Genomic DNA, 247,122 nt, shown 5'->3' with positions numbered 1-247,122 from the left:
GAATGAATGTGAATTCTATTCTCACAACAGCGATGCGAGACAGAAGTTCAAATAGGACACAGTTGACTACATTAGCTCTAAGAAACGCACACACAAAACACTGTTTTGGAGTTTAGATTAGGAAACCATGAAAGCAATCATTTCCAAATTCTTCAGGGCAAAGATCAACATTAATTAATGCACTTCTAAAAAAGAAAGAAAAAAGAATGTCAATCATAACTCATTCACTGAGCAATTACTCCCAACTTCTAGAGGACCTGGCAAGAAATGCTGCTGGCACATGTCATATGAGGTGATGTGAAACTGTTATTTACAGTATGATAAACACTGCCAAATGTGCGTAATAGTAGTGATGGAATTTGGTAAGTTTTTCCACAAAAGAAACAGATTTAAGATGCACAGTGCCATGTCTCAAGTTCTCCAGAGTATTTAAGCAAGCACAGAGATAAAATGCAAATAGGATTGCCAACTGCTCAGCTCACTGCAGCTGTCTTTTAACAGCAGCTTGATGTGTAGACATTAGCAGGTGGTGATGTTTATCTCCATGCTATGGAAAGCCTTTGCCAGATGATCTCTGCACATTAAAAATAAGCACAAGAGCAGGCCAGACACTTTCTCTGGCCACTTGGCAATCTAATTTTCCCTATCTGCCCGGGACAACCCTGATTCTCTGGTGCTTGTTCCGAATAAAACATTGTCCCTATTATGCTTCTGTTTCAGCATTTTGCAGAGATTTGGGGGTGCTTAAAAGAAAGTTCTTTTTAAAATATATATATACAAATGTACAACCGCTACATCCATTAGCTAAAAGAATCCTGGGAACTACAGTTTAGAGATGCAGGTTAATTTTGTGTCCAGGGCAGCTGTCTACTAGCTCCATCTGGTATGCAGGCTGAGACCCTACCTGCCCGCAGATTGTCTCGCCAGAGTGGTGCATACTCCAGTTATCTTCCGCTTAGATTACTGCAATGCGCTTTACGTGGGGCTACCTTTGAGGGTGACCCGGAAACTGCAACTAATCCAGAATGCGGCAGCTAGACTGGTGACTGGGAGTGGCTGCCGAGACCATATAACACCGGTCCTGAAAGACCTGCATTGGCTCCCAGTACGTTTCCGAGCACAATTCAAAGTGTTGGTGCTGACCTTGAAAGCCCTAAACAGCCTCGGCCCAGTATACCTGAAAGAGCGTCTCCACCCCCATTGCTCAGCCCGGACACTGAGATCCAGCTCTGAGGGTCTTCTGGCAGTTCCCTCACTGTGAGAAGTGAAGCTACAGGGAATCAGGCAAAGGGCCTTCTCGGTAGTGGCACCCACCCTGTGGAATGCCTTCCCATCAGATGTCAAGGAAATAAACAACTTTCTGACTTTTAGAAGACATATCAAAGCAGCCCTGTTCAGGGAAGTTTTTAATGTTTGATCTTTTATCATGTTTTCCGTATTCTGTTGGGTGCCGCCCAGAGTGGCTGGGGTATAAATAAATTGTTGTTGTTGTTGTTGTTGTTGTTGTTAAGAGTGCTAAGAATGGTTAGAAGACCCCTATCTCCCTTGCAGAGCTACAATTCTCAGACGAATTCATTGTTAAAACTCTCTGAGAATTGTAGCTTTGTGAGGGGAATAGGGGGTCTTTCATCCTAACAACTCTCAGCACCCTTATCCATGTACCCTTCCCATAATTCTTTAAGGTAATGTAACCTGTGTGTTGTGACCTGGGACCCAGGAAGTATGTCAGAACCCACAGAACAGACCCCTCTGCTTTCACCCTCTGTCACAGAGCATGGTTCTGATACACAACTGACCTCAGCCTGCTAAGTGCCAAGTCTACAGAAACACGGTCTCACAATCACAATTGTCCAATATAGAAGCAGGTACCTAGCAAAACCGGGGGACGCGGGTGGCGCTGTGGGTAAAACCTCAGCGCCTAGGACTTGCCGATCGTCAGGTCGGCGGTTCGAATCCCCGCGGCAGGGTGCGCGCCCGTTGCTCGGTCCCAGCGCCTGCCAACCTAGCAGTTCGAAAGCACCCCCGGATGCAAGTAGATAAATAGGGACCGCTCCAGCGGGAAGGTAAACGGTGTTTCCGTGCGCTGTGCTGGTGCTGGCTCGCCAGATGCAGCTTGTCACGCTGGCCACGTGACCCGGAAGTGTCTTCGGACAGCGCTGGCCCCCGGCCTCTTAAGCGAGATGGGCGCGCAACCCTAGAATCGGACACGACTGGCCCGTACGGGCAGGGGTACCTTTACCTTTACCTAGCAAAACAGAGATGTTTTTAATGCAGTTGTTTTACACATATAATGTAATGTTCAATTAAACCCCAAAGCCAGAGCCAGAAATGTCAAGAATCAATCAGATCACCTCTGAATTGAGTACACAAAGGATTGAGACCCCTTTGTGTGTTCTTACAGTGTAGAGTTAGAATCATAGATCTGGAAGTTTAAACTTTTTTTCTCTTCTCCATGCACCCCCGCACACCTGTCAATAGAAGATGCATTTTTGTCTTTTTTTGCTAACAAGCAGGGCCTCTCTTATCAGCTTCACGTAGCAGAAAGGCGAGGCGGCCTTGAAGAGACTAGGAGCTCTAAAGAGCAATAATTCAGACATAAAAGATTGCCCAAAATGCAACATTTTGCAGGAGACCCATCTGGGGTGGCTTATAGCCTATTAAAATTACAAATTCCTTAAAATAGTATAAGACAATTACAAATGTGACCAGCTCAGCAGTTTAAAAATAATAAAGGCATGGCCTAGGACATAAAGGTCTGCCCAAAATAAAAGGTGTTAATAAACTGGCAAAAAACAGTGAATGAGGGGACAAACCGCACATCATAAGGCAAAGGATTTCAAAACATGGGTGCCACCACTGAGAAGGCCCTCTCTCTTGTCATACTCAGCTAATCATAGACACCCCCCGATGTTTGGAAACAGGCAAGTTCCTAAGGTATTCTGGACCTAAGCAATCTAGGGTTTTAAAGCTAATAATCACCAACACTAAACTAAGTGCCTCCACCCCCATTGTTCAGGGCCTTCTCGGTAGTGGCACCCAGCCTGTGGAACGCCCTCCCATCAGAAATAAACAACTATCTGACTTTTAGAAGACATCTGAAGGCAGCCCCGTTTAAGGAAGTTTTTAATGTTTGATGTTTTATCGTGTTTTTAATATTCGCTTGGGAGCCGCCCAAAGTGGCTAGGCCACGGGTGGGCAAACTAAGGCCCAGGGGCCGAATCTGGCCCAATCGCCTTCTAAATCCGGCCTGCGGCGGTCCAGGAATCAGCGTGTTTTTACATGAGTAAAATGTATGTTTTTATTTAAAATGCATCTCTGGGTTATTTGTGGGGCATAGAAATTCGTTCATTCCCCCCCCCCCCCCAAATATAGTCTGGCCCCCCACAAGGTCTGAGGGACAGTGGACCGGCCCCCTGCTGAAAAATGTTTGCTGGACCCTGGGCTAGGAAAACCCAGGCAGATGGGCGGGGTATAAATAATAAATTAATAACAAAAATAATAATATTGGTTGTGAGCATGCACATACATGCACTACCTTTCTTAAAATTGCTTTGCTCAATTCTTCTGGAGCCACCTCACACACTAAAATTGTAGATGTACTTGAGATCATTTAAGAGTACAGTAGTAGGATTGGTTGCAGCTGCTAGTTGGACGTCATGAATCTGGGCTTCATTCCACCTAGTGTATTATATTATTTTTTCCTTTGTGTTACATTATCTTTTTTTTTAATTATTACTTTAATTCCTCCCCCACATCTTATCTGTTGAATGGATCTCTGGGTTTCTTTATGCTGAGAACCATTTCTGCATCCCCCCCAGTCATTCTCTCATACTGTATAAGTATTTTATTAATCCCCTCCTCAGCCTGTTTTCTATGCATTTTAAAGCTTTAAAAGCCCCATATAAGGGCAGACTTTAAAGAAACTTATGTTTATTGGCCAAATGTACATTACTTTGCAATTACTAACTTTGATTTAATCACCAATTTTCTTGCTCAACTACTATAACAGGAGAAAGATTCTCTCTCCTTGCTTTTCATAATCTGGTTTGGATTATACTATTCTGAATTAAGGATGCCAAGTAACCTGAAAAAATGATTTGGCTTACTCATGTGCTTCCTAACCTCCAGGTTCAGCTTTTTCACAGCTTGAAGATATTAAACTATCTGCTAATGCGAGCAGATCAGGCTACTGTTAAAGACACAGGAGCTGGGACTGGTAAGAAAAACATTAACAATGCTAACCTGAATATTTATATAATTGTACATATTTTGCCACTTCTATTGTGAATCCTAAAATCCAGGTCCTTTGTAAATAGACTGTTAGACAGACACTAGGTGTCCCCCCCTTTTTTAAAAAAAGCTCAGAATCGGCCTTTATTCTGTATGATGACAGTATTTGATGGTGGAAATATACTACTTTTTAAGAGAGTGGTATCCATCCCTTTTTTTATCACAGGTGGAAAAATAATTTGGGAATGGCAGTTTTTTTTGGTTTTAGTGGCCTCTGGGGAAATAGTTAAACACCCTTTTCTACCCACTGCCCCTTCTCTGATCAATTTCACAGCCTCCTGCAGCTGCTTTTCATTAAGAGAAAGGGAGGAAAGCTTGAAAAGTGTTATATGAAGCTGCAGTGTAATCTAGTTTGGCCTAGAGAGTGTAAACAATATCTGAGTTTAGGGGCCTTGGTCAAAACAGTTCAAGATCTAGCTGTAGTAAAGGGTGCCCCCCCCCCCAGCAGACCCTCCAGGTGTCCCTATTTTCCAGGGACAGTCCTGGATTTACAAAAGCCATCCTGGTTTCTGATTTGATCCTGGAATGTCTAGCTTTTCTTTAAGACGTCTATATTTTCATCGGAGAAATGTTGGAGGGTATGGAGAGTTATGTGACCCCCACTCCCCCCCCCCCAGCCTAGGAGGTAAGTAACCAGGGCCAGATTTAGCTTTGATGAGGCCCTAAGCTACTGAAAGTAATGGAGCCCTTTATATGTCCAGCTGTCCTTTGTCAACAACAAATTGCCGCTGCTTTTTTGTGTTGAATATATGCTATACGGTCATTTATGGACCTCATAGGTATCTAAAGCCATTTGCACATAACAAAATATGTATTTTGTCAAAGTAATTTTTGAACTGAAATACAAAGAAGTATATTAACAGTGAAATACAATTATGAAGAAGTACATTAATAGTGAAATAATTATTAAGCTCTGACTTAAAATGATTTTTTTATTCATAACAAACTTAATAAAGCAAACATGTTGGCCTTTGGCAATAACGAAAGTTCCTTTACAAACTCAATTTACAAAGACTCATAATCTAGTCTGTAGAAACTTGCTATAACATGAAATAATAATTGCAGGTTTTAGTTTATTTGTTTTTTATCTTATATTTTGGAAATGTTCATCCAGTTTTTCCCCTTTAATTTTTGGGGGGCCTCCAAGAGAGTGGAGCTCTGAGCTGTAGCTTGTTTAGCTTATATGTAAATACGGCACTAAGTAACTATGCAACCTTTAGAGACATCTGAAGGCAGCCCTGTATAGGGAAGGGTTTTTTTAATGTTTCACGTTTCATTATGTTTTTATATATGATGGAAGCCATCCAGAGTGCCAACCCAGTCAAATTGAGGGGTATAAATAATACAATATTATTATAATTTATTGAATAGGGCATCCCTGTTTTCATCGGATAAATCCTGGAGGATATGCTCTGGCTAGGCACCTGTGTCTTTAAAAGCAGCCAGTTACTGGGAAATTTCACAAATTAAGTTTTTTCACCACTTGGCCTGTAAATGGAATTAAAGAGAATTGGCTGTCCTGCTATGGTTTGCCAAACACCAGTTTTATGGGGACGGGTTTTTAAACTTGGGTGGGTGGGTGTTTTGTTTGGGAGGTGGGAGTGCTTTAAATTGTTTTTAAATGCTGTATGTTACATTGTATTTTGTATTTGCACTTATATTTGTTGGCCGGCATATTGTTTAGGGACTGTTTTAATTGTTTTTAATACGTCTGTTGTGCTTTTTATGTTGTAACTTTGTTGTGAACTGCCCCGAGGCCTACGAATATAGGGTGGTATACAGATTTAATGTAAAAAAAGAAGAAGTTTGTCGAAGGAAAGCAGGAAAAACAAAAGTTGCCCGTTTTGCACGTGTCTTTTTAGCAGAGGTCTGAGGTACAGAAAACAGGAGATGGAGTTATTTGTGTCTTTTTAGCAGAGGTCTGAGGTACAGAAAACAGGAGATGGAGTTATTTGTGGCAGGGAGCTCAACTTTATCACCTGCTAGGCCCGCCTTTCAGATTTTGGCAGGCTTAGCTGTTTCACTCTTTATCTCTGGTCAAGCAGGTTTTGAAACAACTTAGAGGAGGGGAAAAAAAATCTGCCAGCGATCAAAAGGGGATGATCAAATTGTAGAGTTTGCAAAAGGTGTTGATAACTGTTAAGAGACCTCTCTTCCCCTCACAGAGCTACAATTGTCAGAGTTCCCTGGGAAGAAGGGTTGGTTGTTTAAATCCCTTTTAGAAACTGTAGCTCTGTGAGGGGAATCGGGGGTCTCCTAACAATTTTCATTACCTTGGACAAACTGCAGTTTCCCAAGATTATTTGAGGGAAGCCATGGCTGGCCTGATGGAATGATGGTGCTTTAAGATAATAGAATAATTATTATTATTTTTAGATTTGCTTCCATCCTTATATTCCCCTGCTTTTTGTGGGGGTGAATGCTAACTGATATAAGGCCCACCTTTGTGTTTGGTGTTCCTAAGCTTTAACTAATGAATTTCTGTCAAGTTTTCTGCTAAAAGCTGAAGGAGCTATGAAAAGACATGGTTAGGGAGGGAAAGTGAGAAATCTGTGCGAATAAGAAACTATATCGGAGGAAGTTTATTTGTAAGCTGCATTCAGCCCTGCCAGGGGAAAAAGGCAGTGTTTAAATGAATAATAGGAATAAGTTGGAATGATTTTCTGAATGGAAAACTAGAAGCAAAAACTCCACAAGTAGTTGTATGTAGCAATCCTAGGAAGCAACTTTGAGAAGACCAAAGAGGGAATTAAAATATAGAACTAGAACCATTTTTGCTGCCATTGTAGGACTTTTGTATAAGTAAGTTCTCTGTCTTCTGTTTGCATAATATTTGTAAGTTTTACAGTGGCAAATATTTCAAGGTGGAAATAGGATTGCCTCAACCACACACATAATTGCATCTTTGCTGGGAACAATAAATTTAGCAGGTGAAATTTCCATATGAGGGAACATTTTATTTGCTGTATTTCTGTGTGTCAGGCTGCAGTTAAACGTGCCCAAACACAACCAGAGAAAAGCGAGGCAAGAGGTGGGGATCTGAATAAAAAGTAGTAAAATTCTTTAATATGCTTTAATATGCATATTTAATATGCTGGTATAAATGCATCTGGTTTGCAATACTGAGAACTAAGCCAACATGTGGGAGCAGGGGGCGGAGAGTCATTCTTGAAAAGTAAATTTCAAGACAATACAACTTTGTACATTTTTTTCCCCTTCGGTGAACAAACTATAATTGTATATTACATTGCTTTCTTCTTTCTTATATAGTAAAAGAAGAAGAAACAGGACGTGAGAAGTGAGTGAGAAGTTGGTGACTTCTGCATTGACAGGTGGGAAAATAGTAGTGAATTGTGATGAGTGTTCAAGAAGTGGAAGGCATTCTAAAAGTAGCAGAGCCAGACACAATAAAGAAACATTCATGGGGAGAAAGAGGGGTGGGGACTTAGAGGAGGAGGTTTTTTCCATGTTATGGGCCCAAATTAGGGATGGATAAATCTGCCAATTTTGTTTTTTCTCCATTTCTCTTCTGATCATAAATCCAGCAATTTCACCAGATTTCTGCATCAGTTTGCCAATAATTTGTATTTTAACATCCTCACAAAAACCCGCCAGTACTTTAGTGTGCATCTCCCCTAATATACATATTTTTGCCAGTAGTTTCCCCTGATATAATGCCTTTTGATGTTATTTTCACTATTATCTGCATTTTTATGCAAGTTTCCCCATATATTCTCATTTTGGAGGGGCCGGGGGAGGTTGGATGGACAGCTCCGTAACAAAAATCAGAAATGGGCAAGTTTCACATAGCCGCATTAGCAAATTAGGTAGATTTGAATGAAAATGCAAAGCAGACTAAATTCCTACCCGTAAGCAACAAGGAATAGGAAGATGGATTAGCTAAGGAGTGAAAGTAATGAAATGGGAGATTAGGGCACCTGTCTGTAAACGTTTGCTTTTCTAAGGGTTTCGTAAATCTCAGACATGTCCGTGCCACCCTCTCTCCCTATCTGAACTGCAGGTTCCTTTTCCTGAGCCAGGACTGCGAGGTTTAAAAGGCTTCCCCCCCCCCACTCGTCTGCAGCTGCAGCAACCCTGCCGCGTCTTCTGGCTCCGAGAGCTTTGAATTAATCTGCCAGGACTGGGCAATCAGGTATGTACAGAGCCAGCCGCTGTTAATGAACACACCCAGCTGGCCTGCAGATCTTTGCACAGAACGGAGTGAATACTTTTAGTCTTTCCCACTGATCCAACAAGCATTCAGGCCTGGGATAAAAGCTGGCATAGATTCCATAGGCAGCAATGTCTCTTCAGTCTGCCCTGCTGCCCCCAACTAATGTTTGGAGCGTTAGTTAAGTAATCTTGTTTTCTTTCCGGTAGAGTATATATGATAAGATGTAAACATGCAGAAAGGGAGACTGGGCTGGAAAATAAATATTCTCCGCGCACAAATAACTGAACAATAAAATGGTGTGTTCTGTCTGCAGAGTTGTAGCGTGTGTCTTAATTGGGGAGTTTTTTTTCCAGAATAACTGTCAGCCAGAAAAGCATCCCAAATCCTCTGGTGTTAGAGTCCTGGGAAACTTCAATTCAAATAGTTTGGACTGATGAGCCTCACACACAACAGTGATTCACAAACAAAACAAAGACACTGCTGAGTATTTATATTACCCCTGTTCTTAAGGGAAGACTTGTTGTCCGCACCCCCACTCCTCTTCCAACTGTTGTAAAGTTGTCGTTTTTAAAATGGCATTTATTTCCCAGCCTTCCCCAGCAGGTCCCAGGGTGTGTTACAACCCTTTAACATTCACAACTAAAAACAATTAAAATGAATTACAGTCGCAGGAATAGGATGGGTCCTGAGATGCACATAAGTCCGGTGTAAAGAGTAAATTGTAAATTTGCCAAAGCTGTGTAGTGAAGAAGGCTGACCTACATCAGTGGGGAGCAGCGTTTGAAATTCACCAAGCGCCCCACACATTTTGCACCTGGCTTTTGGCCACTGGCGACCAAGTGAAGATTCCTGTGTGCCAAGATGGCGCCTGACGTCTCTACCATCTGGAAGTGCATGCCTGGGGATCCTCGGATCTTGCCCGTTTTCACACGCTAGCAACACATCCTGTAGAATTCTATCCATGGTATTTTATCTGCACCATCGGAACGAAATTCAGGAACCAAAAAGTCATATGAAAAATAGGACTTTTGAGCTGTCTGGCCCCCAAATGGCAACTAGGCATTCTGTTTTGGCGACTGTAACCCTGGCTTAAGGAGAGAACTATGGGACACCTCTATTGCCCAGGACCCCCTTAGTTTGGCTAAGGTTCTGCCCCTCATTTCCCCATCCTGGTCTCCCTCCTGTCTCACTTCTCTGCTTGTTTTCGCAGTTGCAAATCCCATATTGCTTGCAGAGTGCTGTTTTTATCTCATTGCTGACTCCCTTGACCAGGGCCTTCCCCCTCCCTTGCAGCTTCCTTAAAAAAGGAAATAATGGGTGATCCCAACCCTCAGCAAAACAAAAAGCAAAGAACAACAAACCCTTACCTTTGAGAAGGGCTTTTTTTTCCAGCCAGAGCTCACAGGAACACAGTTCCGGCACCTCTCAGGTGGGCACCATTGCCATTATAAGAGAACAAAGCAGGTGTTCATAGTGAGTTCTGGCACCTCTTTTTCTAGAAAAAAATAGCACAGCTTCAGAGGGTGAAGCTGTTTTCCTGGAATGGGGATAAGTGGTGAGGAGGTAGACTTCATTTGAGCACGTAGTCCTGGGGGAGGAAAGTATGCCTTTGTCTAAAACAGATCAAAGGTAGGGGGAAAGTTTTATCTGTTTAATTTCTGTGTTCCAGGATGCCATTAGAGTCACAGAAGCAGAGCTAGTAAAATATATATATTTATATTGGGTGTTCTGGCCTTGTTCTTTCTCTTAATAAAAAAAAGATTATCTTAGGCTTGGCAAGTCTCTGCCAAAGGCACTAACTTCCATAGATCTCTAGATACAGTTATTAGTGCAAGGGCCAAATTGCACATGACGTGCTTAACCTGGCTGCTTTTATTTTTACTGAAAACAGCACCGCGGAGGGCAAACAGCTTCTAGGCAGAGGGTGATTTCCAGCAGAAAACTGGCACGGTGCCTAGGATGGCCAGATGGAAGGAGAACAGATAGAGTTCCTGCATTTTGAATAGTTGTGTAGAAGAAGGAACTCCACCATGCAATGAAAGCTACATCTGGGGAGATTCCCTTTTCAATCGGTAGCACATGACACTCTTAATCTCAGGGTTGTGGGTTCGAGCTCCACATTGGGCAAAAGATTCCTGCATTTCAGGGGGTTGGACGAGATGACCCTCAAGGTCCCTTCCAGCTGTGCAATTATATGATTCTACACAACTATTTAGTGATGTATGGAAGTGAGAGCTGGACCATAAAGAAGGCTGATCGCCGAAGAATTGATGCTTTTGAATTCTGGTGCTGGAGGAGACTCTTGAGAGTCCCATGGACTGCAAGAAGATCAAACCTCTCCATTCTGAAGGAAATCAGCCCTGAGTGCTCACTGGAAGGACAGATCCTGAAGTTGAGGCTCCAATACTTTGGCCACCTCATGAGAAGAGAAGACTCCCTGGAAAAGACCCTGATGTTGGGAAAGATGGAGGGCACAAGGAGAAGGGGAGACAGAGGACAAGATGGTTGGATAGTGTTCTCGAAGCTACCAGCATGAGTTTGACCAAACTGCGAGAGGCAGTGGAAGACAGGAGTGCCTGGCGTGCTCTGGTCCATGGGGTCACGAAGAGTCGGACACGACTAAACAACAACAACAACAACACACAACTATTAAGATGCAGGCGCCCTCTCTTCTTTTATACCTGGCCAACCTAGCAGCCCCTTATCCGGATCGGGGTGCAACCGCTGCTCTTCCTTCGAAAGAGTGGCTGGAGAAACCCAGCCAGATGGGTGGGATATAAATAATAAATTATTATTATATTATTATAATAATGAAAGCAGCCAAGCCAAGCACACATCTTGAAACTTGTGACTAATATCATGTGTGGTTTGGCCCGAGGTCTATTCCATGATACTATAGCATATTTAGCAGGTTTAATTATTTATCCAGCCTTGATGATGGGCTCTGTGGAACACCTGCTGCCCTATTAGGGAACCAGCCAGAATGCACTTGGCTGGTATCCTGAAGCAACAGGGACCTTGATATCTCTGGGAGAACTGTGCTGTGCTCATCAGCACGATTTGTAACACAATAGGTGGGCTTCAGGGTAGCGTTGCCAACTGATCAGAAAAATAATAACCTAACCTGCTCTTCTGCCCTAAGCAGATTTGTTGGCATCTGTCTGTCTTGAGAGTCAATGGAAGAGTGTGCCTTAGGGGATGAGAGATATACTACTCTCCTGCAGATATTTACACATCAAGTTCCTGTCAAAGGCAAAGGCTACAAGAGACAGTTTAGAAGTTTGCAGTCCCTGCTTACAGGAAGATTGGGACAACTCTAGGTTTTTGTTGGGTGACTGCCAGATTTGTGAGCCCAGGAGCAGATTGCTCTACAGGGATTACACCATTGGACGCTGCTTTCAGGGTTGTCCCATCCCTCCCCTACGCACCACCTCTGCTCTTCATACCATTCCATTTCATTTCACTTTTAATTTGCATACCGCCTTCCTATATTATCGTGCCCAAGGCAGTTTACAAGCTGAAGAAACAACTAAGATCGCACACCTTATAAAAATAGGATCCAAGACAAGGATTTCATAATAAAAGCCTAACTTTAAAATAAATAGCTTATATCCAATACAATAATATTCAATAATCTATTAGAATACAATAGTACACAATAAATATCAGCAAATAATCATTAAACAGAAATTCACCCTTAACAATTACAATACTTACAATAAATAATTACAATAAATAATGTATTTATTACAATAACAATTACAATAAATAAATAATTTCTAAACTATAATCGATAAAAATAACTCACTGTGCATAAAATAACACTGCAAACTGAGAAGCAAAGACACACGTGTGTGTGTGTGTGTGTGTGTGTGTATGTATGTATGTATTTAATGTCTCTGAGTTCCTCTTCTCCCTTCCCAGCTGCTTTTGTTGTTCCTAAAGTCATGGTCTGGGAAAGGCTCGTACGGCTGGGGGGTTAAGCAAGACAGGTGCGGTGGGAGGGAAAGCCATTGCCTGGTGGCCAGCACAAAGTCTCTCTCCTGTCTTCTGCCTCTCGGTGGCCCTAACTTACATAAATCGAGCAGGCGATGAAGAAGAAGAGAAGAAGAGTTTGGATTTGATAAGGAGTCTCAAAGTGGCTAACATTCTCCTTTCCCTTCCTCCCCCACAACAAACACTCTGTGAGGTGAGTGAGGCTGAGAGACTTCAAAGAAGTATGACTAGCCCAAGGTCACCCAGCAGCTGCGTGTGGAGGAGCAGAGACGCGAACCCAGTTCACCAGATTACAAGTCTACCACTCTTAACCACTACACCACACTGGCTTTTCCCATCTCACTAACTCCATGTCATACAAAGCTTCCCCTGCTAAGTCTATGTATTGGGTTTGGGGGTTGCTGTTCTGTGTTACGTTGGGTTGCTTGCTGAAATGTTCTAATCTAGATACCTACTTGCACTGGTGTGCTTTTGAACTGCTAGGTTGGCAGGAGCTGGGACAGAGCAACAGGAGCATGCTCCGTCGCGGGTATTCAAACCGCCAACCTTCCGATCGGCAAGCCCAAGAGGTTCAGTGATTTAGACCACCGTGTCACCCGCGTTTTTTAAATCTAGCTACAGAGCAGGTGACTTCAGTAGCAGTGATGGGGAATGTGGGAATAAACTAAGGCAGTATGCGATGTTGCTGCTGCGATGGTGTGTGCCGTAAGAGGTGATTCTCGGGTACATAGGACAATGCTTGCAGGATTCTATACCAATAAACAGCTTTGAGTGATTATGCTTGAGATAATGTAGACGGCATGTATGCATTCAACCCTTGGGAACTGCAGCTTCGCTCCAGAAATGCAGGTGTGTACATGTCAAAGCTCCTTTGTCTGGAGGCCAAACATACCTGGCATCAGGCATGTGAAAAGTTCACGGCGGTTGCGAAATAGGAGGGGCCAGCATTGAAGTACAGCATTGAGACTGAAACATTCTCCCTCAAGGAAGACACGTCTTCAGAAGCAGGGTGCCAGTAGCAAAACTTACAATTTGTGATTATAATTTTAAAAGGTAAACAAGACATAGCAATAATGCAAAACCAGAGATGAACTGAAATGGCAGTTGCTTTAATATTTGTTCTGGTTGTTGTTGTTTTTTGAAAAGTGTGTTCTCGAAATCTCCTCTGTTTGTTTTTTTAATAAAAAAATTTGGCTATAACCCAACAGAGGGGGCGGGGATTGAAAGGCATCTACTCTCTTGCCAATCAGATGATAGGTGAATTAGGATATATGTACGTAGGTACACCTCCATTCATTAAAACTTTTCATAAGCTCCCAGTGTCAGAAAACTGGCAAGTTGCTTTCTTCTTAAAATGACAAGGTGAGCAGGCTTTACTGTTGCCCGCCACTGCCAGCCAAATGACAGGACCCGTGTGTTTTAATTTAAACTTTGTGACTTTATATTGTTGTTGTTAGCTGCCCTGAGGACATTGCTTAGGACAAAAGGCGGGTTAGAGATAAAACAAAACACACACACACTTGGGTGTTTTTTTTAATCCTCACTTGTTAAACCAGCTCTTTCTGTGCATATATGTGTGGAAAGCTTTAAAGGGATTGGAAGATAGGCTTTTAAAAGCCCATGTCAGGACACTGTTCAAATTCCAGGAAGTGTCAGAAGGATTTGGCAAGTGGTTCTGTTTCTTCCAAAAACCCTGAAGTTCAAACTGAAATCTGGCCAAGATCTGAATGTTCAGATTAGCCTTATTAAAGGCTTTCTACAAAAGGTAACTTTGACAACTTGTCTGAGTTTAATGTTAAGTCAAATTAGTACGGTTTGAGGAACTGACATTCCTTAAACAGACATATACAGCAACTTATATCTGGCAGCTGCGGTAGGTCTCAAACTTTCTGGGAGCTGAACTCGATCCCTTTTCCTGAGCCAACACTGCTTCTTAAAGACTAGAGGTCTCTAGGACCCTATGCCCTGGCCCTTGAAAGATGCATGCATTGCAGGGAATTGGACTGGATGACCCACAGGGAACACTTCCAACTCTACAATTCTATGATTATGTGATTCTATACTACTGAGTGGCCTTATGTCTTACTTTACAGACCTCTAATCCGAAGGACTGTCAGAAAGAAGGGTCCTCTATGTGAAGACAACACTCTATCCGAGGGCTGTTCAGTCCAAGTTTGGTTAAAACAACAAAGAACCATAAAAACAGAGAGCAAGAGATTTGAAGTTGACCCTCAGCAGTAAGGTCACCATTGTGAGGTACGTTTTATTTCCAGTTAGATTGCATGTAATTATTTCTAAGTTTGCACCTCTACGTATGAAAAGTCACAAGCAAATTTTATTCAAATTGGTGTCGTCTTTCTGTCCTTGTTTTTGGGCAATGCATAACTGGCTGCTCTCCTTTCCTGGGGAAGGGGTGGTCCACTATTGTGCTACTGCTGGTCCAAAACATTTTGCTGACTGAAGCAAAACCCACCAATGATGTCCCACCCCTAACCCTATGCTAAGATTAACACTTTGGAAAATCTCACCCTACTATTCAGACGTCAATTCCTGCCTTTGTCTATTGTCTAAATCAGTGTTTCCCAAACTTGGGTCTCCAGCCATTTTTTGGACTACAACTCCCATCATCCCTAGTGGCCAGGGATGATGGGAACTGCAGTTCAAAAAGAGCTGGAGGCCCAAGTCTGGGAAACACTGATCTAAATCAAGGATAGGGAATGTTTGACTTTCCATGGGTTACTGGACTACAGCACCCATAATCCATGACCATTGGTCATGCTGGCTGGGGCTGATGGGAGTTGAAATCCAACATCATCTGGAGGCTACAGGTCCTGTGCCTCTGCCCTAAATTCTACTACTTAATCAGCTATCTTCGCCTTGCCACATGGTACTGCTGATCCTATTTTGCGCTCACAAAAACCATTGGAAGTGGAGTTGTTAACCGTGAAGGTTCTAGGTGTGAATTTCCTCCTGTGTTTGAGGGGCAGCTTTCTTCTAAGGATTTCAAAGCCTCTAAACTCGCCAGTTTGTACACAGCACAAAGATGCTCATTGCTTTCTTTATGAAATTGATCCTAAATTAGTGCAAAGCGAGGAATGTTCTGCTGAATTATTTTTCTTATTTAAGTACATTGTTTTTGAACCAGTTTTTACAACTCTCTTGTCGGTGAGTTCATACATAAAACTTAAGTTAGCCAGAGAGTCTGTGCAAATAGAAACTATTTCTCAACACTTTTTGTCCCATTTTAACACAGTTCACAAGAGGCTAGAGTTACGAAACAAACCAGAAAAAAGCACAGCTTCTTCTGGCCTTAACTCTTTTAGCATCTGATGTATAAAATTCAGCAGGTGAACCTTTTCACTGCAAGGTGATAAACACATTATCTAGCAAATGTCTGTATGCCAAGCTACTGTTAAATGCTCAGTTGCAGAGCTTCATTGCTGGCAACTCCACATGGCACGTTCCTCTATAAAAAGTGTTCAGTGTTACTTGTGAATATGCCCTAAAATAATGTAATCAATTGTGCATTTTCAAGAGCATTAATGAACACTCTTCTCCTGCTGCAGTTTATATACATTGCCACAATGCACGTTATACGAGTGCCATGTTCCTGTACATGAATGCACACCCATGCCTGCAACCTCCAGTTTGGGAAGCTGTCATTGCACGTGTGCAACAGCTGTCTCAAAGGGACACACCTCAGCTTAACCACAAAGTGAATGTGGCTTACGCTTTCAAATCGGGTGGAACCTGGTTTGAAGAGAAACACATCAAAGAGCTGTATTTTAAAAGAAACTACAGGATAGAGATTGATTGTGGCTAACTTCATGTATACACTGCTTCAAACATCAGGGATGGGAGTGTGTTGGGATCTGAGTAAATGGTAATGTATATGCAGCCTCTGTGTGAAGTCTCCTTCCCAATACCTAGAATGTTGCCATTACAGTGTTCTCGTACTGAAGATGCTGGGAAACATAGTTCTACAGGATGCCTAAGTCCATACCACAGGTGGCGTGGAAACTACTTTTCCCAGAGGTCCTTGTGTCTGAGATCAGCGGCGACCTTTGGGCTTTAAAATTTCAGTGGTGCCCTCTGCGACGCCAAAATTTGGTGCCCCCCCACCTCTTGCCTTCCCTTTGATGTCATGGTTGCAGCACCCCCTGTGGCGCCATCTTGGCTCAGCCCCCACTGTGGGAGAACTGGTCGTGCCCCCTAAAATCCACCTCTGCTGGGATGCCACTGCCACTATCACCAGGCAAGTCTGGAAGAAGGGAAAGGCCGGCGTCTGGATCCTGTAACAATCCCAGTTTAATTAATATGCAGGTTATATATTCAGACTTGAGGGGGAAGTTCGCTATTTTCCCATGGGAAATAGCTTTGTAAAGCGTGCTACTGAATCACCAAAAGAGTTTTCCCATCACATCTTTCAGGTCAGCATTTGCTATAAGAGCTAGACCCCCATGCCTACCTTAAAAAAAAAAAAGTGGTTTTGGGTTTTTTCACTACCAGATTATGTGACAATTACCAAACACCTCACTTTTTTATTATTATACATTTTTCATATTTTGAATATACATCATACATTTTCTGCAATAAATCACTTCCCTCAGAATTTCCCATTCCATGGCAACCTTATTTTGCTGTATATCCTTTTCTTCCATCCTATTTCATCCTACATATAGATCCCTTATTGTTAGTAACTGCTGCTCACACTGTTGTTCCTACTTGTAAGTTAATTTAAATATTATATCACGAAGAGTTGGAAACGACTAAACAACAACAACAACAAATCTCCTTAAATACTCTCCCAAGTATTTCCACTCATCTTGAGTCTCGTCTTGGTTTCTCCCCCCCCCCCCCCCGCTGTCATATATGCTAGCTCTGTGTATCCTATCAAATTATCTTGCCAAAAAATGGCAAAAACCAATCACATTTTCTGCCCTGTCATGGAATTGTGGGATAGAGGCAGGCAGCTCTGAATAGCAAAGTGAGGCAGCACAACGAGTACATTCAAACTTTGCGAGCCACAGACATTTGGTAGAATTTGTGCCTAGTGCTGTAGAACTCCCAGTGTTAAGTCAGTCTTGCTGGAAAGGCTTGGCTGTTATGTTTTGGGGACTGTCTGGAGCATGTTATGTTTGGTTCCCATTCTTCTCCTTATCCCCTGCCAGTGTTCGCCGCTTTGCTACCTGTTTCCATTCCCACCTCTTCTGCAGAGCCACCCATCTCCTCCCAGCCTTGTCCCTCTCTGCATGCTGCTCTTGTTCCCTCTCCCTGCACCTTTGTGCCATTCAGCCTCTTTTGTGCCTATCTTGTTCATTCTTTCCCTTTCAGCGCCATTCCTCTTGTCTGGCTCGCCCCTCCTTCCCTTCGCCCTCATGGGTGGTTTTGTCTCCTTGGTTTGTGTGGTCTGCCCTGCACATTCCAGGCCTTTCTCTCCTCAGGACCTGACATGTTCCCCACAGAAAAGGGGATTTATCACATGGATTATGCTTTTCATTCTGCCTTTTGTTTTCAAAAAAATTCACCCTTCTCTCTCCCCCCCCCCCCGTACTTTGTATACACAGACTTGACAATGCACATATCTGAGGGCTTTTCTGGAGTGCCTGATGCATATGATTCTTTGTGCGTTTTAGTTTGAATTCTCCATCTTTCGTTTCTTTATGTATCTCAACACCACAGGCCTGACTTTGCCAGCTCAGAGGTTCATTCCCTGCTCCACCTCCCCCCATTGCTCTGCTCCGAAGCAAAAATAGGCCTGTGCAGGCTCACACCGTCCACCATTTCTCAGACGACAAAGAGAGAGAGAGAGAGACGCGCTTGTGTACTTTCTCAAACCATCACGGGCACATGTTGTTGAACGCTCTCCTGCATCAGCTATAGGTTGCGTTGTGTTGCTCCACAAAAGTCTGTCTGTTGCTGGCTTCTGAAGCAGGGTGTGTAGACCACAAGTCACACCTAGTTTTTGGAGGTGGAAAACAAGAAAAAAAATATTCTGAATCTCAGAATCCAGAACAGCAAGAGGGATCACTGTGCAGTGAAAGCAGCAATCCCTCTTGCTGTTCTGGCTTCTGGGATAGCTGCGCAGCCTGCATTCGCTCCATAAGACGCACACAAATTTCCCCTTACTTTTTAGGAGGGAAAAAGTGAGTCTTATGGAGCAAAAAATACGGTATTTTTCTATCCCACCCCTCCAGGCCACAACACACAAACATGTTGCATTTAATAGAGTCTTAAATCCTTCAGTGAATCTGGCATATTAAAGAAAAGCCTCCTGTAACTTTGAACACCTTCAGCCACAGCTACCACCTGAAGGGACGAGCTGCAAGGGGAACAGTGTGTTTTGTGCCCCTGTGCATGCATTTACATACATTCGCAGGAACCCCACCCTGACCCAACTAAATTATAGAAATGGAAGGGGAAAATGCTGAAACCTGGGCGGGGGGAAGATTTTAGAGCTCACAAAAAGAAGAAATTTCAAAGCAGGCCCATGCTTCATCCAAATGGCAAAACAGGAATGGGGATTTCGTGAGGGGCAGGAACCTGAAAAGCAGGACTTTCTCTGTCTGAAGGGGGGGGGGACTGGAAAATTGCGATTATATGAGCCTATTGTGCATGTGGTGGTGCTGGCAGTGTTTTGGGAGCTGCCGCTTTGTATTCCCATCTGAACTTTTGTTTTCAGTAGGATGCTCTTGCAAGTTTGCAGCGGCGGCAGCAAAAGCCCTCATTAAAAATGCGTGCGCAGCAAAATCCTGTGGCAGAATAAATGGAGACATTCAGCAGAGCCTTGAAACAAAATCCATATGAGGGAGCCCCCCCTCCCCCTCCCCTTCCCCGCATCTCCTGCCCTGATAGCACAGGGATTTGAGGCAGCGGGTCTGGCTCTTGCTCGCTGCTGCGTATGTGTACATCTGTGGCTACAGGAACTTTGCCCAAACTTCATTCAAAGCAGTGGGTCTTTCAGCCTTTGCTTTCATTCTGAGCAGAGGGAGGGCAGAGGGGGGACCACGGGCCGCTCCATTTCCACAGAAAGGGGGGGGGGAACGTTGCTCTAGCCATTCTGAGCGAAGCATCCACATCCCATTTCCCTACCCCTGGTGCAGAGTGGTGAAGCCCCACGGCTGCTCCTCTGTATGGGTCAGCTGCTCCTCTTTGTAGCAAAAAAGATGGAGCAGAAAAGGGGGAATGAGACGTGAAGAAATTTACTACACATATTGAATCGAAGCACTGATCCTGAGAAGGCCTGAATGCCTACAGCTCTTATTTTTTTTAATTACAAAGAACTCGCCCGGTTCCTTTTGTGTGAAGCAGCTGTCAGAATCAGACCCTGTTTAATATGTGCCAGGCTATCCAGCCGCGAGGGCAGTGTGCAGGGAGTTTATAGTATAAATGGCTGTGGCTGAAAACCCCACCGAGGGGGGATTAAGTGTCTGGGGCTGCTGCGGAAGCCTTTGGAATCTGCAGTGCTTACGTTAGGGTTGCCAACCTGGGGTTTAGCAAAAATGCCAGAGGGGTGTGTGCCAGAACTGGGCAGAGCCAGGTTGATTGGCTAGCACATGGAACGTGGCCATTTGGAGGGCAGGTCAAGAGGGCACAGCCTGGTGCCCAGCTTCAAAGTATCTGCTATAGTCATAGAATCATAGAGTTGGAAGGGACCCAAGGGTCATCTAGTCCAACCCCCTGCAATGCGGGAATCTCAACTAAAGCATCCATGACAGATGGCCTTCCAACCTTTGCTTAAAAGGAAGGAGAGTCCACCACCTCCCGAGAGAGTCTGTTCCACCGCCAAACAAAAAGTTCTTCCTGGTGTTTAGTCTGAATCTCCTTTCTTGTAGCTTGAAGCCGTCGGTTTGAGGCCTACTCTCCAGAGTAGGAGAAAACGAGCTTGTTCCCTCTTCCATGTGGCAGCCCTTGAGATATAGTCACACCTCATGTTACATCCGCTTCATGTTACGTTCTTTCAGGTTACGTCCTGCGGCGACCCAGAAGTACTGGAAAGGGTTACTTCCGGGTTTCGCCGCTCGCGCATGCGCAGAATGACGTCACACGCATGCGCAGAAGCGGCGAATAGCAACCCGCGTATGCGCAGATGTGCCGCTGCTGGTTGCGTTCTTTTCATGTTGCGAACGGGCCTCCGGAACGGATCCCATTCGCAACCAGAGGTACCACTGTATTTGAATATGGATATCCTATCTTATTGTAGTCAAACTGATCTTGAACCTTAGGTGGTTGTTTAAATTAAAATTGGTAATAGTAAAAGAGTTGGCAGATTCCCCCCCCCCCCATTTACATTCAGTTCTGTGGAAACTTACAGACCCCACCACATAGAAAAAATTATTATTGCGATTATATAGCATCTTCTTTTGTATGCATAACTTGAAATGCCCTGCAAAAGTCTCATGGGGAGTAGGGAATGTGAAATGCAGGATAGTGAGAGGGGAATACGAGCAGGTGTGCAGTTGTACTTTCTTCCTATCAGGGAAGAAGAGGCAGATTTGTACTTGTGTGTTTGTGTATGAGAAAGACAGAGACAATGACAGAGAGATGGAGATATTAAGGGCTTTGTTAGGATTTTTACAAACTGGGCTACCTGCAGCTAGTGTTAAGACCTAGATTGGGTTGTGGAGGCAGCTGTTAAACCGTCAACATTTTATTTTATTTATTCAAACACATTTCTAAATTCAGGGCTTTTTTCTTTTTCTTCAGCCAGAACTCGCCGGAACTCAGGTGGACGCCATTGCCATGATAAAAGAACGAGGGAGGTGTTCACAGTGAGTTTCAGCACTTCTTTTTAGCTAGAAAAATAGCGCTGTCTAAACTTAATATTTAAAAATCTCTAAGTGGCATATGTGCGTGTCTGTTGCAGAGCTGGCATTAATATCAAGTGACATGAAGCAGTTGCTTCAAACTGTTGCTTCCGGCCTCCATTTTATTACATTTGCTGTGTTTAAAATGTGTTGGGACTGATGTCACTCTGCCTTCTTGCGTTGGGTGTGAAAATGCTTGACAAATGCTTTACATGTTACAGAAAAGACAGATCCCTGCCTCTGCACTGTGGGTCAATCATACTATTTGCACTCAATAAAAACAATGCCCAGAAGCTTCAGCTGGTCACAGATCCCAAATAAATATTTAGAGTGTTAAGAGTCATGTTTAACCCATTGCAGAAATGCATGTTTCTTCCTCCTCTGTAATATATGAAGTGCTACAGAGACCTACACCAGACTTGTCCACCCATTTAAATACAAAAACAAAACACTCTCACATATATCAGCATCTTGGTCCTGTGCTAGAGGGCAACCCTCTGTAGTGAAGTTCTCCAGCTAGCGCATCTGGTCCTCACTATCTCTGGTAATGGAGCTAGACTTTCAGATAGAAAAAGTGATACAGTTCACCTGGGATTGTTCAGCTTCACACGGTCCCAATGCTTGCCCATGTTTGGAAGAAAACTTCCCCACGTGTTGAAAACTAGCACAACTGAGAGGCAGCTGGCCAGAAGCCTTTCCCCAGATATGTTAGCTTTTTTGTTAGGCAAAAGAGCTTGATGTGTGTGGATTGTTCAAATATAATTCACTATTATACACGGCACAGTCCAAGAACGGTAGCAGCATTTTGATGTTTCTGTACAGCTTGGTTCTGCTTCTCAGGGTGGGTCCATCCGTGTATAGAGATGCAGACCTAGGACTCAGCTATATAGCTGCAAATATAACATTTTAAGTGTGTTTTAATTGCATTGTACAAATGAGACACTAGGTGGTGCTGATGAGCTAATGGGAAATTCCATATATATTTTAAAACTTTTTTTAAAAAGCATTTTCACAGTGTTTTCTTTTTTTTATATCTGTGTAGATTCAGCCTTGTATTGTAGTAGCAGAACTATTTTGCAAGTCGTATCTTAACTCTGAAATATACCTAAAGCACTAGATGAATTGGACCCTTATTTGGAAAACCTTGTATGGGACACCCATCAGCTAGCGGCCAAGTTCACCCCAAATGTTCCTTCTGCTTGTTGATACCACCACAAACTATTGGGCAGCTCCTTTTGATGGCACAGCAGCTCGTGCAAAAGAAAGTCCTGGTGCATTGTATCTCATGTATATAATCGTGTGAAGTTGCTATTTGTATCTTCCACTGGTCCTTTTGAAACAGAGTCTTGTAAAGCAAAATTCTCACAGTCTAATTCCAAATGTTGATTACTCGGGGGGAGTTCCATGCACCAGGATCGAAAAGGGACTCTCAACATATTTCTCTTAGACAATCAATGTCAAATTTTCTCTGCCACCCTCCCTTATTTAAGTAGTTATACCTTCTGCCATGCTGTGCTACTTTGGCCTCTGTTCTGCGAATGTCAAAACAACCAATTGCAAAACACACAAATTAATCTGAGTCGGTGCTTGATGTGGTTCTCCCAGAAGCGCAGGAGCTCGCAAGCTTCAGTCTGGGGGCTTTTCAAAGAAATACAGTACTGGGATTTGACAACTCTTAATTTCAATGAACTTCCACCAGATCCGGAAAACAAGTGCTCTTTGTATACAGTACTTAGATTTTAAATCAGCTTTGTCCCATTGGAGCTGGTGGGAACAAAATTAGCTGAACTGACTTGAAGATTCACCTGTATTCTTTTAAAATATCATCTTCGTGGCCTATGTAGACTTTGTTTCTTAAATTCTGCTTGTGGCACTGGGATCTGGATATGTCTACAATACTGCACATCACACTTTTTTGGGTGCCGGGTTAAGACACTTATATTTGCACTGGCATTGTTTATTTCTCATTATATTTATATCCCACCTTTCCTTGAAGGATTGAAAGAATGGTTATCCGCCTCCCCATTTTATTCTCCTAACAACCAGGACTTTATTTCAGCTGGAACTCGCTGGCACTCAGTTCCAGCACCTCTCAGGTGGGTGCCATTACCATTATATGAGAACAAGGGAGACGTTCATGGTGACTTCTGGCACCTCTTTTCCTAGAAGATCGCACTGCTTACAACCCTGCAAGGTAGTCTAGGCTGAGAGATAATGGCTGGTTCAAGTTCACCCAATGAACTTCGTGCTGCGTAGGAATTTGTACTAGTCTTAACATTCTAAAAAGCAGAGACATCACCTTAACATTAAAACATCACCTTAACATTAAAAAGCAGAGACATCACCTTGCCAACAAAGGTACGTATAGTTAAAGCCATGGTTTTCCCAGTAGTGATGTATGGAAGTGAGAGCTGGACCATAAAGAAGGCTGATGACTGAAGAATTGATGCTTTTGAATTCTGGTGCTGGAGGAGACTCTTGAGAGTCCCACGGACTGCAAGAAGATCCAATCTATCCATTCTTAAGGAAATCAGCCCTGAGTGCTCACTGGAAGGACAGATCGTGAAGCTGAGGCTCCAAGACTTTGGCCACCTCATGAGAAGAGAAGACTCCCTGGAAAAGACCCTGATGTTGGGAAAGATGGAGGGCACAAGGAGAAGGGGACGACAGAGGACGAGATGGTTGGATAGTGTTCTCGAAGCTACCAGCATGAATTTGACCAAACTGCGGAAGGCAGTGGAAGACAGGAGTGCCTGGTGTGCTCTGGTCCATGGGGTCACGAAGAGTCGGACACGACTAAACAACAACATAACATTCTAACCACATACTACCTAGCCAGAGCTCTTTTTAATCCTTTAGTTTTAGCCTGCTCTATATTTTGTTGTTTGTTTAAATATATTTTAAGTTAATGCTATCGGAATTGCTTTTATACTTTTGTACGGTGCACTGGAATCTTGAAGGTACCCTGGACTAGACTAGACTAAAATACCCTCTATTGCAGGGGTCTGCAACCTTTAAGACAAAAAGAGCCACTTGGACCCGTTTCCGAAGGGGAAAAAAACTGGGAGCCGCAAAACCACTGCGACATTTAAAACAAATATATCTCCGGAGCCACGATCTGACAGCGGGCGGGAAGGTGACGTTGGGACGGTGCGTGACTAACGCACGCACCGCCCCCATGTGACGTCACAGCCAGTACAGCGCCCTCCACAGTGGGGAGTGTCGGGGCGCACAATGCGCCTCCTCCCCTCGCTAGTATCCGCCCCGGAGCCGCGGCAAAGGTGTAAAAGAGCCACATGCGGCTCCGGAGCCGCGGGTTGCAGACCCCTGCTCTATTGCCTTGAGAACAAGGAGTTGCCTTGGGATGGCTTTACTGAGTTGCAGTGCAGAGGCAGGGAGCACTATGTTTCTGACTCAATGCCATGGTCAGGTTTGTGGGTTTTCTTGCAGAACAAGGGAATGGTCTTTCTCCCCCCCCCCCCCCGTATTCCCTCAAGGCTAATCTGTCAGAGGCCGCATGCCATTGATGGGTGGAGGTGGGTGAGACCAGAGCCAAAGGGTGCACCCCCTCTCCCCCTTTCTGCCACCCTTTCCTTTTCAGTCCCCGCCCCCCATTGCCACCTGTGTGACTATACTTCTAAAGCACATTTGTCACGGAGTTTGCTCCCTCAAAGAATTCTGGGCACTGTAGTTCGTTAGCAGTTTCTGGGAATTGTCTCTATGTGAGGGGTTACAGTGTCCAGAATTATCAGAGGTAGCAAAATCCGTGACAAATGTGCTTTAAAGTTGTGCGCAGCGTTGAGGGCTGAAGATTGCCTAACCCCCTCTAGCTGCAACCACTTGTGAGCTCACAGGGTGGCCTTGGCCTAATCACTCTCTCTCCTTCGTTGTGAGGAATAAATGGGGGAAGACGCTTTGAGGAAAGCTGGAATGTATAAAAGTAAAATTGCTGGCTGTAGCTGCTGTGCGACACCCATTGGTCATTACTGCCTCTCTAGCTTCCTCGTTCCATTGTTGGGCACCCCTTAAATAACAACAACAACAACAACAACAACAACAACAACAACAACAACAACAACAACAACAATTTATTATTTATACCCCGCCCATCTGGCTGGGTCCCCCCAGCCACTCTGGACAGCTTCCAACAAAACACTAAAATACAATAACCTATTAAACATTAAAAGCTTCCCTAAACAGGGCTGCCTTTAGATGTCTTCTAAAAGTTTGGTAGTTATTTTTCTCTTTGACATCTGGTGGGAGGGCGTTCCACAGGGCGGGCGCCACCACCGAGAAGGCCCTCTGCCTGGTTCCCTGTAACTTGGCTTCTCGCAGTGAGGGAACTGCCAGAAGGCCCTCGGTGCTGGACCTCAGTGTCCGGGCTGAACGATGGGGGTGGAGACGCTCCTTCAGGTATACTGGACCGTTTAGGGCTAAAAGGTCAGCACCAACACTTTGAATTGTGCTTGGAAACGTACTGGGAAACGTACTTATGCAATCCCTTATGCAACATCCTCCTTGCAGTCCCTATTTAATAAGTTGTTGGCCCATCTCGAGAGGCAATGGAGTGTGACTCTGAGGGCGAACTCAAACCACTGAGCAGCACTGAAGTGACCTCCAACAGGGTACAAGCCTTGGCAGTGTGTATGGAGGTCCTGGGCTGCCCAGACGACAAGACCTCCCTCTTGGCCTTGCTGACATGGTTCAAAGGAAAGCAGCAAAACAGATTTGGCAGCAGCTGGGCTGCAGGAGTGCCGGAAGGAGGCGTACAAAGCACCATCCAACCATCTTAGGTCCAATCTGGATTTGTATAGGATTTACTCCTTGGCCGTTCCTTCTCCCGAAGAAATCCCACAAGGCAGCAGCAGAAGTTTAGGACCAGAGTTTTCCTTCTCCTAGATGGGCTGCCTTCCCAGGTTGTCAAGCCCCTCCATCTTCCTGTTTTCTCACTACGTGTACACCTTGCTGCAGTAGAACCAATTGGTAGCTAATCCTGGAGCATATGCTCTGCATGGACTTAAAACGCATATAACAAAACCCATATGGCTGCTTTTGTTAGACTTGAGGACAAACCTCTTGGCTGGTAGGGATGGTGGTAATTTGGAGCAGAGCTGCCCTAGGGTGAATGTGTGTATTTAAATCTTTCTCCATGTTTCTTCCTCTGCAACTCTTCTGCCAGCTGTTTTCTTCCTTTGCACATTTCCTTATGCATGTTTGTCTTTTGTGCACTGGCAAGCAGAATGTCATTTCTCCCTTCCCATTTTTGGTTTTTCCAAACAGGATCTGGCAATTATAGCACATGAGACTCTTCAGTTGACATATTCTGAGAAAAGTTTAACGATCTGTGTTTGATACACTGGGCAACGTGCTGATTTGTGGATTGAAAATGAAAAAAAGCATCTGGTTTCTAAGTTGCATGGAAAAGTACCTTTTTAAAGAAGTTGCAGTTTTGATTTTTTTGTGTGAGGAATATCAGTAGGGTTGCCAGGTGCAAAAGAGGACAAGGCTCCTTCACCGCTGTTAGCAGTGTAGAAGATATAATTTCAGCAAGTACACCTTGTCATCATGCAAATGCTGGAATTGCCACTTCTACCCAGATATTTAATGGTTCAGGAGCCTGCTCTGTTTTTACTTGCCTTTTAGGCAACACTTCTGCAGTGGTGCATAAAGGTATGCTCGAGGTATCTGATCATGGCTCAGAAAAAACACACACAATCCCTTCTCCCTAACACAAGGTTTAATCCATAGATCAACCCACTGACGCTTTAGCTGTACAAATTGAATTAGTTGCAAATTCATATTTTCAGGCGATTTTGCTTCTGGTGTGTTTCAGAATTATGGAATAAACGGCAAAATATTAATGGCTGCTTTTCCTCCAGAAAGAAATGGCAGCTTCATGGGCGTAGCCAGGATTTATGTTGTTGTGGGGGGGGGGGGAGGCAGGTAGCCAGGATTTATGGGGGGGGGGTCATCATCCTCTGTCTGGCTCAGTCTAGCAGATTCCGAACGAAATGTCTCAGCAACAGTTGTATTACTTTCTTTTGATCCCAAGTGCTCAGAAAATCTGTCAAAATCTTTTCACAATTTCTACTTTTAGTTAAGTATTTTTATTGATTGATTTGGGGAGGGGAAATTGCCCCTCCCCCACCACTATGCCCCATGGCAGCTTTTAAATTAAATTGCAAGGCTATCTTCCTCTAGTATTTCAAATCTGGAAACTTTACTGAGGTTGTGGCAATATGTCAACATTCAATATACGACACAGCTAACTTGGGTTAAAGGCACGTGAGGAATCCCCTAACAGTTTTTTACAAAATGTCTGAAAGCTGAAACTAAAGAGATTGTCTCTGGGCATGGGCAGAAGGTGTTTTGCTTCCCCACCGAACTATTAATAATAACCAGTGTACAGATGTTCAAAGCTTTTTCTATCTGCAGAGCCTCTGTAAGGCAGACCATGACTACACTGCAAGACTAGGAATGTATTGTGGCTGAGAGAGAAAAAACGTTTCGATGCCGGGCTAAAGTGCAGCATGTTCTGATGGGTGGCGTGTCCTTTTCTCCCAGGCAGGTTTAAGCCCCAGCTCCTCTCTCTTTCGCACTGGAGAGCTTCGACGCAAGGAGCGTTTTTCTCCAGCGGGAGGGGTGGGCTGGATGATCTCTGGAGTCCCCCTAAGCCCACTGCTGGCGGGGAGCGGGGGAAGGCAGGGCCTCGGCGTGCAGCTCCGCCTCCCGTACGCGCGGCTGCTCTGCTTGGGGCCGCCGGAGCCGGTGCAAAGCGAGGGGGAAATACAGCAGCTGCCCTCGCCGGTGTCTGCTTGGAGTGGGGCGCTGGGGAGGTGGGGGAGGAGGAGGCGATCAAGCACGGAGCCTGCAGCTCCCCCCACAAGACAGGCTGCGGAGGAGAAGCGAGCCCCCCCCCTTTTCCCTTGCCTACCCGCCCCCCAACCCAGCTCCGATCTGCTACGCGAGGGCCCCCTTTTTTTTTGCAAGGGGAGCGCGCGCGCGAGAAGTCCCAAGAAGAAGCGCGCAAGAGACCTGCTTTTGCAAAGAGGAGATCTCTTAGTTAAAAAAAAAAAAAGGCACGGCGCTTTTTTGAAAGAAAAAGGATCGTAGCTGCAAGATCCCAGGCGAAAGATCCCGAGAAGGAGGCGGAAGGAGAAGAGAAGACCTTCCCGGGAAGAGAGGAAGGGGAGCTATGCAAACTCTCCCCGAGGTCTGCCTGCTTCTGGAGCGCAGACAACAGGCTGCCCGGGCTGGTATGCTTGCTGCTCGAGGAGCGTCCGTGCAAAGGCTGCGCTGAATGGACATGGAGCCCTTCCCGGGGATCCCGCGGGAAATAAACAAATAACTACATCGGTCTTGGAACTGCAAAAAGAAAGAAAGAAGAGGAAAGCAACCGAAGGAGAGCCTTTCCCGGATCTTATCAGCATCACAACTCAATGCATCCTCGTTCTGAGAGCGCCAGCCAGGTTGGTCCTTTTTTCTTCTTCCTGGGCAGAGGTGCATGGCAAACTGCTGGGTTTCCCTGTCTTAGAGAAACTGGAAGTGTGTCACTAGGGCTTGGGCCCACCGCTGGTGTCCTGTCCCCCTTCCCTTCCCTTCCTGCAGATCTCCCCCCTTTCTTGTGTCAGATGGATAAAGGAGGAGTGGAGGCATAATTGAAAAATCAGGTCATGATTTCAAACCGCCGCACAGCTGGCTAGTGGCTGCTTCACACACACAAAACACACAGGCAGCAACCCCTTTTTCTGCTGGGTTTGCTTATTGTTGCCGGGTGCATTTCTGTAGCTAGAAAGCTTTATGAAGAGCATCTGTTGAGCCTTCCCTCCCCCAGCCCCCCCAAACAGTAAATCTGTAAGTGGAGTGGAAATTGCACCCTCTTGGATAAATATTGAATAGTTTAAACATGCGTATTCCTTTGTGTGCAAGGCAGAAGATTTAGTTTCCCTTACAGAAGGGCCTTGGGAAGGAACTGGGAAAGCAGTGGAGGCTTAGAGGTACCGGTAAGGAAGGCTCTTTGCAGACTGCCCTTTGTACATATAGGCTGCAGGAGAATGGGAGGGTTTGCGACAAGTCTGCCACCTCGCCTTGGCTCTTCGTAGGAAGAGTAAGGCTGCACACTTTAAAAAGAATTAATAAATTAAGATGCAATTGCCCTTAAACTCTTGGAGAGGAAGGACATTCACACATGCACTGGGTTTTTGCTAGCTTGCATACAGGCGACCCACAAGTGCACCTGTATTGAGAAGAAGAGACTATTCTCTCTCCAGCCCCCCCACGCCCCCCCATCATTACTGCTTTTCCTTGCAATTCCTCTTCTGCTGACACACACACAGAGAAAGCAAATGGATATAGGAAACTGGGTTACTTGCAACTGCAGCTTGCTGGAATTCCCCCTTCCCTCTTTGCCTTGGCGGTTCTGCCCAGCCTGACAGAAGGAACAACCCCTCTAGAAACACGAGTCAAAACATGAAACTTGTCAAAAGCTCTCTTCAGATTCAGCTAATCTGCTCCCCTTGGCTGGGCTGGTCCAGGACGTTTCTCTTAAGTATGTGGGGCTCTGGGCAAGGAATGGTTTAATTTTCCTTTCGCTACGGTTTTTCCAATTCAGTGGAATCTGCACAGATGTGGATTTGTTAGTCCAAGGTAAAGTTGGATTTCCTACTATGCTTTTTTGGGTCAGGACTTTGGGGGCTGTTGGAGTCCTTCTCTCACCACTCAGCTGGGAATTGGAAGAAATAAAGCCTTTGTCTGGTCTCGGCATGCAGTTCTCAGTGTTGGGATTGCAGATTGCAAAATACAGTACTTATTCCAGAGCATTGTTGTTCTTCGTCGTGAGAGATTTGCTGTGCTTCAGCTTTGAACAGTTTTCCTTGTCTACTGCTGAAGCTTAGAGGGTCTGGACCTGTCAGTGGAAGACTCTCGGAACCATATGTCAGCTGCTTTGAGCTTTTTGCAGGAAGTGTCGGGTATAACACCAGGTAGACAAGATGTAATATTAATCTGGAGAGTAGAAGGTGGTTTGAAGAGAGATGATGGCTTGTGTTGCATACAGGCATATCCCACTTTCAGCAGCAGGAAACGGGTTTTAGTATTGTTTCAGAACCCTGCAAAGTCTGTTTGAGCCAAAGGTAATGGGGGGACAAAATAAATTATATGTACAGCGTGGGAAGCGATGCCTCTTTCTCTCCCTCTCCCCCCCCCCCATTTTCAACTCTTTGAATTTGCATAATTTATACAGTCTGGGAACCGCTTAACAACCTAATCTGTTTGTGTGAACTAGGCCTGTGTGCTTAAGATTGCAGCCTGAAATGCAGTAGTGCAGAACATACAATTACATGCCCTGCTCTATTCCTCATCTCTCCTCTGTGCAAGACAGCCAATTCATGCTTGCCATTCAGAGGCTTAGCTGTACTGTTCCATCTGCAAAATCCCCCTGTCTTTGGATCTTAGTGCATAGAATTGGGGAAATTACAAGAGTTGGAAGGCATTGTTGAGATTCATCTAATTTGGCTGACTATTGACTTAAAACCGTCCCTTTAGGTAGATGTTCTTCGTGTCTCTTACGAAAATTCCTCCCATCAAACCGAGGCAGACACGACTGGGCAACTTTCTTCAGCAGCTTGTTCCATTGCCCAGTTGTTAAAGGTACCAGTTTTTCTTCCTGTTGCCCGGCTTTAATCTGAGGGACTGCAACTTGGAACAAGTTACTTCTTGTCCTGCCATCAGTGGGCCTTGGAGGCAATTGTTCTCCTGGTTTTTTTGGCAGCTTTTTAGATGTTTGAAAATGGCTCGCATGTCCTCTCTTAATTTTCTCCCCTTCAAAAAAATAAATGCTTTGGTTTTCATAATATCAGTTTTTATTTCTTTCTTTCCCTCTCTCCCTTGTCTGAATTAGCTCAATTTGTTTGTATCTTTAAAAATATCTACTATTACACTATGGAACTCCCTCACTCAGGAGACAGTGATGGCTTTAAAAGATGGATTAGACAATTTTATGGAGGCAGTGTTAGAAACTCAGATATATAAGCTAGGCACCAAATGGCTCCTTCAACCAAGGTTCCAGTTGTCCAAACGGAATGTCTCGTTGCCATTTTGGGGCAAGACGAGAGTTTTTCAAATGATGGACTGACTGTGATTGATTCTCAGTTAAACATCTGGCCAGTTCAGATGACAACCTTGAGCTAGGTGAAGAGCTTTGAGAACTTAAAGAACAGTCACCTTATCTAGGGACAGTCCACATATTGGCCTATTCCAACCTCTTTTTCTTAATGGTGACTGCTCCTGCACACAGAAAGAGCATTTTGGCTCCTGAAATTCATTCTGATGGTGCAGATAAAATATAACTGATAGAATTCTATAGGTTGGGGTATTAGTGTGTGAAAACAGTCCAGATCCAGTGATCTGCAGGCATTTACCTCCATCCTGGTGCCCAGACATCTTTACTTGGTCGAAAGTGGTCAATAGCCAAAATGCACCTGGCTAATTTCAAACACTGCTGATGGAGGAGAGGGTTATCAATGCCTGTATTCTGCCTCCACATAGCCATTATGGCTAATCTTCTGCCTCCAATGCTTCTGAATACCAGTTGCTGGAAACCACAAGAGGGAAGAGGGCTCTTGTGCTTGAATGCTATTTGTGGGTTTCCCACAGCCGTCTGGTTGGCCGCTGGATGCTGGACTTAGATAAGCTATTGGTCTAATCCAGCAGGCTGTTCTTATGTTTGTATGAGGATCCAAGCACCAGCAAGTGACAGCACAGTATTTTTGGGTGCCTGAGCTGGAAGAACCAAGTGAGCCTGGGGAGCGCAACTCACCTGGACGTTTTCTTGTGCAAGCTTCCTTTTAACGGAACAGAACTTGTCTCCCAATAATGAACAGGGATGCAGTCCACTGGGTAAGGGGAATAAGACTTGTGCAAGAAACAGTGAACAGGAGTTGGGCAAGAGCATTCCTGTGTGCTTGCGTACCTCCTGTCTCATTCCAGTGGGGCTTGTGCAAGAGAACTTCCTTGTAGGGATTGTGCCATATGGATTAGATCTTTCTCTTGAACCGAGTTGTATTTAACAGTGCTCCTTAAATCACGGGCCTCTGCCAGACATAGTACTCCAGCTGAGCTCAGTCTTGCTGCCAAGTTGGAGCGATGTTGTCACTCCCTGCGTCTTTCATTCAGGGCTTCTGCTATCGTGTGTGGCAGAAGGATGAACTGCTTCTTTGCAATGGAACCATACTTCAGTCTCCTGCATGCAAACCAATGTAGGTAACCCTTTCCTTGTTACTAGTGCCTAGCTAGATATCTCACTAATGCTGGCCACATGACCCGGAAGCTGTCTGCGGACAAACGCCAGCTCCCTCGGCCAATAAAGCGAGTTGAGCGCCATGACCCCAGAGTTGGTCACGACTGGACCTAGTGGTCAGGGGTCCCTTTACCCTTTACCTTTAGCATCCTATTTCTCACAGTGCTTCTATCCCCAGATTCTTCTGGTAAGTCCCCCTCAAGCTTGTGTACAGTTGGGGAGGAGAAACCGTCTTTTCTGTACACCAGGGTTAGCCATATTGGTGCCTTCTGGAAGTTTGGACTCCAGTTCCCATCAGCCCCATGGATGATGGAAGTTATAAACCAACAGCAGCTGCAGGGCACAATCTAGACATGTGAACCAGAAGCCAGAAGTAAATTCTGCTGCTACGTACTGACTCCTTTCATGTGTGATCTGAGTAGTTTTTGGCTGGGGTGCTGCACTGATGAAATCTCTCTCTTGCATGCAACTACGGAGACATTTTTCTTTCTTTTTTGTGAATGAAAGTGGGTGCAATTTAACTCACATCATGATAAAATATTTGAATGGGTCACCAGGTGCCTGGTGTAATTGCCTTGCCTTGACTCACTGGTTACCTGTCAGCCATTCAGATTTATTGTTCAGTCCAGTGCACCAATTTCTTAAGCTCAGTTGCAATTTAACTGCACTTAGGGGAGGTTTATAGAATCAGAGCATACTTGCTGTTCAAAACTGAACCAGGCATGAATCCAGGACAGATTTCTGTGAAAGTTCTAGAATCGCTTCCATGTGTCATTGGCTCTATGTGATGGCCTTGATGTTTGGGAGCCGCTTCCGGTGTGTGGATCACTTTGCCAAGCTCCATACCCCCGTCTGCCACTTTCAGCACTGCCATGCAAGCTTTCCAAGTGATGGGTGACCCTCATGGTGGGTGAGTCTTGCATGTAACGGACAGGATTATCTGTGCTTTAAAAGTAATGAAATTCTGCACCCAGACAATGGGAATTCTTTGCCAAAGGGGGAGGGAGACTGAATTCTGTAACCTTTTTAAATTAATGCAAAGTCACATAGCTTCTCCTCACTGAATAACTCATTTGTAATTTTTACTATTTGAACTGTGTTTATGTTTGCTTCTGCTAACCATAGGGCAAGGTGCACATACTGAAGCCCTCTCCTCTGGTCTTAGCCCAGTCACTATCAAGCGTATCTCAAGCTTGCTCCATCCAGGAAACAGAATCACGTGCATTTCTGCATATATACCACCCTGATGATGGTCTCCCCATGGAGCTGAGGTCATGCAGCAATGTTTCCATCCATTGCCACGTGGAGGGTGTAATGTGAGAACTGAACCAGAGATGCATTATCTACTAATCTCTTTAGTTACTGCGACTGGTTATTTACTAAGCTTTGGGTGCTACTTTGCAGCCATCAAAAGGGGGAATTTGGGTGGCTTTGGCATAATTTGTTCCTCATAAAAACCTATGTTGACTCCTAGTAATTATCCTGTACCATATATATATATATATATATATATATATATATATATATATATTTGTTTTACCGCTTATAAAACAGAGATATACCTCAGAGATAAAAATTAAGCCACCAAGCCTATAATTTCCCATCTCACGCGCTGGATCATCACCTTGTCGTGGTGAGTGGGCTTGCATGTTCCTATGAGCCCTCTGAGCGAAGTCGTCAAGAGCCTCATACTCCCAGCAGGGTCATCCAAGGCGGTAAGGTCATAGAATCAAAGAATCATAGAGTTGGAAGAGACCACAGGGGCCATCGAGTCCAACCCCCTGCCAAGCAGGAAACACCATCAGAGCACTCCTGACATATGGTTGTCAAGCCTCTGCTTAAAGACCTCCAAAGAAGGAGACTCCACCACACTCCTTGGCAGCAAATTCCACTGTCGAACTTACTGTCAGGAAGGTCAAAGGGGAGGAGCTAGACAAAGAATGGTCCAAGAAGTCCTCAATGGCAGAACAGGTGGAAGATAACAAGCAGTATGTTACAACGGAAGGCAGATGAAGGCTGCAGCTAAGAATCTACCGGTCATCGTGATACTCATGCCATCAGGATAAAGCCTTACTGCAAAAACTGTGTGCTGGTCAGCGTGCACTGATCTACACACATAAAATAAATTCATGCACAGGCGTCTTCCAAAAACCCATCTGAAACCCAAACCCCAAAAGTCCCATGGTGATCGGCAAATGGTAACGGGGGCAGGACCATGAAATCTGGAAGCCCCTAGTCGTTAACTGACACATGGGCAGTGGATACAGATTCAGTTGATCTGACTCAAGGAATGAGGCAGTTGAGTAGCTTGGCAGCTGTACCCATGACCCAGCAGTCCTATTTAGGACCCACTCTGCTCACCCCGAAAAGGGGGCTAGAACATAGACTGCCTCTGTTTTCCCCTGACTGGATTACTGTGCCCAGTGGGGCCACCACCCAGCAGTCGTAAAATACAATTGAACTTTGGAACATGGATTATATGGAACATTGGATAAGACAGATAATGAGCATCCCGAACACAGGACTGCCATCATTGCAAGAGACTTGCGACGTTTTAACATCAATATTGCAGTGCTTCAAGAAACTCGGAAGAGCAGGCCTGCGAGTGCCCCGATTGGAGAACAGCCGTTACCAAAGGTGTCATGGACTTTGAAGATGCTCGAGCGCAGGACGAAAGGGAGAAATGTGCCAAAAGGAAGGCACGTTTGGCAAACCCTCACTGTGATCATCCCCGGAAACCTATGTCCCCACTGTGGAAGGATGTGTGGATCCAGAATTGGCCTCCACAGTCACTTACAGACACACTGTTAAGACCATTTTCATGGATGACAATCTTACTTGGCCACAAGTGATCGCCACAGAAGAAAGAAGAGAATTTCCCATTATTATTTTTTACTGGCTTTCAGTATATTTCCAGGCTTAATTCAGAGTACTGTTTTTGACCTTTCAGCCTTCATGACTTGGGATCATGGAGGACTGACACTTGCTGCTTGTACCTACCTGGTCCTTGAGATCTTCACCAGAGACCCTTCTCTGGGTGCCTCCCTCAGGTGGGGTTCAGTGGCACCTACAGTAGTTCTGGAATGCCTTCCTAAACAGTTTATCAGTTTATAGCCACTGCACAAACCTAGGGAGACCAGAGACAAGATGGGTGTTGGTAATGTCTTTTTATTCCTCAAGAAACCGCCTTATCTGTCATATACCCAGTAGATTACTATGGCCTGTGGGAGAGTTTCTTCTGCAAGTTCCGCAGATCTGTTTGACAAGATCTGTTGAACAATGGAATGGTCTCCCTCAGGAGGGGGTGGACTCTCCTTCCTTGGAGGTTTTTAAGCAGAGGTTAGATGGCCATCTGTCATGGGTGCCTCAGCTCAGATTCCTGCGTTGTTGGGGGTTAGACTAGATGACCTTGGGGGATCCCTTCCAACTTTACAGTTCTATGATTCTATGACTCCTTTGATCTCAGAAGCCTGCTCTGTAGTAATGTGGAGTAGGACTTTTAGTGCGACTGCCCCTCATAGAATCATAGAATCATAGAGTTGGAAGAGACCACAAGGGCCATCGAGTCCAACCCCCTGCCAAGCAGGAAACACCATCAGAGCACTCCTGACATATGGTTGTCAAGCCTCTGCTTAAAGACCTCCAAAGAAGGAGACTCCACCACACTCCTTGGCAGCAAATTCCACTGTTGAACAGCTCTTACTGTCAGGAAGTTCTTCCTAATGTTTAGGTGGAAACTTCTTTCTTGTAGTTTGGATCCATTGCTCCGTGTCCGCTTCTCTGGAGCAGCAGAAAACAACCTTTCTCCCTCCTCTATATGACATCCTTTTATATATTTGAACATGGCTATCATATCACCCCTTAACCTCCTCTTCTCCAGGCTAAACATGCCCAGCTCCCTTAGCCGTTCCTCATAAGGCATCGTTTCCAGGCCTTTGACCATTTTGGTCGCCCTCCTCTGGACACGTTCCAGTTTGTCAGTGTCCTTCTTGAACTGTGGTGCCCAGAACTGGACACAGTACTCCAGGTGAGGTCTGACCAGAGCAGAATACAGTGGCACTATTACTTCCCTTGATCTAGATGCTATACTCCTATTGATGCAGCCCAGAATTGCATTGGCTTTTTTAGCTGCCGCGTCACACTGTTGGCTCATGTCAAGTTTGTGGTCAACCAAGACTCCTAGATCCTTTTCACATGTACTGCTCTCAAGCCAGGTGTCCCCCATCTTGTATTTGTGCCTCTCATTTTTTTTTGCCCAAGTGCAATACTTTACATTTCTCCCTGTTAAAATTCATCTTGTTTGTTTTTGCCCCTGTTCTGTGGAATCACATTCCTTTTGAGATATGACAGGTGTGGTCCACTTTCCAGAAACAACTGAAGACATTTTTGTTCCGACAGGCTTTCTCAGCTGGATAAATGTGGTTTTAATTTTTTTTGCCATGAGCATCTACTTACTTGTGTTCGTGTTTTTAACCGTTTTTAATTACTCTATGTGTAACTCATACTCTCCAACATTTCAGCAGCCCTGGGTGGGTGGGTCATTGACCACCCGGGCAACTGCGAGGCCCTCTACCGGCTTGATGGCGTGCATCTTTCAGATGCGGGAAATGATATTTGGCTTGATGGCGTGCATCTTTCAGATGCGGGAAATGACATGTGGCTTACTGATATAGCAAAGGGGGTAAGAGATTGGTTTCAGGCATGAGAGTATTGGCGGCGAGCGATTGCTCGTGTGGCGGTAGGCATTGGTAAGAAGGGGTTAAGAGGATGTGTGTGGGGGGAGGAACGCCATCACCTCCCCCCAGTGAGCGAAGGGTGGTCCCTTAAAGGACTCCGGGGGGCGTGGCCCTGTCCGAAGCCTATGGAGGTGAGGGCCAAAGGCACGCCCCAGAGCGGTGACCCGGGGGAGCTCCTAGTCGGCGTGCCTCGGCGGGAGACTCCCCCGATTTAGTGTTAACCCTTCCCCATGTCTCCAGCAAATGGGCTGGAGCCGGATAGTCGTTAGGACCAATGCCTAAGCCAATGCCTCTCATTCCTGAATTCAATAAAGTTGTGGCCTAATTCGCCCATTTAACCTTAAACTATGGTGTCTCGTGTCTTTATTTATCCTGGTGGGGGGCGGGAACTCGCCACGCAATAGTAATACTATTTATACGCTTCCCTTCTCACTGGGTTGCCCCAGCCACTCTAGGTGGCTTCCAACATATATAAAAACATAATTAAACATGAAAGCACTTCAGATGGCTCAGGGGTCGGATAACTCCATACGCTCCAACCATTTCTTCAATGAAAATAGGGACGTCCTAAGGAAAAGCGGGACATTCTGGGATCAAATCAGAAACCGGGATGTCTGCTGTAAATCTAGGACTGTCCCTGGAAAATAGGGACACTTGGAAGGTCTGATAACTTGCCTTGCAACAGTGGTTTAGAAAGCAATTAATAAGTCAATAGCAAAAGTATCAGTGGCATTTTTTTAAAAAGCCTATTTAATTTTCAGCAGTGTGAAATAGGCTTGTGGTTTGAAACATTCGCTTATTAAAAGACGAGTCCCCAGATTAAACGACAAGTTTCATTTTCGTATAGTGCTGCCTCCCAGAAGCCCCTGCGTCTCGAATATCGGGAGGGGGGCGGAATTCTATGCACATAAAGAGTAGCTTGTTGGTGGGGAAGCACCTTCCCATCCTGCGAAGTCCTAAAAAAAGGGACTTTGCCACTTGATTCTGCCGATTGTGTGAGCTGCTCCTTGGACAACTGGGCGCCTCTCTTGCATTGAGCTGTGAATGAAGCCTTGCTAATTAGCAAGGTGTAAATGGTTTTGTCTGAGGGCTGCTTGCTATTCCAAAAGGGACACCTGCTTACCCCTTTACACACTCTAGTGCAGAGGTTGGTTCCCTTTAGTGTGCACCGGCCGCTGCAGTAAACTGGCCCCCTCTCTAACAAGACATGTGCCTCTTTGTCTGGGGAACTTGCTTGCCTGTAGCTTGTTAACCTCCTATGGCTTTTCACATCCTCTCCTGTCCCCCCCCCCTTCTCCGTGTGCTCCCCATCTGGGAAGGTCACACAGCGTTGATTCAGGGCAAGATTGCTCTGACACGTCCTTTATTCCGCACCTGCTCATTACACCTTCCCCACTGCCCTCCTTGCCTCCTCTTGTTCCCCCTAAGTGACAGTCGCTTCTGAACATGCGCTGCCCTTGATACAATACCTTTGTCATCTCTTCCCCACCTCTCTGGGAGCAGAAATCCCATCCTGTGGCAATTATTAATGCGCTGCTAAGGCTGTCTGGTTCACTCCCGTTCCTCAAGGCTGTTACTTTCAAGCGCCGCTTAAAGAAGTGGGGTGGTTGTACACATGTTTATGTTAGGGCTGCGCGATTTCGTGGATGACTTAATCAACTATCGTTTGGGTTGATTAATGGGTGGTCGGGGGAATTTTAATCAACAGAATTGCTTTGGGTCTGGTTGGCGATGGAAGGTTGGGATGCAGATCAAGGGAATGTTTCATAGCGTGACGCGGTTTTGGTTCTGATGTGTTATGGAGGAAAAGAAAGGTGTTGGAGTGGTAGCTGTTAAATTAATTCACACCAGGTTTTATTGCCTCTCTCTCCTTTTAGATAGCTAATAGCAGCTTTCAATGAGCTCCAGCTGGCCTTTGAATCAGGCACATTGTAGATCCCTACCTGTTTTGCCTTAGCACTCCTACAGAGTTGGGTGTTCCCAGGCCACTCCCAGAAAGGCCGTTCAGATGTATTTAAATTTGATCAGTGAACTTATAAATGGTTAAAGGGAAGGTGGGTGAAGAACAGAAACATTTTGTCAAGAGCCCCCAATTTCTCAGGTGGTGAAAATTCCAGGTATACAGTATGACAGGGTTTGGTTTCCATTACAGTAACTGTGAGAGAAGAATTGTGATTTGGGTTTGGTTGGTAAAAATTGTTTTCTTAACATACACAGGAGCAGAGCCTATTTGGAGGCAAATGAACTTGCCTAGAGCAAGCAGTAAAACCATTGCCCCTGCATTAGATTTCCCACAGTGATATTGCGGACCTTGCTTCTCTAGATGCTTCTAGTCATGCAGAACTTCCATCACTAAACCCCTTCACTTCTGTGTGAATCAAAACTTTAAAAACTTCTACTTAGTATTTATTCGAGAGTCATTTTCCAAGGGCTGCAGAGAGACTTCAGAACATCATGGAAAACCTCTGAGGACATGTCAGTGGATAATTTCCGATTTATCAGCAAACAGTTGGCTTGGCTTACAACCTGGTCAGTTTACCAGGTGAGATGCTACAGTCACAGTCTGAATACCAGAAGCCTTTGGGCAGGTTGGCTTAAAATCAAGACTGTTCTAAAGCCATTGCTTTAAACTGCATGCACACGAAAAGAAAAAATTTAAACCGTAGTTTTAAACTGTACCATTTTGAAATCCATACATTTCCTGGGCAAGTATGTGTGCTAACTGATTGTTTTAACACATGTAACTACACAAAAACTTTGTACATCTGAGGAGCATAATCCAGAACCTTTGACAATGTAGCTGTTGTGCTTTTTGGACTCCAGATTTAGATCTGCGTAGCGGCAAGAGATTGCTTCTTTTGGCTCTCTCTGTATGCATGCAACTTGTTTGACAAGTAAGGCATAAATTTATGCACGAGTTCTGTGCGTAAATTTGGACAGGTCCCATTGAGCAAAATGGGACTTGCTTCCAAATAAACCTCCATAGAATTATGGCTGTAAAAAATATCCAGAACATTCCAAAAGTGAGATGGTATTAACTACTGGACAAAACAGTGTTTCTCCATGGGATGGAAAGTGAGTATTTAAGCTGTCATTAAAAATGCTCCTAATTTGAGTACTTGGAGGCTATAAAATAAGAGCATAAAAACCTTACAGGCTCAGTTGATGATGCTGGTAAGATCTGGGGATCCTCCTAAAATCTAGGACTTATGATGACTTGCTACTCCAGTAGGAAGTCCAAAATAATAAACACAATATGCCACTCCTGTGATTTACTGGTCATGAGGGAGACTAGAAAGCCTTGTCTGTATGTTATGTCCAAACCTGAGATCATGGTTTGTCTCTCCCTTAGAAGCCATGATGTTCTGTTGTTGCTTTGTTGATCTTGGCATGTCAGGGAGCAACAAACCACAGCCTGTGGTTTGTGATGTAACACAAAGTGAAGGCTTCCTGATTTGTTTATCTAGCTTGTCTCAGGGAAGGAGTGAAAGTGGGAGCCATTGGGCAGCGTGAAGCAGCACATGGCTTGTTTTCGGTAAACCGCCCCAAGTCAGAAAGTCTAGCTTATCGTTCAATAGTAATGTGGCTATTGTGTCACTCATAATGCTCTTCACGAAAGTTGGCTATATTTTTCCATGGTCCTTTTACATAGAAAAGCCACCTGAAAACTTAGCATTTAATAGATGACCACAATTAATTTAGCAGAGTTTGTGCTCTCCATCTCTTTTTTTTAAAAAAACGAGGCTGCTGTTGGAGGTGATGTGGGAATATTGAAACATATTTTCATGCTTGGTGGGAATGTAAAATCACCCACATATTCTGGAAAAGGGTCTTTGATATTATTTCCAAAATTGTTAAAACAACCTCTCTCACCAAATCCAACTTTGGTCCTGCTCTCATTAAACCTAAATTCTGATCTTACTATTCAACACAGACACGTAATCTTTCTACTGGTGGCTGCACGTTTGGTGGTAGCGTATTTTTTGGAAATTCCAGGCTGAGCTCATTCAACAATACCTGGGCTATTTCAGAATGGCTAACTGGGTCTAGAAAAGTTGAAAAAGGTGTTATAAAGAGAGAAACCTTTAATGCGACCTGGTCCCCCTTCCTTTTACATGCAGTGGAAGTATACAGCAAATTTCTCCCACTAGTTTCACAAACATGTCTGTGGAGAGCCTAGATTGACAATTGATGTTGTAAGATTATGTAAAATGACACTATAAGCTCAATACTATGTTTATTTTTTGTGTGGAGACCGTATTAAATTTTATTTAACCAAATAATAAAAACAAGGCAGCTGCTAAAAATTAATTAAATATAAAAATGAGCTGGTTTACATTTTCTTAAAAACAAAACCCACACTATTTATCTTCGGTGGTGGTGGGGAAGTATCCACCCTGTCAGTGGGAGGGGCCTTGGTTGCCTTCTTCCTGATTGGGTGGGAAGGACTTCATGTGATTAACTCCGTCCAATTGGTTATTGTTTTCAGTTTCTCAGTGGACATTGGTACGAGCTCTCACCACAAGGAAACTGGCTCCCATGTTGCTAGTGGTTAGGTGTGAGTGGGGCCTCTGTTCGCTCCAGAGGAATAGACGGCAAACGCTTTCCCCCACCTACAACTCAAAATGCTGCTGATTCATATTTTATTATGGCATGTCAAAAAATCCTGTTGGGAGTTCCCTCGTGTCCATCTGGTGCCGGGCAGAATTTTGTATGCACTCGGAGAATGAGTAGCTGGTTGCTTGGATTTTCAAAATCTACCTCTTAGTGAATAAAATTAGCACAACTGAGTGAAGTTGCTTGAGGGGACATCTCTTTCTGCTTCTTTGTGACTCTGCTGCATCTGTGCCTTGTACATTTTACCCTGAACTGTGCTGACAGGAGAGCCATATTCTGTAAAAAGAATTTGCAGGAAGACAAAATAAAAGGACGCTGTAAACTGGAACAGCCCCTTTAGGTAATTTAGACTGTGCAATTTTATTTTATTTTTTTGTTCCTTACCTGCTCTGCTCTCCTCTCCTGCTTGTGCTCACAGCAGTTCTCTCCAGACATCAGGGAGTTGATTGGCAAACCATGACATGGAAATTTGGAATGTCTTTGTGGCCTTTGTGCTTCTCCCCCCCCCCCCACCTCCCTCTTTGGGGAAGAGTTTGCTGTGCCTGAATCTGGCAAGCCATGTTTTCCCGTAACCACAGTTTACCTACAACTCTGGGATTGAAACGAACTATGAAACCATGGTTTCAGTGTCTCAATGGGAGACTCACTGTGTGATTAATGAGGATCATAGTTTGCCCAATTTGATGGTCTGAAAAACATTTTAAATAATGAAGGGAAAGGCAGCAGAAGGAGATTGTATTTGAATATGTGAAGTGGTTCCTGATAGTCAAATCATGGTTCAAATCCAATGTCTTATTCAAGAAATTAGGGAGGAAGGCAATCCTTCTGTCAGAGCAAGTATTTTGGCTTGCTGGACAGAACGATCCTCCCTCTCTGTTCTGGGGTTTCTCCTGACCCCCTGACCCAATTTCAGAGAGGTGGGCAGGGGGAGGGAGGAAGCCCCATTGTACAAGTGGAAGCCCTTGCACAGAGCTTCTGTTGATGAAACTCAATAGTTGAATCCCACTCCTTGGTAATATTTATAGAACCTGATTTGTTTCAGTACTTTTTCTGTGTGTATGGAAGAAAGAGAGAGAGACTTCTAACAATAAACCTAACTTTCTCCCCCTTATTTGCAACCTGACTAACTCTGGGCTCTATCCAATACATGCTGCTTCAAAATGTGGTTCCAATTCTGTGTGCACAGGTATTTGTGCAAAAGCCCTATTGAATTCAGTTGAACGTGAGCCAAGGTAACTGTGCACAGAGTCACATAGCCCATGAAAGCATTGATGGTTGGCACCTGTTCAACGCTAATGCTTTAAAGAGCGCGCTGTCTGTTGCCTGAGCAATTTATGCCGTTTCCGTGACCATCCCAAGACGCTGGTTAACAGAATGTGCTGTGAGCCAGGAAGTCTCTGGTTTACATCTCACTTTTGCCATGAACTCACTAGGTAGCCTATGGCAAGCCATTATTCTCTTGGCAGACCCCTTCTGCAAAATGAAGATAAATTAACACAGTATTGTTAGTATTCAGAGAAAAGGACCGAAGGCTCCTGGTACAGTTCTGCTGCTGAAGTTAAAGTGATATCTGCATGGACTGTCCTCTCTGAGCACCTTGAGCCAAGTATTTGTGTAAATAAAAAGTAAATAGAACGACTCTTTGTTACGCTGCCCCACCAAAGTAATTCTGAGTAACTGTCCCTGGCTCCTTGGACACCTAATGTAAGAGCTCACAGCAGAGTGTCATTGTCAAGGCAGCTCTCAATCATAGCATCCTTCATTTAAAAAGTAAAAACCAAGCACATGCAAACTGAGTATATAAGCAGTTGTTGCCCTGAGGGCAGGGTTTGAAATTAGCAGGGCGCCAGGTGCATTTTGCCCCTGAAGAGCACCTCAAAAAGTCTGGGTGCCATTTTTTTTAATGCCTGGCTGACACTCAAGGATTACTGAAATGTATGTGCTCTGAAGCGTTGATGTATATTTGAAGGATAGGCAATATGTTAAAGAGTTTAACAATAAGGAGTAGAGTGTTTTGAAAACTGAAGTATGGTACCAATATTTTTATTGTAAACACCAAATAAAACACATATTGACAATTTCTGCTAAAAATGTGTCACTTATGTGAATTGCGTATTAATTCATGCTTATCAAAATAATAAAAAGTGTTGCCCACCCCTCCGGTGGCAACTAGTCATTCTATTTTAGCACCCACAACCCAGGTCCTAGAAGCCATTTGGCTCCTAGCTTTTCTATCCCAGTTTCTTAACACTGCCTGAGGATGTATCCGCCCTTCCTGTTGTCCCACTGCTTTCCCCAGGGAAAACAGCTATCTAGCATTCAGTTGAGCAAATGGCAATTCCGGTTTTCCCTTGGAAAGGAGCAGGGCAAGGGGGGGAACGCTCTGAGCTGTGCTTTCTAGGTATGCGACAAGCGGAAGTGTGGATAAGCCCCAAGGCTTCTGCCCCGTGACATTTTCTGGGCTGCTGTGACGCCATGCCATGTTCACAAACATTCTGATGGTTGAGGGAAAGAACTCTGGTCGCATCAGGTTGACAAATAATGCTCCTTTAATAGCAGCAGCAGGAGGAGAAGATCAATTGGCTTAGGAGGAAAATCTTAAAACGGAATTGGGGCTGGCTCCCTCCATTTTTTCCCCAGAAAGGGAACAAAGATTAAAATGGTGGGAGCTTGAAACCTGAGTGAGAGAAGACCCGAAAGATGCTATTGTTGTTGGGGTTCTAGGAGATGTAAAGTGACCAAGGAAACAGTGGACCAAAATGCAGAGAACCTTAGGAAAATGGCAGAGAATTGGGATAAAAAGAGGTGGAATAAGATTGAGGGAGTGCTGGGGCCAATTGGAGAGCCGGTCTGGAGGAAAACCTCTGGCAGAGCCTAGGGAATAATAGTGCCCGTGTTTTTTGTAGTGAATGGACAGCTGAGAAGGGGGGCAAAGTAATGATTATTGGGGGAGGGCATTTGATTGCTAGCCTCCTGTATCTTTGTTTAATTGTGCATGTCTCAGTCCTCAGTAACGTTGATGAATTAGGAGTTTAGAGAAGAGCAACAGAAGCTATTAATGGACTGCAGACGATTGATGAGGCATGTTGCCCAACGAATGGTAGATACTGGCTAAATGATGACTAAAGAGAATGCCTACAAGTGTCTGGAGAATGTAAACCGATATAAGCATTTTGATATCTGAGACACACACTTTTTCTGAATTAAAATGGAAGGCATTTCATTACAAAAACAAAACAAAACCCCACCTTAAAATATGTTAAGAGTGTCATTGTCCTACCCCCTATGTTGAGCTTGAGGCACCTAGAGCAGTGACTCATGCAGAGATCCCACAGGTAATTCTGCTACTGCCTATCCTTTGGGAGTGAGTGAATGACTGTGTCTGATGCAGCGTTATGGCAAAATTACCCACTCCTGTCTAGTGGGGGACTGATCTGAAAAGAGAAGAGACCAGATCAGGGACTCGTACAGAGACTGAGCAAGCATCCTTCTCTGAGGGTGGGTACTTGGGCAGCTCATAGAAACCTGACAGCCCACTGCTAGGAACTCGATGCCTAAGCAGTCGAGGGGTTAAAAAATGACAAACAACTTTATGGTTGGAAGTAATGATGAGAAGCCCCTTGCTTGGTTTACCTGTAACTTAGCTGCACATATTAATGCATAAATTTGTCTCCATTTGGCTTGAGGATACATGTGAGGGAATCTGGAAAATATGTCAACTAAACAGATTCTCTCTGCCCCCCCCCCCCGTTGCATCTGTGGAGGGAGATGTTTCTGTCACTACAGAAAATCTGTTGGGACTTGTCCCAGTGCTTGCTGGAATCCAAACAGACTCCGGCTCCGATGTTTTTTTGGGGGGTGGGGTGGGGGTGGGAATACCTTTGTGCCTGGATTTCTTATTTAAGTGTAATCTCTTGGTTTCCAGTCCAGATGTGGTTGTTGATAGAAGAAACTGGTCCCCAACAACTCCCATGAAATATAGATGAACTTGTGATTGTGCAGACAGTGAAATGGGCATGGAGATTTATGCATTGTCGCCTCCAACTCCAGCACTAAAAATAACTCAATCGCACATCAGAAAGTGATGCTACAAACCTGAAATATTTATTTGACATTCTTGCACACCGGCCTCAGCAGCCAAAGTACTGATTGCACCTTACACTGGCTGGAGCATGGACACACTTAGCTGGAAAGCAGGCTCTGGGGAGAGGAGGACGAAGGCCTCTTTGTGCCCTTCTGTGACCCAAATATATGTCAGGAGGAAGAGAACCTTCTCTCAGGTCTCTGTTGTGTCTGAGCAGAATTTTAGATGATTGGAAGTTAGTCTGGGCTAGATGCACTCTACACTAAACAAATAAGAAATAAAATTGGAATCCTGCCCCAGGAGAATTCGCTTTCTTGACAAAAAAAGTTCCATTATCTGGGCTGCATACACAAGACAAAAAGAGCAAGTTTGCATCATGTCCCCGGCTTTGCATAGAAATTTCCTCTTGTTTCAAAATAAAAGATGCCTTCAGTACCATTTCCCATGTTTGTTTTGCGCAGTGGCAAAATACGGTAATGGCGCACAGCCTTTCCAGCGATCCTCTTGCCAGTCTCCTGCAATTTTACTTCCATATATTGGTTCCCTGTAGCTCCTTTTCTGCAGTGGCTCCCTGCTTGTGGAACGCTGTCCCCAGGGAAGTTTGCCCAGTGCCTTCATTACATAAGGCAAGAAGATTCCTCTTCTCCCGGCCTTTGGCTAATTAAACAATCTTTAAAAACTGAGTGAGTTTTTTTGGGCGGCTATTGTGTTATGCATTATTGTGTTTTTATATTGTAAACTATTCTGTGATCCTCAGATGAAGGGCAGTATAGAAATTTAATAAATAAAAGAAAATTGTGTGCCTTGGAGCAGGAACACACACACACAAAGGGTAAAGACAGATGGATGTTGCAATCCTATGCATATTTACTCAGAAGTAAGTCCCAGGTATATATTAATAGGATTGCTTGCTCAGTTCATATTCCTAGTATGGAAGTGTGTGTCTTTTGACATATATATTTCTTTTACTTTATTTATTGACAAAGAGCAGTGGGAGTAGACTGGAAAGTCAGCCGTTGCAGCTCACTACTCTTTAAGCAGGATCACGCTTAACTCCTGGACATGGTAATTTATTGCATTACTATGTACTGTGCTCAATCATAAGGCCAATATACTGTGCAACTGAATGGGGCAATTACTTTGCGTTGCCTGTTGAACCACAAAAATGATTGCATGAGTCAATCCTTCTTCTGGCTTGTATATTTATGAGTGTAATAAATGTCCCAAACCCTTTTGCATATACCCATATTGCCTCACTTTTCTGAACTCCCTTTGGCAGGATGGGTAAGAGGCAGTGCTACAAACATGGAAAAGACAGGGATCTCCAGCATTTCATGTGAGAGAGCAGTGGCTATGGCTGTTACAGCTGTTAGATCCCTGCTCTCATCTCAGACCTGTTTCTGTGGTAAACATCTGGGGTGCCTCTCTTTAAGGAAAGGGGCACTAACCGCCAAGCTTGGTGATCCCGGAAGCAAAGGGCCAAGGATGAATGTTGATGTAGTTACAGAGGGGTCTCCCAGGTCGTATTCCAACGATCTAGCCACTATACAACACTGGCCAAAAGGTGTCAAGGGATCATGAGTGGGAGAAAGAGATGTGCAGCCTTTTCCTTCATTGAAAAGGGAATTGGGGCCGATAGTTGTTCAACTTAATGGCCATATTTCCATACTCATCTTCTCTTTTTTTGTGGGAGCTTGTATTTCTTCACTGCTGCTCTTTGTGTTCTGCTTAAAACTGGTGAAAGATCTAGACAACGGATGGATTTAACATTTTAAAAAATGGAGAGTCAGCCATTTTGTTTCTTTGTTCTGGTGGTCCTAGGTATTACCCGAAGCCTGCAGAGATAGCACTTAGGAGAGTCTATGTAATCCATTAAATTGGCTACATCTTCCCATACTCCCATCTTAAGACTGAAGAGCAATGTGGACTCTATGGCTTTTAATACTAAGCCGGCTCAAAGCACCTTCCCCACCCCTTTTGCTTAATATCCAGTCTGATTAAGAGTTCTGGAAAACTTGAGCACCTTTTCACTATTTTATGACATTTTGGTTGGCCTAATAAAGGAAATTGCCCTGCTGTAGATTTTGGAACTCGTAAACACGTAATTTGTGGCTTGTGCCCAGAAACTCCAGAAAGTCAGATAGAAAACTGTTCATCTGAAATCAAATATCTCATGAAAATTGTTTAATTTTTTTTTAAATTAAAAAACGCCCACTGAATTAACCCCCCCTTCTTCACCCTTTTGTGTTTGTTAATTATAGCTGTTTGATTTTAGAAAATAAAATGAATATTCATCACATGGGTATAAACAACAATGAGTGATGTGGCACCTTAAAAACAGACAAAATTACCACTGCTGAAGCTTTTGTGGACTGCAGCCCACTTCACCGGTTGCATGGAGTGCTATCCTGGGTTGCAGGTACCTGGATGGAATTGACTGAAGTCTGCAACCTTGCAAAAACATTAATGGCAAGCAGGGTGCCCGTTGCGTCATCCCCAGATAATTCCCGCTTTCCCGCTCACAATTCTTGTTTGTTCATTTATGCCTTGGGCCTGTTCCCATTGAAAAGTCATTTTTCCAGATAGCGTTGCTTCCCCTTTTGTCCATAAACCAATCAGTTGATCAGAAAATCAGTTTGTTGCATGAGCTGGGAGGTTGTTATAATAGAAAGCAGTTGTTTAGATTTTGACTCGACGCAAGACTGTAAGGAAAGAGAGGAGAAAAAGCATGCTTTATGGCTGGTATTCTTAGACATGGGTTGTTTTGAACTGCACACCCTCTGCATCTTCACCCGTCCTGCTACTATTTGCTTTTCTTCCTCTAGCACCTTTTATCTATTTGGAATGCCTCCTCCCCACCCCCCAAAAATGGTCCTTTCTGGCTTATTACTGCAAGAGCTTTTAACACCCCATCCGCACTCTGACGGTGAACGATTTTTATTTTACCCATTCTTGATAAAACCTTTGTAATCCTTCCAGTTGTAAGGACTGGCTGAAAGAATCATGTATGCAGTTTTGTAAACATGCCTGCTCAAGTATACATGTGACACATGGATTTCCCCAGTAATTATCACCTTTTCCCTTTTGTCTGGAAATCGCTTATTTGAGATGCTTGTCAAACACTGTCCCTTGCCAAATCTACCCTTCCCTTAGCTTAATGGCCCATCCATTGCTTTGAAGTGATAAACTCTGGCTGTCTAGACTGTTTCATCTTGTAAGGAACCACAGTTGGGGAATCTTTTCAGCATATTGTCTGGCTTCAAAGGAAGCCCTGACTGTGGGAGCCTCGCTAACATTGGCTGAAGGTAAATTAGCATGTTAAATTAATTCAGTTCTCCTTGAAGCTGATTGGGCCAGCGTGCCATAAAAAATGACCCCACCTCCATCTGTATCATCGCTTTGGGAGGGGGGCAGGGAAGGCTCCCGTATCTAGAAATGAGAGATTTCACCTGAAAATGTATTAGGAAATTGGGATCAAATGATGGATTGTGAAACTGCCCCTCCAAACATACATTTTTCATTTCTCCTGTGGCTCCTCTTTCAGTGCCATTTTGCCTTCTCAGTCACTGTGTGTGACTTTAGCCAGTCAAGGATCACTTCAGGAGTTAATGTCATGCTGCTATGTAGCCAATTGGAATTCATGCAATTGTAGAGTTGGAAAGGACCACAAGGGTCATCTTTTTTTTTAAAAAAAATTTTTTTTAAGGCTTTATGTTTATTTTCAGATAACAAAATTGTAATTATTTTTTAAATAAGTTTTTTATTAGATTTTCCACAATGATAACACAAACCACAAAGCAAAATAATACACGAAAACAGAAAAAGAAAAAAGGGAACAATAAACAGATAAACAATAACAACAAACTTAATTCTTCACAAATCCAACCTTTTAAACTTCTTGGTTGACTTCCTCAAATCCCTCCCTTCTGAGTTTCCTTGTAATTAAAAGTAACAGCTTTCCAATATCATTATTAAGCTAAAACAATTTCCAATTATAGTCCATCCTATTCACTTTTCTTAACATTCTAAATCCCATTTATTTAATTATAGCTTAGTTTGATCCTAGGCCTATTTTTGTTTCTTTCAAGTAATTTCTAATTTTTTATATTACAATATTTATTCAAATAGTCCTTAAATTTCCTCCAGTCCTCTTGCAACTCCTCTTCTTTCTTTAGTCGAACCACATGCATTGTAGGAATCTCAACTGAAGCATCCATGACAAATGGCCATCCAACCTCTGCTTTAAAATCTCCAGGGAAGGAGAGTCCACCACCCTCCTAGAGAGTCTGTTCCACTGTTGATCTTGCTGTCAGAAAGTCCTTCCTGGTGTTTAAGTCAGAATCTCTTTTGGCAAGTGAACAGTGCTTTCTGTGCTGGGCTATGGCAGCATGGGAACAATGAGTATCATTCACTCCCTAGGACAGCATCACCAACCCAGTGCTTCCTGGGTGTTTCGGACTGCAACACCTATCAGCCCAAGAGAACATGGCCGTGCTGGGTGGAGCTGATGGGAATTGTAATCTAAAAGATCTGGATGGAGGACACCAATCAGGTGAAGGGCACAGGGGTCTGTAGGGTGGCATGGCGGGTGGGGTTCCAGGTGGCAGAGGAGCTGGAGGGCAGCATGGCAGTTGCTGGGCGTTTCGGGTGCTGCAGAGGGGCGTAGCCACTGCCCGTCCCTGAAATCTGCAGCTGGTGGGGTTTGCTACGCTGCAGCTGCTGCAAGGATGCCTCCCCTTCTTCATGCAATGGATGGACACATCAGTCATCTTTGTGAGTTCTCTCTCTTTCACTCTTAGCCTTTATTTGTTCTAAGATTCATGTTTTATGATCTTTGAACTGCAAACCAATGGATAAACACACAAGGTAGAAATGAAAGTGGTATATTTTAAAAAAATAAATGCCAAGGCGTATTCCTTGAGTCTTTATATGTTTTCCTTCCAGCTCAGAATAAAGATGAACTTGATGATAACTTTGAAAATAGCACTTGCCACAGTCCTGCTCTGTGCTGGAAGCAGATCTCAGACCTGGTCCTCATAGGAGTCCTCTATAACTTTAGCCACATCTGCCGCATAGAGGCAGCTGCTTACTTCAGGCAGAGGTCCTCTCCAGAGAAAGTGTGGTAGTTTGCTCTTCAGGCCCTTGTGCTTGGAATCTCTTTTGCTGAGATAAGCCTGCATGCTATGAGAAGAGTGCTTATGAACATATACAGAATTCAGAGTGCCTGTCTTTTGCAAAGGTTGCAGTACAAGCTGTTGTCTTGTGACTCATTCTTAGCCTGCCTGTCAAGTGCGGCGGTGTGCTCAGAGATGCTGTGTCTTATGAGAAATGGCCCGGGTTGGAATGGTAGGAAAGCTTTCAGCTGAGACTAACTTGCAGGCAAGCACACACATACTAAAAAATGGCTCATATGTAGTTTTCCTCTGCCTGCCTGCCTCATTCTTCTGTCTTTGCATTCTGGAAAGTGTCCAAGAGGGTAAGATAAAATTCTGGGCTTATGAAATTCAGGCAACCCTGGTCACTACAGAAACCTCAGGGGCTATGCAATGAAGCTGAACGTTGGGCGGTTCAGGACAGACAAAAGTCAGTACTCCTTTGCATGATGCATAGTTAAAACTATGGGATTTGCTCTCACAAGAGGCAGCGAGGGCCCCCGACTTGGATGGTTTTAAAAAGAGGATTAGACGAATTCATGGAGGATAAGGCTCTCAGTGACAGTCTCTACTGTCCGCAGGATGCCTCTGAATACTTGTTGCTGGGAGTCCCTGTTAAACTCACATCATATTTGTGGGCTTCCGATAGGCTTCTGGTTGGCTATTGTGAGAATAGGATTCTGGACTAGATGGGCCTTGGGCCTGATCCAGCTGTAGGGCTGTACTTACATTCTTAAAAAACGGAAGCCAGGTCCCCTGTTTGTCTTTGCCAGTCACCTCAGAACCTCTCCGGTTTTTTGGGGGTTTTTTTTATAAAGGCTGTAGGAAGCCTGTCATAATTTCATGCCGCAAAAAAAGGAGTTCTTCATTGCTCAGCCGTGCAATTAAGTTCTGGGAGAGGCGCCTGGGAAATATTACACTGAGTTGAGATATGATCTCCCCATATCAAGTAATTAAAAAACAAAACAAAACTAGTATTCAGAATATCTAAGCACCCTTCAGGTTATAGCTTGCGAAGCAAAAAATCCTAGTGCAACGCTTCTAAAACGTCCCAGTTATTTAAAATAACTCATGGCAGTGATGATAGTGATGTAGTAATTAATGATGAGAAGATAAAGGGATATTGACTCACTGAACAATTTAGTTGAAATAATTAAAAGCTCTTTATCAGCCGCCACGCGTCTGGAGTATGTCTGCCAGTGACCATTTTATGGTGCAAACGTAATGACTGTGATGAGACTCAATTTCCAGTATGCACTATGTGTGGGTCGTTTAGCGGAGAGCTCTGGGGATGGTGGTATTTTGTGGGCAGGGTTGGAATCCTTGGTGTAAGAGAGACAGAATTGCTGGATAGCTTTGGGCAAGTTATTCTCAGAATCGCTTCCCTATGAAAATTAGGGTTCACATTTTGTCACTCTAGAAAAGCAGAGTCACTGGACCACTCGGCGATTAATCATCACTGAATATCTCCAAGTACTTATTTATTAAGACAGTAATAAAGAATAGAGATAATTAAGTTAATTTCTTTTAAAAATGAGCACCCTACTCTCCCTTTCAAACTGCATAGAGCATCATGATCTATCACACTAAGGTTGCCCCCTCACAAAATGCTGGGGTCTTGTCAGATGTGCTTTGGGTTGTGTACTTCCGCCTCTCCAGAGATGTTTGTAAATGTTTTTGCACAGCTTCTAAGGGGAGACAGGCCAGCCGTGTGGCTTAACTGGAGAGAAAGGATGCAGAAGCTTGTCTGGAGAGAGCCAGGGGCCGCAGAGGACTTTTCTATAGATGATGATGATTATAATAATGATAATAATACTAATAATATGCCACCCATCTGACTGCATTGCCCCAGCCATTCTGGGCAGCTTCTAGCAAACTGTAAAAACACAATAAAACATTAAACATTAAAAACTGGCTGCCTTCAGATGTCTTCCAAAAGTCACAGTTGCTTACCTGTTTGACATCTGATGGGAGGGCATTCCACAGGGCAGGTGCCACTACTGAGAAGGCCCTCTGCCCAGTTCAGATCCTAGATATGGTCTGAAGTTGCATGATGCAGTAACCTTGCTGATGGTACAAGTCTGGAGATGGTACGACTGCGTCAGAACTCATGATTGCCACTCTTGTGTGTAAGAAATGTGGAATGTGAGCTAAATCTATGGCTGTGTGCACATCAGCATCTTGAACCGTAGCTAGGTCCCCCCCCCCCATATGTTCTAAGCTACTTTCTTATGTTACTGTTCACTCCAGAGAGGAGGTGGGAATGCCTTCACCTGAAGCACAATACCTAATTTGTTTCCCTGCGCCAAACTCCGGTTCACTGAAGCTGTCATCTGTGCATGCGCAACGGCTACCTGAAATGCACACACCTCAGCTTAACTGCAACTTCCATGTTCAAATCAGATGGAAACTGGTTTGAGAGAGCGAGCACAACATGAGTATTTCTCAAACAGCTACAGGATACAGTTGATGGTTGGTAACCTGATGTGTTGTTGTTTAGTTGTTTAGTTGTGTCCAACTCTTCGTGACCCCATGGACCAGAGCATGCCAGATACCCCTGTCTTCCACTGCCTCCCGCAGTTTGGTCAAACTCATGTTCGTAGCTTCGAGAACACTGTCCAACCATCTCGTCCTCTGTCATCCCCTTCTCCTTGTGTCCTCCATCTTTCCCAACATCATGGTCTTTTCCAGGGTCTTCTCTTCTCATGTGGTGGCCAAAGTCTTGGAGCCTCAGCTTCAGGATCTGTCCTTCCAGTGAGCACTCAGGGCTGATTTCCTTCAGAATGGAGAGGTTTGATCTTCTTGCAGTCCAAGGGACTCTCAAGAGTCTCCTCCAGCACCATAATTCAAAAGCATCCATTCTTTGGCTATCAGCTTTCTTTATGGTCCAGCTCTCACCTGATGTGTACTCAGCTTCAAACAACAGAGTTGGGAGCACACTGGAGCCAGACTTAATATGAACATATATGTAGATGTTTGACCCTGGCTCCCAGAGAGCAAGGGACCTTCACACTTGCCATTGTTATCAGATGATCCCATGAAGTGATTATAAAAAGGTGGGATACTTCCTGCTTAACAGATTTATTTGCAAGGTAAATATTTAAAATAGATTGCGGTATAAGCTTTCATGGGCTTTAGTTCGCTTAATCAGATCCTCGAAGTATCATCAACTAGAGGATTATATAAACATAACAAATATCAGGGCAGAGAGTATTTTTCTTTCAAATTCATAACTTTTTATGCAGGAGCCCACCCACTGAGATATTTTATTTGGACCTACTCTAATGGAGGCTTTTCAGGTCTGCAGTAGTAGTAAAATTTATTACCACTGGTTTCTTAATAGTATCATTTTGAAGATCAGATTTGTGTCCTTTTTTAATAACTTGGTTGTTCTGTGTGGATAGCAGAAAATTCATTGTTGGTAGGGCAAATGCCAACATACACAAGGTTGTTCTTGACTTCATGGGATATTTGACATTATTTCACTCAGTCAAATAAAAGGCTGTCTAAACTTGTCAGGTGACTGACATCCCAGGCCTATTTAAAATATGAACAGTATCCTTCTGTCATGAAAGCTTTTTAGACCATGTCTGATGCTTTAAAAATCAAACACAGTTGTTTTGAGGTGCAGAAGAAACAAACAATAAACTGCATATAAAATCTATAAATCCTAAAATTTTCCAGGGTAAATCCTTCTACATTCTTCTGCTGGTTCAAATCATGTTAATTCTCTCTCCCCCACCCAATGTTTTCTGTATTTGTCAGTTTTCCATACTGTAGCATTTCCTGAAACACATGATGCTGCAATCGTTTTCTATTTTAAAACCCCAACAAAAAGCACCTTGGATGGCTTCTCCTTTTTTTATGTATAGTACTTTTAAATTATTATTTGAAAGTTTGTCCCTCAGCTCTTCTTAGTGTATTTTCAGGTCCTTCTCCTCGCTCTTCCTCCTTTTACTTTCCACCTGTGTTGTGACTACTTTAGATTGTAATAGTGGGGTGGGAGAACTGAAAAAAAAATTGCATCTGGCAATGAATGCGCCATTTTGATTTCAGATAGTACATAGGTAGATGAGTCTTAAAAGCCCGGGATACAATTTTTCACGGCCCTCTAGTGGCTACGGTGGCTCGTTTACCAGAAATAATGTGTTTAGCGTTAACTCTGGAAGTATATACTTTATTCTGACCAAACTCAGCCTTCCAGAGCAAAATATACATCAGCATGACCTCCCCATATCATAGAATTGAAGAGTTAGAAGGAACCCCAAGGGTCATTTAGTTCACTCCCTGCAAATACGACCGTGAAACCTTCATCTTTTTGTGGGAGAATGGAAACCATTTTTGTACTATTTAAAGAAGTATTATTATATGATGAGCACTTTATGGCACTAGCATCTCCTGGCTCGTAGATGGCAGGTGTTGGGTGACGCTATTCAGCTGCACCTTTTTTTGTCTTTGTGGACAATTGGGTAAACGCCAGTGAAAATAAGACCAGGATTTCCAAGTTGCCCATGGAATTTTTTGTGTGCTTAGCAATTGTTCTGCTTGAACCTCCTCTCTCTTCCTCTACTCGGATCCTCCCTGTACAACATGGTTATATGATGCATCCCAAATGCAAGGTACAAATTATGTGGCTTTGGGGTTCCCGTAGGGAAAATGTTTGCATGTTGTTTTCCGTTCGGATGTTTCCAACTCGCTGCCCACAGGTCCAAGTTAGTGGTGGTGATAATGCAGACAAAGCAATTTCCATTGTTGTTGTATTTTGCCTGGGGTGGGGGTGGGGCTTAGAGGGGTTCGTCTGTCACTAATTGACTTTGTGATATTTTACAGCTTCGCACACACAGTTTTCCCCAGGGACAATGAGCTGTAGTTGATGGAGGGTGGGTGGCTAGGGTGCGCCAAGTCAGATCGTTCATACAGAAAACATTTTAGATGGTGTCACCATGTGCAAATAAATCCCACATTGGGAATATAAACACACCCATCAACACTGGGAACTGCAGGGAATATGTTCTGGTTGTAGACAGGTATACTGTTCTCTCTCTCTCTCTCTCTCTCTCTCTCTCTCTCTCTGTGTGTGTGTGTGTGTGTAAAATATAAAATGTATACAAACAAACAAACAAACGGACATGGTTATCTGTTGCTGAAAATGAAGAGAAAGACAAGGGTCCATAGCAGCTCCGAAGCAGGGCTTTTGAGATTCTGCAGCAAACCTGATGTTGCCCAATGGTCTGTAGATGCCTGATTGTTTGGCTGTCTTCTTCTTCTTCTTCTTCTTCTTCTTCTTCTTCTTCTTCTTCTTCTTCTTCTTCTCATTTATTATTAGTACATTTCTCCCGGTTCTCTCTCCCAGGCAAACATGGGATGTTTATTCATCCCCTGACAAGCTGTGCTTGCATTGGTGGGTTTGTGGCTATGCAGACCTGGGTCTACATTAAAATATATTCTGCACCAGATATTTATGGTATGGATTTAATCTTGTGCTAGCTCAGAGGTCCGTATCTTCTAATCCATAGGCTCAGAAATGAGGAGCAGTAATCCCTTGGATGGGGAATATGAGATGTTGAACTTAAATGAGAAATGTGCAGATTTCCATCCAACATATTTTAGAAATTTATTTCAAGGAGACATGGAAATGTACAGATGGGGAACGAGGTTATTTGGCGCATCAGCAGACTCTGCTCCCATCAAATGCCTATCTAGCGTGCTGTTTTAAGAAAAGGGTGTAGTCCCTCTGTGGCTCTCTCCATGTCTCTCAAAGTTTGGGCAAGGCAGAAGTGAGGCAGGCGCTGTTCTCAACGTCAAAAGCAGAGGCCCTTTTTTGCCCAGACCAGAAAACAAACCTGATCTAAAAGCTTTTATAGAGGACCAGTTCTGTTGCTTTACAGAGGCTGTAGTTCCTCTCTTTTGCCATAATTCGTTGGTGGTACATGGACTGAATCCCTTTCCGGTACTCCCCAGGTTCAGTAGTTACCGTGTGCTTGAATCTTGGCATATCCAGATTTATTTTCAGAAGAAACAAAGAGCCTTTTGGCTAACATCATAAGCTTTCATGGACTGCAGTTTGCTTCATCCGATGAACTTATGCCATCATAAATTTGCTAAGTCTTTAAGGTACCACAAGGCTCTTTGTTGTTCTTGCTGCAAGGGACTCGCACTGCTACTCCTCTGAAAATGATTTATTTACCTGAAGGTTGCCTTGAAGAAACTCTCTTTGTGCACGGAGCACTGCGAAGAATGCAGAGGAATGTGGAGCTGCCGCTGTTAGCTGCTTTTTCCTCTGCAAGAGCCTTTCCTGGGGAATGAAAGTCATTGTGCGATTGCAGTTGAAGCCTGGGCTCCGTTCAGTCTGTACCTATAGCTGCTCGAGCGTTCTGTGGGTCTTCCCCTGGAATTGAAAGAGGGCCACCGTGTGCCAGAGTGCCCCCTGCAAACTGGGAGGAAAGACCCATACCGTGGCTGTTGCTTGTGGTGCCTGCCTCTATAATATCATCCATTCTCCTTCCTTCTCAGGCTTTGGTTGTGGGTAAGCGAGAGTCTGAAATCAGCAGAAACTTTCTTTCATTTCCCCCCTCTGCTGTCTAAATCAAAACCAGCTTTTCGGATTAGTCATAATTTATTTAAGAAACGGGGGAGGGAAAGTAATTTTCTAGTCTAATCCAGCCTGACAAAAGCATAGATGCAATGGCGGGAAGAACAGTTCAGGTTGGCTCAGGCTAGAATTTCCCTGTAGGTGATTTAAGGTGAGGGGATCTTGGGATGGCGGGGGGGGGGGAGATGCACAGAGTGAGGTATATGGTAATGTCTCCCTGTTCCAAATCTCCTTCAAACCTCACCTCATCCATAGTAAATTCTTCCAAAGGATGGGGCAATAAATTAATGCCATACTTGGTCATTTGATTCCAGGGTTTGGTTTCTTTAACAAACTTATTAGGTTTTGGTATATTACTGTAGAAGGCTGTTAAAATATGACACACGCTACAAAGGACAACATGGCTGACTGAAAATAGCAGTTTGTCTGCAGCTTGTCCACATTTAAGCATTATGTAGCTGTGAATCCACTTTTCCCCAGGTGGAATTTTGAACATAGTCACACCCATACATAAATTGATTTGTATACGGGAAGCAACCTTGGTCTTTTCAATACATGGCCAGCACACATACCTACTTAAAAACCAACAAACAAAACCCCTATCCAGGAAGTGTGCAAAAGCACACAATCAGGCAGTTGCAGCTTCTCAACACATACTTTTGCAGTTTTCTGGTTTTGTGCAAATCTGAGGGAAATGAAATTAAAATATAACTAAGGCTATGCTCCTCTGTTCAGGAGTGCACTGGAGAAACAAAAACCTTGAGGGTGTACAGTAGTACCTCTAGTTACGTACTTAATTCGTTCCAGAGGTCCGTTCTTAACCTGAAACTGTTCTTAACCTGAAGCACCACTTTAGCTAATGGGGCCTCCTGCTGCCACCACACCACTGCTGCGTGATTTCTGTTCTCATCCTGAAACAAAGTTCATAACCCGAGGTAATATTTCTGCGTTAGCGGAGTCTGTAACCTGAAGCGTATGTAACCCGAGGTACCACTGTAGTGGGCATGGAAAGCAAGAGTAGCAAAAAGTGATGATTGATTAACCCACCCAAAAACAAATTGCCTGGGACCCCAAGTGGAGTGGGTTGGAGTCTAATTTCTCCCAACATATTCCCATATCGAGTAATCCTGAATTTACAGAGGGAAAGCACTGAGACTGGTAATGTCTTGTGAACTACACAAATTAAATTGGAATGCAAAACAGCTGCAAACACACAGTAAACTCCAGTGTGGACAAGCCCCTCTAGGGTCACGTTTGTCCACCAGTTGGTGATCTCAAGTGTAGGCAGGAGAAGACTTTCTTTTATGCTCTTGTCATGATATTAACTTGTCCTACACATTTGGAATGGAGAAGAGGAAGACCTTGACGCACAGCTCCCATTTTTAGCAGCAGCCCCTGTATTTTGTATAATGTGTGGTTCTACCATTTCACTTCCTTAAAATAATTCGGAAAGGCATCTCTATTGTGGATGGCCCAGCCTTGTGGTGGAGAGTGGCCTCTTGGCTCTAGTTAGTCCTGTGATTTCAATCACACACCCCTCTCTTTCCTCCCCATTCTCATATCCAGCCCTTGACGACTTCCTAATGTAACAACAACAACAACACATTTGCCTCTGCAAATGTGGTCCCCTAACCTTTGGAAAAGGCACAGTTACAGTACAAATGACTCTGTGTATATAAGGCAAAATGCCTCGGCATGCCAGTTTCCAAAGAAGATATGATGCTGTTGTGTTCCTGGGCTCCCCAGAAGCATCACACTGGCTGTTGTGGGTCCAAATGGACATTTTGCTCCGATCCGGCAGGGCTCTTTTGTTGTTTATTTTTTCTGAACGCTGCAAGATGCTTTGAGATCCCGGTATTAAAGGTTGTTTAGGAAGACAGGTATTTTATTATTTACAGCTTTCCCCATAAGTATTCTCTGCGGCTTTGCTTAGACAGTCTATAAATGGTTCAAGCAATGGATCTCCTTTCCACTTCCCCTGGAGAGACTGCCTGACAGTCTAATGGTTCTTTAAATTCCCTCCCTTGCTCAATTTACTCCAGCAAATCCCCTTTCCCCAGATTTTCCTAAAACATCCACAGCCTGCACATCTGCAAGGAAATACAGTTGAAATCCGCCTAACTATACTTTATTTATATGTTCATTTTTCATGTCTTCTCACAAAAACATGCTTTTAGCAGCCCTGGAATTCAAGGGCATATGTATACTGCTGCGTAAAATTGGTTTAATTGTCTTTCGCCCCAGGAAATATGAGGGATTTGGTTCTTTAAAGGGGTAGGGAACAGACAACCTGCGATACCTTGTGGAAAGACATGACAATGAAAACAGGCAAAACGCAAATATACTTTTTAGTTGTGGATTGGGGCCCAGTTCTTTCCAGCTTGACTTTCCTCATTTTTCTGTAGTTTTGTTTTGTTTTGTTTTGTTTTTAGAAGTCACTGATGTGGCAGATAGTGCTGGGCCCTTTGCATACAGTGGTGCCCCGCAAGACGAATACCTCGCAAGACGGAAAACCCGCTAGACGAAAGGGTTTTCCGTTTTGGAGGTGCTTCGCAAAATGAATCTCCTATGGGCTTGCTTCGCAAGACGACAATACCTTGCGAGTTCCTGCGGGTTTTTTTCTCCTCCCCCCCCTTTTTCTAAGCCGCTAAGCCGCTCATCAGCTGATCCGATCAGCAGATAAGCCGCTAATAGCGCTAATAGCGCTAATCCGCTAATCCGTCAATGGGCTTGCTTCGCAAAAAGAAAAAACCGCTAGACGAAGAGAATCACAGAATGGATTCTTTTCGTCTTGCGAGGTACTACTGTATTGCATTTTGGTATGGCTTTAAAGTGTTTGATGGATATTCAGAAAACCACAATACATGTGTGCAATAAAACAAACACAAGGGCCTCTTACTTTCTAGGACCCTCGTATCTACGGGACGGCCTCTCCTGGTATGCCCCACAGAGGAACTTACGGTCCTCAAACAAAAACATCTTGGAGGTCCCGGGCCACAGGGAGGTTAGGCTGGCCTCAACCAGAGCCAGGGCTTTTTCGGCTGTGGCTCCAATCTGGTGGAACGCTCTGTCACAAGAGACTAGGGCCCTGCGGGACTTGACATCTTTCCACCGGGCCTGCAAGGCAGAGCTGTTCCACCAGGCCTTTGGCCAGGGCACAGCCTGACTCCCTCCTTTGGCAATCTTCACAGAACTCTAGCCCAATGGTTGCCATCAATTTGATTTGAATTAATTTTTTAATGAAATGATTTTAGAATGTTGTATTATTTCATTGTTGTTAGCCGCCCTGAGCCCGGCTTTGGCTGGGGAGGGTGGGATATAAATAAAATTATTATTATTATTATTATTATTATTATTATTAATCTTGCAAATGTGCACATTCCAGGGAGCTAGGATTTGCTGTCGGTTCCTCACATGGGTGTATGCAATGTCAAACACAACTTTATGACACATGGGTCCACTCTGAGTGAGCCTGTGCCTGGAGGTGTCTTGAAACGGCTTCCTAATTGCACAATTAAATTGTATTAAAACAAAATTCATTTTCACAACGTAGCCTCCAAAAGCCTTTCGAAGAGAAAATCACCTGTTACTGAAATTTATCTTTTGTACTCTCCTGTGTAGGAAAGTTTGCAAGTCCCCAATTTGGGATGATGTGTGAATCTCCCTATGTGGGAAGAGACTGGGGTCCCATCAGATGGATAATGTTTTCTGGGAAGTCGCAAACAAGAAGAAAACTAGATATCTGTTTGTCAGTACCTCTGAACCATGAACTGGAGGAAATTCAGTTCCTGGCTGATAGATTAAGGTCTAGTGCAGTAGGGCATGTCATTTTAGGAGATGAAATTTAAATTTCTCCAGTGAAGGGTCTTAAAAATAAGTTTTCAGGTGTGAGGAATTCAAATCTGCTATTATTTTTGTGACTGGACAACATTTAGCTTAGTAAGTCTTATGTTTGAGGAAGAAGCTGGGATAGGTCAGTCAATAGAGCATGAGACTCTTAATCTCAGGGTTGTGGTTTTGTGGCCCATATCAGGCAAAATAGCCCTGCATTGCAAGGGGTTGGGCGTCCAACCCTACAATTCTATGATACCAAGAACATAAACTGCTTTCAGAAAGCTGATTTTTTTAAAAAAAATACTATCTGAAAATGTCAGGCAATACTTAATAAGTACATGACAAAAAAAATTTAAATTATTTCTATGCAGTTTTAACATTTTACTTGCCAAGCAAAACTAAAATATATTAATTTAACCAAAATATGTTTTGATTTCCCAAGTCATGTTACGAGTTTTTTAGCACCCCTCATTTTTGGAATTTGAAATTCAGGACGCCCCACCTAGTGCAGAGACAGGTTAATGTGTGTGTGTGTGTGTGTGTGTGTGTGTGTGTGCATGCCTCAAGACCCTTCAGTTTGGTTTAGCAGCTCCCCTCACCCTGATCCTATCACCTGCTATTTCCTTATTGAGGTGTGCTTCCATAACACTTGACGCCAGTGAGGTTGGGATACAGACATCATTGATCATCTGCTGTGGTGGGTGGGTGGGATTTCTATCCCATCCTGGGATACAGATCACTCCATCCCCCCAACTCAAGTGGCTCATATTTAGTGGATTTTCTGTTAACTCAAGTCAGCCATTAACCAATTTGAGAAGGTTAGTTAGGTTGGAAGGTCAGGTTTGCAAAGTTTGCACAAAGCGAGTCAACAGCACTGCAGTTTGTGGAAGCTCCTCCATAAGCCATGCATAAGATGACACAAGGAAATCCAGGTTGCTCAATATGGATTCTTGCCTCACTTTGGCTATTGTTAAGAACAGCAAACTTTGCTGAAATAATTGGAACAAGAATTGGCTGTTTTAAGATGATAAGCCTTGCTGGACCAAGCCAAGAGTTGTAGCATTCTATTTCCAGCTGTGTCCCACCAGATGCTTTTTGGAAGCTTAAAGCAGGGCAGAACTGCAGCATCCTGCCCTGTTGGTCCCTTAGCAGCTGTTATTCATTGATATTCTGCTGCTGAACATGGAGGTTCCATTTAGTTATAGTGGCTAATAGCCATTGATTAGTCTGTCTCCCACAAATTTGTCTAATCCCCTCTTGCAGCCATTTAACTCCCATTCCTATTTTTGGTGCAGTGGTTTCTTTCAGCCAAGACTTTTTTTTTGCCGTCTCTCTCCTTTCAGGTGGAGCTGCCTATGCGTGTAGATCTGCAGGCCCCCTGGTCCATTTGGAACATGTGCTGAGAGGCAGTTGTGACTTATGGAAGATGCGGGAATCTCTGAAGAAGCTACGTGGATCCTAACGCCATCATGAGAGGGAAGAGAAGATCCACGAGGATGGTTTGGCTGTGGATGGCGTGCATCCTCAGTGTAGCATCTTCTCTAGAAGGTAAGTGCAATATTGGTGCTTTCTAGAGAGAAAACGCTATTGGCCTTATTGCGTCAAGTTAAGAGGCGACTGTCTTTTCTAAAACTTAATTGCTTGCTCATGGGCACTTGCTGATCAGCTTCAGTAGGGAATGAGAACAGAGGGTTTTAAAATAAAGAGTTCGTGGATCCTGGGTTGGAGTTCCTGTCATAAAAATCAGTAAGGGAGAAGGGGAGGAATATTTGAGATGCCTTTGAGATGCTGATGGTTTAGGGCTTCATAGAATCATAGAGTAGGAAGGGGCCACAAGGATCATGGTATAGTGGTTAAGAACAGTGGACTCGTAATCTGGTGAACCGGGTTCGCATCCCCACTCCTCCACATGCAGCTGCTGGGTGACCTTGGGCTAGTCACACTTCTCTGAAGTCTCTCAGCCTCACTCACCTCACAGAGTGTTTGTTGTGAGGGAGGAAGGGAAAAGGAGATTGTTAGCTGCTTTGAGACTCCTTAGGGTAGTGATAAAACGGGATATCAAATCCAAACTCTTCTTCTTCTTCATCTAGTCCAACTCCCTGCAAAGCAAGAATCTTTCACCCCACGTGCAGCTCGAACCCACGGCCCTGAGATTAGGAGTCTCATGCTCTACCAACTGAGAGGAATGGGGTGTGATTCCTTGTGCTTGTGGGTTTAGGAATGGGGTTTGATCCCTTGCATTGGAGTGGTGCTGGTTTAGAAAACAGAATGGTTTTGAGTGAGGTTTTGGGATACATTACATGACACTGTTCGAGATGCAGTTTATGGCCTGTCACTCTTGCCAAGAAGATAGAAAGAAATGAATGTTTTTCGTTGTTGATTTACAGTGGTACCTCGGGTTACATACGCTTCAGGTTACATACGTTTCAGGTTATACACTCCGCTAATCCAGAAATAGTGCTTCAGGTTAAGAACTTTGCTTCAGGATAAGAACAGAAATCAGGCTCCGGCGGTGCGGCGGCAGCAGGAGGCCCCATTAGCTAAAGTGGTGTTTCAGGTTAAGAACAGTTTCAGGTTAAGAACAGACCTCCAGAACGAATTAAGTACTTAACCCGAGGTACCACTGTATTTATTCCTTTCTAAACAGCCATCTCAAGGAAATTAAAATAATTTAAAAATGGTTAGAAACAGGAAAACAGCCAATAGGCTTTAAACAAGACTAAAACCCTAACAAAGTAGATTTCGTTTATGGGGTGCTTGGTTGTGTTTAATGAAGAGGTTGGGAAATGGTAGAAAGTGGTCAGAGGCGGCAAATATGTGGGATGAGAGAAGAAAGAAAAACCTGGGAAAGAGAGAGTGGGAGATGGAAGGGCAAAAGTGTCATGACTCATGAGCAGCCCTGTTGCCGGGCCAAGGAAAATCCCTGTGGCCACATGTGCTCATTGACCTGAACCGTTTCACGATGAATGCTCATCTTTCCCTCACACATGAAAGCCTTTGGAAGAGACAGGTCAGGAAGCAGGAGTAAAATTGCTGGAGAACCGAAGGAAGGAGGGAATCTGTGATGAGTGAAGACGAGAACAAAGGGAGATAAGAAAAGTAAGAGCACCTGCAGGAAGGAAAGTACCGTCTGGAGAGAAGCAATACTTTGCTTGAAGGAAATGGGTAGAAGTTCTGGGAAGACAGATGCAGCTGTTTGTCATCAGCTTAAAAAAAAAAGTGTGGCGCTGTCTCTTGTGAATGGCGCACGTGCATTTTTAGTAGTTGGGTTTTTCCTCCATAAATATGGAAGCAGCAACTGGGAAAGGTCTGGATCTCTGATGGTTATGCATAAATCTCAGGAACCCAGCTGGCAACTGGCAGCACTGGGCTTACATTTTCACAGCCGATGGCACCGCATGCATCTTGTAACGCCATTTGCATTTTGGCATTTTTCCTGCTGGCTAAGAAGCAGGGTGTGTGAGCTGGCCCGTCGAGGATGCCGCAGATGGCCTTTTGCTATCCTAAGCAAAGTGCAGCAAGGGGATTGGGAGCCAACAGTGGGAAATGATTTTACCACTTCTTGAGCAGGAGCAATAATAGTAGTAGTAGTAGTAGTAGTAATAATAATAATAATAATAATAATAATAATAATAATAATAATAATTATTTATACCAGCCTTCATTCAAAGATCACAAGGTGGTTTACAATATAAAAGCACAAAAATACATACTATAATAGCAAACAAAAACAATACCCCCCCATCTATTTTTTTATAAAAAGGCCTTAGATTGTTTAATTGACCAGAGGCCTGGGAGAAGAGGAATGTTTTTGCCTGGTGCCTAAAGATATGTAATGAAGGTGTCAGGCGAGCCTTCCTGGGGGAGCATTCCATGAGGACATGAGATAAAAGGGCCCTACAGTTGAAGCTGAAAAAAACCAACCTTACTTCCTCTACCCTGCCATCTAGTAGGGTACAGTCGTACCTTGGTTTTCAAATGGAATCTGTTCTGGAAGTCCGACTTCCAAAAACGTTCGAAAACCAAGGCGTGACTTCTGCTTGGCTGCAGGAGCTTCCTGCACTCAAGTAGAAGCTGCTTCGGACATCCGGGTTCCAAATAACAGTCGCAAACCGGAACACTCACTTTTGGGTTTGCGGCGTTTGGGAGCCGAAATGTTTGATTCGCAAGGTGTTTGAGAACCAAGGTACGACTGTATGTATTTGTTTATATCCCATACTTTCTCTAGCTCTATTTCCACATTCCCCTCCGTTAATTTATAAAACATTTCATTTCACTAGGTATCACCGAGATAACTTTTTAAAACAGTAACCACCAGGATTCTTCCCAAAATGTTAACCTGCATGTATGATGACGGTGCAAAAATCCATGTGGTTTTTACAAAAAGATTTCAGCCGTGTCCCTCTGCTGTCGGTGTTCTACTCTGGTGCCCTTTAGCCAAATCAGCAATAGTTACATGCTAAGCCTTTCCTAGCTTGCCCACCATGTCATCTGTTGCAAGGCATAGTGTGATTGCATTTCTTTTGCTCTACTTCACACAGAAACTCCCAGTTTCATCTCAGTTTGGAATTGGTACCCCAGCAAAGGCCCAAAGACTAGTGGAAGGCTGTCTATTGTTATTGTTACTGTTACTGTTATTACTGCCCTTCATTATCAAATTCCAGGACGGTTTACAGAATATATTAAAACAACATTAACTCAAAAGCATAAATACAGTAAACCACATTTTAAAAATACACAAAACAGATCAGTTGAAAGTTGAATATTAAAGATCAGCTAATGCTTGGCAAAAGAAAAAAAAGGATGAAGCACAGTTAAAGTTGGGGCTTGTTGTCTTTTGGAGGAGAGGGACTGGGTGCCACAACAGAAAATGTCTCTCCCTGATTGCCAACAGATGCATGCAGACAATGGTACAATCAGGAGTGCCTGATCTATAGATCCCAGTGAAGAGGCAGGTCAGTATAAGGGAGAAGATGCTCCCTCAAGTACCCTGGTTCGCAGTTGATAGGGCCTTATATCACCTTGAACATCACCTTGAGCCTGGCCCAGTAAAGTATGGGCAGCCAGTGCAGGTGTGACATGCTTGCGGTAGATTGCACCACTTGGCAGTGTAGCCACTGGATTCTGCACTAGCTGCCGTTCTGGGTGCATAGGCCACTGTGACCAGACTATCTCCACCCAGGAGCAACCATAGCTGATAAAATGCATTTCTGGCCATTGCAGTCACCTGAGTCTTCCTTGACAAAGATGGATCATGGAGTACCTCCAGTGAAACTGATCCTTTGGGAGGAGTGCAATGCCATTTAGAGCAGACACCCTCCTACCTCATTATTTGAACTAGGAGCCACCCACCCACAGCACTTCCATCTTACCAGGCATCAGGTTCAGTTTAGTAGTCTTCATCCACCACTCCACTGCTTCTAGGCACTGGTCCAGGACTTGCAAAGCCACACCTGGTTAAGATGCAACGTGTGCTGATGACATTGTGCTCCAAATCCCCCAGTAACCACACCCAAGGCTACGTATTCACGTTGAACAGCACCGGGGGCAAAGTGGTGTTCTGTGGCACTCCACAGTGCAAAATCCAAGGGGCTGACATACAGTCCCACCCAATGCCACTCTCTGAAACCAGTCCTGGAGGTGGGAGCAGAACTATTGCCACAGGTTGGCTCCCACTCCCAACCCACAGAGCCGTCCAAGGGGATATTATGGCTGATGGCATCAAAAGTCACCGAGAGACTCTTTCTCCTGATAATAGTCATCCATCAGGGCAACCAAGCCTGATTCTGTCTTGAAACTGGGCCTGAAGCCAGACTGGAATGGGCTTAGTAAATCTGCTTCCTCCAAAGGTCCCTGAAGCTGATCCGTCAACACCCTTTCAAGAGGGTGCCCAGTAAGGGGATATTTGTGACTGGCAGATGCCATGCGCTGCTGGATCCAGGATTGTTTTTTTCATGAGTGGATGCACTACTCTGCCTGGTTGAATTTCTGATGCACATATTGTAATTCAGCTACTATGGCAGACAAGAATTCTTGACCCTCCTTATGCCCAATTATATCCAATTTTAAATTCAGTCATGGAAACAAATTATCAGTAGATAGAGGCACAACCTTTTGTGCACACACTGCTCTGAGGCAGGGAGGGAATTGGTATATTTGGATGCACAACATGTTACAGAAGCTTGGAGATTTGCATAGTGCAGTGAGGAAACGGGGGGGAAACTCCCCCCCTCCAATTCAGGAAATCCACATAAGTGGTAAAACCAACCAAGGCTTTCAGACTTTCACCACTACTCCAGTGGCGGCGGCACACTTTTCAAGGAAGATGCAGAAGGCAGGGCAGGAGGAGAAGAGTCAGTCCACCAAATTACTTTTTGCGTTCTTTTTAGGCAGTTCTTGCAGTGGTGGGAAGGCTTATCTAGTTCACAAGCTTTCCATGAGTCAGTGATGAGCAGATGCTCTTAATAGTTGCTTGCCTGAAACCTCCTTGCTAGAAACACCCAGCCATCAGTTTGGGTGCTGTTTTAATTGATCCCTTTTAGTTGATGCCCCTCACGTGGCGTCCCGAATCAGAGTTTGGTTGTTTGGTGGGTCATGTGTTGTGCACCCCATGTAGAACGCATTGTAATAGTTTTCAAAGTTACTAGAGCCTGGAGGTCCCTGGTTAAGTCATCTCTGTCTAAAAGAGGCTGCAGCTGGCGGAGAGCTATAGCTGGGAATAGGCAATCGTAGAAGTGCCTGGCGTGCTCTGGTCCATGGGGTCACGAAGAGTCAGACACGACTAAACGACTAAACAACAACAACAAGCCTGCAAGGCCGCGAGTGAAAATGTTGGATCCAGGAGCACCCCCAAGCTATGAACCTGGTCCTTCAAGGCATGCAACCCAATCCAGAACAAGCCGTCTTCCAGCTTACAGATGCAAGAACTTGGAAAACATAACACCTCTGTCTTTTCAGGATTCACTTGCATTTTGTTCTCCCACATCCCGCCATCGCTGCCTCCAAACACCTGTCTAGTACCTCAGCTGCCTTTCCTGATTCAGATGGAACAGGGGGAAAGAGCTGGGTGTCATCCATACATTTGGCATGTTCAGGAACCAACCCCCGGCTTCTTGAAATTTTTGACTTTTTGAGGTGATGGAAACTAAAAGAAAGCACCTGTCAAGATTTGCACCCTCATATGCTTTGAAAAGACACCCCCAGCATTTCCCCCAAAGGCTAAATATGGCCGGAGCTTCGACGGGGATGGAAAATAAGGACAGCTGATGTGTATTTTATCATTATTTACCCCTTGATTTTCTGTGCAACTTCTAATGCAGGTTACTGTCAACTCTTGAAAAGGAGGATTGTTGAGCACACGCCTCCCATCAGTTGTCTCATGCTGCTTGCTGCCAACTTCCCACTTTTTGCATCCAAAGAAAGTTCTAACCTACACAAGCTTATGCTGCATCTAATATTATTCTGAAAAAGTGCTGCAGGATTCGTGCTTTAAATAACTATAGCCAACCGGCCTCCAAACATGGTGTGAATAAAATGCTGAGATAACGTCACGCTTTCCTGTTGTGCGTTGGCTGGCCGAGCTGATAAGACGGCAGAGTTTTCTTCTGTAAATTGAAGTGGTGCAATCTGACCTCCCTCTTCATCTTGAAATGCCTTTGAACGTGATGGTGGAGGAGTCGCCCCATATAAAGTGTGAAGACATTGTACTGAAATACACAGCAGGAGCAAGTCCTTAGACATAACGATGACCTCGCCCTTCCAAAGTAGCTGGGCTTGGCTGAACGGGGAGGCATTCCCCCAGTTCCTTGCCGTGCTTGAGTGACAGGGGTAAAAATGTGGTTTGATTTAAAGCAGATCCGGCAGATCAGTGTGGCGGTGCTCAGCACAGCAATGATAACAGGATGCTATCCTGTTAGCAATGTGAAGGGGAAGCGAAGCCCATGTTTTCATCCCTTGTGTGGCCAAGTGCCTGTCAATCAGAAAGCAAAACGGGCCTGCTATAAATAAAATAGTGGTTTTCCCTACTTGAAGGACTCCCTAGGTACACAGAAGTATTTAAGAGTAAAACTTGAAAGAAAATGTAAAAATAAAATAAAAAAATCTAACTGCCCAAATTCCTGTGAGCTCCTAGGATTTAATGAGATGGTGGTAGTTGAGCCTAGGGAGAATAAAAGAGCCTGCCTCAGAGGCCCAGAGGCCCATCTAGTCTAGCATCTTCTTCTCATGGTAACCAGCAAGATGTCTGCATTCCAGACATAACAACTCCCCTTCTCCTTCTCTGCAGACTGTTCTGGTTGCTCTCCTGACTTCCAAGCCATGTGCACAATAACCCTCTAGTTGCTAAAACTGAAGGTGGTATTGGTCTTTCCTGTTTATTATATGTAGACCCAAACATTGACCATCCAATGTTTGGGTGTTAAATAAGCCATCTTTCAAATCACCCAAACTAGGGTATTCATAGAAGGAGAAACCAGTTGCCAATTATTTGTACAAGCTGACAGGTAGGCCTTATGATACACACCAGTATCTGGAAACTTTAATGGTTCCAGTTGTAGATAGGTAGCCGTGTTGGTCTGCCATAGTCAAAATAAAAAAATTCCTTCCAGTAGCACCTTAAAGACCAACTAAGTTAGTTCTTGGTATGAGCTTTCGTGTGCATCTGAAGTGTATCTGAAGAAGTGTGCATGCACACGAAAGCTCATACCAAGAACTAACTTAGTTGGTCTTTAAGGTGCTACTGGAAGGAATTTTTTTATTATGGAAACTTTAAAACGTCCTTCCAATATTGGCAGCTGCATTCTCTTAAATGAAAAATGAGGTGGAGAGTTAACCCTAATAAACCTTCTAATTATTCCATTAATCTTTTGAACATACACTCGGGAAATGCATTATGAAATATCACAAACTCTGTATATTATCTGTGGCAGAGCATTCATCTTACAAGTGTCTTAACCATAACCCCAATACTAAATCTAAGTAGTGCTCATCTTCCCAAACCACTGAAGATCCCCTTTACCAACCTTTTCAAATTCATTGTACTCATTTGAGAAATATATCTTGGTACCCCAATGCCTAGATACGTTATGACCTCTGGGCACCAACAAAAGCAGCAAGTAGAATACAAAGTAGATTATCTACAAAATGCTCACTGGCATTGATTTAGATTTTGACCATTTAATTGTATATGTTGAAATTCTATCAAAGCTATTATTTTTATTAATTCAGGTATTGATATTTCAGTTCTACTAAGAAGATTCACCCATTGCCCATGTCAATGAAATCCACAAGAACAGATCTCATAAGAGAGACAATGTATTGGTAATGGAAACCTGCACCACCTGGCCCAGGAAGCTTGAATGCAGGGTACCAGTCACATATTATGGCCTGGCATTTATTTGGCAAAGATGCTGTTTTTGCTGTTCTGCATAGACTGTGCAAAAAAGGAGGGTCCATTTAGGATCACCATGCATGACTGAGTTAAGGTCTTCAGCATCTCAGATCTTGAGGTGTTAGAAGGAGGATAATTTGGTATAAAGGGCAGACACAAGAGGTGTGGGACCTTTTGGCAGCTAGTGACGGTCATGTGTTGCACTTAGTGAGTAAAGGGACAAAGTCTGGCCATGCCTGGTGGGTAAGGCAAAGGTAAAGGACCCCATGATGGTTAAGTCCAGTCAAAGGCGACTACGGAGTTGTGGTTCCCATCTCACTTTCATGCTGAGGGAGCCGGCATTTGTCCACAGACAGCTTTCCGGGTCATCTGGCCAGCATGACTAAACCGCTTCTGGTGCAACAGAACACTGTGACGGAAACCAGAGCACACGGAAACACCATTTACCTTCCCACCACCGCAGTACCTATTTATCTACTTGCTCCGGTGTGCTTTTGAACTGCTAGGTTGGCAGAAACTGGGACAGAGCAACGGGAGCTCACTCCATCGTGGGAATTTGAACCGCTGACCTTCTGATCGGCAAGCCCAAGAGGCTCAGTGGTTTAGACTACATAGCCACAGAGTCTGGCCATGCCTGGTGGGAAAGGCATGACCCCCAGTGGGTCATAGGAAGGGGACCAATAGCAAAAGCTGTCATCAAACCAAGCAGAAAATAGCTCGTCCTTTGGCCTTGATTCCTCACTCCTGACCTCATCTACACTACAAATTTAAAGCAGTACCATGCCACTTTAAACAGTCGTTTAAAAAATCCTGGGACTTGTAGTTTGTTGAGGGTGCTGAGAGTTGTGGAGACCCCTGTTCCCATCACAGAGCTGCAATTCCCAGAGTTCCCTGGGAAGAGGGATTGACGGTGAAACCACTCTTGAGAATTGTAGCTCTGTGAGTGAATAGGGGTCTCTTAGCTCCCTTAACAAACTACGGTTTCCAAGAGTCTTTAGGGGAAGCCATGACTTCTTAAAGTGATATGATACTGCTTTAAGTCTATGGTGTTGATGGGGCCTCTAAGGAGATGCTGTCTAGTTAATGCTGACCTGAGAGACACTACAGAAGCCCTGCCTCTCCCCCCAGTCAAAAAAGGGACATTTCACTAGCCTCCCATAGCTAGCCCTTCTCTAATAGGGAGGGAGCATTTGTAGGATTAAATGTTCCCTATTAGAGGAAAAGCCCTGTCAGCTGCAGGCCAGGCATATTTGCTAGCCTATGAAATATTCACGCTCTGAAAAAAAATTACCAGGGTCACCGGAGACAGACCATCTGGGGAGTAGCTTGCTTGCCAGCAGCACAGAATGCAGGCTGCCAATTTTTTTCTCTTTCCCACTTTCCCTCTCTATGAATCTCCCTTCATATTTAACAATAATTTGCATGACTTTATTATTATCATTATCATTATCATTATTACCCTCCTTTTACCATAAGGTGTCAGGGCAAGTTACAATATAAAAAAAATATATTCAGATCAGTGTAAAAAATTGCAAACAGAAGAGCAGAGTGGGTCCAAAAACTTGGTTGTTTGGCTCAGATAATTACCGTATTTTTTGCTCTATAAGACTCACTTTTCCCCTCCTAAAAAGTAAGGGGAAATGTGTGTGCGTCTTATGGAGCGAATGCAGGCTGCGCAGCTATCCCAGAAGCCAGAACAGCAAGAGGGATTGCTGCTTTCACTGCGCAGCGATCCCTCTTGCTGTTCTGGCTTCTGAGATTCAGAGTATTTTTTTTCTTGTTTTCCTCCTCCAAAAACTAGGTGCTCCTTGTGGTCTGGTGCGTCTTATAGAGCGAAAAATACGGGTATTCAATTTGGATGAAGCAAACTTGGTTGGGCAGAGAGTAAACACATGGACTAACTTAAATAAAAAATGAATTGTGCACCAAAATGAGTCCTTTATGCTGCATCTCCCTACTTAAGTGCAAGGGAGATGTGTTGGCTTAAGAGATGAGCTGCAACCTAGAGGGGAGAGTTCCTATTGTGCTGGAATCCTGCTTGAGGGCTTCCTATCGGGGGCATGTGGTTGGCCACTGAGAAAACAAAATGCCATTGGCCTGATCCATCAGGTCTCCTCTTATGTTCTTACGTGGCTTCAGAGATGAGCTGCAGCCTAGAGGGTTGCCCAGGGTTCTGTTGTGCTTCAAAAAAACCGCAGTGCTCCAAAAGCCAGGTCTGCAGAAGAGCTAATCCTGTCCTTGGCTCAGCACTTTAGCACTAAATTGGCTAAGCAGGAGAAGACCAATCATCATAAGAGAGAACCTGCCCCACTGGTATCCCTTGATCATGCAGATAGCATATCCCAGAGTCTGCCAACCTTTTTTGGCTGGTGGGCACATTTGTAAACTGACAAAACAGATGTAGGCCCTACACTTTCAATGCAACCAAGCACATACTGCATACTGTTCTATTATGGGTACCCGGGAAGACTTCTGCAGGTCTGTGGGTGCCTGGTTGGAGACCTTTGGCAGAGCTGGCTCCTTCACACAGGCTCAGAATTTGTGTGTTGCTCTAAAAAACATGTCTGCTAATAATTTGTATTCAAATCACACTTTTCAAAAGTCTTCAGACTTTTCATATAATCATCACAGCAACCCTGTAAGGTCAATGCTGTTATCCTCATATTTCCAATGAAGACCAGAGTTGAGGGTGCTTAGTTAATAATAATAATAATAATTTATTATTTATACCCCACCCATCTGGCTGGGTTTCCCCATCCACTCTGGGCGGCTTCCAACTGAATATTAAAAACAATACAGCATCAGACATTAAAAACTTCCCTAAAGAGGGCTGCCTTCAGTTGTCTTTTAAAAGTAAAATAGTTGTTTATTGCCTTGACATCTGCTGGGAGGGTGTTCCATAGGGCAGGCGCCACTACCGAGAAGGCCCTCTGCCTGATTCCCTGTAACCTCACTTCTCGCAATGAGGGAACCGCCAGAAGGCCCTCGGTGCTGGATCTCAGTGTCTGGGCTGAACGATGGGGGTGGAGACGCTCCTTCAGGTATACAGGAGTCAAGACTTGAATGAGGGATATCCACCTCATAACTCTTTGCCAGCTCTCATTACATTGTTCTGCTGCATGGTTTATAGCAGCCCCCTTCAATTATAACTTGTATTTTCAGACTTGTCTTGAGTCCAGTCATGCAATTGTTTGAAGAGGTGGTTGTCTTCAACTGCTTGGTCTGTCTTCTGCAAATCTGTTGGCAAGCCCTGCGTCCACATGAGGCAAATGTTCTGCCTGTGTGAGCACAAGGGCATCAGCTGCTTCTCGCGAGCAAGTTCTCCCATGAAAGCTGGCAGTGAATAGGTGATAAACAAGGGCACACATGACTCATGCCCAAGATATGGAGAACCATGAGAATCATGCCTCAAGACTTGCAAGAAATCACTTGCAAAGCTGACAAATGCATTTGCAATTCCTTCCTCCTAGATCTCGTATCCGATAGCGAGTAGGGCTTAAGACTAGCAATTATACTGGCCCGCATGAGATGAGATGGGGGTGGTGAGGAATAGCGGTGGATAGGAGTGGCTGCTGTACGGATATCTTTATCAAACTCATCACTTTTGTCTCTTTCATTTGGCAGAGATTCTTTTGGATACAACAGGAGAGACCTCCGAGATTGGCTGGACTGCCCATCCTCCTGATGGGGTAGGTGCTCCCTCCATTCTCCACTGCTTGTGAAAACAACACACACACACACACACACACACACAGAGAGAGAGAGAGAGAGAGAGAGAGAGAGAGAGAGAGAGGAGCAGCCAGCACAGAGGGATGTTGCTGCATCACTGCCCTCCTTACGGTGGAGTCGTTGCTGTTTATCAGTGCAAGTGGGTAGCAATTTCTGGGCTGTGCAGTTGCAGCACCAGCACCAGACCACTGCTGCTGTTGCTGTACTTGCACAGCCCCAAGCGCGCTGCCGCGCTACCCGACCTCAGCAATGCAGGTTGTAATGCAGTGAAATACAATATCTAAGAAACAAAAGAAGCAACCAAAAACACGCATTAAAAACACGCAGCATCTAGAACCTCGCATTACAGATAATGTCCCAGGTAGAAAAATCATTAAGTGGTCCACCAAGACCTTCAGCAATCTTTAAGTGATGGGGGGGGGGGCATTTCAGAACCACTGCTTTAGAACGCAGGCCTGAACCAGATTTTGAAATGCAGACTAGATGGTTATCTCCCCCCCCCCCCCCCAGAAAAGTTCTAGTTCAATTTGACCGAATGTGCTGTTGAAATTCTGGTTTCCTTTATCCTAATGCATCTCGGAAGCATAGTTGGCAAGTGCCCAATGGATGCATTCGTTCCAGCTAGATACAATCTGACAAAAATGGACATCAGCCTAGAAAACCTCTTGTCACAATATATTAGAAGGCTCTTAAGCTGCTACGGGACCCCTTCCAATGCTCCTCCCCCATGTGTCTTTTCCTCTGGAACTTGCAGCCATGGATTGCCAAGGTCTGGGGAGGGCGAATGCCAACGTCAAAGCTTCCGCCACCACATCCCTTGGCTGCTGGGAGATGAGTCCTGGTGAGCTTGGAGGTTATCACACTTGCCTTGTGCTTCTTCTCCAAGGAAGTTAGAATGGCGTTCCAGGGGTTGCCCCATTCTAGTTTCACAACACAGCAGAATGGCTTGTCCTTGGCCATCAATAGGAGCTGTATTTGAATCCAGATCTCTGTGTTCTGAGTTCAACACAACGTATTCACTCTATATTTTATAAATCACCTTAAGTGAAAATGGATAGAATCTCAAATGACTTGAATTTTCAAGAATTTTGAGGTCAAAATTTGCACGTTCAACTTGGGAGATATTTTCCCTTGAAAACCTAAGGCCAGGATAGCTCAGTTGCTTAGAGCGTGGTGCTGCTAACACCAAGGTTGCAGGTTTGATCCCCATATGAGACAGTAGCATAGTCATGGCATAGGCAGGGGGTTAGATGAGAAGATCCTCAGGGTGACTTCCAACTCCGCAGATCTATGATTCTACTGTTCATCTGAGTTCTGGATACTAAACAGCCCTGGAGCCACCTTTTGATGAATGGTGGAATAGAGAAGTTTTCATAGAGAAAATAATCACAGGCAGAGGAGTAGTGCAACCCCCACCCCTCCAAGTCCTATATATTTGCAGTCTCTAAGCTAGGCCACCATTCAGGGGACCTCCCAAGCATTGGGAGAGAGGGGACTTTGGAACCCTTGAGCTTGGGAAGCCCCCAGACACGACTCATCCATAGCCTAGACCAGACCCCTTTTGTGCACACTGGCTAAGCCTTGCGCCTCTCTCCAGTCCATGTGAGTGTCGTCAAGACTAGGAGAAGGCTATTGCCAGTTACAGGAAAGCTGAAAACAACTTCTGTTTATCTCTTCTTCCTTACTCCTGCTCCCCAACTCTGTACAGTGGGACGAGGTGAGTGTCTTGTATGACAGAAAGGACCAGATCCGGACCTTTGAGGTGTGCAACGTGGCTGAGCCAGGACAGAACAACTGGCTGCGAACTCACTACATAGAGCGGCGCGGAGCACACAGGGTCCATATCCGCCTCCGCTTTTCAGTACGGGACTGCGCCAGCATGAGGACCGTGGCCTCATCCTGCAAGGAAACCTTCACCCTTTACTACCATGAATCGGAGGCAGACGTAGCCACCCCGGAGCACCCTGAGTGGCGCGAGGGGCCGTGGACCAAGGTGGATACAATTGCAGCCGACGAGAGCTTCTCGCAGGTGGACAGCACCGGGGAGGTGGTAAAGATGAATGTGAAAGTGCGCAGCTTTGGCCCGCTCGCCAAGAGGGGTTTCTACTTGGCTTTCCAGGACTCCGGGGCGTGCATGTCCCTGGTGGCTGTTCAGGTTTTCTTTTACAAGTGCCCGGCGGTGGTGAAGGGCTTTGCCTCTTTCCCGGAGACGTTTGCTGGAGGCGAAAGGACTTCGCTGGTGGAGGCGCCAGGGACTTGTGTGGCTGACGCAGAGGAAGCCAGCGTGACGGGCTCCTCCGGGGTGAGGCTGCACTGCAATGGCGAAGGCGAGTGGATGGTGGCTATTGGCAGATGCGCCTGCCGGGCTGGCTACGAGCCTGCGGACGACGAGAAAATCTGCAAAGGTGAGCAACGGGTGGGGCGGATCACCTGTGGGTGCTTTTCAGCCAAATTGGAGCCATTGCTAACGTATAGAGGCAGCCTTCAGAGGCTCATTTGATCTTGCCTCTGCCTGGGTGGCAGGTCATTTTGGTGCATCTGGTGTAGTAAGATAATTCCTTTGCAGGCTCCCCTCAAAAGAGGCTGTGAATATTGTGACAACTCCTCCAAAATGTCACAAAAGTTGCTGGTCCACAAACAGTTTTTCCTAACATGCTCCACTATCCATGTTAGTGGTTTGTGGCACATCGGATGCCTGCAAGGGAAATGAATTGTTGACATGGGAAGTGGTAGCTTCCAAGCCTGCTCTATGATCTAACTCGTTGGTCTTTAGGTGGTGCAGATCAAGCCATAACTTAGGGAAGATTGCACTGGCGGTTCTATGCCCATCTTTTGGTGACTGAAGAAAGGGAGAAGGAAGAAAAGGATGCGATGGAGAGGAGATAATTTATAAGCCCAGGATGGGGGTGGAGGGATATATCAGACTGAAAAAGGTCAAAATAAGAATATGGAAGGTGCAAATATTTGAAAATGAATCCTGTGTTGCAGATTTGGGTTAAATGCATCTCATGTATGTTACCATTAAAGAGTTACTTTAAAATTCCATTCATTTGCCCTACCCAACACACTGATTTCCTAGAGCCACGGTTCCCAAGCTGGCATTTGGCCGTGGCCCCGGGATGGTGTGGCAATAGCACGGTTGCCGAAACATAGTCTAAAACCACTCCTCCAGCTGCAACACTTGGAAAGCTTGTATTTTCAGTTATCTAATCTGTTCAGAACCCAATGATACTTGAGTCTTCAATATTTCTGGATTTGATTCTCAGACATCTGCAAATTGCTTGTCTGTCCCCAGAGAGATAGAAAGCAAAAATAAAAAATGGAGGGGTCATGCCATAGGTATGCTAGAGGTCCTTGGTTTAAGTTCTGGAATCTCTGTTGTAAAGGTGTGAATCTCAATCAGGGTTTGACTGGCTTCAGAAATGCTTTTAGAGGCAACCCTGGTTAACCCTGTAGCTAATGCCTCACTGAGTTACTGTGCAGTTAATGGCTACAAGAAAACACTAGATTAATACTAGAAGGGAGGAGCCAGAAGAAAGGGCCTGGCGGGGGCGTGCAATCCTCTTGTGGCCCCCTCCTTATGAGGAGCATTACATGTGCTCAGGCTCAGAATAACTTTTCCGGAACGGAAAAGTAATTCCGTGTCCCGATGAGGTAGCAAGGACAAATTTTTCATAGCCTGCCTGTGATTTATACAAATGATCAGTCAGCCAGGGTGCTGAGGGTTAAGACGCTGTGAAGCCACTGGGGGCTGTTTATCGACTGCGCAAGTGTTACTTTTAATATGCTAATGTGGATTGAGAGAGAGGCAGATTTACTATTTTGGAAACAATATTCTTTCAGGGCTCATTTAAAGGACAGTCCACGAGTCAAAGTAGTTCATGCCTTCTCGTTGCCTTCGTATTCAGCAGAGAGAAACTCAGGGGAAAATGGGTGTTTGTTGCCAACTTTTTTTTGAGTTTTAAGCATGTCAAGAATGCCATATCTGATCTCTGTCTTTCCTTTCATCTGGAAGGCTTCCTGTTTCACTGAGGTGTGGACTTGTTTGAGAGATTGCTCAGCCGTTACAGGGGTGGTGTTTGCGAATTTTGGATCTCTAAAGAACTGGGCTTGCCATGTCTCGTGTCTGGAGATGCTTCCAGATGACTGCTTATTGTGGGGTGTGCATGTGCCTCATGCATGGACATTTCTTGCAATGTACACACAACGTTGCTGGCATAAAAAGGACAGCCCATACCCACCCTCCACAAATTAAACCAGGTTTACCCATTCTGAGAAAAATGTGATAAGTTTTTGTGACATTTCAGTGACGTGTTGGGTGCTAACAGTGAGTTAATATCAACCCTGAACATTCTGGGGGTGGGAAGCATACTGTATATTTCCCCATAGCTCATACACAGCAATGTAAATAAACACCAGCATTGTATACAGTTGTGAACATAGTTCCTCTTAACAGTAATCACAATGCCTGTGCAGTTGTGTGTGTGGCTGTATTAATTGTTTTTGGCATCCATCTGTCTCGAGAGACCTTGGAGTGCTCCTCCGGAAGTGAAGTGACTTCCCCGGAGTGCAAGCCTGAGCAATGTGTATAGAGGTCCTGGGATGCCCAGACAACAAAATCCCCCTCTTTGCCTTGCTGATGTGGTCCAAAGGAAACCAGAGCAATATGTTTGGCACCAGCTTAGCTGCAGGAGATGCTGGAAGGGGACATCCGACTGTCTTAGGGACTTCACACTGCATTTGCGTGGGGATTACTCCTTAACCCTTTTCTTCTCCCGAAGATATCCCACAAGACAGCAAAGGTTTCGTATCAGATGGGCTACTTTCCCACGTCTGACTAGTCCCATCTGTCCCCTTTGCAGCACATACTTGACCGTTGGACCCTCTGTTGGTCTTGTCCATTCAATCCACCAGAGACTGTCTTCGCATGCGGGGGAAGTCCCTGACTCACCAAGGGTCTGAGACCCATAGGCTACCCTTACCTGGTTTAGTTAGCAAGTCACAGCCGTTTCCAGAGGTTTGGCCACTGTCGCATGCTCAGAGCTTCCAGCAGCTTCTAGGAGACCTGAATGTAGGGTGGGGACCAGTGGTGGACAAACTACCCCAGAAGGAGCACGACGTGGTACTACCCCTCCCCTAACACCCCATATACCCTGGCTATATTAATAGTACACTTTTTGCCTATAAATGGCTTCTGGATTGTGATATTTGTTAGCTGGTTGATCAGATATTGCTAATTGATTGCATCCTATTAGTCTAGGCTTAGATATTCTCTGGGTGAAATTCATTGTTGCTCTAATACGATTGTTCCATTGGTGCAAACATTTCTGCTTGCCAGACAGAGCAATCTCCCCTCTCTTCTCCCCATGTGCTGTTATTGGGGGTTCTTCTGACCTGCTTCTGAACTATGTGTGGTGGGGGGTGTACAGGGGAAGCAGAAGATGGGGGAAGCCCCATTGCAGCAGTGGGACTCATTGTGCTGCCTCCCACTAGGGCATCTATTTGGTTAAATCTGGACTCCTGATACCAAGGCTGCCCTTGTGTATGAGATGGCTACCCCACCTTTTAAGTTGCATCATAGGGTCACCTGATAGCAAAGGTGAGCGTAAGGCTCTCTTACCCTGATTCTGTGATACGTAAGTAGAATTGGTTTGCAGGCAGTGAAAAACATTATCTGCTGGGGCTGAGCTGAAATGGCTCAGTTTTTTGGTAAACATTTTCAGGTATAAAAATAATTCCTTCTTCCATTATCTTTCCAGCACGCCTTGCAAAAATGTCCCTGTACTCATTTACTTTAGCTTCTCTTGTTTTCGTTCTCTTTTGACTTCACTTAACCCCCAGTGATATCATCACAGAGTAACATCTGATTGGCTATGCAGTGTGACAATAGTGTCTCATTTATTATGTGATTCCCACTAACCAGAATCACCTATGCAACTAATCCAGGAAGGAAAAAGGTAACAGCAGCCAGGTAAATCTTTGAATCTTTGCACAGTCTTAAGATTATTATTTTTTCCACTTTGAAATTATTTTTATCCCCTTCCTCCCATTTTATGACCCTCTTATTGAGAATGAGAGTGATGCTTCCTGGATTAGTCATATTAGTCACATATGCTATCTCTCCCAATCAGTTATCATACAGGGGACAGGATGACGTCAATATACTGCAATAAGATTTGGCGATGTGATGAAGTTATTGAGGATGAATAAAATCAGCTAACAGAAAAAGGGGGAAAGGGAAGCTAAAGTTTTTTGGTTTTTTTTTAAACCAATATTTATAGGATGCCCTATAACATTTTCCCATTCAGGAGCCAAAAAATCCTCGCTAAAGGGGAAGCAGGTTTTGACACTGCAGGAAATATTCCAAGTAAATAGTGCATCATTTCATCTCAGCCATAATTATAACAGAATTTAGCATCAGAGGCTTGGTTTGTGTGTCATGTTAAACCACGGTTAATGTTTAACTGTGGTTTAACAGGAATCAGTGGCGGACTGGTGTATGCTGCTCAAAAGTCCTCCCTTCACTTCTCCCCTACTTCTGACTGTGCTGTGCTGGGAGCAACAAGCTACAAGCTTTGCCTTGTCATGTTGTCCTAACCTAGTTCATGGTTTGTTTCCCTACAAACAAACCAAAAGCATCAGCAGCCAAGGTTTGTTCTAGTTTCACCATATGGGATTTGTTTGGGAGAAATATTAGCACAAGCCTGGGTGTGGATGACGTGACAAACCAAGGATTGCACCTGGAAGCAGGTCAGGAGTGAAGCGGTGGCTTAGGACTCATTTGGGTTAAGTCATAGCTAAACTTAAACTATGGTTTTAACGTGACCACAGCCATTGTTTTAAACATCTCGGCATTGCTGCCACTTACAGGGCAGGACAGCGGCAAGGGCAGGACATTACAGGTGCACCAGAGGGAGTGCCGGATTGGCACTGCCAGTGTACCTGTGCTAGCCTGACCTCATTGGTGCCCTGCCCCTCACTATCCCAGTAAGCAGCTGTGCCACTGCCACTGGGAGGCCAGTTTTGTAGTGACACCCCTCCTCACTGGTTGCCCTTGGTCTTGTCCAGTTAAGATAATTGGGAGATGCTCAGGCCAAAGTGGCAAGCCCCAAGAAGTAATATAATTGGGGCAAAGAGCAGGCTATTTGCCATGGGAGCTGCGAATGGCAGTGATTTTTCAACTGGGAAAACTTCATACTGTGGATTGTATCCAGTGCTATATGCAAGTAGAGTTCCATTTGTGCAATGGGACTTGGCCTTCCTCTCCTCTCCCTTCGCCCTCCTAAAATCTCCTCCTGATGGTACATATGTCAGACATGCCATTGTGCAAGCAGGTGTCTGCTGCAGAAGGTATATATATCAACCTTACAGAAACAAATGGCAATTTAATGCACAGTTTTGTTTTGGATATTAATTGTGGATAATAATCTGGGTGCAATGCAGAAAAAATACTGGTATCTCCATCATATTAATTAAGAATATCTGTGCTTCTGAATGGGGAAGTTGATAGACCGCTAGCAGGCAAACAAAGTGCATGAGATGCGTGTAACTGTAGTTTGGAGCTGCTCTGAAAATATTTCCTTTGTAGATTAGTATCCCAAGCACATGGTGCTACAAGCAGGTATTTGTAGAGATAATGTGAAAGGGTTTGCATATTCCTGGCAGTGTTTCCTGTTCTGTGGGGCAGCCTTACCAGTGAAGTTCACCAATGCTTGCCCTTACTTGTCTTTTGGAGAGAGCTCAAAATGTGTTTGTTTTAGCAAGCTCTTAATCTTCCCCATAGGAGTTGAACAAGATCTGGCTTTGATTTTGGAAATAATGAATGTTTTGTTCTCGCTTTTTTATTTGTATTATATTAAAATTTATAATTGCCCCATAAAGATAGATCTTTTTTTAAAAAAAAAAAGAGTGCACAAACAGTTGTGATAAAAGAATACCTGTTACAACTTGAAGAAATTTTAGCAGCTTTTTACTGTTGAGATTTGGTGGAAAATAGCAGCATACAGATAGATTGATTGAATGAAATAGGTCTATAAAATGCTGAACTAGGCGACTTGGGTGCCACTAGCAGAGCAGGGGGCAAGAGTGGAGTCCTGAGCACCCTCCAAACAACCTGCAATATTCCCTTGGCACCATACTTCTTATATTGGGCTTGTCAAAATGGTAAGTCTTGGGGTTGGATAGGGGGAATATTTCCTTGGGAGAGTAGGCAAGAGCTGAAAGAATGCTGCTTTTTACACTGTGCTATTCACACGTAGGGATGGGTGGGAAATTTAGCTAATCCGCACTTCTCAAACCAAAATGCAGTTGTTCTTTGAAATTTGCACTTTCCTGAATTTTGCAATGTAATTATTCAATCCAAGAATGTATATTCAAATGCTCATGTTAGAGAAAAGTGTGTGTAAAAACGAATATATTAGTCAGGAAAAAACCCAAAATACCAAAATGGTGAAAAAGAATCAGAAACACCCAATATTGCAGAAGAGGTGAAAGATGGAGAAGAAAGCAAAATCCCAGAAAAGGTGGAAGATGGTTAGAAAAACCCAAAATCCCAGAATAATTGAAAAACTGTCAGAAAAAACTAATATCCCAGGAAAGGTGAAAAATGGTCAGAAAAGCCTAGAGTACCGGAAAAGGTGAAAAAGCAGAGATTGGGTGGCCGCCTGTTGTGGATGCTTTATATGAGAGTCCTTCCTTGCAGAGGGTTGGGCTAGATGACCCTTGGGGTTCCTTCCAACTCTACAAATCTACGATTCTATGAAAAGGCCACACAAAAGGGCATCATATTAGGGGGAATTGCTTGCAAAAACATGTATGTTAGCTAAAATAGTGTACAAAAATGTTGGGAGAGATGCACACTAAAAGACTGAGAAGTTTTCATGATACTTAAAAATAAATAAATTGTGAACTTATGTGGAAAAAATGATAAACTGATTTGATAGATTCGTTCATCCCTAATCTAGGATGGTTTAATTGGGTATCATCCCAATCCTGTGTGTGGTTTATAGCACAGATGTTTTGGATTGAGATGCCAGGAAGCCAATTTGCAGCTTCTTTTAAAATTCCTTTTATTCCTTTCCACTTCTTTGCTTTTCCATTTCAGAACACATCATGTCCATCTCCCTGCAATTCCACGCGGGACATCATTTGACCTTGCTTAGTCCAATGTCAGATGCTTCTAGCTCTGTTTTTCCTTTCCTTTCCTTTCTCCCCACTCCCCCTTCCTTAGGACTTGTCTTGGATCCCTGATTTCTCTCCCTCCGCTAATTTTTATTTTCATTTTCAGGCAACACTTTCTTCTCTTTTGATATATGGCAGTTTTAGCTTCAAAGTGAATGCATGTTTCTCTCCTTTCATATAAATAAAAGAATAGGCTCCATCTTCTTGGCAGCTGCCCCTGAAAAAGGCTAGCAATTTGCTTTCCCTTTCCCCCGTTATTAAAAAATGTTCGGTCTCTTGGCAGATTTTTTTTCCAAGGGCAAAGATGTGAAATCTTGGGGTGTCTTGTCTGCTGAATCTTTTTCTTTTTAATCAAGGAAGCAAGAAGCACTTCACAGCTCAAGACTTGCTGAAATGGTCTTAGAGCTCTTGATTTCCCATTGCTTATTTTATCATCTCTCCCCACCATCGTTCTCCCCCCCCCCTTCCACAAACCTGTTGCTTGTCTGGCTGACTCCTTGTGGTTACAGATTAACTAGTTAGCACCTGTGCTATCAGACTCTTGGCGCTGCTCCACAGTTGTGTTCCGAACATGATTTAGCTCCAGATTAGAAAGAAAATGCACGTCCAAAGAGGTTATTTGTTGTATGTGGCCATAAATCTGGATTGGCGCGATCTGGAGTTGCTGCCAAAACCAACAGCCCCACGTTGAGTGCTGCGCATGTGTGCCGCCTCCGCCCCCCCCCCCAGTTTCCACCCATGTAGTGCAACGTAGCACTGCCCCCTAACATTACACGGTGCATGTCTCCGTTCCCAGTCAATGTCATCAGCTGTGATTTGGCAACGAGCCAGAAAACAGACATCGTGATGTCAGTGCCGGGAACCTTTAGGGGTACGTTGTCATCGTTCAGAGTTCTTCAAGCTGTTCAACACAGCCCCAGGGTTCCCTACCTAGGAAAGTCAGAGACGCTAGATAAACACGCAGAGAGGCTTAAGATGATACAGATAAACTTCCATCGTTAATGCTGTTCCTGTTTATGTGGAAACAAGTCCCGTTTGCTTAAGGGAGCTTTCCACTCTTAGCAGTTGGGCTTTGCAATCTAGAAACTTTGTTGTGCCTGCCCAGTTGCACCTTTCCTATTCCTTGTGCCACTTGGAGAAGGCTCTGAGGCAAGAGCTGTACCCCGTCCGTGGTAGCTCATTCAGCTCTGAAGTTTCCCAGCTCAAACCTTTGAGTCAGTGACCGCAACTGCCCCCGTACCATCTTAGCTTTGTTCTATCTGCAGGAGCTTTTTAAAATTTAATATTTTATTAGACTATTTCATTTATAAAAAGAGTGAGAGAGGAAAAGAAAGAAAAAATAGTTATATTACTATAGATTAATAAACAATTGTGTATATTCTTATTATCCTAATACACACATAATTGTCAGTAACCTAATATATTCTGTGTAAATTCATTCCAAATACCATGGTATTTATCCAAAGAAAGCTGCCCTTTCATATGCTGCCTGTGTTGTCATGTTGTCAAACCATTGATTAAGGGGAATCGTATCTTGTTTCTTCCAGTTCATCAGTATCAGTCTCTTGGCCACCATTAGGACACGTAGAAGTCATTTTCGCTGTCCTGTTGTCGATTTCCATGCAACGGGTATACAGTTCAAGAGCATATTCATCTCTGAAAATCTTAAAACATTTCCATAGTGTCCTATTTATATGGTTCAGCACTTTCTCCATGAGCTTTATAACTGTATAAACCCAATGAATGAGAAAGGGGGCTTGCGGTAGGGAGCAAACCTTGCCATAGAGGAAAGCCTGTTGGGGAAAAGCTTTGCCTTGCCACAGCTGGAAACAAATGTCAACCACTGCATGAACACAGTAGCTCACGTGACAGATGTTCACAACTGTCATGGACTGGCCTGGATGCAGAGGGGTGGTGGGCAGCAGTAGCTGGGGAACCCCCCAAGGCAGCCCCCAAGGGAAGAAGGATCAGAGCCAGGGGATTGGTAGTGGGGTGATGATGAGTGGTCAAAAGGAGAAGTGGGAGCAGATTGGGAGGAGGTGCTGGAAGCTGAAGAGGGAAAGGGTTTAGTGAGCAAGAAGAGGCTGTGGCTGAGAGCAGTCCAGAATTGGAAGCAGAAGAGGAGTGGGGGGCAAGAGGAAGAGATGAGGCAGGCTGCTGAATAATCCAGGGTGTCTACCCCTCCTTCTGCAACCTGTTCCTCTCCCCCCTCCCCAACCCAAAGAGGAATGAAGAGGGTGGAGCAAAGACAGACACGACGAAGAAGTCTCAGGTTGCAAGGGAAGGACCTGGGGGTGGACTGGTGGGATGGCAGGGGAACTTCAGTCCTTGCAACTGCTTCATTGGGGCAAGACCTACTGGGAAGAGTTGTTCACTAGGCCTGAGCTGTTTTGTTTCTTTGAATAAAGAGTTATGTTGCGATCCTGCTCCCGACACCTGGCCTGACAGCAGCCTGTCAGTGCAAGAACATGAGGGAATATAAGAGGCAGTCCACCTAAGACAGGGGTTTTATACCTGCTGCAACAAGGGTCTACATCAGAGAAGGGGAAATTCAGGGCTCCTTATCTAAGCCTCAGAATTCTTCCCAGGCCACACCCCCTCTTCCCAGACAACTACCCCCTACCGGCCCTGTTTTGAAACCACATTGAGTATCTTTGCCTAGCTGGAATGAGTCCTTGAACTCTGATCATACTTTTTTTGCATGGATGAACACAGAGGGTGGTTTTTTTTTTTTGCCTCTGGCCCCACCCACCCACTGTCCCCACCCCTGATTTACATAGTACACATTTTAGAGGGTTTTATGAGTCAACTTTTGTTGGAGTAAATTCAGAAAAATAAGAGTCTGCTTTCCCCCAATTTCCTGTGAGAACATCGATTTCGCCTGAAACCATTGCCTTACCATGCGATTTGTATTCAGGAAAGTCTGCTACAATACTTCTGTGTGTTTCCTTTTTATTCAAGACAATATAACCTTCCTGTAGAATAGAAGCTGTAATTGGAAAGATGCACTCATTGCCAGCAGCAACCCATGCGTGTCTTTCTGTTCTCAAAGGCTAGGCACGCCTATGCCCAACCCATGCAACCAAAGTTAGGATGACTGTGGGCATTAGTAGATGATGCCCATTAGGACTTGTGGGGTGGACTCGTGACACATAAGAGCGGGACAGTTTTTGTCTGTGCCCAGAGCACACAGTGATTGATGGCACTACCCAGGGAGAGTCCTCAGTCCTCAATCATTGTGATTGCCATTTGTCAATTCACTAAATAGAGAAAGGGCAGCTTTCTCTTCTCTTCTCTTCTCTTCTCTTCTCTTCTCTTCTCTTCTCTTCTCTTCTCTTCTCTTCTCTTCTCTTTCATGTCTTTTCCTTTCCTTTCATGCTTGACAATCAACATTATGAAAGTGAGGACAATCTGAACGTGGGGAGGGGAGCAATACAACCACCCTTTCCTCTAGTCTTCCCTTTTCCCCAAACCCTGCCACGTTTATCTCAGAGATGTGGTGATTGTGGTCTGTTGCCAATACCAGCCCACCAGCACTCCCAAGCCTAGCAGTGGCAGGATCCGGAACCCATCTCTGCTCTGGTCCAAGCCCAGGAGGAGGAAACTGAGGGAAGAAGGCTGTCCTTGCTTAAGTCATTGTGCCTCAAACCATCATCTTTGCCTTCCAAGTGTTCCTAAACATCAGGAAAAACTATCTGACAGTAAGAGCTGACTCCCTTGGAAGGTGGCAGACTCTCCTACCTTGGAGGTTTTTAAGTAGAGGTTGGATGGCCATCTGTCAGGAATGCTTTAGCTGGGATTCCTGCATTTCAGGGGATAACTCTTGGGTCCCTTTCAACTCTACAATTCTTTGATTCTAAGTGGTGGAGTGAGCCCCAAACACCATCTGTAGAAACCAAACCTAGGAGGCAAGCAGAGAAGCGGGGACAAAAAATGTGCATATCAGGTGGGAAGGGAGCGAAAACTCTTGGCCTGCTCCCCCTACATCAAATTGGATTTTCATGCTCTCAGGGCGTGTTTCAGGAAAATTGGAACCAGGTGAAAGCTAGGTGTTACAGTCTGGTGGAAAGAAATGTAACGTTCTGCCCCTCCCTGTTAAACCCACGCTTGAATCATTCCTCCTCAGATCTCCTTCCAGCTTTCCTTTCCCCGTAGAAGATTGTTCCCCATTCTTCCCATTGCTCTATATCCCCCCTTCCCCCAAATAAAGCAGCTGTTGTGCCTAAAAGCTTCCATGGCATCAGCTCTAAGTTAGCTGCATTAGCTGTTAAACTCGTCCAGTAAGAGTGGCCAGGGGATGGGTGAAGCAAATGGGTGAAGGCTGATGTACATTCTAGGTGCAATTACAGATGCCATTTGAATAAGCATTCTCTGCACTGAATGCCTTGGAAAGCAGCGAGAGGTTGCACAAACCACTTCCAGTACACTTTGTGGTTAGCATGGTACCCTGCAGATGTTGTTGGACCACAACTCCTGTCAGATCCTGCAAGCCTAGCCAGTGTTCAGGTACGATGGGAGTTATAGTCCAACACTTTCTGGAGGGCATGACATAGGCTGCCCCTGTTTAAAAGTGTTTTTCGTCACCGTGAATAACCTAACTTCTTCCCAACCCTCTGATGTAAATGTGTCTGAATCCCTCCCCCCACCAACCCATGGTCCCCTCCTTCCCCATACCTTCTTGGGGCAGCAAGCTGGACCTTCCTTCCTTCCTTCCTTCCTTCCTTCCTTCCTTCCTTCCTTCCTTCCTATTGCCTGGGTTGCTTCCATAGTCATGAACCAAGCACCAAGGAAGGAAGGAAGGAAGGAAGGAAGGAAGGAAGGAAGGAAGGAAGGAAGGAGACTAGAAGAAATGTTCTTGCTACCATCATAGCCAGGTAAGGGGAGGTATTGAATGGGTATGTGAAAAAGTAACTACTATTCTGTGCCTCAAATTGCAACCTGAACAGAAAGAACTCGGGGCAGTGGTGATGGTATGATGCTTATATTGGAGACAAATATTGCAAGTTGCCGAATTCACATTCGGTGAGAATGTACAGACATCTCCCCCACGCACGCCCCAAAAGCAATGGTGAGGAAAGGTAGACCGCATTTCCTGGTCATGGCAGGTGCATGTTGATAGCTTGTGAGAATGGGCTCTCCACACAAGGAGTACTTCCTTGCAGCTGGGAACCATGATGTGCCCAGGGTTCCCAACGAAGAGTCCTGTGTGTGTGTGTGCAGCTGTGTCCACATAGGGCTCTTCCTAATTAGCACGGTTGGCAAAGCTGCTGCAGAGGCATGGCCAAAACAGGCACCTGCATCACAGGGCAAAGCTCGTAGGCAATCACTGGATTGCAGGGGGTTCAACTAGATGACCCTTGGGGTCTGTCCCAACTCTACAGTTCTACAATTCTATGATTCTCTGTTTAGTGAATGTGGGGTAGGTGGGTCATATGAACACCGCTTGAACTAAGGTTGGATCCAGTTCCTTATCTGTTTTTGGAGTACGGTAAGTCCGATGAGGTCAACCTTGTCTGGATTAAAGGAGAAAGTCTTTTTGGCTTAATGCAGTCAAGCTGGGTTTGTTTAAGGTTGCGGAGAGAAGCAAGGATGCCTAACAGGCCTCTCATTCCACCTCTTCCACTTCACGGGAACTGGAAACCGCAGCCAAGAAGTGTGTTCAAGATGTCCAGCCAGTTCTCAGTATGCATGGCTTATTTTGTCTGCGGACGCCTCTGCCGTGAAAGCATTGCTAATGTGCAGCTTTTGAATGTGCGCACAGATGAGCCAGACCTCCCATGTTCAAAGAGCCCCAGAGATCACTTTGTAAGCTTTGTAGCGTGAGTCAAAATGATTTCTCAAGCAGTTGAAGAATGGCAGAAGCCTACCTGCGTGTCCACCACCCTGTATAGTTATACGGCAATAAGGTACCTTATTAATTGTTTAATAATAATAATACTATTGTCAATTATGTAAGAGTGCAATTCCTGTAACTAACATGAGAAACTTCCTGCGATCTTGTGCTGTGGTAAAGCACCCCTTTAATATACGTAATTGTTGGAAACCTACAGCCAAATAGATTGTGCTTATTTCAAATCAGTATGTGAGCATCACTGTCTACAGCTCTTGTCTACCTTCACATGTAATAGTGAATACTGGGGGGTGGTTTTCCTTCACTTTTGTTGGGCAGATAGTCAGTAACAGCAAGTGTTGCGCAAAAACCTGCCCTTCAGTTTCTCAACAGCTTTCTTCCCCTGGAAGAGAGATTTCCACTCCCCCTCATTCTCAGGACACTTTGGAATTCCTTTATTTATTGTTGCAAGGTGGCTGAGGGCCGTGTGCTGTCCCCCCCCCCCTTTCCAGTAAGCATGCCTCCAGAACTCATCAGCCTCCCCTGCTGCCTGGTCTTCCCTGATCTAGAAAAGTTGCTTGGAAGACCAAAATGGCATGCACCATCTTTGTTTACATTTACAGTGGTACCTCGGGTTACATACGCTTCAGGTTACAGACTCCGCTAACCCAGAAATAGTACCTCGGGTTAAGAACTTTGCTTCAGGATGAGAACAGAAATCGTGCTCTGGCGGTGCAGCGGCAGTGGTAGGCCCCATTAGCTAAAGTGGTACTTCAGGTTATGAGCAGTTTCAGGTTAAGAACAGACCTCAGGAACGAATTAAGTTCTTAACCCGAGGTACCACTGTATAATTATTTTGTGATTTATATAAACAAGCAACCATGTTTATGATAATTTATTAAATTTCTACACCACCCTTCATCCATGGATCACAGGGCGATTTACAATATAAAAACTCAAAAGTACCCATCATAGTCACAACTGAAAACCACCGCACCCCGCTCCCTCGTTTGAAAGGCCATAGCATAGAGTGTTTAATTGGACAAGGCATAGGAGAATAGGAATGCTTTTTCCTGGCACCTAAAGATATGTAACAAAGGAGCCAGGGGACAGCATTCCACAAGTGAGGAGCCACCACAGAAAGGCTCATTCTTGTGTTTCCACCCTCTGGATCCCTTGCACATGAAGGAGGCACATGAAGAAGGGCCTTAGAGGATTTTCTCTGGGCCCTGGTTGGTTAATATGGGGAGGGGTGGTACTTGAGATACAGTTCCCTCATTGCGAGAAGTGAGGTTACAGGGAACCAGACAGGGCCTTCTCGGTAGTGGCGCCCGCCCTGTGGAACGCCCTCCCATCAGATGTCAGAGAGATAAATAATTACCTGACATTCAGAAGACATCTTAAGGCAGCCCTGTTCAGGGAAGTTTTTAATATGTACCACTGTACTGTTTTTAACATTGATTGGGAGCCGCCCAGAGTGGCTGGGGAAACTCAGCCAGATGGGCGGGGTATAAATAATAAATTATTATTATTATTTTATTGAGATATTGTGGTCTTGAGCCATTTAAGGCTTTATAGGTCAAAACCAGCACTTTGAATTGGGCCTGGAAACTAATTGGCAACCAGTCCATTCAGGCCAGGATTGGCGTTACATGCTCAAACCGTGTTGCCTTAGTGAGCAATCTGGTTGCTGAATTCTGCACAAGCTGAAGTTCCCAAACCATCTTCAGAGGCAGCCCCACAAATAGTATGTTGCAGTAATCTAACCTAGAGGTTGCCAGAGCATAAACTACAGAAATTAGGCTACCCTGTCCTGATATGGGTGAAGCTGATGGAAAACACTCACTGCCACCTAGGCTACCTGAGCCTCAACCAACAGCAGTGGATCCAGAAAAAACCCCAAGCTGCATCCTTGCTCCTTCAGAAGGGAGTGTAACCCTATGAAGCAATCTGGTCTGGGGAACCACCCACTAACAGTGCCTCCGCCTTACCTGGATTGAGCTTCAGTTTACTGGCTCTCATCTAGTCTATTACTGAGGCAAGACAGTGGTCCAGCACACCCACTTCCACACCTGCAGATGCAAAGGAGAAGTAGATCTACGTGTCACCAGCAGGTTGCAGACAATGTACTCCAAAATTCCAGATGACCCCAAACATGGCGCTGGGAAATGTACCTGCTTGCTACTAGCTTAACAGAATTTATGGGAGTCAATTTATTGTGTTGAACTATTCAAGCACTCCCAAAATGTAGAAATTTGGTCTTGTGGGAGAATGCTCTTTTGCATCTCTCTGTGAGTCCCTGCTCCACACTCTTCTCCCTCCAGTTAAGAGGCACACCTTGATCACTGCCTCAGGAGGTGGCCTTCTTGGAGGGTATGCCATTTTTACTCTCACACACTCTGGAAATAAACATTTTTCTAGGTTCAAAGATGAAGTGTGCCTCTAATTTTTTTATGCAGAAAAAGAGTGCGCTTCTGATATCAGCAGTTTGTGGAGAACAAGGGACTCTGTACTGTAGCTAGCAGCAAAACAAAGCTGTCGTATGTGCAAATCCTTTGTTCAGCTGCTATTTTTCTCCCCAAGTGGAACACAAACCAGATGTGAGGCACAGAATTATTGGTTCGAGTCTCCAAGCTGGATTCGTTGTAATCATGTTGGCATTGTAAAAGCAGATTGGATGGGTGTTCTTCCACCAACACAGACTTGGTAAGATGTGATAGATTGGGAAAAAGTTTCAAATTCATGTTAACCAACCCGGGGGGGGGGGGTGTCGTGTCTTGACATTCCCCCTGTTTCCTTATCAACTACAGCCATGGCTGCTGATCCTCAAACATAGCTTCCTTGTTTAAGACAAAAGGTGATTAAATAATCACACAAACATTTGCAAATTGAAGTCAATGAAAGCAATTGTTTTTAACCACAAAATTACGTAGATTGTGATTACTATTACTATTACGTATTATTTGTTGCATTTGTTAAGTCGCTTTATCCAAAAAGGTTTCAGAGCAATTTAACAAATAGAATACAAATAGATCAGAACAATTAAAAACCAGAAAATTGAAAAGAATATACAATACAAAATACCTAAAATCATTATCCAATAACATACGGAGGACAAGTCCTATGATGCTGGAAGTGCTTTTCAAACTTTATACCTCTCTGTTCCAAGCCTTATGTGGAAGCCATGGGCATGAGAATAGTGGGTTTTGGGACATGCTCTCTAGGGTGCGCATTCACTTCATGTGGGGCAGTGCCTAGGCTGTTTTGACCACACTTAAATCTTGCATGAACCAAAAGTGCACCCTAGAATATACCCAATCCTTTCCCGAGTCCTATGCACGCTTAATAGTGGGGAGACGAGCCCCACTGAACTCTGTAGGACTTGTTTCTTAGTAAACATACATAGCAGTAGGCTGCAGATACCCAACAACTGTAGAGAAAATGAGCGGTCTTAAATTCGTGTTTGTTTATTTAATTTATATCCCGCCCCATCTCAGCAAATAATTTTTACTTTCTAAGAATGCTAGCATAACCTGGGCTTATTTCTCTAACTGGAACCATTTGTCTAAAAGATCTGTAGCTTCTGATTCTGAATGTTGAGATTAATGAGCTTTAAAAAAATAATCGATGGTTTTTCATGGATTAAAAGAAGCATTCACATGTTTGTTTGTTCCTTGATTGAAAATAAAAGCACATATAAACATTCATCAGTTCATTTCATTTGATGCTAGGGCTGGCATGCTAAACTCTGGGAACTGTTTGCGGCTTTTGAATTCCTCTTGGAAAATGAGTCATTTACCAAGAGGAATACAAAAGCTACATATGTACAATTTCCAGTAAATTTCCATGCGCTCACATCAGCAAAGCAAGAATATTGTAGTAGAGCCATTAGCTTTAACCTTGAAATCCCTTGGTAACTTTTAAAGAGTGGGGGGAGTGGGGGGTGGGGCTTGTGGATGAGATGGAGATGGTTGCTCAAGCTATTAAGAGCCAAAGGAAAGTGTGAGGGTGGGGAGGAGTCAGGTTTAGCTCATAATGACCTTGGGATTTCTGAACTAGGAGAGGTCATTCCTACCCTTTCCCCTTCCTGAAATTCCTCTCCATCCCCAGTTGAGAAAGATCCTGTTTGTTCTCTCTTTCCCATCATGCTACAGTTGTGGGTCACTAAGCAAAATTGGATGGTGTTACGTATGGAAGAGACCAAAAAGTAATTATTCACACTGTGGAAATCGGCACCACAGTATGTAGTAATGACCATTAACTTATAGACTTCATAAAGAATTAGGGAGATTGAAAGAACGTTGTCTTTTTAACCACTACTTGCTGTGATAGCTAAATAGAACCTCCATGTATGAGGGCAGTCTATTTCTGAGCACCAAGCTCTGAGGTTTGGTGAGAGTGAATGGCCATCATCTTGCTGCTGTCAGAAGTAGAATCTAAACCTGATGGGTCTCCCTTTGATCCAGCCAGGCAGTTCTTTTTGCTTCATTTTAAAAGAAAACGGTGGACCGCAAGAAATCTGTCTCTATGCCAGCAGAATATTGTTACCAGAATATTGTAACACTTTTCCTCCAAAGATCCCTCCATTGTTCTCCCCATCCCCATTTTATCCTCACAACAACCAGCTGAGGTAGGTCAGGGACAGAGGCTGGCCCAAGGTCACCCAGTGAGCTGTTGAGTGGGGATTTGATCTCCGGCCTCCTGAGTCCCAGTCCAACATTCCCACCAGTACAGCACACTGGATCAGAGCTTGTAGATGTACCTTATAGGAGATAAAACACAGCAGATGCCCTCTGGGTCATTGACCTGTTCCTTATTCCCTGTACCAACAAGGGCACGGGTTGGAGGAAGGAACTGCATGGAGCTCAAGCCAAGTCAATAACACCAGAGCCCAGAATTCAACTGGCCCTGGGAAACCATTCCTGTGTCACGGATTCCCATAGACTTCCAAAATTTGCTTCTCTTGCTGATTGTTGAGGTGACCAGCCTTCTCTGCTGCCTGCCTGTTGCCTCTCTTTTTGCCACTTGTAGTCTTCTGAGTGGATTGTGGCCACTGCCATTCTCTCATGGGCTGCCAAGATGCTTCTTACAAGGTTTCTAAGTTGTCTGGCAGAGAGCGATTACTGGAGTCTTCCCTCATACGGTTTCGGCTTTTTGCATTTGGAAAGCTAAGCCATTCGGAGCCTTTGAGATCTTAATGGGGTTTTGTCTTCTTCACCTGTTTCTTGAACGTTCCAAGCGATCTGTCTGGGCAGATGTGGAACATGCCCTCCGGGCAATCATATGCTCTTTAACAACAGTCTTGCAAAATGCAGCTGTAAACATAATAACTCATTAAGTTCCCAAGAATCTGTAATGCTGTGCTCAGAGAGGGAGCAAAGCGATTGCAGGTTGCGCAGCTGCTGTTGATTACCTGGCTGATCTCCTGCCAGAGAGAACTGGTGGACTGGTGTACATTCATGCCATCAAAGCATCGGTGTCAGGTGCTCTTCAGAACCTTTCTGAATGCTCTCTACAGATGGACCTTTTTGCCAGAAAGAGCAATCCTCGCTTGGGATTCTGTACAGTACTCAGGAGCTGTGGCCCTTCACCCCAGGCGTGATTTGGTAGCAACCAAAGGTAGCCCAGCAAGGCAAGAGGATTTAGCAGGGTTAATGAATATTTTGCAGGGCCAGCCCAAGACATTCTGTTGCCTGAAGCAGAGTATCAGGCAACAAATGTATTGAGCTGCCCCTGCAGAGCAGAAATACATGGCCAGTCAAATTATTTTGGCACTTCAGGCTTACAAATCCCAAAATCCCACTCCTCTGCAATAAAAAAATACAACAATAGTGAATTAAACAACCAACAATTTGCCGCTCTTTCATTACACCCGAAACCAGCTCTCTGATGTGGCCACTTCACTCTGCCTAATGGTAGGGCCTGTCCTGGCAAAACAAAAGCAATGTTGCTTTCAGCATAGCCAAATTCCACACTCAAGTAAAGCTGAAACATATTTCACCCTGCCCTTTTTACGAAGCACCATGCTGACTGCCGTCATAATGATACATAGTTAAAATCTACAGAAAAACACAGTGTCGGATACAATATTGACAGGCTGGAATAAAACACAGTAAAAATAGACCCTCTAGGAATCCCAGCGTGACTCAAATTATGCAAATTGATCAATTGCCTCACATAATTTGTGCTAGCTAAGGAGCTGCGGAAGAGACTGAAGACTCATTATTTGGGTATCTTGGCATTTAGTCCAGGGTTTCCCAAACTTGGCTTCCCAGCTATTTCTGGACTACATTTCCCATCATCCCTGACCACTGGTCCTGCTAGCTAAGGATGAAGGGAGTTTTAGTCCAAGAGCAGCTGGGGACCCAAGGTTAGGAAACCCTGATTTGGTCCATTTGTGTCCTATACTTCTTCCTAAGAAGCTGCTGCCCCCATTTTATCATCCTAACAATTGCTTCAGGTAAGTGGGGCTGGGAGAGTGGCTCAGTGCCACCCAGTAAGCTTAGCTGGTGACATACCCTCCAACATTTCTCCAATGAAAATTGGGGTGTCCAATTCTATTATTATTATTATTATTATTATTATTATTATTATTATTATTATTTGCACTTGATACACTAACCACCATACGACTCTGCCCCCTTATTCGCCCTTCTGGCTACTGATATTTGAAGCATGCCTTTCCCACATGCATTACACAGCCACGAGGGCTGAAAAAACCATGCCTTTTAAAGCAATTATTAGGGAGGTGAAGTCTGTGGCCCTTCACTATTTTCTCTCCCCCCCCCCGCCAATCTACCTATGGGATCGCAGCACAGATTCAGCCCTACATGTAAGCCAACTGTACAGCCCAAATAATCACAACTATTAGTCTGCCGCAAACTTCCAGATTCCTTCTGCCTGGCGTTCCTGATGCTTAGATGTACTTCCCTGCCGCCGCTGTGCTGAAAAATGCTACCCTTCTAATGAAACAGCTTTGCCCTTTTCTTAGCCCATGGTCTTAAGAGCTAAGGAGCTCTGGGAAAATTGCAAGGCATCGAAAACGTCGAGACGGCGGTTTCAATCACCCATTTTAAAATAAACCTCTGTACATATATATTTTTAAAGACGCAAAACAAGTCCCTTGGTAACAGAAAGGAATTTCTTACCATAATAATTTGCCACTGGCAAACCGTCTCCTATTAACTTAATTGCAAAGGGCCTCCAAGTAGGCTGGTGAGTTTTTGCGTGTAAATATATTTATATGTTGTATACCGAATATTCTCAGCTGCTGTGTGTTCCCACTGCCCCCTTCCAGTCCTTCAAAGTTCATTAATCCAATCTTTTTCTCATTACTTCTCTTCCCGAGTGGCTCTTCCTTCCCCTTTATTACCCTCCCTCCACAGCTTTATAGTCTCTGTAAATCCTCTCATATCTCTCTCTCTCTCTCTCTCTCTCTCTCTCTCCCTCTCTCCCTCTCTCCCTCTCCTCCCAATCCTGTTTTATGTTCATTTTCTGTATTCTCTCTATTTGCCCACTGGTTTCATCCTTCCTGTTTTGGCTCACCTAGATCTCAGCCTATGCTCTTCTTTTCCACACCATCATTTAAAAAAACAAACAAAAAACCAGACTGGGTTTTTAATTAATTTATTATATGGCAACAAGTAAATTAAATTATTTTATGGGTACACTAATACATAAGATGACAGGAATTTTTATTTATTTTTTATTTTTTTACAATAACCCAAATTATAATTCTGGCTGCCCCACCCTACTTTATTTTAGAAACTTAATCCAGCATTTTAGATCTAATGCTGGATTATAATGTATAGATCGACAGTACCATTGCTGAAAATAATTGCCGGGTTGCTGAGGAAGGAGCAATTTTGACACTGAAATAGGACACAGGACTTGTGAGAAAAGTAGCTCTGCACATGTGCCACTTATTTTCTTTTCATTTTGCATGCTTCAATTGCAGCAGCTGTTGCATATTGAGCAGCCATCTTTTGCCCCATAAAATTTCTCTAGGGCGAATGACATGTCCTCATATACTGTTGATCTCAGACCAAGGGGCATTTTCAGGCCTGTGTTCAAGGTGTGCAGCAGCTGTTGTGCTTTGTGGCCACACCAAACACCTAAAACCTGTAAAAGAAAAGCATTTGAAAGGCAGCTCTCAGATCACCTAATAAACACGTCGTTTTCCTGAAAGAATTCTGGATGGATTCAAAACTTGCACATGCTTGTCAAAATGCACAGAATAGGCTTCCTGTCAGTCACATGTGAAATCCACACTGACCGAATGAAGGCTTATCCATCAGTCCCTAGTCACAGGGGACCACAAAGGTGATGGCCTTCCCTTGTTGTTTGTCCTCAGTGCATTGTAAGCAGAGGTCAACTGTCTCTGAATATGGATATGCCATTTAAAGCTGTCATGGCTATATGTGATTGATAGGCCTGTGCTCTGTGAATTTCATCCTTTCCCAACGATTTTTAAAATCAATTTTCTGTCAGTGGCTGACACAACAGTAAACGGAACATATAGTGATACTGAATCCCACTGGGGAATTGTGTGTTGTATGAAGAAGTGTATCTTTCATGCCATAAAATGTGGCACTTGCTGCTAGTTCAGATCTTCTTGAAGCAACTGGGTTCATGAAAGCTAGGCCAGCCAAAAATATGTCCCTATGGACCTCTCTGTGTTCAAATGTGGTATACCTTTGATGGCCAGGTGTCATGGACTGGCTGGACATTGAGGAATGGTGGCTAGATACTGATGAGTGGGCACTGAGAGAAGAGAGGTTGGAAACTGGCTTGGAAGAAGGGATCAGTGATTTGGGGGAGCCTGGAACAGCCAGGAGATGAGAGGCAGAGGCAGGATTGGAGAGTGAAGAATATGTGTGCAGGAGGAAGGAGAGATAGGTCAGGCTGGTGGAGAGTCAAGGACATCTGCACCTCCTCCTCCTGCACCCACCTCTCCTTCTCCACTGTCTCCCAGGACCAAGGGAGGATGGAAGAGGGAGGAGCAAAAGCAGGTTCCATGAAGAAACAGTCTTTGCCTACTTATGCGCAGCTCAAGTGGGGAAGATACATAAGCTGAGGTTGGGGGGCTGGCCTCTCCATTGTTGCACCTGCCTCATCAGGTGCACACCTAGGAGTAGCCGAGAGACGTAGGACATGACTTTTCAGATCATGTGCACTTTTGACAACAAAGTATTTCCCGTTGGTTTCTGCATGCATGTGAGCTTCTAGAGGTATCTAGCAGGCTGCTTTGGGACTCAAAAGTCTTGTCTGTTTGAGCATTATCTATCCTGCAACACAGTTCTCACTTTTTCTACATAATACTTTAGTAAAGGACCTGCATTACTTCAGATGTTGTACTACTCTCTGATTTGTTTTTCCAATGCTGGGATTCACACTTGACTTATTGAATGTAGCCCCAAATCTATGCACCAATTTACAATCTGAGGTCTCAGTCAGTTAAAATAGTAGTAGTAGTAGTAGTAGTAGTAGTAATGAAATACAAATGTTTATAATAAGAGAAATACAGTGGTACCTCAGGTTAAGTACTTAATTCGTTCCGGAGGTCCGTACTTAACCTGAAACTGTTCTTAACCTGAAGCACCACTTTAGCTAATGGGGCCTCCTGCTGCTGCCGCGCCGCCGGAGCACAATTTCTGTTCTCATCGTGAAGCAAAGTTCTTAACCTGAAGCACTATTTCTGGGTTAGTGGAGTCTGTAACCTGAAGCATATGTATCCTGAAGCGTATGTAACCTGAGGTACCACTGTATTACACTGGAGCGTATTTTACATTTACATTGTAGTCTACGTGTCTTATTGAATGTGTGTGTGTGTGTGTGTGTGTGTGTGTGTGTTAGGTCAAGCAGGGGTTTTTGAACGTGAAACATAAAATGGTATCTTGAACAAGCACAGCAACTTTTACATTAATCTTCCAGTCTTTAAGGCATATTGCGTTACACTTTGCATTTTCTTCCTTCCTTTGAAAACGAGACGGTATTTCAACTTGACGTGTGGAATTCTGCCCTTCGTGTGCCTACTAAATTTCATTCCGATATCTCAGTATTCAACAGAGCATTACAAAAGGAGTGACAAATAAACAGACGTACACACAGAATGCCAAGTGAGTGTGTTAAACCAAAAGCATTACTTCTCTCGCCAAATATTTCATAAGCATGATTAGAGATAAACTGTGGATGATTATGATCAATGATTTGTTTACATTTGTGTTAATATGTGGACCACCCTTCCTTAGTTAGAGCTATGATCATCTTAAGCCCCTTTCTCGGAGCTTGTTGAAACTGCAGTGTGGTAACACTCACAAGTCCACTCTTGATTTGGATTGTCTTCTCAGCTGACTTGTGAGTGCTGACTTGGAAGATAAGCCTACCCTGTGTTTATACAGCGGTGGGCCAAAAAGGATGTCCGTTGGCATGGTTGGCACAATCTCCTTCCCTTTCCCATTGGTTGGATTTTTGCTTCTACCATGTTCATAAAGTGTCCTTATAACTTTATATATTTTGACTTCCAAAGAAGTCACCTCTTCATGGAGAAATGCCGCAGAGAAATTCTGTAGTTGCACAAAAACTGAAAAGTTGCTTCCAGGGGCTAAAAACAGGATTCCATTGGTATATAGCAGCATTGAAGAAAACCTTACAAAACTCTCCCCATCACAGGTTCTCAGAGTATTTTAGGTTCTTTCCTAACACGCACCCCTGCCTCCGGCTGGAGTAGCACTGATGCAATAGCGACCACTGTTCTTCTGTTGTCGGTTTCTGGCCTTTGTTAAACTGCTAGATATATGCAGTTTTCAGTTCATGTCTTTCCCCCCCTTTTTAAAAAAAGTTACCACCAAAAATGAGCCCATTGATTAAATCACAGCAGAAAGGGGAATGTTGATGTGAGCACATGACCATGCGTCAGGATCTCCTTTTGTACTGCGATTTAATCAATGCACACATGTACAACGTGTTTCAACAGTTACTCCTTCTTCAAGCACAAAGGCTCTGAACGTTCTGTGGTTTCTCAGAATCCTGGTTCTCAAGAGATTTGGGGCATTAGCATTTCTGCTCTCGAGAACTGAAACTCTGTTGAGAGCTGGTCTATACAGTATGATGAATGAGTTGGTAGTCTTAGGTGATGCAGTCTTTTCAACTTCAGAATACAAGGCATGTGTGCATGATGGTCATGTTATTAAATGCTCCTCCATGTAGATGGATGGATGGATGGATGGATGGAAGATAGATAGATAGATAGATGGAAAGATAGATAGATAGATATAGATAACTTTCTTACATGCAATAAACAAGCACATCAGGGAGGGATTCTCCTACACCTTTCTTCCTAATGTGTGGGTGCTGCTGTTGGTTTACTAGATGCAGAGGGGTTTGGGGTGGTTTGTATTGTTGTTAAGCAAAGGCACCAAAGCGAAAAGGCAGAAATCCCCATTATCTGGAACAGGGGCTGCTACAAAAAACAACAACAACAAAACAGCAACCCCACATTGAGTTTGTTGCTCTTCTGCCATAACTTGACATGAGGCAAGTTGATCTTGTCATATGGAGGGAGTGGGGGGAATCAATTTCAGTGTTGCTACCCAAAATGACTTGTATAATGCCTAGTTCATCCCTAAATAGTAGTTTTGTCTAATAGCCAGGTTATACCCAGAGAGGCACCACTATTATAAAAACAAACCAACCCTGGCCTGAGTAATCATGATTCTTACCTTGTGAGGGAATGGAATCTAGAACTTTCCCAGCAGAACGGGGAGGTACTTTTTAAAAAATACAGATTTCTTTTTTAGCTCTGATGTTCCTATTTCACTTGCAGATTCCATAAAACTGCATTAAAAAACAAACATACATTGTTTCCAAAATACCAATGTTTTCATATTTTCAAAATTCAGTAAAAGCAAGCACAATTGTAATATCCAGTTTCTAAATAAGGTTGTGAAACTTATTGTTACTGTTATTTATATAGCATTCTCAGTGTTTATAAGCAAAACTAGCTGTAACTTGCAAGTAAACTCCAGTATTACATGAAAATATATGATCCAAGAGGGTATTCACAAGAAAACAGGTGCTGTTCTTAGATACAATTGAAGTCTGTGCTTCTCCTTAAATGACCAAGACAGCTATTTTTATTTCATTTGCAAGCCTCTGTTACAGCCTGTTACTATTTAGTACTTTTCAGGCCATGTTCACGAGGTGTTTCCTTTACTTTCCTGGAGCTTCCTTTCAGTATCACGGACTATGCTGTCTGCTGTGAAGGTTACTATGACTGCCACCAGCAGTCTGCTGCATCAGGCAAGGTGTTTTTTGTTTTTTTAAACTTTGCTGCTTTCCCATCTTTGCAAAGTTCAGACAGTGTGCAAATGGCATTTTCAACTTCTGACTTTGCCAGTGGAGTTGTGTTTGCTGAAGTGGCAAAATTCTGTCTGGGTTACGTCCCTCCAGACTGGAGGCAGGTACTCACATTATTGAATGCTCTCTGACAGTGAAAAGTTTCCAGTGAATAATGAACATGGTGGGGAGGGGAAGGCCAGAGTGGGACCTTTCTTCTTGACATCCTTGCTTTCTATCTGCAGGGATTTTTCTTCTCCTTTTGCTGGGAAGGAGGAGCTTTCAGTCAGGGTGCTTCCAGGTGGGGTGTTAACTCTGGAATTGCGATGCTTCGTTCATTTGCTTTTTATGGGGCAGCCAGACGCCGTCCTCATTCAGTCATTGCCGTTTTGTGTTTTCTCCGTCTCTCCAGTCGTTGCCATTTTGTGTTTCTGCCTTTCCACCAGTCCACAGAACATCCAACTGTTTTGCAAAGAGTGGGACAGTAGCCCACCATGTTTAGCACTGCCATCCTGTTATTTCCCTTTTCTTTTGCCGAGGCAGTGTTTGGATGTGTACAGTGACGTGTGTGTAGGGAGGAGGGTTGAGACTATAAAGAAGGTAATATGGGGGGGGGGGGGTCCGAAAGAGGAAACACTTTAAGGAAGCGGTTCAGGAGCAAGTATAATTCCCCGTTCAGTAAACCCCACCCAGTCTTACCATGCTGCTGCAGGGTGTACAGATCATTACGAGACAGTAATACTGATGGCGTCTCCATTATACACCTTTAGGCACCAGGCAAAAACGTTCCTCTTTACCAAGGCCTTTGACTGATTGACATCCAATGCCTTTTTAAAATGTGTTGTGGAGGGGTTTTTTATCGGGTTGTTTTAGTTTTTATTTTAATTATGCATTTCGTGTTTTTATATTGTGATTTAATGTTGCAACCTCCCTGAGACCTGCCGATATAGGGCGGTATGCAAATTAAATAAATATCATCATCATCATCACTATATAAGATGTGATGCAGAAGCACATTTGCCATTCTGCCTTCTCTTCATTGTTCAAGAGGGATGTTTTCAACTGCAGCACAGAGCTCCCCTCAAGTCTTTCTGTCTGAAGAAGCGGAGACCGCTCATAGGCTCACCACGTCAGCAAGAACTAGGCCTCAGAACAGCGTAATTTTATTCCCCAGGCCATTGTGTTGGATTCCAAGGATATGGGAAGGATAGGCTACAAATCCATTTGTAGTTTTCTTTCATTTTCATTTTCTGAGGGGGAAATATGCGTAGGCTTGTATGTCTGGTGGTGCTCTTTCACAGGCCTGGTGTCCAGAGAACCAAGTGAGATGTTTTAACTGGGTTTCTTTTCCAAATTCGGACCTTCACGTCTTCTTTTGAAACTTCCTTCTTGTCCAGAAGCAGTTTGCCGTATAGTATGGAGAGGCAGTTCTGTCTGAGAACCACAAGCCCAGAGATATACCAAATCTTGTAAAAAAATTGCTCTAGATCAACCACTCAGCTTTTCATTCCTATCCCCTTTGCCCATCCCTTAAGTTTCACTGAATATCTCAGTCTGCTTTGTTTCAGCTTTCAGGGAACAGTAACCTGCACCATTCTAGTTTTCATCCTCTGCCATCCCTATCCCACAGTCATACAGCTTCCCTGCTCCTTTCACATGTTGCCTTGCAGTACTGTGTGTGCAATACAGTTCAGTGCAGGTTTATTCAGAAATAAGTCCCACTTTTCCCAGTGGGGCTTACTCCCAGGTAAGTGTGAATAGAGTTGCAGCCTATGGTAGGCCGGGCCGTCTGCCTGTCTGCACAGCTAGGACCCTGGGATGGCTGGTATGTACAGGATTTTGTGCTGGCTTGTTTCCTTGCCTTCCTATCAGATTCCCAATTCCAAAGGGAGCATTTTAAATCCCAACCATGTTGTGCTTAGCTGATGGAGGGGCCTTCATCCTTCTCTCCCATTTTCCTTCTCCCAGTGACATATGTGGTGGGATAGCTTCCTAATCACGCTATTCCTTGCATTCTGTCTAATAATATCATAGCCGCAGGAAGCTGATTGGAGGATGGGGAGAAAGTTTTTGATTAAGGCCATTAAATCCTATCCAGCACTTCTCTGTTCTCTCCCTCCTTTCTCTGCCCCTCAGGCCACCTTCTGTGCAGTTTTCGAGGGTGAGAGAGGGTGGGAGGGCATTCACTGCAGAAGCATATGATGAGACAGATCCGTAGCAAACAGAGAAAATATTTATGTTATGTTTTGAAAAATCAGAAGAAGAAAAACTTGGAAGGAAGGAAATCAGACCAACGGCCATAAAATACTTCCGGACAACCTGTTTATTGAGCATTCATCCCGATTTTGTTCATTTATGGGGAGTTTATATGGCATCAGCTGCTTTTTTGAGCATCTATTCTGTTTGTTTTTCATTTGACACTACATCAAGCAATTGTTATCTCACACGTTCCAGTGCATTTCCATGTCACTTTCCGTTTACAAAACATCTGGGTCATTGCTGGCTTCTTGTGTAAGAGCACCAAATTCACTTCAGTTACACAACCTGAGTTTGCCACCTGTAAAATAGCAACAGACTGGCAGTGCCCCTAGCCACTGTCCAGGTAGCACATTCCTTTACTGTGTCTACACAGATTCCCACATTGACTCTGTTTCTAATCGCCTCATTGGACATGAATGAAGATTCTCTTCTGAGTTTATTTCCATCAGTACCTCCGGGATGTCTGGAGACCCCCCGCCCCGCCAGAAAATCCAAGAAGACTTGTCAGAACTAATTTTGCTTTCCTTGAAATTCATCAGAAGATTCGCCCTGAAGAAGAACGTCCAAATTCACTTTGAATTTCCCTATAGCGAAAATCCCTCCTGGCAGCCTGAAGATAATGTGGACCCTCCGTCCCATCAAGCTGCAGGAAATTTATCAAGCACTTTTGGGTTTCACCTAAAATTTCTCAGACGTTTTTGGCTGGGCAAAAAAGACTCTCCAGATTTGTTTCGAATGTTGCTTTCGGCAAAACCGGGTGACAACCTGGAGACGTGTGAAACCCTTTGGTTTCCCTCAGAATTCCCTTAATATTTTATCCAAGGAGGAGCTCCCACATTTGCTCTCAAATTTCGCTTTCAGTGAATTTCAGAAAAATGTCGGCGGCAGCCACTCTAACCACCACTTGTGCTTGTGCCGGCTCCTGGTTCTTGCAACCAGTTGTTAGAAGGGAATCAGTCTTGGATTTCCACTTAAGTATATGTTAAGAATCCAGCTAGTCAATTGGGATTCCTATTTCTCCAAACACAGGTTAGTAGAATACCAATCATAGGCAACAAAGGACTGCTAGCTGGTCTGGCAAATCAAACCTCATACTGTACCCCCACCCATATTTTCCTCCTTCTCTCTCAGCTTCCTTCTCCCTCCCTCTAGCTGTGCCATTCTGCCATTCTCCCCTGCCCCCTTCCTTTCCCCATCGGCCCACAGTTGCCACCCCCTTCCTTCACATCACAGCATCTTTTGTTATGGTTTTATCCTCTTCCTGTCCAACCCACATTGCTCCTCCCCTCCTCCTGATTGGCAGGCATGCAGTAGACGATAAGAGTAAAGGAAAGTGGGTCATTGTCTCTGGGTACAGGCATGAGCTGTGCCCAGCTGAACTGTACTGGCAGCCTGACACCATGCCAAGCAACGAAGAAGCGGGCAGGGAGAGACCCAGACAGACCAGAAGGGAAGCTCTAGCCAGCCTTGACTTAATGGCAAGAGGCAGCTCTCCGTGCCCCCTGAGGAAATGCAGCTCCAGCCTCAACTTTGCAAGGGCTCAGCATGTACTTCTGCCTAGCTTTGTGCTTTTCCAGTGGTCAGTGCGACAGAGAGGCATCTGTTTTGCTGTACTAAGAGCTCAAAAACATATGGATGGATGGATCAGACCCGGGTCCATCTTGTCCACCGTTCTGTTTCCAGCAAGAGACATCCAGATGGATTTGGAAGTTCACAAGCTGGGCAAGAAGGAAATGGCCCTCCCCTGTGCCCCCACCCTTTGACTACTGGGTCTTTTGCTTAGCAACTTCAGAGATCCCACCTGGCATTGCCCACAAACCTTCATGCATTTCCTTGTTACCATAAGGCAAGCGTGGGGCACTTTTGGCCTTCCAGCTGTCACTAAACTACAACTCCCACCAGCCCCTCAAGCATGGCCAATAGCCAGGGGTGATGGAGTTGTAGTTCAGCAACATCTGGAGGGCCAAAGATTTCCCACACCTGGTCATAGGGGCTAGTAACTTGCATTTTAAAAAAAGAAATAACAGATTCCTTGCATTTCCCAAATGAAAATGGCACACAGTGATTCTGGGCTGAGAGAAGGGAGACCTTCAGTTATGGGCAACCCCTGAGGATTGTTGCAATGACTTCCTTTGTGGCATGTGCTTGGCATGCGGCTGGAATAAGTGAGGCTTCTGTCTGAAGCAGGGGAGAAGGGGGCCTTTGCAGCACATAGAGATTAAGCTCTTTAGGACTTTAAAAGCCACAGCTATCATTTTTGAATTATGCCCAGAAAGCTGTAGGGACCCAGTGTAGAGAATGCATTTTTAAACACAGTGTTTGACTGTTCCTATGCCAGCAATTTTCAGCATGGGTGCAATATTTAAGTGTCAGCTCCCTTTTTCTTTTCCGCCCTCTGGTGTTGTCCCTTAAATGTTTAGGCCCAAAGGGTTGGTTTTGTGAGGTAAGGGGTATTTCAGGGCAGCTGTATTTCTTTCCTTTTGGTCCACGGCCTCTGTGGACATGCTGAGACCTTCTGCCTCCGGTGCTGTCAATCTGGCCTTCTTTGACCGAGGTAGGAGATGAAAAACGTAAGTTGCTCGAAATTTTAGGTCACGGTGATTTCTCTCCAATTATCTTTTCATTAGGAAGGTGGAGGAGGCTTGAACATCTGTGAAACACATTTAATCTCTGCAAATCGGCTTTACATGCACTATGATTTTATTTTGCTATTTTGCTTCTTGTCTTGCTAGCAGGAGCAACAGAAATATGGGTTTCCACCCAATGGATTTCTCTCTTTTTCCGGGGGGGGGGTAGATGCAGCTGGGGGGAATCCCTGGAGAATCCTGATTATTTCAGACCTGTTTGACAACAGAAAATCCGCTATGGTTCAGTGTTTTCATGGACTGTACCAGTGTTTTGGGGTGTATGAGGTGGTGGTATCCTCCGAGTTTGGACACAGGTGGCACTGTGGGTTAAACCACAGAGCCTAGGACTTGCCGATCAGAAGGTCGCGGTTCGAATCCCCGCGATGGGGTGAGCTCCCGTTGCTCGGTCCCTGCTCCTGCCAACCTAGCAGTTCGAAAGCACGTCAAAGTGCAACTAGATAAATAGGTACGGCTCCGACGGGATGTTAAACGGCGTTTCCGTGTTCGCCAGAAGTGACTTAGTCATGCTGGCCACATAACCCGGAAGCTGTACGCCCGCTCCCTCGGCCAATAAAGCGAGATGAGTGCCGCAACCCTAGAGTCGGCCACGACTGGACCTAATGGTCAGGGGTCCCTTTACCTTTACAGTCACACCAGATGCCCTGGAGCATGCATGGCAGCTTCCTAGCATCTCTGGGAGTGCTACATCCCACTTTATGTGCCTATTAAAAGACTTAGGGAGATGTGGAGGGCTGGTGAAAAATGTTGATACCAAGCTATGGTGGATGCCTCAGAACATATGGGTCTAGCTTGGCTGAGGTATTCTTCTGGCCACACAAATTCCCCACTCTTAGTGTCCATTTTCACCCCATTTGTTTTGTGGGCCTGCTCCAGAAAACCCAGCACTAGATTTCTCCCACGAGTCAGCATTTTCTGCCTCACGCTCCTGTATTCTTAATGTTGCCCTACAGCTTTCCTTTGAAGCTCTGCATTTGGGAATATTTCTGTGTAGGAGAGAAAGAGACGAGAATTACAAAGGCCCAATTAACTGAGAGGGAGGTTTCTTCCATGATGAGTTGAGGAACTGCTGCATATACTGAGTTTTGTCGAAAGCAACACTAAATTAGTAATTGCATGAGTGGAACAGCTTCCACAATGAAACCTCCTCTCTCCCCCCTCCTCACTGTGCCCCAAAGGGGTGAGGGGACACCCAGAGAAATTGAGGAGGGCACGGAGGGAGGCAAGGGAGATGAAACTCCATTGTGCTAGCAGAAGTCAATCCACTCACGTAGTGACTTTGTTAGATACAACCCATAATTAGCACAAGGTAACTATGAAATGCTTCCCCTCAAACAACCTTGAGTGATAGGCAATAAGAAAAAATTATATACAAACAGATATATACAACTTTGCGCTGAGGCATGGGCTTCAAGACACACAGAGAGAAAATCCTTGTTTTTCCAAATGCTATACATGTATTTTCTATGGCTGTCACTCAATTAAAAACCTTAACTGATTAATTGTATGTTTTAATCAATTAGATCTGCATAAAGGTTACATTTAAAAAAAAAAATTAATCACTCTGGAAAAAAGAGCATACTACTTTCATTTTTTGTTGATCTGTCATTGAAGATGCCAGCTTATCACACAGTCTCCCCATGATAGAGAATGTGGAGCATACACCTATCAGGGGTTGTCAGTTGTGTATATTTCTAGCAGACTTTTGTGTTAAAGGCTTTATGTAGACTTTTATTAAAAACAAATGAACTGGGAGCAACTTTTTATTTATCAAAAGTGTCTTAATTAATCTAGTTAATTAATTGCCTAAAGTTTGCAGGTTGAATAATGACTGAAGTAGCCTCCAGTCCCTAGATACACTAAGGACATGCACTCTTTCTGTTTCCTCTGGGCAAAACTGGACATCATAATCAACCCAGGGCTGCCACTGTAAACAGCAGTTCCATGTTTCCCCAGGCATCTGGTTGGTCACACTAAGGATGCTGAATGCGATGAGCCATTGATTGACTTGATCCAACAGGCACTTCGTATGCGCTCACTTCCTTCTTTCCTTTTTCTACAATGAGAATTACTTGTGTACTCAAATAATTACAGAATCATAAGCTTGTAGAGTTGGAAGGGACCTTGAGGTTCATAAAATCCAACCTCCTTTAATGCAGAAATCTCAGCTAAAGCATCCATGACAGATGGGCATTAAAAACCTCCCAGGAAGGAGAGTCCACCACTTTCCAAGGGAGTCCATTCCACTTTCAAACAGCTTTTACCATCAGAAAGTTCCTGATGTTCAATCGGAATCTCCTCCCTTGCAACTTTCAGTCACTGGTTTGGGTCCTACCTTCCCGAGAAGCAGAAAACAGGCTTGCTCCATCCATATGCTATTTATTTCTCCATCCCCTGCCCCAGTCCTCCTTATTGGCTGTCAGTCACTGATGTGGGTGGAGAAGTACTTCAGTCGAATGCCAGATAAGTTGTTCTGTGCACTGGATTAGAGAGGAGGGTGAACTTCAGGTGGGGCTGCCATTTTTGGAGGCATCCCTGTGTTTCTTACAACTGGGTCTTCCCTTGTTGCTATCCAGAGCCCTTCTCATCCTCCCACCTCCTTCTGCCTACTCTAAGCTGCTCTTACTAGATTCTCCCACTCCCTTCCAAACATAACCATACTTAGAGCTAGCAGGCATATGAATTTGCCCTACTTTCCCTCATTCCCACTAGTCTTCATTAGATGTTGAGAGCTGCATCTGAAGATTGGAGGAAAGAAGAAAAACAAGCCAGGCTGGAGGGCAGAGTTACTTCTGTCAGCCAAGCACCCCAAGTGGGGCACATTGATGCAGTTACAGTATCTGAAGAAGTGTGCATGCACACGAAAGCTCATACCAAGAACTAACTTAGTTGGTCTTTAAGGTGCTACTGGAAGGAATTTTTTTATTTTGACATTGATGCAGGTCTTTCTCATGTGTAGCGCCATTCAGAGCAGAAAGTCTTTGGGCTGGCAACTTGAAAACACAGCCGCATGCACACCGGCCTTAAGTAAAGTGATATAAAACAAGAGCTATTTTTCATTTATTATCAGTTTAAGCATTTGTTAGCTGCCTTCTGCCCGGTGTACTTGGGACAATGGGAAGAAAATGCAAGGTAGAAACTTGTAAAACCTGTTTATACCAACACAGAGCAAAGCCATTCTAATCTGGTCATTGAAAAGCTGATATTGTTTAAAGGTCAGCCGGAGCCTTAACTGGGAAGGGTTAGGAAACAGACCTTTGAACCACAGGTAGAAAAGTGGGGTCCAAGGTAGTCCTAATTATGGGCCTGGAAAAACTGGATTCTGAGACCTGCAATGACCATGCCCATTAAGCACACTTGTGCATGTTTGAATAATGTATGTTTCCCCCCTGTAGCTTTGGGGTGCAGTGAAAATTCTGTTGAGCCCCCCCCCCCCCATTTAGCTTTGGCAAGTTGTGGCCCACAGATACATACGGAAAGGCTGTATGGATTCATTTTGCCCACTTGCTTCCAGGAGCGATGCTCAAAGCTCAAGCTTTTAAATTTGCTGATGCTTCATGGGGTGAAGCAGCCGCAGCTCCCAAACAGCCAGAAGGAGCCTCAGCTGCCTCCCCTCCTATGTTTAAATGCAAATGATCTCCAGGTGGCAAGCCTAGATGTGGATTTTTCTTCCCCTGGGAGAGAGGAGGAGGCTAGTTCCTCTTCCCTTAGGAGACCCAAAGCGACAGCATCATACAAATCCCTTACCTGTGGAATGTCGGGAGGCGGGAGAGGTGGGCGGCTCCTCTAGACAAGAGAGAGTTTCTTGCATGATGTAGGCAGGCGAAGAGAAGTCTCAGACGATGCACTGAGGATGAAAGATAGTCTGCTCATTTATTTGTCTGCAAGACTATGGGCGGCGGGAGGACCTGAGGGTAGAAGTTGAATTCTATACGGCAATCCTTTGTCTGGCTTGCTATGCCAGGAGCTGGGTGGGAACTGTACTCTGCCCACTTGTAAATCCTTGAAGGGGAATCACAGCTGCAACAAAAACAAGCCCAGGCATGCATATTGAGTTCTGGTGGATGCAGTTGTGTGTGTGTGTGTGTGTGTGTGTGTGTGTGTGTAGATTTTTGTCCACAGAGGTGATTACTCTCCTGCAAACGTCACATGGGGTGGCGTATGGAGAGCAGAGCCGTGCTTTCATCTTAAGCACCGTTCTTCATCTGTTGGAGAGTGCCTAGAGGGAAAGGCAGCTGCTCTTTCCTTGCCATTTTGCATTATCACATGCAACATCATTGCTGCCTCTACCACCTCCTTCCATACCATCACGGCCTGTTTTCTGAGCTTCAGGAAGGATGCACCAGCACAGTACTTCTTCAGCCATTCTGAGCTTACTAAAATAGATGTGTATCTATATCTTCAGATATAAGTTGCCTCTTGTGCTTTCATCGGTTTAAGACCATGTTTCCCAAACTTGGGTCTCCAGCTGTTTTTTCAGACTACAATTCCCATTGTCCCTGGCCACTGATCTTGCTAGCTAGGGATGATGGGAGTTGTAGTCCAAAAACAACTGGAGACCCAAGTTTTGTTTTTAGGGCTTGCAACTACCTAGAACCCTACTTGGAAGTATTGGCATAGGTGCCAAAGGGTTTTCTTCTTCTACATGGTTGTCAAATCAATGTAGAATCAAGCCTACATATTATTTAAATCAGATATGCATATGTGGGAGAAAAATCTGATTTGGGCTACATTCTGACAGCACTTTCCGGTTTTCTTTTTTGTCCAATCTTTTTTATTAAGTTTTACATTGCAAATTTAAATTCAAACAGTCAAAGGATTCAGGGAATCCTAAATGATGATGTTGATGTTTAATGTTCACTTTCCGGTTTTCTTGATGTTCCCTTACGATAATTTTTTGTATTTTATGTGATCTACCGCATGGCATAAATGTCACTTCTGGAAGTCTAGTGGAACTTCAGTGCTCATTCTTGGTTTAGTTGTTTTCAGGAAAAAAACTGTTTGCAACCCTGTTAACCTGGAATATAGTGGGATGTAATTTGGGCAGTATCCTGGCATACAGTTCTCTCCTGTCATTTCCATGGGCGAATCATGGGGGGCCAGAAGCACACATGCACATAAAGTGTGTATGGAGAAGGGGGCAACATCTCTGATTATGTCTGCTGGGAAAGTCTACAATACAAACTGTCAAATGGAGTTGTCACCCCAAAATTCCCCCTTACAGCTATCCATTTGTCATTAGCCAGAGTTCCAAGGCCTGTCTTTGCCCCTACTCACAGAGAGTCCTGCTGGCTTCAACAGGTGAAATGTGAAACATGTGGATATAAGGACCAGGGGGGAAATAAATGGGAGAAAGCTGTGGTGCATTTAAACGTACAGGTGGAGTCTCCAGGTTGCCAAGTAACAAATGGTTCACTTAAATTTTGACCAGTAGATTGACTTGCTTCCTGAATCCAGACAATTATATAATTCCAGTCTAGCACTAATGGGGAAAGAAAAGTGTGTGAAACAAAACTGGAATCAGCAAGAATGAATAGCACTTACTGAGTACTTATTACTGAGTACTTATGGTGCCCTCTAGGTGTTTTGACCTCATCCTTGATCATTGGCCATGCAGGTTGGTGCTGATGAGAGTTGTACTTCGAAACACCAAATTGGAGAGGCCTGATTCATAGGGTCGCTTTTCCCAGCGGAGCTGCCCTTTTATGGGCAGCCCTTACGTAGAATTCTGAAGACCTCCCGACATCCAGTAGCATAATGCTTTTATAAGAAACAATTAAAAGCAGCAAATTAGCTAGCTTCTGTGAAACTCAAAATACAGCTTGTGAGTTGGTTAGTTCTAATAAATATATTGCTCTGTTGCTGCTGCATGGCTTATTCCTGACCTCATTCAGTATGCTGCTATTGAAATAACATTTTTAAAATTTGGATTAATATTAACAAGTTTCATTCAGCCGCTAATGGCCCAATTAAGGAGGATTCTCACTTCAGCTGCTTCCAGTGGGCAGTCCAGTAATAGGCACCATATTTGGATCAATTGGCTTTGGAGAGTAACCACAGATCGGCAAATTAGTCAGTTTCCAGTCTAATGCTGCTTTCAGATGTTTCCATCCTTATGTTTGCTATTGAAACTTCATTGGAAGAACTGGGAAATGTGAAAAACATAACCGCACAATCCTAACCATGTCTCCTTACAAGTCCTGTTGAATTCGATGGTGCTTACTCTCAGGTAAATGGAGTTAGGATTGCCACTGAAATTGATCAGCATTATAAGTCCAGAAATGGCAGATGAGCTCACATCAAATTCTCAAGCATCCAAGAGGACCTAAGAATCCTAACGTTTCATAACCAGATGTGGTTGTGGAGACCAGAGACAGATGACAGTTCTATCCAAGAGTTGAAGAAGGTTTCGTAGAGCTTTCATTCTCATACTCAATCTATTCTTTTTGTCTCTAGTGAAATAGGTATTACGGGCTTTTGAAGCACTACTTAATATGCAAATAATAGGCACAAAGTTGATGAGAGCCCCCGCCATGGGCAACGATGTCAATTTCAATGCCACCTTCAACTCACTGAAATAACATGAATCTGACCCCAACCTTAGAAAAGTTGTGGGGGATCCATTATCACATATATCAGGAATGAGGAACCACACATGTTCTGTCATATTCCACATGTTGTTGACCTCTAACACCCATTAATCATGACCACTGCTCATGTTGGCTGGGGCTGATGGGACCTGGAGTCCAATAACATATGGAGGACCACAGGTTCTTCACGCTTGGCATATGGTATGAAAAGAGAGGGAGACATTTGTGTGTCCCACTGCCAAATGACACAGGTAGGGTATTGCTGAATCTAGTACAGTTGTTTCCTACTTTCCTGTCTCTTTAGAGAGGTGACATCAGTAAAAATGGTCACTAAGAATCTAAGGTGAAAAAGCCATCAGTTAGTGATCACTGAAGGAGCACTTGCTCCCTTACTTCTCTCCTCATGCCAAGATCTGTAGAAAAGGCCCCTTTACTCATGGAAACATGGACCTTTTCTGTCATGATTGTTCATCTTTGGAACTTTACGCTATGGCTATATGAAACTTCCATCTTAGGAAGAACTTCCTAAGAACACAGGGAGAAAAATCTGCTTCACTCCCAGATGTCTTTAGATATTTATAAGTTTCCAAAGTTTGAGAGCTTGTGCAAGCAAATCATGTGCCCCCTCCCCTTGAGTGATTGACACTCCCCAGAGAGGCCTAACCCCTTGGCTGATTCTGTTCCACCTTCTAGAAATGTTTGTTGACTTTCATGTCTATGAAGGAGTAATTAAGGTTGGCCTTATTGTACTGTTTGTTTAGTCTTGGTCTACTGGATTTTAACATTCCAAGTGTTCCCCACCACCACCATCACCACCACCAGTTTTATCAAGGCTGCAATATTTACTATGTAATCCTAGGCATATTTACTCAGAAGCAAGTCCTATTGTGTCATGTGGCATTTACTCCCAAGTAAACATGTTTAGGCTTAAGAAGCCTCACAGCTCAATCCTAACAATGTCTATTCAAAAGTAAGTCCTGTAGAATCCAATGTTCTTACTCTTGGGTAAATGGGATTAGCTTTGCAACCATAGTACAGCAAAACACCACTGAAAACATAATTAAACTGATAAAACAGTCCATTGCATGAGTTGACATATTCTGTGACAACAGCAGTCTATAACTGTAACACCCTTTCTGCTCCAAAAAAACAGATCCTACTCATGGACAATTCAACTTAATAGTTTAATAGCAGTTGAAAGTCCCCAACTATCTGACATTCTTCATCCACCACCTTTAGTTATTCGCAATTCGCTGTTTCTTCTGGGCCTAATATTGTGGCTAACACTAACTATGACTAATTTCACAAAGCCATCCTTAGAAGCCACTTCTTGGAGTTGACTCAACTGAAATTAATCATAGTTAGTGTGAGTGACAGTTTGTTGCTGTGAACAATCCAAAAAAATCATGGGTAACCAAAAGCAAAGTAAACACTTCCAAACTTCCCCTGACCAGAGGAGAGCCTGAGGCTTCTTGTAGCTTGTTCCTGCACATGCATGTCTGCTAAACCAGATGTCCATTTTGCCACGGAAAACCACATGTGTTGGTGGGAAGCAACTCATGCCAGTAGCCAAAGCCAGCTATGGGCAGAGCCAATAACACACACATGCCAGGGTGAGTAAATTTGGTTTCTCTAATATTACCATTTTGCCAATCTTAAATTCAATTCTTCACATTTCCAATTTACAAAGCAAAATTGTTGTTTAAAGTGGGCATGGAAATTCATCAGTATTTTAGTATGAAAGTCTCCTGATAAAAAAAAAAGTTTGGGATGCAGTTTTGTCTAATATACACATTTTCCCAAAGCAATACAATGCATTGTTTCAGTATATATGCACACTTTAGAGTAGCATATGCATTTTCCTACACATTACCTAGCTGGAGAACTGCATTGCAAAATTCAGAGAAAATTGAACTTTGAAGGCTAGCTGTGCTTCACTTCACATATTGTTTTGAAAAGTGCAAATTTGATAAGCAAACCTTGAAATGTGAACTGAACAGACTTTTTCTCCTATCCCTAGCACACACTCCTACACATACAGACTTCATTGTGATGGGGAGGAAGGCACAAGGGAGAGTCATCCCTCCACACCCATTCCTCCCCATCACATCCATACTCTCCCCAGCCTGCAAACCAGCTGTTTGAGTATTACTCTCCACATGCCTTCCTCCCAGCTGTTTGGTGGGCTGAGAGAAACATGATTTCCATGGGGAGGAAACTGCACTGGTGTGACTCCGATCACAATTGTGCTTCCCCTCAGGCAGAGAATTTAATTGGTGGTGGGCACCCAGTTGGGCCATGGACTGCTCACATGTGCGTTAAGCCATGTTTTAGTGTGACATGTAAACACTGCCTCGTGTGTGTGTGTGTGTGTGTGTGTGTGTGTGTGATGCTCTTCTGGAGAAAATTATACATCATTGTCCTGGGACTCTTCCGTGATGTGCCATCTGGGCGCATGGGAGGCAGCTGTTTGGTTGTGCTGTAAATTGCCATCTTAATAGGGCACAGCATTTGTGAAGCATTGCTAGCTGCTGACTCTAGAAAAATGTTTTCCTTTGCGTTCCTGTTCTTCCAGTCTTTTCTCCTTCTCCTCCTCAATCATGTTCCCGTTATGAAAAAAAGAAAACGTATGCAGCAGTTAAGAAAAAAAAAAGATGAAAGCTTGATCTTTTTGCCGGAAGCAACGTTTGCAAAACTGGCTTTGTTTTGGCAAGAGGGAAATTAACCCCATCTTAAAAGTGTGGGGTATTGAAGAGCCTTGTCTTACCTTGCAAAGCTAAAACGATTTTTCTGCCTGTAAATCACCCTGAGCTCCTGAACTCCAGTGCATATTCTGAATCCCCTTGAGCAAAACCAATGACAGCTTCTGGCAGCACAATTAATGTATTTACCACTGATATTTTTGAATTCTGGGGACTTCAGAATGTTGGTCCCATTGGTGATTTTCAGGAATGGCTAGATTTGGTTTCCTTTCACCCTAAAACATTGCATTTAGCAAAAACTAATTACATTTTTTTTAAGAACAAAAAAGCAACATCATATAGTGATGAAGGGAAATCTGCCCCACAAAAATCTAAGTTCTAGGCTGTGCAGTCTTACAGGCACTACCCTCATCTGATCACAGTTAGTGGGACTTACTTCTGAGGAAATTGGTAGGAATTCAGCTTGAACCTTGTTCCCAGGAACCAGAAGAATGAATCCAGAAGTAAGGATTATGGACTTACCTTGGAAGGCACAACTATTAGAGGAAGAATTTATTGCACATTAGATAAATATTTCACATTGCATAATCTTTTCCTGCATCTTACTTATTTTAGGACATGGTGATGTTCAATCCTGCATGTGCACAGCATATGCAGATGTGAACAGATTATAGGTGTGCCATGGGATACTTATTGTCAGAAAGGAATGGGATGCTTTCTCAGTGTAGGGCTGGGTTTCCCAAACTTGGGTCTCCAGCTGTAGTTGGACTATAGTTCCCATCATCCTTGGCCACTGATCCTGTTAGCTAGGGATGATGAGAGTTGTAGTCCAACAACAGCTGGCGTTTGGGAAACCCTGGTGCAGGTTGTTTCAGGTTGCTGAACTTGCAACAGTGTCCCTACTTACGGGAAGACATACACACAAGCAAGCATACAGGTAGAGACTTCTGGTGATTAGTTAAAGCTGTGTTTGCCTTATGGGCTACATTGCTGAGAAATACAGTGCACAGCTCCCCATGTTTCTGGCATGGAATGCTTAGATATATATCCTGGTTTGGAAGACATGAGTCAGCTTTCATGTTACATATTAAAATTACCTACGTGAGCTTGCTGGGAACAAACAATAAACCCAGAAGAGACTAGCTTTCAAATAAAGAGGAGATGTGTTCTTCAGCAAAAAGCCTGAACAATACATTCTGCTGATGGGTATCTTTACATTTTAATAGGACGATGAAGTGAAAGTGTTTCAAAACTATTTAAATAGCTGAAAAACTAGTTTTGCCTAGCTTCACATTGCTTCTCTCCAAATGCACCTTAGCTCAGTACTTGACCTAAGGAAAGAAAGAGCAGCCAGGAGAGTCCCTCTTTCTCAAACTGTATCCTCTGTTAAAGCAAACTTTGGTTATGCAGACAATAGGATATTGTGTGTTTGACAGAAACTCCAGCTTCCACTTTTTCCGACAGAGAAAACTAACTAGGAACTTCAGACTTCAAGTCATATGCAGGCCAGCCGTGTCGGGAGGCCATGTAGACATTTTAATACCAAATATAATAGGGATAAAGGGACACAGGTGGCGCTGTGGGTTAAACCACTGAGTCTTGGGCTTGCCAGTTGGAAGGTCGGCAGTTCGAATCCCCGCGATGGGGTGAGCTCCCGTTGCTCGGTCCCTGCTCCTGCCAACCTAGCAGTTCAAAAGCACGCCAGTGCAAGTAGATAAATAGGTACCACTCCGGCGGGAAGGTAAACGGTGTTTCCATGCGCTGCTCTGGTTTGCCAGAAGCGGCTTAGTCATGCTGTACGCCGGCTCCCTCAGCCAATAAAGCGAGATGAGCGCCGCAACCCCAGAGTCGGTCACGACTGGACCGAATGGTCAGGGGTACCTTTACCTATAATAGGGATATATGGTGAAGGACTGGAAGCTCAGGTGTACACTCCGCACAGATGATAATATTAAGTACCGGTAAGTAATATTAAAATAAATATTAAGGCATCCCTTATTGTCTACGTGCATTTATTCAGCAGCATTTCTGTTCTTCCTTGTTTGCCTCACTTCGACAAGGTTTCCATTTTTGGAAGGAAGTCTCCTTCCCTCTAATAGCTTCCTTGACTTTATATATTAACTGTGACCTACCAGTTGAACACTGACAGGCTGGAGGTTCAGTTGGGCTCCCTGTGACCAATCCATTGGTAAGGTGAATTTTGTTTGCTGATAGGCTGGGAAACAGAAGGATGGTAGTTGACCTGCTTAGGTTTAATAGCTTAATCCCCTTTTCTCCCTCTTTTTTTAATCTTTAGCCTGCACCGTCGGCACCTTCAAAGCATCGGTGGGAGATGCACCGTGCAGTCCCTGCCCTGCCCACAGCTATTCTTCCACACCAGGCTCCAGTGAATGTGCTTGCCTGACCCGATACTACCGTTCGTCTTCAGACACCTCCGACACCCCCTGTACCAGTAAGTACCTGGGGGCGAGTGGGTTTGCTTTAAACCTTCTTTCCATTGGCCCCTGCTTCCTGCAATCCTCCTTTTAGCTCCTGGGCATTATCCCTCTGTCCTGGCCCCAAATTTGGTCTGTTCTGGCTTTCTTCCCCTTAGCTCCTCTGTGCCCCTTTCCCATCTGTCCACAGCCTCAAGTCCTTGCTTGCTCCTGTCCAATTCTATTCAGGGCTATATTTCAATGGACATCCTTTGGGACTCACTCACTCCTTCACAGACATGGGAAAGGTTTTTACAGAAGATGCAGTTGTGTGTGACCGAGAACAGTAGCTGATTCCTTATCCGAAAGCTGCTGGGATTCGCCCCTCCCCACACTGCTGTTTATCTGCCTTCTTTTAGGGAGGTATCTGGCAATGTTTGAGACACAGAATCATCCATGAAGTATTTTGAATGCCATGGTGCCTGTCCGTGGCAGAATGTATTGCAACTGATACTCAGGCTATATTGGAAACAGCCTTTCCTTCTGAATAACCATGAATAACTCCATACTTCTCTACATGGAGGTTTCACTTCGTTTCATTATTGTGGCTACTAGAGGACCCTTCGGCCTAAAAGCTAGATGCAGCCCCTGCTTAATTTCATCTGGCTCCAGGGCTATTTCTAGGAAGTCATCTCTCTCCATTGCTCCACCCACCGACCCACCCATGAAAGGCCACCAAGGAGAGTAGCTGGTTGGGCATCACTGTTGGAAAATGCTCTTAGCTTCCTCCATCAGTGTCACCCATGTTCCCCAGTGGGGCTGGGCAATATCTGGTTTTCAACATCACAATATATCACTAGCTAAACATGACATTATATCGATATATCACAATATATATCTGGTGGCAGAGGGCCTCCCTGCAGTGGTGAAGGGCCTTAAAATGTAATGGAGGAGTAGATTTAATAAAAATATTAAATAAACTTCCATATAAAATGTTTGATATATTTTCAACCACTTTAAGAGCAGTTTAAGCGATTTACTAGTCAATTTGCATCTGCTTCCTCACTCAGAGGCCTAAGTACAACCTGTGCATGCATAAGTCCCACTGAGTTCAACTAAACTTCTACTTTCCTGGGAGTAAGCCTCATTGAATTCACTAAGGGTTGCTTGTGAGTAGACATGCATTTGGTTGCACTGCTTACCGAAAAACACCCTCCCCATCATTCTCACATAGTGCCCAACCTCCCATTTCAGCATAAGGCAGCAAGCTAAATCTTCTCCCCTCCATCCCCCCCCAGAAGCGCCCCCCCACCAAAGCCCTCATCCTATCAATCTTTCCCTTTTTATCAGAGGGAGGGAGGGCAAGCAAGCAAAAAGATACTCCTTTAAATAAAAAGTAACCTTTTTTTAATATAGAGGAAAGCTATTTAGGGTGAACCAACAACATAAAGACCACCAGAAAATAAAAATACCCCCCCTCTTTTTTCCACTGGTGGAGGTGAGTATGAGGGAAGAAAGAAGTGCTTTCCAGTTCCTTGTTTACTTTGCTTTGTTTACTTTGCCTCTTTGATTATTAGCCATGGGGGGTTCCTCCTGGATTGTTAGCAGGCTCTGCAAAATTAGCTGAGCTCTAAGTGGAAAGATACTGGTGTGGCTGAAAGAGTTTGCTGGTTTCTGTGAGGGCTTATTGTTATTTCTTATCGGTTAGGAGAGCCAACAAAGCTGGCGACAAGGTGCCTGCAAATTATCGGCAAATTATCTGTAAAGTATTGGTTCAGCTGAGCTATCCCCTGGGAACTTGTCAAATCTCCACCTTTTGTTCACCGGTATATTGCCTTGTTGAAACACTTATCACAATGTTATTTCAATACCGGTATAGCATAGCCCTATTCCCCCAGCCTTCCTTTCCTGCTCTGGTGGAAATACAAGGTGTGTCTACACCCATCTCTCTCGATAGGAATAGTTGTAGTATTTGTGTGAAATGTCCCACTGCTGCATTTGCGCTGTGGGTTAAACCACAGAGCCTAGGACTTGCCAATTCAGAAGGTCGGTGGTTCAAATCCCTGCGACGGGTTGAGCTCCCGTTGCTCGGTCCCAGCTCCTGCCCACCTAGCAGTTCGAAAGCACGTCAGAGTGCAAGTAGATAAATAGGTACCGCTCCGGTGCTGCTCTGGTTCTCCAGAAGCGATTTAGTCATGCTGGTCAGATGACCCGGAAGCTGTATGCCAGCTCCTTTGGCCAATAAAGCGAGATGAGCGCCGCAACCCCAGAGTCGGCCACGACTGAACCTAATGATCAGGGGTCCCTTTACTTTTAAAAGGGGAAAGGCAGTTTTGAGGGGAAGAGGCTTATCATTAGCAGCAGAGGTTGTCCAGGAGGCTGCTGGCCAGGGCCCACAATTTTTAGCACACGTCCCTCCACAAAATAACAACAACAAATAATAATAATAAAATAAATAAAATAAAATAAAATCCTCACATGTGGAGAGTCTGCTTTGGCTAGACGCACCATAAAATTTTGTCCTAAGCAATTACAATGGAACCTCGGTTGTCAAAACATAATCCATTCCGGAAGACCGTTCGACTTCTAAAATGTTCAACAACCGAGGTGAAATTGCCAGTTTGCAAAATCCATTGAAAAAAATGGAGAAATGCGCCTCGGAAGCCGTTCGACTTACAAGTTGCGTTTGAAAACAGAAGCATTCACTTTCAGGTTGTCGGCGTTCAAAAGCCGAAATGTTCAACTTCCACAGCGTTCGACAACCAAGGTTCCACTGTAGTATTTAGAAGTGTAAAGACTTTCCCCTTTATTTCTTGAAGTGCATTGTGAACCCTTTGAAACACTGCAGCTGCCTTTTTGCATTATTTTAAGGGGGGAGAGTTTCTCCTCAGTTCTCAGGGTCTCCCTCTCTGCGTTTCTTGCAGGCACCCCATCTGCCCCTCGTGACCTCAGCTATGAGATCATTGGATCCAACGTCCTCCTGACCTGGCGCCTCCCAAGGGACTTGGGTGGCCGAAAGGATGTTTTCTTCAACGTCATCTGCAAGGTGTGCCCGACAGGCTCCCCGGGGCCTTGTGTTCGTTGCGGGGACAGCGTCCAGTTTGAGCCACGCCAGGTGGGGCTGACAGAGAGCCGGGTGCAAGTCTCCAACCTCCTGACCCGCGTGCAGTACACCTTTGAGATCCAGGCAGTCAACCTCGTGACGGAGCTCAGCCCAGATGCTCCACAGTTTGCCGCCATCAATGTTAGCACCAGCCAGTCAGGTGAGGAGTGCTTTTGGGGGAGCCCCATTCTTTGCTTTGCCACCTCTGTTTTGTCTTCCCGGTCTTGTTTGGCGTTTCTGTTCAAGCAATGACTCAAACACCAAAGTTATTGGGCCGGCTCTTCTGGTATTTTCCTTTAGAGTCTCACACCACTCTAAAGTGTCCCCATCATACTTAATATTCGTAAAGGACTTTCCATACATTATCTAGCTGTAATTCTTACAACACCTCCATAAGATACTTCTGTTTCAGTGTATCTGAAGAAGTGTGCATGCACACGAAAGCTCATACCAAGAACTAACTTAGTTGGTCTTTAAGGTGCTACTGGAAGGAATTTTTTTATTTCTCCATAAGATAAGTCAATGTTACTGTATTGGCCCGAATATAAGCCACACCCGAATATTAGCCACACTCTTAAAATTAATGGGGGGGGGAGTGAAAAAGACAATACCCAGATATAAGCCACTCCTTTATAATTCTGCAGTCACTCACACCTGTTCCATTTTACTGTATGTCTGTTTCAGTAGTGATATTGTAAAAGCACATTTTTGTAAGGTCGTGAATTTAAGCCGCATTTTAACTGTTCACGGTTGGAATTTGAAAAAAAAAGATGAGGCTTATATTCAGGCCAATATGGTATTATCCCCCACACAATAGATGTGGGAGGCTGAGGCTAACTAAGAACAGCGTGGCTTGCCTAAGAGTATAAATTCATGGAAGAGGTAAGATTCAAACTGGGGGCTTTCAGATTCATAACTCAGTCTCTTGCAGGGTGGTTTTTTTTTTGGGGGGGGAGCCCCAGTGCTTCCTCCATGAAAACTCGCTCCTTAATTCTGAATCAGAGCAAACAGCAATCTGCAGGAAACCCAAATTGCCGTTTGTTCCAGTTCAGAGCCAGTGTGGTGTAGTGGTTAAGAGCAGTAGTCACGTAATCTGGGTAACCGGGTTCGCGTCTCCGCTCCTCCACATGCAGCTGCTGGGTGACCTTGGGCCAGTTACACTTCTTTGAAGTCTCTCAGCCCCACTCACCTCACAGAGTGTTTGTTGTGGGGGAGGAAGGGAAAGGAGATTGTTAGCCGCTTTGAGACTCCTGAAGGGGAGTGAAAGGCGGGATATCAAATCCAAACTCTTCTTCTTCTTCTTCTTCAGCATTGAAAAGTGGGTTTTTGAGGGGAAAGCACAACAACAACAAGAAAGATTTGTGTGGATTTGTGTGGATGAGACCTTAGTCTGGAGGGCCACAGGAGTTGGGTATGTCGACAGCCACAGGGGTCAGAGGAGCAGGTGTTTCACTGTGAAGCTTTGGCAGGGGGACCTCTGAGCATCAGACCTGATGCAAAAATGAAGAACAGTTTCTTGGATTCTGTGGCTGTCTCCAAACAGCAGCTTTTCCTACACCTCATATAATGGCGCAGTTCTAAAGCACGTTGTAGGGAAATGTAGGGATGCTGCAAATCTCTGTGACCTCCTGTTTCCAGAGCAAAAATAAAATAAGCATTTTTGCTTTCGTGGGTGAATGTTATGAACATTTTTGTTGGAACCACAACAGCAGCTGACGTTAATGCAGTATGTTGCACAGAGAAATCAGTTGCACGTGTCGTGTAAGCAGAGATACTGGTCTACGTGATATGGTTGTCTTGTGTTTTTGCACGTCAGATATGCACGAGTAGGCCTTGAGATGCAAGCCACCCTACACACTTTTAGTGACTCTACAGTAAATTTGATTATTTATTGACAGTTGTTACCAACACTTGACCATCACTATAAATAGAGTAGATTTGCTCTGCACTCACTGTGCATATCATAGGCCCAAATTTCTTCTCCTTTTTTTTGAATAACAGTTTGATCTGTGTTAATACTAGCACTATATTATATATAACCTTTCTATCCTGTACATTGCAATCGTAATTCAGGGATAACAGTAAAATTATACTAGCAGCCTCATACTCAGTGTTGCTCAGGAACTGTAAGAAACCAAAACAGCAATAAAAACAACAACAGCAGCAAACAGTGCAGTTTTAAAATAAGTGGTTAAAATCAGTGCAATTTTGGAAGTTTCAGTCTGGCATCAAGTTGTATTCAAAGACAGACAAAAACCTCCTTGATCTCAGGGAACTTCATACAAAATTGCTGCAGTTTTGAACAGTTGTGGCCTGCCATTTTTGTTCAAAATTGTGTCTGGTTGCATCCAAACATAGCTGAAAAACTACTCCTTGATCTCAGGAAAAATAATGCAAAATTGGGTTACGATAGCAGCAAACAAGCAGCTTTCCTAAATACACATAAAAGCAACATCACAAAACAAAGGGAGATAAATTACAGTCAATAAACATCCAATCTGACTCCAGCAAAGTCTCTGAACAAGGAACCAGGTCTTTTAGCTGGTGCTGGAAATTCAGTCATATCTCAGGGGAGGGAGTTCCAAAGCTGGGGCGCCACCACCAGGAAGGCTCTCCCCCACCAAACAAACCTCAGTTTAACAGGTGGCTACACCAAGCAAGCCAGTCTTGATACAGAAGATGAGCTATTCTCACGGGTAACCAGGTCCCACGTTCTTTAGAGTTTTATATACCATCACCAGCATGAGGAAAACAATAAATTCTCCGCATTTTGCTATTCGGTCATGAGTATATCAAACAATGGGCCTTTAAACCTTGCAAAGTATGTGAAATGGTGTTACTGGACCGTGGCTACAGTATAAAGCAAGGACAGGCATTGTAATTCCATCTGCAGTTTTGAATGGGGACTGTAATGCCCCTTTAAGCCTATTTTGGATATGATTATACAAGTAGTCCATTACCGTGGTTGGGATCCCTTTTACAACAAACAAACAAACAAAACCCCAGAACAATTGCACCCCTGCTGTAGCAGCTGACTGGCAAACATGCTGTGCCTGCATTCAGGAAGGTATAAATATCTACGGAAACAAGAGGACAGGTTTTGCACATTCCTAGGAAGAAAATACTGCAAGGAAGAAACATTATTAGAAGAGAATATGTCAGGTGGTCCCCTCCATCTCCTGCTCACCGCTGTTGTTTTGCCTGACCCTCTGCTACCTTTCAGTTCCTCTTCCCTTTCAACTTCCTCCTTTACCTTTTCTGTGTCACACTTGCTCTCTTCCTTCTCCCAGCTGCCTTTTGTCTTGTCTCTTCCTTTCCGCGCACCTTTTCACTTCCCATCAGCTTCTGTCCTTGGCAGCCCATATTTCACGGCCTTTTAAAACGAACGTTGCAACGATGCACCGGCCTGTCTGTCTCCGAAGGGGAAGCATATGAGAGGTTGACAAAAGGTAAAACTATGTGAATCGCTAGTCTGAACTGCAGAAACACAGGCAGTCTCTAGGTCTGCGCAATGCCGGAAACCTTTATCAAAATGTCAGGGAGCCAAGTTGTTGCTGAATTTCAGTGGTGGGTGAAGCCTTGGAAGCAATAAAGCTGCATTTCAGATGTCACCTGTATAGGTAAAAGAAATTCAGTTGGTGAGGTGGAGACTTTCTCATCAGGGTTTGGAGGCTGGCTCTCTAAAGATAAATATTGTGGGATACTTGTGGAATTCAAGGTTAGGTGGCAACCATTTTTAGGCACATCCAGTTGACGCATAATCACCAACATGCGGGTCCTTTTGGACCTGGAAGAAGGCAGAACGGGGACATTCAACTTACGCGCATGGGGGTCAGGAACAGAACCTCTGCATGAAATGTATTTGCAAATTCTTGTATGAAATGACCAAATCTGCATTTTGTAAGGAACTTGGAAGCGGGCTTATATTATTCTGGGTCGGATTGTTCGTCCATCTAGCCAGGGGTACCAACAAGATTTTCTGAGCCTGGTGCACTGTACCTAGACTAAGTGCTTTCTGCTGAACTTACCAAAGAAGAAATAATTTTGCATACAATTTGCAAACAGTTTATGTCGCATGCAAATTTGTATCCACTGTTGTAGGTGCGGGTGTGGCGCTCTCAAAAATAAATCAAGTGTCACACACAAGTTACAAGGTGTCCAACAGACAGAATATCAGCAGGTGAAATTTCCCCCATAGTTCCATGCTACAAAAGGCTTGCTCTGTTTAATATCTGCCTGCCCCATATCTGTGGTTTTGGTCATCTCCTTCCTTGGTCCAACTCTCAGATGAACATGCCTCACATTGCTGTTGTGAACATACAGTAGAAGATATAAAATGGCTGAAAAAGACCACAGTGCTTTTTTACTTATAGGCATCACATTTGTACTTTGTGGCATAAAATTTTGCCTCTTTTCACCAAAATTATGCATGTTTTGTCCCATCCCCTAAAAAAAGAGAAAATAGTACACCTCCAAGGCTTCAACCGATCTTAACATGGGCCGGTTATTGTGTGTTTAGATGCACACACCCCAACTATAATCAAGTGAGCTTACTCCCAGGTTGGTGTGCACAACAGACCCTGTTATCATGAACTTCTCCACCCCTTTCCCACAAGAAATCCCAGACTGCAATCCTGTACCCACTTACCTTGGGTTAAGGCCCATTGAACATAAAAAAGATTACTTCTGAGTAGGCATTCATACAGTTGAACTGTAAGTTAATTATCCATTACATTCTTTATGAGTGTCTGGTCCTTAGTGGAGATGCTTAAGCCTCTTTGCAAAATATTCAGTTTGCTGCTGCTGCTCCTCCTCCTCCTGCTCTTCTCCTCCTCCTCCTCCTCCTCCTCCTCCTCCTCCTCCTCCTCCAGAAGTGAGGGGATTCTTTAATGGTAGATTCTGCAGAAAGTAACTTAACAGAGAGTATCTGAGCTCAAATGTGCAGGGGATGAAGAGGCAGGGGTTCCTGGTATCCAGGCAACTCACTTGTCAATCACAGCTCTGATTTCACTCGTTAGCTGAAAACACTGAAAGGCACCATTCTGCATTTCAAGTTTCAGCCCAGCTCAACTTCTGCGCCCATTCTCCAAGAGCACATGCGCAAAATCCTGGAATGTGATACCTGCCTTGAATACTGAGATAACCTTGGTGTGGATGTTCAGAATGCCATAGCATATTTCAGGTTTGAACCGCCGTCTGGCCCTTGCATCTGTTTTGCAAAGGGGGCCAAGGTGGGAGGCGGCAGTATTAAAAAGAAATGCAAAACGGATTGTAATGCAACACTCCCAGAGGCTGAGCCCCTTGAACGTTGTGCTTTGTGAGCAATAAATCCTAATGCTAACTTATTGATAAGAAGTTATGATAACCTTTAATAAATCGTAAGTCTATCACAAGGTAAACAAGAGTATTATTGGAGTGGGAAAAACAGTAGAGCACACAGGACTAGAGCGGTGGGTGGCCAAACCAGGAACCCAACCTGGAGTGCACATTCGCCATTCCAAGGTGGGTCCCTTCAGTCAGGAGTCTGAAAGTGGAGGTTCACCTGGAGATGGGGATGGAGTTAGGTGCCTGTAATGAAACAGGTTCTGCTCTATTAACCAGATCTGGGAAGAAGTCCAGATTCCCAGCACGGAGGCCAACCCAGAGGCTGACGCTGCCCCCCTCTCCTGAGACTTGTTCACTAGGCTGGACCCCAGCCATGGTGTTCCAAATTCAAGCCCTCTCTGCCCTGACATGTCTTGCTGCTCTTGCTCGCCTCTAGTAATCCCATTTCTGGTCTTGTTTCTGGAGAAAATGAGCAGCTAGGCTGGTTTGGGCTGGGCTGGGCTGGGGCTCCATGTCCTGCCAGCAGCAGAGCCATAATTGGATTCCTTGTGTCTCTTTCAAATTGTGGAAAAACAAAGGTCCTCAGGGAGGCTTCCTCAGGTCCCTTCAGCCGTACAAGAGAAGCAAATCACTCTGATGCAGCAAAGGGGTCTTGGGAGACCAGGAGTGCTGAAAGCCTCCCCGTCAGAGTAGCGGTACCTATTGGGCAGCTATTGTGGTCAGGTCCTCCTTTGTCTGCTGTTTCCCCCCCTCCCCCCTCGTCCTCTTCCCCAAGATCATTAGGAGTGAGCTTGAGATGAGCTGACCTCGATTCGTAGTGACAGCTCACGCTAACTAGGCCTCTGTTGCTCCGTCACGTGGCCCCACCTCACCCCCCGCCTCTATCTATTCGTCCCCCTTGGCAACTTTTCATTTTAGCTTAGCTTTTTTTCTCCCCGATTACACATACATTTGGGAAGACTTGCCTGGGCTCAGAGAAAGGCGGGATAAAGGAGATGGGGACGGGGGGGGGGGCGGACAGGAAGAGGAAACCCTTTCTGAATGAATGGCTGTGTCAGTCGTAAGGACACAAGACGAGTCCTGCTGCATCACACCAAAGGGCCATGAAGTCTGGCAGGCTTACAATCGCAGCAGAGGGGGAAGAGACCTCCCCTGTTACTTGTCCTCAACACCTGGTATTTAGAGGCATGCTTGCTGCTTCTGAACATGGAGGTTTGATTTATGTACAATGGATAATGGACATTGATAGGCCCCTCTGTTTGTATAGTTTTTAAAGCATCTAAATGGTTGCTGTTATATATTGTGTTTGTGAATTCCACGAGCTAGTTTTTTTTGTTGTGTGAAAGTACTGTTGTTTGGCCATCTCACACCTTTTGGGGGTCCCAAGTGCTAGGATTATGAGAGATGGAGAAAAATTATCTTTGTATTTTTTCCTCTGTACTGTTAACCATGGTATACGGCTCTGTCGTGCCCTGCCCCTGTTGCCTTGTTTTCTAAATGAAAATGCCCCAAATGTTCTAGCCTTTTCCTATAGGGAAGATGCTCCAACACCTTGATTATTTTGGTTCTCAAACCCCACCGCCAGTTGTGTGTGTGTATCTTCTCCCTTTCTCCCTCCCTCCCTCCCTCCCTCCCTCCCTCCCTCCCTTATAAACCCAGTAGATCACTGCAGTCTGCAGAAGTGCTCCTCCAAGTTCTAAAGATCTCAGAAGCCCATGTGTCAGGCCATATTCTGTGGAATCGTAGAATTGTAGAACCCTCTGCAATGCAGGAATTTCAACATGACAGATGACCATTCAACCATTGCTTAGAAACCTCCAATGAAGGAGAGGCCACCACCTTCTGAGGGACTACGTTCCACTGTCAAACGGCTCTTGCTGTCAGAATTTTTTCCCTGATGTTTAGTCAGAATCGCCTTTCTTGTAACTTGAATCCATTGGTTCAAATCCAACCCTCCAGTGCTCCATCTTCCATATGGCAACCCTTTAGATATTTGAAGATGGCTATCTCCTCTTGGTCTCCTCTTTTCCAGGCTAAACATATCCAACTCCCTCAACTGTTGCTCATAAGGCTTGGATTCCAGACTCTTGACCATCTTGGTCTCCCTCTGCACACGTTCCAACTTGTCAATATTCTTCTTAAATTGTAGGACCTAGAACCTGATACAGTATTCCAGGTGTGGTCCAACCAAGGCAGAATAGAACAGTACTATTACTTCCCATGTATATTAAGGAGAAATTTGTGCTAAAATGCTGGTGAACTTTCATGAGGGTTATTTGCAACCTGGTGTGGCAATGTGGAGAACTGAACTAAGAGTAGAAAAATGAGGAAGTGAGAGGAAGTGAAATAGACATATTTGTCTGGCCGTAGTCAGGACACAAGTTAAGCTGATAAGATACATGGTCCAATAGTTTATTGTAATTCGTTTCATTCCTACACAACAAGCAATGAATAAACTAGAAGGTAATTTTAGATTTACGTTATAGTAAATTTAGGAAAAGCACCCTTACTGTAATAGTAGCTCAGCAAAGGAATCAACTGCCTAGGTGACATGTGGAATTTGCTGTTTGTTTATTTTACTTGCACTCTGCACCCAGAACAGGAGGGCAATCAGAATTACATGGGCATCATTTGAATCCATACCATTTGCCATGCAATTTTAGATGGGACAAAATAGTCTTGTCATTGATGGCTGAGTACCACATTCAAACCTGCCTTTGAAACTAGTTTATGCATGGATCCTTCCACACACCACTTGGCAGCAATTATGAGATTTCGTCTCTGGAGCTTATTCTGGCTCTCTATTGAGAATACCTGCATGTTTCCAAGTACCTGTATGTTGCATCCACACTTTTACGTTTTGTGTAGGCATGCACACTTCAAAAAAAAAGCAGTGTCCTGTGGGGGTGCAAATGAAGCCAGTACAGAAATGCTCCCCACACTGACTGCATCCCACATTTGAACTTTCTATAATGTCACTAGAGAATGCAGAAAAACGTGCCAAGCAAACCCAAGGCTTTTTTTCAGGCAGGCAACAGCTGCCACAGGTGTCTACAGATGTGAGGGCACGACCAAGTTGCCTTGTACCTGCCAGAAGTTACTAGGCAGGCTTCCTGGATGTGCTAGACCTGGAGAGCTGGGATTTGAAGAGGCTATAAGTACAGGAACCACCAAGGTGTGATGAGGATTTCATCTCGAGTCAGTGACATTCACAGGCAATAGTGCAGAAGGGTCATTAGGCAGACTTTACAAGGCTGAAGAGATACGGCTGAAGAGGAGATTTCTAGGGCTGAGCGTGACCCTGAGATTATTGACTGTGAAGGCAGATAAAAACTTTAGCTCGGGAGGAAAATTGATTCAGGCTATTACTCTTGCTGCAAGAGGCACATCCGTTATGTTCAGCTGAAAGTTGCAGACAGGTATGTGCCAGGGAAGGGCACACAGTTTTCATAAGATAATGCACACTCAAAAACCATTAAGGTGTATCCAACAGAGAAGGCCTGCATAACTTGTGACCCACAAAGCCAATTGTAACCTGCCCACTACATCCTATGTTGCTTTCCAGGTGTTTTTTTCTTCCAGTATCAAAACCAAGAGCTATATCAAGCCCCTGGTGGGACACTTGATGAGCTATATTTGGCCAGGTCGCTTCCAAACAGGTTTGTGCTGCTAGCTGTACACTACAGTGTCAGATTCTCCCTACACCGCACAAACATTTTAAAAAATTAAATAAACAGCAGAATCCACTGGAAACTCCTACACAAGTCCCACTAAGATGTGGGGGGGGGGGGCAAGTAGTGATAATCAGCACTGGATGAATGTTTTCAGTGCAAAACATAGAGAGTCCCACAGCAAGAAAAATGATGGGTTATTGCTGGGACTGAGCTAGGGACATCCGGTTCTTCTCGGTCAGGGTTTCCCAAAATTGGGTCTCCCGCTGTTTTTGGGCTACAACTCCCATCATTTAAAAGTGGTCTGAAAACAGTGTAACTTTATATTGCTGATAATATGTCCTATGTAGTATTGATGGCTGTGGCTTTTGGGAACGCATATGCAATGCAATGCCACATAGTCTCGGGGTTTCTAAGGAGTTATAGGACACCTATGATTTGGTCTACATGAAACATAATCTAACTCTTTCTGTCTGCGACCTGGGTCACATGTAACACTAAGCCAAACTATGGCATAATGCAAGTGAGCAAACGTGGTTTCCTAGAGCGAAGATTGCATTCATGCACTTCCCCCGGTCTTCCTGCTGCCATACTACTCAAGGCTAAGCCATGGTGTGGCTTAGTGTTAGGTCCGAACCTGGGTTCATGTTTTATCTTGCTTCAGACACACTGTGAACTACAACCAAGATTTGTTCTTGCTTTCACCATTCATGGTTTCTCTGAGGGAGACCAGTTTGGGGCAATCCACTAATATCAGCTCCCTAACTGCAATATGAGGGATGCAGGTGGCGCTGTGGGTTAAACCACAGAGCCTAGGACTTGCTGATCAGAAGGTTGGCGGTTCAAATCCCTGCGACGGGGTGAGCTCCCGTTGCTCGGTCCCAGTTCCTGCCCACCTAGCAGTTCGAAAGCACGTCATAGTGCAAGTAGATAAATAGGTACCGCTCCAGTGGGAAGGTAAGCGGTGTTTCCGTGCGCTGCTCTGGTTTGCCAGAAGCGGCTTAGTCATGCTGGCCACATGACCCGGAAGCTGTACGCCGGCTCCCTCGGCCAATAAAGCGAGATGAGCGCCGCAACCCCAGAGTCGGTCACGACTGGACCTAATGGTCAGGGGTCCCTTTACCTTTACCTTTACCTTTAACTGCAATATGAGGATAATAATAATGCATATCTGCTTAACAGAATCATTTTAAGGATTGCAGTGGGGTGGAGAACCAGTAGACCTCCAGATAGTCTTGAATGACAACTTTCATTATCCCTGACCATTGGCCATACTTCTGGGGGTGGCAGTGAGTCAGAATTCAATACCATCTAGAAGGCCACATGTTCCCCACCTTTGGATTGCAATAAATGAGCACATGTGTAGTACTTTGAGCACATATAAATGCTAAGTGCTAAAGTAGAACCAAATTGCACCATACTTCTCAAAGTCAGTGATGTGCAGTGAAATTTTTCATAGAGGGATAGTTAAAGCCAGAAGTGCCAGCTTGCGAGGGCGACATCAGGCACATGATGTCCTGACATCATGCATGTGTGCCTCCCTGGGCTGGGCAGAAGCTTCCTGGGGTTTGGGAAGGAAGCTTCAGGCCTCTGGCTGGATGCTAAAGCCCTCCTGCCTCCTTCCCAAAGCCGGAGGAGCTTTGGGAAGGTGGCAGCAGGGCTCTTGGACCCAATAGAGCATTGCATCTCCCCCCCTAAGCCGGGCAGAAGCTTCCTGTGCTTTGGGAAGGAAGAGTCAGGGGAATATTTAGGGGACTAGCCCAGTCCCTAGTCCACTGACCGCACACCATTGCTCAAAGTACAGATGCATTGAGGGCACAACTACATGTTACACTGAAAATGGCACCACTGTTCTCCCCATGTCTCAAGTTCATGATGCAGCCTCTCAGGTTGTAGCGTTCCACATCCCTGCCTGCCACAGCCCATTATGTGGAGCATCTGCCTTGCATGCAGAGGGTCATAGGTTCAGTCTGTGGGGTCCATGGGTAGGACCAAGAAAGACTCCTGCCCCAAACCCTGGGGATCTGCTGGAAGTCAGTGTCAACACTGATGGGCTGGATGGACCAGTGGTATACCTGGGTATAGAGCAGCTTCCTATATGTTACTCTGGAAGCGCAGAATCTGGCCAGCACAGGATTTGATGTGCAGCTCCAACCTGAAAGAACAAAGACAAGAATAAACTAATGAGAAGGATAAGCATTTTAAAAGCAGAGAGAGAGAGAAAAGGCCCCGCTGTGCAGCAAGGAAAAAAATCACGTAGCAAAGCAAGCAAGGCGAAGCTAATCAATACGAATAACAACAAGCGGGGGAAAGCAACAGCAAAATACTTGAGATAGTTTTAAGTGGCACTGCCGTCTGGTTTGCTTGACTGTCATACATGGTCCACGTAGGAAAACATTCCTGATGCCTAATGCGGCAAACAGCAGGCTGAAGGCGATTGCTGAATCCCTTCATTAAAAGCCTAGTCCCACTGCCATCTTCAGGACAAGCTGATCCTCAGAGATTGTTTGTGGCAGCAAATTATCTAAGTGCTATTAGGCACAGCTAGTGTGTCTCCCCAAATAAGCCTCATTAGAAGAGAGCAAAAGTTAGAGCAGTGACAAATTGCCATGCTTTGGTGCTCTAGAGGTGTGGCGCGTACAAAATGAATCCTAGAGCCGGGCGGCCCTGCAGTGCGCAGAATTGATCCCCTAGCTGCAAAACAAGGAAGGACATTGATGTGGTGCGTGTCTCCTTGACTGCAAATCCACAGGTTGGTTGCAAGCCAGATGTTGGGGCCCTGTGTAAGAGGCCTGCATATTTGTATCCATGCATCCGCTGTGTTCATGATGTGCCTGCGTTGTTTAAGGAATGATGTTAAGTGTTGTAATATACTGTATTTTTCAGTGTATAACACGCCCCCATGTATAAGACGTCCCCTATTTTTGAGGACTCCAATGTAAGCTTTTCTTTGGGGCGGGGCAGACCAGAGCTGTTGAGCTTTTTTTAGGGGGGATTCCCGGAAATCGCTCACCCACCACAAAAGCTGCCTATCAGCTGCTCCCACCAGAAGCCGCCAATTGCCACAGCAAATCAACACCAGCCCTTGTTGCAGCCACCAATAACACACAAAATAGCCACTGACAGTCTCCGGCCAGCAGAAGATACCAATACCATGTCACCAGTATGCACTGACTGTGTATAACACGCCCGCCATTTTTTACTAAATTTGTTTAGGAAAAAGCCCTTGTCTAATGTACGGTAATGTGCCACATTGTATCTCTTTCAAGGGGTACATGGTGCTGTAGGGATGTTCATTTAGTGATGGTACCAAGACTGAATAAAAACTGGTAATTTTGATGGAGCAATACCCTGCCAACCACTTATCTTCTAATTTATTTATTTATTGTTAGGGTTTTTTAAAAAAATATTCAGTGCATATCGTTTACATGGACCCCCCAAAACACACACACACACACACACACACCCCTAAGCTGTTGCTTCTTCCTGGATTAGTCAAAGGGGAGATTTCATCCAATTGGGGATGTCACAGTGAATGGACTTGTTACCTGTAGCTTTTCACCTGGGTTCCTACAGTGTGTGGTATTCCTATTAACTGCTTAGCATTTTGAAGAGAAGAAGAAGAGTTTGGATTTGATATCCCGCCTTTCACTCCCCTTCAGGAGTCTCAAAGCGGCTAACATTCTCCTTTCCCTTCCTCCCCCACAACAAACACTCTGTGAGGTGAGTGGGGCTGAGAGACTTCAGAGAAGTGTGACTGGCCCAAGGTCACCCAGCAGCTGCAGGTGGAGGAGCGGAGACGCGAACCCGGTTACCCAGATTACGTGACTACCGCTCTTAACCACTACACCACACTGGCTCATTTTGGACTAGGGATGCTGTTTGCATGAGCTTTCGTTTCAGTATCAGAAAAACCAAGAGAGGCAGTTGTGTTAGATGTGGGCAACTGTTCGTTGCATGCCACCAGCATAGATGAACATAGTGTAGGCCAGAGCAGAAGGATGCATGACTCAGCAGTGTTGGATTCAGGTTACGCTGTTTGCCTTTATAGCATATATGTCTTTTTAAAATATTGTTATTATTATTAATGTTTATATACACCACTTTTACACACAGAAAAAATATGGCTCAAAGTAACTTGCAGTATTAAAAGCAAGACAATAAACAGAACTTTATTACATTTATAGTCCACTTATCCTACAAGGAGGGACGCCGGTGGCGCTGTGGGTTAAACCACAGAGCCTAGGACTTGCCAATCAGAAGGTCGGCGGTTTGAATCCCCGCAACAGGGTGAGCTCCCGTTGCTCGGTCCCTGCTCCTGCCTACCTAGCAGTTCAAAAGCATGTCAAGCGCAATTAGATAAATAGGTACCACTCCGGCGGGAAGGTAAACGGCGTTTCCGAGTGCTGCTCTGGTTCGCCAGAAGCGGCTTAGTCATGCTGGCCACATGACCCGGAAGCTGTACGCCAGCTCCCTCAGCCAATAAAGCGAGATGAGCGCCGCAACCCCAGAGTCGGTCACGACTGGACCTAATTGTCAGGGGTCCCTTTACCTTTACCTTTATCCTACAAGGAGCATAAAGTTCAAGCTGATATACATACAACAACCCTGTGGGGGAGATTAGTCTGAGAGACAGTCACTGGCCCAAGGTCACCCAGTGAGGTGCATGGCTGAGTGGGGTTTTGAACCCTGGTCTCCCAGGTCGTAATCAGCGTTGATCACTACACAACACTGGATCGCTCCACATATCAAGAATTCAATTCAACATTATAGAAATGATTAACTGAATAATAACTTTTTTTTTAAAAAAAATATATTATAATATGCATATCCATTATTTAACACAGGCTTCCTCAGCGTCTGCCCTCCAGATGTTTTTGGCCTACAACTCCCATGATTCCTAGCTAGCAAGACCAGTGGTCAGGGTTGATGGGAATTGTAGTCTCAAAACATCTGGAGGGCCGAGGTTGAGGAAGCCTGATTTAACATTTCCGTTTTTTTAAAAAAAAAAAATCGTGGGATTAGAACTCCCAAAGTGAAGAACTTCCGTTTAGTGCTGCTCCTCTGGCGTAACTCCCATCACACCCAGTAGTCAGGTAAAAATAACCTCTCTCTTCAGAACCAGCTACTGGCCTCTCACGCTACAGCTGGGTGCTCCTATTCTTCCCCACAGACAGATCTTCTCTTCAGGCCAGCTCACTGATGAACTGGCTTTCTGGGCTCGTGATCTCTCCCCATGCAGTCCAGGAACTGGCAGAGGGGGCAGGATTTATGTTAAATCTGCTATAACCCCCTTACTTCCTGATATTTCTGCTCTTATGCAGTTGCGGGGAGGGCTTAGGCGTTCACAGCTGGGGACAAAGTCTCGAGTGGAGAGAGGGATGTATTATCGTTGATATTTTCTTTACAATTGCACCAAATTAGATAGGGTTTGGAAACGTTGAGGTAAGCTTTGGATGCGCAGGCCTCTCAAAGAGAACGGGTAATCTTCTTGCTTGCCCTCCTAGTTTCTGCAAGTGGTCCTCCTCCTCCATATTTTCACCTTTTAAGATTTGTTCTGTTGGGGACTTTTATTCAGTCTTGCACTGTCCCCAAAGCTTGGAATCCCACCTGTCCCCAAAACTATTACTAAAAGCTTGTATCTTCATTCAACCTAGTTGCAATAGTCTTGCATCCTGTGTAATCCTATAACAGAGTTTTAGTTATTTCCCATTTGACTTTTATCCAGCAAGGGTTTTGTAAATGTGCGAGCCTTTTGTTAGGAGACAGCAACAGTAATGACGGCATAGTAATAGCCGTTGGCAGCTGAGCTCAACGTGGTTTGCTCTCACTTGCTATTTGGCTGTTTGTGATAGGATGTCGTGACAGCACGACGTAGCCAATTAGATTTGGCTATGGACTGATGTCATAGAAGGCGAGTGAGAGCACGGCAAATGAATGAGCAGACATGGTTGCAAGGAGTGTTGGAAAATGGCCAGAAAAGCAAAGCATTTTTCAGCACTGCTATGAGTAATTTCAATTCAGCTGGAGCCATTACAGCTGCTGTTGCAGATGTACAAAATAGTGCTGCCTTCTCTCTTATTGAACCAGACTCTGAATGTTATATAGAGGGAAAGAGAGATGCAGAAAATATCCAGCAGATCCGGAATGTATTCTTTGAGTGTTTAAACGAGGGGTGTGAACCTGTGAGCCCCAGCCAACATGGTGAATAGTCAGGGGTGATTCATAGAATTGTAGAATTGGAAGGGATTCATTTCATTTCATTTCATTCATTTATTATATTTTTATGCCGCTTTTCTTTCACACAAATTACATCTTGAGGGTTGTAGTCCAACAACACTTCTGTGATTCTACGAACATATTCAAAGAGGCTGCAGGTCTCCCATAGCTAGTTTAAATGAAGATAACATAGAAAATACCAAAGATCCAGTATGTGTAACACAGAAGAACTGTTCATCTGCCACATATCACACTCCCTTCTTTCCTATCCAACTTTCTTTCCACTCTTCTTCAATGCACAATTATTTATTTATAGTAATATTTGTTCATTCATCATTGTTCAAATATAATGAGCCTATAATGCACAGTTGGCACGCCAGGTAGGTATTTTATATTTTCTTGTCAGATAAATTGTAAGAAGTGTTATGCAGACTGTTTGTTTCTGCACCCAGATGCATATGAATATTACACTCATAAAACAAGCTGCTGTCAGGCATGACCAAGCAATGAGTTCTGTGTCACTGCAAAGTTATTAAACACTTTCCCCAAGCAAATATTGGTCCAATAAATGTGGTTCCCCATATCTATTTATTTTGGCACAAATGGCGTAGGTACAACACAGACTTGGTTGGAAGATGTACGAAGCACACCACTCTTGACTCTGTAATGCCAGTGGATTTTGCTATTCTAAAATTTCTAGTTCTTAGATATAAAACTAGTTTTCTGTTTTGTTTCATGGATAAGTAATTTATAGGGATGAGTATACCTCCATCTTCCATTATTGTTCCGTGGGTTCTCTCTGCCCTGTGTTCTTTTCCAACTTTCTTCTGCTACAGTGTGGAGAATTTCTAAAATTAATTCTGCAACTGGTGCATATGATGTTTGCTGAGACTTCCTGTTCCTTTCATCAACATTCGCTTGGGTTTCCCCCTACCACTGCCCCACCACCCCAGACCAGGTTGCCAAAGTGAACAAGTGCTTGTGTTCACCAGGGTTCCTCTTTGCATGTCGTGCCACCAAGGCTGGATAGCTTAGTTGGTTAGAGCATGGTTCTGATAACACCAAGGTTCGATTCCCACAAGCGACAGCTGGATATTCCTGCACTGCAGGGAGTCGGGCTATAGCTGATTCTCAGGATCCCTTCCAATTCTGTGAGTCTAATATGAATAAGCCTTTGCACATGCCAGCAACTTGGACAAAATAAAAGGTGTGTATGATTGGAGATGCAACATGCAAGAAAAGACATGCTGATCATTCTGTATTATAATTTTTTTAAATAATAATGGGTGGATTGCCAGCTTAACGATTGACGTTCAGGGAGAAATTCCAATGGAGTGAATATCATGAGTGGTCCTGCTAACTTGTTTCACGATCACTTAGGACAAGCTGATACCAGCTCCTTCTCACACTCCTGTGGCAGCAGTGATGTGGGAAGGAAGCAGTTTGTAAGCTCTTTCCACCAGGGGCCCAGGTCCTGTGAGAGGTTTTCAAGGGGAAAGTTGCTTCAGTCACCCCCAAATTATTGAGGGAAATGTTAGAAAGGTCCTTTAAAGGGAGGCGGATGCCAAAGTATAGAGGCATTTAGTGGGTTGGGAATGATGGGTTTATTGAACTTGTTCATAGTGCAGAGGCGTACTGAAATTTGTTGCACTGCTCCGGAACATGAGTTCAGAAGAGGTACCTCCCTGTCCCTGCCTGCAGACATCCTGCAGAACTCCTCTGCTCAGTTGGTTAGAGCATGGTGCTGATAATGCCAAGGTTGCAGGTTTGATCCCCATACAGGACAGCTGCACGTTTCTGCATTGCAGGGGGTTGGACTAAATAATCCTGAGGGTCCCTTCCAACTCTATGATTCCTTTGCTTGGTAAATTGAAACTCTACTGGTGCTTTGTGTGGTTTTTAAAAAAATACTCTTCTGCTAGCTGTTTCTTTCATGCCAGTAATTAATCAGGCTGGGTTTTTATTATTAATATCACTGTAGCTCTGAAAACGGGCTGCTATATTTTAAGCGGTTTTTAATGAATTATTTTAACAGTTAACTTGTTCGTTATAAATATGCTGTAAGCTGCATCATGCCGTTGGGAGAGGCAGGGCATCAGGGCTCTGCAAACAAACTTTAACGAGTGATTGAATTAATCAAAGGTAAGGGCAAGAACGCCTCTGGAGCAAGTGAGGTAGGAAGAAGACCAACCCACTAGCATGATAATCCCTAAGACGCCTTTGTGCTCATACTCAGTTAATCATCAAGAAGCAGAGGAGTCTTGCCTCTTTCGAGAGGGAGCCATTTGGAGCAGTTTGTTGGCAAAGCTCAGATGCAAACACACAACAGTCGTATTTCCTTGCCCGCCTGTGCCACTTGCATGCCCGTTGTAGATCCCTTTCGCTAAAAGTGCGGTACTTAAAGCGATGTTAAAGAAATATCCATTGAGCTTTCTTCACAATTAGGGGAGCTTTCCAAATTAATGACTGGGCCTGGGGCATGGAGTTTGGTGGTCCATCTTGCTGCAACTCCTGACCTAATGTGTACACTGCTTAAGCAGCAGTGAAAGCAAACAGATATATGGTCAGGTACTAAGTGCTGGCATAATGTTTAGAGGTGGTGCATGAATGCCACTATAAGTGATAGTGATGCATTTTAAAAGTTGGTTGCGGGGAGTAGTGATGGCGAAGACATTCAGTTCACTTCGCCTTTAAAGGTCAGCCTTCACTCTTTCTGAAACAACGAGCAAACCAAAACTCAGCCACCCTCCAAAATGCACACTTCTCCAGATTGTTAGGTGCAGCCGCAAAGCCGAGTCATTTGTGCACAAATGCATATACTAGGGCAAGTTGGCCATAAAATGCATTTATTTGTGCAAACAGCATTGAAAAAGGTGCTATATAAGGGGGATAGTGCTTTGCACGTTGGGCAAATTGCATACCAAGGTTGTGTATATTAGAAGAAATCGGTACTAAAATGCTGCTGAGAAGTTTGTTTGTTTCAAATTTCACAAACTGATGTGGAGAACTGATGAGTGGGAAAATGAGAAATAGGGAGAAACTATCCCATCCCTGGATGGGGAGGAAGCAAGCCACGGACATAGGAAGCTACCGTACAGTGAGTCAGACGATTGGTCTAGCTAGCTTAGTATTAGTATTAGCTTAGTATCAGAAAGTCGCCAGTTCGAATCCTCGTGACGGGGTGAGCTCCCTTTGCTGTGTCTAGCTCCTGCCAACCTAGCAGTTTGAAAGCACACCAGTCCAAGTAGATAAATAGGTACCACTGCGGCAGGAAGGTAAACGGTGTTTCCATGTGCTCTGGCTTCTGTCACGGTCCTCCGTTGCACCAGAAGCGATCTAGTCATGCTGGCCACAAGACCCGGAAAGCTGTCTATGGACAAACGCCAGCTCCCTTGGCCTGAAAGCGAGATGAGCGACGCAACCCCATAGTCGCCTTTGACTGGACTTAACTGTCCAGGGGTCCTTTACCTTTACCTTACCTGTCTACACGGACTGGCAGTGGCTCTCTAAGATTTTCAGACAGACTCATTCCCAGCCCTACCTGGAGACTCCCAGGATTCTTTGCAAAGGAGTTTTGGCGCTCCATCTTGCTGCAACTCCTGACCTGATGCAGTAGCGAAAGCACTGTACCACTCGGCTGCAGCCCCTTAGAGAGATTTGATTTTATAATTGTGCAAGGACCGCTTTTTCCTGCTTCCCTTCCTTGGGACTCGCCTTCCCTCCCTCCCTATTTATCTGCTGCTGTCTCACCAGCTTTACTGGCCGAGCGGCTGTCATTCCCACACCTGCCTTCTGCCACACACACAGAAAACACGAAGGCAAAGTTGCTTCATAATGCTTAGAACCATCTTATTTCTGCTTTGGAACTTGAAATACCATAAAATGGATGATTAAAATGAATGATTTACACTAATGATATTCATGCCATCCTACACTACATGACTTCAGGCTCCATGTCTGCTGAGCTGAGCTCAACACACTGCAGACTTTTTATGTGAGAGAGCGTTAAGCAACAGGACACGCTCCCCAGATTACGCCTCTCCATTTGCAAGGCGTACGTTTGAGATGTACATTAAGAAAACTGGTATGCATCTAACAGCTAACCCCCAGGGAGCTCGGCAGGACTCCCCTGATTTCATAGGAATTGTCCCATTCCCTCCCTCCCAATACCCTCATTTTCTCTTTCTCAGCAAACCATAGTTACTCTTAGAACCAAACTAGTCAAGCCCTTGTTTGTCTACAGAAACAGAATGGGAGACTTTGGTTTGTTCATGGTTTTCCAATCCTGTTTCACAGACAAATACAGTTTATGCTAACCATGGTTTCCTAATTAAGATATACGTAATGGCAAACTGCGGATTACCACAAAAAGGGATTTTCAGGAGGATTTGAGGGGATAGAGCACACAAGCCTCCATGGATCCTTCGTTCAATATCACAACTGAAATGAGCTAAAGTCTCATTTAAAGTCTCATTTAGGTCAGTGTTTCCCAAACTTGAATCTCCAGCTGTATTTGGACTACAATTCCCAACATCCATGACCACTGGTCCTGCTAGCTAGGGATCATGGGAGTTGTAGTCCAACAGCAACTGGAGACCTACATTTGGGAAACACTGGTTCATGTTCATCTTAAGACGCATCAGACAGCTTTTTTGTTTTCTTTGCTTGTGCTATAAAGTGCCATCGCATTATAAAAATAAAAGTACCTAGTTGATACAGTGGGTAAGTGGTTTGTCTCAGGTAACTTTATTTTTTAATAAGACTAAGGGCTGTGAAGAACAGAAGGAACAAGGAGTACCTAAAACATTTCAGTGTGATCTTTCCTCTCGTACTGTTGTTTGATTTACATTATGTGAAACTCGTTCCTGCTTGCCTAAGCTGGTTAAAGCCTCTTTGATTTGCTTCTCTCGGAATAATTTCCTCTTGTTTTATATGAAGAGGGGGGGGGGACCCCTACCCTCAATCCTTTTGTGCTTCTCAGTGCTGAGAAGAAAGCAGCAGGCTTTACTGCTTTGCCAGATGTTTGCCAATTGGCCCAGGTGATTTGACTCTGGCCCTAGTTTGCCAGTTAGTCCAAGCTTTTTTTTAATCATGTAAGCAGCAGCCCCCATTGATCGCTGGCAGAATTTTGTGGAAGATGCAGTGAGAACACAGGAAGGTTATATAACTGGATTATTTTTTTTCTTCCCTGATTCTATCTTGGGCATCTTCAGTTTCCATCAATATGGAAATTTCCATAAATATTGGAGCTGGTGAAGCAGTTGTTTTTTAAGATGTGTTCCAGGGAATCCTGTGGTTCTTTGTAAAGTTTTATCTTTTCTTGAAAGGAAGTTTGCCTGCATGGGTGTGCTGGATAGATTCCAGGGCAAACTCTACATCAACAGAGAGCAGCAGCAAGGCCCAGTATGCTAGGCTTTCATTGTGCATGGATCAAAAGGGTTCTGCAGAGCTTTCCTGATCACCCTCTGAAATGTGCACAGTGTGTTTGTGGCACAGATAAGTTCCTGAAAGTTTGTTAGATGCTCCTGAGGGGCTGAGAGTGTAGTCCTTCCGCATTTATATGCCCAGTACAACCTTTCTTAACTACAGTGGTGCCCCGCAAGACGAATGCCTCGGAAGACGAAAAACTCGGAAGACGAAAGAGTTTTTCGTTTTTTGAGTTGCTTCGCAAGACGAATTTCCCTATGGGCTTGCTTTGCAAGACGAAAACGTCTTGCAAGTTTGTTTCCTTTTTCTTAAAACCGCTTGAAGAGGTGCAGTTGCAACTTGACCGTGCTTCGCAAGACGAAAAATTCGCAAGACGAAAAAACTAGCAGAACGAATTAATTTCGTCTTGCGAGGCACCGCTGTACAAGTAGTGGATACTGCAGAGGTTTGGCACGATGAAGATCAAATCCAGATGTGTTTTGTAGTGTATTGGTTGTTCGGTGCTGTAGGTCCGCATTCAGACCTGTGTGGCACCCAGTATTTATAGTTAGGTTTCTTGCATTTGCCTTTTTCTTAGCACAGTGGTACCTTGGTTCCCGAATGGCTTAGTTGTCAAACAAATCGGCTCCCAAACACCGCAAACCCAGAAGTAAGTGTTCCGGTTTGCAAATGTTTTTCGGAAGCCGAACATCCAACGTGGCTTCCGATTGAGTGCAGGAAGATCCTGCAGCCAATCAGAAGCTGCACCTTGGTTTTTGAACAGTTTTGGGAGTCAAATGGACTCCCAGAGCAGATTAATTTTGAGAACCAAGGTACAGTGGTACCTCGAGTTAAGTACTTAATTCGTTCCAGAGGTCCGTACTTAACCTGAAACTGTTCTTAACCTGAAGCACCACTTTAGCTAATGGGGCCTCCTGCTGCTGCCGCGCTGCCAGAGCAGGATTTCTGTTCTTATCCTGAAGCAAAGTTCTTAACCTGAAGCACTATTTCTGGGTTAGCAGAGTCTGTAACCTGAAGCGTATGTAACCTGAAGTGTATGTAACCCGAGGTACCAGTGTACCACTGTATGCTTGTTCTTAAGTATTTCTGCTACCATCCCCAGACTCTCCCACTAAGTATTGGTTTGGGGAATGCTGACAAGTTTCTCAGAGAAACTCGTGTTGTTTGGAGCCAACAGTAGAAAGTAACATTGTTTCTCTGCTTGCAACGATAGCCAATGTAAAAACAAAAACAAGAGGCATTGCGAAAAATCCCAGCTGCATAATTGGTGACCTAAACACATAGGACCAGAAGGTCCTGCCTGGATTAGACCAGGATTGAGAGATTTCCACTAATGGGTGGAAGAGTCTCTGAAAATTTATCTCCTGTTCTGTTCATTTCTTCAGGCAGATGCTGGGATGCCCTCTCCTCTGCCAGTCTGACCAGGTCATTAAAATGCATTCACCTCCTTCAGTATGCAGCAACCAACGCTTCTCAGGCTTCCACCAGCTCTGAATCATTTCCTTTCTGAGCTGTCTGTCAGAAACATTTAGGTTTCGCAGACTCCCTGGGGGGGGGGGGACCAGCCAATGTCTGAAGGAAGACCCCTGTGGAGTGTGAAAGCTAGTCAGACAGGAACAAATAGCAGAAAATAGTAAATATATAACATGAGGAAATGATACATGGAAATATTGGCAGAGGGCCCAGATATTTTGTGTTAATTTATTACATTCATAATTCACTTAAAAAGGTAAAGGGCCCCCGGACCATTAGGTCCAGTCGTGACCAACTCTGGGGTTGCGGCGCTCATCTCGCTTTATTGACCAAGGGAGCCGGCGTACAGCTTCCGGGTCATGTGGCCAGCATGACTAAACCGCTTCTGGCGAACCAGAGCAGCGCACGGAAACGCCGTTTACCTTCCCGCCAGAGCGGTACCTATTTATCTACTTGCACTTTGATGTGCTTTTGAACTGCTAGGTTGGCAGGAGCAGGGACCGAGCAATGGGAGCTTACCCTGTCATGGGGATTTGAACTGCCGACCTTCTGATCGGCAAGTCCTAGGCTATGTGGTTTAACCCACAGCGCCACCCGTTTATTCAACTTATTCAACTGCAAATTGGTGAAGGTAGTGGATAAGGCACTGAACTCAGCTTCTAGCCCTCCTCTGGACATTAAAGATCCATGAATAAACCTGTGTCCACTGCTGCCTCTCAGCCTAATCTATCTAACAGGGTTGTGGTATGGGTGGGGTTGAGGAACAAGTCAGGTATGCTAGGCTGAGCTCCTTGGAGAAACGTTGGAATACACAAATGATAGGTAGACTTTAGAGGTCTTTTTAGTAAGACTGCTCACCTTCAGGGGTGGGAGTGTTGTGGACGGGCGGTGGGGGGTTGACGCTCCCTCTGTGCAATCCCTAGCCATATCACCAATCCATGCTGGCGGGGGGGGGGCTGCGGGTAATTTAAACCGTGGTGCGGTTAGACATTGGATAACCCTTTGTTTAATAGAGGGGAGGTTGTAGCCTCCACCTGCCCCTCCTCAATAAGGGTATCCTGTTAAAGGGATCCAGGGGTGTGGATACTGTCCAAAGCATGGGCATGGGCCATGTCGCTACCCCAACGGGAACCTCTCGGGGTGCCCCTATTTCATGTAAGTCATAGAGCTCCCCCTTCTGGTGGTTTATCCTTAGTTTGATGCCTGCAGACAGGTGGGAGTCAAGATATAGCCTGGTTTCACCCAGTGCCTAAGCCAAACATCTCACATTTGTAACCAATAGAGGTGTGGCCTGTTTTAGCCCATAATCCAAAATACTTGTGTTGGCATGATTATTTATCAATGGGAACTACAGGGCACGGGGCCTTGGCACGCTGTTAATCAAAAACATTGAAACAAACTAGTGAGTAGATTCAGAACACAAATAGTCAGCCATTGCAAAACAGACCGCTGACATGAATTTTGTATCTCCACGTAGTTTGTGATCAAACTGTTAACAGCAACCAAGTTTGAAAAGCAAGCACGTAGTTTTTTCCTCCTGTTCCCCTTCCCTAATATTTCCCTCTCTCATCTTGACTCCCCCCTCTCTTGTTGCAGTCCCATCTGCTGTTCCCATGATGCACCAGGTGAGTCGTACGACGAGTAGCATCACTTTGTCCTGGCCGCAACCAGACCAACCAAACGGGATCATCTTGGATTATCAGCTGCGTTATTTTGACAAGGTAAGTTGACGTGGGGAACCTGTTTTCGTAGTTGTGAGAGAGGTTGAAAATCACTGCAGCCAGGGAGAGTAATGGTTGCAGCCTGGCAAGAAGAGGCAAATGAAACAGTAAGATAGTGAAAAGAGGCCTGAGTTAAAACTAGGAACTGGATTTCGTGTTTCACTACAAGTTTTTCCTTGCCTCTGCATGCCTGCACTATAAATTTAAACAAAACTGATGGTCATGACTTTCCATCAGTAAGCTTCTTCAGATGGTAGAGAGCGTTACATATCTCCCGACTAAATTCTCAACGCTCTTTCAAAGCTATCATTTTGTACTAGGGTTCCTTGAGAGATTCGAAACAGGTTTAGGTTTGTAGTGTCAATCTGCTCTAGCTTTTCTTCTCCTGCTGGGCCAGATGGTGAGCTTGCCACCTTTTTTGTCTAAGGGACCTTGTTCCTATGGTATCAGAGTGGGTTGGGAACTGCGGCCACATGGCTTTGTCGTAAGCCATGGGGGAAATGAAACAATCAAATCCACCACAACCAAGCAGGGCTGCGTGAGATCCCGAAAGTGATTAGAGTCAAGCAATCACCTTCCAGATTTATAAAACAAAAATTATAGCCAGACGGTTTTTTTTTTTTAAAGAGGCACATGATTCTTATTTCATTTTGTTGCAGAAACATTCCTCTTTCGGCAAGTCTGTCGGGGCACATGATTTAGTTAGCATTCGTTTTAGATGGTTTATTTTTATCTACGTTCATAATTTTGGTTTTATGTAGCTTTGTTTTTAAGTGGTTTGTGCATTTTAGTCATGTTTCATATATAACGGAATTTGAAGCTGCTTGGATATTTTACTTTATTTTTTGAGCAAGTGGTTTATGCATTTTCCAAACTAACAGATAAATGTCTGTATTTGGAATTTCGCTACGGCATCCTTCTTTTCTTCTATTATACAAATCATTTCTCTGTTTTCTCCTTTGGCCTCTTCTGTTATTTAGGTCAGGAGAGAAGAGTAGCAGCAGAGGCACTTGAGAAATCCAGAGACTAGATCAGGGCGTTGGGGGTATGTGTGTTTATCTCAGCCGTGTAGGGAAGCAACTGGTGAGCCTAGGAGGGAGCATTGCTGAGGAGGAGGAAGTGGAATTGTGTTTTGTCAGCTTCTCACGACTTGATTGTTGATTCCTAGTCAGAAGACGAGGACAACTCATTCACCATAACCAGTGAGACTAATATGGCCACCATTGCCAATCTCAGCCCAGGGAAGATATATGCCTTCCAGGTTCGAGCTCGGACAGCAGTGGGCTACGGGCCATACAGTGGAAAGATGTATTTCCAGACTCTGGTAGGAAGTAAGTGACGCACTTTTGTGAACTTTCAAACTTAGAATCCCCCCCCCCCGCCTCTTGAACTTCCCTCGTGCTCAGACGCAGCTGCACAATCTGATCTCTCTTTATTACCTTCCTGCTCATGCATCATAAACTTTTACAACACTCACAGGCTAGCACATGCCTTGAGCTTGACCTGCAAGCCGTTATGGCCCTACTAGGTATGAAGAGGCTAGTGGGCTGTCCTTTGTGGGCATAGTCGCCTCAGATCCTGAGAACACAGCACAGCCAAGGAACCTTTTGTCCTACCATCCCAGGGGTGCTCCCTGTTACAGTATCAGTCACAGATCCAAATGCTCTGGGTTGCAGCCCCAGAAGCTCCTTGCCTGACAAGATGCTAGGAGGGTGTGTACACATGCAAAGGTTTCACTGGGAGGTTGGGATGAGAAGATAACTTTGGAGGGTGGGAGGGGTCCCCAAGGAGGAGGAATGGCACCTTAAAATGATGGACTATTCAGAGCTAGCAGGCCTAACCAGCAGAATAAGAAAACACAAAGACCAAGTTTATAAAGAGGCATAGAATTTTTTTTGTGAAATATCTGGAAAATAATTGTGAACAAGTGAAAACGCTAGCAGGATTAAGGTAAATTCAGCAGTGTAAAGTAAGTTGAGGTAATATGAAAAGGGAGGGAGAATTTAAATGGTTGAAGTACAATATGCAGCATTATTGGGAAAATTAAAAGAACCGTGGAAGGGAGAAGAAGGGAAGTTGATGAATGTATTGTTTTATTGGTGAACACTTAATTGTGGAAAATGTATATGTATATCATTCATAAAATGAAAATTTTAATAAAATTATATATTTTTAAAGGGAGAGAAAATAACTTTGTCCCTTTTGACAGGTGAGCGCTCCGAGATGGTGCAAGATCGATTGCCGCTTATTGTGGGTTCGGCACTTGGTGGCCTGGCCTTCCTGGTAATTGCGGCCATTGCCATCCTTGCCATTGTCTTCAAAAGGTGAGTCTCCTGTCCCTGCCCTGCCTCAGAGTGTACCAGCTCCTCATGCCAAGGAGAGCCAAGAGTTCTCCAATGAAGACTCCCTGTCTCCTATCTGTGAATGTCACACAAAGGGGAGCCAAGTCAGAGGGCTGGAGTTACCAATCTTTTTCTGCCCCAGACTCAGACCCAATTATAACTGGATAGATAGGTAAAACAGGGAGAAATGAGGGAGCCCTGGCTTAAGGGGTGCTCAGATTTTGGCAGCGTATTTAAAGGGATCCTATGGTTCGAACTAAAGGCACCTAAAAGAGAATTGCTGGCAGGTTGGGCAAGCTGAGAGAGCAGAGGCAAACAGCTCTGGATAGTCTTTCGCCCTGACTAAAATGGAAGCTAGTTGATTTCCCCTGTTCTGGTCCCCAAGCCCCTGATCCGCATAGTAACTCCAGAGACTTCCTATGCCCCAACCAGGTACATTTACCAACTGCAAAATCATGGGTTTTGGAATGCACAGGGCTCTGCCCAGTGCATTGAGAATTATGCCCAACCCAAACCCCCAATGATTTTAAGAATGTCGCAATTGAAGGGTCACTGAAAAAAATTAATTTTAGGCTGCTGTATACAGCCTGTTACAAGGATGTTCAGATGTAATGGGAGACATGACACTGAGCACCACACCTGCAAAAGGCCTAAATGAAAAGTGAACCTCAGAAGGAGCCCTGGGTTAATTTTGGTTATCAAGATGCATTCCCAGTGGGACTGGCAACAACTCTTTTGCTTTCTGAAGATGTTTTCACCCAGAACTCCTGGATCAAGCCAGTGTTCAACAATAGTTATCAAAGCTAGCTCCCAACATCACACCTTTATACCAGGTGACTCCATAGGTTAGTTATAGAGTCATAGAATCAGAATTGTAGAGTTGGAAGGGATTCCGAGGGTCATCTAGTTCAACAATTCAGGAACCTCAGTTAAAGCATCCGTGACAGATGGCCATCCAACCTCCTCTTGAAAAGGAGAGCCGTCACCTTCTGAGGGAGACATGTGCACTGTTGAACAGCTCTTGCTGTCAGAAAGTTCTTCCCGATGTGTTATTGTATCCTGACCCTATTATGAATCTATTCCATTGAGTGGCCTCTCAAGGTCTGCTGTTACCAGAAAAAGGAGAAGAAATGCCCCTCTCTCCCCAATGCCATGTACAGTTTTCTACAATCTTTAGTCTGAAAGGAAGCTCCACTGAATTCTTCTCAGTAGACATGCCCTGTCCCTGTTTCATTTTGGTTGCCCATTTATGTCCTTTCTCCTAACTCCACTTGAGGTGATGAGGAGGTTGCCCTTCTTGAACCTTCCCTTTCCTCCACAGTAAGAGACGAGAGACTCCCTACACAGACCGCTTGCAGCAGTACATCACCACACGGGGTAAGCGATGGCATAGGAGCTCAGCTCTCTTTTAATAATAGCCTCTTCTTTTTTGGGAGGAGCGTCTTTGTGACTGACTCTGGAGCTTCCCTTCTTCCTCACAGGTCTTGGGGTCAAGTATTACATTGACCCATCCACCTATGAAGATCCCAACGAAGCAATTCGGGAATTTGCCAAGGAAATTGATGTGTCTTTTGTCAAGATCGAGGAGGTCATTGGATCAGGTAATGAAGGAACTATTTTGCTTCTCATCTGCCACATCACATTTCAGTCCTTTTTTGCAGAGTGCTTGATCTGCCCCAAGCACCATTTGGGCCGCAGTCCTCTATCCACTTCTCTCGGGGTAAGCCCTGTTGAGCACAATGCTCTATAAATCTTTGATTTCTCTAACTTAGTTCTTGGACTGGTGTTCAGATCTTGCTCCATTTGATTAGGGTCTATTCAAGTGCACTTTGGGCCTCTCGTTGATCAATTTTTGCTCTAGACCAGTGGTTCCCAATTAGCCAAGTACTACTGAGGACCCTGTTTTTCAAAAGCCAACCCATGAAAATGTTGATATCTCTGTAGTAGTTTTTGTTGTGTGAACGGTGCCACCATAGTCTCTGCCATGTCTCAGCACAAAACCAAGATGTGCATATTCTGGGCCGTGCCCCTGCACACGTCACATGATCCACGTGAGAGCACGGGACTGCAAACTTTTTTGGAGGGGGCACTGCAGTCACACGCAAGACGCACGTCTGACCTCAGTCTCATGCATATTTGGGTGATGTGCTGTCGCGTGAGATCAAGGCCCCTCTAACTGGGATGTCCCAAACAGTTGCCAGGTATGTGCCATGGGATTCCCTGGGTGGGTTACATGGACCACCAATTGGGAACCACTGCTCTAGAGCTTTCTTTAAGAGCCCTTCACTAGAGCTTCATTTCTGCATCTTCACCTTGCGGACCTCATCTTGGGTTTGGGAGGGATTAGAGAGGGGTGAATTCTAGGAATATTACCAGGTTCCCTAACACTTTACCTTTAAGTCAACAAGAAGGGATGCAGCAGCGCCTTCTCTCACCCATATTCCTCCACCAGTCCTCTTGCCTGCTCTCCTCCCTTGTCCACAGCGAGGCAAGATTGAACCCCATTCACACATGCACATCTAACTGTGATGCAATCCCATGCCATTGCAGAAGGTGTATGATCCCCAGATCCGTGTAGGCAGGGCTAGTTGTAGGGGAAGAAAGGTGGGCTATTGTGCTCATGTCCTGCTTGTGGACTTCCCATGGGCTTCTGGCTGGCTGTTGTGAAAACAGAATGCTGGACCCTTTCATGCAGCAGGGCTCCTCTTCTATTCTTACAACTGCTTAGCTGGCCTCTGATCTTAACCTACCTCACAAAAGGTTGGTTGTGAGGATAACGGCGGAGAGGATTGTGTACTCTTGCCCTGAGCTTCTAGGAGGAAGGGTGGGCTAAAAACACAATAGCCTTTGTAAATAAAAAACCAGCAATAAATAAGGGTGCTAGGTGTCTTGAGACATCTAGGGGACAGCAGTGCTTTGCCCTGTGTCGGCGCCTCCTGATGTCAACTGGAGAACGTGGTTGCTCCTCTGTCTGATGTGGTGTCTTCTCCGTCCCTTACCCCTGGCAGGAGAGTTTGGAGAGGTCTGCTTTGGGCGCCTGAAGCCTCCAGGGAAACGAGAATACACAGTGGCTATTAAGACCCTGAAGGCAGGCTACACCGATGAGCAGCGCCGGGAATTCCTCAGCGAAGCCAGCATCATGGGACAGTTTGAGCACCCGAACGTCATCCGTCTGGAGGGTGTCGTCACCAAGAGCCGCCCTGTCATGATTGTCACGGAGTTCATGGAGAACGGCTCTCTGGATTCCTTCCTCCGGGTATTGCAAACTCAGCTTCCCCACCCCTCTCTTGCCCTTGTCATCTTACATGCCCGTTCACCTCCTCTGTGTCCTCCTTATCTCAAGGCCAGATCACTGGAGGTGCTGCCAGAAGACTGGGGCAAGTGACTACTGCATTGTAGTTGAATGGACCAGTCAACACACATAGAATCATAGAATCATAGAGTTGGAAGAGACCACAAGGGCCATCGAGTCCAACCCCCTGTCCAACACCAGATAGACAAACGTAGGGATTGGGGTCAGAACGTTATTCAAAGTCTCAACCACCTCATATGACAGGAGGGACTTGCAGAGCTCCCTTAACACCAGGAGGGACTAGTCAAGGGGTTCACTCACGTGAAGGAGCTACACACAAAGCCCTGTCACACCACAGCTAAATGATGGTGAGGCACAGCCTCACAAACCCGTCAACATATTTATTTAGCATGCTTGTGTGCAGCATTATTATTATTATTATTATTATTATTATTATTATTTGCTTTATCTTGCCCTGGGCAACCCAAAGCGACTTACAGCCAAAGTCTCCCCTTAGAATCTGAATCTCCCCTTAGATTTATTGCCAAAGTACGGAATTAAAGGCCACTCTGTAAGAGTACAGTTTCCTTTGAAATTTAGATATAAACAAATCTAAAACTGGAAAATTAAACCTTGGCAGCATGTTTGTTTGTTTGTTTAATTGATTCTGTTTATGAATCAAAGTTATGTTCATTTTTAGATGATAAATTCCGTGCTAGGAAATGTTCGGTTTACTCCGTTCATGCTGCAAAACTATACACACTTCTCTGGGAGTAAGCCCCATTGAACTCGGTGATGTTTACTTGTAAGTAGACATGCACAGGAATGCACTTAAATATGCTTCAGTATTCTGAATTAATATGACAATAATGTAAATCAAACAACTGATCCAAAGAAGTAATCACACACAGGTATTCAAGTAGTGCATTAAAACATCTGTGCACTGCTGTTTTCAGAGTTATATTAGAAATCATATAAACTAAAGGAAAATGTATACATTTCAATGGCCAAAAATAGATTATATGGCTTGAGAACCTGCAGAAATCTAATAAGAGTCTTTCAAGCTCTAGGATTAAATATCCTAGGCTCATCTTTATGAAGGCCACATAATCAGTATGACTAGGAAGGATGAATCAGTTTGTTACTGGTCTCTGTCACTTCAATGTGTTTGTTCTTTTTTGTCCCTTATCCACATTAATCTGTTTAAAACACACACACAAATGAAAATTCACATTAAGAGATATGTATGTAAATACATGTTTTAAAACGAATACGAATCTCTAAGTATATTTTCTCTCAAAAAACATTTCGAAATTATTTTCCCCCTGGTGGGGGTGGGGTACGGTTTGAGCTGTGAACATTTGGGAAGTGCTAAGGCCAGTAGGTCACTAAATTCTAATCCACACATTAATCCAGTAGGGGCCGGTCAGATCAGTTCATCTTTGCAATTGACAAATGCTGAATTGAGGCATTCCTGACAGAGAAATATTTTACGTTCTGTGTCTGAATTCCTTTCTTAAGCAGTGCAGTGCTATGCATATTTACTCTGAAGTAAACTCCACTTCCAATCACGATTAACTTACTCCCTAGTAAGTATGTTCAGGATTTCAGCCGAGTGGCATTACCTTGAACCTGCTATTGGAAGAACAGGCACACAAAGAACCCAATGCTTTCTAAAATCTATAGCTGTGATGTTTAGCTTTTGTGTGAGAATCCACCACTGGATCACAACTTAACCTAAAGTGGGAACCTAACCTATAGCAGCACAGCCACTATAGAAGTTTACATTTAAAAAAATGAAGTGGGTTCAGGATTCAGCTAAGTTGCTTGCGTTTCACTTGCGCAATGGGACTTTTCCTGCCCCCTTTCACCCCCCCCCCATACCTTAATCCTCTAAATCTGCTCTGAAGGGCTGAGTTGGGGGGACGACCCAGAACAGGTTAATGGGGTGTGCAAAGGGGGAGGAGTAGAGAAGCAAAAAGTCCCATTGCACAAGCCGACCTCATTCTGTGCAGGCATACCCCACTGAGCCACACTATGTTGAATTCCATCCTTGGTTCTCAAATAGATGTTTGCTTTAAATCCCAGGCTAAAAGGCACATTATCAAGGAGTCTCTCTTCAGCTCCATGAGGTTTCCCTGCATCCGTGAATAAACCTCTAACTCGGATAGCTTTAGCTTGAAGGAGCGTGTCCATAACCCATCTAAAATTATCTCTCCTCCCTTGAAGGAATGCACACTGAATGCATTTAAGCAATTAGCAAAGATGGTTGCAATGAACTGAAAATCTTGATTTAATATATTCTTTAAAAAACGTTGGCGAGAAGGTATTGAGGCTGAATGAAACTTTTACAGGTTTTTGAAGATAATGGTGTGTGTTTTTGGACTCCAGAATTTAGAAATATCACCTACAGTTAGAACCAACTTTATAAAATTGTGATTTTATGCCAGATCAATTCAGCTGGCAATTCCACTTCAGCCAGGAGCTTTATTTACTTTTAAATGCTTAATAACTCCAGCCCTTCATCTGATACTGGATTTTCTAATCAGGTATTATGTTCACAGGTCAAGTCTGTATATTTATGCTGGGGTTTTTTAAAGCAACAACAGCAATGTCATACTGAATTTTGTGTAGTTATTGTTAGAAATCCCTCAAGTAATGAGCAGTTTATTGTTGTGTAGTTAACTGATTCCCATTCCCCCCTCTTTATTTGAAGGTATTAATTTCTTCAGATGACCTTGCTTTAATAACATCTCTAAAAGCTTATAACTTTTTTATTTGCCTTTCCAAAAACATTGCCGTCCTTGAAGCTCTGTCCTTTCATCCCTTCTCATTTCCTATAAACCGACTCTCTTCCGAGCCTCCTCCAAATATTTACAATTCCTGGCGCTTCCATGTTGTTTGCATTTATTTTCTAACATTTCTGTTTCTTCAGCAATAAAACATTAGACCCGGTTCTCACTGTGGTGGGGGAACAGAGGCCGGGTTGTACCACATCAGATTGGAGGTGAGGGTTCAGGGTGGGGGGTGTTACACGATTGAATGCTTTTCCTCTCAAAAATAATTACTCCCTGTAGAAAACTTAATGGTGAAGATATGCAAGAACCCTTCTCCTTGGTGCATTCATTTTGTTTGGAGGAGCATTCAGTCTTTTGAGCTCCCCATCCCCGTAGTCTGAAGTGGTAAAGCCCAAGCAAATGGCTCATTTGGCTTTCTTGTTTCGCTTCATAAGAATAGCCTCTTAGGGCTTTCCCTATCTTAGAGATCATTGCACTACTAGCTCTGCTTTGATGACATGGGGGGGAAACCAAAACCCTGAGGTCACCACTCCGTGTCATAGTATTCAATCACGGCGGCCATCTTTTCCTCCCACCAATGGTCTTCCGTTGGGTCAGGGGATAGGAGGAGTCTCTTGTTAGTCTTCCACTCAGACCCTTCTCTCTTTTATGTGCCGTCCGCAGCAAAAGGAAGGGCAGTTCAGCGTTCTGCAGCTCGTGGGCATGCTACGCGGCATAGCAGCTGGCATGCGCTACCTTTCCGACATGAATTACGTGCACCGGGATTTGGCGGCTCGCAATATCCTGGTCAACAGCAACCTGGTTTGCAAGGTGTCGGACTTTGGCTTGTCAAGGTTCTTGGAGGATGATGCTTCAAACCCAACATACACGGGAGCCTTGGTGAGTTCGCGCTCAGGAAAAGGGCTTGTTCGCCACCCTTCCATATTCAGGCGGACAGGTCCTATAGGAACCAGTTTGTGTTTTGTCAAGGTCAGTTTTGCCGTCAAACTTCCATCTAAAGTGAAATGCAAGCCAATTTTTTAGGGGGTGGGATGTCCCCAGACCAGGCAACTTCAAGGAAAACTTAGGTTATTGGCAGATTTACTGTAACTAGCACTGGGTAGCCAAGTAAGCTGACACACACACACGCATTTCATTCTTTTAAAAAAGCGAAACTCACTCAAATGATTGGATCGACAGGTGTCATGTGTACTAGCCATTAGGTGCCCCTTCCAGTCACAACATAATTGGAGTCGGGGAAGGAACTGGCTGTTCTTTGTTCCACCTGCAACCATACCAGAAACCTGCAGTGCCATCTTTTTCAGAGCTCACCTTGGGGCTGAAAGAAATGGCTTTTGTTTTGAGAGGTGGGGAAAACACTATAAAATAGCTTGTGGCACTTTTCGAATGCAGAAACTGCAGTTGGTGCAGAATGTGTGGCACGATTGCTGACAGATCCTGTCAGCATATTACACCTGTACTCAAAACTCTGCATAGGCTCCCAATTTGTTACTGGGCCAGTTTCAAGGTTTTAATACTGATATATAAAGCGCTTAATACCTTGGAGCCAGTTTACTTAAGCCTTGGAGATGCCTTGCCTAATATGTGCCTACTGCACATATTATACAAATGTGATATAATGTTTGTTCCACATTTGTGAAGACAGAACCTTTTAGTGTGACAGAACCTATACTCTGTAAATCTGTCTATTGGCAGTAGCCAGGCAATCTTACTGCTATTATTTTTAGAAGACATCTGAAGACAGCCCTGTATTGGGAAGTTTTTAATGTTTGGTGTTTTATTATGGTTTTATATGTGTTGGAAGCCACGCAGAGTGGCTGGGGCAACCCAGCCAGATGGGTGGGGTATTATTATTATTATTATTATTATTATTATTATGCTTTAGACGCCTACCGAAAACTTTTCCCCGCAAGCCTGCCTAGACTTATAATTTAGTTATTTATAGTTGCTTTAAAAGCTTTTCGTGATTTGTATCTGTTTTTTATCCTGTTTGGCAGTTTTATCGAAGGTTTTTAACATATTGAGCACTAAAATATTTTATGAAAAGATAATAAAACGCAGTATCAAAAATGAAGAATAATAAAGAGGAAAAAAATATAAAATAGAATACTTATGATCCTTACGAAATACAGTTCTTCAATAATTATTTTATGTATATTTGATTCTAACAGTTTTGTGGGTTTTGCTGCGTTTTATCAATTTATGTTCACCACTTAGAAATATTTATAGACTACTTAATCAGAAAACTCTCTAAATAAGCAAATAGATAAAGTAGCATATTTTCCGCCAAATGTCAAGGCTGAATGTGCCTTAAACACACTTGTTTTGAGTTGATAAATATTCCCTGCTTACTCATTTTCTTCCTCGTCCTCCTCTAGGGCGGCAAGATCCCCATTCGCTGGACAGCCCCAGAGGCCATCCAGTATCGCAAATTCACATCCTCAAGCGACGTCTGGAGCTACGGCATTGTGATGTGGGAGGTCATGTCCTATGGCGAAAGGCCCTATTGGGACATGTCCAATCAGGATGTAAGTCCTAACATGGAGCAGACGCTGCCTTCCATCTACTCATGGTGTTGCTGGTGGGAGACCTTCATCCATGCCACAGTGGGACTATCTATATCCTGACCTACATGTCTTGATGCATTGCAGGTCATCAATGCTATTGACCAGGACTATCGCCTGCCCCCTCCCCCAGACTGCCCCACTGTCTTGCACCTCCTGATGCTGGACTGCTGGCAGAAGGAACGGGTCCAGAGGCCCAAATTTGAGCAGATCGTCAGCGCCCTAGACAAGATGATCCGCAAGCCGTCTGCCCTCAAAGCTACTGGCACAGGAAACAGCAGGTGAGACGGGCTCACATGGGATGGGAGTAGACTCTGGAGTACGATCCGCAAGCAGAAGGGAGGGAGGGAAGAGCTGCAATTCAAAACTGGGAAGCGACTGATATTTATTTGATGGGTTGACCTGGAATCTGGTGCCTCCCGCAGACAAAAATATTTTTTCATCAAGAAACCCAGAAAACACACACACGTTATGTTCGAAATGTATCGCAGAAGCTCACTTTGCATAGTGATTTGCGACAGCAAAAGTTCCGTTTTCAGATGCTTTACAGTGCCTGGGTTAGCACAGGAAAAGAAGTCCTTTAACATTTGAGCTTGGGTGATAAGTAGAGTTTTGAGTGTACATCACAGCAATGAGGGAGAGGAGGATGGTAATCATAGACTCATAGAATTGCAGAGTTAGAAAGGACGTAAGGATCATCTAGTTCAATTCCCGACAATTATGCAGCTATCCCACACAGGGATCGAACCTGCAACCTTGGTGTTATCAGCACCACACTCTTAACTAACTGAGCTATCTAGGCATGACACTCCTTGGCTCATGGAGGACCCAAGAATGTCTCCAGTATTTGAGCCTTCACAGGGCACAGTGTATTCTCTCCCAAATGTATCCTGATAGCTCCAAAAGAAGCCGATGCAAAATAACCATAACACTTAGCTCTTTTACATAGTACTTTCCCCAGGCATGGAGTACACATCATAGTACAACAACCCTGGCATGTAGGTCTGTGTTGTTATCCCTATACTGAAGATTGAAGGGCTGAAGTTAAGGTAGAAGAATAGTTTGCCTAAGGCCTCGGGTCATAATGGAGGTGAGATTTGAACCAGCGTAGGGGTGCCAACTTGAATAAAATCTTGGGGGGCCCAGGTAGGTCGATCACAATATGTGCCACATGCGCACCATTTGAGTGGCAATGCCCATCAACTTTGGAGGGCCCGGTCCCCTCTAATATTTTATTAGGCAGGGGGGCTGAAGGGACCCCAGCCCCTAGGAATTGGCTGCTATAAACCAGGGATTTTCCGATCCAGAGTTCACACTCTCAGCCACCCCACACTATAGCAGGTCTGTTATTGTCAAAAAGATACTGTGCTTCTTTAGTGGAACAGCAGCATGCAGACTCCCTGGGTCCCTGATTGGGATGCTAAGCAAGGAGAGTCCCTGCACTGAGCATGGTGTGGCTGAATGGGGCAGATCCCAGCAGGTGAAGAAGGGTGAAGGTGCTGAAGGAGCAAGCAAAATGGGCAAAGGAAGAAAGGCTTTTCTCTTGGGGGAAAGTTGGGGAGAGTTCTCAGCATGAGCTGGCAAGGATGTGTTTGGAAGCTGCTGTGTTCCCATCTGCCTTTCCCAGCTACACAAAGCCAGATGCTTGGTGTCCCGAGGGAAAGATTCAGCCCGGATTAGATGGCCCCACATCTATGGAAGGAAATGCATCCTGTTAGCATGGAGGGATTTTCCCATGGGTATAACAAGGTTTCATCCTTCGCAGGAGAAGAGGGCCTACTTCTGCAGAGTTTTATTTTTTTAAAAAAAAACAAAAACTGATCCAGTGCTGGAAGAGGCCTTTACTTACAGCTCACACTCTACGAGGAGGAAAAGCAGAAAATGCTGTGCCTTGAAAACTGAGTGGGGAGCCTTCAGGCTATGTGGTTTTCGTTCCTTTGAGTACCAAATCCACATGTTATGCAGCAGTCGCATTTCCTGCAGATGCACCTGTATGTTATTGGTAATTTTTGCAATAAATATGCAAAGTTGGAAACAGAAGGCACCAAAACCATCAGTGCAGTCCTAAACATGTTTATTCAGAAAAAAGAGTTCCACTGAGTTCTGTGGAGCTTCTTCCCAGCTCAATGGATATGATTGCAGCTTTGGTGGAGGGGCACTGCAGGGCTGTAGTCAACAGTGCCCCCCTTTGCACATCCATTGCATGTTTGAGGATTCATAGCCTTCTCCTTAAACATCCCAAATGGCTGCCTTTCAGTATATGACTATCGATATTTTCTTGTGCCCATTTTGAATGTATTTTCTTCTTCGTAGACCGTCCCAGCACCTGCTGAGCAACTCACCCCCAGACTTCCCCTCACTTACGAATGCCCACGAGTGGTTGGATGCCATTAAAATGGGTCGCTACAAGGAGAACTTTGACCAGGCCGGCCTGACCACATTCGATGTCATCTCACGCATGACTCTAGAGTAAGAGCCACATCTCCTCTTGAGCGGCAGCAAACCTGGGAGTTGTACCCAACTAAATCTTTGCAAGTGCAGAAGGACTTCTGCAAGCAGAAAGGAGTGTCTCCCTTTCTCTCCTTCCTCTGTGTGCCGGGGGGGGGAGTATCTCCCAACCCAACCCCCAAGCACACTTGGGAGCAGGAAGAAGAGACGGAGTGGAAGTTCCATTGCACTCCCAAAAGTTATTTAGCAATTTCAGTTTGAGTTGGATACAATCCTGGGTTTAATGGGAAGCTGCAACAGTATTGACTCTCTGATGAATGTGCCTGTATGATGCATGTATTTGCAAACTCGTATTCATATCCATCACATATTTTGTAATCCCAGAAATAAGTTAAAATAAGAGCTCTGTAGCTGTTCATATACTGTACTTAGTTCACATTATCATGTAAAAATGCAGTCCTTCCTCCATATCTTTCCCTTTCCCTAATAGCACCTTCTGTGTCATCCCACTCTGTTGGGTTTCCCTTATTGCCCTTTGCTCTTTTTAACAGGGATGAACAGGCATCACCCTCTCTGTGTGTCCTAAATTTCTCAGCTCCTAAATTCTATTTTGATTCAGTGGTTTTCTAAAAAGCCTGTCCACACTGGAGCATCTGCAGGATGCTGTGGCTTCAACTTCCTTCAGTTCTTTTGCAGCTCCCCCCACCCTTCTATATTAGTCTTGCAGACATTTGTATCGATAAAACAATGCAGAAGAATTGCAAGGTGGATGTGTAGCAGAGCATTCCCAATGTCACATTCCTTTTTCTGGAAGGATTCCCTTACCTAACCATTAGCAAATTTCATACGAACTTCCTGCCTTTTATTTGCTTATTTAATTTTCAAACATATAAACCTTTTCTGTTGTTGAAGGTTTTGACTTGACGAGGAAAAAACCAGCCGAATCATTATTTATTTACCTTTGTAAAAATAACATATGTGAGTTTGGCAACGCAGAGAACAAAAACCCCATCTAAGTTCTTCCTCCCTTTTTTCCTTTTCCTTTTACTTCCAGGGACATCCAGCACATTGGCATCAGCCTAGTTGGCCATCAGAAGAAGATTCTCAACAGCATCCAACTCATGCGCGTGCATCTCAATCAGCTGGAGCCTGTTGAGGTCTGACACAGAGAGCACACGCCAAGGACTTGGATACTGAAACGAACCTTTTGTTGTAAAAGGGAGACAGAGGAGTAGGTTTCAAGCATTGATGGAGGGTGCATGAGATGTTGCCCTCCACATCACAGACCGGCGCTCTTGGAGATTTGTAGGGTTATTTTTTGTTGTTCGGGGTTTTGTTTTTTTTAAAAAAAACCATAACTTGAGACACTACAAATCCTGTGGTATTTAGATAAGGGTTGACTTGTACATTGAAGTGGGTTGGGGAATTAGTACACAGGGTAGAGCTGGAAGGATAGTTTTGGAGTTCAAAATGAACCTGCTGCCATTTCTATGCCTGGGCCGGCCGGCGGGCTTTGTACTTTGGGTTGGCAGCCTCTCAAAGACGTCTCTTGAGCCGGATCAGGCACAATATAGAGTTGAAACTGAAAGCCGACAGACTCTTGATGCCAAAAAGAAATCCCTTTGAAGCTTTTGTTCCAACCAGGGGGATTTGGTTCTGAGAAAAGCAGCAAGCCTCACCGCCCCACATCCTCGTTGTGGCAAAGACAGCTGTACAGCGACGCAAGATGGCATCTCAGACAGTGAGTTTTAGGCACCAATCATAGGGTGGCAAAGCGGGAAGCAAGCAGACCTGACCCATTTGGGCACAATCCACAGGGGTGGTCTCCAGCTCATTTTGAGTGGGACTTGCACCGGAGGACTTCACAGGGTGGGTTGGGCCCTGTATTAATTAGGGAGGGGGGGCATTTGGGTTTTCCACCTCAGGCACCAAAACATTCAGGGGCAGCTATAGGTCCTGCATTCATCCTCCCAAAGGAGGGAACCAGGATAGCAGCTTTTTAGTAATCAGGTACTGGGAAAGGGATGAGATTCTGTTTAGAGAGCAGAAGGTTCCTTCTTGGCAGTTTCCAGCTGGATATTCATACCACCAGAAATGAAATAAAATATTTGACAGAGGAATTAAGTGTGTTCCCTAGGCTTTATTAGATGAACACACTGATCTGCTTCTGATCCAATGCCAGCACTTTTTAGATGCATTTTTCGATGCTGAACTACATACAGGCAGCAGTGTGGATGGACCAGTTTGTACTTTGCATTATTTTTACCGCTCGCCCTCCTTGAAAAAGTGCCTGGATCAGGTGCAAAAGTGCAGAAAGATTTTTCACCCGACATGGAATACAAATGATCCCTTTACCTTGTGGTTATATGCAGGTGGTGTCCTGCTGGCAGACAGTGGGGTGGAGACGCACAGCAAATACATAAGCTGGTGGAAAGGCAGAATAAAAATCTGCAGAAGAAATAAATGCATTTCCGGGGACAACACAAGGTGAATGGGGAGGCAGCTCCCCATCAACACTGTGCAGTGCTCAGGAGGGGCATTGGACATCCAAGGAGATTGCATATATGTTGAGCATCACCCATGCATGGAAGTCCACTTCCATGCGCAGCTCTGCACTGTGGCCTCAAGGTAATGCACTACATTTTAGCAGTGTGCCTTTAGCGATTGGTTTCAGTGAATGTATATCCCTCCATCATGCATTTGATGCAGGGGGTTGGAATGTGTGCAGAGGAGGGCATATCACCCCACAGCTCAATCAAATCTGTACGTATGCATTGCAGCAGGTAAGGGGGGAACTCTTGGGTGATCCTGCTGCCCAAGGTCTTTGGATTAATGTAATAAGTATAAAGGCAGAAGTAGTCACCAATTGCCACTGGGAAGAAATTGGCATCCAAGTTCTGGTGTGCTAGAAAATGTTGGCAGTCATATTTTTAAAGCATTACAGTGTTAACATTTGAACATGCAAAACAAGGGTCACTACGCTGTTATTGAGCGGGTTCTTTCCAGAAAGGCAGCCTAGAACCATCTAAAATAAATAGACTTGTGCAGACGTAGCATTTAAAAAAATGTATTTTGTAACAGGAGCTTTAGAGAAAATGTTCAACAATGGATCCATAAGAACCCAGGACAAAGGAATCTCTGGATTTCGTATTTAACATAGCTCAGGTTTAAAATTATAATTACTTCAACCAAGACATAGATTGCACACGCCATGTTTGCAAACAACACAATACAGAATGGACACCGCACTCTTCTAAAGTTACCCTCTGACACCAAAATTAAACTTAAAGAATTGAAGGTCTCGGCCGAACATTTGATTGAATTTGACAACAGAGACCTAGGAAGATGAAGGCAAAATTCACATGTACAATTAAACAGGGAAATGAGGTTTAAAGCACAGTATCACTAACAAGGTGAGCACTGGCTGAGCTAGTTACTAACCTTCCCCTGTTAATTTTCTCCACCAACCTTTTCATAAACTTCAGCCTCAATGGTAGGCAATGGCATTTTTTTTAAAAAAAGAATATAATTAATCAAATTAGCAGCGATCTACTTTCTTCCACCAGAGAGGTGGCAATGATAGCCCCAGAATGCTTCCTCATTTCACCCCCGGTAACGTATAGATAACTAAAACATGTCATGTGACACCCCCTTGTTGCAAGCTTCTCTGCCCCTCTCCCCTCTACTTCACTGACAGGGTAGGAAGCAGAAGATGCTACGCTATCTTGTCACGTTCCACATGTTAGTTTACTAGACAGGCCCCAAAGGGCAGATGAGACCCAGGGTTGCCGTTTCCGGCAGTAGCCGTGCAATCTCTGCATTGTCACATTTCACCAATAATAAGGCAGGCAGGCAGGAATACTGATCTCCTGGAAGAAACACCGAAGAGGAGACGAGAGATGATAAATGGGTTAAAATATAAATTGCACAAGGAACAGTCTGAAGCAGGGGTGGGGAGAGTGAGTGCAAGCAAGACTGAGAGGAGAGAAAGAAAGAGACAGAGAGAGAGAACAAAGAGAGAGAGTGTAGAGCACAAAGCAACAAGCAGCCAAAGATGGAGCTCAGAGCAAGAAAATGAAAAGCCAAAGAGCAGAAGACAGTGCACAGAGCACGAGACAGCAGAGTGCGAGAGAGCATGCAGAAAAATGACGCGCTGCCCCAAACCTGAAGAAAATGAGCTTCTGATCAGAAGAAGCAGCCGCAACAGACCTTAAAAACACTCCTAAAATTAGAAAGCTGCCTGCAAACTGCAAAGCTATTCCCTTTTTACATCCAAGTGCAGGGCCAGGAGGCCGAGGTTTCGGTTGCCCAAGTCTAGATTTAAACTATGCATTAGTAACTAACTCCGTACTCTTCAGCTCGGCTGAGCAGTGCAACACATTCCCCAAGGAAGGGGCTGAATGTCCTTCATTTACCAGCTCCTAGGGGTCTCTGGGGTGGAACCAGATGCTACAAGGAGCAATCGCGAAAAGGGGGGATGAAAAAATGCACAAAATGACCCGCGTCTCTCTCTCTCTCTCTCTCTCTCTCACACACACACACACACTTACATGCTACACATGACCAGGGTGAGAAGAGGCAAAGCAGCAGCAACACAGGACAGCAGCATCTCCATCCTTCTTGCCATGGCTGCTGTTCCCCACCCCCCTTGGATTTACCTTTCACTACTGGCAAAGGTGTGGTGAACTGTATCCCAGCGGGACTAGCTTATTCCTTAGAATCTCTTCTTGCTCTTGACAGCCATATATAAACTTAAGGATATTACCAGCTCTTGACCCCACCTGGAGTTCCATGAAACATGCAGTAGTGGCTGCAGGAGGAAATCTATTCTCCAAGAACACAAGAAAAGTTAGACCCAGTGTTCTCTCAATCACCACTCAAGGTATAAGATCTGCAACACTCGTGGGAAGTTCTGGGGGGGAAGTGTCTTTGTCCTCAAAGGATGCTACAATCTTGGTTGTCTCCCAAGAAGTTCTCCTGGACTTGTAACAATTATCTGATGCTGGCGTGCTTGCTTGCACTTCCACAAGAGAAGACCTTCCCAGGTCTTCTCCTTGCAGCAATTGTGGGCTCCAAACTATCAACAGTCATTTGACAGTTGTCAGTGCCAGAGAATTTTAAATAAGTGTGGCCATTGCAATAGCCCTGAGTGGCCTCTAGCCCCTATGTCACAAGGAGACGCTTCCACAGGCACAAGGGCAACAGTTCCCGCGCTCACACATGGTAGACCTCTTCCTCTTCCATAGCATGGTTGGTGTATCCTGGAAGCTGGACCAAAGTGTTGCGCCTTATGATGTCCCAGCCGCAGTTTGAGCTCCTCCGCGATAAATTGGGTGTGTCAGAAGGCGTGCCAATGGGCACCTGCCTCGTTGAGCAAGTCTGTCCGCCATCTTCTGCCCCCGCTGGCAATTTGCGCTTCAGGTACTTTTCAAAGGCATCCCTTCGGTGGGGCTCAAATGTTTTAGGCTGCTTCGGCTGCCGGTTTTCACAACGACTTTCAACCCTGCAGGCAAGAGAGAAACAAAAACAGGAAACGGTTTACTGCCCAGGTTTGGTCCTCTTTCCAAGCTAAAGACAAAATAACTTTGTTGTGGCTAACTGTAATGTTAAATCAGCATGGCCAACTGTAGCATTAAAAACTTGTCAAAAACCTGAGCCAAAGGTGTATGGGAGACTATCGGGCACAGTGTTGCCTTTACTCTAGACTCATAATTAGAAATATCCTTGAATCTTCTGGAAAACAGCTGGAGAAACCTAGTGAAATGAAAGCTAAAAATCCAGAGAAACCCAAACCACTGCTCAACTTGGAGTTGGGGGAGCAGGATGGACCAATATGCCTTACTTTTGTTTTGCCTTATTTAAAATTTTGTGAATTCTATGAAAGGCCTTCTACCTTTCCCCCATAACTGATGCACTATGTCCTTGTTTTTAAATTCTGAATCAGGAGAGAGGGGAAATCTGTTCTCCTTGCTCTGACTCCCCTAGCACAGCAGAAGCAAAGAGAAGGCAATCAGCTTTGGCCAATTTCTCTCCCCATCATCTGGCACTTTTACTATACAGTGCATAAATTTAACCTGTGGGATTCAATTGCACAAGATTCGCTGGAAGCTAAGTAGGCCAGAATTAATTATGCATGTGATCATGACCAGTAAGAGCTCAATGCAGATTAGCAAGAAGACAATACAGCTATGATTATACTCCATGAAGGCCATTTTCTGAATGGCAGTTTACAAGAGCCCACTAACCCTGCTGGCAGGTTCATTCATTCCCCCTCCAAACTACAGGGGTGCAGAATCAGACAGGCACCAAGAATAGATTCCCTGCACAATTGCAGAATCCTCTACAGAGCCAGTGCCCTGTGTATGATCTGCCCCCATAACCCAGTACTATGTGCCACCACCACCCCAAAGAACAGGACTAAAAAGAACATGTCACACCCCACATTTCCCTCTCTTCCAAATGCCGTGCCAAAACCATTTCTGCATTAATATAATCATAGGGTCTTGGAAGTGCCTGCCATTTTCAGCGATTTTTCAAAACTCGTGGAAAAATATGTTTGCATTATTTTGTTGCTGTTGCTCTTCGTGGCTCCATTTTGCTGCTTCTAGCTCCTTGTAGTCTTCAGCTTCATGCACCCACAAGTGCCACTTTGTTCTGCTGGCTGTGACGGCAACCCCCATGATTCATTCAGGGATATAGTCAAGTACCTGGATAGCTCAGTTGGTTAGAGTGTGGTGCCGATAATGCCAAGGCTGCAGGTTTAATCCCTGTGTGGAACAGCTGCATATTCCTGCATTGCAAGGGGTTGACCCAGACAAGCCTCAGGGTCCCTTCCAACTCTACAATTCTATGTAACAATGCTATGTTTCAGGTGGTGAAATCATGAGCACACAGCATCACACAGGGTTGCGACAGCCAACTGGGCAAATTCATCCGTGAGGGCAATGAACAATAAGGCCAGTGGTATTAAGCAGCAGCCAAGGGGGAGAAAGGAGTCACTGGAATAGCAGCAGAACCATGCAAATTATTAGTGTGAGTGCGTTGGATTTTGAAGCCGAAGCCCAGGATCCCTTGCAGCAGAATGGGAAGGAGGGCCCTCAAATACAAGACAGTCTCTGGATAATCACATTTTGACGGGAGGGATGCTGCCTAAAGAAAAAGCATCCCTGGGAGAGCATTAAGTCCACAGAATAAAACTGCCCAACTTGCATCATTGCAAATGCACTATTTTCTGAGCAAATATTGAAATCAATGAACGTTATTTGCAATCATCCTTCCCTGCCCCCTTGCTGGTTGCCTCAGATTTGACCTTTAAGAGTAGCAAACCTATCTGATGGTGCAGTAAGGTTGCTTTGGGATATGGCGTTGTATTTTCACCCCTTGGCAGAGTCGTTTACAGTACAGTGGTACCTCGGGCTACATACACTTCAGGTTACATACGCTTCAGGTTACAGACTCCGCTAACCCAGAAATAGTACCTCGGGTTAAGAACTTTGCTTCAGGATGAGAACAGAAATCGTGCGGCGGCAGCAGGCTAAAGTGGCGCTTCAGGTTAAGAACAGTTTCAGGTTAAGAATGGACCTCCGGAACCATTTAAGTATGTAACCAGAGGTACCACTGTATGTTATATACAAATATCCATGGGCTTCGCTGACTAGCTGCGGTAGTGAAATGGTCCAATTACTAACCAGAAAAAAATATGTTAACAGGCCACTTGTGCATTTGTCCCACAAAATGAGCGGCTCAACCTTTATCTCAAAATGATGGCCGTCCTTTGGCAGTAGCCCCATTCAAGTGTTCTAAAAACCTCATGTGATGTGGGGCTGACCTACTGCTGTCCACATCCACCTTCCCCAAGTTGGAAGGAGGGCACCTGAAGCACAGATCCTGCTCTCCTGCTGTAGGCCGCAGATGACTGATATAGAACCTGAGAAAAGCAGGGTTGAACAACGTGTGGAGAACCTAAACAAAGAGAAACAGCTTCCAATGCAGATATTGCACCAGCAGCCCATGGGGGGTGACGGTATGTGTGGAGCTGGTCCAACTCCGCTTCACAATACATAAACTGCACCAAAGATATCATCCACATTTGTTTCTCTGTTGAGAGAAACAGGCAAGGTCTTCTGCTCCCCGTTTCCCCACCATAGTTCAACACTCAAGGGAGAAGCACAACTGCCAGAGCAAAGCTCTTCCACTTGAACGCAGCTTCAGTCTTACGACATAAAAGATTATATGAAGCTTCCATTCTCAGTGGCCTGAAACTCTTATGTCCGTCCAGGGGAAAGAAATGCTTCCCCCTTGTGTTCTGCTGGGGAAAGTACGGGGTGGCGGTGCAGAGATCAATGGGGCATCTCCAGATCGAGACAATTGTGACAAATCACTCCACACTTTGTCATACCCCCTAGGCAAAGAGGTAGAATTACCCTCCTTGCAAACGCAACTAATTCAATTATATGGAGCTATGAGAGCGACAGCCTCCTGCCTTTAACAGCTGTTACCATTCCTGTGCCAACTCCCGAAATTCAAGTTAGCAGCATGTGCTGATGCAGTGCTTGGAGTGTCTCTGTGTATTGTTGAGGAGGGTGGTTAAGGGAGGTTATGAGCCCTGCTTTACAGAAGACAAATCTTCAATTTGAAGGGCGATCAGAGGACAGTCCTCTGTCTGAAAGTGTCAACTGTCTGAGGGCTGTCCAGTCCAAGTCTGCTTTAAAGATAAGGAACCAGAAAAGATAGAAAGCATGGACCTTGGCATCACCTATCAACACTTAGTAGCACTTGGAGAAACCACTATCCTGAGATGCATTGCATTTCTATTTAAATTACAGAAATCACAGTGTTACCTTGGTTTTCGAATTTAATCTATTCCAGGAGTCCTTTCGACTTCCAACACCGTTCAAAAACCAAGATGCGGCTTCCGATTGGTTGCAGGAGCTTCCTGCACTCAAATCAGAAGCCGCGTCAGACATTCGGCATCCGAAAAATGTTCGAAAACCGAACACTCACTTCCAGGTTTGCGGCGTTCAGGAGCCAATTTATTCGGGAGCCAGGCCGTTTGACTACCAAGGTACCACTGTATTTGTAAATTTGTATCTTGATGCAAATTGCCATATATAAATTTTGTGCCGATTTTGTGTCTTTTTTTATGATGTTGATGATGCAAACCCTCTTTTTGGGAGGACATTGCATAACTGGTGATCCTATTTGGGGGGCGGGCATTGCTGAAGAAGGCTAGCATTCAATATTCTCCATTTTACAGTACAGTTCTGAAATGTAGAGTGTCCTGGTAAAAAGAGCAAGCAATTTGGCAATTGGGAGCAGATCTACCTTGTTACATTTCTGCATGATAAGCTTGGGTTTCTTCTTCCCACTCCCACATATCCAAGAGTGAGCGGTGTTCATATCTTAGGAGATCTAATATACATACTGGTATGTATTAGGAGATCTAATATACATACATGCTGTCCACATGACCCGGAAGCTGTACGCCGGCTCCCTCGGCCAATAAAGCGAGATGAGCGCCGCAACCCCAGAGTCGGTCACGACTGGACCTAATGGTCAGGGGTCCCTTTACCTTTACCTATACTTAGCAGGGAGTAGCTGCTGCTCCCTGTTGAGTGTACACATAGGGCTTACCCACACTTACTCTTTCCAGGCAGAGGTCTGCACTTTAACTTGTCTGTGTCAGAACAGGGTTTGTTTTTGTCCTGAGCTTTTCCCACAAAATGCTATTTAACGCTCAATCAGAGCAAACGTCAATTCGGGTTTTCTGCAGATTGATGTTTGCTCTTTGAAGCACAGGTTTTTGCAAGGAAAGCTCCAGAGCAACAAAAATGGGAGTTTGGACTGAGAGATTTAAATCGCAGGCCATGCCTGGAAAGCCCAGGTTTGTTGCTGTGAAATGGACCTTGGAGAAAAAGGTAAACAGAAAATCATCAAATCCAACAGCCTCTACACTAGAAATGTACAGAAAGCAATGAAAACCGAATGAAGATAATTAGAACTTGGCTTGCTGAATGGGAGTTTCCATTTCTCCATTGCTAACTTTTAAGAGAAATGTTGTAATATTGCTCTAAGCACAACAGGTGTTCAGTTGCTAATGTTATCCTTCTGGATTGCAACCTGAAACCATTATAGTGTAATGTTTACATGAGATCCTGATTCTCCAGAATTATTCACCTATGTCACTTGTGGAATTTTCCAAAGCAGCAAAGGGGTTTTTGTTTATTGTTTTGGAAAGTTTGAACAAAATATGTCGAACTATTACATAAACTGAAGGTTAAAGAGAAAAAACAATATAGTTTCCACCTGCTGTGAAAGAAAAGTATGGCCATTAATTTATTGGAAAGTGCTGCAGGGATCACAGCAGCTTGAAACTTAGCACGGTCACAGTTTGCCTGTGTAACTAGTGTTGGCAAAGCTATTAATTTTAATAACACCAGAGGTTAGGAGTGTATCAGATGTACACATAGTACACAACAAATAACCCAGAGCCAGCACATGACATCTGGGAAGAAGGCATTTGTGCGTATGCTTCGATTTGCTGAAGTATAATAATTAACTCCCCCCCCCAACTCCAAATAAGATCTGCAAAGATAGGCAAATTTAGATCATGCTAGAATCTAAATGTATGCAACACACAAAACGGCACAAGGTTTCTTGCTTAGCAGCCAAAGCACGAGGGAAGAATCCCACCAAACCAACACAGCACTGTGAATTATAATAGTTGGGAGTTGCCAGGAAATGTTGCCTAAAGCAAAATTTGGCAGTGAATGTGGAGGTCCCTGCTTGGCCAAAACACCAGGGGAATTTTCAGGGCTCTAAAAGGGCTTCATAGGCAACAGAGTTTTTTTAGATGGGGTTCTATACATTTCTTGTTGTCATACTGTCCTGGCACAGAGGGTAGGCACAGACAAACCTGAAAACCGGTGCTGACCTGAAAGTTTTGCAAAAATAATGAGAGGAGTTCAACACCACACTAAGGCAATCGTTCCATCGGGGCAAACATTTGGGCTTGTTAGACAGACTGACCCTCCTCCTGCGTGCTGTTCCTGGGGTACTCCCATCCCCATCCCAAACTAACTTTGGAACCACAAGAGAGGGAGGAAAAACCCATTGCGCAAGCAGAAGTCCTTCCACAGGGCTTCTGCTGACAGGATTTATTAACCTACCCAGTAACTAGAGTCCAAGGGAGTCTTTCGGAAATGTTTCAAGCGAAGGGCTGAGAAACTGCTGCAATTTCCCACTGGAAAGGATCACTTCCTAAGTGAACATTAATGGAAGCATTGCCTTCCCTTTAATAGGCTTAATATGCCCTTAGTGATGTATCTGATTGGCCACAGAGCATTCCAGTGCGCTCACATCCACTACATGATCCCTCATTAGTTGGAACGCTATGAAGTAGACAGGCAGAGAGAGAAACAGCCACAGTGAATCATCAGCAGCCAGGGGTGAGGGTGGGGACCATGGCTGTGAACACACATTAATCAAGGGGATCTCCCTTGGAGAGGTTCAATCAGCACAATGGATTCTTATCCTAGTGTGTGTGTTAGCTGGCTTACCAATGCCAGGATGGCTCCATTATCAACTACATTTTTCAGTGACCACTGCTAATGTAACTATCACCACCTGTACTTGAATACAGTTAATTTTTCCTTTGACCTCACTGTTTACAATTTCCCAGACAGAATCATGTATAGCAAGTGAGGACAACACTGCATGCAGACAATGGGGTGAACTATAGTCTACAAAAGCTAATGTCATAATAACGTTGTTGGCGTTTAAGGTGCCAAAAAGTTGGTATTCAGCATAGGAGATTAACAGGAATGACTATGATGGACAAGCCAAACCTACCTGAGATACCACCGGTCGCCCAGCCCATACTCCTGCCCCCAGATCCCAGACCGAGGCCAGAGGCATTGTGGGAGTTTGCGCTCTAGCATGACAGTAGTTGCAACAACCTGAAACACACAAGTTTAAAAAGATGGGTCATTAGTTTCATTGAACCTTGAGGGAAAGAGAGCTAGTGCCCCCTTAGTCAATTTCAATCCCCCCCCCAATATTAAATTCAATTCCACATTAGTTTACTTTAAAAAAGGAAGTCCAGCATTTTTGTCTGCCATTTTGCCTAATGCTATTTATTTTATTTTCTTCATATAACTTATATAGCACTTGATTTTTTAAAAAAACCTCAAAGCAGTTTATAAAAAATAAAATAATAAAATTGTTACTATTATTATTATTATTATTATTATTATTATTATTATTATTATTAGCATTACTCACCATTCACCAGCAGGTTCCAAAGGCTGGTTATAATTACAACAAATTAAAATTCAGATTTGAATCTGTTATTTGCATCTTTATGCCCATGCTGATGGCTCCTTCAGGAGGAAGCGCCAAGTACAAATTTAATAAATAGAGAATTATTTTTTAGACAGTTGTAAACATAAACAACACAATCAGCTCAGGGAAAGGAGTCAATCATCATCTTCAGTTAACAGGACAAAGCGTCAATCAATCACCTGGGCTCTCCAGAGTTCGTCCCGTTCGTGGGCCACACGCCAGTGGGTGTCCCCCATCATGGCAATGAGCAGGTTGAGCATAAGGAGAGTGGCGATGACAGCAAAGGCAGAGTATGTGATCCCATACATGAAAGGCAAGTCCACTTCGTAGTTGGCAGGTCCATCAATGATGGTCAGGAAGAGTTCAAAAGTGCTAAAAAGTGCCATGGGGTAGTTGTAGAAGTGGCCCAGCTCATCGGGGTCTTCGGTTTGGAAGATAATATAAAATGCTGGAAAAGAAAGAAGAAGAAGAGTGAGATATTCCATGTATCAACATTGACCCATGCATAACATGGGTTTCATATATGAAGGGGATCTTTAGGACATTTGCCTATTCTGGGCAATATTGCATAGCTTTAGATTTCCTCTCGCTTTCTTGCGGGATGCTGCTCATTCACCCTTGAACTCTATGTATCCAATGGAAGACCCTCCCAGGATGCACAGGTGTTAACAGTTGGCAAATCAAAGCTTCTCCCCTTTCCATTTTCCCCTGCTTGATGGCATGGGGCACTAAGAATTCTCAGTAGGCAAATATACTGTGTGGTTGCCTACGTGAAGTGAGTGTAATAGAATCATAGAATCATAGAGTTGGAGTAGACCACAAGGGCCATCGAGTCCAACCCCCTGCCAAGCAGGAAACACCATCAGAGCACTCCTGACATGGTTGTCAAGCCTCTGCTTAAAGACCTCCAAAGTAGGAGACTCCACCACACTCCTTGGCAGCAAATTGCACTGTCGAACAGCTCTTACTGTCAGGAAGTTCTTCCTAATGTTTAGGTGGAATCTTCTTTCTTGTAGTTTGGATCCATTGCTCCGTGTCCGCTTCTCTGGAGCAGCAGAAAACAACCTTTCTCCCTCCTCTGTGTGACATCCTTTTATATATTTGAACATGGCTATCATATCACCCCTTAACCTCCTCTTCTCCAGGCTAAACATGCCCAGCTCCCTTAGCCGTTCCTCATAAGGCATCGTTTCCAGGCCTTTGACCATTTTGGTTGCCCTCCTCTGGACACGTTCCAGTTTGTCAGTGTCCTTCTTGAACTGTGGTGCCCAGAACTGGACACAGTACTCCAGGTGAGGTCTGACCAGAGCAGAATACAGTGGCACTATTACTTCCCTTGATCTAGATGCTATACTCCTATTGATGCAGCCCAGAATTGCATTGGCTTTTTTAGCTGCCGCGTCACACTGTTGGCTCATGTCAAGTTTGTGGTCAACCAAGACTCCTAGATCCTTTTCACATGTACTGCTCTCAAGCAGTAATATGTAGTCAGGCTCTTTCCCCAGCTGCAGCTTTTATAACCAAGCAAAACAATACCTGGTCATGCATACTTGCATTTCCTCATATTCATCTTTTATTCCCCCCCCCCACCTTCCTTTAGTTGTCTCCATCACTGCTGACGTTTGGATTCTAAGCTACTTGAAGCAGGACCTGACTTCAAAATAAAGTAAAAAAATTGATGTATTCAACTCTGAAAAGTTCCACATTTGCTGACTGATGCCCACACTCTGAAGCAGCCGTTTTATGACTGTGGCCCACACCACCCTCTCAAAATGTTCAAATGTGTCCATTTTCCCCAAAAGGTTGTGAGCTCTCATATAAATAATAGCAGCAGAGGATCTTGGAGAGCATTTTAAACTCTGTTCTGTGACACAGACAAGATGGCCAAACTGTCACTGCCAGGTACCATCGAAAATCAAGCGATGTTAAGTTAGGGTGCATAGAATAATAGAATTGCAGAGCTGGAACCCCTGCAATGCAGGAATATACAGTTGTCCCATACGGGGTTCAAACCTGCAAGCTTGGCTTCCAACAAAGTCATTATGCTCATAGAACAACTTCTGCCCCCTCCCATGCCCCCCTCAAGTCTGCTCCAAGAGGAGGGGAAATTTGTTGCATGAGAAGAAGAGGAGTTTGGATTTGATATCCCGCCTTTCACTCCCCTTCAGGAGTCTCAAAGCGGCTAACAGTCTCCTTTCCCTTCCTCCCCCACAACAAACACTCTGTGAAGTGAGTGGGGCTGAGAGACTTCAGAGGAGTGTGACTGGCCCAAGGTCACCCAGCAGCTGCATGTGGAGGAGTGGGGAATCGAACCCGGTTCCCCAGATTACGAGACTACCGCTCGTAACCACTACACCACACTGGCTCTCAAGAACAAGTCATTCCACAAGCAAAACCAAAGTGTCTCATGGCAGCTTGAAGGTGAAGAAATAGGTTGTGGCATTCACCTTTCTGGACCAGAGCCCACCTGGTCAGGTATGAGTGTAAAGAGGAGAATTGTTGGTTTTTAAACAAAAGGTCAAGCAATGCAATAGACAGCCATGGGTGTGTCACATTACTCAGATGCAAATAAATATGGAATCTGATCTGGGTAACCCAACAAAATCAAAATGAAAAATCAATTCACGGATGCGACACTAATAACTGCGTTTCCCCAGACAAGGTGAATTTGCATCCACATGGGAAAGATAAGCCGGTGTGTGTGTGTGTGTGTGTGTGTGTGTGTGTGTGTGTGTGTCATTTTCCTCTTCCTCTTCGCACTTGCCTTGGGAAGTCTTCAATCCATAGGACTGATGGCACAACACCATTTCACTCCCTAAGGACTAGATTCACCTCCCAACACCACCACTGTGCCTCACTTTGCATTCATGCTTTTGTGCTGCTCCGAAATACAAATCCCATTCCAGAGCTGAATTAATCTACTGTAGGTGCACTTTTGAGCTTCGAGGGTGTACTGGGAAACAGAAGAAAGAAAAATGATGGAGATGAGAGCCAGCAAGGGCAAGGAAGAGGAGGAGGAAAGGGGGTTGTCTTAGCTCAGTGGCAGAGCACAAGCTAAGCAAGCAAGAGTTCCAGCTACTGATGTCTCCAGTTAAAGGATCTCCAGCTGCATCTGGGCTTAGGAAATACCCAGGAGAGCCCCTTCTAGTAAGGTCAGACTGTACTGGGCTGAATGGACCAAAGACTTGGCTCATCATAAAAAACTGAGCAATTATTACAGTTGTTATAGTATTTTACAGGGTACAAATTTGCTTTTAATTTGTCCAACGCATCATGTATGGTGTACGTTATTCAACATTAATTTTATCTTAACTCTCATTTATTTTAGAGATTGGGTGCTATTTTATTTTAATAGTTATTCTGTAGATAGAGGATTATGGCACACAGAACTTGGACAGTCCACAGCCAAGGACCATCTTTCTTGAGCTTCTCTGACTTTAGCTCAGCTGATACAGGGCACCCGTTATCCTCCATCTGCAATATGTGAATACAAACAATCATCAGACTTTTTCAGAACAGCCTGGAACATGTCACCTACCAGAGGCAAAGCCAAGGATCACCACTGCCATCAGCCAGCAGAAGCGCATAAGGTCTCCAAATATCATCTGCACATGTAAACAAAGGAACACACAGGAATGAGAAGCAACTCCACTCTCGCACAATCCTTGACACAAGGAACAGACGGCTAGATCAGACAAGAACCCTTTGGGATCAGACTGGACATGTGAAAGCCTAGTAAAAAATACGGTTAAATGGAGGTGGAATCAGTCCCCCACCCACATTTGTCCAGCTTTTGAAAAACTGGAAATGATAACAAGAAAAATGGGGGCCATTCCTCCTATGTTTCTGGGTTTGTGGGGGGCTTCACATTTCTACATCAGACCATATTACACTAATGCTAATCTAAGGAGGAGGAGATCAGGGGGAGAATCTGCCATCAGATGTGATCCAATTGTCTGATTCTATGTAGAAATACTTCATTTCATTTGCGGTGAATCTACAGTGGAACCTTGGTTCTCAATCTTAATCCATCCCAGGAGTCCATTCGACTCCCAAAACCGTTCGAAAACCAAGGTGCAGCTTCCGCTTGGCGGCAGGAGCTTCCTGCATTCAAGCAGAAGCTGTGTCAGATGTTCGGCTTCTGGAAAAAATTCAAAAACTGGGTTTTTGGCGTTCAGGAACCAAAGCGTATAAGTACCAAGGCATTCGAGAACCAAGGTACGACTGTATTGCCAATTTATACAGACTAGAGATGCATTCAAAGGGACTGCTTATAGGGCACAATGCCCACTGTCATCTGTCTGCCATTCCATCTCCCCCAGGGAGGAAAATCACCTTAGAGAGGATGGCCGAGATACCAGGTGGTGGAATACGCCCAGGGTAAAGGTAAAGGGACCCCTGACCATTAGGTCCAGTCGTGGCCGACTCTGGGGTTGCGGCACTCCTCTCGCTTTATTGGCCAAGGGAGCTGGCATACAGCTTCCAGGTCATGTGGCCAGCATGACTAAGCCACTTCTGGCAAACCAGAGCAGTGCACAGAAACGCCGTTTACCTTCCCGCCAGAGCGATACCTATTTATCTACTTGCACTTTGACCTGCTTTCGTACTGCTAGGTTGGCAGGAGCTGGGACCGAGCAACGGGAGCTCAGCCCGTCATGGGGATTTGAACCGCCGACATTCTGATCAGCAAGCTGTTTAACCCACAGTGCCACCTGCATCCCAAGATGCCCATGAGACCCCTCTTTTTTTCTTGCCAGCGTAGAGGTGCTTTTTCCACTGAGGATCATTACAACCCCATGATCCCAAAGGAGAAAGATCACTACCCTGGCAGTGTTTTTACTTCATCAACTGTCCAGAAAGGAGAAAACACCCACAGCGCGTTCCTATCTTCAAGGGAGCTCTCTACCCCCCATCCTTGCCTCCCAAGGGAGTCCTCCCCCCAACTCACTGTGGGTCAGGCATGGGTGACTTTGCATTTCCAGGGGGGAAGCAACATGCTGTTGCAGATAAGTGATACTGCACAGGCAGTGGTTTCGATATCATTATCTCTGGCTGGAGTTGCGGGGAGGTGAGAAGTGGTTGCACAAACTGTCATGTAATCATGTAATTAAGCCAATTGCATGTGATCTGCAACAGTTATTGAACATTACTATTGCTTTCTGCGCTTTTAAATAGGGTCCATGTGGTACAATTAAGCTAGCTGCAAATAATAATTAAAACAACAAATCCAGGCCTGCATTGCAGAAATCACATCTATCCATGGAGATAAAGGGGCAAGCTTCCACACATTCCTAGTTCTAGAGCTTTCCTAAACAGCTAGCATGTGTATCATGCGACTGGGTGTCAGAAACACACGCTAAACAAACAAACATTCTCTATTACGGCCCAAAGACCCGCAAAACAATTTCGGAAGTGAAGTACACAACTTAGGCAGTCATGGTGTTTTATCCAAGACACGTTGATGCATTGCAGCTTCTTACTTCCTCAATCGACCACTGATTGCTTACTGACCTTCTGGATCATGATAGTGAAGGGCCCCAGCATCTGAAACCCTCGTGCGAAGTACATAACGTTGCACCAGCCAAGCACCAGAGCAAAGGACATGGGGACCACCTCTCCGTTTGTACTGGTGAGACGCATCACCATGGTCACCAGTATCATCCAGGCATATGTGATACTGCACAGGGAGAAACAGCAAAGGAGAGTGGAAATGTTATAAGGACAGAAGTCCCCTAAAAGATGATCAAGTTGTTTATGTATGCTATGACAGCAGCAAGGAAGCCCAGTAGGTTTCCAAGCACAATTCAAAGTGTTGGTGCTGACCTTTAAAGCCCTAAATGGCCTTGGCCCAGTGTTCCTGAAGGAGCATCTCCACCCCCATCATCCAGCCCGGACACTGAGGTCCTCTTCTGAAGGCCTTCTGGTGGTTCCCTCACTGCGAGAAGTGAGGTTACAGGGAACCAGGCAGAGGGCCTTCTTGGTAGTGGCGCTCGCCTTGTGGAACACCCTCCCATCAAGGAAATAAATAACTATCTGACTTTTAGAAGACATCTGAAGGCAACCCTGTTTAGGGAAGTTTTTTATGTTTGGTGTTTTATTGTGTTTTTAATATTCTGTTGGGAGCCACCCAGAGTGGCTGGGGAAACCCAAACAGATGGGTGGGGTATAAATAAATTTATTATTATTATTATTTATTATTATTATTATTATTAATTCAAAAGTGGGAAGAAGAAGAAACTCCTACAAAAGAAGAATGGATAAGCAAGGTGATGGACTATGCAGAAATGGCAAAGTTAACAGCTAAAATAAAGATAACTTCATGATGACAGCTTTGTGGAAGAATGGAAGCCTTTTTCAGGCTATTTAAAGAGATATTATAGTATGATGAATTCGCAAGCAGGATTCAAAACATGAGCAACAGAAAGAAGACTTACTGTAATATCGTTATGATATAAAAGACGGGGTACAGAAAAGGGGGAGAATATAAAATCACCATGGAAAACGAGATAGGAAGTTGAAAAAAACCACAAAATTATGTATTGAAGGGTATATGTGGAAATTTTCCTTTTTCCTTTAAATTTAATGAAAAAATATTTTTAAAAGGAAATGAACACTAGTCCTCTCCCACAGCCTTTCTGATTCACAGATCTTTATCGCTTGACCCACAATCATAAATCAGCTAGAAAGGAACCTTACATGATGACATGGAAAGGTCCTCCGAGGATAGTTTGCCCAAAGTATTTGGTGATGCCAACTCTGAAGATATCTGGAATCTGAGACAAAGAGCCACTGATCAAAAGTGTGCTTACTTTTTTTGAGAAAAACCCCCAAAAGAGATTGATGAACGTTTTAGATATCCATCCATTTATTTGCAAAGAAACAAAAACAGGTGCCTAGACTTAAATCGGGCCTGGCAAACTTGCACCCGGATTCCCAAAGACCTTCTGAACCCAGCTCAGTCCTGGAAGCTATGAAGCAATCATCACAAGAAAAGTGACTATTAGCCACAAATAAGACAGTCATTGGACAAAGAGCACCAAAGTCAAATACAACAACCGCTGGATAGGCTTGAGGCATGCAGCCTTTCCACTGAACATGCCACACCATGGACTATGACTGTTTCAGGTTTGTTTATAATTAGATTGAACTAGTTTAGGGAGAGAACCATGAATACAGTGGTACCTTGGTACTCGAACGGCTTGGCTCCCGAACAAATCAGCTCCTGAACGCCGCAAACCCGAAAGTAAGTTTTCCGGTTTGAAAATGTTTTTTGGAAGCTGAATGTCCAACACGGCTTCAGCTTGAGCACAGGGAGCTCCTGCAACCAATCAGAAGCCACGCCTTGGTTTTTGAATGGTTTCGGGAGTCGAACGGACTCCTGGAATGGATTACCTGGGAGTATCAACAGTCATAGTCCACTGATTTCAATGGCGGCCTGTGAACTTGTTCAGTTCAAACCCTGTTAACTTCCTCTAGATCAGGGCCTGTGTGGCAGTTACAACATTCTGGTTAATGTTCTGAATCATGTGTGTGTGAATTCAGTCTAAAGTAGAGTATTAGCTTCTCCTGTCACCCTCTGAATCTTACAAAGATGGGTATGTTTCATTGTTCTCTGTTTCTTCTAGATTTGTTTCAAACACTCAGCAATCCCAAAAGTCCTTCCTTATTTTTCCCTTTGCCAGCTGATTCCATCGTAGCTGTAAGAATTAAGTTAACAACTAACACCTGGTGTTTCTTTGTGACAACAGCGCATTCTCCCCCCAAAAGATATTGGTGGGCATAGCAATAGCTTAATGGGTACCATTTTCCCCTAATACCACTGTATTTAAAATACTTGGAAACCCACGCTCTCTCATTTCACACAAGGACTCAGAAGTGAAAAGTGCTTTTCTTACCTCCAGAATCAATATCACTATGGCTCCAATAACAGTGATAAGCTCGCCCACCAACCTGAGGTCATCTTCAGGGGTAAGATAAGATTCCTGAGAAGAAAGGGGAAAAAAACATAATCCATACAGTTAGGAATATCATAAAGTCAAGAGGTAAACTTATCGATCAAACCTATAGCCTTCTGAACTCAGATCTAATCTTGAACAGATTCAGAATTCCTCCTTGTTCCACCATAATTAAGGACACCACTGATGTCTCAGATCACATTAATAAAAGTTGCGTTCTCTGTGGCTGCTCCTCACTCCTCAGTTTGGGAGTCTCTTCTCCTCTTCTAGCAAAGCCAGAGCCCATGCATTTTCCAGAAGCAGTAGGGTATGTTTTTATTTGAACTTGTTTTTGTAGAAATGCACATGGTGGAATAATCAGCATACTAGTATCCACCCCAAGACTTTCAGCCCAATTAAACAAGGAATTAAATCATCACACTCTCAAATGGATTTTCTACATCTGATTGCTCATATCCTGTTCAGTAAAATCTAGAAGAATAGGCAAAAAAGGAGGTGGGAACATTTAGGAACCTGGACTCAATAGCCAGCCTCGCCTCTGTATTACCGTACAATTCCCTGGACTAATACTAAAATGACTTCCAGTTGTGTCTGAAAATGGCATCTAATTGCCAGGCATCTTTCATATATATTCTAGCTCCAAACTAAGTGAGCCACTTAACAACCATTTGAAGCAATTTAGGGGGGAAATTAATTGGGGCAACTCAGTCTGCCTGTCTTTAAAAAGAGAACAGGCTTCAGCCCCCTCACATCCTGCACATTAAGTGCTGATACCTGCACTTAGGAGATTGAAAATAAATACTTCAAGGTTGCTTGGAAGCAAAATTATAACAGAGAATATCATAAGCATGGTGCTTTTGTAGAAGTTACTGGGCTTCTCAGATCCCAAAAGACAGGGGCTGGGGAAACAGAGGTGCTGAAACAACCTAAAGGGAGAAAAAACTCAGCACTAGAGCAATGGAACAAGCTCAAGAATCACTAGCGCACTTGTGTAAACAGGATTGGGGGCAAGTGCTGAGTTCGGCGTTAGCAGCCTCTGTACCAACACTTGATAGTTCCATCCATCACTAGACTCTCCAAGTGTCCCATTTACCAGGGACAGTCCAGAATTTACAGAAGCTATCCTGGTTTCTGATTTGATCCTGGAATGTCCCTCTTTTCCTTAGGATGTCCCTTAGGATGTTGCAGGGCATGAGATACACGTAGTAAAGCAACGACCAGTGATTTAATGAGGTAGAGTGTGCAACAAGGAAGCTCGCAGCCACAAAAAAACTGGGTGCAAAGTGCTGAACCTCAAGCTTCTGCAACTCAGTCCAATTGTAGGCCTACATAGCTCCAGTAACGTGTATGTCTTCATATTCTGGGACTTCCCCCAGAGTCAGGTGGCCACATTAGTTTCCAAACTGTTAGCAAGAATCATCTATCCCTCTTCTGCGTTCTACCACTGAGCTACAGTCCTCCCACAACCAGTGTCTCCAGGTAAGGTGGAGAGAACTGACTGTACTTTATTCTAACTGGGGCTCATCATGTTCCCAATTCAAACAACAGACCAGCTCACTGTTGGGCATCTTTCGAATTATACTTTCCCACATTTTAGGGCGTTGGACTAGATCACCCTCAGGATCCTTTCCAACTCTACAATTCTCTGATTCCCACTAAACTATTGAATAGCTTGCTGCTGTGCATTGTGCCAGGCTTTTGGTCATCATTGTTCCTCATGTTGCAAACCTACACATGGGAGCAAATCCCACTGAATGCAGAGGAACTTACATATAATTGCTGGGTAAATAAACAACTAATTAGTGTTCTTTCTAACTGTGCAATAATTCACCATTTCCCCTCTAATTTTGCCTGCTAACTGTTCAGGAAACCTGCTATATCTGGGATACCTATCTGCGGCAATCAATGCGTCTTTTTTAATTTCCTCCTGGCGGTGGAAATTGCAGATGACTTCTGCATCCTTAATAAACTCAAGTTGAGTGAGGATTTACCTGCAAAGGTTTCTGAACGTAGATTGTGTTATCCCTTTCATTTGTTTTGTTAAAGCGCCGTTCTTTCAGAGGCCGGTAGACGCAACACATTGTGAAGCAAATCATGTACAAGACGTAGAATAAGGCCAAGATGCAAAAATACGGCCTTCCATATTTATTCCACTTCAGGCTTACCAGCTCATTCACAGGGGTAAGGTCTAGGATCCGCCGAGCCTGGAGAGTATAAAGCAGGCTTTTGTCATTCTCTTCCCTAAGGAGAAGACACACCCAGAAGTAAACAATCCTCAAGGACAGAAAATACATTACACCCCCCTGTGGCTACTCATAGGAAGCTCAGTGCTGGAGGAAAATCTTCCCAATCGTAGAAAAGTTAGTCTGCCATTACTGATCCTTCCTCACTGAGGAGCCTGTATAAGCTGCCAAGAAAACAACAAACAGGGCTTTCTAGAAGGTCATTTGAAAGCTACTTGTTCTAGATAAATTTAGCGCAGACCCTCCAAGTGTCCCTATTTTCCAGGGGCAGTCCTGGATTCACAGAAGCCACCCCAGTTTCTGCTCTAATGCAGGAATGTTCGGCTTTTCCTTAGGATTTCCCTATTCTCATCAGAGAAATGTTAGGATAGGAAGTCCCCAGAGCTTTTTTTCAGCCAGACCTCACCGTAACTCAGTTCTGGCACCTCTTAGGTGGGCACCATTGCCATTGTAAGGGAACAAGGGGGGCATTCATGCTAAGTTCCAGCACCTCTTTTTCTACAAAAATAGTGTTGGACATCCCTATTTTCATCAGAGAAATGTTGGAGGGTAGGTTAGTGTAACAAATACCTCTCTCTTTTTGGTGGTGACAATGAGCTCCAGAAGCGACTGATCATCACCCCAGGAGTCAATTTCTGTGAGGTCATACAAGGTGGATGTCAAAGGCCCAAACATCCACTGGATGTGCTTTCTTCTTTGCATTAAATGCTGGAACATCTGGTTATTGGGAAGAAAAAAAACTCAGTTAGACTAGACCCATGTCAAGGTGGTTGCTACAGATTGTGCAGTAACCCCATGACCCCCCGCGGAACAATTTCTCTCCCTCTTTTTCTATGAAAGACTCAAAAAATTCAGTACCATAGGGGAAGAGTGTACATAATCATAGAATAAACCTCATTGCAGTTATATTGGCAGAAATCTCATTGTATCTAAATCATTTTTCCAACCGTAGCTCAGGGGTAGCTGACATGGTGCTTTCTAGATATCAGACTACAACTCCCATCAGCCCCAGCCAGCACAGCCAATGGTCAGGGATGAGAGGAGTTGTAGTCCTACTGCCAGAGCCCATGCCCCCAAATGTATATTTTCTTGGGGCTTAGTTCCATTCTCATATAAAACTAATCCAACTCATTTATTTTGCTTTGTCATACCCACAAATGCTCCTCCTGCTGCAATTTCATTGGCCCAGTTAATATGTTGTCCAATATGGTGGTTGCTGCTAGGAACCCAAACCATATGAGTGCCACCACACAGACAGCTGCCCATATCAAGAGCAGCTCACAGGGGCTGAATCAACCCACCCACACCAGAATGTGTGGTTTGTTCATTGTGCAGTCCTTTGCCCTTTTACAGCACTTCCTCCAGCAGTTTCACCAGAGATGCACTATGGTCTTCTCTACAAACTTTAATGACTATTCATCCCAGGAAAAAGAGGGTCATGGGAGATGGGGCTTAGAAGTTCAGTTGGGTTTAGGGGTCACAGCACAGCACTCACGGATGGTCCTACTGTCTCACCAGTGTTCAAGTATTCAAATGTGTGGCTAAGGTAAAGGGACCCCTGACCATTAGGTCCAGTCGTGGCCGACTCTGGGGTTGCGGCGCTCATCTCGCTTTATTGGCCAAGGGAGCCGGCGTACAGCTTCCGGGTCATGTGGCCAGCATGACTAAGCCGCTTCTGGTGAAACTGGAGCAGCGCACGGAAACGCCGTTTACCTTCCCGCCGGAGTGGTACCTATTTATCTACTTGCACTTTGACGTGCTTTTGAACTGCTAGGTTGGCAGGAGCAGGGACCGAGCAACGGGAGCTCACCCCATCACGGGGATTCGAACTGCTGACCTTCTGAACGGCAAATCCTAGGCTCTGTGGTTTAACCCACAGCGCCACCCGCGTCCCATGGTGTCTGTAAACTGTAGCATATGAATCATGAGGTGGTCCATTCTGTTTTAATATATTAATGATCGCTGCATTTTTAGTTTTGTTATGTGACTTGTCAGCTTTAAAGCCTTAAGTGACTTCCACAAAGGAGGCTATAAATACATTAAAACGAAAACACAACACAGCAACAACCAACAGCTACGACTGCAGCAGAATACAGCTGCGTACTCATTTACTCACCACTGTGTTGCCCTCCACACCAGCCAACTTAAAGGGAGTGAGCCCCTGGTTGTTGGGGACCGAGTCCAGGCCCACCAGCTCCTTCTCTTCCTTGTTGTAGCGAAGAAACAGATTGTACATTTGACAGGCAGATGCTTTGTTTGGTTGGAGAACCAAGATGTGGAGGACAGAGTTACCTGCAACAGTACAAAGTGGAAAAACAAGAATCATTCTGATATCCTGAGGAGACTTTTATAGGCGACCAATGGCCCCTGTTCTGTCTCACTAGCAATCTTGGAGGCGTTGCTGAAAGAAGAGGCCAGCATCAAAAAATGAGGCACGGAGTTCTTATGCTATAGACAGATTCATCAATAAAGTTTGTTGCCAGGCTATGGGTCTGGGTTTTTCCTTTTCCTATAAAGAGCCTTATAGAAAAAAGATCCATGAACAGCAGAATCAAACAGAGTAACGCTTGCTGTTGAGCTGTAGTATTTCTGACAGGAAACACTGAAATATGTAACCACCAATGTGGTGAGTCCAGCTACAACTAGTCTATGATTTTTCTAATCATAGAACTTGGTTATTAAAACTTGTTTACATAGTTAGTGGAATCAAGTGTAAAGCTTTCCCTGGACTATAGACGTCCCAAAAGCCTTTGGGTTCCTCTGGGAGGAAGGGCAGGATAGAAATTAGCACGGATAAATAAATAAAATAAGCCCTCCCTGCACATAGAAAAACAGCATGTCAGGGAGAAAGCTAGGCTCAATCTTCCCTAACACACTGATTCTCCATTGGAAGGGTGTTTGTTTTGGTGTGTGTGAGGAATTCAAACATAGTCAGGGCAACCAAAATGTCCAAGAAGATGGAGCACCTCCCCTCTGAGGAAATGTTGCAGTATTTTGGGAATTTTAGAGAAAAGGTGAATATCAGGCACAGGCACCAATTCTATGGGACTGAGGACACCTCATGCCCCCCCTCCAAGTATGTGGGGTCGAGGCAAGCCCCCCAATCTTCAGGGGCTGGGCTGTGGTGGCGAAGGGCCCTACTGGGCCTCCATGTGGTTGTGGCAGGCCTCGGTGGGCCTCCCCACAGTGGCAGAGGGCCCCACTATGTGTGTGACATCACACGCGTGTTGAACGTGTGACATCATGTGCATGTGACAAGCCCCGCCCCCTTCATGTCCAGCGGAACTTGGTGTTTCTGGTATGAGGTGACGGGCTTGGGATCTGCTTGAGAATTTCCCTCAGGTTGGCCACTGCGAGACTAGATGGGCTGCTAGCCTGACCCAGAAGTCTCTTCTTATGGTCTTAGCCGCACACCTGCTGCCCAGTCACCCCAAAGCTTTATCATTAGATTCTACCAATTATATAATGAACTGGGCTTCCTCTACAAGAAACTACCAAAGAACACTGGCCTACAATGCTCAGGATCCCATCATTTGGGATCTGGCTTCTTGCTGTCTCAGGAATGGCCATTTACTGCTGTACCCCGACATGGACGGCAGAGAATAGGCACTGGACTATGAGGGAGGGGGACTACGGGGCCACACTCTTCTCCAGCATGAATCCCCCCAAGGTTCATTGCAGATCCCTTCGAAGATGCCGTACCCAAAGAGTCTTGCACTCTGATGTTGGCGCCATTTTCAATGAGCAGCTGCACAATTGCTTCGCTCCCAGCACAGGCCGCAAAAGATAGAATGTGTTCGCCTGAGGAAAGAAACAACCAGGGGGTTTAAAAGGGGGAGTAGTAGCAGGGGCACCATGTCAGATTTCCAACAGTTCGTTTTTTTAAGGGAAAGAATGGGTGCCATAGCTAACACACATTACAGAACAACAAACCCCTGGGTTGCAAACTTAACACAACAAACAATACGAGCAACACACAGACCAGTATACTAGATAGCACTGTAATTCTTATTGCATAATATACATGATTTAGTAACAAAACAAAATGTGTGCACTTGTAAATTCTCTGATATATTTGAAATCAATTGAACACACGTTTGTAATAGATGCTATCCTGTGAGCTAAGCGGTAAAACTTTTTAGGCGTCCATGGTGCCGAAGTAGTAGGTGAATAACAACGGACAGTGATCCCGGATAATCTGACTGTTTCGCTGGAATCTTCTTCAGCACAAAAAGTTTTACCGCTTAGCCCACAGGATAGCATCTATTACTTTGTTTCAACCATAGACTTATTATACTTCTACGGACTTTCAAAGATTGACAGATGTGTGTTCAGTTGATTTCAAATATATCAGAGAATTTACAAGTGCACACATTTTTTGTTGTTGTTACTAAATCATGTATATTATGCAATAAGAATTACAGTGCTATCTAGTATACTGGTCTGTGTGTGGCTCGTATTGTTTGTTGTTGTTATAGCTAACACACAGGCATAGTTACTTGGGTTGTAACACCAGCACATGGTGAATTTCCCAGTTTACCGAGAATGGTTAGCTTCACGAGAGTGATGAAAATTTTGTTAGAGATTCCAACCCCGTCCCTCCTACAGAACTATATTTCACAGGGTTCCTTAAGTTGACGGAATTGCTGCTACAGTAGCCTGCTGCCCCAATGTGCTGTGATATCACAATACAGACAAGTGCGCCTAAAAGCGCCAATTAATTTTGGTTGGCAAGTCCCTTGCTGAATACAACATAGAGTTACAACAACTTCAGCAAACATGATATGCCAACCATCCTAGACCATTTTATCTCATTTCAAGAAGTCAACACTTCTGTGGGGTTTCAAGAAATTACAAAATCAATTTCACAGGAAGGTAAATGCCCTTCACTCCTCCCTCTAATTAAACTGTGACCTATGCGGTTTAAAAGAAAGACCAAATATCCTTTGAGACTGCAAGCTGAGGGCTGAAACTCTGTTTGAGTGAGAGCGGCTAGATAAGGGAGGCAGAATTAAGAGACGCCCGTCCTTTTTCATGTACTGTCTCTGGAGTGTTACAATTTATTCCGAGTGAAAATTAATGAAGGCTCATTACCAAAATGCTTGAAAGTTGATCTACTAAGCATGGTTTAATTACTGCCTGAAACAGGTAACTGGGGATCCATCTAAGCATCGCACGGCAAATCCTCAGCTCTAGTGAAGTCAGCTGGGAAATTCTGATTTACATTGGCTGGAGATTCAGTTCGTGAAGGAAAAGAAAGCTTCTGAATAAAAATACACTACCATGGACAAGGGAATTGGGAGATGAAACAGCTTGTTAAAGGGCTAGAGCAACATTTTATCAGAACTGCAAGGGAATTTTGAAGAACATCGCAACGGCTAAGGGCATATTTACACTGCAAAGCTGTATCTAGAGATAAGCCTCTTTCTGGTCTGTATCAATTTCATATGCATCCATAAGTCTGCTCCATCCTCCCCACCCCCTTTTAAAAAAATAACCTGCATGAAATCCCACATTTCATTATGTATTTTAACCTTATTTTCTAATTTTAAAAATTGTAAATAAATGCATTTTAAAACACATTTTGACACTTCTTTTGAGCAACAAACTGCGCCCAAACATTCAGGAAGTGCAAGAGATGCTGGTTAGCCAAGTCCTGATCCACATTTTGGCCCAGGAACTGAGGTTCTGGTCAACTCGTACCGGAATTTTCAAAGACCAAATTTCTCTATGCACACTGGTTTTAGACAAATTTACGTGGTTTCGGTGTTTCATTGCACCAGAAACGACTTAGTCATGCTGGATACATGACCCAGAAAAACTGTCTGCGGACAAACGCTGGCTCCCTCAGCCTGTAAAGTGAGACGGGCGCCGCAACCCCCGAGTCGTCTGCGACTTGACTTAACTGTCAGGAGTCCTTTACTTCTTTATTTTTCAGTGCCAAAGAATCCTGGGAGTTTAGTGAGCGTGTTCAAAGGCCCTGCTAAAGACAAGCTAGCTCACCCCGCTCCTTAAAATGACAGCTTCTTGGGGCAACAGAACGGCCAATAACATCAGTCAAGTTTGTGGGCAGATAAGTCCCATTTATCTGAGAACCAGGAAGCTTCAATCTCATATGTCACCTTTCTAAGTGGCCTCTTAGTCTCTGGCACCTTTCTGCCTCCTGCGGCAATATGAGCATAACACCAGTTTAGGTAAAGGTAAAGGGACCCCTGACCATTAGGTCCAGTTGTGACTGACTCTGGGATTGCAGCGCTCATCTCGCTTTATTGGTCGAGGGAGCCGGCATACAGCTTCTGGGTCATGTGGCCAGCATGACTAAGCCACTTCTGGCAAACCAGAGCAGCGCACGGAAACACCATTTACCTTCCCGCCGGAGTGGTACCTATTTATCTACTTGCACTTTGACGTGCTTTTGAACTGCTAGGTTGGCAGGAGCAGGGACCGAGCAATGGGAGCTCAGCCCGTCGCGGGGATTCGAACCGCCGACCTTCTGATCGGCAAGCCCTAGGCTCTGTGGTTTAATCCAAAAACAGAGATAATTCAGGTGGGTGTTTGGAGTACAATTTACACCATATAAATGTGCACTGCCCTCATCCGGCTTGGGCTGTGTTATATTCATGACCAGCTGTGCCCAATTCTTGACATTAATTCCAATGCATGCTTGGTTGTACCATATTGCTCTTTGTTTACCTCAAGCAGTGACTTGGGTCAACCCTGAGGAAGAACCAGCAACCACAGCATCTCCTGAAGTCTCCCCAGCCTGGATCTCCAAATGGATTCCAAGTCCACACAACCAAGGTTCCCCAACAGGAACTCAACTACCGATCTGATTTACTAGACAGTTTCAATTAATCTCTCTCTTTTGGTCTCCTTTTTTCTCTATAATTGAAGAAGAACAGGATATTTTAATGCCACCATCATTGCGGAGGTGTCTATGGGGAGGACAACCAAGGTTCCCCAGTGGATTCCCCCCATAGCAACAGTGCTCAGTACCAGTGGAGCAGTGGGTAGCAGCAGCACCACCATCTGACCAGTCCATTGTGAACCACTCCTGTCTTCTATAATAAGAAGTCTAGCCACTTTATCTCGTGAGCTTGTTAAGCAAGAGTGAGCAGAACTGTACCTGATGGAATTCCCTCTTCTACGCAACTTTTAAAAAAATATACGCCAAGAGTTCTCACCTCCTTTGCTTCTGGTCACCCTGGGGCCAGTTTACACTTTCATGCTTGCAAGATCTGGCAGGTGCGGGCTCTCCAATTCCAGGGACAGTCCTGGATTTACAGAAGCCATCCCGGTTTCTGATTTGATCACAGAATGCCCTGCATTTCCTTCATAAGAGAAATGTTGGATGGTATGGTAGGACGTCCCTATTTTCATGAAACATTAGGGGATATGGAGTTATGCAACCCACGAGCCAAGGAGATAAGTAACTACAGTGGTACCTCGGGTTAAGTACTTAATTCGTTCTGGAGGTCCGTTCTTAACCTGAAACTGTTCTTAACCTGAAGCACTATTTCTGGGTTAGCGGAGTCTGTAACCTGAAGCGAATGTAACCTGAAGCGTATGTAACCTGAGGTACCACTGTATACGATCTTCAGAAGACATCTGAAGACAGCTTTGTATAGGGAAGTCTTTTTTTAATGTTTAATGTTTTATTATGTTTTTATATCTGTTGGAAGCTGCCCTGAATGGCTGGGGCAACCCAGTCAGATGGGCAGGGAATAAATAATAAATGATGATGATTAGGATGATGGAATAGGACGTCCCTATTTTCATCAGTGAAAAGTTGGAGGGTATGCAGGTGTGAGTTGCTCCTTCACAGGATGAATCTCCATCATCATAACACCTCAAATACACTGGTTTCCAAAATAATTGCCAACTCAGAATGTGGGCCGTTGATGGCTGAGACACTAGACTGCAGCTCACTTCTTACTGAGGAGGTCTAGTTGCATATCAGCTGTCGGTGAGGACCCGTGTGACAGAATTCTCCATTTAAAAAATCCCTCCAGACAGAAAAGTAGAATGTGAGGGGAAGAGTATCCAGACTCCAAACATACCGAAATAGATAAGGTTGTCACTTCTGCGCCTGAAGACGTATCCAGTGGCTCGCGGGCTATTAATATCTGCCCCCTTCTCAAGCAAAGCTTTCACCAGCTTTAGGTTTTTGTTCACCACAGCTATGTGAAGAGCTGTCTCCCCTGAAATACACAAATGTCTGCTTACATAAGGTTCTCCATTTCCTCCAGTCTAGAAAGGCATCGCTAATGAAAACTGGGACCCACAAATCCAGCTAGTTTGTGGGCAAATAATTGATGAACAACAGCAAGTTATGCTTTACACAAGCCTGACATCAACTAAAAGTGATTACATTCAGAGAAGCTCATTTGAGTTACCTGCAGAAGAAAGGGGTATTGAACCCCTGAGGCAATGCTGATGAATGCTGATTTTAATGACCAATGCAATTGCAAAATTAATTACCGATAAATTAAGCAGCTCATATTCTCCCTTTGACCATTTATATTCAAGAGTGCTTTGATGACTCTGTTTCAGCTGCTATTATATTCCATCTGGAATTTATCCAATACCATTTCATCAAAGAGGAAGCAGGTGTAATGTTGTAGCTAAGAGCTTGGCTGGGAAATCCCTGTTCCAAATCCTGCTGTTATACTGACCCACTTTGAGGTAGAATCATAGAATCATAGAGTTGGAAGAGACCACAAGGGCCATCGAGTCCAACCCCCTGCCAAGCAGGAAACACCATCAGAGCACTCCTGACATATGGTTGTCAAGCCTCTGCTTAAAGACCTCCAAAGTAGGAGACTCCACCACACTCCCTGGCAGCAAATTCCACTGTCGAACAGCTCTTACTGTCAGGAAGTTCTTCCTAATGTTTAGGTGGAATCTTCTTTCTTGTAGTTTGGATCCATTGCTCCGTGTCCGCTTCTCTGGAGCAGCAGAAAACAACCTTTCTCCCTCCTCTATATGACATCCTTTTATATATTTGAACATGGCTATCATATCACCCCTTAACCTCCTCTTCTCCAGGCTAAACATGCCCAGCTCCCTTAGCCGTTCCTCATAAGGCATCGTTTCCAGGCCTTTGACCATTTTGGTTGCCCTCCTCTGGACACGGTCCAGTTTGTCAGTGTCCTTCTTGAACTGTGGTGCCCAGAACTGGACACAGTACTCCAGGTGAGGTCTGACCAGAGCAGAATACAGTGGCACTATTACTTCCCTTGATCTAGATGCTATACTCCTATGGATGCAGCCCAGAATTGGTTATAGTCTTTAGGCTGCAAACCTTGGAGTAACAGTGCAACTCTCATATTTCTATTCAAGGATTGCATCCCAGGCCTCATTGAACTCAGTGGGACTTACTTCTGAGTAGATATGCATAGGGTAGCATTGTTAAGAGTACCTGAAGTAATCTTTGCAGTAGGGCTTTTGCAAGCATTTTGAGAACACCTTAAAGAACTATATATTTAGATCCTCAAACCTTTATTGACGTAACACTATATATTAAAGGGATGGGAAGATCATTCTGTTTCTGGACCCTACCTCCATTTATAAGTCTGTTCTTGTCCTGTTTCCATATTAATGTTATTTTAAATAAAAATCCACATGAAAACTCTCATTTAAATTTGTATTTTTGAATGGGCTTCCTCACATAGTAAGCATTTTATCTATAAAAAAATAAAATGTATTTGAATGTTTTTTTGAGCAGAGAACTCCACCAGAAATTTCAATAGTATGAAATTCTAAAAACAACAACCCTTTGTTCCAATTTACGCATTGATCTGGGAGGCATGAATCATGCAATTTGCAAAGCCCAATTAAATTCCTCAAGCATCTACATTATATAAATGCAAAGTATTATTATTATATGCCAGTCAAGTATATTGGACAGCATTAGACTTGGACCATAGAGCTCCAAGTTCAAATCCCATCTCAGTCATGAAGTTCACATGGTAACCTTGGGAGAGTAGCTATCAGTGACCTTAACCAGCTCTGATAGCTCAGTCAGTGGAGCATGAGACTCTTAATCTCAGGATTATGGGTTTGAGCACCACATTGGGCAAAATATTCCTGCACTGCAAAGAGTTGGACTAGATGAATGGTCCCTTTCAGCTCTACAGTTCTATGATTCTAACCTCTAACTTCCACAAATCCTATTCTAGGATGCACACTCAATTCATACAGAACACTAGCCTGGCCTGCCAGGCTGCAACATGGCCCCACAAAAACCAAATATGCACCCTAGAACATGTATCCAATGCAGGGCAGTCATAGAATTGTAGAGTTGGAAGGGACCCCAAGGGTCATCTTGTCCAACCCCCTGCAATGCCGGAATCTCAACTAAAGCATCCAGGAGACATGGCCATTCAACCTCTGCTTAAAAACCTCCAAGGAAGGAGAGGCCACCATATTCCGAGGGAGACCGTTCCAAGTCAGATGTAATTAAATTATTACACACAGGCAATGGTAATGTATTGCATGGTAATGTATTTGCATCCTTGGGATCTGAAGCACTGGCTCCACCTAACATTGGCCTTCACAAGGGAATGATGACACAAGGACAAGGGCTCAAGATGGACATGAGGGGAAGGTTTTCTGGTCTCAGGTTATGGATCTGGTGACCCCATTCTGGCTTTGGTTTAGACCCATTTTTCTCAGTAAATATCTACTTGTTCTGAGTGCTGTCGTAGTTTTATATTTAATAGATCTCATGACTGTTGATGTTTTATTCACCACTATTTTATTTATATTGCGAGACACTTTGGGAGCTTATTGCAGAACTGAATTGCAGGATATGGATGTCTCTAATAATAATTACCTGTGTAAAGTTCAGACGTCATAGCCTCGTTCACTAGTTCTGGAGCTGCATCCATCAGGAGTTGGGCTGCTTCCAAGCTATTATACAAGGCAGCTACATGAAGAGCTGTCTCCCCAACAGCACCTAGAGAAACCACCAGATATATGAGGCCACATGTTGTCAATTCTGCCAACCTGCTGAAGGCGCCCACAGAAGTTACGAGAAGTCGGCTCACCCTTGCCGGTAGACACTATTGCAGGCCAGTGCTCATCCCACCTGCCACGATCTGGTGATGGAGGTCCCACTGGGTCACTTCACTAACTGGGTCACTGGGTGGCGGGCAAGGCTCCTGAGCCTAGTTTGCTGCCCAGCAGGAGGATTCACAAACTTAGCAAATTGCAAGCAGACATGGGGGCAGGCCACTCCCAGGGGGCGGACCAATGGGGCTTCTCTTGGGTCCATGCTCTGGGAATAAATGGTGGCCCGTTCCTGTGTCAACTACCACTTCTTTGACGGCTCTCCCACCCTCCCTGCCTGTCTGGTTGGTACACTGTGCTTTCACCAACCTTACTATGGACATTGTTGGTCGCCATGTTCAGGACCAGGTTGACATTTTCCCACTTGGTGAATTGGCTCCAGCCCTGTGGTTATCGCCACCATCACAGCTTGGGCGTTTTAGGCACTGGGTAGGCGTACTCTTGGACAGAGGGGAGGTTGTAGCCTCTGCCTGCCTCTCAAAAAATGGGGTATCCTGTTAAAGGGATCCAGAGGAGCTGCTTCTATCCAGACACCCAGGTGCAATCCAGTGCAGGAGTTAATCCTTGATGTAGGTCAATAACTCCCTTGCTTCCGGTTGACCCCAAAATTAATTCCTCCTAGGAGGCAGGCCAGAAATGGTTGGTTCTACCCAATGCCTATGCCAAATTTCTTACATCTGTAGTCAATAAAGTTGTGGCCTGATCTGACCCAAATATAAGTTGCCATGTCTCATTGTTTCACTGTTTAAGATGGGCAGTCAAGTGATGGGCGCACCTGGGCATGCAGCTACTTCAGATGTGTTTCGGACAGGAGATGTGAAACATTATATTGTGTATTGTAATTACGGGTGTCTGCAGTTTGTGTCATTGGTTTTTATAGCTGAAAACTGCTTCGAAGCCTATTTTGGCATTAAGCGGTATATAAGTAAATCAAGTTTGTTTTGTAGTAGGAGGACCAGGAAGCACAAGGCATATATACTTTCTGTTCCTTCTGCCACACCTGAAGCCATCCTTGGCCTCCTTAAACCCAAGAACTCATTTTCTATCACTGTCTCCCTTTTACTCCTCCCCTCAAGGTCCTTGTGCTTTATCTTAGCAGGCAATGTGGACACGATGAGCAGCATGGATTCCATACCTCTCTCATGAATGTCGCAGCTGTGGCTGGCAAGGAGCTTCTGAATGGCAGAGACATCGTTCTCCTTGGCAGCCAGGAGGAGGGGAGATTCCCAGATCCTGAAACAAGCAGAAATAATAATAATAAATTTTATTTATATCCTGCCCTCCCCAGCCGAAGCCGGGCTCAGGGCGGCTAACAACAATAAAACAGTACAAAAGTACAGCATAAACAACATTCTAAAATCATTCATTATAAAATTAATTAATTCAAGCCACTGGCAACCATTGGGCCAGAGCTCCGCGAAGATTGCCGGGGGAGGGAGTCAGGCTGTGCCCTGGCCAAAGGCCTGGTGGAACAGCTCTGTCTTGCAGGCCCTGCGGAAAGATGTCAAGTCCCGCAGGGCCCTAGTCTCTTGTGACAGAGCGTTCCACCAGATCCGAGCCACGGCCGAAAAAGCCCTGGCTGTAGTTGAGGCCATTCTAACTTCTCTGTGGCCTAGGACCTTCAAGATGTTTTTATTTGAAGACCGTAAGTTTCTCTGTGGGGCATACCAGGAGAGGCGGTCCCATAGGTACCAGGGTCCTAGGCCATATAGGGCTTTAAAGGTTAAAACCAGCACCTTAAACCTGATCCTGTACTCCACTGGGAGCCAGTGCAGCTGGTATAGCACCGGGTGAATGTGCAAAATAAATTCAGAATAATGTGCATTACAACCCACGTGACCCATGGAGGAGGATTTTTCTCATCACATCAGCAAAGTTGTCTTTCAAAACTAAGACAACTGTCTTTATCAGCAAGAAAACAACAACAAAAATGCCCTAGAGATCTCAACAGACACATCCAAGAGGCTCCCGCTTTCAATAGTTGATCTTCAACCAAAGACCTGCAGGGTTTTCAGAAAAAGAAAATAATAATTGTTCTTGCGCGGTGGTAAAAGTTACACTGAAGACATGAAATGCTAACTCAGCTAACAACTTGGAAAGTCTTCATTCCTCTATTCCGCAGCATCTGCTGGTAAGACTAATTACCATCAATACCAGGCAAAAAGTGATATTTCAGTAATGTTATTTTTAAAATACTTTTTCTGGTACACTGCCCTCATTTACACATAACTCTAAGCCAAACCATGGTAAATGCGAATGTGCGTGCATGCAGCTACACAGGGAGTAAATCACTGCTGTTTTGCTCCTCTCATGGTCCTCCTGCTGCCACACTATACCTGGAGCTAAGCCATGGTTTGTCACTTAGCATTATGTGCAAACTTGGGGACAAGCCAGCTGCTGATACAGGCAGGCAGAGACTATGAAGAGTTAAATTCAGGCAGAAATATCTGTATGTGTCTGTTCTAAGACATGCCAGCAGATCTGCCCATCAGGGTTCAATCGCTGGCTTGGATAGACAACAAAGCCCCTCCCAACATGCCTCCAACACACAAAGCTGCAAGAAAAGGTGAGCAGCCCTCAATGAAGACACATCTCATTAAACTTATGTAACAATTTGGCTTTGAAAAAGGAGACACACAGAAAGAGAAGCCGCCGGGGGCAAAGAAGGAATTCAGAGTATTATTAGTAGGATTCAAATCCACCAGAAAGGTTTCCTGTGCAACCTCTCTTGAAACTAACAGGAGTTCAGAAGGATCCAGCAGTGTTCTTGCCCAGCCATTCAAGGGGCACAAAGTTCTGCAGGAGAAATTCACGGTGCCCTGTGTCCTTCTTTAACTGGATGTGAAACATAATAGGAACCAGCTAGAAAACAGAAAATCCTTTCCTTTGAGAGCGAGTTGAGGAATCTTTAGAGGGGAACAAATGGACTCCTAATTTGTGCTCCAAAGCATGCTTAGGGAAAGGGATTCAAGACTATTGGAAGCACCATATTGTAGGAGCCCTCCCTCATCATCAGGGTCACAGCTGTCTTTATAATGAAGAATGCAAAACCTTCCAAGTATAAGAGACAGGGGGAGTGGCAACGATCCTCTCTCACAGCTGTAACACACCTGTGCATGGCAGAGGTTTGCCAATGCGCACAATGATGCTCGATTAGAGGACAGAATAGGGGGTCCCCAATCTGCAAGGATGAGCAGCTGTTTGCCCTGGCCCATTTTGTTATTTGCCCCACAGCTGGCTCTGCCTTATGTCCCAACTTCACTTGCCTTCCAATTTAACTTGGGAGGATTTCTACGCCATTTCAGAATTTGCACATGTGTGACTTGCTAGTCTTCCTTTTTGTTTAATTGACAGGGTATTGATGTGTGCAAGTACATCTGCTTTGGTTAGAACACCGCGCAATTGTATAATGGCATCACGGGTCCTTTTCGCTTGCTGTTTTAATCACCGCAGATTGCCAAGAATTCCTAGAAGACCTCTTCAAACTTGGCAAATGCCAAATGCCAAAACATTTCACTTCATCCTTGATTATTTTTCCTATAATAAAATCATTAGTTGTTCTGTGGTACTTTTGCTCATGTTCCCCATTGTGTTGTGTTGTGTGTGTGTAACATCTGTGTGTACCTACACATATGCACGTTTGTTGGTTTTTTTATCTGGGGGTTTTATTAATGGGCATTGGGATCAGTTAGTCCCCGATCAGAGTAATTAGGGGGTAATGGGTATTCCCAACTGTGGAGAAAAATCTGATTAAAAAGACACAATAGCTTATTTCTGTTGATGTAGGAACTAGGCTAGGAATACTTAAGGTTAAGTATGACATTTTTATTCATATCTCAATGAGGTTTTCAGCTGAAGTACATGAATAAGGTATCAAGTGGGAACTAACACTGGAGCTCATTACAGACTCCAAATACCAGCTATCCTTATTATATTTTCACATATAAATGGGGTAATTGTCAAATGCACCTTAAAAAATCCAGCTATTACTTGACCACACTATTATATAAGAAAAGCATTTTTTGGAAATAATTTCTGTTTAAAAAATTAATACACACACACACTACAAACAGCTAAACTTCCATCTACGGTATCATTCACACATTAGCAAAGGTTTATACATAGCTCTTAATCTAATGGTTTGTCATGGACTGGCTGGAAGCAGAGGAATGTTGGGAGACAACAGCTGAGGAACCCCCAAGGGAACCCCTAGGGGAAGAAGGCTCAGAGCCAGGGGATTGGTGGTGGGACAATAATGACTAGTCAGAGGGATAGGAGGAAGAAGACTGGGAAGAGCTGGTGTCAGAAGCTGAAGAGGTAACAGGGCTTAGTGAGCAGAAAGAAGATGGGGCAGAGAGCAGTCCAGAATCAGAGGCAGAAGTGGAGGCTGGAAGAGAGAGGGGCCAAGAGGCAGAGATGAGGCAGGCTGGTGAAGAAGCCAGGGTGTCTCCCCTTCCTGCTGCGACCAGCTCCCCTCTTTTCTGGTTTCCCCAAACCAGAAGAGGCATAAAGAGGGAGGAGCAAAGACAAGCAAGACGACGGAGACGGGATAAACTGGAGAGGGGAGAACCATGTATACCACCTTGAGTTCCTTGGAAGAAAGGGGAGGGTAATAATTGCAATTTAAAAATTAATAAAATCCATGAGTCGAGAGAAAACTAAGGGAAGGAACAGTGTATCCCCACCACCACCATGCAAATAGACTCTCAGCTCATCCTTTTGTTGCAGCTGGATGATGAAAATGATGCAATAAGTAATACTTTGTTCTAGATGAATTCATTTATGTATGTTCACCATCTATAGTTGCCACTGAGTTCACGGAAGCACGTGCATTAAAATGATACAAACACCCAGCTCAATAGCAGTGGCTTAATGTTTCCACCTCAGTAAAGGTAAAGGGACCCCTGACCATTAGGTCCAGTCGTGGCCGACTCTGGGGTTGCGGCGCTCATCTCGCTTTATTGGCCAAGGGAGCCGGCGTACAGCTTCTGGGTCATGTGGCCAGCATGACTAAGCCGCTTCTGGTGAATCAGAGCAGCGCATGGAAACGCCATTTACCTTCCCGCTGGAGTGGTACCTATTTATCTAGTTGCACTTTGACGTGCTTTTGAACTGCTAGGTTGGCAGGAGCAGGGACCGAGCAACGGGAGCTCACCCTGTCGCAGGGATTCAAACCGCCGACCCTCTGATTGGTAAGCCCTAGGTTCTGTAGTTTAACCCACAGGGCCACCCGTGTCCCTTCCACCTCAGTACTCCCTGCTAAAAAGCGTTCTAGGGAGCTGCAACATTTGGGGAGTTGTTAAACTGTGGGGGCAACCCTCAAGCTAAAGGACACCTGGCAAATTTAAAATCTAGGTGCCAATCAACTCTTTCAGGAAGAATTAGGAAAGCGGAGAACTTGTTTAATTTCACTCCTGTCAATAAGGCGCGAAAAAAATGTATTTCATCTTGGCCGTTTCCCATACGGAGATTTCTGGTGGCAGAATGCCAGCTTACGATCTCTTGGAGTGTGGGAATAGCTGGAAAATGTCAAGGCCCAAAGCCCAGCAGGAATCAGCTCCTGTGCTCACACGACGCCAAGGATTACCTCAATTAAGGAAAACTTGTCTGTCTGAGGGGAGCTGGTCTGCCGGAAAGCAGAGGGCACAGCCCCAAGTGCCACACCTCAGACCCTTTTAATTAAAAATCCTGGGCCCAGATCCAACAAATGCCCCCAAATGAGGAAGTGAGGCTGGCACCAGTCTTGAGGCAGAATCACTCACACTAAATGGAAACAGCTTGGCACCGATTCATGGCATCCTTTTCCCTCCTGCTATGAACTATCAGGGCTTGTTATGTTTTATTTAAACTCCTGCTGCCTTTTGGAGGGAGCTGTTTTTGTTTATTTTATGGATGGAGAAGAGAGAGAATATTACTGGAAAGGAAGGTGTAGCCTCACAAATGTCGTGAAAGGAAGGTGTGCGGAAAACAGACACGGCTGATATACTGGTTTTTGCACCAATACTTAATATAAATATATATCTAGAGCATTCTCGGCTTCATTGAATACTTGATCAGAATCAAATAATAGGTAATCAGTTTGTAGTATTAGCTTTGTATGCTGCTTCAAGGACTGCTTGCAAATAGTTATTTTTATCATTTCTAAGCAACAATTAACAAAAAAATAAATTTGATGATAATTGACCGGCATCCCAGTCCTATGTATATTGCAGCCAAATGAGCATTTTGCTTATAAAGGAAATTCTGATTTAGGATAGGAGAAGGATAATTTCCCCCAGAAACGTCTACTTGATAAATCATTGTGGGCCAGTTTCAGAATTTTGTGGGGCTCGTTTTTTTAAAAGGGGGAAGTGTTCTTTCGTGGTGCATGACCTTTCCCTAAGTAAAATAACATTCTCCTAGGAAAAAACTGCCACCTCCTCTCAGATTAAACCAGGGAGCAGGTGGCTATGCTCCTTTGAAAGGGAGCAGGCACTGCAAAGGAGGAAGCCTTCTGTGTGCAGTAGTATACTTTTTCCATCTTGGCAAAATGACTGCACTGGCGTTGGTGCCTTCTGAGACGTTGTCCCTGCAAAAGCATTGGACATTTTAACCCTTAGTCTCATGGACCTGAGGCCCTCCCCACCCCCAGTAGTAAGGCGTTTATGAAACCGCCCGCCCACCTGCCATTTCAGCAGAGTTGCAGCAAGTTTATACCCTTTCCCAGGGACTAAAAATTGACCCAGTTCAGCTGCGTACATTATTGCTGAGAATTTCCCACGAACACCGGGAACATTGGACTGGTCAGTAAAAAAAACTAGTACTGCCATGTGTACTAGAGGTACGCGGGTGGCGCTGTGGTCTAAACCACTGAGCCTCTTAGGCTTGCCAATCAGAAGGCCGGTGGTTCGAATCCCCACGATGCAATGAGCTCCCGTTTCTCTTTCCCAGCTCCTGCCAACCTAGCAGTTCGAAAGCACACCAGTGCAAGTAGATAAATAGGCACCACTGTGGTGGGAAGGTAAACGGCATTTCCGTGCGCTCTGGTTTCCATCACGGTGTTCCGTTGCGTCAGAAGCGGTTTAGTCATGCTGGCCACATGACCCAGAAAGCTTTCTGTGGACAAACGCAATCTCCCTCGGCCTGAAAGCAAGATGAGCACCGCAACCCCATAGTTGCCTTTGACTAGACTTAACCATCCAGGGGTCCTTTACCTTTACCTTTTACTACCATCTGAAAAGCAAGCAAACAGCTGATTCTGCCCCCAAGGTGCCAGTGATTTGCCCTGGCTACACCTGCAAACCATCTAAGCATTATCTTGCAAACCCCTTGGGGGACAGAGGGAAAGAGAACACCTGACCTTCTAAAAACCACCGAAGGGTCTTGAGGATAAGACGCCACAACCCAAATACATTCAACTTGCCTTCCATGCAGCTTTAATTAACATTTAATGTAAAGAGAGGGAGAAATATACGGTGTCTGCTTTTAATTGTGGGATTTTATTTGCATCCAGGCAGCAGGGGATCGCTAAATTTTACATTTCAAATAGTCATAAAAATGGGTAACTGCAAATGGCCCACAACGGAGATGGGTAGGAGAGAGGATATATGAATAATAATAATAATAATAATTCATTTTATTTTAAATTGTTCTTTCGGAGGAGTGATTCTCCTCCAGTCTGCTGGCACATAGTATCTGGTTGGGATGTGTAGAAATGTGTGTTTGAAAAAAATATTTGTAAATTCCATTTCTAGGCCCATTACCAAGGCTTGCAAATCTTAAAATACTATCTCTGTATAAAATACCGTATGGGAGTGGCGAAGAAGGCAGGTTCCCCCTCTAAGAGCCTCTGCATGCTGAATCAGAAGCAGGTGCTGATGACTTTCAAGGAACTTATTCCAGAAAATAGGGTTGCAGCCAAGCAGTGCTATCCTGCGCAAATTTACTCAGAAGGGAGTCCCACTATGTGTAATGGGGCTTGCTCCCAGATAACTATTACAGGACTGAAGCCTTACTGCTATTTATTGTGTTGTAGATCATTTTCCATTTCATACCTTCCAACATTTCTGCAATGAAAATAGGGATGCCAATATTAATAATAATAATAATAATAATAATAATAATAATAATAATAATAATAATATATTTATACCCCTCTATCCTCAACTGATGCTTTTGAAATATGGTGCTGGAGGAGACTCTTGAGAGTCCCATGGACTGCAAGAAGATCAAACCTCTCCATTCTGAAGGAAATCAGCCCTGAGTGCTCACTGGAAGGACAGATCGTAAAGCTGAAGCTCCAATACTTTGGCCACCTCATGAGAAGAGAAGACTCCCTGGAAAAGACCCTGATGTTGGGAAAGATGGAGGGCACAAGGAGAAGGGGACGACACTGGACAAGATGGTTGGACAGTGTTCTCAAAGCTACCAGCACGAGTTTGACCAAACTGCGGGAGGCAGTGGAAGACAGGAGTGTCTGGCGTGCTCTGGTCCATGGGGTCACGAAGAGGCGGACACGACCAAACGACCAAGCAACAACAACATCCTCAACTGACTGGGTTGCCCTAGCCACTCTGGATGGCTTCCAACATATATAAAAATATAATGATTTTTTTTTAAAAAAACTTCCCTATACAGGGCTGCCTTCAGATGTCTTCTAAAGGTTGTATAGTTACTTATCTCCTTGGCTCGGGGGTTGCATAACTCCATACCCTCCAACATTTCTCCAATGGAAATAGGGATGTCCTGAGGAAAAGCAGGACATTACAGGATCAAATCAGGAACCGGAACGGCTTCTGTAAATCCAGGACTGTCCCTGGAAAACAGGAACACTCAGAGGATCTGCCAATTGTGTTGGATTGGAGCCACCATTCTGCTTTTGCCTGGTTTTAACTGAACATTTCCTGGTTTTTCTTTCCCTCTGCCTCTTTCCTAATAGCCAATGGGCAGAACAACTCAACAATTAATGGATTCTATTATATATAAAATACCAAATTAAAACCAGATTAGAGGAGATTAAAACAAGTGCCAGAAAACCACCCACGATTGTTATAATCCTAGGTGCTAAAAGCCAGCACACAAAGAAGAAAGGACTTGCGGTGCTTCCGGTAGAACTTTGTAGGGCAAATCTGTACCATGCGTTCAAAGCACATTCAATGCACATTTAAAACGCAAAACTTCACTCAGTCAAGCCTAGGAACTGTGACTCCTTCTCTCTCTCACGTGGTTAACAATTCTGAGCACACATAATAAACTACAGTTCCCATGGTTGTTTGGGGGAAAACCATGTGCTTTAAATGCTTGTTCAATTTGCTTTGAATGTATGGTGTGGATAGAACCACTGTCTCCAATCACCAGGGGAGGGCGAGGGGGAAATGAGACAGAGGTAAGAAGTAGATGGAAAGCAGCTTATGTTACATACAGTGGATCTGGAAGCCAGAACAATTAATTTTGGGTGAATTAAGATGAGTGGCAAACATGGTAGGAGCCATGCTCATTCAAAGGCCACACTACTGTCCCGTCCTTGAGGTGGGCTGGCAATGGGGGACAGTACACTGAGCGAACTGCAGATAGTGCAGTTGGCAGAATATGAGGCTCTTAATCTCAGGGTTGTGGGTTCGAACTCCATGTTGGGCAAAAAAATTCTTGTATTGGAGGGGGTTGGACTAGATGACCCCCAAGATCCCTTCCAACTGTACAATTTTGTGATTCTATTATTCTAAGTGGTGGTGTTGCCACCAGCAGCAGCAGCAGCAGAAAAAAATGTGCAGCTACTCTGGGGTGGGAGAGACCTCCCCACATAAAAGAAAAACTCAGTAAAGGAAAATATATTTCTGGTGAAGAAATACACTACATTTGAAAGCAAACCAGTTTGCTTATTCCCCAAGTGCACCATAAAACTCTGCCATAAAAAAAACATCATGACAAACCAGAAGATAACCTGCATGTGTGGTATGTGGAAAAATAATTTATAGAACCAGAAGGATCTATAAAGCATCTTGGCAAGAGACTGCGATTATTAATTTTGAAGATGGATTCTGGCAAGCTGAGGTGGAGGAATGCTATTTGCATTATACCGGATTTTAAAATGTATTTACAACCATACCCTGCAACAAGACCACACAAGCGGTTTCTTGGAAGAGCAGTGTTTTGATGTCTAGAAAACAATTATTTCTGAGACTCGTTGCTTGAGCAGCGCGTGACTTCGCAGCAGAGAATTCAGAGAGCAGCAGAGTGGATCACTCAAGATCACCAAGACAAGGTCACACACATCTTGAAATATGTTGTTCAATGAATTAAGCATATAAGAAATCAGGGGAGAAAATAACTAGAGGACGCTCACAGTCCCAATTCTACAATTCTGTGGACAAACATTTTGCTCTTTTCATGCATACTGACAGCCAGGGCAGTGTTTAAATCTCCATGTGACATTTGTTGTTATTAACTATTAATTCGTTCTTATTAATGACCAGTGGCATTGTACTTTGTAGGTATTTTTATTTCCTTGGTGGAAGGATCTGGGAGAGCAACTCAACTTACTTCCTCTGAACACCGTTTTGCTTATTTGGCAGGGCTAGTGTTCTCAACAGCACCTCGCACAAGTAGCATATATTTGAATATATTATTCGATGTAGTGGCATTTTAAGGCCAAATGGTGGCAGCATCGACCAGAGCAATTTGTAGGCTCTAATCCAATACAGATTTAGGAACTATTCTAGTGGGTTTAAGCATGTCTAGCTCTGTGTTGGATTCAGACACCAGAATTCAGTGGCTAAAACCAGAGGAGTCTAGTGCTTTGCAGATGTCCTTACAGTGCCTACAAGCTTTAGGCAGCAATTGTGTTTGAGACAGGTACATGGGTGTTATTAAACATGTTTATATGTTTATATGGGACGAGGGTGGGGCTACGGTCTAAACCACTGAGCCTCTTGGGCTTGCCAATCGGAAGGTCAGAAGTTTGAAACCCCGCAATGGAGTGAGCTCCCATTGCTCTGTCCCAGCTCCTGCCAACCTAGCAGTTTGAAAGCACAGCAGTGCAAGTAGATAAATAGGTACCGCTGTGGTGGGAAGGTAAACGGTGTTTCTGTGTGCTCTGGTTTCCATCACGGTGTTCCGTTGCAGCAGAAGTGGTTTAGTCATGCTGGCCACATGACCTGGAAAGCTGTATGTGGAGAAACGCTGGCTCCCTTGGCCTGAAAGCAAGATGAGCGCCAGAACCTCATAGTTGCCTTTGACTGGGCTTAACCATCCAGGTGTCCTTTACCTTTTTCACCTGCATACGAGCATGGGCCTAGGATTGTAGCAGTACGCTCAAACTAGCATCCCCACTTCCATGAAATCTTTCATTCAGTCTATTCAGAAAGAGTGTTGTCGTCCCCGCCATTGGCCTTGTGCTGGCGATATTTCAGGCCACGTGTGAACCCAGAGGCTTGAAAATATCCACATCCTTGGGAGAGATGGGCTTTAATGGAGGATTACCGATTTAAAAGTAAGGGTTTGTGAGCTGACAAAGTGAAGAGTAACTCTCCTTGAAATGTGGGAATATGTTATAGTTAAGAAAAAAATCTAGCAGGAGCCAAAAATGAGAAGGGGGGGCGAAGAGGGAAGAAAACGGGGGGGGGGGAGAGATCAAGGATAAAATGTTTAAATATTTTTAAGTTTTTGAAATGCAATTTGGAAATGTATGCCATAAGGGTAGGAAGAGAAACATCAAGATGGCGGGGTGGGAAGTCAAATTCGTATCGAATTTGAATTATCGTGATGCTAAATTTGTTAAAAGTTTTTGAAAAGCAATGAAAATTAATTGGCAAAAAGGGGAAATGTTCACATCCTTGAAAGTGGGCATCGCCAGCTGGCAACTCTGCCAGTCACTTTGTGCCAAGAAAGGGGTACAGAAAAAGCCAGTGGAAAAACCGAACCCTACAAAAATTCAGTAGAGTATGATCCAGGAGCTCTGGTAGGCTGATCTGACCTACGAACTCTAGTATTTAAAGGCCAAAGAAGATACAAACTTGCCAGTTTGGCTGTTTAGTGTATGTGTACATTTTAACTTTTTTTTTTGCATTAAAAGGAGAATGTGGGAGAGGAGGGTGGAACACAGGCAACGCCTTCTCATGTGCTCCACAATGTTCTCTCACTGCCTGTTCACTTCTGGTATCAAAGCCACATAAAAAGTTTCTATTGAAACAACTGGTGTTTACTTTGAAAAGCTACGAGCCATTTTAAGGTGCCCCATCACCTGCCAATTTACTGTAAATTCTACCGTAAATTCTACAGCTGGTTACGCAAACACTTGGCAAGAAAAGATGGCTTTGTTCGCTGTGCGTAAGGACAGGGGACCAGCCCAAACTCCCATGCATTTAATTATAACCTGCAGCTTCTGCTGCTGAAGATGTACTTTTTTTCTTCAACTCCCGACCTTGTGTTCCTTTCCTAGCACAGACTGCATTTCCACAGACTACATTTTTTAAACATGTTGTCTTCAATTTCTTTAGCTGCTTCCTTCAGAGCATTTTGTCAAGGCAAAAGTCTCAGCTGCCCCGTGGCACGTCACAGCTGCAGTTGGGATGCCTGCTTACCTGAGAACTCAAGGGGCTTACTTCTGAGTAGACATAGCATATGGTGTAACCATATTGTTGCAAAAGTTGCGTGCCTCGCCCTGTCTCCGCCAAGTGGTAGCAAGAGCCTATGGGGCTTCAGGCACTCATCCAGGGTCTGTGGTTCCCTTTGGAGAATTGAGACACGGCAGAGACTGTCATAGCTTTAAGAAATATGGTTTATCCACCTATTTACGCCTCTACATGGAGGGAGGCCAGATCTTACAGCATATGGTCATTTCAAGAGGGGCTTGTCCCTTACAGCAGTGCAGCCGGCCTTCAGCCAACCTGCCCAAGATGGATCCCAGTCTTTTCTCTGCTTCCTCCTTCTTCCCAGTAACTCTTGCTCAAGACTCCCTTTTCCTGTCTGAGGTGACAGGACCCCATCACCTTGGCAACTTCTGTCTCCCCAGGCCAAAGGATTCCTCTTGGATGGCCCATCGACCCCTTTTGTCATGTGAACAGATCTGCTCTTCACCAGGTAAGCCAGGCTGGTTTGCATAAACCAGCCCTGGGATTCCTTGTCTGGCAGAGTTCTGTAGCTTGTACTTTCATCCATATCCCAATTAATCAAAACCCTACCATTTATTAATTTCTAGGGTTTAGGCCCCACCATACACACACACACACCAATCTCTTGCAAGCAGGCATCCACAAACCTCCCCAATGTTTCCACACACATCTCTGCTTTACCAACATGAAATACTACAATGTTTGAGACAATTACAAATGTATTTGCATCCATATAATTCTCATACGGTTGGGTTTTCCAAATGGTTAGCTTGCATCCTAGCATGTGGGCTTCCCTCCCCACTCAAAATGCTAGCCAGCTTGCCATTGCCTTGGCAACAGGCTGTTGCTCAGAATATTTGACTATTGCACTTCCTCCGTGTTCTCTGTAATTGGCTCAACTGCGCAGCATGCTAACGTTTTCTGTTTTCACAGATCTGTGGTTGACTGTTCGGAAACCTGCTGGTTTGTTTGGGACGTTTGTCCATAATAGCTACAAATATCTCACTCTAACTTCAGGAATAAAGGAAATCAAAAACACAAATGGATACCAACTGTGGTCCTAGTTTATAAAATATGCTTCATTGTTACTATCTAAAGGAGTTGAAGGTTACATTTCTCATTCTCGAACATGTCGCCCAGACTGCTAAATCAGAACTCTGCCTCTGCCAGAGGTTCAAGCCATTTGTTTGACAAGCATGACACTTTAGATGCAAGCCTGGTGATGGTGGGGAATCCCAACAGTGTATTTTATGCAGCTTTCTCCAATACATTGACCAATACCTGCTATTCGTTTCTAATATCTCTGGACACAGCAAAAAATTTTTACTGTGAACTCCACACCCAATAACTTGGAAGCTGGTTTCAGAGACTGCCAGCATTTTTCAGAATTGATACCTGAGGGATTGGGATGGAGGAGGAATCAATTTTAAATGGATTTATACATGGAACTTGCAAGTTCCGACCCAATGTTACTTTGCTTGCATGAGACCAGCTTATGTCTCTAGCACCTGCTTATGTCTGCGCCACTTGTGCAATGTCAGGTGTTTTGCTAGTTCCCCTTTTCTTGCACAGGGCTTTGAAGGGATTCTTCTTATATTTCAGGTATAGGGCAGGTGGGATGGCTTGGCCGAAATTGCCAAATGGTGATACATGGATGTCTAGTGAGGCTTGCAGGCTGCTGGCTCCCCACCCCTGCTCTAAGGTAAAGGACCCCTGGATGGTTAAGTCCAGTCAAAGGTGACTATGGGGTTGCGGCGCTCATCTTGCTTTCAGGCCAAGGGAGCCAGCATTTGTCCACAGACAGCTTTCCGGGTCATGTGGCCAGCATGACTAAACTACGTCTGGTGCAACGGAACACCGTGATGGAAACCAGAGCGCACAGAAATGCCATTTACCTTCCCTTCTATTTATCTACTTGCACTGGTGTGCTTTCGAACTGCTAGGTTGGCAGGAGCTGGGACAGAGAAACAGGAGCTCATTCCGTCTCAGGGATTCGAACCGTCAACCTTCCGATCAGCAAGCCCAAGAGGCTCAGTGGTTTAGACCACAGCACCACCCGCGTCCCCTACCCCTGCTCTACATGAGCTGAACATGCCTTAGAAATTGTCCACCACTCCCTAGCAGTTGTGTATTTGTACAGGCAATGATGGGCAAATTTTCACAGAAATTTATCCACCATTAACTAATGTAACCCACCGATAAGCTCCTGGGCCCGGGTTCTGAGAAACATGACCCAGATTCTAGCAAAGTCACACACAGCAAGGGATCAATGTCTTCATATTATCTCACCCATCTAACTGAATGGGGATAACAGGCAGTGGAAGGAACTTCCTCAGTGGTGATTGGAAATTTCCCACTTTCTTCACATGGCTGACCTGGAAGAACTCCATCACTTGCACAATCAAGCAATTCTCCAGCCAGACTATAATATCTGAGCTGGCAGAGCAGAAAAGTTTGCTTTACCTCTCGGTACCAGCTTGCTAGAAAATTTGGCTGAAATTCACATGGCTTTCCTCACCCAGCAAATCAGCACTAACGCAACGGCAGCCTGCCCTTCATCATCCGCATTGTTGCAGATGTGCTCTCTGCAGAAGCCTGTGGTTTTCACTCCCAAGCATCCGATACTCCATGCCAGGTTTCCTCTTTGCAGGTTGACAGGGGATCGGCACACACCACGGCCAGCTTTTGCAACATGCACATATATTATAGCACTGATGCGAACCCTGTATCGGCCGTCACGGGTGCTGGGTCCTGCCCCACTTTGTGGGTGCCCAGTGCGGGCCTGTGATGTCACACGTGTGGTGCAAAAATTGTGGGTGCCCTGCCCCGTCATGGGGAATGTTGTGGAGCACCCCACACTATGTCGGCCATACACTTCTCCAGCTTTCATGTGCCAAATATTTAATGAGAGAAACAAGCCACATCATAGAATCCTAGAATTGTAGAGTTGGAAGGGACCCCGAGGATAAGAATAATAATATAATAATAATTTATTATTTTTACCCTGCCCATCTGGCTGGGCTTCCCCAGCCACTGTGGGCAGCTTCCAACCAAATATTAAAATACAGTAATATTAAAATCCCCTTCATGGATTTTTGAGAAAAGCAATGACAAACCTAGACAGCATCTTAAAAAGCAGAAACATCACCTTGCCAACAAAGGTCCATATAGTAAAAGCTATGGTTTTCCCAGTAGTGATGTATGGAAGTGAGAGCTGGACCATCAAGAAGGCTGATCGCTGAAGAATTGATGCTTTTGAATTCTGGTGCTGGAGGAGACTCTTGAGACTCCCATGGACTGCAAGAAGATCAAACCTCTCCATTCTTAAGGAAATGAGCCCTGAGTGCTCACTGGAAGGACAGATCCTGAAGCTGAGGCTCCAATACTTTGGCCACCTCGTGAGAAGAGAAGACTCCCTGGAAAAGACCCTGATGTTGGGAAAGATGGAGGGCACAAGGAGAAGGGGACGACAGAGAACAAGATGGTTGGATAGTGTTCTTGAAGCTATGAATATGAGTTTGACCAAACTGTGGGAGGCAGTGGAAGACAGGAGTGCCTGGCGTGCTCTGGTCCATGGGGTCACAAAGAGTCGGACACGACTAAACAACAACAACAATATTAAAATACAGTAATAATCATCCATTCCAACCCTCTGCAATGCAGGAATATGTCGCTGTCCCATATGAGGCTCGAACCTGCAACCTTGGCATTAGCAGCACCACGCTCTAACATACAGAGCCAAATGCAACCATTGTTTGTTGTTCATCAACAGGTAGGAAAGTGGGAAGATAATGATTTTTCCAATGCCGCCCTGTGAGCAAGACAATGAAGCAGGAATGTGATGCAGAGATTCCCCATGTCCTAACCTGCTCCCTGCTACACCCTCACCAGATAGATTCATGAATGGCACAAGGTTATATTGACAAATACTCAAATGCCACCTCTTCAAAGCCATTTCAGCTACTTTAATTAACATGCAGCTTCACAATGAGCCAAACCCATCCAGGAACGTTGGCAACTGGCACCCCAGCAGAACTCACCATGGGGCAGAGAAATGCCATTATGTAGAAGTTGATTTATGAACAGTAAACAATGACAACATCACACCTGCTCAGTACAGCACATTACTGCCAATCTAGAAGGTGCCAATGTATACTGTGAAGTTCACAGTTTTTAAAGAGCTCTGGGAAGTTTATGTCACACTTCGTAAACTGGTGAAAGGCATTCCAAATTCACAACTGCTTCTTCCAGATGCTAGTTTCAGTTCCAAATGTTTGAAACCTCCACATTGGAAGCCTCATGTTAACAGTACCGTATGTCATGGACTGACTAATCCTGTGGACAGGAATTTGTGGTGGTTTTCTGGTTACAGAGCTTTCTTTTTCCATCTCTCCCAGCTGGTCAGCTCTTCCACAAAATCCATAGGCAAGTTAGCCACCAAATCGCAGCCATACACACACATATATATAGAACTATCCAGTGGCGTAGCGTGGGTTGTCAGCACCCGGGGCAAGGCAAGTAATTTGCGCCCCTAACCCGTGGATTTGCGCCCCCTAACCCTAACCCCAGATGTTGCGCCCGGTGCGGCCGGCCCCCCCTGCACCCCCCCACGCTACGCCACTGGAACTATCACATGTCCTCCCCTCTTAGAGCACAGAAGATTCATGTGAATCCCCCCAGTCTCTGTGAGTTTAAGGTCCTGTCTGTACCTAGATCTAAGTGAATGCAGTTCAAAATGCAAAATCAAAGGTATTGATATAGTGCGCAGAGCCTTAGCCACACTGGCATCCATCCCTGGCATGGGTGGGACCTTGAATGCAGGGTCAACATTTGCAGTCTCAATCATATCACCTGCATAAGGCTTTTGTCTTAGCTGGAGCTGGCTCATACAATGAGTAGCACTGCCAGGTCTCGCCAAAAGATTTCATAGGAAGAGGGGAATATTGTAGCTAGTATTAGGGTTTATGTACCATTGTATTCTGGGACACGGGTGGCGCTGTGGGTTAAACCACAGAGCCTAGAACTTGCCGATTAGAAGGTCAGCGGTTCAAATCCCCGTGACAGGGTGAGCTCCCGTTGCTCGGTCCCTGCTCCTGCCCACCTAGCAGTTCGAAAGCATGAAGTGCAAGTAGACAAATAGGTACCGCTCCGGTGGGACGGTAAACGGCGTTTCCGTGCGCTGCTCTGGTTCGCCAGAAGCAGCTTAGTCATGCTGGCCACATGACCCGGAAGCTGTACGCTGGCTCCCTTGGCCAGTAAAGTGATGAGCACCACAACCCCAGAGTCGTCCGCAACTGGACCTAATGGTCAGGGGTCCCTCTACCTTTACCTTTTTACCGTTGTGTTGATTTTTCAAAAAGTACTTTATAATCTTATAAAAGTGTACAGCTTTTCTGGGACCCCTTCCTGCCTGATATGCAGGGGAAGGGAGGCAGGAGAGGGTCAGAACAACCAGTGCAATATAGAAGGAGGATTTTTGATGACTAGGCACCACAGGACCACAGAGAGACAATGGCCAGCATGCCCCCCCCTGCCGAGTCCACTTTGCCCAGGGTCCTCTCAAATCTGGTAGTGTTCCTCAGACACTCGCATCTAAACATAGCCAGGCCTTTGGGTGATTAACATTCCGTGTTCTTTTAAATGTGTTTGTGGGAGAGATTATTGGTTTGCTTTTGTTTTATTATGTATTTTGTATTTTTAATATTGTGAACTGCCCCGTGGTGAAGGGCGGTATACAAAATTTGAATAACAGCAGCAGCAGCAGCAGCAGCAGCTCTCAGAGGTGTAAAAAGCTAGCAATCTTAGCTGTAAGAAACAGATGTCTAAGATGTATGGAATGCTTTATGGGAACAAATTGTCCCTCTCTTGATGAAATCCTGGAACAAAAAGTCTACAATGAAACAAGGGCTTTTGACTTTAGTCAAGGGCACTCCAGACATCCATGGAAAGGCCTTGAAGATTTTAAGAAGCACATGTGGAAAGTAAGTAAAAAAAAACAACCACCCAGCTACCTCAGAGTCACCTCCTGAATAGTTTTCTCACAATAAGAAGTTTACCTAGATATGGTTTTATCCACAGCCTGCTCCTATGTGTGTTTACACAGAAGTAAGCTCCAGTGAGTGTCATTCAAAAGTAAAAGTGCCAAAGTCTGCCATCTCAATTTCCATTTCCTACAGTGAAATAATTATATAATAAAAGAGTTCATTAAACATTTTGAAAATGTAGGGCTGTAAGCTTTGAGTTGGTTTATTCAGGATGCAGAATCCAACATTTCATGGTGCAGGTTTGTTTTTTAAAAAAACATTTTAAGCATATGTACATACCTAATAAGGCAGGGTCTCGGAATCTGTGGCCCACCCTACATTGTTAGACTACAACTCCCATCATCACTGGCAACTGCCAATGCCACACGGGGCTGATGAGAGTTGGAGTCCAATGACATCAGGTGGGCTGCAGGTTCCCTGAAACAAAGTTTTTACCTTTAAATAAATTCAACAGCGCTAGCTCACTTGTCTTTTGTAGGCGTTGGTCAGTAATTTTGCACATATCTGTAAAGATGGAATCCCAAAATACAAAAAGGCTTTGTTGCATTCTCACATGTGCTAGAACAGGCACGTCCAACTTCCAAGAGACAGCGATCAACTCCCACTATAAATAAACTGGCAGTGATCTACCCATTGGATTGACCAGAATTGTTGAGCTTTGGGGGGGGGGGAGGCTTCACCAAAGTTGTTTTTTTTGGGGGGGGTTGATCAATCAGGATCCCGCGATCAACCATGATCGACCACAGACACCCTGTGATCAATCGGTAGATCACGACTGACCAGTTGGACATCCCTGTGCTAGAAGATTTCCTAACTTTGCACCCCCTCCAACACCCTGGGGTATGAATTTAATTAATATGCTCCAGGTGTAGAGGAATAAGGTGCCGTTTCTGAATAGTTCTCAGTGCAATTTCTTTAAGTGACAGCTTATGATCCTGCCGCTACATGGAAGGATGTCTGCTAATGATTCAGTAGTTGAGTTAATTAGGACGCGGGTGGTGCTGTGGTCTAAACCACAGAACCTAGGGCTTCCTGATCAGAAGGTCGGCGGTTCGAATCCCTGTGACAGGGTGAGCTCCCGTTGCTCGGTCCCTGCTCCTGCCAACCTAGCAGTTCAAAAGCACATCAAAGTGCAACTAGATATAAATAGGTACGGCTCCGACGGGAAGGTAAACGGCGTTTCCGTATGCTGCTCTGGTTCGCCAGAAGCGGCTTAGTCATGCTGGCCACATGACCCGGAAGCTGTATGCCAGCTCCCTCGGCCAATAAAGCGAGATGAGCGCCGCAACCCCAGAGTTGGCCATGAATGGACCTAATGGTCAGGGGTGCCTTTACCTTTACCTTTAAGGAACCCAGGGTGGGGTTCACACTTTAGCTCTGGGGCTCCCTATGAAGGAAAGCCTACCTTTGGTCACCCCTCCCCACCCTGAGCTTATGTGGAATCATTTTGGAAGGTAGAGGAAACAGACAAATTCTGCCCACCTGTTTGTAAAGAACCTGCCATTGACTTTCTACCAAGAATCCCCAGACTCAACTGTGGCCTCACCCCCATCAGTCACAGTGAACCAGGAAACTGCTTCTCTTTATTCTCCCTTCCCTGAAACAAGTAATTAGTGTTTCACTTCTTCCTCATATCTCTAATTCTTCCTCATATCACTAACTCTCCCGTTTTGCCTAATATGCTATCTTTTAGCTCCCATGTAGTTCAAATCGCAGTCATTTGCATTCAAACTCATCTTACCTGGTTAGATTTAGGCTTTCACTAAAAGCTGATTTCCACATAAAAAAATTCAAAGTCACATTGTGAGTGTTAAATCGTTCAAAATCCCAAATTTTGAGTGCTTTAGATTAGCTGACATCTCTTCATATTTTAATCTAGGCAGGCATCAAATATGAAAATCCATAAACCGCCAGTTGCCAAACACTAAAATAACATTGTATGCCATCTTTTAAATACTAAATGTCAATGGATATCAAATCCTAATTACTGAAATAATATATCTAGTATCAGTGGATGTCAAATGCAAATAATTAATATTTCACAACTATTCAAAATATTCAGAGATAATCTAGTATGAATATTTGCAGAGAACTTTTGAGGAGCTAATTCATTTTATCTCTGTTTCAGGATGTCCTACTGGCTAAGGTCTAAATGCATGAGTACAGCAGTGTATCTGTGCCAACGAGATACCAAACCCTGTCTGGTTCCTTATCTTACAGACAAAAGCTAATCCCAACAGTGTTAATCTATCCACCTGGCAATCTAATACTTCTTGCAACAATCAGGTTTCAAGCTTTTTGGCTTCTTCCTTTCGGGACATTGCAACAAGCATTTTGCAATTCCCTCTCCATTGTGAGAGTCAACCTGACACTGACCTTCTGACTGCACCTCTGTGAAATACAGGATGTAGTTCACATGTAACATTTCAATCACGTCTCAGGCAAGCCACGCTCAGGGGAAACGGAATAGTGCTACATCAGCCCTGCCAAATTCAGCTTCACCCAGGAGGTACAACTGTTTCCATCAAAGGCAAGCCATGTGTAAGAGCTGATTACAGAAAAGTGGCATGCAAGATGGCAATGTAAGCTTAATGAGAACAGTGTGTGTGTGTGTGTGTGTGTGTGTGTGTGTGTGTGTGTGTGTGTAGTTTCACAAACCCCAACATCCCTGGAGCTGTAGGACATTTCAAAGGGCTTTTTCTATGCAGTCCATTTTTAGTGAGGACAGAGTATTCAAGTCTTTTTTTTTTGTGGGGTTGCAATATTTGCCCTATGGATATTCAAATCCTTCCTTAAGCTTTGACCTGACTTGGCCACTAAAAATTTAATGCTGATTAACAGGAATTCGTTGAGTGGGAAAATATTTGGGGTTTGGTCGGAGGGTGGAGAGCAGTTTTGACTCTGGACACAAAGGAAACAGTTTTGAGTTCTGGAGCTGGTGAGCAAGAAGGCAGCTTGGGAAGCAGCCAGAATATTCATCATCTTGCTGGGTGAGGTATAATAATAATAATAATAATAATAATAATAATAATAATAATAATAATAATATTTATTATTTATACCCCACCCACCTGGCTGGGTTTCCCCAGCCACTCTGGGCAGCTTCCAGCAGAATATTAAAATACAATGATTCATCAAATATTAAAAGCTTCCCTAAACAGGGCTACCTTCAGATGTCTTCTAAAAGTCCGATAGTTGTTTATTTCTTTGACATCTGATGGGAGGGTGTTCCACAGGGCAGGCGCCACCACCGAGAAGGCCCTCTGTCTGGTTCCCTGTAACCTCACTTCTCACCGTGAGGAAACTGCCAGAAGGCCCTCGGCGCTAGACCTCAGTGTCCGGGCAGAACGATGGGGGTGGAGACGTTCCTTCACATATACTGGGCCTATCATACCACGTATGGTCTCTAAACCACAGAGCCTAGGGCTTGCTGATCAGAAGGTCGGCAGTTCAAATCCCTGCAACAGGGTGAGCTCCCATTGCTCGGTCCCTGCTCCTGCCAACCTAGCAGTTCAAAAGCACATCAAAGTGCAAGTAGATAAATAGGTACCGCTCCGGCGGGAAGGTAAACGGCATTTCCATGCACTGCTCTGGTTCGCCAGAAGCAGCTAAGTCCTGCTGGCCACATGACCCGGAAGCTGTACGCCGGCTCCCTTGGCCAATAAAGCGAGATGAGCGCTGCAACCCCAGAGTCATCCACGAATGGACTTAACAGTCATGGGTCCCTTTACCTTTACCTTTAGGGTCCTATTATACCAGGGCTCATTATGTGTCAGCCTATTCTCCCTACCATAGAATCATAGAATCAGAGTTGGAATAGACCACAAGGGCCATCGAGTCCAACCCCCTGCCAAGCAGGAAACACCATCAGAGCACTCCTGACATATGGTTGTCAAGCCTCTGCTTAAATACCTCCACTCTACCCATAAATTTGTGAAAAGAGAGAGATTACTAAAATAGTTCAAGTCTCGGGTACTCTCTCATCTTAGTGAAAGTGGCCCGGTAAAACTGTCCTGGGGGTAAGCATAACTACCAAAAGCAGTGGCAGTGAGGCAATTCACTGGCAGCCAACAGTTCAGGGCAATTTTTGGTGGGTGGGTAGGATTTAGGAGCTTCTCAGCAAGTGTCAAGAGGTAGCGATGGTGGCAGAGTACTTGGCAGTCAGAATTGCAGAAAGTACCACTCCACATTGGCTAGCAGCTACCATTGACTTCAATGACTTCCACTCAGCCAGTGATGGAGTCTTGGAGTAGGTTATTTACCTGGTGGCGGAATCTCCCCAATAATTAATAGGGGATTAGAGAACAGTTCCAGGCAGATTTTGGAGACAGCTCAGTTGGCAGAGCAGGAGGCTCTTGATCTCTTCTTCTTTCTGCTCCATGGAACCATTTCCTATTTCAGCCCTTATCACTCCTTCTCCTCACTTCAACCCCCCCTCCATCAGCTGCTTTCTCAGGCCTCTAGCCCGTTGTCCAACCCCTTCTGCCTGCCCCCATCCAGTGTTTGAAATTCACCAGGCGCCAGGCACATTTTGCACCTGGCTTTTGGCCACTTGCGACCACGTGAAGATGCCCGGGTGCCAGAATGGCTCATGACGCCTTTACCATCTGGAAGTGCATGCCTGGGGATCCTTGGGTCTTGACTGTTTTCACACAGTAGCAACGCTTCCTGTAGAAGTCTGTCCATGGTATTTTATCTGCACAATCAGACTGAATTTCAGGAACCAAAAAGTTGTCTTGAAAGGGGGGAAAAGGGACTTTTGAGCTGTCCAACCCCAAAATGACAACCAGGCATTCCGTTTCAGCAACTGTAACCCTGGTTTACAGAGCCATTTGGCACCTATATATGAGTTTCTAACGTTGCCCCACCCCCAGCACCAGAGTAATCTAGCCTGTTGCAGCTTTTTCCACTCCACCACTGTGTTAGGGCACCCAGGTCAATCTATTACCACACACTGCATCGTCACAACCACCCAAACCTCACTGCATTGTAGGGGGCGTATTATGTTTACTTGCATTGTGGGTGAAGTAGTTAGGGCATAGGATGAAGGCTTCAAGGTCAGGCAAAAGAGCCCAAATCTCTTCAGGAACAGGGAATCATAGAATCATTAAATGACAGAATTGTAGAGTTGGAAGGGACCCCGAGGATCATCTAGACCAACCCCCTGCAGGAATATGCAGCTGTCCCATATGGAGATCGAACCTGTGACCTTGGTTAGAGCATGGTGCTGATAACACCCAACTGAGCTACCCCCAAGAGCACTTCTCTTTATAAAAACAGCAACTTATATTTAAAGTTAAAATGCTTGTGTATCTGGGTGGGGTTTTTCTTTCTTTACTAGCACACCAATTAGAAGCTTTTTGGGGGGCAGCATTCAGCAGTATATAAATGACTTCTTCTTCTTCTTCTTCTTATTATTATTATTATTATTATTATTATTATTATTATTATTATTTTATACCCCGCCCATCTGGCTGGGTTTCCCTATATCATATCACTTGCATGCAAACTGATTTTACTTATTAATACAGTGGTACCTTGGTTTACTAACTTAATCTGTTCCGGAAGTCCGTTCTGAAACCAAAGCATTCTCAAACCAAGGCGTGCTTTCCCAAAGCAGCAGGGGGACTCAATTTACAAATGGAACACACTTGCCAGGAAGCGGAACATGTTCAGCTTCCAAGGCAAAGTTCACAAACCAAAACACCTTCTTCCGGGTTTGCAGCGTTCTTAATCCAAATTGTTCATAAACTAAGATGTTCTTAAACCAAGGTACTGTTGTGTATTTAGCAGATTAATTGTGCAGCAGAAAGCGTGCTGGGGAGACCACACATTTAGGAAACAAGGAAGAAACGCAAAAATAAATTTTGCTTGGCTTTAATTACAAAAACAAAAACTCCTATTACATTACATTACATCTATAAGTATGACCCATTCACCAGGCTACTGAGAGAGGTACATGCTGCTCTTTATATACTACTGTATACCCAATTGCTGACACAGCTTAATTAACACAACAGCACCTGCTATACTGCTTCACAGCTGTAAAACTAGGTCATGATATTTGCTATGGCCTTGAAAGAGATACACATCTTGTGAAACGATAATGAACCTTAATATTTAAAGAAACCAATCAACAGGTATACCACTTTATTTTTTATCTTATTGCCTTCTGCCCCTGATTGGGAAGGGGAATTCCCCCCCCCCAATTTAAAAAAAAAAAAGTATTCATGCTCTGCCTCTTAAACACGGCAATTCAGAAGGCAGCAAACAAATCTAACACATAAAAGCACAGTCCAGCCTTTTAAAAAACCCAGCAAGTGAATCAATCAGCATCAGAAACCAAATATAATAGCAGCAGCACTGAGTCATGTTAAAAAGCTGCAGAAAAGAGCAAGAGAGTTTCACTGTACTAATAATAATAATAATATAAAATCAGCAAGGAGAGATTTCTGTTTCAGCAAGGCCAGAGGATAATATAGAGAACAGTAAGTCAAGAAAAGTCTGGGTTTTTCTGCCACAGGAAGAACCCTGGGGCAGAAAAACCCAGACTGCTCTTGACTTACTGTTCTCCATATTATCAGTGTTCTTCCTGTGGCAGCCACTCACAGCCCTCACCTTTGTATCAGCAGCAGAAAGCCAGAAGCAAAGGGATTAGTGCCTTGTGTAACAGGAGGAAAGAAAAACAGCCACCTGTGTATGTACACCTCTATATGCTGAGTGATGTTGATGTTAAGAGTTATTAATGCTTTGCCAAAAAAGCTTGGCCCCACCTAGGTCTTCCTCTCTCTTCTGTTCTTTAATTAGCAAGTTATTTCTGTAAGGTGCTATTACTGCCTCACAGCCGGCTAAGAGCCTCGTGAAGTCTTCCAGGGAACAGCTATTGATACAATGCACTAGGGCAGAGAAGGCACAAGTTACCACTTGTGTTGTAGGTTTTCTTTTCTGGGCAGAAGTTATTGCCGGCACAGACGCATAATGGCCGTGGCAAGTGCAGGGAGGGCCACAAAAATGAACACAGGAGACAGGTATTGGGTTGAATTAGGCCACAACTTTACCAATTACCGGAAAGTGTAGGTTTGGCTAAGGCACTGGGTGTGTATCCAGCATCAGGCAGCCTGCCTGCTGGGTCAACCTGCTCTGGGGAGTCACCCCAACATAGATCGGGTGCCACAACCCCGCAGAGTCTGCCACTGGGAAAGGTGTATTGGCCCATTGGTTCCCCAGTGGACTCCCAGTCATCCCTCCCGGACCCCTCTAACGTTAACACTTTCTGGCAGCAATACACACACTGCTAACTACTGCATTGTGCTGCTCTCCTTCTCTGGACAAAAGGGACAGGCAAATGTTTTTGACTCAACTCTGCTCTAAAGCACACTGTAAGAAAGAGGAGGAATCTAGCTTTTCTGTGCACTCTGAATTAGGTCCTCCTGCTGCGCTTCATAAATTTTTATTCATATTTGCACATATATACAGGAAAAACATAAACAAAAAATTCACCACATACCTTATACAAATTATATCCACTTCACAAATCATAAATAAAATACATAACTGAGTTAGTCTCAACTGATCCTTGGACTTCCCTCCACTCCTTTGGTAAGTATTATATAGTTGTGTACTTTTTAACTCTTTTACATAGGCCTTTCTCGCTGTTAGAGTTATTTCAACCCCGCCAGTGTCACCTGAACTTTAGATTCCATATACACTAAATATTTCTTCCAATTGTCATGAAATTTCTGTTCATCTTGGTCCCTTAATCTTCCTGATATTCTATCAAGCTCAGCTGCGCTTCATGGTGTTGTTAGTTTGCTGTCAAAATCCCTCTGCCTTTTTTGACCTGGGAAGCATCATATACTCCTGGAGGGTGGAAGGAATGCCCAGAACAGGGTTAAGGGCATGCTGGAGGAGATCTCCCTTGTTGCACAGGGAGAAAATCTTGCACTAATCTACACAGAACTACATTGAATACACCCCCTTTATTTCCACTGTAATAGCTCCTATGATCTAATCAGAAGGTTATATGAAACTGGCCGTTTCACATTTTCGGGTACTACTCTGTGGTCCGAAGGTGTAAGAGGATTAAAAACGGAAAAGGCAAAATCATGGCAGATGTGAACTCTAGGGATGTGGAAGTGGGAACAGGCAGACTCCTAAGGACTAGACAAAAGGATAAAATAGCAGGGCTTTATGACATGAACACGGGTAGCTATGCTAGTATTGTTACAAAAGTCGGGTGCCAGCCCCACACTCTGTCAAGCAATAGCAAGATCTCAGAGGGTTCCAGGCACTCACCCAGAGTCTGTGTTCCTTTGGATAATCATGACACAGTGGAGAACATCATAGTTTGTAATAAATATTGTTTATTCTCCTATTGACACCTTAAGTCTGCATGGAGGGAGTCCAGATCTTACAGCATGGTCATCTCAAGTGGGACTTGTTCCCCCACAGCAGTACAGCACTGGAGTCCAAGGCATCTCTCCCAGCTAGCCTTCAGCCAGCCTGCCCAAGATGGATCCTGGTCTGTCTTTCTCCTCCTTGCTAATAAAAAAACTCCTCCCTTTTCCTGTCACCTCAAACACACAGGTACCTGGCAGGTTTCCAAACCCCCGGTCTCTGTTCACACCTCAGAGCAAGAGGAGAGGACAGTTCTCTTGCATTGTCAATGACTCTCACTGGCCCTGTATTGTTTCTTAATGGCCCTAGCTTGGCCAGGTCAAGCCATAGAATTCCTTTGAAGCTTGTATTTCTCCTTTCACATCCCAAATAATCAAAATCCTACCATTTATTAATTTCTAGGGTTTAGGACCCTCCCCCAAATCTATAACACCATTAATGCCACTTAAAAAGTATTCCTGACACAAGTTATAGAGCAGAAGGCTGCCTACAGCATTAATATGTATCTACACACACACACACACACACACACACACACACAAAGATGACAAAATGGGATAGTCACTTGTCATTAGCAATGCCCATGGACACATGCAAGCCAACACCTGCCCATAATAATGCTCTTGTAATCCCATTTTAGACAGCACCTATTACTGCATTGAAATGCAATCATGGGGGTGGAAGGACATGTTCCCAGCAACAATAAAATAAAAATGTCACTATCTGGGTGCTAGGAAAGTTTGTTCTTCATCCGCAAGAGAAGTATTATCCTGGAATACTGGAACTGCCTGATCTCCTGTACTTTAGCCCTAGGTGGTGGAGCCCAGGACCTGAAAGGTGAAAATCTGGACACAAAAGTTGTTGGAAAATCTTCAAAAAATAGTTTTTGAGCTTTGGGGAGGAGGCGGGGATTTGCCCAAAAATCAACACTTCCAACATGGGTTGCCATACATTTCCCGGGACATTTTAAGCAATCTTCAGAAATTCCGCCCGGGTGCTATTTCCGATTGACAAATCCCAGATACGTCCAGGAGATTCTGGACGTATGGCAGCCCTAATTGCGCCTACATATTTTTTCTCTGCAGCTAGCAGTGGGGAGGAGGGCATTTTCCTTACTGCCAGGCTTATGCAGACAACTAAGATAACATTTTCCATTAAGGGTCAGCTGGTGACCTGTGTGCATTCTCTGCTGTACTCTTTGTAAACTGCTTTGATTGTTTTAATTAAATTGTGGCTCATAAATATGTTCTGTAAATAAATACATTACCATACCATCCTTAGAGTCAAAACACACCCCATCGCACACTGGAGCACCAATCTGTATTGGGCCGCAGCACTGTTGCTTTTAGGAAAAGAAAATATATGGAGGGGGTGGATTCCATCACTCATCTAACATATCACACAGAGCTTGGTCCTCAGACTGCCTCTGTTAAATATTGCCTCGGTCCAGTATACCTGAAGCAGCGTCTCCATCCCCATCGTTCAGCCCGGACACTGAGATCCAGCACCGAGGGCCTTCTGGCGGTTCCCTCATTGTGAGAAGTAAGGTTACAGGGAACCAGGCAGAGGGCCTTCTCGGTAGTGGCGCCTGCCCTGTGGAACGCCCTCCCAGCAGATGTCAAAGCAATAAACAACTATTTTACTTTTAAAAGTCATCTGAAGGCAGCCCTCTTTAGGGACGTTTTTAATGTTTGATGCTGTACTGTTTTTAATATTCAGTTGGAAGCCGCCCAGAGTGGCTGGGGAAACCCAGCCAGATGGGCGGGGTATAAATAATAAATTATTATTATTATTATTATTGCCGCATACAATGGACAGCAGGCCAAACAGAGAACAGCCTTCAACAACGAGCGATGGGACAAGTGAATAGGGACCAGGTCAGTGTGTGGCGTCATTGGGCAACTGTTGGGGCCCCAGGGCCCTAGAAGTGCCCACTGGTGGCACCTGTCGTAAGATTTGGGGAGGGGGGTGTTCTTTGTGGCATGGTGCTGTTGGAGCTAGCTGCTATTTTGATTTCACCTGCCCTGCTCCACCTAATTCTTTAGAGGGTTCTTTTTGTGGTGTTCTGACCAGCACTGTGCAGTTGGGTCTAGCTGCCATTTTAGCTTCCCACAGATGGATGGACATCAGTCATGGATGCTTCAGCTGAGATTCCTGCATTGCAGGGGGTTGGACTCGATGGCCTTTGGGGTCCCTGCCGACTCTACAATTCTATGATTTGATTAAAGCCTCCAGCGTAGAATGGTGACAGAAATGAAGCCTAAAAAACAGGAGGGGGGGTCAGCATGCTTGGAGTTTTGTTCTTGGCTTACTGGTCACATTTTCTTTTCTTTTCTTTTTTTGCAGGAAACATTTTCAAACTCCAAAACAAAAAACATTGAGACCACCAATCCTAGTTAATAATCCTATTTAATGTACCTGAAGGAGTGTCTCCACCCTCATCGTTCTGCCAGGACGCTGAGGTCCAGCGCCGAGGGCCTTCTGGCGGTTCCCACACTGCGAGAAGCCAAGTTACAGGGAACCAGGCAGAGGGCCTTCTCGGTAGTGGCACCCGCCTTGTGGAACGCGCTCCCACCAGATGTCAAAGAGAAAAACAACTACCAGACTTTTAGAAGGCATCTGAAGGCAGCCCTGTTTAGGGAAGCTTTTAATGTTTGATGCATTACTGTATTTTAATATTTTGTTGGAAGCCGCCCAGAGTGGCTGGGGAAGCCCAGCCAGATGGGCAGGGTATAAATAATAAATTATTATTATTATTATTAGGATATGAAAAACGGGTCTGGGCACAATTCAGCCTCTGTTCTGTGCAAACACAGCTCTGCATGCAGGAGGAATAGGGTCAGCAGCAGGGGGATTGTGCACCAATTGTAGCACATGATAGTGACTGAATTGTGCCATTCCCATGCACACAGCTGTGCAGAAGAGAGTTGCATGTGGGGGTATAAATATGCTCCCTCTTCATTCAGTGTTGCAGTCAACAGTCAGACAGTATTAGGTCATTGGAGTCGAGCACTTTCACCAAGGGCGACATTTGGTCCCAAAAATACACAGGCTTCGGGCTGTCTGAACTCTATAATTAAACCCTAGATTTTTATCGGACGTAAAAAAGATGACAGGAGAAGATAAAAGCACCAGACCATGTCTGAACGATTCAGAGTTGTATGACTGTTGTGTCAACACTCTATAAACACTGCTGAGAAATGGAGTGGACTTTACTGCATTCCGCAGCCAGCTCTTCAGTCTAAAAAAATCCACAATATCCAGTTCCACATGAAAATCAGTTAAACAAGGTGACTGGCCTTGCTGCTTTTCAAGTTTCCGCACAGGACATTAGCACTGAGCCAGGCCTTTGGTTAGAAAAACTGTATCAAAAGTCTCAGGTCCAACAGATGAAATAGAACAGATTGTGTTGATAAAAAACAATAAGCAGAGGAGGAGCAAAGCTTATCAGAGGCACTGACTCTGTTTGGTGGGACTTTGCACTTATCAAGGAAGAAATCTATCATGGGGCCAAGAGCAGAACCAGTGGCAGCAAAACTGTTTTGTTTGTGAAGAATACCCTCTGTCACCTTGTTCCTTGGCCACCCCAAATTAATGAATTTCTCCCACCCAACAACCTCAAACTAAAGTGGCCAAAAATGCTCCTCACTTTCGAGGTGGGTGCCTAGAAGTGTGTGTGTGAAGGGAGAATTCATCCCAGTGCTAGTCAGTGTTAAGTTGTGGGTGAACATATCAGACGACACAGCGATTCTTCAAACAGCTCTTGTTTATTCACAGGCCAGAACAGAACAGAACTGAAGGGTTCAGCCAGCCTGCTTATATAGAGCTCCACTACAACGCAACAGTAACCACTTTCTGTAACTATCCAATCACTGAACGTCACTTTCAATCCCTTATTTGCATATGTGGACCTGAGTGAAAACTATCTACAATATCCCCCTGCTGGCCCAGGGTGAGAACTTCAGTACGTAACACTCAGAAACCACGCAAACCTCTCTAGGAGCACAACTAAAAAGGCCCTGTCTCAAGCCACAATCCATCTTCTCCAATGAAAATAGAGACGTCCTAAGGAAAAGCAGGACATTCCGGGATCAAATCAGAAACCAGGATGGCTTCTGTAAATCTGAGACTGCCCCTGGAAAACAGGGACACTTGGAGGGTCCGAAAATGGACTAGAGGAAGTGCAATGCAAACTTAATCCAGCTCTTCATTATGAGTTACTTCTCACATTTCCATCCTCTCTGTGCTCCAGGAACCTCAAGGAGCATGTTTGGCTCACCCTCTTGCAAAAGCCCTGTGAAGTCGGAGGTTAGGCTGAGGTAGTGACTGCAAAAGGCTAGCCCATGCCTGCTACAAATGGGCCTCAGTTTACAGTAAGTCATGTTACGATGGAGGAGCTATGACTACTCTTCCCCCTTGGACAATAAAAACACCTGCATTTATTTACATTGCAATTAAGTATGTTTTAGTCCATACTGTACTGGCTTATTGTTGGCAGACCTCAGTGCATTGCCAAGATAAGATTGATGTTAGGCTTCTGTCCGTGTGCCTTTTTGCATGGGAATAAGCCCATGAACACAACCAGACTTCTCAGCAAATGCACATGAATGGAGGGCATGAGGTTAATCTAGTTTAAAAGGGCCTTTCAGGTACATTCCGGCCTTGGCATTCTAAGATAAACTGCGCTCATCCTCACAATGGCATTTTGCTGTTTTTTTTTAACATCAGGAATGTGCAAACTATGTATTAAAGAAATGCAATACAAAAGAATCTTAGGATGCCCAGCAGTAACTGATGATAAATTACAGCTGGAAAGTTGAGCAATGCATCTATAAATGTCTCAGAGGTTTAGGAGGCAAAATAGCACCACCTATTCCACTTTTGCAATGTTTTTTCCCCAGCCTGTTTGTTCATGGAACTGAAGGAGTAAAAGGAGCCTTCTCCACTGTGCAGGGAAAAAGTAAGCTAATGACACACACACAGAAGCCAGAAGCCCATTTTATTTGATTTGTTGATTATATTTTTCAAAAGTCTATGCTGTTTCCCCTCAATCATAGCTTACAAATAATTGCCGGGGTGGGGGGGAGTTCTCCACAATCATTTTGAGGCAATATGGAAAGATGTCCACTACATCGGAAATACAACTTTTAGATCTCCAGTAGGAACTATTCAGTACAAATCCAATTGAAATGCATGTGAATTGTGTAAAAGGGTTTCCTGAGGGTTACCCTAACATTAGACGGAGTGAGGCAAGCGCCTCAGGTGGCAGGTGCCCAAGAGCAGCAGCCCCATACCAGCCATTCCTCCTGGTCCTATCATACACCCCCCCCCTCAATTAACCTACTGGCCTCAGGCTTGCTGGAGGAGGATGCCCCATTACCAGTGTTCCTGTTAAGATCCAGTCAGCTTCTACATATAGAATGGGGCGCCATCTTGTCTTTTGCCTCAGGCACCATATTGCCTTAGGCCGGCTCTGGAACTTTCCACTGGATTGTGCCAGATTTCTGAGGTAAAAAATCTACAGCTGTATCATTCCCCAAATAATTCCGGGAATTGTAATTTGTTACGGGTGCTGAGAGTTATTAGGAAACCCCTCACGGAGCTACACTTCTCCAGAGAAAAAGGTTCTCATGACGTTGCTCAATTCTTTAATTTCTACCTGAAAAAGCAGCAAGGAATGCTGTCGTTAAAACCAAACACACACATGTAAGAATTGCCTTGCCATTTCTCCTTCCCTTCGTCTGTCATATGGAGATAATGACAGATACTTACACACCTCCCAGGGTGTCAATGAAACTCTTCAATATCCTGGAGTAGGAGTATTATTACTGCAGTTACTGTTACTGGAGCTGCCAAACAAGATCACAAAAATTAGCTCCCCAATCCAATGTCTCAATTATACGGCAGGCAGCGATGACCAAAAACAAAGGACAACACCCTAACAATGTAAACACACCTATCTATTTGTCTATATGCGCTGCCCCATTATCCCTAAAGAAACAACAAGCTCTTCCCTACTACAGGAACTTGTATCTGCATCCAAATCATCGTTTCAAAAGCCAGCTGAAGGATAGGTTACTCACTGTGTTGACATGCTTCCAGTAATGTAGGCCAATCTACATGGCGGGTAGACTTGGAGCAGGAAGACCTGAGTTCAAATTCCATGGAGATCTGAATTCAAATTCCCAGTTAGTTATGAAGGTCAAAGGGCAGTCTTGAGGGCAGCACTGCTGTCTCTCAGCCTCATAAAGTTTTGGGGGTAAGAGTGGGAAAACCCCATGCAAACTACCTTAAGCTTCTCAGGAGAAGGGCAAACTACACATAGCAAGACTGTTCTAACACACCTGAAAAAAGGTTTGGTTAAGGACGAAGGATGAGGCAGATCAAAGAGCTCAATACTTTCTCAGGTGTGCCAGGTCTGACCTGAAGTCTCCAGGTGTGCCTGGCCTGCTCCAGGTGGCAGATGGAAGGCTTGCATCTCCAGGTGTGTTGAGACTGCCTTTAAAATCATTTGTGGTTTTCTGTGCTTTGACTTCCACTGCCTCCATATGACACTTCCAAGAGATTGTTTCACCAAAGAGAACACCCAGGTCAAAGGAATCATCGAGCTGTAGAGCTGGAAGTGGTCCTGAGGATTGTCTAGCGACAGTCCAACCCCCTGCAATGCAGGAAAATGCAGCTGTCCCACATGAGGAACCAACCTGCAACCTTGCTGTTATCAGCACCACGCTGCATCTAAATCAGGCATAGGCAACCTTCAGCCCTCCAGATGTTTTGGCCTACAACTCCCATGATCCCTAGCTAACAGGACCAGTGGTCAGGGATGATGGTAACTGTAGTTCAAAACATCTGGAGGGCCGAAGGTTGCCTATGCCTGATCTAAATGAACAAGTCTTGTTCTCTAGCTTGTGGATCTATGCACTTTTTATATCTAAGACAGTCTTTGCCAAAAAAGAATAATCTTTGTGTTAATTTACAGATAGGCTTTCCTCTTTGCAGTATGCACCGAACACCTCCAATAGATTTTTTGCCACTATGTAATGCACAAAGCAGCCCTCCAAGTGAGAAGCAGGCCTCCAAGTGAGTATGAAGAAGACCATTTTCAGTACCTGCCTTTGCAAGAGCACACTGTGACCATGTCATAAGAAACTGCCTTACACAGAGGACTCAGCTATACAGCTGCGAATAAAACGTTTTAAGTGTGTTGCAAAATGCAATATACAAATGTGACACTAGATGGCAAAAGTGAGCTATGACAAATTCAATGTATTTTTCAAAATGTTTTTTTAAAAAGCATTTTCACAGTGTTTTTATATGTGTGTAGATTCCACCAGAGTCCATCTATCTTAGCATTGTGTACACAACTACAAATTGGACTCCAGCATTCAGAGAAGGAATCCTGCCCCAGCAAATTTTGATACTACCGTATATAGCAGGGGTGTCAACATGAATAAAATATTGGGGGGCCCAGGTGAACTCCGCCCTGATTAATCGATCACATGATGCAGCGCATGCACACCATTTGAATAGCAATGACTATCAACTTTTGGGGGCGTCCCCCTCAAATATTTTACAGGGGAGGTGAAGACCCCCTCAGCCCCTAGGAGCTGGCTCCTATGCTATATAATATAAAATGCTGGTGTTGTTATATTGCTCTCAGGGTCCTGTTAAGCCAGCCTTTCTCAACCTGTAGGTCCCCAGATGTTGTTGGACTACAACTCCATCACCCCTAGCTAGCAAGGCCAGAGCTCAGGGATGTTGGGAGTTGTAGTCCAACAACAACTGGGGACCCACAAGTTGAGAACCGCTGTCTTAAGCCAATGTCCCGTGCAATCAAAGGACGTTCCCTACAATCCCATGGTAATTCCAGAGGGGCTGCTGGAACCCAGCTCCCAGATAGTGCATTGATTTCTCAGGTTCCCTGCTGCTCCACTCTGTCTTCCCAACCACACCAATATCACCTCCCCCAAAGCAATGGCACTGGACCACTTGTCTAGCCAAGCTGGCCCGGACTCCTGAGAAATCTCGAAAGCCATAATCAAAATGACTTTGACCACGACCTATTGTAGATTCATGATAAATTATTGAAGGATGTTCCTATGATTATTTAACGAAAGGTATTGTGTGTCCGGATGTAGTTAAGGGGATCACTTCATTAGGTATTTTGGCTGCACACTTGGAAACTTAAGAGATTGCAGTTCCTGGGTGGTATAACAATAGGCAAGGGAAGGCGTAATCAGACCCAGCAAGCCTTCTCCTACTTTTCTTACGTCCTCCCATTTGCGAAAATGAGAAACAAGAATGCTCGCACTCTCGCTCTCTCCTACCCCATATTTCCGATTACATATGTTCCTCACCTCATCACTTGTAGAAAATGCAGCATCATGTAACACAGTGAGGTAGCCAAAGTCTATTGAACCAGCTTCCAAATCTCTCTCTCTCTCCTTGTCTCCCCACTACTCAGCCCCATTTTCTTTGCACACCCACCTTTCCCTAATGCTTACAGAAACAAAGGCTTCAAGCATTTGAGTGCTGGTATCCATGGCAAGAAGGGACTCAGGTGGCGCTGTGGGTTAAACCACAGAGCCTAGGACTTGCCAATCAGAAGGTTGGCGGTTCGAATCCCCGCAATGGGGTGAGCTCCCGTTGCTTGGTCCCTGTTCCTGCCAACCTAACAGTTCGAAAGCACCTCAAGGTGCAAGTAGATAAATAGGTACCGCTCCGGTGGTAAGGTAAACGGCGTTTCCGTGCATTGCTCTGGTTCGCCAGGAGCGGCTTAGTCATGCTGGCCACATGACCCAGAAGCTGTACACCGGCTCCCTCGGCCGATAAAGCGAGATGAGCACCGCAACCCCAGAGTCGGCCATGACTGGACCTAATGGTCAGGGGTCCCTTTACCTTTACCTTATCCACAGCAAGGTGCAGATTAATGGGAAAGGTAACTGTCATGAAGGTGGCAGATTATCCTTCTGGTGCAAGCCCCAAAGTGCTGTATGCATCAGCCAAGAACGTTGCCCACCTTAAAAAGCTCTGTGGATTCTCAGAATCTCCAACATGCATTTAGGAGAGACATAGAATGGCATTATAGAGGGCTTGGGGGCTAGTGTTTAAGTAGAGCACAGGCTACCTAACACAGTGTTTCCCAACCGGTGTTCCGCGGCACACTAGTGTGCCGTGAGATGTTGCCTGGTGTGCCGCGAGATGTTGCCTGGAGGGAGGCGGGCGAGGGCGTTTGCTTCCCGGAGGACTTGTGGGAAGCCGCCCCTTCCCTGGGCGATGCGCCGCCTCGCGACTCCGGAGTCAGTCCCGAGGGCTCTCGGAGGGACTCGCGAGCGACGGCGCGGCGGCTCCGGGGCGCGCTCAGCCGGGCCGCCGCGCGCCCCGGCGCAGCCCCTGCTTCAGCTGCCCGGCGTGGAGCGCGACGTGGAGCCGGCCGGGCTTGGAGGCGCCCAGGTAGGGCCGAGCCGGGCGGGGGCGGGGAGGTCTCGGTCTGCTGCGGGCGCAGGAGGGCGAGCGGGAGAGGGGGAGCCGTTGGGTCTCCTGGAAGGAAGCGAGGCGGCGGCTGAGGGGGATGCAGCCCCGTCCCCAGCAACAGGCACTCCTCGAAGTGAGGCCACAAGTCGGGGCTCGGACAGGGCCTGGAAGCAGCGGCTCCGGCTCTTGGGAGCGGAGAAGGGGACTTCGAAAGCGGCCTGGAGGAGAAAAGCCCCGGTGCAGCGAGAGCGGGGAGCGTGCTGCCTTGTCCAGGCCTCCTCGCTTTGTGCCGTCCGCTGCCGGGAGCCGGACACGGGGGCTCCTCGTTCGCATGCTTTCCCGGGTGATCGGTTAGGGTTAGGGTTAGGGTTAGGGTCCCTCAGTCCCTCGCTTTGCTGCCTCCTCCCCCCCCACCCCCAAAGCTTGGAGGTTCCCCGGCAAGGGGGAGGAAAAAAAATTGAAACTTACACTTTCGTGCGTCCCTCCCAGCGTGACGCTGCGCGCTGACGTCACGGGGCTGTAATGGTGGTGTGCCGCGAGATTTTTTTCATCAAACAAGTGTGCCTTTGCCCAAAAAAGGTTGGGAAACACTGACCTAACATATCGTGATATATCAAAGCAATTTTTTCAGCACAAAGATGAAAATAATAATAATAATAATAATGACATAAATATACCTTTCCTCCAACTAGCAACATTAACATAACTCAAATTCTATGGTGTCCTTAGACATGGATGCATCCACCAATCACTTTATCCTGATAATAAGGACTGCGCGTCACAACATTACACAAGCAGCAGGAGTCAGCTTAACATTAAGAACACTTAGAAATTGTATAGGCTACTAATGAGGTCAATTAGCACCAAAGTAAGCATAAAACTGACAGATCTATTTGTTTGAACCTGGGTCTGCCGCAATATATCAAGTGCACAAGCTTGTGACTGGTGGGGATGGTTTCTGTTATTTAGAGCAAAGCGGGTATGCATACGAGGGGATTTCAATACATAAGGGTTGTAGCTCTGGCACCTCCAGATAGGAATTGGTCTGAAATCCTGGAGAGACACTACCAGTCATAATAGACTGAGCTAGATGGGCCAAGTGGTCAGACTCCGTGCAAAGCACTTTCCTGCAATATGAACCTCCAACATCTGAAAGCCACCAGGCCATAACAGCCATGCATAGCAGTCCACGGGGCAGGGAGGGACACAACAATCCTTTCGCTTTTGCTACCAGCCTATTGCAAATAAATTATGGAGAGGGGGAGAGGAGTGTGGCCAAGCACCCAAGCAGACTGCAAAATGCAGCCAGTAGACTGTTCAATGTGGGTGGGTACCACAAATTCAGAAGGAAGGCAAACAGTACCCCCTCTAATTACGTGAACATCTATACGCTAGCCTGAGCTCTAGCTCCATATAGGGGAGAGTGGGAATATCCATTTGAACAAAATCAGCAGTGGTGACAACAATTTAGGTCCTTGGGCTGAAGCTTTTGACCTTACTCTACTTCCTTGTTCTCAAATCAGTATGCTTAGTCAACCTCTTCCTTCACAAAAAAAGGAAAAATGTTCTGCAATGTTTTGGGTTTTTCCCCCCTTCTAGAGACAGTGTGTTCCAAAAAAAAGTCTACCAGTTCAGTAACATATACACTCAGTATAACAAGACTTAAATATTATTCTCAGGGCGCTTCCAGACCAAGGGTTTTTCGAGAGTCAGACAATTCAGTGCAGTGCACCTGACTGACACACAAAAGCAGACTGGGGTTTAGCAGGTTCAGTGCAGGCGGCAGCATCAGGATGACTGAAGTGTTGTTGTTGTTGTTGTTGTTTAGTCGTTTAGTCGTGTCCGACTCTTCGTGACCCCATGGACCAGAGCACGCCAGGCACTTCTGTCTTCCATTGCCTCCCGCAGTTTGGTCAAACTCATACTGGTAGCTTCGAGAACACTATCCAACCATCTTGTCCTCTGTCGTCCCCTTCTCCTTGTGCCCTCCATCTTTCCCAACATCAGGGTCTTTTCCAGAGAGTCTTCTCTTCTCATGAGGTGGCCAAAGTATTGGAGCCTCAGCTTCACGATCTGTCCTTCCAGTGAGCACTCAGGGCTGATTTCCTTAAGAATGGATAGGTTTGATCTTCTTGCAGTCCATGGGACTCAAGTAGATGACTGAAGTAGGGGCAGCCAAAGTGGTACCTTACAGGTGTTAAAATAAAAAAATTCCTTCCAGTAGCACCTTAAAGACCAACTAAGTTAGTTCTTGGTATGAGCTTTCGTGTGCATGCACACTTCTTCAGATACACTGGTGAGGTTGATGGACTTCCAGTTCATGCGGCTCAATGTGGTGCCTTCCATGGTTCCAGTTACAGATAGGTAGCCGTGTTGGTCTGCCATAGTCAAAATAAAAAAATTCCTTCCAGTAGCACCTTAAAGACCAACTAAGTTAGTTCTTGGTATGAGCTTTCGTGTGCATGCACACTTCTTCAGATACACTGATGGACTTCCAACACTTACAGGTGTTGTTAGACTACAACCCCCATCATCCTTGCCCATTGACCATGCTGGCTGGAACTGATGGGAGTCAGCATCCAATAACATCTGGCAGGTGCCACATTGACTATTGCTGGACCAAAATATGAACCACCCAGGCAGTGGCATGTGGTCAGTGGTCATGGGGGACTAGGCTAGTCCCCTAAATGTTCCCCTGGTTCCTCCTTCCCAAAGCCCAGGAAGCTTCTGCCTAGCTTAGGGTGGGCGATGCAACACTTCGCAAGCACAACATTGCCCTCACAAGCTGGCGCCTCTGGCCTTAACTGTTCCCCAACTAAAAATTTCACAGCATGCCACTGACCCTCGGGTAGCTTATACAGTACCGCATCCTTGAAGGTGCTTGTTCTCCTTGCTTCCAGTTCCGCACTTCAATAGGAAGCTGCCATCTGGATGCAAACTACCCATTGGAGGCCTGAATATGCTGCACCGGTTGCAGACTGGCTCCAGTGGTACCCTTGAATTCAACTTCGAACTAATTCTCCCAATCTCATTGTGCCTGGTAGGCAGAGGCTGGGGTTTCACGCAATAAAATCAAGATTCAACACATGCAGAAATAGCTAGGTAAGAATGTAAGAACACAAGAAGAGCCTGCTGGGGCAGGCCAAGACCCATCAATTCCACAATCCTGCTCTCGCACTGGCCAGTCAGATACCTATGGGGAACCCGCAAGTAGAATTGGAGCACAGGAGCACTCTCCCCCTCGTGGTTTCCAGCAATATCATGGCTGGTAGCTATCAATAGTCTTATCCTCCATGATTTTTTAAAGTAGTCCAAGTTGGTGGCCATCAGTTTCCTGTGGGAGGGAGTTCCACCGTTTAACTATGCACTGCGTGAAGAAGTACTTTACAGTGGTACCTCGGGTTAAGTACTTAATTCGTTCCGGAGGTCCGTTCTGAACCTGAAACTGTTCTTAACCTGAAGCACCACTTTAGCTAATGGGGCCTCCCGCTGCTGCCGCACCACCGGAGCACAATTTCTGTTCTCATCCTGAAGCAAAGTTCTTAACCCGAGGTACTGTTTCTGGGTTAGCGGAGTCTGTAACCTGAAGTGTATGTAACCTGAAGCGTATGTAACCCAAGGTACTACTGTATTTTATCTGTCCTGGATTTTCCAGCATTCAGCTTCTTTGAATACTGTGTCTCACAATGTAGAATAAGGTCTTTCACATTATGGTTTGCCGCCCCCCAAAAATATTAACCCAAAATTGCATTTCCTGAGGCTAGAGGTTATTGTATTCATTTACCAATCATGCTGCACCCATTCTCCCTAATTCGCTTCCTCATCCACATAAAGCGCATTGTATAATATCCCACCCCACAAACCACAATCTGCTTTATCATCAGCCACCACAAAAGCAAGCAGGTGCAGTGGTCAACCATCTTGCTCATTATGGGTACCCAGAGGACAGTCTTGAGAAATGGATGGATGCGTGAATTCAAAAACTGCAGCAGCCCTCCCCACTCCATGCATGTCCCATAGCATGATGAACAGTGACCCCCCCACCATTTGTCTATTTACTAGGTCCAAGACAACAGGAAAAAGAGGTGGCAGGACCAGAGGGGACCTACTCAGTCATCAAGCATGATGCTCACTGAATCTGCTAACCACATATACTTTAAAAATAATAATTCTTCTTTCTCTTCCCCACTCACTTTCTTTTTGCACATACTTCTGACTTTCCAAACCATTGCCAAGCCAGGCGTGTGATATGTTACTGCTTGGACATCTTCTGTGTAGTGCCATTTCTGTCAATGAGGCTTCAGTTTGCACTGCCCAAAGCTTAACACTGTACCTGACCTAATTTGTGGTAGAAGCACACTGAATTGCAGAATGTTCCAACTGGCAGAGAATCAGCAGCGCTTCATCTGCAAAAGGTACTGCCAGGGTTCTGCCCTACCTGGGTCATGCTCTCTCACCTAGATGCACTCTTCTCCCTAATCTCTGCTATGCAAAGTGCTGTTAGTGGGCAATGACTCAGCGATGAGGGATATGCACCTTACACATGCTCAGAGGCATTTTCGCTGTCAGCTTCAGGCGTGCCTGAGTTGAGAGCACCTGGCATCGCAGTCCGGTTCCAAGGGCTCCGTCACCAAGGAACTTTGGCAAAATCCTCAGGTGCCACATCCTGCCAACATGTTATTTAATCGCAAGATTTCTAACAACACAAAAGGCATGCAAGACAATCCTAAAGTCTTACAGCTCCCTCATAATGTGGATTTGCAGCTTCCATAAGACCAGAAGAGGAAGAGTGAGGAACAAACACACATACAACACACACAACACACACAGAGGCCTTCCATCCCTAGGGTTCCAGCCCTTCTTTCCTGAGCACCCCATTAAAAAGGGGAGCGGGAGAGACCCTCTTTTCTCAGTGCTACTGCTGGACAGGAAGCACAGAATACAATATTGTCTGTATCTCAGGCAGGTGAACAGCCGAAGCTGCGTTCGCTCCGGAGATCGAGTTACAACTCCTGTCCTGAGCCCAGGAAAATAGCTGAGCGGAGGACAAATCGCCGGGAAAATAGGTTCCTGTATAACACATCTCATCCCCAGAAAGTTCAGGACAGGTAAATAGCCGGTCCCCTTCCACCTGTTCTAAGACAGGTCCCCGAGGGGGGCGTCCCAAGGAAAGTGAAGTGAAGTGTGATTTTTTTGGGGGGAAATACAGTATATAGATGAATTCTCTTGCGGAATCTTCACATGGCATGCTGCGCAGGGCACGATTCCCCCCTCGGCCCCACGCGTGGCTCTGGACACTAAGCGTAACAGAAAGTCACTCTGCCCATGCTCAGAAGCACCCTCTCTCCCACGGAAGTCAAGGCTGCCCTCGCCCCTGGGACTTACCTCTTCTGCTGCAGCAGGTTGATTTCGTCGAGGCGCCGGTCCCAGGACTTCTCGCCCTGCAGCCTGCGCCGAAGGGCCGCCCAGAGCCCCAGGAGGAAGCTGCGGTTCCCGGGCAGCAGCATCCCCATCGCTCCGCCGCCGAGGCCTCAGCAGCGCCTCCGCCCAGGTGGCGGGCCCGAACCTGGGTCCGGCTGCGGGAGGCCAGCGCCGGGCTGCTCCGCGGGGAGAGGAGGCAGCGGCGGAGCCAGGCAGGAGCCGCGGGGAGGAAGAGGAGGACGACGAGGCGCTTGCAACATCTGGCCGGGACCTGGCGGAGCGCGCAACCTGGGAGAGGAGGGACCTGGGAGAGGAGGAGGAAGAAAGAGGCGAGGAGAAGATCCGCCCCGCCCGGCGCCTCCCCAGCAACCGGCTCCCTCGGGAGTTCAAGAGACGCGCGGGACTCCGCGTAGCAGAGGGCGGGGGGCAGGCAGGAGGCGCAGCAAACACAGGCAAAGTTTTTTTGGGAGTGCATAGGAGCCAACTCCTAGGGGCCGAGGTCCCTTCGGCCCCCCAATAAAATATTTGAGCGCCCCCAAATTTAATGGGCATTGCCATTCAAATAGTGCGTGCGCGCTGTGTCATGTGATTGATAGTGTGGGGCGGGGCTTACCTCGCCCCGCCCCCATATTTCATTCAAGTTGGCACCACTGTTTGTTGCTTCCTACGTAGCACCCTTTTGGGAAGCTTAGTCTTTTTTTGTGAAAAAAGCTGCTTTACCTTTGCCACAAAATTGCAGAGTTGGAAGAGACCCCCCAGGGTCAGCTAGACCCATGCAATGAAGGAATCGTGCCCACAGCTGGCTCTGGGTGGGCTTGAACCAGCAACCTTCTGGTTCGGAACAAGACAGCAAGGGACCCCAGCCCCTAGGAGTTGTTTCATGTGCACTTTGCATGCAGCCCCCTGATCTGCCACAGCTTGGGGTGGGGTGGAGGGCTGCTTTGAGCAACTGAGTATACTTGCACTTAGAATTATATAATTGTAGGGCTGAAAGGAACTTGCAGTGCAGGTATCTTTCAACCAGCCTGGGGCTTGAACCCACAACCCTGAGATTAAGAGTCTCATGCTCTTACCGACTGAGCTATCCCACTGTCCTAATCTAGGGGACCTGGCTCCCTGTAGAGTTGTCATTTTCTCCCCCACCAGGTTCCTGTGCCTTTGATAGTTGCACGATTCCACCTGGCCCAAGACTTCTTTCCTTGCAGCCTGTGCAGAAGAGCAGTCCAGAGCCCCAGGAGAAAGCTGCAGTTGTTACATGGACTTGGGTACTCAGCCGCTTGGGCTGCATACACAGTTCCATTTTCGCCCCTTCCAGCACACTCCCACCGCTGGCATTTGAAGCCGAGTGCACACGACAAATGGCCACAATCCATAGGCATCTTGCACTTCCTTGAGAAGCACTGCTGTTTGATGCACTTTCACTTAATCCATCTTCTACCCGGCAGCTGTTGCACATCTGCAGATGACAACCAACCTTGGAGAGGTTGCGGGCCCAGGGAAAAGTCAGATTATGTGCATCAGTTGAAGACATCCCTGCCTCTTCTCTAGTTCGTAGGCAACATAAAAATGCAATTTGAAATGCAGGCAGGCAGGGGTGGGGGGTGGGACAACATCACTGCATTTTAAGCACTAATGTGCACATAGGCCACTCGTTGGCTCCCCATTTGTAAAACAAGATTTGATATTTTTCAAAGCAGAAAGTTAAAAGGTGTTACGAAATGATATATAGTGTTTTCCCTATAGTGTTCAGTGTCTTAGGAGTTTTTGGGGATTTTTCCAGTTGAGACATCTGGCAACAGGAGTTGAGCCTTCCCAACAGGAGTATTATGGAAGTAATAGGAAATGATTAGATGAAGATCAATGCATTAGAGAGCCTAAATTGAGGACAACCTTCTTCAAGGGCACAACTTACTGAGAACAAGCCTCTCCTGTTATGTCAAGTTCTTGAGATATTTTGCAGTAGCCTTTGTAGTATTTGCAAGAATTGAATTACGTAACGGTTTGATTATTTGTGAGTACATTTCCAAAGTTTCGCCTCTTCCTTTGCTGTCCCTGGCACTTAGCACCACCTGCCCCTTTCCCTTTAAAACAAAGTATGAACAAGTGCAGCAAAACAGCTTAAAGCAAAATATCTCAAGTTGAGCAGCAGCACCCCAAAAATCTTCCCTTTTCCAGGTATCTCCCCAAATCCCAGCATAGAAGATAGTGGTTGTACCAACCAGATGACTGGACGAATTATTATTAAATATGGTAGCCTACTTTTGAATCTCCACTGAGTCCTACATCTCACCAGGTAGTTGTGAGTACATCATTTCATCTCTGCTTAGCCTATCTCACAGAGTTGTTGACATAGGCATAGTGAGGGGGCAGAGACAGCTGCCCCCCATCAAGTAAATAAATAAAAATAACTCAAAGTAGAAATAATCGGAATATTTGAAATTGAAATGCTTGCTGAGGTCACTTGGATGCTGTTGTAAAACATTCTGGCGAAGATTTTGACAGATTTTTCTGATCGCTTGGGGTCAAAAGAAAGTAATTGGAAACAACTGTTGCTGAGACATTTCATTCCGAATCTGCTAGACGAAGGATGATGACAGGTGGGTGTCCTGCCCCTCCCCCAACATAAATCCTGGTTACGCCCATGGTTGTGGAGGAGACTAAAAGGGCAACCAACATACAGTGGTACCTCGGGTTAAGTACTTAATTCGTTCCGGAGGTCAGTTCTTAACCTGAAACTGTTCTTAACCCAAAGCACCACTTTAGCTAATGGGGCCTCCCGCTGCCGCCGCGCTGCCGGAGCCCAATTTCTGTTCATATCCTGAAGCAAAGTTCTTAACCTGAAGCACTATTTCTGGGCTAGCAGAGTCTGTAACCTGAAGCGTATGTAACCTGAAGCGTATGTAACCCGAGGTACCACTGTACATCTACCCTCATGAGATCCTTCAAGGAAGAACAAGATACAGTGGTTCTAATATTGTTTTGGTTCTAATATTGTACTGGAAGGTGTCAATTTTAGTAGTTCAGCTTTAAAGGTGTACTGAACTGAATTTTGCCCTGCTCCTGTTTCTGTAGCCTATAGGACTTATGATGCAACAGAAGAGCAAAACAAAAAGAAAAAACCATGTGCAGGAATAGCTGTAGGAAGCTTTAATAGTTGTAAATCATGATAAGCATCTAAAACTAAGTATTGTGTAGTCAATAAAACAAATAGTGGTGCCTGTAGGCTTACAATCTACGAAATAAAAAGATAAAGGGAAGTAGCTCAGTTAATACCTGGGATAGCTCAGTCAGTAGAGCATAAGACTCTTGATCTCAGGGACATAGATTTGAGCCCCATGTTGGGCAGAAGATTCCTGCATTGCAGGGGGTTGGACTAGATGACCCTTGGGGTCCCTTCCAACTATTATTCTCTGGAATAAACAGTGGAAGCTGGTCCATTAGGGCAAATGGGGTCCTGCCCCACCGACCTCACTCTGCCTTCATGGAACTCCCCCCTGCCTGCCTGCCTCATACTTACAATCAGTAAGGGGGCATAGGCTGTTGGCTTCCCCCTTCTTGGTCTCAATGTTAGCTGTGTAGAACTCATCAGGAAAGAGGATGAGGGCGAAACTAGAATGTGTTGACTCAATCTGTGGTTCACTCTGGTTTTGGTATCCATTCTTCTTTTGCTGGGACTTCTTCTTCTTTCCATTTTGGGGCAAGTGACATTCTTGCCGCTGTAGTCACATACATGAATAAATTTCTATACAGTTTGGGTAGTTCTGTTCCAATAATTCCCTATATATATATGTATTATATTTAACTATTTAATTACTTTACTAACTAAAAGCCAAACCACCCAAGGCTTTTAGTTAGTAAAGTAATTAAATAGTTAAAAAATGGAATCACAACTTGGAACCAGACAGAATTCAAATCTGCTGATGGGTTTTCCGAATAAAGTCGCTGCCTAGGACTAGGGAAACAGATCTATAAACAGAATTTCCCAGGCTTCTCATGATGAGGTTGGTGGACTAGAACTCCCATCATCCCTGACCACTCGACATCCTGGTTGGTGCTGATGGGAGCTGGAGTCCGGCAACGTCTGAAGGGCGTTGTCTCATCAGCTCCTGATTACCTTTCCAAGCCACACTGAATTTTGGTTAGGGTAAATGGCTATCACAATATACAGTTGTCTCATACAAGTTGCCTTGTACCTTTGGTGAAAAGGTGTAAGAACTGCAAAAAGCTGTTTGAACCTGGTGGGTAGTAGACAAAACCCTAGAGTGCTCTTCCAATGCAATGCATGAAGAATAGACACATGAAACTACAGTATAGCTCAATATCAGAGCTCACCCTTTGCATATAAGGCTCATCACTTTTCTGAATTGATAAAAGGCTGCTTTATACAAGACAAAATATTTTAAATCGCCATTCAAACTGAAATGCATACTTAAAGCAAATCACAACCCCTAGCAAGTATCAATTCTCCAACAGCAATAAGAATTCCATATGTTAAATTTAGATTGCCATTTTGGCCTTCAAAGAATGAGGCCACAACTAAAGTCAAAGTTCGTTCATCACAAACACACTTACCAGGGCGTTAGATCCATTGAATTCAATGGGAATTGCTTCTGAGCAGGCACATGTGGGATTGCACTGCAGTCAGTTTGTCGGTCATTTCCTTAGTGGCCCATCTAGGAGAAGGAAAACTCTGATCCCAAACCTCTGCTGCCTTGAGAATATCTTCGGGAGAAGAAAAGGATAAGGAGGAAACCCTACACAAATCCGGAGTAGAGTCCCTAAGGCAATTGGATGGCGCCTTGTATGTTTCCTTCCGGCAACTCCTGCAGCCGAGCTGGCACCAAACATATTGCTCTGCTTTCCTTTGGACCACATCAATGAAGCCAAGAGGGGGGCAGCCCAGGACCTCTATACAGCCTTGTGCCCCAGAAAGATCACTTAAAGTGCTGCTAATGAGCTGGTTTGACTTCACTGTAGAGGCACACTGCATTGTCTCTCAAGACAGACAGATGCGAACAACGAGAAGCAGTCTATATATATATGTGTGTATATGTATATGTATATGTATATGTATATGTATATGTATATGTATATGTATATGTATATATATATATATATATATGCTTTCGTAGATTTTCACGGGTATAGGAATGCAGGTTTTGGTGTCTTCGGGTGTCACCCCAACTCTTACACGGGAAGACACCCGAAGACACCAAAACCTGCATATATATATATATATATATATATATATATATATATATACACACACACACACACACACACACCGTATTTTTCGCTCTATATCACGCACCCGACCATAACACGCACGTAGTTTTTAGAGGAGGAAAATCCGTAGGCATGCCACCCGTAGGCATTCCCTCCATAACACGCACAGACATTTCCCCTTACTTTCTAGGAGGAAAAAAGTGAGTGTTATGGTGCAAAAAATACGGTATACACACACACACACACATACACACACAGTGGTACCTCGGGTTAAGTACTTAATTCGTTCCGGAGGTCCGTTCTTAACCTGAAACTGTTCTTAACCTGAAGCACCACTTTAGCTATTGGGGCCTCCTGCTGCTGCCGCACCGCCGGAGCCCGATTTCTGTTCTTATCCTGAAGCAAAGTTCTTAACCTGAAGCACTATTTCTGGGTTAGCGGAGTCTGTAACCTGAAGCGTATGTAACCTGAAGTGTATGTAACCCGAGGTACCACTGTGTGTGTGTGTGTGTGTGTGTGTGTGTGTGTGTGTGTGTATAAAATCTACTGACCTATCCAAAATACAAAAATACTATGCACCAGGTACTGTATCATAGCTGTCAACTTACAGATTTGAAAATAAGGGACCAGCAGCCTTGAAAATAAGGGACCAGCAGCCAAAATAAGGGACCTGCAGCCTCCCCTGTTCCAGGCACTCCAGTCTTCCTGTCCTCCTGCAGTCTGGTCAAACTCATGCTGGTAGCTTCGAGAACACTGTCCAACCAACTTTGTAACCAGAGGTTCAACTGAACAGAATCTGAATCACATGCACCACAAGGCCTATGCAGCCTCAACTTAAGATGGCTTCCCGGCCTGGCTTTGCACTGCAAAGTTTGCAGCAGCATGTGCAACAAAATGGCGTCCAGCATTCAAAAAACCCCTCAGCTTGCATTAACTAGCCACACACAAGGCATGCAAGCTCCACCCCCCAGTCGTTCTTAGACTTCTTATTGGGTGAGCAACACAGCCAAGCAACACAGTTGGAGCCTCCCTCCTCCCTGGCCGGCAGGGAGGGAGGGAGAGGAGCTGCTTACTTCGAAATTTAAGGGACATCATTTAAGGGACATTTAAGGGACATCCACCAATAAGGGACAGCAGCGGGACATGGCGCTGGAATAAGGGACTGTCCCTTCAAATAAGGGACACTTGACAGCTATGTCTCACTTCAACAGTTATCTCCTCCCACCTACTTTCAGCAGCCAGAAGCATCATAGCCAGACACTGGAGAGACCTGTCAGGAGTAAACATGGACCAATGGTACCAAATAGTATGAAATAGTAGAAACAGCCCTACTAGAAAAAATCAACCAATAAACTGAAACTGACACGGGGACAAACAGAAGACGCGTTTACCCCGGTATGGCTCCCCTTTATCACATACACAGCACAACAAGACAACGACAAAAATCCACCAACAGCATACAAATCAATATGGCTAACCTGACATCCACCCATCCCATTCACACACGAAAACAAAAACCACCACAGCCAACCCCAAATGATTAACCACACCCTATGCCAACCCCAACCTCTCTCACCACCAAAGGAACACAAGTGAACAGCAAAGAACCTGCACAAGCAACGCTGACACCAAACCCTACATATAATAAAATAGAAACATTGCCACCCAACCCCAACCCCACCCATCTTTCCCCATCCCCACCTCTTTCCCCCTTTTCTTCCTAATGCCTCAACAAATGAAACTGATTTGTAAAAATGTTACATGGAGAAAAAAATACGAGAGAGAGACATTGCACACATTTTTGTAAATCAAGAAAATCTTTAATAATAATAAAAAAACAGCTATCTCCTGAGGATAAGCTTGTGCTAAATGGTAGGGTAAACTCACACCCTTCCCTGGAGTCTTTCAGGGAGTACCCACAACCCTTGCTATCTCCTAGCAAGCTTAGACATTCCCCACCCTTGCCACTCTCTGCTCTCACTGGGGAGCATCTACAAGGAGCCATTTCACCCCTGCACAATACCAGTAAAAACAACAAGAGATGGTGCATCCTCGGGGTAATTCCGAAGGGTAATCCGCAGTAGCATCACTGGTTATAGGTTCGTGAGCTGGGAGTGTTTCCAGCAAGCCACAGGTGCCTCCAATCAACTCTTCCAGGTTCTCCCCATGCTCATCACTGCCCAGCCAAGAGCCCTCTTCTCTTACCCACTTTGGCTCACACCTGAAGCAAGCTGCTCCGAGACTTAAATAGCCAAATGCCCTGGAGGAGGGACTAGACAGCTGACAAACATTCAGGCTGAGCTGGTCCAGGTGGCATCAGTCTGTCCCCAGTTTTCTCTCCTCTGCCTGAAGCAAGATGCAAGGTTTAAGGAGCCAAGTGCTTGGCAGATGGAACAAACAGCAGAGAAGCATTCAGGCTGAGCTGGTCAGGACAGACTCTCCCCCATAACCCCGGCCCAGTTTTACACTGTTGTCTGAGGCTGCAAATATTAGGAAATAGTAAGGATACACAGAATGTCGTCCCATTTTCATTTTCAGATCAAAGCTACAGACTCTACAAGTGCCCATATTTTCCAGGGACAATCCCCGATTTACAGAAGCTGTTCCAAGTTTATGATTTGATCCCAGAATGTCCTGCTTTTCCTTAAAGGTAAAGGGACCCCTGACCATTAAGTCCCGTCGTGACCGACTCTGGGGTTGCGGCGCTCATCTCGTTTTATCAGCCGAGGGAGCTAGCGTACAGCTTCCGGGTCATGTGGCCAGCAGGACAAAGCTGCTTCTGGCGAAGCAGAACAGGACACGGAAACGCCGTTTACCTTCCCGCCGGAGCAGTACCTATTTATCTACTTGCACTTTGATGTGCTTTCAAACTGCTAGGTGGGCAGGAGCAGGGACCGAGCAACGGGAGCTCACCCCGTCGCGGGGATTCGAACCGCCAACCTTCTGATCGGCAAGCCCTAGGCTCTGTGGTTTAACCCACAGTGCCACCCATGTCCCCTTGCTTTTACTTAGGATGTCTCTTATTTCCATTGGAGAAATGTTGGAGCGTATGGAGTTATGCGACCCAAGATGATAAATAGGGAAGGTTTTTTTTTAAAGGTTTAATGTTTTCTTATGTTTTTATATATGTTGGAAGCTGCCCAGAGTGGCTAGGGCAACCCAGTAAGATGGGTGGGCTATAAATAAAATTATTATTATTATTATTATTATTATTATTATTATTAAATAGGATGTCCCTATTTTTATCAGAGAAAGGTTGGAGAGTACGGAGCTATTGCTTTGATGAGAGATTAGAACTATGTGTCAGACATCCCTTTAATTGTATTCTCTCCATATACCCCTTATTCACTGCCATTGCGAGTGCGGAATATGAGGTCAGAAAGAGCATCACAAATAGCCAATCAGATTAGATCTGATCGCAATGCTTCATGGATCAGCCAGATGAGAAACACACAATGAATAGCAAGGATAATATCACAACAGCTTGAAGCCAATAAGATTTGGTTTTCTGTTATCAATTGAGGGCAATTCAGAATTACAGCAATGGTTTCTGAATAGGAAAATTATTTTCAAAGCAATTATTGTTACTATTCATTAAATTTCTATACTGCCCTTCATCTGAGGATCAAAGGGCAGTTTACAATATAAAAACACAAAAATACATACCATAACAACAAACAAAAGCAATAAACACCCTCCACATGCAGTTTAAAAGCCCATAGATTGTTTAAGCAGCCAAAGACCTGGGAGAAGAGGAATGTTTTTGCCTGACACCTAAAGATATGTACTGAAGGCACCAGCCAAGCCTCCTCACAAGCAATTCCCAAAGGATCATAAACAGGGTGTGATTGTGTGATGTTTTTATACTGCAAAAAAAAAAAAAAACAAAAACCAAAAACACCCTTTCAGCTTAACTCTGGAAAATATTTAGGATTTACCCAAAAATGAATGCAAAATGACAGCACTGAAATGAGAGTTTGCATTTCAGATGTAAAACTTTTGTTGCAATCTTTGAATGCTTTTCTATTTTGACATCTCTTCGTTGTTTTGATTTTTGCAGGAATCAAAGGCACACTCTACCCTTGCATGCTGTCTTATACTATCATTTACTAAATAAAATTATATATCAGATGCTGTCAGACACTAATTACTGTTGCATGCCATCTATCACATACTGTCAGCCGTTAAATATCAAACTCACACATAGCATTGTCAAATACAGGTATCCAATATATGAAAAATATTAGGTACCATATTTGGAGAATATTCGAAGAAGATTCATCATTAAAATCTGCAAAGGAGGATGTGGGGGTAACAATTTATTTCATTTCCGTGCTTTCAAATTGTCTAATGTGTGTAGTATGTTAAGTTCATGAGCTTCAGCCAATAATAAACTGAAAAGGCAACATTAAGTGTCTCTTACTTTATTTGCAGTCCTAGCTTGGATGTAATTCTACAGCTCTTTCTACTCACAAGGTTACCGATTCTGTAAAAGATCACCCTGGAATTTCCTGCCACTTGAGAATATAGAACAATATTTTTCCTTTCTCTCTTCAGTACTTCCCCTTTGTTTGTACGACTGCATCACTGCCTTCCTATCTACCTAAACTTTCAAGGACTAGAGGACAAGCTTTGCTTTTGTCAACATTGCAAGGAAAGGGAGATCCCCAAATTTATATACAAAGAACACATACCAAATGTTCTGTACCCCCAAGTGTGTTTTATAAGCTTGTCTCTGACCGTAATAAATTATCTATCTACCTAATGTTCTGAGTTTTTAATTCTATAAGGGCTGGAGGTGGGAATTTAGACAGCTAGGCTTCAAAAGATGTGGCAGTTGTGTGAGCTAACAGAATCTCCACTCATTCATTCAATGTGACTGGGGGGGGGGCTGAAATGGGGAGGGGAATGTGTGCAAAGCCCACACCCCCAATCCCAGCATGCACAAGGTCCATTTCCGGTCTTTCCGCATCATGTGTAAAGGTCTGAAGGGGGATTCCACACTCAAAATAAAAAACAGAACCAATGCACACTGAGATGTTTGGGTGGGGTTTGTCATGAGCCCCATGGAGAAATCATGGTGGGAATAGTCTGAGGTGGCAGAGGAAAGTGCCAGAATTGATCTCCAGGGGGCTAGTGGGCAGACCCGGGGGAGAAGCCAATCTGACTATCAGGCCAGACCCCCTCCTCAGTGTTATCGGACAACTCGGACTTTATGTCATAGCCCCCTAACATGGTGCCAGAATCACCCCTGCCTCCAATGACCCTCCTCCCATCAAAGAGGTGCCTGCAGAGAAATATGATATTGATTTATTATTGTTGTTGTTGTTGTTGTTGTTGTTGTTGTTGTTGTTGTTGTTGTTGTTATTGGACCGCCTCTCCTAGTATGCTTACGGTCCACAAATGACAACATTTTGGTGGTCCCAGGTTGCAAGGTGGTTAGATTGGTTGCAACCAGGACAGGGCCTTTTCAGTACTGGCCCCGACTTGGTGGAACGCTCTGTCACAAGACACTAGAGCCCTGCGGGACTTGACATCTTTCCGCAGGGCCTGCAAGACAGAGCTATTCCGCCTGGCCTTTGGTTTGGACTCAGTCTGACCCTTATGTTTCCCTCCCCTTATGGTTTTAATCTATGGGCTACTTTTAAAATGAGGCTGCATTTTAAATTGCATTTTAACCTGTATTTTAAATTGGTCCCCCCCCCCATTATGTTTTTACTGTAATTTTACTGGTGTTAGCAGGCCTGAGTCCAGCTCTGGCCGGGGAGGGCGGGGTATAAATAAAATTTATTATTCATTATTTTTATTATTATTAGCCAGCCCCATCATCAAGGACTTGGAGATGATTGTACTTGTGCAAACAGACTCAGGAAACCCAGGAGAGTCCACTTGCCTGCCTGGTCCCATGCTTTGGGATAGCAACTGTGCAAATTTCATTTATTTGTTCATTTATAACATTTATAATCCTTCCTAGCAGCTCAAGGTGGCATACATGATTCTCTTCCTACTCATTTAATCCCCACCACAACCCTGTGAGGTGGGTTGTTGTGCTGAGAGGCAGCGGTTGGCCCAAGGTCACCCAGTGAGCTTCATGGCCAAATTGGGATTGAAAGCCAGGTCTTTAACCACTAGGTCATGCTGTGCCTTCCCCATGCTTCAAAAGGAGAGCATAGTGGGCATGTCAAATGTTTGGACAATATCTTCGCTTACCTCTGTTGCACCTGCTGACTGATGTGCCTTTGTAACCTGGGTTACGTACAGTAGTGCATTAAAGCCTTTGGTAATCCAAGTTGAAGGTTGGCGCTGTGGGTTAAACCACAGGGCCTAGGACTTGCCGATCAGAAGGTCGGCGGTTCGAATCCCCATGACGGGGTGAGCTCCCGTTGCTCAGTTCCTGCTCCTGCCAACCTAGCAGTTCGAAAGCATGTCAAAGTGCAAGTAGATAAATAGGTACTGCTCCGGCGGGAAGGTAAACGGCGTTTCTGTGCGCTGCTCTGGTTCGCTAGAAGTGGCTTAGTCATGCTGGCCACATGACCCGGAAGCTGTATGCCGGCTCCCTTGGTCAATAAAGTGAGATGAGCGCCGCAACCCCAGAGTCGGCCACGACTGGACCTAATGGTCAGGGGTCCCTTTACCTTTACCTTAATCCAAGTTGAGAGTCTGAGTAGTGCATATACCTTTCTCCAAAAACCCAAACGCATGAACGAAGATAGGCGCACAAGAGGAATCGTGTCACAAGAGAGTCATTTTAAGACTCCTGTAAAGTTCCCAAACTGCAACGGTGGCAAATTACATCTTCTTTTTATTACTGCTAGTGAAGCACAGAATGTTAAGGCCAAGTTGCCCCCGGTTTTCACCTCCTTGCTTGAGGCTGATTCTGAGAAACAATTGAGAGATTTCCACCTGCCTTCTACAAACACTAGAACTCGGGCCATCAATCTGGCGAACCCGGTTGGCATCTAGTTCAGGCAGAACAAAGAGACGTATTTGGTTGCGCAACGCATAATTAAACTTTGGAATTCATGGCCACAGGATGTTGTGAAGGCCACCAGAGTCAACAGGTGCACAATATGTTTTGAAACCAGGGTGATTGCAGAGATTGTTATAACTCAGGTCCATGCTCAGTTGAGAGAAGTGGCTTACAGGTTGTCTTGCGACTCCCGTAGTATTGTTTATCAAAGTCTAAGCTAAATGATGAATGTGGAATGAATTGCAGAACTGAATGATTCCCTGCCACTTTCATGACAGTCATTTTTTTCTTGATTGACAACTTTCTTTCTTATTCTGTTTCTCCACATTTAACAGAAACTTGATATACAGATGCT

The 247,122-nt window shown here is 44.7% G+C and overlaps 2 protein-coding genes across 6 annotated transcripts; one reads left to right on the top strand and one right to left on the bottom strand.

The window, feature by feature from the left end:
* The first annotated feature begins 4,137 nt into the window (after nucleotides 1-4,137).
* On the top strand, nucleotides 4,138-161,155 carry LOC310696196 (ephrin type-B receptor 5). 5 transcript variants are annotated; one of them, XM_083481395.1, is made up of 21 exons: nucleotides 4,138-4,216; nucleotides 7,561-7,622; nucleotides 8,312-8,443; nucleotides 14,554-14,716; nucleotides 21,171-21,231; nucleotides 62,923-63,127; nucleotides 74,592-74,656; nucleotides 76,405-77,101; nucleotides 118,535-118,690; nucleotides 121,577-121,915; nucleotides 145,467-145,591; nucleotides 146,760-146,922; nucleotides 147,801-147,915; nucleotides 149,255-149,310; nucleotides 149,415-149,534; nucleotides 150,942-151,189; nucleotides 154,687-154,902; nucleotides 156,402-156,551; nucleotides 156,675-156,868; nucleotides 158,901-159,056; nucleotides 160,090-161,155. In XM_083481395.1, the coding sequence occupies exons 6-21, from the start codon at nucleotides 63,049-63,051 to the stop codon at nucleotides 160,196-160,198; spliced, it is 2,988 nt and encodes a 995-aa protein (XP_083337521.1). In that variant the 5' UTR covers nucleotides 4,138-4,216; nucleotides 7,561-7,622; nucleotides 8,312-8,443; nucleotides 14,554-14,716; nucleotides 21,171-21,231; nucleotides 62,923-63,048; the 3' UTR covers nucleotides 160,199-161,155. The 5 variants fall into 5 exon arrangements, with proteins under 5 accessions (XP_083337521.1, XP_083337519.1, XP_083337518.1 ...); XM_083481393.1 differs by lacking the exon at nucleotides 4,138-4,216 and having other exon boundaries at nucleotides 21,167-21,231; XM_083481392.1 differs by lacking the exons at nucleotides 4,138-4,216; nucleotides 7,561-7,622; nucleotides 8,312-8,443; nucleotides 14,554-14,716; nucleotides 21,171-21,231 and adding an exon at nucleotides 25,487-28,736.
* A 931-nt stretch (nucleotides 161,156-162,086) lies between these two features.
* LOC310696205 (transient receptor potential cation channel subfamily V member 6-like) lies at nucleotides 162,087-235,151 on the bottom strand. The gene is made up of 15 exons (XM_083481420.1): nucleotides 234,536-235,151; nucleotides 193,784-193,881; nucleotides 192,413-192,535; nucleotides 189,636-189,776; nucleotides 185,278-185,376; nucleotides 183,692-183,867; nucleotides 182,146-182,292; nucleotides 181,324-181,536; nucleotides 179,273-179,359; nucleotides 178,074-178,150; nucleotides 176,889-177,054; nucleotides 174,916-174,982; nucleotides 171,557-171,825; nucleotides 170,886-170,992; nucleotides 162,087-164,538 (listed from the first exon to the last, which is right to left on the bottom strand). Exons 1-15 carry the CDS (start codon nucleotides 234,661-234,663, stop codon nucleotides 164,250-164,252), a joined length of 2,187 nt encoding a protein of 728 aa, XP_083337546.1. The 5' UTR covers nucleotides 234,664-235,151; the 3' UTR covers nucleotides 162,087-164,249.
* Between the last annotated feature and the right edge of the window lie 11,971 nt (nucleotides 235,152-247,122).

The sequence above is a fragment of the Podarcis liolepis genome (genome assembly GCF_965112155.1).
Source record: "Podarcis liolepis genome assembly, chromosome: 17".
NCBI lineage: Eukaryota > Metazoa > Chordata > Lepidosauria > Squamata > Lacertidae > Podarcis > Podarcis liolepis.
This window is presented reverse-complemented; position numbering and strand designations above follow the sequence as displayed.

What these genes read in the sequence shown, in the direction of transcription:
- LOC310696205 (XM_083481420.1), bottom strand. Translation starts at nt 234,663, where the DNA reads ATGGGGATGCTGCTGCCCGGGAACCGCAGCTTCCTCCTGGGGCTCTGG. An exon ending in ACGTTCAGAAACCTTTGCAG is followed by an intron (nt 179,360 to 181,323) that starts GTAAATCCTCAC and finishes CTTTCTTCTCAG; the next exon opens with GAATCTTATCTTACCCCTGA. An exon ending in TAGTGATATTGATTCTGGAG is followed by an intron (nt 178,151 to 179,272) that starts GTAAGAAAAGCA and finishes TCTTTGTCTCAG; the next exon opens with ATTCCAGATATCTTCAGAGT.
- LOC310696196 (XM_083481395.1), top strand. Translation starts at nt 63,049, where the DNA reads ATGAGAGGGAAGAGAAGATCCACGAGGATGGTTTGGCTGTGGATGGCG. An exon ending in CTGCCCATCCTCCTGATGGG is followed by an intron (nt 74,657 to 76,404) that starts GTAGGTGCTCCC and finishes AACTCTGTACAG; the next exon opens with TGGGACGAGGTGAGTGTCTT. An exon ending in ATCTCACGCATGACTCTAGA is followed by an intron (nt 159,057 to 160,089) that starts GTAAGAGCCACA and finishes TTTTACTTCCAG; the next exon opens with GGACATCCAGCACATTGGCA.